This window comes from Phymastichus coffea, unplaced genomic scaffold (assembly GCF_024137745.1).
Source record: "Phymastichus coffea isolate CEN01 unplaced genomic scaffold, Cenicafe_Pcof_1.1 PCOF00081, whole genome shotgun sequence".
NCBI lineage: Eukaryota > Metazoa > Arthropoda > Insecta > Hymenoptera > Eulophidae > Phymastichus > Phymastichus coffea.
Window position 1 is genome coordinate 960187 of NW_026706892.1, and position 284545 is coordinate 1244731.

A 284545-nucleotide genomic window follows, 5' to 3' on the forward strand; every position below is an offset into this window, starting at 1 on the left:
CCGTACAGAATAGTTTGGCGCGCGCGCGCGCACACAAGCATTTTCAAGGATTGCCACACGAGAAATTCGCAGTGCGAACGCATCGAATCCCGGTACTCGTCAAACTCGGTGATCGTCAGTCCATCAGAATTACTGAGGCATGTTATTCGAGCGCCTGGCTATATTCAGTCGTTTCGTTCATCGCGCCGAGCAATATTTTTCATTTCTGTTGATAGATTTCTGTCGCGCGGAACTGTCAGTTATTATTATTATTTTTTTTTTACTATGCTTGTTCCACGAAAGACTAAATAATCGACGATAGAACAATTTGTAGTTTGTCGATATTGTAATTGCACAGTTGAAAGTTTATTACTTTGAATTTGCGTCTGGTACAAAAATGTTCCTTCTTAATACTCGCTTCTACGTTATCAAAGCGATATTAGAATTCACCAAACACTACGACCAAATGTACGCCATCAAAATATACACGAGCTCATCTGAAACGGCCGTACACTTAGACGCATTGCGTCGTCGAAGGATGCAAGCGCACAGAGGGCTCTAGACCTTAACGTTCGCTGAGGCTAAATGCGAAATGTATTGCTGGATATATATGTTAAGCGCTGAACGAGCGACAGGCCGAGTACTCCAATTAGGGCTAATGATTTTACGCGCACGGTGCAAGAGAGAGAGAGAGAGAGAGAGTCAGCTCGTAGGCTAGTTGCGCACGCTTGCATTCGGGACGATCTGTCCAGGTTTGCGATTGCGATTTCCCATTTAGGATATCAACGAGCCGCTCGGATGTCACTCTCGAACCCTCTGTAAAATAATTGTCAATTTGTCATCGCTTGATCTTACATCACGCGCTATAATGAGGGAAAGCAGAAAGTAAGAGAATGTGAAAATCACGCGGAGCGCCAGCGCGCATAACCACGTGTACCGAGCTCGCGCAGCGTAGTAGCATGTCCCCGAGGGGAATTCAGCAACATGCAATTAGCGACGTAGCCAAGACGAGCGAGAGAGAAATGGGTGGTGCTGGTGGTGGTTGAGTTAGGAAATGAAACCGCAGTGCGAGACGACGGAAACACGCGAGATGCGCGCCGCACAAGTGGACTCCAGCATAGTGGCTTTGCGAACAAAGGGCGTCTCGGAGAAAATGACACCACTGCGCCGCGCCGTGGTTTTGAAGTTCACACACACGTACTCCCCGCTACTACTGCTTCTGAAGTCGAGCTGTTTTACAACTTCGCAGCGGGTGCCATCCTCGTCTAATTGTTTTTTTCGTTTTTTTTTATTTTGGCGCGTAACATCTTTGCAGCGTTGCGCGCTAGGCGTGAAATTAAAATTATACTCGTAAGAAATTGGTTTTAAGTACTACGAGACCTCGGTGCATACATTATGACGAGGCTCTTGAGAGCTGCTGGCTTGTGTACTTGTGCGCTAGAAATGAAAAAAATGTTTTTATAGCTTTTGAGAAGTCAAGAGCCCGGTGTAAGTATATGTAAAGAGGAAATACTTGGTAAAGAAAACTTTGCGAGGCAGAGACAATGGCCTCGGAAAATTCAGAAAAAGTCTCGATGCCCTTGCAAGTCTAATCATACTTCGGGAATATGGTCGAAATTTGAAAAAGAAAACAATGCTAGTGCTTTCCTTGGAGACAAAGTGCTGAAATCCGAGATCGGGAAGTCAACGACTTAATCGTCACTGGCTAGATCAACTAACCAACGGTTTAAATGCATGTGCGCGCGACGAGGAAGAAAGGGGGGGGTGGTATGAGGAGCTTCATTGGCAATTCCATTGCGAGCGTTTCCTTTAATTACGAGCCGACACGTATACGACACCTAAGCGGCATTTCTCTTGCTCGCAATCCTGGTCGGCAGCGTATGCAATGGCCCATTACATAATGGAATACAGTGTGGACTCTAGGGGCGCACAAACGACGAAGCTTCGCGTGCGAATATGTCCACTTCGTTCATTATTGAATCCCCTCCCCGACCCAAGTTCGCCGAGATTATTGGTGCGATATACGGCGCCTCCTTTTTTGCCATTGCTACGCTGGTACTGGCCATCTTTCTTCTGTTGTGCATTGTTTGCGCTTTCATTAACTTACGAACGAAAGGAATTAACTTTTTCAATAAATGCTCTCTGAATAAAGAACACGGTATAAAATTCAGAGATTTTATTGTCCTTAAAGTTTCAAATCTGGTCAAGTAATACTACTATAACCCAGGAATAGTAATGTATTCGTTATTATATGTTCAAAATTCAGCAATCTCATTTTTTCCTGTTATTAACGACGTACGGGTTGAAAAGTAAAAACGTGCTATCTGACAGTATTTACAAATTAATCATAAAACACCACTACATGCCCTTATATGATTTCGATAGTCTTCAAACAGGATTAAAACGAACTGATTGAAAGTAGTAAGAGTCATCGTACAGTCAGACAGAGAAAGAATAATATGGCATAAATGGCTAAATAATAAAACTTTTTTAAAAACTTCTATAGAAATATTATTAGCTTTTTATAGATGTTCCGTTAATATTAAGTGCTCCATAACTTTATATCAATTTCAAAGAAGATGCGGAATCTGTTTACGGCATGAACAAAATAATATATTGTGATTTGAAACATTTATTATTAATAAGAAAAAGGTCGTTAGTAAATACTAATTAAAAACTTAAGAGTTGTACAATAAAATCAAAGTGCAACAATGTAAATCAGAAAGTGAATAAATTATTTTGCTATACAATTTTACTGGATAAACCATGAGTTATTTCTGCTAGTATTATTCCTACGCATAAACACATGTAAAACCAGAAGCTCATAAAATTTACATGTGCGTTCCAGTTTGAATGGCATTTGAGGACCCATGTCGCCATCTCGTAAACGCCCGACGAAGCCAGAAGCGCACTCGCATTGTAATTACCTCACGACAATTGAAGCTACACTCAATTCACCATTATCGCGCGTTACAACCTCTATAAAGCCACAATCCCGTGAAACAGAGTCGTCTTCAAGCTCTGGTATTGGCCGTTGCTTGTATCATTAACATACGTCACTTGCTAATTTTTTTAGTATAAAATTAACGTTTGACACTTACGAGGTAATAAACCGAATGCCTATAATTTATACAATTATGATATTTCTTTACAGAATTTATTTTCTTTGTGAATTTGACCAGTGATAACGATTTGTTTAAAAGAATCAAGGCTTTATTATGCTATATTTTTCACGAAACATATACTATCACACACTCACAAATTTAAAGTAATCACTCGTCACTCAATATCAGAAGTTTATCAAATAATTACATATATTACCAAAAATATGCTCCACATGCATATGCATGATATAATTTATGGATAAACAAAAAGATGAATATAATTCATCGTAAAAACATCATTTTAATTCATTTTAGCACAGCTATTTTCTGGTAAATTTCAGCGATTGAATGCGGATCCATGGCTGTATTGAAATTTTCAGATTCAACAATATTTTTAACATTTGTAATGACGAAGTCAGTAATCCTAGCTTTCAATTTCTTCGCATTATGCATGTCAGCAAATATAAATATATTGACAGCATTGCCAATCGTCAAAGAGTTTAACAAAACATTTTCGCACGCGTTTTTGAAATAACCCAAAGCGTATTTATCGCTGACAACGAGTAATTCTATCATATTACCCCGTAAATCCATCACTTTTTCCGCATAGATAAATTGCAGCAATTCCGCTGTAATCTCCGCTCTCACATCTAAAACGAAAAGTGTGTTATCCCACTTTTCACGCATCTCCTGTACGAATGTCGCAGCGAATACTGGACTTTTTGCTAAGAAAAGGATTTTGTATGCGGAGAAATTCCGACTTACAGATACAATTGTCCGGTCGCTCATATCACCATTACGAAGTAAAACTTCAAAATCATTCGAGATTTTTCGAATGATCTCCAAGCCGTATATCTGCGTGAGATTATATTTGGCTAGCATTTCAGTCGTCGACTCGCAATCATTGAGATTACAAGATAACATTAAATGAAGAACATTCAGATTTTCCGTAATTGCTCGCCAAAGAAAGCAACTTTTCGTGGAAGATAAGTCTGCCAAAACCCACGAAAACCAACAGTATTCTTTCTATAAAATAAATACACAACCTTCAGCACAATTATGGCAGATAATTAAACAAAAAATATATCAATAAAATTATCCAATATTATGCTAAACTACATAAATTTTAAATACTAGACAGTAAATTGAATATTGATTGAATATAATTTGTCAAATCCGTATATCATAGTTCTTGTAAACGATTTAAATTCAATTTTATCCGAATTTAAAAATGATTAAATTCCGACTTCTAAAGTCGCTACGATAAAAGGGCTTAAAATTATTACCTACCTATGACAATGTTTCTTTTTTAATTAAGAAAAAAGTTTTCAATCTGAAAAAAACTAAAATGGCAGCAAATTTCTGGAAAAAAAATTCTAATTTTGTAGCCACCAAGCACAAAACCAATATCAATAAAACAGAAGGTAAACTTGTCTTTACTAAAACAATATTGCATCCAAGTGTTTAAGTGATTGACCTCTTTACCATGACAATTAATAACCAACAACAATACCGTCAACTTAAAGGCCCAACTTGAATTATCATTAGAATTAGTAGTTGAGTCGGATACCAGTTGTAGATAAAGAGATGGAGGTTTCGCGTTGTCTATATGCTTTATTGCCGCGCGAAAGAACAAAATGCCACTAATAGTCACATACGTTTCTTACCACCGTATTTTTAGATGGATCTAGTGCTGTTACTTTTAACGGAGTGAGACTTATTTTTTAGAGTATTTTAGATACACAAAATATAAGTAGGAATCGTTACAACTATGACCAACAAGTGACCAATATACTTCGATTAGTTTCCTTTTCAAATGTTGTAAGTGCCCCTCCCATGATTTTTCTATCCCCCTCGTATTCTCTATGTGCTGTACTCTTCATTACTAAACCCTTGATAAATTTTTATTAAGTCCTCGCGTTTGTTTTAGTAATTTCGGTAATTCAGTTTAATATTAATAAATTTCTGAAATGTTTTATAGTTTTTGAAAGTATAGAATTCAATTATCAGAGTCGAACATAGATACATATAAAATCTTACCAGCAGCGGTAATTCATATTAATATATTATTTAATTATATAAGTCAGATAAAGGAGGAAGATCACTTTGGTCGTTTTGGGGATCCCTACATTTTGAACCGTAGACATTTTTTTATCATTATTATCTATATTTGATAACTAATCGATTCTACAACAAACGTAACCTTCTCCTCTCTCTCCTAGTAAGAATCAAGGTCAATTCAATATCAAATGCAGAAAAAGCCGTGAGAAAAATCACAAGATTTCGGAGTAAGTATTTTGGTTGTTGGGCTTAACTGTAATATATCTATATGTATTTAAGATCGCTGAGTCGGAATACGAGGTCATCTTGACTATGTTAGGTCACCTGAATGTCATTTCAAGGTTATTTCAATGTCAAATATAGTAAAGAATGAGAAGTCAAATCCAGCTACTTATTATTGGTTATTACAATGAAGTAAACTAAATTTTACATTTGACATTAAATTGACTTTTATTCTTACTAGGGAAAGAGGAGGGAGGTTTCATTCATTTTGGAATCTATTAGTCATCAAATATAGATAATCATAATAAAAAATTTTCTATGGTTAAAAATGTAGGGGGCCAAAAACCGGTCAAAATAACTCTCCTCGTAACTTTATAATATTGATATATAGTTTAATTATACGGAAAAAATGTATAAATTCCTTTCTCCTTAATCTTTAGTCCTAATTCTCATGTATAAGATTATTAATAAAATTTTTTAAATATACTTCTTTAATATATCAATTTGGTTGTATTGTAACATAGTTACGAGTAAAAGTATACATGTAAAATTGTGAAAAAATATATGTTAATTTTACATATTAAATATACCAAAAATAACAAAAAAACTGATTCACGTTGAGAGCAGTGATCTTTATTCAGTAAATTATTACGTTGCTCTCGTAAAATAAAAAAGCTTCCTGTATAATAAACTAACTACACAATATTATCAAATATATGTTTACATATGTTATAGGCATCAGCATACTAACCGTACAATGTTAACTGTGAACGCTTATGAACATCAAACGCGTTTATAATTTAATGAACGTCTTGGTTATGCATAATAAATGTCCCCACAAAGTTTCAACTTAAATAATTTCTTTGTTTGAATTTTCTTGGAAAACATCTTTAATTCTATCCAGACTGTATAACGCAATCGAGTCAAAAATTGGTAACGTCTAAACTGTAACATTTACTTCGGGGATTCCATTAACATCAATTTATTAAGAAAATTGGTAATTTATTCGTATTTTTTTTCTAACTACACATTCGATAGACTCCTTTAATTAAGGTGAAAATTTTATTCGACTTTACAAGAAATTATTTTAAAATTCGTATTCGTTTCCAATTGACATATAAAATGGTCAATATATCTGTGGCGGTCTCATGATTCGCTCATCCACATCGAGATGGCATCGGCCAGCCACGAGCGGCAAGAAATACGCTCCCTAAATATATAAGTCCGCATAGCGACTTGCGCACTTCGAGCGTATGAGGCAGATGTTACCGACCGTCGAGCCTCACTGACGAGTCCAGTCGGTAACATCGGAACGAAACGCTTCCTTCTTTACCGACCGCCTCGAGTGCGAGCCTGGCTAGCTCACACTGCGACCAAACCTTTTTTCGAGCTCCTCGTATCAATTTACGCATGCGCGAACGACGCGCATGTAGCCAAATATCGTTGAATAATAGAGTGGATAAAATAGGTAACTATCTTACAAGATATTTGGAAACATAATAGGATATAAAAAAGTATAACTTTATCTAAAATCTTTTGTAAATTGTTACTTAAGACCGAGCTTTACACATACAGTATTATTTAAAATTTTTAATAATTTTACATCGACACATTGTAAATTACTTATGTTACTATACTATGAGAGTATTTCATGGGAACCAAAAGCTTAATTATAAATTAATTAAAAGACTATATAGAAAATATTTTATTATAAACTCTACATATAAGTTTCCACTCGTATGTGGTACAAACTTCTTAACTTACAATTCTTAAACTGCATCATATCATTTGCAAGAGAAAAATGTTAAATGCAGCTATAAATATAATAAATTAATGACTTATTTTTCTTATTGCAGTGTCCACTATATTTGCAAAAACTTACACAAATAAATTAATTCAAATTAAATAGAACACATTAAACAACAACTCAGAGTTGAAAGAAAGAAAATCATTTAATAGAAACTATATTAGTATAAAAAGAAATTTTTAAATTAATAGATTTTAAGTGCATACATTTATAAAAAGTATATCCGACGATTTTGCACATTGTCGGAGTAAAAATTGGGGACAATATATTTTTTACAATTGAGCATATTTAAACAATAATGAAAAGAAGTATCCCTAAAAAAAATTTTTTAATAATTTAAAATATTGCATGAATGCTGTTTTCTTAAAATTTGTCTATAAAATTTTACCTTTTCAATTGTTAAAGGCAATTATTTGTGTTTTAATAATCAAACAAATTTATATTTATATTTCAATATCACTTTTTAAAAGTCACTGTCAATCTCAATTGATTATTCTCTCAATTGTTGTTGCTAAACGTTTGACAATAGTGGAATTTATATAATAATGGCACAGATGCTATAAATTAGGTTTAGATGCCTGACACATATTTAATAATTACAAATTATTACAAATTATTAAATATTAGAAACACGATATCAAACATATCTCTCTCTCTCTCTCTCACTCTATCACTTTTTATATCGTTCTTTCATGAAATCTAAAACCTATCATCATAAACCTTTAAACTTATTAGGGCAAGGATATAACTAGTAAGCTTTTACCTTACTAGCGTTATTCAGCGCATTTCTCGCTCTTTTTTTGTTTTTCTTTTATTAATTTCATTATTTGTATCATACAATCATAACTTTACTCAATAGCAGCGGTTTTCTGCAGCTTTTTTATCTCTTTCAATCACATTTGAAAATGACACTATTAATTTCAAAATGATAATTAAATTATCAATTGGTACTGAATATGCCACCATAAGTCGAAAAGATAACGTCTTATTTTATTAAAACAATTTATTAACAGCATATTTCAATTTTTGCAGATTATTATCTATACTAATAATTCATAAATTGAACTTACTACTAAAATATAAACTTCACACTCCTAGATATACTCAAATTTTATCACTCTTTCTTAGTCACAATGCTGGATAATATCTTTATAATATCAATCTTTCTCTCTTTCTATCTATCTATCAATCTTTATCTTACCTCTCTCTATATATCTGTATCTTTTTATCTCCCAAGATAATCTCCCTAGATAAAAATCAGAAGCTTTCACTTATAGAAAATTGCGAAAGAAAATATATTTTCGGTCATTTTAGAAGTTCGCTATTAAAATGAAGTAAATTTAAATTTAAAAAATGGACCTTTGTTTCTAAATTTTATTAATAAAAACATTAAAGTAAACTAGATAAGAACCATTTAACTAGAATTATATACATTTATAAAATATAATTAATTTTCAAATCTTAAAATTTAAAAATTTTAATAACACAGAAAGTCATTCTTTATAGTATCGCGCAAGTTACGCCTCTGGTATTCCTGCTTCCGGTTGCTACCATGATCCTTGTTTTTCTAGCGTTTAGCTGCATGTATCTTAAAAAATAATCAAAACTTAGATAGATTTTATGTCTTAATCATCTTTAGAAGCCATAGCACATATTACTTGTGTCAATAAAGGCGACTGTTGATTGCCAAATGATTTGAAAGAAGATGTAGTAATGACATCTTTGATATGAGAAACTAAATATTTCAAAGCCTGTTCTTTTAATTTTGGAGTAGAGTGAAGATCGGCAAAATTGAGAGTTTCAATGACATTTTCAGCATTCAAATTCTTGGACAATGAAAGTTCACACATACTTTTCAAATCATCAAAAGCATATTTGTCAGCTGCTGCTAATAAATCTTTGGCTTTTGAATTAAGATCTTTAACTTCTCCTATATAAGTAAATCGTAATAATTCCTTCATAATTTCTGGTTCAATATCAGTTATCTGTACAATATTCTGATTTTTCTCTATCATGTCATGTTCAAACATTGCAGAAAATACTGGACTTCTTACAGCTAGAATATATTTATGTACCTTGAACTTCGTGTTTTTCACATTTAATGTGACATCACTAAAACGACCATTGTCCAAGAGACCTTCCAGATCATTCAAAACTTTCATTCTATGGATAGGTGTTCTGCCCAACTGAGTATTGACTTCACAAGTAATAGTTAAAACACTATCTTCTATATTCTTTACAGCTTTTAAAACAAGATCAGTTTTTCTGAACCTTTTAACACCAAAGCGCTGACCACCAATAAAATAATCTTCACTCATATAACTATCATCACCTTTTTTAATAATTAATTTAAATGTATACTGTACTTTCAATCTTGGCTCCTTGCTATACATCATTTTGAGAAATAGTGATAAATAATTTCTATTTTGTTCATTGATACCTTTGGGATACAGTTCCAAGCGCCATACTAATTCTTCATTTGAACCTGTAATGAATATGGGAGATTCTACTACATCTCCAATGTGAGCTTTGCTACAAATTTCATTGAAGTTCTTTATATTCCATTTAAAATCAGCTTTTAATATATGTTCGAAATTTGATTCGGTTTCCAACAAATTCTTATGATCGCCTACCTTTGCCTTTTTTGGCATTGGTTCATAATGATAATCTGAAAAATCCTGTAATCAGATAGATAATTTTATTTACAGTCATGATAAACGATAATTTATCTTTACAATAAAAATTTATTTTTTACATCAGAATCAGAACTGCTACTTTCAGTTGAGGTGGTCCAAAAGTCTGAGCTATCGGTTGATGAATCTTCACTGATTGGGTCTAATCTTTGCCTCATTGTGCCTCAATACTTGATTTGTATTCCACTCTGATTGAAAATCTAAGTCTCTGTAAAATAATGTTATTAAATGTGTATTTTGATATTACCAATGTTAGTGTACACATGTGTACTTATACAAAATGCTTGATACGAAAACAGATTAATGCTTTGTATATAATTATATTTTCATTATCAATAACCATGACAAATATGAAACAAAAGATGGCACATTACTAAATTAATAATTTCCATGCATATATTCATTTTCAAAATTAACTAGAATGAAGTTTAAATAATATTCTAAAATATGTACTTTTCTCTTATAATAAACATATAAAATAAAATGGAACAACCCGTGATCAAAATTAAGACTAGTAATTTACGAATGCAAATGTAATGACTAGAATCATTCCAAGAAAAACAAAACCAGAATAGTATTTTTAAATTAATTCAATTCAATTGTAATGATTGTTCTCTAATAATTTAAACAATATGACAACAATCTGCTGCTTACCTCTTGAAATTCGCAGCGTCGTATCGGTAGTAATAAACAAAGCTAAACGTAGTTATGTATAGGTTATAGGTACTTGCTATGATGCGTCAATACTCCATGATCCATAAATTCCATGATTAATTTATTGGGATTAGAAAAGTTCGCATAAGTGACCTGTATTAGTCTGTAATTTACATTACATTAATTAAATAGATGTAAATTTTACATCAGTGTTACATTTAATTATAACATATAACATAATTATAAATCAAAATTCTATACATGCACCAAAACAATCGCTTCGATATTTATTATTTTGTACAACTTTTATATCAAACTACTGGTTACAATTCGTACGTAAACAATATCAAAAATCATTTTAATTTAAAAAATTAAAAATTAAATTGTTTATTTTGTAAAATTTATATAATTTTGCGAAGTTAAAAATATACTTGACATGCACAATAAATTGCTTAATGATTATAGATTAACGATATTCTTAAATACTTACTTAGCCAACAATATCATCAATATTTACAACTATTACGGATGACACTTTCTTAAAATTAATTTTTTATAATTTTTTATATTGTTGAGTGACAATCTTAATAAGCCGTTTTACATAAGCTAAAACAATTTCACACGCAAAAGTTCTACCAAACAATAATTAAAATGATATTTACTGTTGACATATAATTTCGACTTGTAATTAGTATCGTGATACAATTAAATATCGTGACAACAAAACTTACGTATATTTAATGCAAAATCATTTACGGCGAAGCAAACTGCCTACTATGCTACTATCTATTGTAGCCAGTAGCTTGCGCTACTACCGACAGAGGCATTTGTGACGTTCGACAATCGAGTCCTATCTAGCGGGTGCTGCCATCAGCGACGTGTAGGAACCTTGTAGAGATCTACCGTACCGGAAAATGAATTACTACTAGCGCCACAGTTACCAGGGTCGTCTCAGTAAAAGACTACGGCTAGTTCCGTATTCGCCGATAGAAATGCTCCTTGTGCACACCTACTGTATCTCCACTCAATAGACGTTTTCTTCTTAACTCTTCGCTACGAGTACATATTTATCCTCTAGAAGCGGACGCTACATTGGTGACCCCGACGTGATCAAGAGTTATGGAGAGGCAATTTTCGAGGGATTACTTCGAACGGGCGTGCACTCATCTTTATGCGACCCAAATGTGTAAAATTATTAAATTTCGTCAAATTTGTCAATAAAGTGTAAAATTTTGATATTTTAATAAAATCACAGCAAAAGTGAAAAATTTTGAAATTTCGACAAATTCACGGAAAATGTAAAAAATTTTGATATTTGGATAATTTGGGTCACTGGGTTATTGGGTTATAATCAAATTGACCAAAAATTAGTATAATTATTAAATTACGTTAAATTTATCAAAAAAGTGAAAAATTTTGATATTTTGATTAAATCACAGTAAAAGTGAAAAATTTTGAAATTTTAACAAATTCACGAAGAAAGTGAAAAATCATAAAATTTTACAAATTAACGAAGAAAATGAAAAATCTTGAAAGTTTGATAAAATCTACTATCAAAAATTTTTTTTTAGAAGCAGCAGAATGTGTCAAATAAAAAATAAGTGTTTTAAAAATTTTATCTTGTATATCTGTATAATATAAGTATATCTAAACAACGTAAGACAGCATTAGTTTACATATTCCTGTTGTTCTCCAAGTCCTTCAAGAAAAGCCTTATATTACAATTACTCTAACATCACAATAATCGGCCAATTACTTAATTACTTAATTAACGTAATAACAATAAAATAGCAAAAAAACTGAGCGTCAATCACACGGCGCGACTTACTAATACAAATGTGACAATATATAATCACGTGCGTGTACGCCTGAACAGCTGCTCACTATCAGGGTGGGAAAAATGGCGAGGAAGAAGTGGTTGTGTTGTGCTAGAAAAGTTGCATGTACAACTTTACACACTCCTCCGGAATGAATCGACACGATAAAAGCCTCAAGAGGCTGGTGAAAATTAACTTTAACACTCGATCGAAGACGACATTGGCAATTAATTATTTTGTTTGCTGCTCCAAGGTTTCCATCAGAGAGATTGACAGTGTTAGTGGAGTGTTGTTTGTTTGCATACTGCGTTTGAATATTTGATTTTAGCACGGAACAACTTACGGAAAAGCTTATTTTTTCAATTGTTATTGTTAACTTAAGTAACAAGATTTTTAAGTTAGTGTATGTTTGTGATAACAAATGTTACATAGCACGAAAAAATAACCTCAATTTTTTTATATAATAATACTGGCGTGAAGCAGAACGAATAATTATTGATTTTATTTTTTACGGGATGTATTTTTAAACTGGAACTCACTATACGTACGGGTATACAATATTTTTATAAGTACCTTTACTGTTATTGCGTGTTATTCTTCATGAAAGTTTCATTCATAATTAATTATTTAGTTTTTAGATTTAACCATTATAATTTATAACAGTGTTTGTTGCTCTTGTTTGCAAAAAAAATATAATACTATTAATGTGTTTAAATTTTGACAATTATTTAAATCAAATTATAAAAACAATATTTTTTAGAATAATAAATGTTAATGTCAATATAATTTATTGACAATAATCATATCTGAAAAATTACATATAACATAAGTTTCAATAAAACAACAAAAATATCTGATGTAATGATTATCATTTGAATTATCAAGTCTGTGAATGTTAAATAACAGTTTTCATACATAAATTTTGGCTTCATATTTAGTAATGAAATTACTTTTATGTAACTCCTAATACTTAAGAACTCAAGCTTTATTGTGTAATGGCTGTCATTTCAAATAACCATCATAGTGGATAATCTTATGAAATTCAACCTGCATTAATTTTGTTATTGCTTGAATGATTTTGCAGTATTAATTTTATTTCTCATTAATGAAATATTTAATTTCTTTTTCTAGGAAAAGTATAAACTGATGCTAGTCGTGGAAACATTAAATTATAGTAATGAGAAGTTGGAAAACAATTATTGTTTTTTGAAATGAATAGTTAGTAGCATTAGAGAATTTCATCCATGAGTAAGTATATTTCTATTTAATTTTCATTGAACTAAACTTAAAGACTTGGGTACTAATTGTTCAAAAAATTTAATTGGTAGAAAGTATGTTACCTAAATATTTTGTATATTAACTAAAAAATTAGCTCACAATCTTATATCAAGCACAATAGAAAGTTAATTACTATTAATTTATGTAGCTGCACATAGAAAAACAGACTTTCTAACATTAACGCTTTTTAACATAAATTTTAAGTATGGATTTTAAACGTGAAAGATTCATAAAAATTATTTTTTATAATGAACTTAGAATAATTTTATAACTTATCACGATTTATTAATTCTAAGATTCACACAATCTGCATGCTTGACAATTAAGTTACGAGTTTTCACCGGCTTACTTTCACAATCGTGCATACCTCGTATGCAACTATAATTACAGCATTTTCTAATCATAGACTATGGAGGACTACACACCAGTAGATGAAGACTTTCCAGGACGTTTGCTCCATCAGGCAGCACTATGGGACAATGCGGAACTATTAGAAGATCTACTTCGTGGCGAGCACTTGCAATACATCAATAGTCAGGATTCGTGGGGTCGAACAGCATTACACGCCGCTGCAATTACCGAAAATTCGCGTTGCCTCGAAGTATTACTTCGAGCTGGAGCCAATGCTAATTTACCATGTGGTCCTCGAGGACAGTACAGAATACCTCTGCACGTGTGTGCCGAACATGGGCATTCAAGTAACATCGAGACATTGTTGAAGTACAGTTGTAATCTGATGGTTATGGATAGTAATGGGATGACGGCGTTACAGCTTTGCGAGAAAAATAATAATATAAGATGCTGCGAAATACTCAGACATGCTATTGACAGGTAATAATTATTCGTTTAGAATAATATTTTCACTCACGAATACACTTTTTATACGTATCAATTTACACTATCAGATTTGAAAAGGCACGTTTAGACACCCACGCAGCTCTGAGAGTAGCCTGCATGCAGGCAGATTGCGCAGCAGCCCGAGCTATTATCCAAGGTCGAACGATGGAAGACCTAGAATATATATTGAACATGGCGCCAAATGGTTCTAATACATTGTTGTTCATCGCAAGCGAAACGGGTCAGAAAGACGTTGTAAAATTGTTACTAGATCATGGGGCTGACTGTACTATTCATCCGGTTACTAAGTACTGTCCACTGTACATAGCTTGTTACAATGGAAAATTCGAGATTGTTGAGATGTTGCTGAGGCAGTTCCCTAAACAAGTACAATTGTTGACTGTAGAAAAATGGTTACCCGTTCACGCGGCTGCTATCAATGGACATTATGCAGTTATCGAACTGTTACTTAAGTTCGAGTATCCTCCTAATCTATATCAAAAGTAGGCTGCTTCATGCTGTAACGTTAATTATAATGAGTTGTATTTAAACTATAATATTAATATATAAAATTGCAGATTTAAAGATCCGAGTGGTGAATTCGAATACGAGATGCCATTTGATATAAATACTCAAGACGTAACGGATCAAAATATACTCTACATATCGAGTGTGCTAGGAAATCTGAAAATTATTGAGCTGCTATTAAATTACAAAGTGAAAGCGCGAAATTTAATGGAAGACGAATCGAGCTCACAACCAATACCTGTGTCAAAGAGACGGATATCTAGTGGCATTCAACGACTCATGTCTAGTCTGAATTTCAGAGGCCGTTCAATTGAAAAGAAAGACGAGAATCTCATTTGTCCTTTGAATCTTGATTTGTATTGCAATAATAATATGGAGACTGCGTTACATGCTGCGGTGAAAGGAAGACATCTAGACGTCGTTGCCGCACTTTTGCAGGTGAAAAAATTATTTATTTTATTATTTTTTAATTATTTAAAAATTTAGCGAAAAAATTTCGTTGGCAACTACAATTCAAAGGGAATATTCTTTTCTATTAAATTCCTATATTAACCTGTTAACCGAGCGGGACGTATAAATACGTCCAAAGTAAACAACAATAAGTACTGGTAGGACATATGAATACGTCCTCGATATTTATATTGCGCCCTGGAACGGGTGGGACGTATATTTTACTACTACTATGGTAATACGTCATTCATACACGTCTTAGTGGAAAAGGACGCACCCGTTATATGTTGCGTAATTAGAGGTTTCCCCGGTTAACAGGTTAATAGTATATTGCTATGTTTACTAGTCGCGTGGTCACTGAATGAAAATTTGTTCATTCACAGGCTGGAGCAAATTCAAATTTGCCCGTTAAAATAACTAACGAACAGACCGATTCAGAGTCATACACTACGAGTTTGACGATTGCTTGCCAAAATCGTGACGTAAAGATCGTCGATCTGTTACTCAAACATGGCGCAGTCGATAACGATTGCACGGCCTTGAAAATTGCGGCACGTAACAGTGACGAAGTACTGACAGCCAAACTTTTGTCCATCAAAGCACACCCCGACGCTGAGTACAAGATCAATAAAAAAGCTATGACGGAAAATTCGCAAACTTCGTCGCCGTTTCCAGCTTTGTCGAATTTCAGTGGTGTGACCTATTCGGCGTTGTATCCTAGTACTCCGACAATGATTAATTGGCACGATCAACAGTGCAGATTGTCTCAAATTAGGTCACAGTGGTTAGTGGACGCAGTGTTGCATGTAAACAAGAAGTTGAACGTGAAGAACAATGATTTAGTGCTGTACGCCATCACAAGGATTGATATCTCTCAAAATTCAATCAGTTCGGTGCCGTCTACTATTTTTTATCTTCGGAGTTTGAGGTAAGATCATCATTCATTTAAAAAACGTGCTTTATTTCTGTAAAAATCCAATCATATTGTAACTTTTTTCTAACGATAAATTATATTTCAGGTATTTAAATATGGCCCAAAATAAAATAGAAGCTTTAATGGCAGAATCAAAAAGCTCTAAAGACAAACTATGCCCGGTACTCGAGGAAATCTACCTCCAAGACAATCGTCTTGAGCAATTACCAGAATTTATCATGAACATGCCCTCTCTAGAAATAATGGATGTATCGAACAACAAACTTCAATGTTTACCAGACAACCTATGGCGAGCACCAAAACTGAAAGAACTCAATGCCTCGTTCAACTTATTACGCGATTTGCCAAGTCAAGTGTTTCAAAATATCAGCAGAAAAGGCAGAGAAGATTCATTATCGAACAGTCCCAGTTGCAGAAATCTCGCAACACAGCTTACATTGCCAAGAGATGATTCATTAGATTTCGACTCGTATTTTTCAAAGATTGCCAATGCGAGGGTCGTCGAAATGGAAAGGCCATTCGAGTGGACAAAAACAGTGCAGGTTATGGAAAAAATTACCGATGACACCGAACAAACAAGTAATAAATCGGCATTGGCGTCACTGAATCTTGCCCATAATCTCTTTACTAGTATTCCTGTGGCTTTACCTTGTTTGGCTGTGAGTTTAGTGAGATTAAACATGGCTTACAATTCTTTGAGATCCATGAGTCATATTACTTCGTATCCGTCTACTTTAAAGCAATTAGATCTATCCAATAATCAGATATCTTGTTGGCCGAGTTTGCCACAGGTGTGTTAGAAACATTAAACTTTTGAATAAATATTCGAGACGATACTTTAATTTTGTAATTTTTAGGTTGATGGTGCCGATGAGATGGAGCAAGCAAACACCGCATGCTACTGTCCTTCGACAGGCGTTCAATCCCCAACAGTTCCTACAAATCGTCAAACCGCCACGTCTTTGCGCGACGTCGTTTTAATGTCGGTTTGCACTCACCGTCGCCATTTGCGACTGGAAAATTTACGGACGCTAATTCTTGCCAATAACTTACTTACTCGAATTCAATTGACGTCGATTGACGATGGCGATTCGTCTTATGCTACCGATGATGATTCGGATAAAGATTCAAAATCTAGTCATTCATCAAAAATGTATCTTTTATTTCCCAACGTCAGCATGTTAGATGTTAGCAATAATCAGTTGAAGGAGATACCTTCGAATATTTACGAATTAAACAATCTCTCTGTGTTGAATGTTAGTGGGAATGTTGATATTACGGAGTTGCCTCCGCAAATGGGTTTATTATCTAGGCTGTGGAATCTTAATACTCAAGGTTGTAAATTACAAGAGCCTTTGAAATCTATGATTGAATCAAAGAAGTACAAAACTATGGATGTCATTGGTTATTTGAAGTCTGTACTCGAGGATGCCAAACCTTATGCAAGGATGAAGCTTATGATTGTTGGAATTCAGGGCATTGGTACGTTCATCACACAAATCATTTCTTTTTACTATTATTTAATAAACAATATTTTGCTCAGGAAAAACTAGTCTTCTCGAGCAGCTACGACAAGAAGGTGACGTGCCAAATAAGAAAAAATCCTTGGATCACTGGGCTAAACGAATGGGAAATAAGAATATCAACTCAAAAACTGCTCGGGGTACGACTATGTCTACTGTTGGAGTAGACATCGGTGACTGGATCTACGAGAAGAAAGTTCGAGGTCAGTCTTCTCACGGACCCGTCTACTTTCGTACTTGGGATTTCGGTGGTCAGCGCGAATATTACGTCACGCATCAATACTTCTTGTCAAAGAGAAGCCTTTATCTTGTGGTTTGGCGTATTATTGATGGTTTTAAGGTAACTTGATAAACAAATAAGAACAAAACCACTACGAAATAGAAAAATAAAAAAAAATGGATTTATGTTGCAGGGTGTTAATGAGATATTCCAATGGCTCGTAAATATTCAAAGCCGCGCACCCAATTCACCCGTTATAATCATTGGCACACACTACGACATTGCATACGAACAAAGTGAAGCCCTGCAACAGTACATTCGCGACAAGTTCATCAATGTCGTGGATGCGGAAAAGTGTGGTTTACCTAAAGTTATGGAAACAATTGAAATTAGTTGCAAAACAAGACATAATATTAAAATGTTGTGCAATTTAATATACGATGTAGTGTTCAGTCTTAGATCACCTGGCTCAAAGGAATTGTTATTGGAACAAAGAGTTCCAGCGAGTTATTTAGCTCTTGAGGATGTTGTAGTTCAATTAGGTAAAATTAATTTTAACGTTCTGGCATTATTTATTCGAAAACTCAATAATGTTTTTATTCTACAGCACATGAAAGGCGTTTCTGCGGTGCAGATCCCGTATTACGAGCTGATCAATATTATGCGACAGTCAACACTGAGCTTCAAAAAATGAATAGGTCCTTTAGGGATCCAGCAGAACTGCATCAGGCTACTTTATTTTTACACGAGAACGGCATTATTTTGCATTATGATGACGCAACCCTCAAGGATTTATATTTCCTTGATCCTCAATGGTTGTGCGATATGCTAGCTCACATAGTAACTGTAAGGGAGATTAATCCTTTCGCAAGGTCAGGTATTATGAAGCTTGACGATATTCAGCATGTATTCAAATCCTCGACCATATCAACTTCTGATACTCAGGGGTAAGAATTTTTTTCAGTTTTTTGAAAATAAAAATTTTTATTCTTATATATAATAATTTTTTCAGTTACATTGTAAGTCTACTGAACAAGTTTGAAGTAGCATTAACTTGGGACTCACGAACGTTACTTATTCCGTCATTATTACCTACCGAAGAAGAACTTCTTCGGAGTAATATTACTATAAAAATTCCAGTGAAGTCGCGAGTTTGGCATATGCGTAGTAAAATGATCAGCTCTCCAATGGTATCATACGGTCAGTCACCTGGTACTGATAAATTGAATAATACGGAAGGTGTATTAACATCTCGACCGCAGCCTATTTGTTCTATAACGCGATTACTTCTCATGTCTTACTTTCCAAGGTAAAAGAAGGCTGCAACATGATAAGCAATTTTTTACGTCGAAGAATCCTAGTTTTAATCTCTATTTTCATTAATTTTTAGTGGATTTTGGTCACGTCTTATTACTCGCATTTTAGCTGACGATACAATAGTTGAAATTGTTATGTCATTCTTGACACCATTCAATAACTTTGTTGACGATAAAATTTTTGTAACGTTACTTGAAACAAATGCTGAATGGGTTCTTTGGCAAACAGGCGCTGAACTTCGCTACTGCGGTATAACGTTACTGCGTTTGAAAGAAGTCAATTGCAGCCTTCACAATTCTCCACATAACTACAGGTATTTATTATTTTTTTAAAAAGCCTTACTTATCGTCTCAATAACTAATTCTAATTTTTCTTGATTTTCAAAGCAAACATAAATTTAAATTAAAGCAGGATGGCATATGGTGCTTGGTCGACTTAAAATCCTCAGCAGTTCTGGAAATCTGGTTTCCCGTAGACACATTAGTAATCAAGCAACCTATCCCAGCAACCGATTCTGATGATGATGAGGAGCCAATAGGCTACCAAGCTATCACCGTTGAGCCTCAACCCGAAAGTATGCCACAGTTACTTGCATTGATTGTTGATCACATCGATATTTTACTCGAGGATTGGTATCCTACTTTGGGTACAAGATTCGTTCATACATCCGAAGGGAAGCTATTAGTAACGAGATTAATTCCATGCCCAAAATGTTTGATTGACAGTGGAGAAAACGAAAGTGAATCATTTAATAATTCAGAGCATTCGTCCGAAGATATTCCAAAGTACATACATAATTATCTAAGCTTACAATTTTTAAACAAATAATAATATCTTAATTAAATTAATCAAGCATTCTTGAATTACATTCACATTTTTGTTTTTTAGGTATTATATGAACAAGGAGCGTCAAAGCCAAGACAGTTACAAATCCGACGGCGATAGCGGAGTAGGGTACGACAGTTCTACGTCCAGCCGTATGCCTTCCCTCGAAGGTCATCCCGATATCTCCAAACAATACATGCCATTATCGGACGAAACTTTCACCATATATTCGTGGATGGTCGAAGAATGCATCCTCTCGGCTTATAGTAACAAGTCAATCAGCTGTCCAAAGCACTCAGACATTTCGTTGTCTCTCGTGGCTCCGGATATTATCTTCATGGATTTGGGAACAAAACATTTCATCAGATCTGATGACATCAAGCGAGGAAAGATGCTGGGTCGCGGTGCTTTTGGTTTTGTTTTTAAAGGCACTTGCAGATTACCCGGTAGGCTACAGAGAGTCGATGTGGCGATGAAAATGTTGCAGCCAGTACCTCCGGGACCCAACTCAAAACAATCAGCAGTGTTGGCTTACAAAGCAGCACAGAGTAAATGGGATAGAGATCCACTGCAATACGCCTGCAAAGCTTACTGTACAGCAAGACAAGAATTAAACATCCTCTTGACGCTGAAGCATCCTAACATAGTACCACTTGTTGGAATTGTTATCAGTCCTCTAGCTTTAGTACTAGATTTGGCACCTGAAGGAGCGTTGAACAACGCACTTAAAAATTACAGAAGATCAGGTGCGAAACTTGATCCATATACGCTTCAAGCTATCATACTTCAGGTTGCCAAAGCTGTGGAGTATTTACACCAGCAACACGTTATATACAGAGACTTAAAGTCTGAAAACGTGTTAGTCTGGCAAATGCCACTGCCATTCCAAGAAACTTATCACGAACGTCCGGTACGCATTAAAGTAGCCGATTATGGGATCTCGCGACTCACGCTGCCTTCTGGTGCGAAAGGTTTTGGTGGTACAGAAGGATTCATGGCACCGGAAATAATTAGATACAACGGAGAAGAAGAATATACAGAAAAAGTAGATTCATTCTCCTTCGGCATGTTCATTTACGAGTTGATAACCTTGAGGCAACCTTTTGAAGGACATGAGGCGGTAAAAGAATGCATTCTCGAAGGTGGCAGGCCACCGTTAACTTTCAGCGAGACACTGCATCCTTGCTACGCGCTGGATCTTATGGTTATATGTTGGGCACAGAATCCAAAGGATAGACCAGCTGCTAGTCAAATCGTGTCGATAGCTTCTGCGCCAGAATTTACGCATTTGGTAGACGTTACTTTGCTTACCGAGAGAACTCAGGTGAGTGTATCTTGAAAAAATGACGTTCTAGAGCAGTAAAGATTTTTACATGGCTAAGTGATTTAGGTGACGGCGATAACAATGATGAACCGTCCAATCGACGAGAACAATGTTGGCAATGAGATCTGGCTAGGTCACAACAACGGGGAAGTAGATATGCTTCTAGGTACGCTGAAAGGTTGGCTGCAACATGTAAGAATCGATACTCCTGTTGTACCTTATGCCATGTGTAGCATCGACGGTTACATCTGGATTGGCGATAACTCTGGCCAATTACATATCTATTTGGGTACCAATTTCGGATGCGTTGGTAGTTTTCGTCTGGAGCCTGATCGACATAAAGTAAGTTTGATAGTGGCATTATAAGAGCTTTTCTGACCTGTGTAAATGGTTGTTAATTTAGGAGTCGAAGATCGTCGCTTTGATCTACATAGATCAATTGAAACACTTTGCAGTAGCGTTGCACAGCGGAAAAGTCGTACTGGTAGCAAATAGTTTTACACAAATGCGGAAAATTGACCTTGTCGAAGCTTCCACTGAGAATATCAAAACTTATTCGCTTACTGCCGTTCCTCGAAAGCGACGTATTCTTGAATTATGGGCTGGTCGAAGCTTTGGACGTATATCAGTTTATACGTTGAAAGATATTAATCTTATTGAAACTCAGGTAAAAATTCAAATAAAAAAACAACTATTGAGATTTTTTTAATCAATCTTAACTTTACTTGAAGGAATTGGTGCATGTAACTGAAGAAACTGCTAGTAAAAATTTGTTTGCCACGCACGTAGTAAGCGCGGAAAATTCAGTTCTAAGTTACACTTATCCAGGTAGCATAGTTTATCAATGGGACCTGGAGACCAAACAAATCGTAAATAAATTAGATATGTCAAAACTGATGCCTTGCTCGGAAAGTATGAAATCGATATCGATTGAGGATCATTTGACGTCCGAAAAGTGTCAAGTTACAGCATTGGAAACATGCGCAAATCAATTGTACATAGGGACTACTTGGGGTTGTATAGTTATTGCTGAATGCAATTCCCTGAGACCCATTACTGTTTTCAGACCCTTTGAAGGAAAAGTATCTCAGGTAAATTAATGAAAGACACGACGAATATTGTCTGCATATAATGTTTCCGTTATTGTATTACAGATAATTGCTTTCAAAGCGCCAGATCGAAAAACGCTGATTCTAATAACTGTCGGTCAAGGATATAGAAGTTTGATAACTAGGTATACGGATTATCCAGTGGATAGTATAGAAGCCGAAGAATTGAAACACAACATGTATACTCTACTCTGGAGATCGGAGCACTGGTCGGCTGCGTAATTAAACTACAACAAAATCATACTTGGGCATAAGTATAAGGTTGTCGTCCTAGAAATAATTTAACTATAAGACGGGTTTAGTATAGGTGCCTTCGAATTAAAATGATATTTTTTTTTGAAATGTCAAAGTGTATTTTAAGTCTGACGCGTACGAAAATGAGAATCATGTTGCTGTACATAATTGCTAAACCATTATTTAGCAAAATACAAGAGCCATAATATTCTTTATTGAGAGTATTGATATGAGATTCGGAATTATTGATTTTACAATGTATTATATATATATATAGGTTAGAGATATATAGGTTTGAAATATATTTAAACAGATAAAAAATGTATTAACTATATATTATTTGTTGAATTATCGATCGAATGCTAAAACATGTAAATAGATAACTTTCACTTAAATAACACAATAAAAAATTTTGTATTTGAAAGTATTTTATCGAATCGTATTTTAACTTGCAATAGACATAAATTATGTGATATAATAATCCTCATTTTGAATATTTTAATTTAAAATATTTTTGCATTAACGAAACTTCTAATAGATGAAGCAGATTTATTATGTTTTTGATAAAATTATAATATCGATAAAATCATTTGACGACAATCCTTATTTACATTACTTATTTTTATTCGACTAACAAATAGAAAAGATACTATCTCATGTGAATTATAGACAAGATGAATGATAATTGTAAAAATAAGGATGCAGTTTATTTAATATTAGTCATGCGGTTACTTTAGGCATTATATTTACCAAATTCCTTGAATTTACTTCATAGCATTGGACATTTTATTGCAATAACACATTTAATCAAATCTATTGTGTTAGAAATCAACTTATAAATGATATTCCTTTAATAATGAAGAAATGCGAAATATAAAAGTTTATTAATTTATATTTTCCTCAATAATTGATCTCTATGTGTTAAGGTATTAACTAACACTTATCATTGAATTTACTTCTTATATCCAAATAAACGTGATACAACTTGCGTCCACTCCATTTTTAAGGTATAGCAAATAGACTTTTGAATAAAGGAAACTTTTTCCAACAAAATGATCAAAATAAGCAACGCATTGTTAATTACTATCATAAAAATGAATGTTCAGATTAAATAATCGCTTAGCTATTAAAAAGTTTTGACAATGTACGTTTTTATCTATTTTTGCTGAAAATATTAAATTGAATAACGATAAGACTTTTTTTGCAGCTTTTACAAAGTTGATAAAGTTTCGGAAATTAATTATCGTAATTAATTAAAGTCGCGGTGTTATGTTAATTTACTAAGGATATAACATATTTACTAAGAAATATATATTTTCGTAGTTTACCTTTTTGATGTTTTCAAAATCAACATGGATATTATGCTATGAAATTATTTACTAGAGTTGTGCATCAAGACTTGAAATGAAATACAATCATATTAATTCTCAATATGATAATGAAAAAAGGTGAGAATATGAAATATTGTTGTTTTTATAATAAGTGTATTAGGAGTTACACGTTTTGTATTACACTTCTACGCTATGTATATTTAATGGCAATGCTTGTGAATGTTTTTGTCTTATCAAATTGTAGAACTATTTTAGTGTTTGCTCTATTTTTATAATAGATATGGTTATTAGAAAGATTGTTCACTCTCAATATATTAGTCTAGAAAAATTATGCAATAGAACATCGATTAATATGGGTTAGTATTATAACTTTAAATATATCATTTTTGTAATAATGACGACGATTCGGCGATTACAATTTTGTAATAAAATCCCACTACAAAAGAACATCGATATATACTCGTATTATTGCTAACAATAAATGTAGTATTTTATGACACATCAAATTATGTTTTCAATTTATTTTCAGCGATTACATATTGAAAGAAAAATTAAGGTAGGATTTCATAAATGAGTTCATGGTTTTTTTTAATAGTAAATATTTTTTCACATATATAAATACTTATATTTTATTGTAATTAATTTTACAGCTACAAAAATCAATAGCATACTGTTTTCATTGAAACAATTTATAAAAAAAATGGTAATATTAATAATTTAAATGGCGTCATAAACAACCGGTTGATAAAGATAACGAATGATTCAAATTGTATTATATGTATTGCATACATCGACCGTTGTATTGTAAGTAAACTAGCCTATGTAGATATCGCATTGACAAAATATTACTTCGTTTAAAAATTATTCTAAATCTAAAATTAAATAAATATGTTACATATCTATTACAAGTGTTTTCAATTCAAGCAAGCATAAAAAAATTAATTTAAGGTTCAAAAATGCATGTATAGTCTGCCATTTTCCTCGAACTTATAGAACTTGGTTCATTTACAATCAATATAAAAGAGTAGAAAGTACAAAGTGATGGAATTTTACAATAAACAGTTGAAACTCATGAAAGCAGCTAGAATGACATAAATTGTATTTTCATAAAAATTTTCACATCCTGTAATGTTAATTTGATTGTATAATTTTTATAAATAATTCAATTACAAATTAGCTTACATAGGAAGAGTCTTCAAAAAATAATTTTGAAGAATTAAAAATAATTACTAAATTAAGCATCTTTAAATTTACTTAAATCTAATTTTTCAAGTTTGTACTTGATGATATTGTCTAAGCCTCTGTACAGGAAATATCCTTTGAATGGTTCGTCTCGCAACATATACGGAAACCAATAAGCATCATCTGGCCACATTTTTTCAAATGGTATACTTTTGAGATCGTACCATTGAGGTCGCATTTCTGTAATATGTACATATATGATTTCATAAATCTCAGCAATAATCATACACGTATATTTATTTATTGATAAATTACCTTCAGATTCGGTAAGCTCACCATGGTACTTGTACGTTTCGAAGACATGAACTTCTAACAGGGTTGGATCACCCTCGAATTCGAACTCCAGAAAACCTATCCGATAAAGATCATTTGTGGTTAAGCCACACTCTTCATTTAATTCACTGAAAAATAAGATTACTTTTATGAATGATGCATATTTCCAACTATCACATTCTTCAAAAATTAATTTTAAAAAGTATTATGAAAATTTACCGCACGGCGCCTTGTAAAATACTTTCATTTGGCTCAATTTTTCCACCAAAACCATTCCATTTTCCCAAGCCAAACCCTCTCTTTTTTAAACCCAACAGGATTTCTTTCGGCTTCCTCACAAATACAAGAGACAATAATTTTCTTGCAGTCATATTTGATCACTATCTATTCACTTCTAAAACTGAACCAAGTAAAATACCTGTCATCTGCCCACGAAACTTTCAAATGAACCGCCAAAACAATATCACGAGTATTTCGATTATACTATCAGACGCAAGATGACGCAACTAGCGTGAAATCTAACCTCGAAGTTCACAAATGTAACAGAAGTACATTACAGCACACAAATAAACAATGATTTTTGTATGAAAGTTCAATGATTGTTTATAATATTAAATGGATTCGAAACACGATCCAGCTTTTTTGAATATTCTTCGCGAAGAGAAGAATATAATAAATTTCTTGGACGCTTTTTTCGGATTTCTCTATCGCTGGTGAGTGATAACAAGTGCAAACGCGAACTTCGGTGGCTGAGCCGTCGGTTAGTGACTCTTTAAACATGGTTCTCAACTTTGATGAAGGCCAAAACGTATTCCCGCGTATGACAGTAATTCTCATCCACTGTGATAAAACGATATACAAATTCATGTTATACGTATGTATGAATATCTTTATCAGCCGTAATACTTTTTTCATTTACAGCACCGATTTTTACGTTGAATCTACTCCAGAACAAAAGCTAGGATTTCCATCGGGTATCGCCGAGAAGCTGGTGGTGAATACATTGAGAAAATGGCAAAATATCAAAACGGCCACGGATACTCAAATGCAGTTCGAAGGCCCGCCGCTGGCTATCGAAGAGATTGAAGTTGCCGGGAACGAAGTTATTGAAGCCAGTAATGAAAGTCTTGATTCTGCAAATTCAGTACGCAATGAGGTATTTTTGCACGTAATAACAAACCATCATTTAAGTTTACAAACACTTTCCAACTTTTCTTTTTCGAAGTTTCGTGAGTTCATTGGAATTTGTCATTATTTACAACAATAATTTGAACCAGTGATAATTATTATTATATACATGTTTATGCAAAAAACGCTCGATTGTCTTTTTGACATAAATTTTTTTGCAAAAACTAATTTACAATCTCTGGGTTTATGTTTTTAATCAAATATGCAATATAAATATCTCCTTCGCTTTTCATTAGTTGAGCTTCAGTTTTCTACTTTTACAAAAGAAAATTAGACATATAGCTCAACAAAAGAAATTGAAATGCCTCTCGCAAATGGCTATTAGAATGCAAAATCGTCGGCAGAGGCATCATCCAGGTCGTCAGATAGTTACAACGGTGCATCATACGAGAACTACAAGTGGAGTCAGACGGTAAACGACCTCGACGTGGTGGTGCCAATCCCTGCAGGTGCGCGTCGCTCCAAGGACGTGCGAGTCGAGTTGAGCGCCGATGGCCTCGAGGTTGCGGTTTTGCGCGAATTAACTGACTTCAAAGCTGAGGAGGAAAGAGGGCTGGAAAAAGAAGATGAAAAATGGAAGATACTCGTGAAGGGGCGGTTTTTGTTCAAGATCAAGCGTTCCGAGTCATATTGGTGCTTGGAGCCTGGAAAGCATATAAATGTGATTTAAATCCTTCTTGAAAATAGAATAATTTTTACGAGTGAAGCCAATACCAATCGAACGATATTTCAGTTACACCTGGAAAAATCAAGCGAGCGTTGGTGGGATGCATTACTCGACAATGAACCACGTATTGAGCTGAGTAAACTCGACTGTTCACGTCAGCTCGAGGATATGGGCGAGAGCGAGCAGATGAAAGTGGAGGAGCTCATGTGGAATCAGAGGCGGAAGTTGCTTGGCCAACCTACCTCCGAACAGATCGTAAGTCCGTGTGTTCGCGCTAAGCGCATCCGTGCAAGATTTTAGATCCGGGACAATGGCCAGTTGCGCTTACAGTTTTTTCTTTCGTAAATTTCGACGGATTGTTCGGTAGCTTCGGCTGCGTTTGCTGATGAACGTCAGTGAATTTGTTCACGACGGGAGTTTTATTGCGGGTTGGGCAAGCGCGGTTAGGAAGAGTATTACACTGACTTTGGAATTGTGAAGGTGCTTAACGTTTTTAGTGCTCATTGCTATTTGCATTGAATGAGCTTTCTGTTTATTTATAAATTTAGATGAAAATCTTGTTTAATGAAATATGTCATTTACGAAACGAAGTTCTGACGTAATCAGCGCTCAATATTAATTTTAGTGCACAAAACTGTAAAATTATGTCAAGATCTTCGCATTTTTCAATTAACGAATAAATAAACTCAAATTGCCCTAAAATAACAAACCAGTAAATCAACCCAACAGATCGATCGAAAGATCAGCGCTCTAGTCACAGCTCAATAGTTCATTACTTCTCCAAAGCAAAATAAAAATAAAGTTAATTCTCCGCCGCTGCTGCTGTAAAGTACATCGTCAAAGTGAGAGAAAACAAAGTCGGTTTCAAAATTAACGAGATCGAGCACGAAAGAAATCTCGGGGCAAGAAAAGGAAATATAGAGTGTACTCGCGCGTCGAGGGCGAAGCATCAGAGAAAGAGAAATCCGGCAACAATCAGTGCACACTGTTGCTTCTTCTTCGCGCATATACATAAACTACGGCGTGCGTCGGTAGATACTATACGATATAAACAGACTGACTTTCTTGTTGCTTTTTTTTCTTTGCAGAGAATGGAACGGATACTACAGCAAGCATGGAACGCCGAAGGCTCGCCTTTCAAGGGTACCGAGTATGATCCTTCCATCGTCAAGTTCAACTAACGAGACAAAGATGATGACGGTGATTTTCTAGAAGAGGGATGACTCTTTTCTTTTCGGTACTGTATAAGTTTGGACAGAAAACGAGTGTGGTTGTTCCCTTTTCAAATGTGAGTTTGTGAAATTGCATAAGAGAAATTTAGTGGATACGTTGTCTTTTTTATCAATTAAATACTGTTTTGTAATTAAGATACATAATATATATAAGTTACTCTTTTTTATGAATATTGAATTATACAAAATTCATTACCTCGTTGGATTTTTTTCTTTGACGAATAAAAAGAATTATAGGATATTAAATCTCATTTGTAAAGATAACTTCCTGTATAGGAGTCATAATTCGCAAGGTTCACCTCGAGCAAACTATGGTCACGTTTTGCGAAAAAAAAACGCGTTAAAACTTTGAATATGCAGACGACGGTGCATTATAGCCACGGCAGCACTTTCACTCACGAAACGAATTGGCTTCTCCATTATCATCATCATCATCATCATCATCGACGATCTCATTAAGCTTTTGCGTGATTGGTGCACAATACACACGAAGGCCCTTCGCGCACGAGGCACAGCTATCGAGCGCATGTATGTATTTGGTTGGGTAACAGTTTCCGCTTCAGACGTGCGAGACCGGAAACGGCACGCGAATGGAAAGCGAAGCAACGGTTTATATATCGTTGCCCGATGCTCACCTGCCTGCCTACCTCACGCGCGCGTGTCATACTTTTTCTCACTGGTAACTTTGATTATACTTCTACCTCTCGGTTGTTACTGATCACTGTAAAGTTTGATTGTTTTTATTGCTGATGAATCATGCCTCACGTGCTACTGTACTTGTTTTAACACGGAACAAGGCAAATGACACAATATATTGTTAAAAAAATAAGATGATTTAAAAAAACATCGCGAAAATTCTTATGTTTAAGGGTTAATAGTTGCAAGTGGCTGTAACAATATCTAATAATTTTATAGAAGGATAACGTTCAATCTAGTTCAAGGATCTTGCAAATCGCAAGCTACTATTTAGCGTAATTTTTTAAACTCATTCCTTGACAATAGAATAAACATGAGCATCACAATGCCATAATTTTTTAAAAATGAACTGGATTTTAGTATATTGCGATTGCTTCATTTACATAAGTCCCAGTGTTGTGTTTTGCATTCTTAAGCGCGCAAATTTACATGTCATATTTTTTTCTCCTTTTCATTTACCACTTCGGTACATATATAAAATCTCGGGAGGAAGAAAAAAAAACATTCACGACGCGTGTCGGAAGCTTATTATTAAAACGTCGACACTGTTTACAGTTACAAGTCGACGCACCGCATAAATTTTTTTTTCTTACTACTCGACATTTTCTTATACACCCCGACGGTATCTGTCCATCTCTCGTTTTTCTTTCGGTGAAATATTTGGACTTTTGTTGATTTATATTCCCTTTTGTTTTCTTCAGTTTCTTCTTTTCTCGAAAGCTGTCAGCAGACACTTCATTTCTTCGTGATTTATTCGAATAATAATTTAACTGCACTTGAGCAACTTTCGACGCCTGACTTGGATTTATTGTTTCTATTGTAAATAATCCATGCTAACAAATGTCCATCTAAATATCATCTATCACTTGTCAACTTTCATTCCGAGTTATAAGGTTAACTATGATGCCGAGTCATTCATGTCATTTTTAACATATTTTGCAAGAGATAATTAATCTCAATCTTTCATTGAAACATGAATGAATTGTTCGATGTAATTGAATTACACGCAGAATCTACAAATCACTTAAGAAACGGATTAGTATAGCAATGACTATAATCAAGCCTTCTTACTGACGCTCGCGCTAATCATCTTCTCACAACACGTTGTCTTCGATTTCCTTCGTAAGTCATCCCACGCACATACGCAATAAAAGCCAGATACAAAAGAAGCTTGCAGACACAGCATATTTTCTAGTGAGCGAGCCAATTTACTTTTCCAAAGTCAAACTTGAATTACGAGCGCGAACTTGAATTACGAGCGCGAACACGGGGAAAGTCAATCGCGGGCGACTTTCTTTGTAAAAAATCATCCTTGTAGTTGTTGTGGGAAAGCCTCTGTGCCGATCGTAACTGGTCGATCGTCTCGTCGTCAAGCTTCATTATCTCCCGCGAATTGCTACTTTCTTTTTCTCCCCCCCCCCCCTCTCTCTCTCTCTTTTTCGTTTTGTTTATTTTACCACAGGGAAATTGGTGGGCTTTTGCGATGCTCCATTGAATTTCAGTGATTGCCCGTTTGCCCGATTACGAGGCAAATGAGAAGCTTTTGTGAAAGGGTTATGTAAATGTGATAGATTTCTTCTTCTTTTTTAGTGGAACGCAAAGAAATTAAATTTCGTGAAGGTATCGATAAGATTGGGTAGTAATAGGTTTCAACTGATTTTACTTTTATGAGAACGGGTTAAATAATTTGATTAGGGATAGTTTCAAATCAAAAGTTATGCTTCCTAGTTGGTCTTACTTCAGATATATGTGCAGATATGTTTGAAACTGCATTGTTCTAGTACACGCAAAAAACTGTCAAAATAACACGGAGATAATTAATTTATAAACAAGGTTGGTAAAAATGCATAAGCAAACGAAAACTTGATTTTCAAAAAAATTAGAAATCTGAAAGTTATTGGATTCTTAACATTGTTCACGGAAATTAGGATGTTGTAAAAAGGTGCTATAAAACTATTTTTATTCTTTTTTTTATCGTAAAAGCTATACTATTGAGTCAAAGATGACTTGGGTATTAATTAAAAATCATGATGAGCGATCGACGGACAATTTTCAGAAAACTAGAATTTTTATAGTCATTCCAATTAAAATTTTAATGAAATAAATATTCCAAACTTAGCTGCTAAATGAAAGTTGAAATTGTTCTTTAAAATACTTTCAAAAAGTGTATTTCAAATATCATTTAAATTTTTAAATGAAATTATACTGACAAATTCATAATCGGATTAATTCATTCGACGTTTGCATAAATGAATGTTCGTAATATAATTGGCCAATAAAAATTTGGAATAAAAAAATGAATGGTAGAACTGCTCGTAGAACTAAAATGCTTGAAAAGTTTGCTGAATGAATTCAATATTTAAAATACCTCTTACACGGCTCTTGCAACATAAGCTACATATCGAAATCGACCTCTCTAATTTAAATTTTCAAAGAACTCAAAACCTATCCCGCTTGTTTAGTATACCTGAGTTCACGCTTTTCTCTTGCAGCTTTATGAAGTCAGACGAGAAAACCCAATAGCAAATATTGAAAATTATATCTATTCGAAATGATTTGTGAAAAAAAGAACGGCCTATCAATGACAACAGAGCCTACAGTAAACCAAGAATCGAGAGACCGACAGTTACGGCAATTACACTTAGACAGAATGACGTTTCGTGTGCCGTTGCATTACCAAAGCAGAGTACCGTACTGATATACGCCATCAAACTAATAACATCGCACTCGGCCGCAGCATGCAAGTACATCCAATCATCGGCACCTCCAAGACAATATGTAGGTGATACCCGCCCCTTGAAATAACTCCTCTTTCTCTCTCACAGCGGGGACATGCCATACTTGGAATTCGTAGCTTTTCATCCGTACAGCCGCGCAACAGGTTCACACACGCACGCGCGATCGTCATCGTGATTCCAGTCTCACTCTCTCGTGGATATACGTTTTCCCGTCATCGATTTTTCTTCTCCCGCTTTTTCTCGCCGCCGACGTTGTATTTTTCTCGTCGCGCGCAAAATGCCCGAGCGCTCAATGATCATTGTTCGCCTTTAAAACGCCTTTGTAACGCGGCAATTATTCTGAAAAGATGCCCGAGCTTTGGTATTTTCATTTCCCACCTCTTTTAGCACACGGGGGGAGCTTCGAGTATTTTAATGGCGTACTTTCTACCTCTTTTTGGCGCGGCCCTGATACTACATCGATATTCGCTGGAGAATCAAACATTTGAAGAATGCTTCGAGGGAACATAATCATTTCTGATATAGAGAGTTTTTCTAGCTTCTAATTAATTCCGAAGAATTTCATTAGGAAAAGCACTGCCAGGCTGTAAACAATATCGCTTTCATATTACTTGAGCAGCCAAGTTTACATGGATCTCTTGCTCGATTACTAATCGTCGCCAACGCTCACTCGGGATTTTTCCGGCTGTGACGTGAAATATTCGCCAGTGATTATTTTATAGTCTGAAAAATTATGGCAAATAAATTCACTGGTAATTCGAATTTATGTATTTTCCAAGATCAAAGCACCTGTGCGACTCGGAGCTTTTGACCTTGAACAAAAATCATCCTTTCACGCCTATCTTCCACTGCTCATCATTTTCCAACCCTTCTTCAGTGACTTTGAAGTGAGCAAAAGCATAAACCGCAGGCTCGAGGCTGTTGGCGCATAACTTGGCGTGCATGTCCTTGGAGCGTCGAGCACCTGCAAGGTTTGGCGTTGCCAACGCGAAGTCGCTTATTGGGCTGACTCCTGTAGTTGCAGTTTTCGTACAAACTTCTGACAAAGTGTACAGACAACGAATATTTATTCCGCTGGCTGGATTTCATAAACAGAAAAAATGGTACTTGAAAATGACTTCGAGATAGTCTTGTGTATTTTTAAGGAAGCCTAATGAAATTTTATTGGGCATGGAAAAGAGAGGATATAGCGAGGGAATATGGGACAAAATTATTTTATGAGCTATGCGATAAGTTAACGATGCTCTTTACGACGATGCAATAATTAAAAATGCATTTCGTTTGCCAAATTGCAGTATTATTTTTCAGTGAATTAAATGAAGAGTGTGGCTTAACCACAAATGATCTTTATCGGATAGGTTTCCTGGAGTTCGAATTCGAGGATGATCCAACCCTGTTAGAAAGTTCATGTCTTCGAAACGTACACTTAAATTTATTAATAAAAAAATTTAAGTATACGATTTTTGCAAAGAATCTTGTTGGTTTTCCTAAATGTTACGAGACGAACCATTCAAAGAATATTGATTGCAAAGAGACTTCGACAATATCATCAATTCTAAACTTGAGAAATTAGATTTAAGTAAATTCAAAGGTATAGAAGCTGACAATTACTTTGTCTTCATTTTTAAAAGGCCGATTATTTCGTTTTCCCGGGATGTCAAAGTTCTAATACTTATCTGTTGCACTTGATTGTGCAAGAAAAGAGCATATAAACCATTTCTTTTTCTTATTTAATGTCCTCGTAGAATTAGATATCATCGGTTGGCTGCTACTTTTCATCTATAAATTCACGTTGTAAATAATATGATTCGCGAATAAAGAACCCAAGCATTCGGAGTAGCACACCCGTAAAATTTGAAAAAAAGGTGATAACTCATACGAGCATTCTCGTGCACACGGATATGGCGCACACACGCAGACAGCTCGTCGAGACTTCCGCCGAAAAATCCAAGGCAGACCCGTCTCGTTTCTCGCGCGCGTGTACTCTTTTGTATCCACCTGCTGGCTCTCTCTCTCTCTCTCTCTCTCTCTCTCTCTCTCTTTGCTCTGGGCGTCTTCATCGTGAATCGGCGTGGCAGCGAGCTCGCGAGGAGGGGCTGAGACAAGTAGCGGCTGTTCTCATCTCGCGGAGCCTGCACCACGGGCGCCCGCCTGATCGTGGCCCGCGATGGGAAAATCAAAGTCGTGATTGTTCACTTTTTTTCCCCGGTTGCTTGCTGGTCCTGCGTGGTGTGAACTTTCTACACGCGATACCCCGCTTAATCACTCGCATATTGACTTTTAAGTTTATTTACAGAGGAGAGGGCTATTTTATCCGGAGCGCTTGACTTGCCGCGATACTTTGTAATCGAATCTAAAAGTAATAGCATTACATTTTTTCAATTCCACCGTCACTGAAGTACATCAATTGATTAAACGAGCACATCGAATATAGCTTTACGAGGTGAACCAACGTGGGAAAAAAATTTCCAAAAATTAATTGTTACCGTCCATCGTAAAGACAGAGTTACGGTGAATAAAGGTCAGAAGATAATGAAACGAAAGCAGAGAAAGAGAGAAAATAAAACGTCCTCGTGTGAAGATGTTTGTGTGCGATGGCAGGTGCAGCATTTTTTTCACAACCGAGACCTATAATAATTTCCTGTCTTTGGCGCGATACGATATGTAGGCTACGCATGTACAGCGATTGATGCAACACCTACTGATATTTAAATTGCGTGCTCGAAAAGTCGATGTTTGCCCCGAACGCCGTAATAATTACGAAAAACTCTTGAGTTGTCTCTTTTGTCAGTACGATACATATATATGTATGTGTAATAATCGTTGTCTTCGAGATGTCGTCATCAGCTTTCTGCGCTACCTTGACATTCCAGACTGGCGCGAAGCCGACAGTTTAATCAAGATCGCAGGCCAATTGAAAATGTATCCTTGAAGGCCGAAATCGGTCGTGGAAACATCTAAAATATTTATCAACACAATTTTAAAAGGTAAGGTAACAAAAGAGTGGGGAGGTTGAGCACCGTCGACGACGACGACGACGACGAAGCATAACATGCGGCTGCTCGGGCAGGTAATATACCTACCTGGCGCGGCTAGTCTCTCTTCGTGGAGAGTTTGTGTGTACAGGCTCGGCATACCAGTTTCCCCACTTTGCGCGAGCTCCTTCTCTCTCGCTCTCTCTCTCTCTCTCTCTCTCTCTCTCTCTCTCTCTCTCTCTCTCTCTCTCTCTCTCTCTCTCTCTCTCTCTCTCCCTTTCCCTGGCCGGCTTCGCCGCTACTGCCAGTCTCAGTCTCATACCGATCGTCCGTTCGAACGCGTTTGCATCCACACAAGCGTCAGCACCCGGATGATGCTTGGCTTCACGTGATCCCAACTCCTTTCTCCCGCAGCCGCTAAAGATAGCCTCCTCGCTGTGTTGTTCGGTTGTTTTGTTTTGCTTGTTGTTTTGTTGTTGTTGATTTTGTGAGGGAGAATCGGGAAAGATGCCTTGCTCGGCAGTGACGCTCTCGTTAGCGACCATCACCGGCATCATTGCCACCGCGCTGCTCGCCATTGCCTTCTCCACCGACAACTGGCTCTACACCGAGGTCAAACGCGCGCAGATACAGGTGAGCACGCGGGTCAGCTTTTCTTCGGCGACTGCGCGCCCGACTGTCGAGCGTACTCGAGCGGAGATACAAGTTTTTTTTTTTTTTTTTTTTTTTTTTTTTTTCGAAAAAATAAAGGCAACCACGCCGACTGTAATTAACCGACGACCATAAAACACTTTTTTTCTTCTTGCCTACCTACGACGATGACGACGATCCAAGCGTGAAATCGCACGAGAGAGACTTTCTCTTATCTCTTTCTCTCTCTCTCTCTCTCTTTCGCTCTTTTTCATTTGTCCGCGCACATTTTGCGCGTACGGACCTTGTGAATGACCAACAGCCGTATGGTGTGCGCCTAGCAATAGGAATGCGCGTAAAAGTAACGGGGCTAAAATGTGAGAGAGAGAGAGAGAGAGGACGCCTACGTGATTTCCTTACTAACTTATCATTTCGTACGCTAGTTGCCGATCGAGCCGTGAATGCCTTTTATATCGCAGCTAGAGTGAGAAAGAAATGCTTCTTTTCAGAGAGAAAATTCATCGAATGCCAAGAGTGTTGAGCACAAACTTGATTCGCGTTCAATCGAATTGAATGAGTCTGGTTTTATTTTCTCTTTCGAGGAGAATTTTTTGCCTTTGCTAACCTGGTAGGATTTCGATTTCGGAGTTCACCCAAGCGAAATTCTTCGTTATTCGCGACAATATACGGGAGCATCATCGTAAGAGGTCTCCCTTGATCTTTCACAGCGCTTTCGAACATCCAGACTGTCAATCCCACGAGAAAATCTCTCGTTCCAACTCGCAAACGACAACCCACCGCAAAATGTTCCCTCCTCGCTCGCGGGATATAAGGGAGCGAGAGGAGGAGGGAAAGAGCGCTGTCACGCCACAATTGCACAGACGAAGAGTCAAATCTTGCAGAGCGAACTCGAGATCACTTGACCACATCTCAACCGTGAACAGAAAGAATTTCAAGTTTCTTTTGTTCCCGTTCCTCATGGGTGTGCAAGTGGCGAAAAACATGGAAGGGAGCGCGCATTGTAAAGCGTAATTAGCATTTTTCGCGCGGGCAGGAGGGGGGGGGGGGGGGGCTGAAGCGGCAGGCGAACGTCCTTCGTTGAAAAAGCCGCGGTTCCGTCGCGGACAGCGGACTTGGACGGAGGTGCGCGCCTCCGATCAACCGCGTGAAGAGGACGTATAGCACGTGGAAAACTGGCTCGCCGTGAGTCAGATGGCGCGAATTAACGATTGCGAGCCTGGCTCTCGGCGCGCGGAGATGATTTACATTCACGCGCGTTGCCGTGTCGTCGACCTCTCTGCAAGCGACAAGGGAAGATGGCTTCGTCGCGATATCGAGACAGTAGTAAGAGAGAGAAAAGACTCGTATCCCCTTTTTCCACGTACGAGCGCACCTGCGTCGCGCATGAAAGACGATCGAACAATTAAAGCTCGCTCATCGATCGTGTCTCACTCTCTCTCTCTCTCTCTCTTTTGGAATTGCCAGCGCAACGCGCATGTGCGCGCCTCACCTTTCTAAAGCGCAAGGATCACTTTGCATTTTTCCGCTCACGAAGAAAGTCACGCACAAAAATACACGCGCGATATAGCTCCAGTAAAACAGAGAGAGAGAGAGAAAGAGAGAGAGAGGGAGAGAGTGAGAGCACTTATCCCCTGGATTCCTATATGCAGCGCGACGAAGAGCTAAAATGGGTGCGCCGCCGCTTTGGACTGGAATGCTACGCCTAGGAAATCGAAAAACCAACTTGTCGATATATTCCAACGAAACGAGTAATCAGAATGAAACAAATAAAACCCACGCGCGCCACATTCTAATAACTTGCTGCTCTTTTTTTTCCTTGCGCGCGCAACGCTGCGTTCGGCTAATCGCTCGATTATACGGTAACGTTCGCGGACTCACGAAATGGAAAAGCGCGCCGCGCGTCTAATCGAGTGAGAAAATTGAAGAAACGCGTGGGCACGCTATACGCACACGGGAAGCCAAAGATAAATCGAACAATGCGGCTGCAGCGGGCGTTCGATTCCTTACGTTCGAGGCGAGAGAACCAGTTCCCCGGCTCGAGATCGCAGCTGCAGTCGTGCACGAAAATCGCGAACCGTGACACGCACCGACTTGGACAAACGAGAGACAGAGAGAGAGAGAGAGAAGAGCAGTGACGATAAAGAAAAACTGTGCACATCGCCGGAAGGGGTCGTAAAGAAAACCGGCGTCGTGCTCTCTGGCCGAGTGAATCGCTCGGCTCTTTTTTACGTCGTCGATAGATCGAACGAGGCTTGTCGCGTGCAAAATCGACGCCGTTTCATCTGTCGCGAGAGTCGCCGCGAAGCTGTCGCGTTACGCCCAATCGAAAGTTCGTCCGAATCCGTTGCGCGAAATCTCGTTCCCGCTTGCCGTTTTTCGTAATAACGCATTGTCCATTGTTTCTCTTTGCCGTTAAATGCGCAACTATCGGCTGCTTGTTCAAGGCCTCCGCGGTTTTTCCAATTTAAACACGAGTTTTCACGAACGCGCCCGGAAAAGAATAAGATGACAACGGCGAGAGTTAAATTGTAACAGCTATGATGCCGCACAGGTGTATGCGGGGCTACTTTTGAAATTGCGATTGAATAAGTTTTGAAAGAAATTACTAAAGTCGAAGGTCTATATTCGAATTTGGTAACCATATCTCGCGAACTGTTCAATTTTGTAACCTCCACCATACATATATTCAATGTAAGCCGCATTAGAAAGTGATCATTGCGGATTATGAACTTTCGAATCGAAACGAGGGTATAAGAAGATCACAAAAGTTTTTATATTAACGCGACCTTAGTTATTCTTTGCTAATAAGTTCTTTCATAGTATCGATAATTGTGAATAGGAGTCTGAATAGCAAGTTTTCATGTTTCGATTACATTATTGAAATTGGATCCAACCCTATTTGGTAGGTGCAATAATTTAATCTCTACATCCGACCAATTCGCAAGTCCAAAAGAATCCCTAGAAATCCCAAGAGCTCTCATAGCTCCATAATAGATTCCAAAAAGAAAAGCCTTAAAATGAGGTGGTAAAAATCTCTGGAAAGGACATTTATCGCAGATAGCTTGTAACTTGGCGATAGTAGTAGGATTTCTTCTCCTAAAACTCGCTATCGCGAAGAATTCCTCGAGGTCTGCAGGTATAGTTGCTCGGTTGGCTTTCACGTATACTGTATGTGTATATATGTCGTGACGACGGCGATTTCGTTTCTCTCCTGCTGCATGTGGTGTATAGAAAGTCGTCACATTCCTTGTCAGCGAACGCACTTTACATTTCTTCTCTCGCTCTTTCTCGTCCCCCCCCCCCCGTCTCGCTCGATATTTTAGTATTACTTAACCGAAAATCAACTAGGTTGAACCATACCGAATTATGTATGCACAAGTGGCGCACGAAACGGAAAATTGCCTTTGAAATCGTTATGCACGCTGCGAGATAAGTACCAGTTTTACGAGCTCAAAGGAGACGACACCGACTCGAAGCTGTACGCGTGTGTGCATTGGAAATGATAACAATATGCGTGCGTCGGTGCACCCGGACCTCCGTTCTTACGCAAGTGATCTCGACGAATATACACTTTCAGTCTAAAAATTGCACGAAGATCAAAAAAAAGCTCGTCATCCCCTGCAACGCTGCGCGCTTCTAAATATACGCAGGCTAAGTGGGCCACCACATAGGCGACGGTAATAATAATCAACCCGGGAGATTTTTCCAGGCCGAAACAGTTGCATCGCGTGTCGATGACTTGGCGCTTTCGTAACCACTTTCTTTCTTCTTCTCTCCGTTTTTTTTTTAATTTATGTGTGTAAGCACGTTTTTGAGTTTGATCGTTCGCAAGCCTTTTGACATACTTACTCGGAGCCAAGTTTTATTTTTGAAGAAAACTGTCGAAATGAACAGCTATGAAATAATTAAACAATGACATAAAGCAGACGTTGTCTTAAAATTAAACGATCGTGATTTTGACGTGATATGCAAAGGTCGCGACACTCAATTGAATGGATTCACAAATCGCGTTGTTCCTTCTTTCAAAATGCATACTTTTAAATTTAAAACATTCGCGTTTTATATTTGTTCGTTTTATTAGACATAAAATAAAAATAAAAAAAAACCGCACGGGTAACTCACTGATCAGACATTGCGCTGCACGCGCGTGCAAGGATGGCCATTACCATACTCGTCAAGGGACTCTTAACAATGAGCAGCAGTGCGGCCCATAATTGCGGCGCAACAGTATAGGCAATTAAAAACCGTTTCTGTGACTTTGATAATCGCGATGATAATTAAAAGCGTATATGCCCGCGCGCAGTTGACCGTTTAACGATGCCTACAAATTAGGCCGGACGCAACATGTCCAATTAGCTTACATCCAGGTTAATCGTTGTTTGCCGCGTCGCGCGGGCTCCTGTCAACGAATCTGAATACAAATGCGGTTTTGCCGAGAAAGGGAGAGAGAGAGAGATACAGAGGAGGAGAGAGCTTCTGCTCACGACTTTCCCGCGCGCGTATTTCGCTTCGGGAAAGAAATCGACGTGGGGGCAGAAAGTGCGCCAGCGAAACTGAACCTTCGAATCTCGCTAAACCCCTTTTTTGGGATGCGTGGCTAGAACGGCTGCAATCCGCTTTTCCCTTTGTCGATTCCTGCGGTCGGCGATCTCTTTCTCCGTTAGAACACTAATGGACATTGAGCAAACGTTTCGAAAGTACTTACTACGCGAAAACCAATGAAAATCTGAATAAACGATTGAGTTCCAAGGTTCAATCGCGCAGATACAATTCTTAGGAAATCAATGATAATATCATCATCGAATAAATCTGGCACTTTCTGCAACATTCAAGTCCGTAACACCTTCAATCCCAATTAAAGCCTTCACCTACACGCGCGCAACACAATACGCTCGCGGTTAAAATGAAGAAAAAAACGGACACCTTAGTCATCATCTTTCCCTGGCTCTTTTCTTATCGCGGTATACGTCTTCCTCTAGCTGTTTTATTTTTTTTTATTTTTTGCTTTCTACTTCGTAAGAGACGAGTAGGCTGTAATTAGACCAGAATCGCGCGCGTGCGACGCTTTCGTAGATTGATTTTTTTTTGTCGCGGTCGTGGTCGTTGCAGAAAAGAGGCCTCGTAAAGAAAACGGGACGGGACACCAGTCGATCTTGCCATTTTGTCGAGTGCGGGCAAACTACTCTTTGAAGTTGATGTGGTCCCGCTATCTGAAATGGGCTGATTTGTCGATGGATGATCATGCTCGCTGAAAATTCGAATAGCCGCTGGTCAACCAGTTGCACGCGACTTTGCTAATCGCGTCGCTGGGCATAAGTCGGAGAAGCACCGTTATGCCCTCGCCACACCAGTGACGACGACGCCGAAAGCAACAGATGAGCGAGTTGATCGCGTACACAAATCAAAGTGAGTTGCCACATCCTCTCACTTGGTTTGGCTCCATCATAACTCGTCGTACATTGTACGAGGCAGCTTCCTTTCTCACGCGACGCTCGCGTCGCATCTCTCTCTCTCTCTCTCTCTCTCTCTCTGACTCTCGGTAATCCGAACGACGCTCCATTTGTACAGCTTGCCTCTCTAGCGTCCCAAGAAAACAATGCCTTGTACTCGATTATGAGAAAAACTAGGATGCGGAGTCGACCTTGTCTTCTTTCTTCCTCGCCGTCGTTTCGGGCTCATTGTACTAAAAATACGCTGGTGTTTTAAGAGACGATGGACGAAATGAGCTGCAGGGAAACCACGAAATTAAATATTGTCACGGCGTAGAGCATCGTTTAACGCAATAAGACTCGAAAATAAAATCAAGTCTCAGATACACGTGTAATTACGTTTGTTTCAGCAATACATAACGAATCATCCAGAACAGAGTCACATCGTTGAGCAGTTCACCAACAAGTACTACTACTACGCAAGGACGCAAGGACTGTTCAGGATATGCTATCCCAGAGATCGACCACAGCGACGTACGTATCCCGCGATAAAAAAAAATAAAAAAAAACCGTAGAAAGATCATCGCACGGGTGTTGCGTAAAACTTTCTCGAGAGCCCGAAAACAATGTCGATCGCGATCGCCGGAAAACGTTTTCAACGGATGCGCTATCGTTTACCGTACCTCTCACCGGGATAGAGCGCGATGACACACCGCGTCACCGTGACTTTCTATATCATGCGTAATGGGCGATTACACGTCACCAAAGTGTCCTTTTATACCGAGGCACTTCGGTGCCTTTTCTTCGTTGGTCAATTTTCTGCGAGCGAGCGAATGTAATATTTCATTTTTTCTTTTTTATCTTTTTCGCGAGATGACTCTAATTTTTATAAGTAAAAATCAGAATAATTAATGATCGTAATATCGTTGGAAAAATTTATGCAAACTATCATTTTCTAATCGGACGGATAAACATTGAACACAAATTATGAATCAGCGAAGATAGGAAAATGAGCGAATATTACTTATGAATAAAAATTATGCTTCGGCATAGAAAGTGCATATTGCACGTTTAAAAAGATGCTAAAACCGAGCAAACATTTTAAAGTGAAAACGATAAGTGGCTACGATAATTGCAAATATAGCGAAGCGCTTGAAATTCATGATTTACCCGCTTAAGTTGCGTTTCACCTTGACCCATAGATTTGACTCAGCGTAATAAATTATGATATCTAAATCAATATAAATTACTGTTATTCAATTAATTATCTATCAAACGAGTTCCATTCGATGTCAGATTGTCACACTCGCAGAAAAAGAACGAGATTCAACGGTACTTATCGTTAGTTTACAACGATTTTAGACACTTGTCGCGTCGAAAATTTTGGTAGTTTCACTTAATTGTTATTGTCTTTTTTCGGTAAGTACTTTAACCATATAATGCCATTTATTCATATTAATTTCTCGTTAAGTGAAAGTTCGATGAGATTAATTTGCTTGGTAACCGGGTCAGTAAAGCGACGAATTTAAGAAAACAATAGTTGACTCGGCTGCAAAAACGGAGACACTTTCGTCGCTCTGGCACGTGTATATAATACGCTGTTTCACTTTTTTGCTTACTTTCAGCGTTTACTTTCGTGTTGGTTTCGGTTTTTTTTTTGACTCCTTAATTACCGAGACTATCTCACGAATCTCGTCGTTTGACTATGAATATGGAGCACTGAAAGTTTTGACGCACGACCGTGAGAGTTGCATGATCATCCGTCGATGCTCCGAGTTTACCATTAATAATTTTTTTTATTCGTCGGAAGAGTCGGAAGAAATAACCTAAATTAACGAGATCAGAACGTCATCGCGGACGCTTTGTAAGTTGGGCGGTGGAAAGATTCATGCAAAGAAGCAACAGTTAGCGAGCTTTTCCAACAGTAAATCCATAAGAGTCGCGAGCGACAATAACAAACGGCAAAAAACAAGTGGAATACAAACGAGCAATTAAAAAGCTCCCCTTCCAAGGAATGCATGTTTCCCACATAGACATACGTTGAAATTCAACATCGTAAAACTCCCGTTGCGCGCGGCTGCGAGGCAGCAACCCAGCCTGCAACGCCGAAAACGTCTTCCGACCAATGAACTCGCCGACACGCGACCGAACAATGATTCCCTCGAAGCGTGACGGACTCGTACGAATGCAGATCGACAATTGTGCAGCGGCGATTGGCAGCGCTTCCTACCGCTCGAATTTTCCTTCCTCGAGTGAATCCGTCTCGAGGTTCTTCGTCCCCGGATAGCGGCGGAAGTTGTGCGTGCGCGCGTGTTCTATCCCCCGTGGGAATATGCAATGCGCGAAAGAAAAAAATTGCTCTTCTCGCGCGAAGCCAACAACCTCGCGGGCACGTGGATGTTTTTTCTTTTTTTCTCGCGTTGGCTATTTTCTATATTTTCGCATTTTCGCGCGATTCCCGATACGCGCGCGCGTTTTCACTTTGTCGAGAGGCACAGCCGTCACGCGGGCTTATTTTCCTCCGCGAAAGTTCGTTTGTTACGGCTCGCTATCGAATACTCCGGCTTTTACACGCGGAACCCGATTTTTCGCGCTCGACGATTCATCGGCGAAAGCTTCCAAACCCTCGAGGTCGTCATAGTTGAGTCACACTTGCAAAGTCAGCGCTGCACGACTCGAGGAGCGAACGAACGACAAGTGAAAGAAAACCACCGTTGCCCGGTCGGCCGAAGCTCGTTAAATACGTGAGCGCGGGCAGCCGAAAACAGCGCACCACGGCGAGCGGAAGTAATCGCGACACGAAGCGGAAACAACAGTAGCGGATCGCCGAAACCGATAAGGCCTAGCACTTTTTCTTCATTGAACGGTAAAACGCACGAGAACTAGTCTCTTTTATTACACCGCCTCGCGCGCACAATTTGACCTTCCCTCGCTGCAGCCAGAGAGAAAGAGAGGGAGAGAACTTTAGTAGATATATAAAGGATCGATTGGAAATCCAGTTTCCAGCTCTAAAGTAGGCAGCAGCCGCAGCTCGCGAGCTGGATCGTTGACTCGACTTTTTATAACTGTATGTGCCCCACTCTCCTAGTCTTCCAGGTGTTTACGCCGAGCGTGATAGCCGCGTTCTTTTTGTTTCCAACACGCCGAATGACTTTTTTTTTCTTTCCTTTGGTAAGGGGATTCGCAAATGCACTAGTCACTTAACGAGAACGCACGAAGACTCGCCAGCTTGCGCAAACGAACGCATTTGATCGTTAATTAGACGCTGAAATAACAATCTGCAATTTTCATATCACGAGGGCCATATCATCCTTCACCGCGTCTTTCAACGGTAAACGTTTCGTGCGCGCGCATCTTTTCTTTCGCGAACAACGCACTAGAAGACAATCGACCGCTTGACCGGACGCTAATTATCGACCGATAACAAGAAAAATAAAAGGACGGCGAAAGCTTTTCGGTAATGCAGGCTTGCGCGGAAGACGAAGTAGTTAAATCGTTGCGATGACGCACGAGGACGTTCATTAGTCCGAACGCTCGTCGAGAAAAGTCGATAACGAGGGATCGCATCTCTGATAATGGGCGAGGCCACGCGTACCCTTTTCAGCTTCACTCGAGTGTCGAAGAGCTTAGCGAAGTCGATCGAATTGGCACTGCATTCGGATGTTCACATTGCGAAATCAAGGATATTATTCAGGAACGTTTTCCCGTACTTGAAGATGGGTTTCTCTTTCTCTCTCTCTCTCTCTCTCTCTCTCTCTCTCGAAACAAAAGTCTGCCTCGCAGCTCCGCGAAGCAGCGTCGATCGTCGTTCCACTTGCTACGCGGAAGCATGTCAGTGCGAGTCTCGTCAATAAGCGCGCGCATCCTTTCCAAGTTCGGAGTTGCGATGGTAAAGCACACGAGTACCGTTCGAAGGACGTGTATATACGCTGCCTCTCGCCTCGCGCGAGCGCGCAATGCTTCGATGCTGATAGAGAGAGAGAGAGAGAGAGAGAGAGAGAGAGAGAGAGAGAGAGAGAGAGAGAGAGAGCCGGCGCAGCGCCGCATTCTGGGTCGTAGTCATCGAGGATGCTCGGCATATCTGTATATATGGGCGCGCGCGAGAGAACGGACGTAGCTTTTCTTCGCACTTGCCGCTCGGGCTGTTGCTCGTTGCGCGAGCACGGACGAGCAGACGTCGTCTCCGAAGAAGCATTCCGCCGAAGCGGCCGGCAGCTTGCTGCAACTTGCTCGTTATTAGATTCGAGGTCACGACGAGTGCCAACGCTGCGTAAATTGTCTTTCGCGAGATAACAACATATCTGATTCTCGTGATGATGCCTCGATTAAGTTCCTAAGTGATAACGCACTCAATTGGGATGTCGTCGTGGCAGAGGGATGCGCGTGGCGATCAGAACTCGACGCACGCACCTGAAAAGCTCGCAATCCCGCGTTGACGTCAAGGTCTCTTTCGACTCGCGTAACGTCGTGCGCTGCCGCCCACTTTTCTAAGGAGAGGCGTCTTTCCTCATCGCTTCTCTGCGACGCCTACCCGTTGCGCTGGATTTCCGTTAATGGCCAATCGCTCGCCGATGCGCCGGTATTTTTCGCGACGAAAAGAGTGACGCGCGAGCGCAACTCAGCCGCGAGGATGACGACGCGGAGCCAATTCCAGCGTCCCTTTGCCCGCAATCTATCGCTCATACACGTTCTCGCTTAATTTTCCCAGCGGATATCTACCTGAGCCCCGTAGAGACCTACTGCATGAACATCGACTACTTCATCCCCGACGAAGAGAACCAGACGAGATTGTTCAACGACGACGCCATGGCGCGAGTTCGTGAGTATCGCAACGACCAGCCGAAGCTTCGGAGATGAGTTTTAAACGTGTTTGTTGGCTCTCCACTAGACATGGGACGATCGATGATCGCCCTGTTCATCGTCGGCTTCCTGGCGATCTTCACGGCCTTCTGGACGGGAGTCGTTGGCTGCTGGAAGAGATCACCCGGCAACATCACCGCCACCGCTATTCTCATGTTACTCGCCTGTGAGTACGCTCTCGATCCCGCTTTCGCCGATCCCTCGCCGACATATCATTTACGCCTGTGCGCGCTTCTCACGCCCGATGCGCGAGTGTCGCGATCGCCCATATTGAATTTGACTCAGGCGTCTGCTTTCAGGTCTGCTGTGCGCCGGTGGAATGGGACTGTGGCACGGCGTCGAATACTACGAGAAAGAGAAGATCATCGGCGAGGAGTACTACCAGCAATGGAGCAACGTGAGTTTGTTCGATATAGGAGGCGCGTGGGCTTTTTCCAAAGGAACGATCGGCGCTTTGTTGCCGCGACGCCGACGCGCCAGAAAACGCCGACGGCAGGCTCTCTCGCCACGAAAAGGCTTTCGTTTCGCAATGCAACCGCGCCGTCGACTGATCGACGGCCTTTTCTGGCGCCTTGGCAGCGTTCTCGATTAAACTAGGATGCAACGGGAAGCTGAACGATGAGTCCACAACGGACTTGGATGGAGAGACCGACGGGACGCCGATTCGACTAACCCACTCCACTTTGCCTGCTTTCTTAAACTGATATTTTCCGAAATCCCGACGACGCGAGCGGAACCTCGAGCGCGTCAAAATAACCATATCTCTTGAGCCGACTGCGCGAGAGGTTGGCAAGCGCCACTTATTCGGAATTTCGGAAACTATCCGATCTGAAAAGGTCATTTGAATCCCCAATATGAAAGGAAAACCAAAACTGTCAGGTCCTACGAGAGAACTCGGTGCAATGGTACGACTGGTCGTTCTACCTAGCATGGCTGGGCGTGGCCACGTGTTTGGCCGCGATGACCCTGTTCCTCATAGCAGCCAGTTGTCTGCGCAAGGAGCGCACCCGCGAGCAAAGCCAAAGCGTCCAGTACATCATGCCAGGTCTCTAACAAAAGCTCTTTTTCTCTTTTTTTTCTGGTTGGTTGGCTTGTTTGTCTCGATGCACGCGCGAAAATAAAGGTGTTGAAAGACAACTCAATAATCTCGTACGACTGGTCGTACGTGGTGGCTTGGGTCGGCGTCGGTTGGTCGCTGGTCAGCGCCATACTGTTTAGCGCGGCCGCGATTTGCTTGAGGGGCGAGAGAATGCGCGAGGAGGCCATGAACATGCAGTACCTCATGCCTGGTATATATGCCCGACAGAACATCTCTTTTTCTCTTTCACAAGCTCTGTCCTCTCTTTAACCATTCACACCTAATTTTTTGTCTTCGTCGATCATCATACAGACATCATCGACTTTACACAGACTGGCTTTACCGATGAGTAATTATGATTTCGCCAAATCGTGTGATTCCTTGTCGGTCAAAGCAAATTATCATCACACACAATGACGCCTGTAGCTTCTACTAACAGTCGGACATTCTCGATCTCGTTTTTATGGATTAAAACAAAGATTTAACTGAATTTTGTTGCCCAACTCTTGAAAGGATTCGATGATTAACAACTGGCTAAATAAGGTAGCGAGTATACGCAGTAGTTTTACGGCTATTTAATGAATGAGGTTTACACATACCTTCGGGATTAACGGCGTCGGGCATCGATCGCACATATTTATTGCGAAAGAGAAAAACAGTGTGTTCGCGCAGCTGCTGCCACGAAACTTTCTTGAATGCATAACTTGCATATACATATATTTATGTAAATCACAGCAGTAGCCAGCTTTCCAGTCGCTCGCGCGCTCGCGAGTCAGCAATCTTCTATGAATTTTTATGTTAACTTGCATATCGTTATTACATTATGTCCGTTGCATCGGGCTACCTTTTCTTTTTGCGGAATCGTTGCTTCTCAACAATCGCCTGTTGACTCCCCGGTTGGCAAACTTTCACCCGATGAGCGTTCTTGAATCCTTTCACGACCATTAAAATCGGACAACACTCGGGCGTTTCCTTGAATATTAATCATTAAAATTAAGCTTGTACAAAGAAATAACCCAGTTTTCATTGCGCGAACGCTCGGCCGTACGGCGGCCAAGAGAGCTTAACATATTATAACGACTCTCGCTCTCCCGAACTTGCGACGGTCGAAACGAAGACACGCAGCCTGCGTCACGCGGACCGTCGTTCATATTCGCAACAGATACCTATACTTTTACTTGTCTTATAACGAGGCGACGCGCTCTGTTTGCCGGATAAACCACGGGACGCTGTCATGCTCCAGCTCGTGGCGATGATCATGGCATTATAACTTTCTACAAATCGCGCGTATCGCTTGTCCCTGGTTGCACCTAGCGGCGCCCACGCCGAAATTGCCCATCCGACCGTTGGCCGTGTGGCTTGTCAGGCCTTATAAAAGCTCTATCGAGATCGGATCTTCGGTTCATATTGAACCAGTGCTCGCTCGACTCCGCTCGATCGATAGTTTACTGGGCGACGTGGTCAAACGCTCACGCGTGCCGCTGCTGCGACTGTAACGAGGATTCCAATGTCGCGCCGTTGAATTCGCAACGATGACGCGTTGGAAAGTCGCGACGACACACTTCCCTAAATTTCGTACGCGCGCGAGCTTGTTACTCAATTCCTCGGGCTTTATGATACGCATTGAACAATGAAGGTGCAAAAACATAATAATGGAATAACGGACATGTCTCATTAAATTTCTCTCCGCGTGCGGCGAATTACATATTGTGCAGCGCGAAAGTGCGATATATTTTTTTCGTATACGAGCGTCTGGCTCATTATCACTTTACCTCTCCGAGTTCTCTTCCACTTCGGCGCGGATGCTGCGTTTTCACCGACTTCAATTTGCTTTCCAAACTGTTTTTTTTCCCCGACGAGAGGGAGGGAGAGAGAGAGATTTGTACATAAAACGTTAAAAATGAGAATTTTTTAAGGCTAACATCTGCATAATCATTCATTTTTTAACGAGCATTGTTTATATAATTCATTACAATTATCATTCATTATTTTAACGTATCGTTTTTTGATGATTCACGTATCGTTACAATCAGCAGGTTTGTGCTTGGAAGAATAATAATTTTGTGATACCAATATTATTATCATTGGAGATTGATGTACTTATTTCTTACATGACACATGTACATGACACATTACTAACATAAAACACTTACAGAGTTACATAGATCTGCAGTTTTAATTAGCATTTTTTTTCAAATCATACATTTACATTTCACTTTTCTCACAACAAGATAAAAGACCGACTTTACTCTGATTGATACCACATACTTTTCAAAAACCTCTTTACTCGACACTTTTCACGTGACAGCACAATTATTTTCGAAAGTACAGAGATGTTTTTTACTTGCTACGTGAAATCCGCTGGAAATAATAGTGTTGTCACAAGAGACTCTATGTGCATGATATTTTCAATCGCTTTCAAAGACTAATCTGAAAAATTATCCCGTTTCACAGTTTACCCGCAGAAGTCGCAATACGCTTACGCCGGATACCCGGCACCAGCGGCCTATCCAGGCCCATACTACCACGGCTCGCAGAATTACGCCCCGTACAACTACTGAGAGCAACGTAACGACGTCGTCGTATTATAAACAACTCGTCTCGCCGGCTCTTTTTTCTTCGTGAACGTCCGGCGCGTAAAACAGTGTAACGTCGAATTCAACCGACAGATACCATGGTATTTTGATATTTGTTTGTTTGTCGGCTCAATTCGATGATAAATATAAATAATGCGTTACTCTTATTCTTCTCTTTTTAACGCGGCGAGGAAATTTATTAGAAAGAGTGACGACACGAGTGAGTTAGGACTTTGTAAAATCGAATGTGTTAGTGTTGAAAGAAATTTTTTTTTGTACTTAATGTGTAGACACAGACCCAAAACGTTGCGTATATATGCAGTATATAAGTAGTGTGCAATACAATTGGAAAAAGTCGTTCGCGTTGGAAACACGTATAAATATAGACAGTGTAAAGAGTTTAATGACGATAATAAGATGAATGCTTTTGAGATTTGCGACGATACGAGTAGTGTAAAATTACTAAATGCTTTCCGCGAATCTCAAACGCGATAGTTTTCTTTAGTCTGATTAAACAAACTAAATATATAACAAAGAAAGAGATCTGTTTTTTTATACTGTAGATGATCACAATGTTAAAGCAAACGCTTTTCCTTATGACGCTACTTGCGTTTGAAAAGGTAAAGAACAATAAAAATGGAAATGTGCTCTTTAAGTAATAATTTATATTAAAATATTACAAATAACAAGTTATTATAGGAGATTATATGTAATCATGTTAATAATACGACAGGAATGGCAAAATTTACATCGTAATCACTAAAACTTGGTGAGATTGACGAAAACGAAGTATTCATTCTTTTCTGTTTGTTCTGTACTTTAGTACTATCATCTACATTTGTACCATGCAAGAAATTATACGGAAAACAGAATTTAATAATTGTTTAAGAGACAAGTCGACGTCGTGTCTTCCATATTTCGCCAATTTACGATTTCGCGATACGATTTTTTTGGTGAAATCTTAGGAGTAAAAGAAACGAATAAAAAGACGAGCGATTAGCGTTTCGTCAAAGCAGCGATAAAATTTTTGAGCCACGAAAACAAATTATTTTGTTCGTTTCTTTCATCATCGACAACGACACGATAACGTATATAAAGCACTGAGTCACAGTTCACGTGTCATCGCAAAATATTTGTCCGTTTAGAAATTCGAAGCAAAAATATTAAAGTTTTTTTAATAAATATATATATATATATATATACTTACATACGATATCTTTACGAGTTCGTTGCACCTCTTTCTTTCCAGCCCATCACTTTCTAAGAACACGAGAGCGAATACAGACGAAAAAATTTAATTACGATTATACAAGTCTATAAATCCAGAGGCATTATGCGACAAAGAGAAATTAAAATTATAGTTTTTTTTATTAAAGCAATCGGTAAGCATGCATAACCAGCTTTAAAAGCTAACGCGGTCTTACGCCAATTTCATAATTATAGTGATTACGAATTCGTAGTTTCCCCCGGATATAAAGACACTTTTATGTAGAAACTCCGCAAAGTCATAAAGATTGATAAGAAATCTCGAATATAACCTATAATTCACAAAGTAGCATTAGACCGATCGTTTTTGGAAAAATAAGGCACTCGAATAAATCATCAAATTATATTAAAAAATTGACAGAGTGAATTCCGATAAAAAAGCGCTACCAAAAGTTCCGCAATTTTCCCAAACGAGGGAAAAGTAAATCGTGAAAAACACGTGCAAGAAAGGCGATTATTTATACATAGCAAATTAGCGAAAGCCATGCTCTATCTGTTCATCAACCCTCGGCGCCTGTTTGCGTCAATTCGAATTGGCGCTACACTCCCCTTGGATCAGCTGACGCATCCACCCACACATCTACTAAATCGAGGATGTCACACAAGTCGGGTCCCTCTCGTCCCATTTGTCAGGGGAATAAACTAATAAAATAAGTGTACGTGTTCTCCAAGGAAGTCGATTGCCATTTACAATGGCAAAAACAGACGTCACTGAACAAGCAGGAGGAGGAGGAGGAGGAGGACCGTTGCTAGTTAGCTCTAAGCCAAGCATTTGCGCGACAACTGCCAGCGCGTAAGGACGACGACGGAAAATAAGCTCTTGCTGAACATGAGGAGTACTATTATTCTGTTCCTGCCGATTTTTGCGGCCTGTTGTCAGCCTCGTCAACAAACGGGAAGGATTTCTTTCAAACAGATTAAGGTATACATTTTTTTAATTGGTTTTAGTTTTTTATTTTTTTTCTGTTGTTTTGGAATGAGGTTATGGCTGCTATGAGACAGATGGTAGCGTTTTGGAGCAGTATTCATTTTTGTGTAGTGTTTATTAATTTGTGAACGAGTTTTCATGTTGTTTGAATTTTTTTATTCTTTTCCAAGATTCATGAGTATTATTTCAAATTGAACAATGTTTCTCTCTTTGTTGATTCAATATTTTGATTTATAAAGAATACAGTTTCATTACTTTTCATATTATGTCTGTGCTTATGTTGATTACGCAATGTGCAGACAGTTGTTTCAGTAGGCTATGTACATAAATTTTTTTAATGTGTTATTTTTTATAGTTATTCTTTTATCATATATGTGAAAACTTTTTGAAAGAAAAACTAATTATCAATTGTTGGATGCCTTTATAGCTTTCATAGCTCTTTTAATTATATATTCTTTTTTATAATTTAGCTTTACCATGAAGCCCGAAATTTGAGTTTGCCACAAATAGAGACCTTGGCTAGCTTGACTGATAAGAGAAATATGAATGAAATCTTGGATAATATTTGTATCCCACGTGTGGTTGGAAGTCCTAATCATGAAAAAGTAAAAAAGGTACAAAAATACAACAAAAAATCATTTTATTAAAATATATAATACTATAAATAATATTCTACCATTTCAGTACATTAAATCTACCATGAGGAATCTTGGTTGGGACATTGAGACTGATACATTCGAAGATTACACACCAGTATTTGGAATTCTTAAATTTGAAAATATTATTGCAAGATTGAACCCCAATGCACATAGATATTTAACATTAGCTTGTCATTTTGATTCTAAGTTTGAGAAAGACTATGAATTTGTAGGAGCAACTGACAGTGCAGTACCTTGTATGCAACTTATTAATCTAGCTAGGGTGATGCAAAAGTACCTGAAATCAATAAAAAATGTAAGTTATTCTTTAATACTTATAAAGGTTTACAATATTACTGTTCAAGGCAAGAATGGTTGACAATTTGTTCGGGCTTCATTTACATTTATTATTTCCATGTCAATTTATTTATTATTTAGATAGTACTGTTTAAACAATTTAATTAGAAAGTCTTTGTTTACAGAATAATGTTAGCTTAATGCTGCTATTCTTAGATGGTGAAGAGGCATTTCAACGATGGGGTCCAAAAGATTCTATTTATGGAGCTAGACATTTAGCTGCTAAGTGGCACAATAAACGATACACATATGGAACTGAAAGTAATATATCAGACTTAGATAGAATTGTAAGTAAATGTTATTAACATTGCCCCTACAATTTTTATTCCAAAGTCTATCTTATTTTTAAAGTGACTTTTGAATACAGGATCTATTTGTTTTATTGGATCTTATTGGAGCACCTAATCCGATATTTTACAATTATTTTAATGATAGCATAAAGTGGTATTCTCTTTTATCCCAAGCAGAAAATACATTAGCTAGTATGAGAAAATTTGAAAATTATCCATATGGAAATCGTAAGCGCAAATACTTCCAAGATGTTACGATAACAGCCGGTATTGAAGACGATCATCTACCATTTTTGCGTAAAAGTAAGAATAATTTTTGACTCTTTTTTTACACATTGCCATTTGGACAATTATGAAATACTATTCTTTTTATAGATGTTAAGATTTTGCACGTGATACCATATCCTTTTCCTGACATTTGGCATACAGCTAGAGATAATAGAAATAATATAAACATGTCGACAATAGAAAACGTAAACAAAATTCTAAGAGTATTTGTTGCTTCTTACTTGAACATGAGAGTGTAAGTTTACATTTTTCAAAGTATTGATGACTACTGAAAATGTGCATTTCAAAGCGCAAGCTCGTAGAACAATGTAGTATTGATTTATTGAAGAAAAAAATATTAATTTAAAAAAATAGACAACAAAATAAATATCGTCAATATATGTTCACTATCTGCAGTGAAGAAGAAGAAGATGTGCAATCACGGAATACATCAGAATTGTGATGCGTTCGATATTAGAAGCTAAATACATTTTTTTGTACATTGCCAAGGATGAGATTGTTTTGATGTCAATTAATTGAGAAACTATGCTATTTATATCATGAGAAGACTTCTGAGATTGTTGTATATTGCATTTAAAGTTTTATAGATATCTGACAATGTAATAACTATTTTACTATCATTGCGTATGACGGATCTGTGATCTCGTTATTTTACGCTGTATGAACGCAATTCCCTGCCAGATTATTAGCTTCACTGAGAAGTTTTGCGATTCGTATGTAATTTGAAGTTAATTTGTTGTATATACGTTGCTTATATTGTAAATAAAACAAATATATTATTGTAAAAAAACATCAATCATGTCATTTTCTTTGAAACTAACAATATAACGCATCGCAAAAAATGCTTACTAAAAACGATACTTCAATGAAGATTGAATATAGGAAAAACATAAGCCGGAAAGGTCAAAATAATTTAGATAATTGAAAAAAATTAAGGAACAATAAAATCATTGCCGTGTCGTAAAGGCGTTGGTAAGAATGAATTGAGGTCATTGTTCTGTTGCCGCTCTTACCTGCGAAGAATTAAGAATATACCTACAGTATAGTTTTTTGCCAGGCAGTGACGTCTGTCTATTGCACTTATATTATTTACTGATGAAATCACTATTTTAATAAAATTACTTATTACTCAAGCATTGGAAGAATAAAAACTCTGAGTCACATTGAAAATATTTATCAAAACATTTTTAACAAGATTCACTAAAATTGTTTCACCTATTCATGGAACGAACAACAAAATGTCGCGTTTTTAGTGATAAAAATATTGAAAATTAAAAATTTTCGCACTTAAACTCTAGTTTATTGCGGTTCTACCAACCATTAAAAACTAGTCTTTTCCCCATTTTCTAGTTTATTTCATCCTACCAACCATTAAAAATTAGTCTTTCTAACCTTTGAAAGTTTTGAAACCTTTCTTTCATTCAAGTTGGCACTCAAGTTTATATTACTGAAAGTTTCTATATAATCTAATATATATACCTGTTTTGCGTGGCATTAGCATATTTCAAAACATTAGTTATCTCAAAAAAATGCTATGAATATCACCTCGCAATTCCCTCCAACTCATGTATGCCATTATAAACTCATCAAGAGTCTATTAAAAAACACCAAAACGAGGCTACAATTCATAATAAAATTCGAAAAAGACGGTCAACTCCAAAGTAAATTCTTGTAGGAAACAAAGGCAGAAGGAGAGGCACGCCGCAATGCTAGCACGCTAAAAAAACCCTAGCCTAAAGCTCGTACGCAAGCGAGAGAGAGAGATGGAGAAAGAGGGGTACGAGCAGTCCTTTCTCTCTGTCTGAACGTCGTGTTTCGAAGCGGCTTGGCAGCTACAGCTAGTCGCGAGGCAGCAACAGACCAGTATATAGTGACGCGAAGTGGGTGTGAGTGGTGCATCGTCAAAGAGAGAGGCCGACCTCGCCCGACCTGTGTCTGCCGTTTTCGTATCATACCTGTGTATTTTTTCGCTTTATTTGTTACATTTTCACAGCAAAACCAAACTGAGTTGAGTGTTGTGCGCGCTACGAGGATGTCGCCGGCGAATTGGCGATTCTGAAAAGCAGCAGAAAAATACATAGGTAGAAGAAACGTGCAGCGTGTGAACGCTCTCTTGCGCGCGCGGGGTGGCTTGTTTGCCGAAGGGGGAATGGACTTCGGGTACGGCCCCCCTTTTTTCCTCTTTTGACTGCCTGGTGCGCCGCGTGAAAATCCACAAGAGAATTTTTTACAGGCTAGACCTTTTCCGATACTTACATTCCGACAGCTTTTCGGCAACAAGTGGGAAATCTCGCGGACTCGACGACGATGACGGCAACTTTGAGGTTATCTTCTTTTTTGATGTAGCGTGTCGGCTCTCGCGCGCGTGGATGATCATCTCGTTCGTGGTTTTGATAAACAACAAAACGAAGCAATCAAGCTGCAACAAGTTGTGCAATGACTATATATTTTCGGCACACTCACCCACTGAACTTTTGGCCTTCGCGGTGCGCTATAAATACAACGTCGGCAATGTTGACAAATCACCTTTCACTTTTGTGCATTTTTCATATATATCGAAGCACAGTGACGGTTGTCCTGTTTCGTGTTTTCTGAAAATTCTCTGGTTTAAATTCGTGCATATAGTAGCAGATGTGATAAGCAATTTTTAAATATATCGTTTCAGATTACTATACACGCTCTTGAAGAAACAAAAAAAAAATCCGCGAGTTTCGAGAGTATTCGCAGACTTCTATTCTCAGAACTGTGTTGGTTTTCTGACTAAAGTAGCCGAGAAAACTCTTGGCTTTGACGAAATAATGTGCAGTTATACGAAAGTTAATATTCCGCGAGCCACCGGTGAATAATCAGATGTAACACAAAGCGAAAGAAGAAAACTTGATGCGTTATTTTACGCGCGGCTGGTCTCCCACGTGTCATCACCTTAGCCACACGCATGTACAACGCGTTATAAACGAAAAATCTGTGTTTCAGGTCGAAATCATCGCGAATGCAGAGATCCGGAGAGGATAGAGTGAGTGTCGTTTCGCGAAGGAAAGGAGAGAGAAAGAAAAAACGAGTAAACAAATAAAAGTGGACGGCAGAGGCAGAGACGCGAGTGAGAGTGAGCAAAAATCGACGAGAAGGCAGGCAAAAAGGGAGAGGGCAGAGAGATACGTATAGGAGAGAAGAGCGGAGAAAGAAAGAGAGCGAGCCAGAATAAAAGATGCTCAAGTTTATCAGAGGCAAGGGCCAGCAGCCCACGGTGGAACGGCAGAAGCTGCAAAAAGACCTGTTCGCTTTCCGTAAGGTAAGCCGATGGCTTCAGTTAATGAAGTTTCATTCAACCCTTTCCAAACTTCCCCTTCCGTCTTTCCTGTCGCGCGCGCGATGGATAATCTGTTTAGCTCTCTCGCGCTCGACGACTCGCGAGGCATTTCGAAAAGAAAAGGTTTCTGGGAAAGCCTCGCAAAGCTTTGCAAACAGGTATTTCCACCTCGAACCAAAGTTCGACTCCCCGCGCTTTGTTTTTTTTTGTCTTTTCTTCTGTCACGCGGCAATGTATAAATTCAATCTCTGGCGCGCGCGTACGGAGAGGGGTGAACGAACGCGCTCCGCGTTCGAGTAGTTTTGCATTGCGAGGGAACGGCGCCAAATAAATAGAACGCCATGCGGAGGTAGATCGAAGTTGCAGCGCCACTTTCGAGCGAAAAGCGGGTCAACGAGACGGCAGTGATAAGCGCAGCCCCAGACAATGCGCGCGAATTCGAATTCAGGCGCGCTCTCCGCAGATAATCCCCGATCGCTACAACTCTTACTTGCTTACGCATACGCGCGCACCGACTAACCCGCTTCTCACATGCGCATCGTTACGTCACAATTGGCTCGGTGTGATGCAAAAAGCAAGTGCACACGTACACACACAGGCACGCACTTTCTCACGCTCTCGGATTTTCACGCGCGCGAGCGCAAGCGCGGGCGTTTCTCCTTTCTCTCGCTCGCTTGCCGTGGCGAGGGGCATTCCGCCGGAGCGAGAGGGGCTAACGAGAGAGGCTTTACCGTTCGGTCAGCGAGCGCGAGGGCTACGTGTTGCTTCTGCGCGCGCCTCGTCGTCGCGGCCAGCGACTTTTTGGCCCGTTGACAAAGCTTTTTTCCGCGACTTTCACGAGCCGGTTTCGCTGCTTCGGCTCTGGCATTATTATCTAATGTCGGATTACGCCATTGCCTTCACGTTTGTACTTTCGCGCGACTTACGATTCTCGGCTACTTTGTAATCGGAACAAAAATGCACGCACAACTGGAAATAAAGCGCCTCAGCGCGTGGATAAGTGAATTGCCAGGAAAGTCGTAATCGGTTATCGAGAGGTGCGTTGTGCGTTGACTGCAGAAAAGCGTGTAATCGATCGTAAGTACGATTCGAGCAGTTCCGTGTAGACCTTGCGCGCCGACATTTCCAATTTAAATTGACGTACCTCGCTGAAATTCGCGAATGTTACAATGAAATCTCCGAAAGTATGATCCGACGCGCATTGCCGTGGGACTCGAATCGTGAAAAAAGAAAAATAAATACTCGAGCTCTCCATCCCCACCTAGTATAAATCGAATTGCACTCCCCCACAATAGCAAATGATTAAGTGCAGCGATGAGTCAACGGATCGAATCGGCCGGCGGAGATTAGCGAACTTGATTGAAAGAGTCCCCCTCGCGATTAGATACTTGGAGTCACGCCTATCGAAAATGTTTTATCGATGACGCATCCGCGCACCCGAGCAGAAGACTACCCAATTAAAGAGCTATTCCGCGCGCAACGGCAATGACACGTGCGAGCGCACATTTTCCATTGAGAATTAAACGTGGATAGAGCTGAATATATTATCAGAAATTTCACGATTATTATCTTATGGACTTCGCTGCTGAAAAGTTTTTCCTTTGTCTTCCGATTCCTCAGGGGTGCTTTAGCTTTCATAGTTTGCGGTTCCGGTTTTAGATGCATTCACGATTCATTTGCGATTGCAGGGTTTTTCTAAGAAGGAGCACTGTTATTTCATGCGCGACGTTATTCTTAAATTAGCAGTTGGAACTTGTGCAAAATTGACTTTTTCAGGTATGTAGGTAACTTTCAATGAAAACCCTTGTTCATAATGCCACGGGAACGTTGCTTTTCTCACTCTGTTGATAAACAATTGACATATGAAATTATCTGATTATAATTTCGAACCAGTCCGAGGTAAAGTTTTTTCACGAATATGTCATAATTCATAGTCTCGACTATAGGTTGATGTGTCTGTTTGCACGCGCGCATTTCCCTCGAAATTAGAAGCTCGATAAAAAAGAAAAATTTGTTGGGATACTTGATTATTTTTCCGTAATAATAACGATTTCACGCTAATTTCGTGATTTGTGAAATCTGCAGGATCTCTTTTTTTACAATGGAATGATAACAAACAACGAACTAATAAAACGAATAATTAATCGAAAACCGAGTTCGTTGCATTGCGATTGAAAAAAAAAATGAGAATACCCAGTAAACTGGAAGCCGGCGAGTCGTTTAATATCGTCGATAAAACCGGCGTCACGCAGCAGTCAAACGAATACGAGAAGTCGATCGAAACCACATCCTTCTAACGGACTTTTCAGCCAAAAAGATGATCACCGTTCGATTCTCTTTTTGTTAATGCGAAGCTTGGAATGAGAAATTGTCTTCATCGCCGCCCACCACGAGAACGAAAACGCACTCGTCGGTCGCGCTGTACGTATCTATCAAGACCACCCGACACCTCGTTTGCTGCGCTCGCAACACCGACAAATCACCGTAAGCCGCTGCCGCACGCGCCGTTTTGCCTGGTTGCTCCTTTCCCCCGAAATCAGCGCTGTTTCCTTGATTTCTTATCGTTGCTCCGTATTTTCGAACCTCTGAAAAATCGGCCAATTGCCCGGTTACGGCGGGATCGGCGACGACTGATTCCGCAAAAATTCCCCGAGCGTGATCTTTGTTACGATTGGCGCGCGTTTCGAGAATAAATAAGCCACTCGTTGCGTTGAAACGAACGCATCCTCGCCGCGAAATCCCTAGCCGGCAACGCTTGCTTAGCAATCTATCGCAAGCATTCGAAAATTCATCGGCGTTCGAGGCGAGGGGAACGAAATGGAAAGAAAAGAAGAAAAGGAATAATCGCAAAATGCGCCGGGCACGAACTGGAGTACAGCCGGGCATCGGCCGGTCTCTCGCGTGTGACCGTACACCCGTTTCTGCTGCTAGGAGGTGAGCCGCCAAAGATGTTATCGTCCTGCTCGTGCTCGCGCGCGCGCAAGTTTCCGTCGTCGAGGCGTTCGTGCTCGGTATGATAAATAAATTCAAGTCTCTCTCGCTCTCTCTCCCGGCATGGCCTGCCGATCAACCGCGTATCCCGCTTCTCCGCCCAGCAATCGATCGTGCTGCCGTCGAAAGATCGCGCGCGCTGGCCGAACGCGACAACGACGAAACCGAACTCGATGGCCTTGGCGAGAGGTCGGGTCGCCGCCAGTGCGAATCGAAAAAGAAAGGCGCGGCGGGAAAGCCTCGCCGCGACGGCCGTGAGCCTGTCGGAGTTTGGTCGAGTGATTCACGCGACAAGGGAGAGAGAGAGAGAGAGAGAGAGCAACGCACGTAACGAGGAAAACGCGCTCCGGGCGAGAGAGCGAGAGCAAAGGGGCTAGCAGCGTTCCCGTGGCTGCTCGGCGAGGCTTCTCCGCGCCGCGCGTACGCGGCCTAGCATAGGCGTAACCACGGCGTAACCTCCGCCGCGCGCGCGCGCGTATCGAACCGCTTCGAGCCGTTCCAGCTCGCGACAGCTTGACCTGTTGATATTTCGTGCCCACGGCTCATCGTTGTTTGCACAGAGGCTAATTGTCTTTACACACGGTAGCGCCGTGCGATCGTCGCCTACAGACCGACCGGCACTTTGCCGTCTGACTTTTCGCTCGCCGCGTCTCTCGGCTGCGAGGACAACGCGGGGGAAGCGCGACGATCCTTCCCTCGCTTTACGCTCCTGGTAAGCAAGCCACTTGTCGGACGAACGAAAGTTTCGCCGGCGTGTCGGCAGCCGCGCGCGCAAATCCATCGATCGCTCCCGCGGGCATGCGTGCGGCCCGGCGTACCGTCGGCGTATGCCCGCGCGCAACTAGGGCAACGACGAGGCTTGTCCCTCGGAGCCAAAAATCGTGCTCGATTCGCGCGTCGATGCGACACGTTCGATCGCGATGCGGCGAAGCCTCGGCGAGTTTCCGCACCTGGCTGGACGTACAAAAGGCAGTCGCTGCCGCATTGTCGTACGCGGATAGACGCACGGGAGAAAGTCGCTTCTATGATGCACTTCCGCCGAGCAGGAAATTCCAGCCGCGTCTGTTATTTACATGGGCGTTGCATAATCGATAGTTGCCCCCCCCCCTCTCCCCCACCTTCCTTTCGTCGGCTATCAGATTGTTAAAAAAGAAAAAAGAAACAATGAGTTTATCCGTTTCTCTGTGGCGTATTAGTGTCAGTGACATCAGCTGCCGCGATTCGCTTAGCGCCAGGAATTCTTCTCGAGTTACTTTATATATACAATGTCGATGTCTATTTATACGATATTACAGCTGCGGCAGCAAGCCTATACAGCTCTCGACAATTTGCCGTCGGGAGATCGAGGCAGCGAAGTTTTTTCGGGCGAGACTCGTCGCTGCACCGGAACGCGACGCCCGCGTTTCCGAGCTCCCTCGCGGAAAATTTGGAAAACGTCGGACGTCCCCGACGTGACGTCGCCTCGAACCGATTCCCCGACATGCTTCGCAAGAAAACGGAAAACAAGGCAGGAGGGCGCTCGTTGCCTCAGAGGAACGAAAGCAAGAGTCTGCTCGTCCGCCGGCAGGACGCGCACGGTCAAGAGCACCTGATCTTTCTCGGGGTAGGTGTGTATATATATAGATCTGCGCACGAGGCGCGCGAGACTCCGCTTTCAGACTGTGCACAGAGATGCCCTTGGCCCTTTCTCTATGCTCTCCACTCCCATTTCGCGAAACCTCTTCCTTTGTCTTCTCTTCGCCTCTCGCTGCCGCGCGTGTTTTCCCTCAAAATTTACGGCTTTATTCTCAGCAACTCACGCTTTTCGACCTCGTTTGAAAAATACAGCCGCGCGTAAATTTCGTATGGGCACCGAGTAAGCTCAAACTCGATCGAACGATCAGTGTTTCCGGTCGACGCGATAAGTCCGTCGAATCGCGCCGTCGTTATTTTTCGACTTGCTTTCCGTTGGCCTCGCCAACGTCGCCTAGCCCGGTGTTCAGCGAACGGAAAACGGCATAAATGAAAAGCCACAGTCCGCGCTGCGGGATACGGAGGATAAAGTCGAGAACGCGCGGGTCTCTGCGGCTTTGGCTAGAGCTCCGGTCGTGCGCACTCGGGACAAACGAAAAAAAAAAGGCGAGTCGCTCGCTCGCTCTCTCTCTCTCTCTCTCTCTCTTTCTCCCACCGCTACGGCGGCGGCGACGGCAACGGCGCGGCGGTGAGTCATGCAACAGCGTCGGCGGAGATGGTGGCGGGCACGTAGCGCGCGACGGACAATCGAAAGGAAAGCCTTTGCGGGGAGAAGGATAGGCAGGAAAGCTAACGGTATCGCGTTTTCGGTCGCGCGCCCACGCGCGCAGACCACTTTCATCGCGGCTGAATCGATGCGAGTGTCGCCGTCGCGGTCCTCGCCGCCACGGCGGGCTCAGCGCCATTCCAAATGGGAAAAAAACACACGCGCACAGACGCGAGCCGCGGTCTGTCCCTCTTTCCTCCGTCACTTGGTCACGGCTGTGAGTCTGCTGCGCCTCTCCTCGGCTCGTGACTCGAGGCTTCAATGCTGCCGATGCACGATCGCTCGGGTAGGAGCGTCGCGCGCGACGACGAGCCAAAGATCGGCTCGCTCCCCGTAAAACCTTCGGATTAATTTACGCAATCAGGAGTCTTTCCGCGCAATTTCAGCTCGCAGCCTCGCGACTACGAGCTTATGCACGCTCTCGACGTTAACGAGCTCGAGAGCAGGTTTTCGTCGCAGGCGCGCAATGGGCAATCGGAGCCAAAGAGCCGCTCGGCCTACGGTTAACGACGTTAATTAGACGAGCGAGATCGCACAGGCTCTGCTCGCACCCCGGGCGCCGCGAAGCGAGCAGCGGACCGCGCGAGGGGCAAACGAAAGGTCAGTCGTGTCGGCGGCGCTCGACGCAGCGATGCGCTGCGCTGCGGATCCCCGCGTCAGCCGAACAAAAAGAGTAAAGCAACTCGAGCGCGGTCGCAGATAATAAAGATATCCCGTCTGCCGCTGGCTGCCTGGCAGAGACACACACGTATATGTATACTTGTGCTCCTTATTGTTGCAGACGGTTCAGCATGGCTTCCCAAACAAGCCGACGGCCATAGCTTGGGACCCGAGCCTGCGCTTGATGGTCATCGGCACGGCATCCGGAGCCATCAAGGTGTATCCTTTTCTTTATTACATCTGCTGCTCTTGTTGCTCTCGCGAGCAAGCCTCCTTTCCTCGCTCGGCGAGATACGACTTAACTGTATTTCCCGCTGGCTGACTTCGGACAGCAGATCTTACGGCGCCATGATTCTTTAATTTGCCGGCTGCTTATTATCGAACCGCTTATGGAGATGAGCGTGTGTGCGCCGTGTACTGTTAGCCGCCGTCACTTTTTGCAAGCTCTCCTCTCGCTGCTATTTTCATGCACGTTTTATTCCTGCCGCTTTTCGCCGGCCGACTATCAAGTCTAGCTCAGCTCGTAGATGCTTTCGGTTGTTAAAATTCTCGGATTAATTGCTGTTGGCAAATTTGTTTGCGGTAAATTTCATAGATTTCGAAGAGCGCGCAGGCTCGTGGCGCGTATAGCTGGCTCGCGGCTCGATAATGGGGAGAGCGTGGCGAAAGGACCAGCGAGTTGATCGACTCCCACCACGTGACCGCTTGCCGCTCGCGTTGACGTTCTAAGCTCGAGCCGTATGGTCCGGGGACTTGCGCGCGCGCGCGCGTTACGGCTCGACCGCGAAATATCGGGAATCCAGCGAACGAGAATCATTTTATAGTCTCGATTATCCGAATGTAAACGAGGGAGCATTCGTTTCTCGCACGGGAAACATGAAAAAGGCTAAAATCGCGGCAACGGTTAGTGCATCTTAACGAGCTTGGGAATTACTGTTAGCAGCAATCAGTGCGCTGCGGCTCCGAAAAAACAGAGGATCAAACGCTTTATCAAAGCGCAATGCACTTTTGTTTCACGGCCGCGCGCGATCGCCTCGTCCGAATTTTCGCCGCTCGATATTTATCCTTGACCATGGCGACGACAGATTCGGAAGGCCAGGAGTGGAGTTCTACGGTCAGCATGCCAGCGAGAGCGGCGAGATTGCCGTCACCAAGATCATCGCTCTGCCCAACGAGGTAAGTCTCTCGCTTCATCGTTACTATTTTCTTGTCCGAGCCGGAGATGCTGGCATTTTAATTGGTTCGCCTTGATGAAAAGATTACTTACATTACTTGCGAACGCCCAGTGATGTTCAGCTTTTCCAACGGTGCTATACCGTTTCCTTTTTCTTGCGCTTGCTAATAATTTAACCTGAAATCCTCGATTTGTATTTTGTAATTTGAATAGCCTCTACGTTTTACCGAGCATAGCGCAATTTGTTTAGCCGGCCATCGGTCAATTTTAACGAGTACTGAAATATAATCTCTGCCAATTGCGAAAGCTTAACTTACGCGTCACAAAGTCAGATGCTTCCGTGCTACTTTGTGAGCGATATGTTATGTCTGGGCTCGGATGGCAAAGTTTGTTTTTCACACCCACCTTCAATAGCTTTTAATGAATATCTGCAAGCGTCTCGCAAAAGTTGAATTGTCGAGTACAGGAATCGGACTTATTCTATTCGACTTGCCACCCCCTCCCCCCTCCGCACTCAACGTTCCTAACTATGACACTTAGCTCAGCTGTCAGCTTTAGTCGCGTAATTTTGTCAATTTACTACAAAAGCAAATTGATCTAGTTGAAATTTGAAAAACTATTTTCGATCAGGCAAGAAAACAGCAACATTAGCGGCTAATCAATTATTAATATAATTAAACTTGGTGCGAAACTCGCGTAAAACCTATTACAAAGAAATGTCATGAAAGCTGATGCGAAAAGTTGAATTTGCAATTATATTCACGCGCAGTGTTCCAAATTTTCCCATGGTAATTACACGGTTATTCAAGCATTCAATTAAAATCACAGCTCAGTCTCGTTTCGCTTTGGAATTTTTAAAAAATCCCCAACGTCCTCGAATGAAAAGGCACCGCGATTCGCAAACGAAACCCATTCTCGTGCGCACGCCTCGGTCGTATAATCGCGGCATTAAAGGTGCAATTTGGCGCGGAACAAAACGCAAGCACGCGCGCTAACAAGAGTCGACCTTTCGCACTCCTGCACCGACTCCACCTGTGCGCGTGCCAGCGTCATCCGTGCTTTTATTCGTTTGCTCGCGTCCGCGAGCGCATCGACAGACCAGGGCAACATTTGTAGGATTTTCAAACAGAGTCGCGCGATAAAATCTCGTACGCCAAAAGCACGAGTAGAGAGTGGAGAGTGTCTCTTATCTTATCGGCGCAATTAGTGCAACCTTGCGCGCGGCGCGCACACGAGTTCACGGTATCGCGTGTACACACACAACGTCACGCTCGCACACGAGTTGTCGCGCGCGCCTTGGGTCATTTTTATTACCTGCGCTGGACGTAAAATGCCCGTGATATGATTCATAGCGCACGCGGAAACTACATCAACTGGGAAATGCTTGCGCTCCGAATAGTTTCTATTTCGCTGGCGTTTGCGTCGGCATTCTCGTGCTCGTTTGCCTTTGCGAATATCAATGCGAATTGTGTCGTCGCGTCCGAATGGTTATTTCTATCGGCTGCAATCTGTCGCTGATGCAACGACCGTTGAACTTGCTCGATGTGATATGGCAAACGACACAATTATGCCAGCAACTTTGCTTAATTGACCTAATGATTATCCGATTTGTTTGATGACAAAACAGTACGAATTTTCCAACACTTTCATCGTGGAATCCAAGTACATTTTAAGTGGTATTTTATCAACGTACTAGCGCTATGATGTCATTGGTAACAAGGTGTTTACGAGCGTACAGAAAACTTATAACGGTAGTCACGAAAGTTGAGTCGAACTCGGAAATCCAAACAGTATGACTTACTATTCGTCATCCGAGCTTTAAGAATTTTCCCAACCAATAAAAATCGACAATTTAGCTCTCCTAATTAACAGGAACAAACCAGCTGAGCTATCCGAATCAATTAGCCACGCGCGGCAATTATCCAAGCAAACGTCATGGCAAAGTAGCTAGAATCTACATCGTGGCTCTTAATTGTAGCCAATGAAGACTGCAGCGTTAACTGAATTTCCCATGATTACAAGCGCGCGACATACCTTACACACTGACACACAGGCGAATGCGTCGTCGCTGACAGCTCAAACGCTGTTTAATCCCTCGAGGCGCTAACCGTCTTACAATCCATCCCCCTGAAGTGAATTGGATCGTTCTAATGGCATTTGCTGGGTTCTTCGTGTGTATTTTGTAGGGCGCTGCAAAAACAAACGTTGACGCTCGTACTTTTAATTCTGCAGGGTCGAGTGGTGTCGCTATGCGACGATAACTCATTACACCTATGGGAGATCAACGAAAACTCCGTTATCGAGACTAAATCGCTGTCGTTGGAGGGCAAGTTGAAGAAAATTTCGGCGATGTGCCTAGAATCGAATGGCGATCACTTGCTACTTGGCACCGAGGGTGGAAACATCTACCTATTGAACCTTAAGACCTTCACCATGTCCGATACCATCATCTATCAGGATGTGGTTATGCAAAAGTAAGTGAACGATGATTATTCGCTTTTTCATTTTTATATATAAGCGGATTTTTATCCACGCGCTAATCACGGCTTTCTCAAAAGCTTCTCATAGTTGTTTGTAAGCACCCATTGTTGCTTTGCAGACTAAATTACGAACGTTGTTGTAACATCGAGCCAGCGTCAGAGAGGAGTTGAACTTTTACTTTTGTTTGAAATCTCTAGTTTTCTTTTCGAAATGCAAGCTATGAATCGCAATTGTTAACATTACCAAGTGTCTACAAAATAAAGTCTAGAATATAAAGCATTCGACTGTCAATCGATATGCTTCCTTCCAGTGTCCCAAAAGACTTTAAAGTCAATCCAGGACCAGTAGAAGCCATAGCCGAGCAGCCAGGCCACCCAGACAATATTCTGATCGGCTACAATCGGGGCTTGATAGTCTTATGGAACAAAGCCACTCCAGGCGCTCAACAGGTGAATATCTCTTGTTCCTCTCGAGTGACACGTTTCTTTATATATTTTTTTTATTTCCTCATACCATTCACGTCTCTTATCCTCCTCTCCTTACCACTACACATACACACACAAAAAAGAAGAAAAAGAAATAACTAAAAGTTCACGCGCACGTGGCAAATATGTACGTGCTACTGCTGCTTTTTCACGCCTTTTGTAAGACACACACACACACACATATCCATATAAATACAAAGCCTGCGTCGCTCTTGTGTTTTATTGTTGCTTTTGCGTAATCGCTCACGTGGTTATAATTTTTTTTTATACAAAGGCTAATTTTTTTTTCATCGTTTCACAATGTTATCTTCGTGTAAATGTTCACGAGATAAATTATTATGACAAGAGTATGAATGATATCACCATAAATTTCTCATTATTTTTCGTAGTAATTATAGTTGATATTCAAATATTAACGATAAAACATGACATTCATAAATCACAGGCTTTCTACAAGCTTAATTAGAAAGAGCTTAACAAATGTACACTTTAACCGTTAGCGATTCCATTATGTATTGTCTCTCAAAACTAGATATTCATTTGGAAAATTTGACGTATGTAGCTTTTATGCGAATAATGGTAGTTGCAAATGAATACATCATCACCTCACAAAAATTAATATAATGTCTCAATCGGAGTATCCATTTTTGAGAGCACCCTTATATAGAAAAAACTTTCTATCTCACAATTAAAAGTTTGCATACATACGTACACACTCGCCACATTGTAATCTCTGACCTGTCGTTTGTTTGTTTGTTTGTGTCTTTGGTGGTTTTGGCGAACGTGGTATGTGTGTCCCTGCGGTGAACGTGGTGGGCTTTGTGACTATCCTTGTGACTCTGTGTGCGGGACACCTACTACTACTACTACTTCGCTCGCTTCGCTCGCTCGCGACTACTACTACTCCTACAAATTCGTCGTGTCCACTCGTGAACGAACACACATCTGCGTGAATACGACTGTCAGCTGATGGGTTTGTTTTCGCGTGCGCAGACTTTCGTCTCCACGCAGCAGATCGAGTCGCTGCACTGGGTATCCGAGTCGCGTTTTGTCTACTCGCACAATGACGGGTCGTACGCATTCGCCAGCCCCGGCAACGAAGATACACCAACACCAACTACACCTTACGGACCGTATCCTTGCAAAGCTATCACCAAGATTGTCGTGCATCCTGTCGAAGAGTAAGATAGCAACATACCTCGTTCTTCAATTGAAAATTTGAGCGTCTGCTTCAAACTGCTGTTTAATTTTTCGCAGTGACGACGAACTGGTGCTCTTTTCGGGAGGCATGCAGCGCTCAGCACATGGCGATCGCCACACCATCACAGTAAAACGCGAGGGTAAAAATCAGAAGCACGTGGTATTTGATTTCACGTCGAAAGTCATCGACTTCTTTACCATCCTGCCGAAGAGCAAGCTTGAGGAGGAAAACGAGGAGAAAGATGAGAAAGCCAAAGTAGTCGAGTGTCCTGAGGCACTTATCGTTCTTGCCGAGGAAGAGATCGTCGCGATTGATCTTACCGATCCCGACTGGAAGATGATGGCTTTGCCATATCTCGTTTCTCTTCATGCCAGCGCTGTACGTCAACATTTAGCAGTCGATCGGCTTCATCGCTCTTCAAGAAGACACCGATGAACAATTTCTTTGTTTGCAGGTGACGTGCTCGCAACATGTGCCGAATGTACCACAAGAACTCTGGGACCAAATCGAATCAGCAGGCAGAGCTCAAACGGAACATCTGTACTCGGACAAAGAATGGCCGATTGACGGTGGCGTATTGCTCTGTCGCAAAGTCGCCGATCCGGATAAGCCCAAAGTGCACGAGTTATTACTCACTGGGCACGAGGACGGTACAGTGCGATTCTGGAATGCCTCGGATGTCTGCCTCACACCTCTCTACAAGTATAACTCGTCGGTGCTATTTACTGGTGAACATCTCGATTTATTGGAACAGGCACCTGACGACCAGGAAGACGATTGGCCACCTTTCCGCAAGGTTCGTTGTTTATAACATTTCGACAAGAAAATACATTTAAAAAGCTCTGTTAAATTACATATGTTCCTTCATCAGGTGGGTACATTTGATCCATACTCAGACGATCCACGTCTCGCCGTCAAGAAAGTTCTGCTTTGCCCAATGTCTGCCACCCTGATCATAGCAGGCGCAGCCGGACACATAATCACAGCAAAGATATGCAATGAGGCAACCAATAAGGAGGTGAAATCAGTAACGATGAATGTGGTGAACGATCGTGATGGTTTCATTTGGAAGGGCCATGATCACCTTCCTGCTCGCACCGCCAGTATCTCCTTTGCCGTGGGCTTTCAGCCACATTGTGTTCTTCAACTCTATCCACCAGCTGCCGTTACTGCCCTTGCTGTTCATAGTGAATGGGGATTAATGGCAGCTGGTACCGCTCATGGCTTGGCTGTTTTTGACTACACTCGAATCAAGTCGGTCAGCGTTAAATGTACACTCAATCCCAATGGTATGCTTTGTTAAAATATTGTTCCTCAAGTTAATTTATCGATACTTTATAAATTATTTTGGTTTTATCAGATCTTTCTGGTGCTGGAGACACGCCAATTTCTAGAAGGAAATCGTTCAAGAAGTCTCTGCGAGAATCATTTAGGCGATTGAGGAAAGGAAGATCACAGCGCAGAGCTACGACGGCTGGTAGTCCGCCTCGATCTGCTGCTTCTGCCAGCGATGCGAAAAAGAAGTAAATTATCTTTCAACATGATTAATTCATTTTTTCAAAAACTATGTCAAGTAATAATGATTGTTTACTGTAAATAGTCCGAGTCCAGCAACATCACCGACGGCCGATCCGGCTGTAGATGTGAAACCCGTTGAGAGACAAGTTGAAGCAAGACCGGTGGATGATGCCCTAGGGTCAATGGTCAGATGTTTGTACTTTGCCAGAAGTTACATCATCAGTAGTAGGTTTTTTTCAATAGTAAACTATTTGGTTGATTGTAAGTCCAAGCTTGTATTAAAGAGGAAATATTTTAGTGCAAAATACAACGCCAACCCTGTGGGCAGGCACAAACAACGGCACAGTCTATGTATTCACTTTAGCAATCCCAGCTGGAGTTCGTCGTACCGAGGAAGACGTCAGTTGTACCTTGGGTAAAGAGATTCAGTTGAAACATCGAGCACCAGTAATTGCGATCACGATTCTTGACGGCTCGAACGTACCTCTACCGGAACCCTTCGAAGCCGAGAAAGGAATTTGTCCAGGCCCAGATATGGCATCACCACACCGAGTAGTCATAGCTAGCGAAGAACAGTTTAAAATCTTCAACCTACCATCTCTCAAACCTTGTTGCAAATACAAGCTTACTGCACACGAAGGTTCGAGAGTTAGAAAGACTGGTTTCGCCAAGTTTAGGTGTCCCGTCGAACCATCTGGTGTTCACGAAGAAACTTGTTTACTATGTTTGACTAATCTTGGAGAATGTCTCGTTCTTGGGATTCCTGAGCTCAGGAGGCAACTTAATGCAGCTACGATTAAGAGAGAAGATATAAAGTACGTTTCTTCACTAAATCAAATGTTTATTTTTTACATTAAAACGTGTACTTATTAGTGAAATATCATTGTGTTAGTGGTATATCATCACTGACGTTTACAAAGTCTGGAGAAGCTTTGTACCTGCACTCATCGTCAGAGCTGCAGCGTATATCACTCTCTGCCTCAAAAGTGACTAAAGCACATTGTGCTCTAAATTTACCACCAAACGCGAGGTCTAGCCCGGAGGTAGTAGCGCCAGATCAGAAAGATACTTCCACAGCCGAATCCGAAGATAAAAAAGAGGCTACGGAAGAAGTCATTGAAGTTGACAAGAAAGCGGAAAACGAAGTGCCGGCTATTGCTGTGCCAAAGGTTATAGAGAATGGTATCTCAGGATCTCGTGAGTTTTTCTTCTAATCTCTTACAAGTATTGGTTTGCGTGTTTCTGTTAACCAATTACAAGTGCTGGTCAATATCGCATGAATAACTGTGCCTGTTCAATTAATTATTTTGTTTTATTTTATATTTATTCATTCTGTTCATTTTATTCGAGAGTTTGACTTACTTTATTACGAAATTAAGCATATTCTGTAACTAAAAAATTTTGCATCATTTGCTTGATAACCTCTATATATCACAATATCCACTCGTTACTCAAAATTTGTAATCAAAGCTTTGCATATATAATTCATTCACTCACAATTTCCGCTGACAAGTAATTACAGACAAAGAGCACCAATGATTTTATACTAAAAAATGTAAAGAGAGCGTATTAGAAAATCATAAAGAAACATGAAAAATTCGTATGGCTCTCCGCATGTCTTTTAGCAAACGGCGAAGAGTCACCCAAAGATCCATCCATCAAACCTGCTGTCAACACGACGGAGGTCAATGGCGACGAGGATGCACAAAATCTTAGCTCGCTTGGTGACATCACCATTGACAGCGTTAAGGATCACTTGCTGTAAGTTCGCATAATGCTTCTTTGAAATTTGACAGAAGTTTTATTTCGTCATTAGTTAATTGTTTATTTTATTTTTTGTTTAAAAATAATGTTATTTTGTTTAAGTTATTGTATACATTTTATTCATGAGTAGTTTATCAATATTTAGTAATCACGTTTGGCTCGATTGTTTGAAGTTATTTATATTAGAACAAAATTAATGATTTTTGTACCAGATGTGAAAACTGAAAATTGATTATAGGCTAACGATACTTCTAGGACCCATCCATTGTAGTCAATTATATTTATGTTGTTCTGTTTTTGTGTACTCGCCATGCTACTGGCAGTAACAGTTCACTTTTCAGAAATGCCACTTCGTCAGAGGATCTTCATAATCGATTGGCAGGTCTGAAAATGGAAGTAACGTCACGTACGTCGGAAATTTCGACACAAAATCAGCAAGTTGTGGTCAAGACGACGACGGTCATATCGCAACAGGCTTCGAGCAATGGAATCACCACCAACGGTGATGTTGATACACAGACTACGAACCAGAATGCTTCTGAACAAGTTAACAGTGAGTTTCTGATAGGCGTCATGATAGATAGATTTTTGTTTAATTAAAGATTATAATATTAGACAATTAGATAAAAAAGAGGCTTCATTGTATAAGATTTTTAGCGAAACTTGATAAATAATCGATTTCATTTAATAAAAACTGACAGCTCTTGTCTGGAAATCCACTTAGCCACATCATTACTGTTATATCTTAGATAAATTTATTTTAATTTTGTAATGTAGCTTATATTTATAAGATATTTTTTTCAATTTTATATTGTAGTAATTTGTGTTTCTGTGTTTTTCATTTTTTTTTTCACCCCCTTCCAATAGGCACAACCGTAGAGAGAGAAATTACCAGTGGCACCGAAACAACGACGACACTTGCCACCATCACATTACCCCCCGGCGTCGAGGTCAGAAATTAAAAAATGAAAACAGCAAACATTTTTTTCCAATAAAAATGTTTTTTAGAGGCTTTAGGAACTGTTTGCTTTCATTCTTATTCCGCTTTAATACAATAATATTTTAACTCGTATATACTGTTTGTAACATTAAAGAAATATTTTTTTACAAAATTATACAAGTTTATATTCGAAATTCAGTGCTGCTTACTGTATAAAAAAAACATAATTAATGTGGGCATTTATGTACATAACAGAATTATCTTGCATCTAACTTGGAACGATGTATGTTGTCACCCCATTGCTTTCTCTCATCTAAATATCTTTAACATCATTTTCTAATGTTTTCATTTGTAAATATTCATTTTTACTTGAAAAGCTATACATTTCGGTGTTATATTACTAAAATAAAAATTCTGCTTTTACAGCTAACTGCGGCTGACTTAGCAAACCTCGAAGTTACAACTACAACGGTCACTACTGAAAAGTCCAAGGCGCCGTTGGCCAGACCAGAAGAAGTGGGCTCATAGAGAAACGGTGTTTCTGCCACGAGGTGATATTTTTTCTTTACCAATTAGATCGCAAGATAGATTTTTTAAATCTAGATTTATATAAAAAAATATATTAAGTACGCTAGTTTTCTAAGAGTAAATAACGAAAATGCGTATGGTAAAGAATGGCACCATGAAAAGACGGAAAGGAAGTAAAAGCAGTGGATGGAAAAAAGTTATTTAGCGTATATTATTTTTTGCATCGTATGCTTTCTTAATTTCATGAGTTTATTCCATGATATACTCATTATTTATATATATAATTATGAATAATATATTATTCATAATTAAGTATAATTAAGCAGTACATTATAATTATGTGGAAAGGCATTTGTTATCGACTACATTACTATGTACTTGTTTAATTGTCTTATTTATTAAATTAACTAAAGCAACTGAGTGTTTTCGCGTTATCGAAAGATTTTGGTTGATTGAAAAAATACTTGAAAACTGAGACTGCAGAGAAAAAAGCATAAGTAAAACATTAAAACCATTTAAATTAAATTAGTCGACAACAGATGATAAATATTAATGTAAAAGCTATAAGCATGAAAAGTTTTTTTATAATATTTTATACAGATATAGTGGGCTCTGTTAGCGATCTATTTTTATTTAAAATATTTTATATGAACGACATTTCAATGTCACGATAAAAAAAGGTTGTCAAAGTCGTAAATAATTGTAATTTGTTACTTTTGGTATAACTAGCGATTGCGAAATCTAAAGACGTGTAAAGCAAGTTTTTTTTTATTATAAAAGTTTAATTTTCACTGCTTCCGTCACGTATGACGCTTTTAGCTTTAAGGAAAGCAACTAATTAATCATTAAGTGTTCTCGTTCAGGCCGGTACTATAAGCCCTCATTCGCATTGGAATAAGAAATGGATCGTACATTTTATTAGTTTAATTTCTCATTACATGAAAGGTATTATATTTAATTCTCTGTGGATTCGTTGAAAGTATGTCATTCATTATGTTCATAAGTAAACAAACTGGTCGTTTGAATTAACTAATTCATATTTGATATAGTATAATTCATACTCGATGACACTTTACGACAGCTATATCTAATCCATATGCAATTAAATATAATTCTTTTTTGAATACCATGTATGCTGTACAAAATATAAGAATTATACATCACAGATAGTGAAAGTTGTGCAAGAGCCATATCGTAAACTATGTAAACTTTTATAAAATGAAATAGACGAACATAATTGAATAAGACGAAAAAAGGATTACGTGAAAGCGACTTAAAAGCCTTCCGCAGTATCTTAAGCTTGAAATAAATAAAATATCATTGGTCTATTTTATCACTAAACGTTCATAACACTGGAATTGGAACGTCAGATAGTTACTTAACAAATTCAAATAAATTGTTTTGAAACTTTGAGGAACATTTTCAAAGTTTCAAAAAATCGAATAACAGCTAAGGAGTGAAGATGAAAATAAAATAAACTGTGACGTATAAAAGAGACACGCGTTACAGATATATTTTTATCAATGTTGCTTAGTCGTTAAAGCTTTTTTTATGTGAATATCGCACTTTGCTGATTCGTTGCGATGCACTTTGCATTTAATAAATTAGCTCACTTGTCAGTTTTATATGTGAAAATTAAGCGCTACTCTGTCTATTTTATGCTTGTAATATTCATGTTTTCTTTTAAGCATTACATATTATTATGACAATTTTTAATTGTATTACCTTTGATTAATATTATTAATTAGTATAATTCGTTAAATACCTTGGTGGAGGACCATTTGTTGTGTATTCATTTTCTCGAATGCGTATCTCTGTTAATTACCTAAGCACTAGTTTGTGTATTACACATGTATGTATTTTACGCACTACATCGCGTCAAGGAATTTGAAAAGTTGATTATAACATATTTGAAATAATTTTGTCTCGTTCATTGCTTTTGTCTACTGTCTTTTACAAATTAAATTTATTTATATTTAAAAATGAACATTTCCATAAATTTATAACCTTCTCTGAACTACAGTTTGAGATATTTTAGCAGTATTATTATCGATGTCTATGATGCGCATTTTAAATGATAATTTTACTTATAGCACATTGGTAATTTCAATTTTAGAGATTTACTGTATATTTGTCAATCATTTTAATCAACTTTGCATTCCTTAATTAAAAGAAGACGTGGTGCAATGTTCTGTATGTTTCATAATTGCAACGATCACTTTAATCCGGTTTGCATGAATTACTCACTCTGAAGATTTATTAAATTAGAATCGACATTTTCAAAAACTTTAAATATGATTTAGTATAGTTTTACACACGAGAAATTCTTTCAACCATTGTCACTTCCCTAATATTACTTCATGGTCACTATAGCAGTATTTAATTCTTGTTTAACTATTTAGATGAAATGATGTAGGTAGTTTTATTCGCTTCCAAAAGTGTCTCTTGCAACGCGTCAACGAATACAAGAAAAAAAATATATTATAAAATCAATAAATAATATACAATATTTTAACAAATAATTAACACGGGGCCTTTGTAGATAGTTTTTAATTGTTTCAAGTTTTGTTTAATAAATGTTGGATAAAAAAAATTTTTACGAAGACACATTCATCTTAAGATTGCATCGAAAAGAAACATCCTGTAAAAGTGTAGTTTATTGTAGACTTTGCCATTATCATATTTAACGAGTTATAGGATAAACTAATTATCTAGAATTCTCAGTTAATGGCAGATGAACTCTTGTTAAAACGAAGCTTTATCGAATTATACATGGAAGTTATGTTCCTTCTATTATCAATGACGGCGCTAATAACAATATAACAATAATAACAATAAATTGCGTTGTGTTTCTTAATTCGAACAATTTTTCATATTCGTACATGACACTGCCTAAAAACAGAAATTTTCTTACGGTCGATTCGTCGAAGATTTAATGTAAGATCACTTATTATATCTTATTAAACATTTACTTCTGCAACATTAATTTTTCATTCATTTCAGTAGCCCGACCTTTATCTTAGCTCGATCTCATATGAAACTATTGCGTTAAATTTCCACAGGAAAAAACCTACTTTTATCATCAGCAACGAAAAAAAAAACTCACATTAATTCTTATCTTCTTAGAGGCAACGAACGATCTATTGTCGCGATTTGTTGTTTTTGTAGACAAGCAATCGACTAAGAAAGGAAGTTTCCAATTTATGATTGAAGTAATCTAATTGAAATTAATCCTTATGTGAACTTTTTCACTGGCAGACTGAACATGTGTGATACAATGTTAAATTCGAAAACTTTCTTCTGAATTGGACATAATGGATTTGAAAGGAAAAGGTGATAGATGGTGGACTAAGGCTACAGTCAATGTCAGAGTATATTATGAAAAAGCGTTTTAGGTTTATTACTCTTGTCGGTAACGCGACAATTAGTAGATTATATATACATATCTTCGAATCGTTAACCACTCGGTATTGTCTTGGAACAACTGTAGCTGTCGCGTAAGTTTTTACTTTGTACTGGTGATACTATTGTATTATTGATTGTTTAATTAGAGCTTCAAATTCTACTGAAGCTCCAATTGAACTGTTCAAAAACTTACACCATTAATTCCATCGCTTTTATTAATTAATCGAGAAATAATCAATTTCCTCTTAACATATCTCAGATTTCTCCAGAAACTGATAGATAAGATGTTTCGACAAGCGAACTGCTTAAAAAAGAAGACAACGCATAAAATTATCGCATGTGATTGTCCTCGCGAAACTGTAGTCACTATACTATAGCATATGACAAGTTTCTTGTGTGTACAATGCTCTGTTACCGAGGAAATGACGCATAGTTTTTCAAAATAAAATAAACATAAAACAAGTAGAGAGCGGGTAAATCGCTTAAACCTCTGACCTACATCGTATTATCACTGGGAAAAACGTTCGAAAAATAGTCAACACTGCACGAACTGTATCAACTATAAAGTTTTTCTAATTTCTCCGAACCGATAGTCATTATCGCACTTGTTTTTCCGAAAAAAACGCAACATGGTGCAAGTTATAATCATTCCATTACTATTTAGGCAGCGCGTACAATACGATAATAGAGAGCGGAGGAAACAAAGGGGCCGGGAGATGATCGCATGCATAGCGTAATTGTTAGTTGCGTATATAAGATCCGCGCTATCCAGCGTTATCCCCGTTCGCGCAGGCAAGCAGACGTCGTTCTGTCGTCATGAACGCGCTACTCCTCGTTCTCGTCTGTCTAGACGCTGGTGAGTACGATTCTCTCTCTGCGCAATGTTTGCCTAGCTTTGCTTAGTCGAAATAGCGATAATAAAACGCACGGCGGTGACGATAGAGCCTTGCTTCATTCGCATTGTTACACGGAATAAGACGCTCGATTGTTGTCCATAACTGCGATAAAAAGGGGAATGCTGTATTTTCGTTTTTTCAATCGCGCGAGCTGATGGTCGCAGTCTTAACGGCGCAAATTAATCGGGAGTTTGGTTCGACGACTGGCTAAGAGACAATCGAACGCGATCGTCGTAATCGTCGTCGGCACGGGGCAGGCGTGACACGATTCGGCCGAGAGTAACGAATGAACTATGTGGGCGATCAGCGGCACGACGAGGCCTCGCTTACGTTCCGCACGCAAGTCGATCGGCAGCGAAGCCAGCGAGTGCATCCAACGACGATTCGGCTCGCCACTCGTTCGTCCTCCTTGGGGCAACGGTAACTCGCTGAACTTTACTTTGCCGTGCGCGCTGAGACCGAAGAGATTGAAAGTAGACGCCGCTGTTCCGCCAGGGAGACTTATCGAAGCGCGAGATCTACCCGTCGCTCTGGTACCTGTATCGCGAGCAGCTGCTGCCGAAGAACACGAGGATCTTTGGTTACGCAAGGCGTCAGCGCACGATCGACTACCTGAGAGGGACCGTCGAGCCGTACGTCACCGTTAATCCCGGCGAGGAAGAGCTTTACGATCAGTTCTGGCAGCTGAATAGCTACGTCGCCGGCTCCGATGGCAGCGAAGAGGATTACCGGAACGTCGACAGAGCTGTCAGCCAGTTTGAGGATGGAGAAGAGGCCAATCGGATATTCTACTTGGCGCTGCCACCGGCTGTCTTCGTCAATTCCACTAGGAACATCAAGGCTGCTGCTATGGCTAAGAAGTGAGCGATTGGCGCTCGAGTAAGTTTGACCACTCGACTGCTTATCCTTGTTGCTTTCGCAGTGGCTGGACGAGGGTAGTGCTCGAAAAGCCTTTTGGACGAGACTCCGAGAGTTCGGATGAGTTGTCTCGGCACGTTAGTAGCCTGTTCACCGAAGACCAGCTCTATCGCATGGATCATTTCCTCGGATACGAAGTGGTCCAGAATATCCTAACTTTGAGATTCGGCAACCGGATTTTCACGCCTGCCTGGAACAATGAGAATATCGCTTCGATTGAGATGGACTTCAGAGAGAACTTTGGAGTCGAAGGTCGTGGTTCTTTCTTCGATGCAAATAACATTATACGCGATGTCATGCAGAATCATTTGCTTCAAATAATGTCGCTGATCGCCATGGAAAGACCAAAATCTAACAGCTCCGATGATATTAGGTATTTCTTTTTCTTTTGCATTTTCACGGTGTTTATTGTAGTGTTCAGTGTTATTTGATATGTCTCTAGAGATGCCAAAGTAGATCTGTTAAGATATACCAAAGCAATAGTGATGGATGACGTAGTTTTGGGCCAGTATGTAGCCAATACTGACTCGCAAGATCCTCGGGAAAGAATCGGCTACCGAGACGATCCAACCGTGCCTGACCACTCGAACACATCCACTTTTGCTCTCACAGTTTTGAGAGTTGAAAACGAACGTTGGAGAGGTGTACCTTTCATTATCAGAGCTGGAAAAAGTATGTATTTTAGCAGATGAAGAAATGCAAGTCAAGTACAGTGGCTCGTATAAATTCCAGGTTTGAACGTCAATCAGACAGACGTTATCGTTCAATTCAAGAATGTGCCCGATAATTTATTCGGAAGTCAACCCATAAGAAACAAATTGGTAATAAGGGTAAAAGGAAGCGAAGGTATACAGGTAAAGATAATGTCGAAAGTACCTGGTTACAAGAATGACATCGAAGAGATAGTAGCTGATTTCAATTATGAAGAAGACTACAAGGTTTGTTTAACACGTGAAGCTTTTCGATTTTCAAGTGATCAAATTGAAATTTTATATTTTAATGCTTTCAGAATAAACGAATACCTGAAGCTTACCAAAAGCTAATTCTGAATGTCTTCGAAGGCTCTCAATCGAATTTCGTGCGCTCCGATGAACTTAAAGAAGCGTGGAGGATTTTCACTCCGATTCTTTACGAAATCGAAAACAATACAACTCGACCCATCGAGTACAAGTGAGATATTTTGCTCGTACATTATCGTTCACTTTGGCCAAACTGTCCTTACATTGAAATGTTACAGATTCGGAACTACAGGCCCTAAAGAAGCTGACGAGATGGAGAGAAGAAATAATTTTTTGAGAAATTAATTACAAATGCTACCTACGAGTTTCCAATTTAATTAGCATCAGTGAAGAAATTGTGATTTTGCTGTTGATCAAATGAATTAACTCATGAAAAAATGTCAAGTCTCGTAAAAACTGCAACAATAAAATTCTAAATTGCATTTATTATGAACGTAATTCAATTAATAATGTATATAAGATGTAAATAAATTTACTCAATACTTATACACCAAATTAGTTTTTAAGTAAAATATAATCTTTGAGTAAACCAAAGTGTTTAATCAATCAACAATATTATATTAGATCAAATGCACATTGAACTAAAAATATTTTTTATTCACCTTGTTACGTGAAACTAAAGATGACCCTAAATTTTCCTCGAGGGGTCATATAAACACACAGTCGGTCGTAATATGCATCCTTGTTTGCTATTACAACTGCTTTAGTTGGGTACTTCAATGTGCCATGATATAAAATTTGATGAATGATCTTTAATGATGGAACTCTTTATTCCTAATCGAATCAAAAGCAGTAAATGGAAAAGGTGCGTGAAAGCGAATGATGAAAAAGGAAAATATCAGTTGTAATGTTGTATTGTTAACGATAAGAACATTATGCACAACCAAAATCAACAATTAATTTCATATATAAGAGTTGTGCACATGCAGTAATATCCACCTGTAGTGAATACAAAGTTTTTTACTTTGAACGAACGTTGCAATGTTAAAACTGCTAGTACTTTTCGTGTGCATAGGGACAGGTAAATTGCATTGTCTAATTCATCCAGCTTGTATGAGAAAATCTTTTATACATATTGTTAGACTGTTTCAAAATTTGTCATACGAGATAAATACGAGATTTAAAAAAACATCACCAACTTATTTCAATTTTATCAGTCACGAAGCGGACTCTAGCCAACGTTGTAAAACCAAGCTTGACCCGTACCTCTTTCATCCTCCTTGGTGCATCAGTAAGTAAATTTTACACATCATTTAATCAAAGGAGTTTCCATAGTAATTCGATAAATGAAAATACAGGGAGACTTGGCTAATCATGAAATCTATCCATCGTTATGGTATCTCTATCGCGACAATCGGTTACCGAATAACACGAAGATCTTTGGTTACGCAAGAAGAAAGCGCACGATCAATGATCTACGCAAAAGTGTCGAACCGTACGTCACTGTTAATCCACGCGAGAAGAAACTTTACGATGAATTTTGGTCTTTAAATGCGTACATTAGTGGTAGTGGCACTGAAGACGCAGACTATGAAACGATTAGGAAAGCCATCGATGAATTTGAAGATGGTGCCGAAGGTAATCGATTATTCTATCTTGCAATACCACCAACGGTCTTTATGAATGCTACTTCGCAGATCAAGCGAGTTGCCATGGCTAAAACGTAGGTCCAATTGCATGTATGCGTTCGTTGATGCAAAAAAAAAATACCAAACGGTCAATGTAGCGTCGCTAATGTTTTCACAGTGGATGGACCAGAATAGTAGTGGAAAAACCATTCGGTCACGATTCTGAAAGCGCAAATAAACTGAATCAACACCTGCGAAAGTTGTTTACCGAAGATCAAATCTATCGCAACGACCATTTTCTAAATTACGAAATGGTACAAAATATATTCAGCTTGAGATTTGCTAACAGACTGCTGGCGCCAGCTTGGAACAAAGAAAACATCGCAGCTGTTGCGATTGATCTGAAAGAGAATGTGAACATAGAAGGTCACGGTGCTTCTTTCGATAAGACCAACTTCATTCGTGACGTTATGCAAAATCACTTGCTCCAGATGATGTCGTTGATAGCCATGGAACGGCCGAAATCAAAGAATCCTGACGACGTCAGGTACGTTCAAGCGATTTTATCAAATACAACTGACTCACCTTTCGTTCACGTTACCTTATTATTTTTGATAACAGAGATGCAAAAGTACAATTTCTAAAATCTGTAAGGAAGATAGTCATAGATGACGTGGTATTGGGCCAGTACGTGGCTAATCCTGACTCGAAAGATCCACGCGCACGAGTCGGCTATCGAGACGAATCGAGTGTACCTGATGACTCCATCACGGCGAGTTTCGCTCTTACTGTTTTGAGAGTCGATAGTAAACGTTGGAGGAATGTCCCATTTATTTTAAGAGCTGGAAAAGGTATATCGATCGTAATTTATGCACGTAACAATCATAAATACTAAGACAATGCACGGAAATTTCAGCTATGAATCTCAATCAGACTCAAATAATCATTCAATTCAAAGACGTTGAGGCTGGTATGTTCGATAATCAACCAAAAAGGAATGAATTGATTCTGACGGTTAAGGGGATTGAGGGTTTGCAGGCTAAGATGACTTCTAAAGTTCCGGGTTATTCCAGCGAGCTTGAAGAAATAAATCTTGATTTTAAGTACGCAGAGGAACATAAGGTAGATTCATACTCGAGAATTTCGAAAATAGCATGACTTTATATATTGTTTTATTCTTTATTATTTCTAAAGGGCTTTAGAATACCTTTGGCATTCGAAAAATCAATCTTTTACGTCTTCCAAGGCGCTCAATCGAAGTTTGTACGATTCGAGGAAATCAAGGAAGCATGGAGAATTTTCACTCCCGTACTTCGTGAGATTGAAGGCAAAAAAATTCGACCACTCGCATATAAGTAAGTCAGCATCGAATTCAAAATTTCTTCTTCTGTTGTTACCCATGAAATTTTATGATACTTTTTTATAACATAACTATAAAAATAATGATGTATTTTTATATGCAAATAAACAGTCTATTGAACTATTGAAATATTTTCAGGTTCGGATCTACAGGACCAATTGAAGCTGAAGAGATGGAGAAGAGAAATAATTTTTTAAGAGATTGAATAATTTTTTTTTCAATATATTATCTACACTTCCTTTATTATATGATAGGTATATTTGTTTGTAATTTGAATTGATATTTTTAGGTTTACGTGACAAAACCAATTTCTGCAAATCGATAAGTCAATAAAGAAACAATATTTTTTCTTATCAATGAAATAGCAGCAGAAATTTGGAATTCACTCATATTGAACAAACATATAACTGTATTTCCTCAAAACTTTTCCGAAAGAAGACGACATAATACTTATCTCGGCAAAGAGATGAGAGTATGCAATAAAACTTTTTTTGAAGCACACGCGAGTCAATAACAAAAAGCGTTGTAATTAAATTTAATTTCAAGTGTAATTATCTGGCTGGAATACTTCGGTTTGGTTGAGAATTTGATTTATCCGCATTAATGTATTATATATATAAAAAAAGTGTATATATAGTCTCTAAGAGAAAATTTGGCCATAAACATTATAAATAGCGGTTGTATTCAGGAAAAAAACTATAGCTGTAATTTAACCTTCTTTTGCATGTTACGTCAGCCTTTCAATTATAGAGACTCGAACGGGCGTTAAATAGTGAAAGACGTTATGCAGGCCAATAAACTTGCCAGGGTTGTCTTTATGGAAATTACGGTTAACGGTCTATTTCCCACCCGCATCTTACACCTGCATTACCTATACATATTTACATTATGTTTTCTTTGACAAAAGGCGACCATGGATTCAGGAAATGCGCATTATAGAAGTATTCTAACAGGCTTTTGAGTAAAACCGAGTCGCAGTTACTTACTTTTAATATTTTTTTTTCGTTTTGGGTCTGTGATAAAATAAATTATCTTGGTAGTTAAAAACCAGGCGTTCATTATAATATAATTTTATTACACTAATTCCTATTTAATTTTCTGCCAATGAAAAAGTGACCCAAATATTCGTGCGAAGCCACTATAGTAAAGTGAACAATCTAGAAATTCATGATATTTCTCTGTTAACTTTTATTGACGTTTAAACAAAAAATTAATTATTACTATAGGTTTAAACAAAAAATAATTATTACTATAGACTAGATTTTCCTTGAGTGAAGACAACAAAGTAAGAATGTAAGTTTGCAGGAAATGATTTGGTTTTTGTTGACGCGACATAAAATTTCAAGAATCAATCAACACATTTATCACAAAAAAATCAGTTGTACTGTCTTAATTTGGATTTTGATTGAACGTTTATAGACAACAAATTAATACTCAATTTGGCTGTTAAATATATTTATAATCGTTTCAGTTTTAACGAATACAAATAGATTTGGCTTATTTTGAAGAGAACTGAAAAATGTCAGTGTAAAAAATGCCTAATTTCAATGGTTATGTCTCATAAGAATAATTAAAAAATGAGCATTGTCAACTTTTAATTCAGTTAATAAGTTCAAAGAAGTTGTACCCGCGATCAATAGGATTGGTAATTATGTTTTACTTTTTTTCCAGTGAAACAATACACATGATTAATTTTTTTAAAGTACATACATCTGATTATGCAATTAATCAATTTGAAGGAAAACGTTCACTCAGAGCTAATTTGTGGTTTATCTTCTAAACAAACCAAGTCGTATATAACAATTATAAAAAAAATTACTTGTTTCGAGTCTTTATTTAACCTTAAGCGAGGGTGCTATATAAGTACGTTAACTCGCACAAAAAATGAAAGAAATGTTTCACCTCGTTCGATTTTTTGTCAAGTTTATATCAAAGGTCAATGTCGTGAAACTAATTACCTTTAACAAATAGTTCCAATTAGTTCAATGTCATCGATGAGAAAATAAAATATTTAAAAATAGCCAATACAAGCTTATATTAACTAATCTTATCAATAAGATAACATCATGTATTAAAATTCGTTTAGAGGAGTGTAAACATCGTTAAGTAGCTCATCGGTAGCTTTTACAGCCAAACTTATTTTGATAGTAAGACTATTCATTTCTAATAAAAGACAATGAACATTCAGAAAAAGTTGTAAAAATTAACGACAAAAAGGAAAAACCTATAATCAATTATCATTGTATTATCAGCTGAAGATAACAACAACAGTGTTATCAAGATCAACAATCGAATAATATATAAATGCTGTTCGTGCCGTAAGCTGCACCCGCGGTTGTGCATGCTCCAACGCTTTTATTTCCTCATTCCGAGAGCAACTGACGCGATGTTTATACAACTGACACTACTCGGCTTCTTGGCTGGAGGTAACGTGCTTTACCATTCGTTTCTTATGAGATCGCTGTGTGCTTCAGGAAGATTGTTTTCTTGCGATTGCGAGCTTCGTATTTCACGGGATTGTTGAATAAACGAAGAATATTATTCTTTGCGAGTATTAGTGCGATTAAAGTGCAAACGTAACGTCAATTACAAACGATCGGAAACAAGAACTCGCGCGTTTTGCGATAGTTTGCAATAAGGATATAAAACAATCCCAAATATTTCCGGACGTTCTAATATTTTTATTTTATTAGCTGTGCAACCAAGTTTGTCGTACGTTGTAAAACGAACGTTGCGCCAGGATGTCAGCCAGCCGGACAATGATTTAAACTCTAGCAGTCACTCCTTTATCCTCCTCGGTGCAACCGTAAGCAAAATTTATCTATTATAAAGACATTTAAAGAGTTGTCCACTATCGCTCAATCGCTTGCAATACAGGGTGACTTGTCGAAGCGCGAGATATACCCAACATTATGGTACCTCTACCGTGACAATCTATTACCAAAGAAGACGAGGATCTTCGGTTACGCGCGGAGAAATCGGACGATCAATGAAATACGCAAAGATGTCGAGCCATACGTTAAAGTCAAGAGCAATGAAAAACAACTTTACGATAAATTCTGGTCTCTGAATGTGTACATTCGTAGCGAGGGTAGCGAGGATAAGGATTATGAGAAAATTAACAAAATTGTCAACGAGTATGAAGACGGTGGTAAAGGAAATAGGCTGTTTTATTTAGCGCTACCGCCAGCTGTTTTTCCAAGTGCAACTACGCAGATCAAGCGTGTTGCTATGGCCAAAAAGTGAGTTCCGTGAACGTGCATTTTTCTGAAAATTTCGAAGAAAGTTTTGTCGAAACTATCGAATGATAATTTGCAATCGGCTAGTACATTTACATTGCTATTTTTAGCGGTTGGACCAGAATAGTATTAGAGAAGCCATTTGGCCGTGATACTAAAAGCGCAGAAGAACTATTACGGCACCTTCAACAATTATTCACTGAAGATCAGATCTACCGTATGGATCATTTCCTAAATTACGAGATGGTGCAAAACATATACAGCTTGAGGTTCGGCAATCGGCTTTTCACTCCTGCTTGGAATAATGAAAACATCGCAGCCATTGAGATCGATTTGAAAGAAAATCTGGGTGTCGAAGGTCGTGGCTCTTTCTTCGATCCGAACAGTATTATTCGCGACGTCATGCAGAATCATTTACTTCAAATCATGACTTTGATCGCTATGGAACAACCGAAATCTAACAACAATAATGACATCAGGTGCGTCCTCGCAATTTTTATAAATCACAATAGTTGTCACTGGCGTTACACTGTTATTTTTAATTACAGAGACGCCAAGGTGGAAGTACTAAAAGCTACGAGAGAAATAGCGATGGATGACGTAGTTTTGGGTCAGTATGTAGCCAATCCTGACTCGAAGGATCCAAGAGAAAGAATTGGCTACCGAGACGATCCAACCGTACCTAACAATTCCAACACGTCGACTTTCGCTCTCACTGTTTTGAAAGTCGACAACAAACGTTGGAGGGGTGTGCCTTTCATTATTAGAGCTGGGAAAGGTAAAGATTACGCAACATTTATTGCCACAGGATTTATCGAATGGTTAACGACATAACTGTCCATCTTTTTAGGTTTGAACATCAATCAAACTGAAGTTGTAATTCAATTTAAGGACGTTGAAACTGGACTATTTGGCAGTCAACCAAAAAGAAATGAACTAATTCTGATAGCTAAGGGAACCGAAGGTTTACAAGCTAAATTAACTTCCAAAGTTCCTGGTTACACTAACGACATTGAAGAAATCACACTTGATTTCAAGTACGAAGAAGCACATAAGGTACGAGCAAGATATATTATCGCAGAATTGTAATTTAGAAAGCATTTTATATCGTGTTGTTTTCAAAGGGTTTTAGAATACCTGAAGCGTACGAAAAAGCAATTCTTGACATTTTTAAAGGCTCTCAGCTACACTTTGTTCGTAACGACGAAGTCAAGGAAGCTTGGAGAATTTTCACTCCTATACTTCATGAGATTGAAAGCAAAAACCTTCAGCCGATCGAATACAAGTAAGTCGTTAATTTTTATGATTTAGAATTTGTTTTTGTCCGTTACTTACGAAGGTTATGAAGAAGAAAAAGCTTTGATTTAATACAATATTGCACTGTTTTATTTATAGATTTGGATCGACAGGGCCAACTGAAGCTGATAAAATGGAAAAAAAATACAATTTCTTAAGAGAATAAATCATTTTCTATTCACAATGTATGAGCGATACAATCGTGTTCAAAAAGTCTGCGAATGTCTGTGATCAATAAATTAATGGTCGAATTTTTAACTATAAACTTTACTGATTCTGAAATTTCGCTAACCGCTCTACTTTCCAATAAAAAACAGATCGTATTTAATATTATCTTTTCACGCGAGTAGCGTTTAACATTATAAAAGCGAAAATTCGTTAACAACACGTGCGACAATACTAATTGCAGTGAGTCTACATCTCGCTCCACATTTCTTTCTTCTGTATTGGAATAGTCACAAAAGAATAATTATCTCATGAACATTGACATCCTTTGTTCGATGAACAACTCGTTAGAACTCTATTTCACGATCTAACAAGCGTTTTATGTATTCGTCTAATGCGACACATTGCTTTACTCAAACACGGTCAATCGACAACCAATCGATAATCGTAAGTCTTTAATTACATAATAAATTTATAACAACAAGATTAAATAGATAAATAATTAAAATAATAAATAAATAATTAAATAGTTTTCTCGTGAATCTTGAAACTGAATGATAATTCATTAATTCGCATTCCGCAATGCATGAATTATGGATCTATATAAAAATTACACATTCCTACAAACTGTAACACATAATAAAAATTATAATAAAGGTAATCGCCTTTGAAATTTTCATTTGTTTTTTAATCTGCGAAATGTTAATTTTTATTCTTATCAATGATAAATGCTGAATCGATTCCTTCGCTATCGCCAACAGAACTGTAAATCAAGCAAATATATTGATTATAAATTTTCAGTATTTTACGTGCTAACGCCATTGCTCAACATTTCATAAACGCTCGCTTCTAGAAATTTTCTTGCCGGGCAGTAGTGATTCTCACTGCGTATTGCACAGCAACTGACTGATTCTACTCGGGAACCAACAAGCACGATGCTCAAAATTATTCTCCTCTTTCTTTATTCGATCTCGAGTAAGTATTATAATTTTCGTATCAACAAATATATTTTCTCCGTAAATCATAGGTATTCGTTGAAAGAAACTAATGGTAATATATAAATATCAAGTTTCACTTCACGAAGGCCATGCTTTAGTGAAAGACAGTCGTCCACATAACTCCTTCATTCTCCTTGGTGCTTCGGTGAGTTTCTACTCGATTCTAAACACTAAACGTACATCAACAATGAACCATGGACAAAGTCATAAACTTACTAGGGAGACCTTTCTAAACGTAAAATCTATCCGGCACTGTGGACTCTCTATCGCGACAACTTGCTTCTACCCAACACGAGGTTCTTCGGTTTTGCAAGAACGCCACGCTCCGTCGACTATATACGTAACAATTGCGAGCCTTACGTTACGCTACGACCTGGCGAAGAGCAACTGTACGATGAATTTTGGAAATTCAACTACTTTGTCAATGGGACTGACGGTGGCGAGCAAGATTACGCGGTCATTGATCAATTTGTTGAGAAGTTTGAAGATGGTCAAGAGGGTAATAGGATTTTTTACATGGCTATACCTCCCGATATTTTTCCCAATGCCAGTAGGTTTATCAAGAAGAATGCGATGTCTAAGAGGTAATATCACTTACATTTTCCTTTAGATTATTTCATTTGTTATTGAATAATTTTTTAGAGGGTACACTCGAGTAGTGATAGAAAAGCCATTCGGCCGTGACTCCGAAAGTGGAAAAGAACTTGCCGATATCGTTGAGCAACTTTACACGGAAGACCAAGTTTATCGACTGGATAGTTTCTTAGGCTATGATATAGTGAAAAATCTTGTCTTGCTACGCTTTGGTAATAGAATTTTTATGCCTGGTTGGAATAAAGAAAACGTTGCATCCGTCAAAATTGACTTTGCTGAAGACATTGGAGTAGAGGGTCGTGGAAACTTTTTCGACAGGAATGGTGTGATTCGAGATGTCGTGCAAAACCATTTGCTTCAGTTGCTGTCGGTGATTGCCATGGATGAACCTGCCTCATTACATCCCGATGAAATAAAGTATAAAGTTAATGGAAAATATGGATATTTAAAAAAAATCTAATTTGTTGATGTTTTCCAGAAACGCCAAAGTAGAGCTATTAAAAAGTATCAAAGAAATCGTTATGGACGACGTTGTAATTGGCCAGTATATTGCTAATCCTGACTCTAAGGATTCAAAACAGAAAATTGGTTATAGAGACGATCCAACTGTACCTAATGACTCTATCACCGCCACTTTTTCACTAACTATTCTTAAAATCGAGAATGAGAGATGGAAGGGTGTGCCTTTTATCATCAGATCTGGAAAAGGTATCTTATCATTATATATGTATATATAGTGATTTCGTGTTATGATCACTAATAAAAAAAATATACAGGTTTGAACGCGAATCGCAACCAAGCAATCATTCAGTTTAAGAACGCTTCCAAGAATTTGTTTGGTAATCAATTGAAGAGGAACGAATTAGTTATCAAACTAACAGATCCACATGCTCTTGAAACTAAAATTGCATCGAAAGTTCCTGGTTACTCGAACGACGTTGAAAATATTTCTATCGACGTAAATTTCAGCAAACTGCATCCGGTTGTTTTTATATTCTTCGTGTATCTACAATTAACTGGCCGATATTGCACAGCAAGATTTTTATAGACGGATTATTTTTCGTAGGGAATTCAAATACCAAAACCGTATGAGACGTTAATTCGTGACGTCTTTAAAGGCTCTCAATCGAATTTTGCACGCGCCGATGAGCTTCTTGAAGCTTGGAGAATCTTCACTCCTATACTTCATGAAATTGAAGAAAAGAAAATTCGACCAATAGAGTACAAGTAAGGATTTGTTATTGTATGCCTTTAATCACACGAGGAGTACATACGTATTATTCACGTAATGATATATACTTTTAGATTTGGATCGGATGGACCTTTGCAAGCCGACGAGATGGAAAAGAAAAATAATTTTTTGCACTAAATGCATGTGAAGTAGAATTAATTCATTTTCAACGGGATACATTATATTTTGTCGTAATTTTCCTCGAAAAATTCATGATATAATAAATTACCTTACTTTAATAACAACTACATTGGAAAATCTAATTATTTGTCCTTCTTCGCGATGAAATTTGCTACGCTTGAATGAATAAAACTATTCACATTTGAGTTACACGAATCACAAGAAAGCAATAGAATTTGAATTTTTGTGGTCGTTGTTCTCATCTCCCATAGTTTTATCTCAGTTGACGCTGTGCTTGATCGATGTGAGCAAATGAGGAAAGAAAACACTTTTTTACGTTTCGTGATGTGATCAGAACAAATGCACGTATTCTACGACTATATGAATTTGTTCTGACCAAAGCAATTTGGGCCAGCTATTTTTCTGAGGAAATTAACAAATCTGTTTACGAACCATAAAAATAAGATTTTTTCTTTCCTTATTTGCCTACACCGTTCAAGCACAGCGTCAGCTAAGTAGAATTTTAATACCCACCTGCCATAGTTTCTCAGTAAAATATTATTGACTATGCGTATTCATCGAGTCTGAAGCAATAATACTTGTAATAAGTTTGAAATTAAACTTCTAGTCGTATGTTCATGAAAATAACTTCCATGCTTTCTCAATATCTCCTAAAGTCAGAAACATGATGAATGTGCCTGAAAAGTAGATCATTGCGAGTCTATGCATAGCGTTGATGCATGAAGGTAGTTCAGTTCCTTTCAAAACTCATATACTCATAAACTCATTAAACTGCTAGTGTAATATCTTATTTGCATAAGTATCGAAAGCAATATCGAACTGAGACAGATGTATGTGTACATACATCAGGCACTTACTTGACCGCGAATAACACGTATTCTGTAGTTAAGATTTTTTATCCCATGATTCCATTAATACCGTGTGGCCCATCCACATACATATTAAAATCGATACGGTTAAAGCAAATAATTCTTCTTTAAATGAAATACTTTGTGCGTGTGCTGGTAAAAATTATTTTTCATACATTCCATTCGTGTTTTAAAGACATTTAATTCGACAAACGAAAGCTGAATAATACTGTAGTTGAGTTTGATGAGAACAAGGAAAGCGAAGCTAATCACTTAATGTATATTAAATCAGTCTTGATAGATTTTATGGACTATTGATTCAATATTGCCGATTATCCCGTAGTTGTATAAGTATGTAATGAGTATAACATCTGACTTAATTTATTTTTTACTTTTGATCACATATTATTGAGAAAGCCACTGTATGTAGAAGTGGAAAATTAATAGGTTTCAAAAAATTAACACTTGAAATGTCCTTATCAAAAAATTGAGTATAAATATATAGGAGTGTCACTCAGTGGCAGGCAGTTAGATTTGAATTGCCAACCTACACGTACAAAGCTCGCGTAATTAACATTATATTATTTGAGAAACTTAATGCTTGACAAAGTTAGCAAAGGTTGCAGAAGTTACTAGATTATTGAATATTACTTTTTGATTTTCTAAAAGGCACAATGTTGTTAAAAAGTGCTGTACTCCTCTTCTCATTTATAACAGGTAATAAAAATGCGATTATTGACATATATTTGAAAGATAAATTGTTATGAAACTAAATCATTTAACCTTCTGTGCTATAGTTTGCATCAAGGGGAATCACGCTTACGCTGTACCCAAAGCCGAGAACGTTATCAAAGTAAATTCTTCGGCTCATATTGAAAGTTCAACTCGTTATTCTTTCATTCTTCTTGGCGCTACGGTAAGTTCAGTGAAAGACATGAGCATTGGCGATTTATTGACAACCTAGCGTAAAGCAAAAATATTCCAGGGCGATCTTTCGAAACGTAAAATTTATCCAGCATTGTGGAGCCTTTACCAGAACAACCTGTTGCCAAATAACCTGAGGATCTTCGGCTACGGAAGGAAGCAGATGAAAGTCGAACTTCTGAGAAAAAATGTCGAACCCTATGTTACGGTAAACTCTACCGAAAAGAAACTTTACGACAAGTTTTGGCAGTTGACCAGCTACGTTCGTGGCACTGATGGTGGATTATCAGACTATCAAGTACTTAACAATGCTGTTGAAGCTTACGAAAAGGGCCTGAAGAGCAATAGAATATTCTATTTGGCTTTACCACCCTCTGTGTTTGCATCTGCTACTTCCAATATCAAGGCAGCAGCTATGGCTAAACAGTAAATTTTCCAACGATAAAGAGATTTCGCGTATTTCACATTATTAACGTTTATTTCAGTGGATTGACTCGTGTAGTCATAGAAAAACCATTTGGCTACGACTTTGAAAGCTCTCAAAAATTATCAGAACACCTGGCAAGTGTCTTGACCGAAGATCAGATCTACAGAATTGATCATTATCTTGGTTATGAAATGGTGCAAAATCTCTTTGCACTACGTTTTGGGAATAGGATGTTTGAGCCCATCTTGAACAAGGAAAACGTTGCCGCAGTCAAGGTCAATTTTGCAGAAGAAATCGGCGTCCAAGGGAGTGGTAGCTACTTCGATTCCGTTGGTATTATTCGAGATGTCATGCAGAACCATTTGCTTCAAGTGATGTCAATCGTCGCTATGGAGAAACCCAATTCCAATCGTGCCGATGACATAAGGTACAAACACTGAAACTTGTTTACGAATTACTTTTTTCCTTCGTATTCTTTTTAACATTAATGTCCAGAGATGCCAAGGTTAAGCTGTTGACTGATACGCAAGCGATAAATGATGCAAATGATGTTGTGCTTGGGCAATATGTTGTCAACCCCGCTTCAAACGATTTTGAAGCGAAAGTGGGTTATAGAGGTGAACGAACAGTACCAGACGATTCGGTAACTCCAACTTTCGCTGAAACTGTTCTTCGCGTTAAAAATCAACGATGGGAGGGTGTGCCATTCATCATTAGAGCTGGGAAAGGTAATAGTACAATACTGTTCAATCAAAATAATAACTGTGACTATTTATCAATGAACACCTATTGTAGCATTGAATCAGAATCAGACGCAAATCATAATACAATTAAAGAATGCCAACAATGCTTTATTTGAGACGCAACCTAAGCGAAATGAACTGGTCATCAATTTGAAAAATCCTCAGTCGTTACAAGTTAAACTTACGTCGAAAATAACTGGTTATTCTAATAATCTTGAAGACATCACTGTTGATTATAATTACGACAAGGGAAACCGAGTAGGTGACATTTCTTTCTAATATCAAATTACATTTTGATTAATTATAAATTTTTTATTGGCAGAGTGCGGTGGCACCCAAACCTTATGAGCGTTTGCTTCTCGACGTTTTCAAAGGCTGTCAAGTAAATTTCGTACGCACCGATGAGCTTCGCGAGGCGTGGAGAATATTCACACCCATTTTTAATGAAATCGATACGAAACAAATACCACTGGTTGAATATAAGTAAGTTAATTCTTGAATATTTTCATTTCAAGAATATTTCTTACGCTGGGAAGAAAAATTGGCGGAAAAGCGTAAAACTCAACTAAATTAATATATTTCCATCTGAAAATCACTCTAATACGAATATTATTTTGTAGGTATGGATCGGCCGGCCCAGCGGAAGCTGATGAATTGGAACAGAAGAATAATTTTTTAAGATAGATACTCCATATAGTTCTTTTATAAATTCTCACTCATAATCTACGTTCACATCTTGTTGTCTATAAAGTAGAATATTTATTAGCTCAAATAAACTTCATCAATATATACCTATTCCGTAAGTTATTGTGAAATTAGAAAAGGGCAGAAACGACCATGCATATCATTATATTTCATGTAGCATTGAATAAATATAATCGACCTTTTCAACATTCCAAATTATGTTTTTTATATTTATTTAATACAATATTTAATAATATAATATAATTAATACAATAAATTTAATATAATATAATATAATTGACTTTTTAAAATCTTAAGCAGACACAGCTGAAACTAAGATTAAACACGAATACGTATAAATTTCCAAAGAAATAGCTTTGCCAACTACGTGCTTAGATAACACTTGATTATACTCATTACACTATACTCAAACAGACGTCATGTGATTAGAGTAGCGAAATTTAAAGTATTTCAAAACGATCATTACAGTTAAATGATTTCTTAAAATATTTGTGTCATAGATAAAGTTCCTTGAACAATACAGTCATAAATTTCATTACACTCATATTACCCTATTGACAATTACGTAATAAAATATCAGCATCGCAACATCAATAACCCGCTCAAATATTTACTCCTCAAAAGGTACACCATATTATCTAGCAACTGGCAGTAGCGTTGCGCCGATTTAAATAATCGTGGTATCAACAAGAAAAGCGCACGCGTCATTTTATATGTTTAAAGCGGGGATACTTGATTTGAATTAGAATCAATTAGATGAAGCAACCAATCATCATCGTAATATAATTCACTTAAAAATTATATCTGAGGTAGTGAACAAATTTGTTGAGCTCTGAGTGATTGATATGCCTTTTTTAGCAAGTAGTTACTCAATTTAAATAGTCGAGATGAAAGTACTATATATATATATATATATATATATATATATATATATATATATATACACGAATAGTTTTATGCGCGGGAATTTGCCTGCTGCTTCACGCGCTTGCGCCTTAGCAGACTTCAAATCCTCAATGTGCCATTTGAAACGCGGTATGTGTATTGTTGATTCTGCAGATGAAAACTCATTTGCTTGATGATTTTTAAGTGATTTTTTCGATACTGAGCAACGTTACGATGTCGAAGTTTACCTTTGGGGCCACCACCACAACTGCACCAACAACTGGTTTCACCTTCAACACGCAATCGTGAGCATCAGAACAATTATAACCTATAAATTAGTTAATTTTAATTTTTGAATTTCGTAGAGAAGTTTTTGTTATTTTCGAAGAGAAACGGACTATTGACCGTTTTATTATGCTTATTCCAAATTACGGTTTATAGTTTCGTATGGTACACTATTTTGTTGGGTACAAAAGAAATTTGATATGGCAATTTTTAGTAGAACTTATTTAACAGACAAGCAGGCAGGAGTTTCGGTACAAGCACAACTTTTGGTGCTACAACAACAGCAACACCAGCACCAGCAATGCAACCAGCAGCTCAAACTTCAATGTCAACAATAAACTTCAGTTTTGGTAGTAATCCAACACCAGCAACTCAGCCAACTGGATCAATGCTGGGAACTGCTGCTGCAGCAACGACAGCATCTACTCTCTTTTCAACAACAACACCAGCACAGCCAACCCAGTTAGGTCAACCAACTCAACCTGCACAGTCAACTGGTTTGACATTTGGCACACCAACAGCTAAGCCTACGGGTTTGACCTTTGGAACCCCAACAACTGGAACAGCTGCAACATCTGCAATAGGCCTAACTACTGGTAGTCTAACAACTGGTGGTTTGACAACTGGAGGACTGAGCTTTGGTACATCTGCTGCTACAACAACTACTGGTTTATCATTTGGTACACCTACATCAAGTACTACTACTGGTGGTTTGAATTTTGGAGCTGCACCTGCTACAGGAGGTCTGTCGTTCGGAACAACAACTAGTTCTGCTGCTTCAGCTGGTACTGGTTTAAGTTTTGGTGCCACTACTACAACCACAACTGCCCGTAAGTATACAATTTATATTCTTCACACAACTTTTACTGTAATTAAGTATTGCTTTTTTTATAGCATCTATGTTTGGTTCATCAACTAGTGGAATTTTTGGAGCAAAACCTACTGCAACTACAGCACTTACAACAACTACTTTATCAACAACTAACAATCGCGGCCTTGGAGGTCTGGATGTTTCAATAAGTAACAAGGGTCTAGCACAAGGTAACACAAGCCCAACTGCTGCCAAAGAAAATTTGTTACCAAATGAATTAATGCAGACTATCGAAGGATTTAAGTGAGTCAATACTAATATCATATCATTGTAAGTTATTAAATCAACTGCATAAAGTTTATTTTATAATTACAGAGAATTTGTAAAAATACAAAAAGTCTTAAGCTCTGATATAGCACGAGGCTCTGCAAGGCCTCTGAACAGATGTGCTGAAGATACAGCTTCTCTTATGGAAATGCTCACAACTCTGGCTGGTTCTGTTCAGAGAGATCGTTTCTTAGCAGACAAATTAAAGTTGGACACGGCGAAGGCACTACAAAACGCCGAAATTGCTCAAAGAACGCACGACACTCCTGCGGGTTTACAATATGAAAATAATGCACCACTCCTGTTTTTTATAGAGTTGGCAGAACAGTTCGAAAATGACCTGATGTTATTCAAATCGCAAATCGAAACGACGGAAAAGCATATTCAAACGATGATGTCGCCGAAAACTTTAACTCCACAAGGTAAATTATCCAAATGTCTAAACTAACAACGTATAAAATGTACATTGTTTATTATACTTTCAGAATTGACTATGGCAATGAGCAAATTACACGAATCTCTTGTAGCAGTGGCAGGCAGACTTCAAGGAATACACGCTAAAGTCCAACAACAAAAAGAACAATACCTTAATTTTAGGAAGTACGTTTTAAAAGATAATCAAAATGTTTTTGAAGAGAATAAGCTCAATACAAAGACGAGTAGGAGTAGTATAGGGAGAATAACTAGTGGTCCAACGCCATTCGGCCCCGGTACTTATTCATTTAAATTGACAAAGATATTTTATCACTTTTAATAAAACATTAATGGCATATTTTTATAATTTAGGAAACAGAAGCTTTATGTCTTCTACAGCTTTAAATTCATCACAAACGCCTAACTTAGGAACTCCAAATCCTTTAGGTAAGGAATCAAGTTGTAATTTAATGAGTATTTGATAAAAATACGTTAGTAATGTTCTACAGCCAGACCATTTTTTACATACAAATTTGAAAATTCAGGTCTAGCAAGGATATAGAATAAGGTAGAACCTGAACAAAAGTATCTGCCTCACATTAATTTACCTGTGTTTTAGTATTAATCTAAATCAATTTGCACCTGAATTCTTATCAGTTAAAATATCAATGTTGCCTTTTATGCTTATAATGTTGATCAAGTGCAATACTATTTTCAATATAATTTGCCTTTCTATATTTTAAATAATATTGTTCTAAAGCTACTTTTTTCATACTAAAAGTCATCCGTTAACCAAATTTAACTACTACCAATTTTCTCTTACATTTTCAGGAAAAAATTAAAACAAAAATAGCAGTAATCTAATTTTTTAATTGAGGTATTGAAATTTTATTTTGTTTGTTTAGAATTAGTTTGTTTTGTCACCTTCAGTAATGATATACAGCTCATCCATTTCAATAATTACTAATAAAATTATACGCACATTAATTATTTATCGCAATTTTTCACTGCTTCATTCTCATGCTTTCAATAGTTCGATAGGAAATGCTTTAACATTCTTCGAAACTATATTCACGGTGAAATAAATAAAATCATTTTTTAAACAATCTTTACTAATCAAGAAAGTACACGGGTACTACATTATTTCAAAATTAATGGATTCTGTCTTAGATACACAAGCAACTACATACATAGACATCTGTATTGTTAATAATTTGTCTCATATATCCGATAAATTATATTTGTTGTATTACATATAATTCACCCTATATGCACATAGTCAAATATAAATCGTATGATCCTTTTGTGTTATACAATAGTTTAATGTTGGGACGAATAAATCTAATCGCTTCAAATGTTGCTCTTCCTTGGTTACCGTAAAATAAACAACTATAAATTTCAAAAAATTCAAAGTGAAATTTGATATTTTTGTGTTCACAGGTTGGGGAAATGTTACAGGAACGACCCCGTCGTCAAATCTCTCGATGAGTACACCAATGAAGCCCCCAACGGCCGGTTTAAATTTCAATCCCCCAGCTAATCTTACATCACCACTGTCCTCGACGGATGCAAGCTCAAATTTTCAATTGCAAAAGCCACCTGCCAATAAAAGAGGAAAACACTAACGTGCGCTGTAAAATACTGGTATAATAGTTGATTTTTGTAATTATTTTAATTAGAACCTTTTTCTTCTGTATATTATGTGATGAAATTGATAAATAACTAATTTTCTGTAAAAAGAGTTTCTTAACACGTTGATCGTTAACCTTTCATCCTATGGGTTTCCATCAATTTATAGTCGCTATTCATTCTTTAATTTTTTTATAAATAAGCTATTAGTAAATATAAAATAATTACGGATCTATTGTTTATATTTTACATTTTATTATAGTTTTTTAAGTAAATTATAACTAGATAAAGTCAAATTTAATAATTTGAAAGTCCAATTAATTTAGTTTTTATGTTTAGTTTTTTTAATTAACAATAGTTTAATTTATCTACACATTCAAATTGATTTCACTAGTAACAGCTAATTTTGTATTACTGTTTTAATACTATACGTGATATATTATCAATTTGAACAACTCTCAACGCTTTCGATATTTAAATTTAACATGCTGATTCATTTTTTGGAAGGATATATAAATTTGTAATGTGTTATTGAAAAATTGCTTGGATTTGAAATATAAATTAATAATATTTTACCGGAATCGATTTATAATATCATTACGTGCAGTGTATATAAATCTATTTTCAATTCAATAAGATATATTCAAACTTTTATAGATACTCTCGTTATAAACTTGTAATAAAAATGTTAAGGCTTCGATAATGGTATTACATTAAAACACTCCTTATACTGCGCCAACTTGCAAAATTGGAATTAATAGTCTAAATGCTTCCTGGACGTATGAACTAGCGTTCGTTGCCTGCAAAAAAATAAAAATTTCAGTGACCATGATTAAAAAATATTTTTTAACTATATATTTTTTTAAATCACCTCTAAAGTAATTGTTGTAATGTTCGATTTAATTTCAGCCTTTTCATTATCATCTTTAAATTCGTTCAATCGATCGCAATAAAGACTTGCAATGGACCCAATTTGAGAAGATAAAGTCTTTGTGAGTTGAACCAAAGAATCAGCCTCGTTAACAGTACTTCGATGTGGTTTTATTAATAGCAATTCTGCAGTTTTGTGGAATCTTTCAACGCAATAGGCTGTAAACTGTGCTAAAGCTGCTATGGCCTTCTGGAAAAGTTCTTTGTGAGAGTCCTTTGAATCTGGCGGTGGAATTCGCGAGATCATGTCATTCCAAATCTGAAAACAAATTATTTAAGTTATGAAATTATTTTTCTCTTTTATCGTTTCAATTAACATACTTATATTTAATTGGGTGAACTTACATCAATAAGTTTATTATACTTAATAGAGACACCTAAATCTTTACAAGCTTTATCTAACTTTTGTTCAAAGTCTTTTTCTTTCTGGTTGTCGTCATCTTCCTCCTCCTCATCTCCTAAGTCACACAATTCTTTAACTTCATCTAAAGTTTCTTGCAATTCTTGCAACTCCACTCCATCCAGATTAACTAATCGTTGTTGAATCTTTATGTTACATTGTTTAGAGAGCATTTCTAGTGCTTCTAAATGGACCAAACCTTGATAATCGTCAAAAAGGCTCTCAAAATGAACCTTTCTTGCCAACTGTTTTTCTTCTATAGATTTTTCTTCTACCTCAGCTTTTTCTTTTGCTTCTCGTAGAATTTGTGACAGTATGGGCTTGTCACCTTCATTCAAGAAAAACGCCCGTTTCTTTTTCAAACCTGGATCACCCTCTTGCAATACTTCCATAGTCTTTTTACCTATAACTTCCAAAGTATCTAATCCTCCAGCAATGACCTTTGAGCTTGTAGTTTCAACTAATTTAGTTATTGATGATACACTTGACATAAAATTTCCAAATCCAAAAGATGGCAGATATTGAATGGGACTTTCTTGTGCGTTCTTTTTTTCTTCATTAATTTCTTCTGTTAAATTGCTGGAATCCTTTTCTAAAATAAAATAAAAGATTTTAAATAAAGTAAAAATGAAATTAAGTGATTCACTAAGAAAAATTATAATTGTTCTCATACCTTCTGATTTAGATTTTTCTTCTGTTGGAGTTTCTTCTTTAATAAACACTTCAGGTTCTGGAATACCCATGGTTTCTTCCAATATTGATAAACCTTGCGAAACATGACTAGTCAATGTTGAAACTCCTGCACTCGCTGTATTAAGTAGTGAACTCATGCCCCAACTGCCCCATGAGCTCCAGCTATCGTTTATGTCTGTTTGCTCGTTATTAGCTGAAGATAACTTATCTAACACTGGATGATATTTGTCATCAGATAGATCATCTGGAAGTTTCACAGCATCACCCATACTTTCCCATCCATGTGGTTTGAAAATGTCTTTAAATTTTAAGTTAGATAATAACTCTTCTGGCATCGTTTCAAGATCTTTGTTGTTTGTTTTTGAATATTTTTTTTGAGATTCATTTTTTTCAGTAGCCTTTTTCAATTCCTCTTGTAGATTCTGTTCACCTGGCTCTTCACAACATTCTTGTGTTAGCTGAGCTGGTTTGCCTTCTGAACCTCCTTTATTCTTAACCTCATTGAATGTTGTTTCTTTCACATCTGGGAGCTTGTCAATTTTTGTTGCTCCTAACTTTTTAGTACCTAGTGATTCTTTTGGTTTTTTTTGTCTGTCTGGCCTTGAACGCCGATTAATAGCACTCTTTGATTTTTCATTATTAGACACTTGTTTTATTGAAGACATTCCACTTTGTAATATTTCACTTGATTTTTTGGAATTATCCTGACCTTCCAATGAAATTTCACTGTCAGCGTTTACACTATTCTCTTTTTTAGGTTGAACACTATTTGAATCTTTTTCAGCAGTCTCATTATTATCAGTAGCTTTTTTAACTTCTGTTGAACTTTTATCTATTTAATAGAAAAAATTATCTCAATTTAATCTTTCTGTTCTAGTCTAATAAAAAGAAAAGAACATATAATACAACAATATTTCTTACCAGATGTTTTGTGCTGTTCCAAAGCTGATTTGTTAGACTGATTAGAATTCTTTGATTCCCCTTTACTAGATTTTTTCATTGGAGTGTGATATTGTACTGGTATGTAATCTATATCATCATCACTGTCTGAGCCAATAGAATTGTACTTTTTACTTCTATTGATACGTTTAGTCCGAGCATTCAATTCCTCATCAGCACTTTCAAAATCATCACTTTCAGATGTTGCCATGACAGTGTTGATGATTATAAATGACAAATCTACAATAGAGATAATAAGTAGCAACACTTCTTGCTTGAGTCTCACAATTTTGTTTGTCACCCTCAAACATAAGTAAAATTTATAATTACATGTTTGAGTGACAATGTTTATTTATTCTGTCTATTGTTTTTCATTGGCAACCATAAATGTATTTCTCAACGTTGGCTAAAGGACATTAACTTGTATGACCTAACGAACGATTTACTACGTAATTCGCAAAAAAGACACCGTCAATTAATATGTGATACCTCGATAATCAGACAGCGAGCAATAAAAAATTAGTGAGAGAGCGGGTTAGATGAATGACTACCTTCGAGAATCCATCGAAAGGTGTTTATGACATTTTTCAGAACAAATCAAGCACAGCTGCAATTCTTTTATCATCCCACAAGCACGGTATAGTCATGAATAACACGTAGACGATGATGCTCAACTTCACCGCGGCGCGCGCATACTCTCCACGAACACACACACACACACACACACGCACACACACACATATATCGCATCAAGTGAACCATGTATGTGGTATGTAAGTGCACATTTTGCTGGAACGCGCATTCGAACGTCCGATTTCACGTGTGCAAGCGAATTTTTTGCTGGTCGCGCCACAGTCGCGGATGTTAGATAAACAAAAGATCCTTGAATAACTTTTCGATGAATAATCCTCACAATATGTACGTTTAAGTTTTGCTCCGAAATTTTACTTTCAAGTATTTATAAATCATTGCAAGTGATAAAAAAAACAACACTTGCATCGAGAATAACTTCGCTCGTAAATGTGAATAATTAATTTATTTTGCGATTAATTTGCAAAAGAATGAAAAGTGGAAACGGTAAACTCATAATATGTGCGAATCTATTAATTATAACGTCGATATGTGCAATTGAATGAGAAAAATTCTTGGAATACTCGTCTAATAAATTTTCATAAGATCGAGATTGAAAACCTATTGCATACAAGTTCTGTTATTAATTAAATGACATTTATTTGAATATCATTTAGTTAAATACATTGATTATCAGTAATTGAATAGTAGCTATCAGAAATACGAACAGCTGATTTTACAGGTAGTACAATCAAACGCGCATCCAATTATTTTGCAAAACGAATATTGATATATAATTTTTCCTATGAAATTATTATTTGCTTATTTACAATTTTTGTATTATTTTTAACGCGAATTTCCCATAAAGTTACGTAAAACTACATAAATATTTCTCTTATCCTTGATTGTTCTCTCTTGCATCCTAAATAAAAGTTTATTTCGTGATAGAGCAATCATCTTCAATTCCATATCGAACTCAATTAGCAATGAGCGTGTAGAAGAGCCTTACCGCTCGTCTCTCTCTCTTTCTCTCTCTCTTTCTCTTTCTCCGTAAAGAACCAAATCGAGGAGTACTCGAGAAAACTGGTACAAGGTGTACACTGCGGCCGCAGCACTCGTACAGCTCTCGCGTGCAGCAGTTGCGCGATCGGTGGCGCCGTATAATCGCCTAACGCAAAGAATTTCAACTAAACCATCGTGTTTCCCCCCTCGGCTCGACGACTTCGCGATGTGTACACTCGTTCTCTCTGTCTGGCGGTCAGAGACACGGCGAGTAGCGCGCGAGTGGCACACGCAGCTGCTGCAGACACACACAAGAAGAGAGAGAGAAAGAGCGAGAGCGGCTGCTATAGGTAGCAGCCTGTCTGCCCGCTCGAGAAGGAAAAGAAGAAAAAAAAAAGAAACGACGAGTCGTGCGCGAGCTTTAACCAATCGTTTTCATTTGCGAGTAATCATTCATACGCCGCGAGGAGTATACAGTGCGCGAGAAAAAAAAAGCTCATCGATCGGATGGTGAGTGGTGAAGTGCAATAAGTTGGTGTGTTGTTTTTAATAAAAAAGTAAATCAAGAAGAGAAATAAAATAAAAGTGCGGCGGAGAGTATAGTGATTCGCTCGCACAGTCGATCGATCGTCATCAACATCATCGTGTGTCAACAACATCATCATCATGCTAGCATTGGAATTCCGCTGGAGAGGAATCTGAAAAGGCGGGGACTCTGACGTCACTCCGCTCATGATAATGAGGTATTCATGATGGTGGACGCGCTCTCTCTCGCGCTCGCAGCTTATATGCGAGGCAAGCAGCAACAGCAGCAGTAACTGCAGCAGCCGTGTGTGTGCTTTATGTATAGCTCGGTTGTCCGGCTTTTTCGCGCAGCGTTCGCGTTTGTAACGCCGAGCGCGGCACGCAGCGCGCGTGGAAATCGTATGCTATTTCTAGCCTCTTTTGCCGTTTCTCTCTCTTTCTCTCTATCACTCGCTCACCGACTATACCTTAGTGTATAAACCCGCGGGTCCTCTCGCGTCTCAGTGTGCGCGTGTCTGTTTTGTCATTTGATTTTTAGAAAGCCTCTTCAAGCGGTGAATCTTGTCGCCTCGCGCTAGCTTGCGGGTTTTCTTTAGCTTTCTAAAAAAACCTTCAATCGGAATTCCGATATCGCATGCTGAATTGAGCGTGGGCGCTCGCTCGCGGAAATGGAGTAAAGTTTAAAGAGAAAAATCTAAAAAACTAAAACATCGGGAGGCGGCAGAGAGAGAGAGAGAGAGAGAGACCGCGGCTGTAACTTTGGCTTGATAAAACTGCTGCTGATGCTGCAGCGTTGCATACTGCAAAGGAGAGGGAGGATCGCGCGCCGGTTACGAAAGAAAGCAAAAAAACGAGTGATTGTTTTTGGATATGGATTTAGAGCGCAGTGAAAATAATGCCAAGGAGACGGAATGGGGAGATACCGCTTCCGGAAGGGTGGGACGTCGCTCACGACTACGATGGCAAGATGTACTTCATCGATCACAACACTAGGAAGACCACCTGGATCGATCCACGTGATAGGTCAGTTTGTTATCATTCACTTATACACTTTTCTCACGATTGCCGACGCTTGATCGCAGAACCAACAGTTGTCCGTGCGCGATCGTTTCGGTCGGAGCATCGCGAAAAAAAAACGAGCAGAGAAAGAATCAAGTACATCGCTTGGAAACCGGCCTCTCTCGCTCGCGCCTGCATGTACGTGTGTGTATGTGTGCGTGTGTATATATATACACACATCGGAGAGGCCGCGTGGTTTCAGTGCCTGCTACATGCGAGAGAGTAACGTGCACGTCCTCGCGCGCGGAGAGTTCGCATTTACTACTTTTTCCGGCGCGTATAGCAGCCAGCGCGCGAGCGAAATGCAGTGACGGGCCTCGCTCGCTTTAAGGCCCCTCGCCTCCAAAGCTCCTCTCGCGAGATTCGCTGTTTTCTTCGTCGGCGGTGTCGTTTCGAGGTCGCGAGGCACGCATCGCGAGCGACATCACTCCGAAGATCATTCGCCGACGATGCTCTCAGCGCAATCTCGCACGCGACGCAACGCGTCTCCATGGAATCCCATTTGACGCGCTGCAGCAGCCGTCGCCGCTCGCCGCCGCTCGCCACCGCTCGCCGCCTCTTTGATCTGCGCGCATTCTAAATTTATTTATTTACACGTTTCTTCTCGCGCGCGCTTGTGCATGAAAGCGCGTGTGCGGAGAGCAGAGCGAGAGCAAAGAGCGGCGGCGAGCATATAGGCGATGTGGAGTATATGCGGTAGACAGACGGCTGTGTACTCCGCGCGGCAGCGGCGGCCGTTCGCGCGATATACTTGCCGCGCCCGCATTCCGATGCGCCAGGGCCGCGTCAAGGCCTGCCGCGAGCCCCTCTTTGCACTTCAACGCGAGCGCATGGGAATTCCGAGTAACATGACCAGAGATAGAGAGAGTGAGGGAGAGATAAGAGTGCATTAATAAGAATGAAGGCGCCGCGTTTGAAACGAAAACGATTGTGTATGCCAACGCGCACGTGATGCCAGATTATAACGTGTGATTGACATTTGGTTGTTTACGATGCGCTCTCTCTCTCTCTCTCTCTCTCTCTCTCTCTATCTATGAACGGTATTATTACGGGCGTCGCAAAGCGTAAACGCGCTAAGCCTCCGCGATCAATTGAATTTTCGCGTTCAAGGAAACCAAACGGATAATTGTATTTCTCGCAGTTGCTTATCTCCGCGGGCTCTTTTTCATTGTAGATATTCGCATGTTTATGAAATTTATTTTTAATTACGAGTGCTTTCGAATCCATATATAGAGGCGTCTATTATCGTCGCAGATAATCGGAGTCAAAAAACGCGTTATCAGCGCGACCATTACCGTTTAATTAGTCGCGAGTTATGCAAAAATGGCAGAGGAGAAAAATCAGCATTGCGCGCGCGTTCAAGCAAACATATTGACACACGAAGTCAACTTCTGTACGGTACGTCTTAACGGGAATTCGCGGTTTCTCTCTCTCTCTCTCTCTCGTGCGCGAGCGAACGCCACGTTCGTTGCTGTTGCAGCAGAGGAGTTTTCATCGCGAGAGAGGCGCACGTGCATTTCTGCTTCTGTTGCCGAGCTCCCTCGGGACGCTCGAATTATTGATTTCATTGTCCGATGGATGCTTGTTTTTGTTTTCATGGTTTATTCGATTGAATAAGAGGCTTTTTTGAGCATGTCACTTCGCGCGCGCGGCTCTCCAGTAGTTTTATCTCGCGCTTTCCCATTGATATCGCGCGAGATTACACAAGTGCAAAACGATTAATCGCTAAACATCTCAATACAGGAATTTATCGCTTTGACAAGAAAAAGCGAGACAGTCGTAAGATCTTGTTTTTTTTTTGTTCTCGTGGAAATTGACTCATTGAAAAGTCTATTCTCGTTGATCAGACGCCCGTCTGTCAATTCCACGGAATAGCATTGAATAAACGCAATGATTGGCATGAATTTCTAGATTTAGACGCTCGTTCTCCGAAAAGGCTGGCCGCAAATTTAGTCGGGAATCCCGCATCGTCTTGGAGAACCTCGAGAATTGAACGTTTTGCGGGCCCGAGGATCGACTGCGCGTCGCGTGATTTGCGGAAAAGCGAGGCGAGTTTTCCGCCGAACACACTCAGCATTTCAATTAACGGTCGCGCAATACGATTTTCAGGGCGATCCGTTGCTCACCGACGCGACGGATTAAAATACTTTGGCCGTCCGTCCGTGGTTTCCGTGCGAACGATACCCGGCAGAAAAAAAAGAGATGGAAAGAGAGAAGAGCGTTACGTTATAATGATGTCAGCGCGAAAAAATTCGTCGCAATTGCCTAATACCTCTCGTTCTCTCTCTCGCTCTCTCTCTCTCTCTTTCTCTTTCTTGATTTGCTTATCGCTTGGTGGATAAAAGACAACACCGATTTACTTGCGTCGAGGGATAGGCTGCTCGCTTTCTTTTCGCGCTCGCTATCTTCGAAGGCGCGTAATTCGCATCGAGCTCGTTTATTATGCATACCGAAAGCGATTTTCGCTGATAAAAGAAATGAAAAGGCACGAGCGAGGAGGCCTCTTGCGATCGTCCATCTGTGTTTTTCTTCGCGCTGCTCAAGAGACATTTCGATTGCTCGGCAAATACGTTTCTTTTTAGGGCAATGCGGCCGCTGTTCTAATCCGCTGCTCAAACAGAACAATTGCCTTCCCTCTCAGCCAGACGAATGTAAATCAAGCGTGCGAATCGAATGCGGTCCGGTCAAGCGACGTTTCTGCGGAGAAATTTATTCGATTTTATGGTTTGCTAATCATACCCGATAATTAGCAATCCAGCCGAATTCCAAAGCGAAAAGAGAAGAAAAAAAATGCCAAGCAAACATTATCAGCAAACATATGAAAATCTGCAGACAAGTCGCTCATTGCATATTCGGTGTAAAAACCATTCACCTCCAACCGGCAATAAAATCAGCCAGCGATTTAGTAGAAAAAGGTCTGCTTCGAAAAGGAAACACGTATCGGCACTGTCATCGGTCGGATCACTTGAAATCGCGCGCCGTATGTGTAATAAAGAAGATCGATTCCGCAAACCGATAAAACCCTCCCGAGCAATTGACGAGTGACGAGGAAGGGCGGGGGAGGAGGGACGAAGGGGGGGGGGGGAGCGTTCGTTTCTTTTTTTTTTCTCTTCTAGGGGGATATTTAGCTTGCGTGGGAGCTTCCGGGCGACGCGACGACGGTGAAAGGAGAAACTCGCATGCGTTTTTTCGTCGCTGTTGTCAAAGGCTGACAACTCTGGCCGTAATGAGGTCTTCTCGCTCCATACCTCGACGCCTGACTTACCTTTTTCTTTTTTTTTTGTTTTTTGAATAACTTGTTTATCTCCATACATTCGTTGATCGCGCGCGCGCCTTCCGTCTCCCGCTTCGAAGGTCGACCCAGCACGATGGATCCCTTCACCCACGCGTCTTTTACAACTTCCAAATACCGAGAAACTATCTGTCTCGTCCGATACCGATTTGTATTCGAGGATCCGTGACGATTTCTTGCACGATTCGTGGCCTATTCTACATTCCTAAAATTCGGTTTTCTTGACAGCCTTGATTTTCTCCCCGCGGACCACAATTAAAGTTCACCCGAGTAGCACGCAGAAGCGCCAAACTTGCAAGCGCGCAGTTGAAACAAAAGAGAAGAGAGGGGAGCTAATCTTTCAATTTTCGTGTCCGGAGCCGTAATAATGAGCGAATAAGCCAAGTGGCAAAAGGCTACCGGTCGCTACTGCGCGTGTCGTCCCTTCTCTCGCTCTCTCGACCTCGCATTAAATTGCTTTTAAATTACCTTGGTTTTTTTTCTCTGCCTCGCCGTGACGCGCTTCAGCGTTTCGATAAGAGTCTGTTATCGCGCAACTTTGCCGGCATTCCCTTCGCGCGCAGCAAATCATCGACGAGAAGCATAATCGAGATTGAATCCTCGTGGTATTTTATGACTCTATCGCGCGCGCGCGCAAGAGAGAGAGAGAGAGAGAGAGAGAGAGAGAGAGAGAGAGAGAGAGAGAGAGAGAGAGAGAGAGAGAGAGAAAAGTAGGTAATACCAGAGTGAACGCGAGCTCAGTAATTCCTTCCTCTATATTTCAAGTGGGCGAGTGAGAGAAAGAGCCAATTACCCGCAATCATCGGGGAATGCGACGTCGATTCGGTCCACTCTCTGTGTATTATAAGAAAGTCGAGCGAGAGAGCTTTCGGTCGACTGCACTCATGCGCCAAGACAAATTACTGGCAATTCGGCGAGGTCGAAATGTGCGTTCGATGCCATTGTGCGTTGTGCGCGCGCCATCACCAGTACAGAGCTGCTCACTGAATCTGACCATCCGTGCGAAAAACAGGTGTTTAGTCAGTGCCAACGGAGAAGTCTTACTGTTGAGAGAGAGAGAGAGAAAAAAAAAAAAAACATCTCGTCGCCTCTTGCGAGGGCACGCACGCGCCGATTTTTCGGGTCAGCGCTGCTCGGCTCTCGGAGAGTGCACGCAGACAGACGGACCTCCTGGAAGCTCATATCGCGCAGCCTCTCTCTCGCGAGAGCTGCGCGTCCGAGGAGGGTGAAAGTCGGCATTCCGCGTGCAGTTTCCGCTACGTGTGCGCCGTTCGTTTCACATCGCGCGCTCGCTCCTCTCTCCGCGATTCAGTGCGCCTGTTTTTTTCCCTTCCGTGGCCAACGCCGCCCGCGCGCCCAAAATAGACTTTTACGAGCTTTCAGCGCATTCCGCGCGGCTGTGTGCAGCTCCGCTTTCTTTTTTCCGCGCTCCGCGGCAGAATAGAAACCGATGAAAATAACTCGCGCGCAGTTCCGCGTATCGCGCGAAGCCCTTCTCGCCGAGGATTCGACACAGAACGCACGCGAGATTGTATTCCGCGAATCGTCGTCGACGGGCTGTATAACGCTGTAGCTGTCTCGCGCGCGAATCTCTCTCTTCCGTATTTACGATTTGAAAGCTGCTCGCCTTGCAATCGGGACAGCTGAAAGATCGCGCACCGCGCTTATCCGATCTCCGGGAATGCTCGCGACCGAGTAAACATCCGAGGTGGAATTCCCGGCTCTTTTTGGGAGCACGGCGCTGACGAGGTTACGTGGAAATCGAAGGCATATCGGTGCCTACTCGAAGCCCCCCCTCCGGCACCGGCGGCTCGTGCGCCAAAATTAACCGGCGCAGAGGCCTGGAAAGTCGCAGCGAGAAACGGAGACGAAGATGACAAGATAAAAAAGTCAGGGGCGCTACAAAGTGGCAGCAGGTCGGAGCCGAGCGTCGCGCCTGACATCTGCTCGCCATCTGCGCGAGCCGCGCTTAGAAAAATACCTGGCATTCCAGCCGCGCCGGTCACTTTTGCCCTTCTCTCCGCCATTGTCTTCGACGCGATCTGCCGGCGCGGACTTTTGGACGAGGCACGCCGCGGCGATCGATCGGCTCTCGCCACCTCCGCCAGCGCCAAAGCGTCGCGGCCGAAGCCGCAGTTCAGTGACTCGCAAGAGCATTTCGCTCGATCGCCCATCTCGGCGGCCGACATTTATTATTAGCGCGAGCAACTTTCTTGAGCAAACAAATATCCAATTAGCCGCTCTCGGCCGAGCATTCCATCCAGTCTCTCTCACTCTCTCTCTCCTCGTCGCGCTCGTGCATGGAATTTTCCACGCTCGCGAATTTGGCCGTGGCGAGCGTTCTATCTCGACTTCACAATCCCGTCGACGACGAAGCCGCCGTCCATAATTGACGTTAAGGCTCGCCCCTCCCAAAAGTGACGACACGCGAAGCCGGCCTTTCGCTCGCGCTCGACGCTGACATTGCTCGCGTCGTCAGTGAAAGTCAATCAAAGAGTGAAGAGGCATTGTTGAGTCACACTTGATATTGTTTTACGGGGCGAACCCAATAAAAACAGACGCATGACTAAAAGAAGAAAGATTTCGCAATCGTCGCTCGCGATGACCGAGTGTCGCAAGAATTTTCATTCAACCTGCTGCTGAAAAGAGAAAAAGGAGTCACCTGCTGCGCAGCGTTGTTCTCATTAATTAGCAAACAATCACGCAGCGCGCGCGCGCGCGGGGCGTGACGCAAACGTCGGTGGTTTTCAGAGAGAGGGGGCGGTTTTTTCTTCTCCCCGGGAACACGGCTAATTGCCATTTAAGGGCGAAAATTTATGTATTCCGCGGTATGATTATGCGCCAGTTTTTTTTTCTCCCGTAGGTCGTGGAGCGCGTGAGAATCGAATTCGTTGCAGCATGAGAGTTTTCACGTTGGCGTAATTATAACTGAATGCATGAATTTTCAATTCCCGCGTAATTTTCATCGAGAATACGCTCGACCAACGAAGATAACTAATTAGCGCGACCGTAAACCGAGCTATTTTATCGCGCACACTGAAAACCTTTTAATGCCGGGCTTGTGAGCGTTTCGCACGCCAAATAAAACGTCCCGTTGAAAAAAAAAAAAATAATAAAAAATCTCAATTTCCGAATGGAATCGCGCGCTTGTGGATGAGATCTCGTAAATCACGCCAATATCTATTCACATGCAAATCGTATAGCTCGCATACAAGAGAAGAATTCCAATTATCAATACTTCGCTACAATATCCACAGTGAAAATTGGCGCGTGCCCTTGAGAGAGCAAGTATTCAGCCGATGACGCCTACACGCAACACTAACTCATTCGTTCGGCTTTTATATCTCCTTTTGTATGCGATTTTTTTTTTCCATTTTGCTGTGAATGTGGTTTACGAGCTGGGATTTATTTCATCTGTCTATTGACTTTTCTCCTTTTGCTCTGTTGTCTTATGGCGGCTGGCAGATTAGGTAGCGGCGGCGATTCGATTGATTTGTTGCTGCGTTTTCGATTACTTCAAAGACGGACAAAAAGAAGAAAAAATATCCAATAATATTTAGATTCCCAACCAACGAAGAGCATCGATACGTTAAAAATGCAGTCAAGCTTGGGATAACGAACGAAGCGGAAACCATACGAAAAGTCGAACGTAATAGACGTCTATTATTCTCTTAAAAGCTCACATGGTTAGTTGTAGTAAAACACATTAACATCTCATCAGCATAAAAATCAATAACACAGATAGACACTTTCAAAATGAAAAAAAAAAATCTTTTTTTTTTATCCCGTTAAATCCTCGAAAGTCTCTGTCGGAGCTGTAGCGACGCCGGCAAGCAAGGAAAAAAAACACCTGGCACACACGCTCAAACATGTCGAAATCCATAATTCCTCGCGTGCCTTCTAATCGTCGTCCCACGCGCAAATATTTCGTATTGCGCGAGAAGTGAAGAAAATACTGGGTCAGTCGCCGCTCGCGTGCCAAAGGCTCTGCCTTTTTTTTTTCTTTTCTCCTTTTTGGCGTGACACAGCTTTTCGTCTGAAAGTTGATAGAGTCTAGAGGTAGCGTTCGAGAATCGTTCAAAGACAGTAGTTACATTTATACGTCCGAAATACCTCGACGTTAAATACTCGTCATCTGCCAATGCTACGCTCATTGGCTAATTAATAGGAAAGTTTCCACTTTGGAAAAAAAAAAGCGAAAAATCATTATTAGCCGACATCATGAGACATACGTATTAGCGTCAAACTCGCGGGAGAGCCGTGAAAAGGTATTAAAATCAAAGCAGTCCACGAGCACGAACCGAGAGAAAATGCCGCTGCATAGCGCACGATTAACCGATCACAGTGGAGAAAATCACTGCGGCGGCAGTAAAACCACCCGTTGCCGGTTTCTGCGTAAAACTCTCGTGCGAGTAATGTGCGCGCGTGTGTGTGCGCATGCGGGTATATGCGAGAATGCGGAGGTAAAAGGTGCGGTGCTGCTGCTTCTCTTTGTCTCTCGCCGCGCGCGCGTAAAACGGGAGTTTTCTCGGAATTTCCCCTCTGGCTAATTAAGCGTTTCTCTCTCTCTCTCTCTCTCTCTCTCTCTCTCTCTCTCTCTCTCTCTCTCTCTCTCTCTCTCCTATTGTACGCGCGATTTTTCGCTGCTTCGGCAACGGCCGACGATTGGGAAATTATGACTCGGCGCGGAGTTCGCATTCCTTTGCGGCCGTGTCATCGCGATAGCAGAAATATCGGCGTTTCGGCGACGCGGCCCGTCGCCGTAGCGTGACGCCACCAGAACTACGAGCGTGAACGCTCGTCCCGACGAGCCGCTGATAAGTGGGCGGTGCGCGTGCGTCCGCCACGCGTCGTTGCATCAGAGAAGCGCGGCGCACACGCGAACGCCGCCTTCGAAATTCGTCGCGCACGCCGACGACGAGAGGCCGAGATTTTCCCTTGCGCGAATGGATCGAGGACGAGAAGCGGCTAAGCCCCGCGCCGCGAACTAAATCAGTTATGTCGATTTTTTCGCAGTTCAAAGGCCTTGCGCGCGCGCGCGCGCAATACCGCAGCTTGGCGTGTTCGGCTGATAACGGCGTCCTGATGTAATGGCCGTCGATTCGCTGCGACACGTCCCTCTCTGCGCGACTGTCTTGTACATCTTGGCAAGCAGCTCAATAACTCTCCCGAGCGTAGCTTCGCCGTTTCTCTATTCATTTCCACTCGTGCGCCCCATTGTAAGCCATTACGCGGCTATAAATTTCAACGACGCTGCTTGGCTTTTCTACCCGCGCGCGTGCACTTCGTTGCGGTTCGATCCGTCTTTTCGACGATGATCCGCGGGGAAGCGCGAACGCAATCCAAATCGCTTGATGAAATTTAACTGTTTGTCCGTTCGAGTGGAATTCGCAAACTGTGCTTTCTGTTGCAGGTGAGCATCTGCGCGACGATCCCCTCGGCCTCGCGAAAGCGCGAAAGTAAGGCGAGCACGCGCGCGCGCGCCCGAACAAAGCGCCAGGCTCCCCGGCGAAAGACAAGCCATGCGTGTTTGTCGCGCAGCTATCGGTTTCGCAAGCTTCCGAGAAACACGCGGCGATAAGAGCGTGCACGCGGCTGTAGAAGGCGTTCGCGCGCGCGCCGAAAAGGCACTGCGCGCCGCGAGAGATGGCGAGAGAGCGCGCGATCGCGCCTCGCGAGATTGCGGAATGCGCGAGGACGCGCGCGACGCGATCGCCGATCCAGGGACGTGTCTCGGCCTTCGCGGCCGCGCCGTCCTTGCGTGCCGAGCCCCGGCGCCCGCGATTCGCGCGACCGTCCGCCGAGGCTCGCTTGTCTTCGCCTCGGAACGGCAAATTTGCTCGCTCGGTTCGCATTGTGACGTTGGCTTTTTCCTGTTGCGCGCGCGCCCATTTCTTCGCCCATTTCTCGTAGAGAATGCCCGTTTCGTTCCATTTTCGGATTTTCACGCACCAGTGACTCAACTCTGTGTTTCCATATATTTTTTTCATTTGAGAACAAATGATAAACGGTTCAAGTTCTACGTTTGAAAATACGTCGGAAACCGTATGTTTTTTCTTCTACCTCAAATTTCGGTCCTTATAGAGCTATATAACATATTGTAATTCGTAAAAACTAAAATATCAATGAAATCACAATTTTGACTCGTTTAATGAAATTCACATGTTTTCAAAACTCAGGAAGGCTTAAAATTCGACGAGAAAAAACACAAAATATAATTTATGGTATTTTTTGAGCTGGAGAATGCGATTCTGTGTTAGGTCAACCATATAATCATTCGTCTCTTATCCAATTCTAAAAAAAACGTAAGAAAACATTTTTTTCGTTTTTATTGATGCCAACATTTCGATTTTACACATTAGAATGAGTACGTTGACAGTGTCATTCACTGTCCATTCTTGTAGGAAATGGTGCACTTAAACGCGATCATTTTTTAGTATTTAAATACAGACATCAGAAATTAAGTACAGTCGCCACAGAACGAAATTATTTTTTACAGCTTCAAGTCTTTTTAAGTTGCATTGATTATTTTCTACGTCAAGTTTAATGATACTTCTATTTCTTACATTATATAGACCTACACAAAAGCAATTACAATACCTTACAATAATATTTTGATATGTCGAAATATCTTTTCGGAATTAACTCTTGCAGAAATCGAGAGAGTCAAACGAGAACGATTCTACGTTTTTGAATATAGATGTCAGAAATTAAATACGACGGTTACGTAACACAACTTTATTTTCCAGCTTCAAGCCTTTTTAAATATAGCACCAATGAGTTTCCTATCGCAAGTTCAATGACATTTCAATTTCTCATATTTAGAAAATTACATTGACTTTGAAGAGTAGATTTTTGCAGAAACTGATGCAATCAAACGAGACTATTTTTCAGTATTTGAAAGACAAACAACAAATTAAACATCGTCATTGAGTCTGCGTTTATTGCTACTGAACTTGATGTAGAAAGTGCAATGGTGCTTATTAACGACTGAGGTTGGAAAAAAAAATTTAGTTTGTTACGTATTTTTTTATCTACTTTTTATTGTACACATGAAGAGCTTCCAAACTTGACTGCATTGTGAACAGTTTTCTGTAAAATGAATATTTGGTTAACTGAATAAATTATAAATAATTTTTAACTAATTTACAAAAACTGTTAGTTAACTAAAAACTGTATGTTATGACTATAGCAAAATCAATATAAAAAATATGTGAAAAGTTTAAAAAATGTATAGCAAGTTTAGCGAGATTTATCGCATTATTTTTGCTGGGAAAACTCCCGGAAACTTACGATCACCTCGCTACATCAAGTACTGACTCTAAGAAGATCACATGCCAATCAGAAATCAATAAATTATCTAGAAAGATACCATTTTTTTGAGGGAAAGATTTTACCTTGGTAGCCATCGCAGTAGCACTGTTGCAAATGGCGTAGTGTCTGCATCCATGGCTACCGGATTTTCAAGCATTAGAAATGTTGCCTAACTCGCGAAAGTATGCAAATCGTTATTCATTTCGCATTTGAAAATTAAGTGCAGCGTTCAAAATGAAATACAACTAAAAATAACTATCCAGAATAATTTACTACTGAAATTCATGCAGTCAAATTAATGGAAGCTTTAGCTCTTCGTCATTTTCTCTATCAGCATGAAAATAGTCGAAAACCACTTTTTTTGCGACCACGAGAAACCGACCTGTAGAAAAATCAATTGAAACCCCACTAGCAAAAGCAACGTTTAGGCAACTCATCTCCTAGCTCGTAAAAGAAAAACAGCTGCGTCGTTTTACGAGCTAAATAAAAGAACAATCAAAAAACGAAGGGAGCAATAATTACGAGACGCGAAGGAGAAGCTCATTTGGCTGTGGAATGCGCGATGCACGTCGAATTACGTGTTCCGATCTGATGCTGCGACGTGCGCGCGCGCGTGTGTGTGTGTGTGTGTGTGTGTGTGTGTGTGTGTGTGCGTGTGTCTCGCCGTACAAGATGCTTGCGTAACGAACGGCGGCGGCAGCGTTTGACGTAATTTCGCGAGAAACGCGACGACGACGACGACGATCAACTTCTGCAAGTCGTATCTTGCGCAATGTATAGATGCCGGAGAAATTTTCAACAGGTTTTCTCGCGCGGCTAATCGGATTACGCGTGTATATATAGTTGCGGAACTTTTGTTGGATTCCTCGTGAATGAGTGTCGTTTGATCCGGTCGCTCCTTTTCGATAGCGTCGCCATTGCTCCTCATCTTGTGCGCCGATGTGCCGTCGGAGAACGCAAAGCCAAAATTACGTCGACGATAAAACGCTCTGCTGTTCTCTCTCTCTCTCTCTCTCTCACTCGCGTAAAGCTCAATTTTCTCGCGTAAAAAGTGACGCGCCAGGCGGTAGAAAGCGAAAGCCTTGCAGACGAGTATCAAATTACGCGGCATCGGCAATTTGCGTCTGCGAAAGGGGTATCTGGCCAACAAATCTTGCAGCGCGCGCGCAAAGAGCGAGAGAGAGAGAGAGAGAGAGAGAGAGCGAGCGAGAGCGTTTACCCCTTGGCGAAAACAATCGGTTTTTTCGGCGCGCTTTGACGTCACAAGAGCTCTGACGCACATCTAACCGGTGCAACGTCTCTCTCTCTCTCTCTCTCTCTCTCTCTCTCTCTCTCTCTCTCTCTCTCTCTCCCTTCGCCAGAGCAACACGCGCGTAGATTCAGCTCGCGATGTTGTTGTTATCGCTCTCGTAGAAAATACTGCACTGTGATCTATTAATACCCGACGTAAACAGAGCAGGCCGGTGCGTTATCGCCCAAAAAGTCAACGAGATAAGCCCGGAATTTGAACGTTACGACCTTGGCACACTACGGCGCGCGCGCGCCTTCTCGTTGTCATTCGTACGCGCCAAAGCACGTCGTTGCATCTTTGTCGAAAGGAAAAGAAATTAATTTTTCTGCTTTCTTCGAAGTGGGTCACGGTCGAGCACACGTGCGCTCGCGAGCGTCGATTGCCTCTTATTATACGTACATGTACTCCGAGACACAAATACGCGGAGTGATGTGTTGTCATCATAATAAGCGTCGGTACATCCATGACAATGACTTTCTAGGTCACTTTCGTCGATCTCTTGTCGATTTCATTGTGTCGACGTGAAATAACCAGCTGATAAAAACAATCTCCTTGCGTTATTGCCACGCGCCATCGCTGTGAAAAGTAACGCTAATCTCGAACTCTCCGTGCGTGGTTAGTTCTTGAGCCGTCGTCTTCTTTACGGGGCAAGGGAAGAGCGGCAGCACGACCGATCGCACTGGCCGAGCGTACGCCCACGGGAGCCTCCTTTTCCGCAACAGCAGCAGCAGCAGCAGCAGCCTCGTTTGCATCCTATCGCGCGCACATCGATACGCGTATGTGTGATGGCGACATCGTTTTATCGTTTCGAGACCTCGATTCACTACTTGGCCTTTTCCTCCTCCTTTGCCCCGCTCCTTTTTCCACGCCGTTCGCGAGGAAGCGCGGATGTAGGTGATCTGGAGCTGGGGGTGGGGGGTCCGACAGGGTAAAATATTCTATTCAAGTGGCTTTTATGTATTTTGACCCGCTGAATACGAATTTCCAGGAATGCTCATCGAGACGAGTGTCATTAATTAGTTATTAACAAATTGACTGTTCAAATGACAATGAAAAATTGATTTATGGCCTCAGTACTAATTTGAAATGTGCCATGCGCGTAATGAAGAGATGGCACTCTTTAAATTGAAAAAATATTGCGTAGAAACCGAGATGTTGCAATTTATGTAACAAAACGGCGCGAGCAAAGACGCACAATGCGGTTGTCAGATAAAAATTAAAATGTCTCGAGGTCTATTAAATATTTTTGAAATCTGCAATAACCCACTTATTCCCTATAATATAGGGAATACTTTGCCGCTCTGAAAATGTTGATAGAACTATTAATAAACTATTTATTGCCCTCGTGTGTTCAGAATGCATAAAAATAAATCGGGTGAAACATTTTACCCCTACCGGCCACAACAGCCCCGCTCGTCTGGCTCCTAGACAATATCTTTCTTGGCGTCTTCTTTTTTCTTTTCGTCAACTTACGTGCTCAAACTACAATCCAGACGAGCCCGACATTAACAGCCATCGGATTATTCGGTCGTCGCCGCCATAAGTCGGTTGCCGCAGAAAACACGTCGGGCTTCGCTAGTTATTCCACGTTGGCTTTATGAATGAAATAAAAAGGAATGCGCGCGAGCCGGTTCCCCGCATGGAAAGTATACGCTCGGTGCGCATGCCGTCGTCGGTCGATTAGGCTGTCGCGCTCGATTGCGTAACGCGCGCGCCGGACAAATATTAACGCCCAAAGATCGCCCGCGCTCGATAATGGAACAAGGTGGCGCGTTATTGGGCGCGAGAGTCTCGGCGCGCTCGTAAACAAATTAATCGAGTCGATTGCACGGCGGCGCGAGCGGCCCGCGTGCGCGTTCGCGGATGCATTGGCCAAAATTTCCGAGGACTTGCGTCAGGTGGGAAAGAAACAACAAAAAAATTCAGTTTCGCAAGCGCGCTTTCAAGTGCACTTACCTAACAGCGTGGGCTGTGTTGTGTGTATGCGAATGCGACCTCCGCGCCCCTCCCCCCGTCCCCCCTCTCGCCTTCTTTTCGTACACGCGTTAAGCAAAGGAATTCGCGGTGAAAGTGAAAACGGCTAGTTTTGCCAGCCGAGCGAGTTGTAGAAGCCAGGCCCCCGTAGACACAATGTGTGTGTTTCCTGAATCCGTCTGTATGTGTGTGGCGCCACGCGGAAAGTCACGTAACACGCTTACTGCACCCGCACACTTTTTTCTCTTTTCTTGTTGCTTTTTTTGTGAGAGTAGTGGAATATTTTTCTTGTTTTTTAAGTTATCATCCGTGAAGGTCTTAAAATTTTGATAAATGCTAATTTTTAATTCAATTTTTTTTTTGTATCGCTTCAGTTTTCACGCTTTCTCTGCAAATATCTGGGTCTCGCGTGATTTTATTAAGTTGAAATTTGCATTTTTGAAAATAAAAAACAACATCGACGAGAATAGATACACAAGGAAAGTTGGACAATTGTATATCTTAGTTTTGATTAAATGAGTTTAATCAAATGCAAATTGTATGCAGATGCAAGTACATTTTTTCGGCACACAAATGACATGTGATAACGATCACGAATTTGATTTGAATCATCGTCAGAGCCAGTAAAGTGCAAACTAATCGAGCAACCGGACTCGGGAAGATCTTGATAGGTAAATCCATATTATAAGCTCGATGAGTAGCCGCGCGGGCGTATTCCGCGAGGGAGAGGTGATTCCAACACGCTTCGGAATGCTTTGCAGCGTAATATTGCTCGTTAAACGACAGAAAGGGGGTATTGTTTTTAACCGTCGCAATGTGTAATGTCAAATGGTTGTTTGTAAAGGTGCAAATGAAGACATTAAATTGATGAAGAGACGATGGTGAAAAGAAAGAAGGAAAATAATAATTAAGTGCGACTTGTCTTCATTAGGCGGGACTTTGCGCAAGATTGTTTAACGAACCTGACGTACAAGGAATTTTTATACTCGGTATCGGAGCGAGAGAGAGAGGTTTCTTTTTTGATCGATGTTAACGGGTTTGGGATTTTTGTCCGAAGAGAGGTATAACGTGCAATTATCGTCGAATTCCGTTGTCAGCCATATGCTCGATTGCCATATTTTTTCGAGGAGTCACGTTCTTCTATTTTTTTTATCGTGTTTCTTCTGCTTCTTTTTTATTTTGTTCGATGAATTTATGTAATTTTTCAGGTTTTTGTGTATTATGTATTTTTAATCTTTTGGTGAATGTTTGTCAGGGAATTTTTTTAATATAGTTGAACTACGCAATACTTTCTTTTCAAAAACTAGTTCGACTTTTTGGAAAGATTAATGAAATATAACGGTAATTTAATACATCAAAGATGTGTTTATTTTCTTATAAACAAATGAATCAATTTTTCAATACTTGGATTTGAAAGTACAAAAATTTCCATAAAGCAATATAAATCCTCTAAGATTGTATTCTACTGATTACTGCATTTATAATATTGTTATCAAATCAAGTTGGATCAAAAAATCTGTCCGAATTCCACTTTAACTATCTACATTAAAAACTTTGAAAAATACGAAACATACTGTGATAGCCGAAAGATGGCTCAAAGCGGCTCGGCAGGTAGAAATAAAAATGCAAGCCCACGCGACTGCCTCGAATAGATTTTATTGTACGTGTGCGTGTGTGTGGATTGATATCCAACTGATGTTGGCTCGAACGGAATTTCCGGAGGCTCGGCGAAGGAAGTGGGACCCCTAAAAGTTTGTCGACCGGAAACGACAAACACGGGGCATTTCAATCTAAACCTGGACTGCTTTTCTTTTAAAAATTCACAGCGTTATTCTACGGAAGCATCACCACGATGAATCAAACTTGTTTTCCGATTAAAAAGAGTCCTCGTAGGAAACAATCAAAAGCCGTGTTATTTTGTCGCAATCGTCGTGCGCTGTTATAACACATGTCTCTCTCGCGAAATTCCATATGTAAATGGACTAATTAAATGCTAAGCGTGTGCACATTGATTAGCTGCTAATGAATTCATATCAAACGCTCTCTAGTCGTCGATGGTGCGTTGGCAGGCGTTAAATATTAATGCCGTTGCTCCTTGCGATATACTTTTCCTTTCAACACCGCTATGCTTTTTCAAATCCGAAAAATATTCGCACGAGCGAGGCGACGGGGCGATCGGTCGTTTTGCAACAAGTCGGCAGGTGCAAGGCGAGAAAGAAAGAGAGGAACGAACGCAGAGGAAAAAAGCGCATAATCACTTCGTTATTCGCGCAGGTTCACCAAGCCCCAGACATTCGCAGACTGCATCGGCAACGAGCTACCACTCGGCTGGGAGGAGGCCTACGACAAGCACGTGGGCGCTTACTACATCAATCATGTTAACCGTGAGTACACATCTACATATATTATTCAAGTCTCCACGCGCGCGCGCTGCTCTCGTTTTGTCTTTTCTCGCTGCTCGACGAGAGCACAGTTCGTCGTCGTCGTCGTCGTCGTCGTCGCACGTCGCCTTGCGACATACTTCGCCGTCGATGCAAGCATATACAACGCGGAGAATATTTCAATTTTACGAGCCACATGTTAAATTTTACGAGCTCGATGCCTGGATGCTAGTTTATTAATAGTTGCTTTCAATGTTATATCTGTTTCGTTGTTTCGCGCGGCAACTCGCTGTTGGCTTTGAAAAATCGCCGCGACGTCGTACCAATGGAGCGTTGACGTCGGGTCTTTTCAGAAAGTAAAACGAAGAGGAGAATCGTGGGTGTCGACGGGCTCGACGGAACGGAGCGGAACGGAAAATGCGACTGCAACAACGTTATAAGGCTTCCAAGGGGTCAAGAATCGGTTAATCGGCCGCTCTATAATAGGCTTCTCTCTCTCACTCACTTACTCCGTTGCTTTAGCTATTGGCGCTTAAAGGGGGGGGGGACTATATAGGATCGATTGCGGCAGTTGTCCGCGGCGGCGTGCGCTTGTCGCTTTCCCAATCGGCCAATTCCAATTTCCCTCGTAAGAGCGCTCCGCGCCGAGCTTTCATAACAATGCATTTACGAGCGCCGCTGTTTCCTTCCAGAAACGACACAGCTGGAGGACCCCAGACAAGAGTGGCGAGCCATCCAGGAGAACATGCTCCGCGAGTATCTGCAGACCGCACAGGACGCACTCGAGGTGAGTGAGCCTTTGTTCCGCGACAGAGCTGCCTACTTCGCCTGGCTTGCCTCCCAAAAACAAAGCGAAAAAACGATCAAATACATGGATATATTGGAAAGAGACCATTTGTTTTGACGATCTAAATCGAGCGCGACAATGGCGGAACTGACGGAAATGCTCGATCTCCTTCTTCCCGTAATCACGACGTGCCCTCGAGAGCACCTCGACGAGCAAAGGGAAAGACATTGGCACGGGAAGAATAATTTGCAAGAGCCGCTTCCGTTCGGGGTTTTTTTTTTTTTTTTTTTTTTTCTTCGGGCGATAAAGAAGGGAGGCTTCGGCGCGTATGCCTAACGCCGAATATTTACGAGAGACTGGCGCGCGTGCGCGCGCGCGGCAACGTTCAAAGGCGAAGATGCCGCGCGCGCGATTTATCATCGCGGATGCGCGTGCGTCGGTGTTTTCAGTAGCGACTTCGCTTTTATGGTAATTGAATACGATTTTCGAGCTCACTGATGGATCGCCCCACTCGTCCGTGTGTGCGGAATACGCGAATTCTTTGGATGATCCTCATTAGCAGATGTATTAGCTTGATTTATTCCATTCAATTTTCGCCGTATAAATCTTCGGATTAGCGCTTTTGTGTAATTGATTGGCTCGCCTCGCGCAAGCCAAAGAGACGTTTCATTCTTTTTTTCTTCTCTCTCGGGCGACAGTAGAGGTGCAGCAGCGGTTCAATCAAGTCGGCTTCCTAAAAATTTTTATCGGGTGTGTCTTCTTCCGCCGATTGTCTTTCGGAGCGGTTAATTGCTCCGAAATGAAGAAACAAAATAAAAGAAATGAGAGAGAGAGAGAAGGCGCCCGCATTCCGAGCGATGCATGTGTGCGTGAGCGACTTCCCACGGAGAGAATCGATGCCAATATGGTTATCCTTGAATTTATTGAAAAATTCGAAAGGCAGGAGAGGGAAGGAGAGAGGGAGAGCGGGAGAGAGGGAGAGAGAGAGAGAGAGAGAGACGTGCCTTCCGACGCCTCTGCGGATTTCGGATTTAAACTTTTTCTTCTCCAGCCTCGAACTCTCCGTCGCGTTCGGATTCGCGACAGCGCAATCAGATACTAGAAAGCCAAGCGTCGTTCGAAACGATGATTTCTTTAATAACAGATATTCGCGCGGCCGACGGCGATTCATTCGCAGAAAACTCATTTGTAAAGCCAACGCATCGCCGAAAAATGTTCCGAGCTCTTGCATTCGCTTCTTCCTTTTTCCTTTCTTTTCTCTCCCTCTCGCTCTCTCTCTCTCTCTCCTTTGCTTTTTATCGAGTGCCGAACAAAGGCGTGCTGCGGCTCGCATTAAAGGCCCGCAGGAATTCGAAAATTTGAGGCGTCCGTAAATTCGATTTTAATGTCTGCTTCCTGCCATGTGGGGGTGGCGGTGGGCGTCGACCAACTTTTTCTCTCATACGGTACAAAGCCAGCTCGGCTCACAACTGCATCTTTTTGTCGAACGATTTTCAAGAGTGAGCTATCGATAGATCTGTTTTTGCGACTAGCGCGCAGTGATTTACCGTGTCAATTTCCGCGAACGCCTCGTCCAAGTTACCCATTCGAACGCAGATGATAATTGAGTTTCTAGGTGTGTTTATGCGTGAAGATCGTTGTACGCTAGAGAAGATTTTGCACCCAGATCACCATCGGGAACGCGGCTGTTTGCTTTCGTCGATCGAAAATCACGCCCAAATTTTCCACGAACCATTGTCCATATGGGAGGTTCAGACGCATACGGAGAGCCATCTGGTTGGTTTCGATGCAAAGAAACGTTGCGTGCGTTCCGATGAAAAGGCGCGAAGCTTTCGCAAACCGGTACGAATCAATCGCTCGCACTCTCCGCAGTCCGAGAGAAAACTCCCACAAGGCGCGCGGCCGCGCGTTCGTGTGTAAGGGAAGCGCAGGCCGTGGGAAATTGAGCTGGCAACGAGCACGACTTCCGGTCAGTTGCGGCTGCTGCTGAGGATTGCCGAACGTTTGGTAATTATGGCCGAAAACACCGAGAAGCTCGGCGTCCGCGTTCTTCCATTGAATTCTCGATTGGAAGGGTTGAACGAGCTCTTTATCCAGATCCTGTTTTGATTCATTGATACGTATCTATCCCCCCCCCCCCCCCCCCGCTCCTCGCAAAAACCAAGTCTCGGCGATACGCGCGCAGGAGAGCGAGCGAAATAGCAGGAGAGCGACTAGAGAAAAATGTCGGCGCAGAGAGTTGCATGTGTGGGTAAGTGCAAGGGGGATTGCATTCCGATGCAAATGGCCTCCCCTCCTCGTCTCCGCCACCTCCTCCTGCGCGCTCCGCGGCGGCGGTGCCGGCGACGTCTCGTCCTCCTGCGTTGCGCGCGATATTATTTCGCGCGATCACGCGGCGTCGGGCGGAGCGCGCGAGGCTTGGCGCGGCTCTTTTTTTCGGTGCCGCGGGCCAGCAGCAGCTTTCCCGAGGATCGTCCGCGCGCCGCGAGTGCCGGCCGGCTTCCCTCGCGCGGGTCAACGAGAAAGAATCTCGAGAGCATCGCGCGGGTAATTGCGCGCGAGCACTTCGCCTGTCTCCCTCGCGGCGAGCCTTATTTGTCGCGATCGGCGCTCCACGCACGGGGCTCACCTTGAACACGCGCGATGCACTATCCGCGAGTTTCGGCCGTTTGAATCCGTCGAATTCCGAGCGCCAAGTGCGTGCACGAGGCCGGCGGCAATCGTCAAACAATGAGAGGCGTCTCTCTCTCTCTCTCTCTCTCTCTCTCTCTCTCTTGCGAGCGCGCGTGCTTTATTATTATCGTTGATTTTTAGCGGTTGAGGCCCCGCGAGAGGAAAAAAAGGCAAAGAGAGGCGCGGAGAGAAGGCAGAGCAGCAGCACACGTACGCGCAGTAGCTTATAAAGGAGGGGAAGCCAGTCACGGTGACTTGCCACGAGGAAGATTGGAATGTCCCTCTCCCTCGCGAGAGAGAGAGAGAGAGAGAGAGAGAGAGAGAGTCGTAGTGGCTACCGGAGTTACGCTCGTAAGGGCCCCTACTCTGTTTCTCTCTCTCTCGAGCGGACCGAGAGAGTGGGGCCCTTCGAGTGCATTACGGGAAGGGGGAGGCTGCACGTATACGCGCCGAGGAGGATTTGGTATAGCGGATGCACAGAAAAATCTCGAAAAGAGGGAGAGATTGAGACGGAAATGAGCGCGCGCACGCGAGTTCAAGAAACTCGGACGCATTTTTTTCGTCGTTTTTCACCGAGAGAAGAAAAAAGGAGCGAAGGTGCAACATCGGGAATACCTCGTTTGCGTATACCAAGCGAGTTTTCGCATTCCTTGGCTCGCGAGAGAGACGAGCAATGTTAACGACCACGCGGGGCCAAAGCGAAATTCCTGAGACGATACACAAATAGGACCTGGCTCGTACCTCCGCATTTTTCCATTTGTCCGGGCTATTTTTAGCGCTTTTCGAGTTGGCATTCCAAGCTCTTTCTCTCTTTGTTGCGTTGACACGGCGCGTCCCCCAGGTGCGCGCGAGAGCCCGAGCAATCGCCAATTTCATCGTCACGCTCCGCGGCCCCCGATGGTTTTGACCTCCGAGGTCGGATTTCGAGGTAATCGAACGATACCCACCGACGCGGAGGAGAGCATTCCGTTTTCTTACGGATTCGTGCGATCGACGTGGCGACGAATCCCGCAACTCGTGGAGCCTGCGACGCACCTCGATTTGCTTATCGGAGAAGGAGAGACGCGGGCAGAAGAGCCGAGGCTGCGCGCGCACAAAGAAAGTGAAACGCGGAGGGAAAGCCGACGCGTAAAACGAGAAGCGCGGCGTGCTTTCACGCATAGAAAAAAGCCGATTGAGCCGTCGGAAAGGTCAGCCGTTATCTCCTTCGCGCGTAGGAATGCGGCTTTTTTTCCTTCGCCGCCTCTTATCTCGCCGACGTCTTATCGCTCCTCTCCCATGATAACGAAGAAGAAAACAATCGGGCTGCGTAGGCGCGCGCGCGTCTCCGTGTCGCGCGTTCGCCGAGTATAATAAGTATTGCCTTCCGCGATTCCGCGAAAGAACGCGCGACCGAGCGGCCTGGCAAAACAGAGTCGTGTGGCTCGCGACGCACAATCGTCATTGTTACGATTTCTAAGATTAGATCCTCCGTCCCTTCGTCGCCGGCCCTCCCTATCGGTGGCGCGCTCGCGCGAAAATACCCGCGCGAGGCTCGTCTAGGAGTCCGTGCCGCGCACCTTTTCCCCGATCGGTCCGCCCACGACGGCGGAGCTTCGTTGTGCCGCCTTTCTCCGAAAGAAAAGAGAAAAAAACGGCGGCTTGCAATTCTTCGACGCGTTCCATCGAGAGAGTAGGCGCGCGCGCGAGGGGCCGGTTTTAATTTTTCGGAGCTCGCGCTCGCGAGTGTACAGTTAGCATTCCGAGCTAAAATTACATCCTTTCCCTTCTTGTGCTTCTGTGCGAGTGAGAGAGAGAGACTCCGCGCTGCACGCAAGTGTGTACCTCGCTCTGCCGACGCAAACACCCACTTTTGCGCGATCGACGGACGTCTCCCCCGCCAGTCATATCTGCATCGCGTCGTATCCTGCGCGTAGGCGTTCGCTACCGGCGCAGATAAAAGTTACTGCGCCGAAAGCGAAGTCGGGGCGTGACCTTTCGAAAATCGCAGCGGCTCCCCGTCGCGCCGGTCGCCTCAAGGCGTTGTTGCCTGTCCTCAACCGCCTATTATCCTACTAACGAGGCTTAAACACTTGAGATTGTCGCAGGCCGAGGCGCCATGAAAATCGAGAGAGAGAGGGACAGAGAAATATCGGATAATCGCTTTCTTTTGCACCATCCGTGACACCGTACCGAGCCAATGACTCGTGCGTAGGAAAATTCTCAGAGCGGCTTAATGGGAATCGAGGAATAATTATTAATGGTGCGACGCATCCCTGGGAAGCACGCGCACTTTGTTTTCGTTTGCGCGCGTAGGAGGAGTTCGCAACGATAGCGCATATCCGGCATAGCGACGTGCCTTGACGCCGCTCGCGCTTCCGTTGGAAACGCGCGGCGGCGTTCGCACGGGCACGAGCCGCGAAGCGTTCTCTTCGTACGCGCGGTTTTGCGTCGGTTCTCAAACTTTTCAGAGCGCCGCGCAACCGACCGACAGGATCAATTATCCGAGGCGCGCTTAATTTCATAGAAATCGTCGGCATTTAAAAGAGCGAAGAGAACGACTATATAACTGTTCTTACTTTCTATATTTCTCGAGGAACAAAAAGAACGAAAAAGAACAAAAATTGCAGACCGGCGTCGTCGGCGTAGACGAGGCAGCTTTGACGATCGCTTCCCAGAGCTCGGTACAAGCCTTCGATCGCATTCCTCCAGCCATCGGCGCTTATGATAATCGCGCACTGGCGCCAGACGCGTTTCCGCGATTCTTTTTAAAAGCCTGAATGCGAGAGAGAGAGAGAGAGAAATGTTGCTTGCGCGCTGGGACTCGACGTGGAAATATTTCAAGGACGCATGCACATTCGCGAAGGCGCTGTGTGTAATACTTCTCAAATCGATATTATCCTATTTTCTTTTTTCAGTCGACGATGGATTTTTTCGATCGGTAGCTGTGTTGTTTACGTGCGAATAGATAAGAAAAGGGAATCGTTTGGCCATTCGAAAATCGGATTTTAATAAGCCGCGTAATAGGCATTTTCCCCTCCAGCCGTGCGTCTCATGTTTAATTCAGAGAGAGGAGGTCGTCCGATACATTTGATTTTCAATGAAAGTAATCGCCAGATACATAAAAGCGTATATACTCGAAGGCCGAGAATGAGAGTGAGAGAGAGCAACAGGTTCTCATGTATAGGTATCCGCAGTCGCGAGTCTCTGAAAGCTCCTCGCGCCTCGCCTCGACGCTTGCGCGATCTTTCGACAATTCGAGGCGCGGGGATAAAAAGCGCCGCGGAGTAATCGGCGAAGCGAGCCCAAGCTGCGTGGTTTTCTCGCCTGCCGGCTTCCGAAAGTAGGTCTAGCACGCTGCTTTCGAGCGAAGCGCTCCAAAGTGGAGTAAGTCCGCGAGCCGTTACGCCTCGACTCCGTCGTCGCGCAACGGACGACCGGCGCGCGAGCTTGCGAGAGGACCGCGCGTCGCGAGGAAGCAAACTGCCCGCAGGCGGCGTTCGCGTCCGAGGGAGCGGATCGCGCTTTTCCACGGGCGAGTTGCTCTGCCGGCGGGAGGAAAACAATGCATATCGGCGGCGCGGCGAGTGGCGCCACCTGGCGCCGAGGCAAACGAGGCGCGCTCGGCAGCCTCGCGCCTCGGCGCATTTAACGAGCGACGTCGGAAGCGGCGGCGGTGGCGCCGCGCGCACACGCAACCGCAACACGTGTATCCCCGTATACAGACGCGCGGCGCTCGATCGTCGAGCGAGTCATCGGCGAGTGGTATTGTATGCAGACTGCGTCGTCGATATTATATCTCTCGCATTCCACCGAGATTCGTTCGCCGGCGGCGCGTTGCGCTGTCGCGTGCCACGTGCGAGGCTTCGCGGCGGCGGCCACTTCTGCACTCGCGCCGCGAGCAGGCGTCTTTGTTCGCTCGGCACTCACGCGGCGCAGCGGCAGCTGTCCGAGACGCAGAGAGAGAGAGAGAGAGAGAGCGCGCTCCACAGAGGAATTCCTTTCTCGAGCGTCAGCGACCGGCCGGCTGCGCGACAGACAACTCCGCGTGCACACGCGTGCGCCTCTGATAGCAGCCTTTCGAATGCTCTGCAATTTGCGTTCTTTCGCTCCTCTTTTTCGGCGTCGTTGTGGGCTTTTTGAGCCGCGACTCCGAGACACCTGATTATCCATGAGTCTGACGTGTGACGCGAGCTCGAGATTACAACGTAATCGATATACGAATCACCCTCGACTCTCGTCAATCATTGCCGTAACTCTGCGCTCTCTACCGGACATCAGCATATTTCACGATGCTCGACGATTCACAGTTTGAAAATCATCTAATTACACACGCGAGGTACAGTTTTACGATACACGTTTACGCTGAGTTCGGTAAACAAGGCCAAGATTCATTGATTCGTCTCGCTGATTCCAAGCGCCTAAAACGGTCAGCCGCAGACGTGTCGATCTGTTGCCGCGATCGTTTCCAAAAATTGCCTATCGCAAACGAGCATAATTATCTTTCCGAGCGCCGAGACGGAAAGAGAAACCCGCACTCTTCACACGTCACTCAAGAGCCTTGGGGAAAACACACCTGCAGCAAAGGCGCCTTCGTTTTCACGACCACGTGGCGAGAGGTCACCGGATTCCGGCGATTCATCGGGGCCCAAACAGCGAAAGAGAGAGAGAGAGAGAGAGAGAGAGAGAGAGAGAGAGAGAGAGAGAGGCGTCGGTCATTGTGTCATCCATCCGCCGCCGCCGCCGCAGCCAACCTGCTGGGAAAACTCTCCCACGCTCGCGAGCGCCGGCGATCGGCGATTGGCGATCGAGGCCGAGGCGCACTTGGCTGGCTTTTCTCCGCCCTCGATTCGCCCGTCCGAGTTTCCGAGGGCTTTACTTTCGTTTCTCCTCCTCCTCTCCGATCGAGCGTCCGTTTCGGCGGCCCCGCGCGCGATCGAGAACGCCAGCGTCGAGGAAGCGCCCTGGCGCGGCGAGCCGCGTGCGCGCACGCGCTACAGGGCCCCATCGCGCTCCGGAGCGAGGCGCAGGAGAGGGACGGCCGGCATCCCCGTTTAAATCCCTCGGCCGCTGCAGGTGCGACATCACGCGATATCCACCTGAGAGCGGAGGCTCGGAGGATTTCGCTTTTACGCTGGACATATATTTTTCGCGCGCGAGAAGAGGAGAGAGAAGTGGCTGCCGTGCTACACACGTCCGAGTTATATGGCGTGCAGAGCTTAGTATAGCGCGTTGGCCAATGGGGGATTCGAGAGAGAGAGAGAGTCGCGCGCAGCACGGTAGCACACCACACATCTCGCCCGACAGGTCCATTTAAAAAGGGAAGAAAAGGAGGTTGGAGAGAGCAGCTTGCTTCTATACACCGGGATATAAGGGATACGCTCCTCCAATGGGTTTGTTGCTTCGCGATCTCTCGCTTTTCGCTTTGCTGCAAATCTTCCTCGATGGCTCGTTTTAGCTTTTGATCCGATTCGAATTCATTTTTACGAAGCAATTTTACAACTGACTTTCGTCGTCAACGTTCGAAATTTGATTCGAAGAAACACTTGGAACAGACGAGCGAAGGAGCGAAAAAAATGCATCGGAAGGGAATGCCTACAGCCGCATAACCATTGGGGTTCTTCGGCGAAGGAAAATCCCATCGCTGTATACGCGCGCGTGGAGAGAGATGGGCAAGTTGGTCTCTGGGGGCAGGCAGCGCTCGAGTATGTATCCTGGCGCGCGAGCGAGCGAGCAAAGGAAGCGGCGAGACAGATGCCGGTGCAGGTCAAAAACCGGATCTCGTCACCGCTGCTCCTCTCTTACAACTCTCGCGCGGCCTTTCCTTTCCACGCGCGCGCGCGCGCCTAGCTGTCAACGATTGCGCGCGCGCTGGCAAAAATTTGGTCGCGAAAAGTCGCCGGGGCGACGCGGAGGGGCGCCGGGGGAGCACGAAAGCCGAGCGCTCGTCGCCTTTACGCATCTCGTTGGATTAATCGAGCGACGAGGCCGCGCATCAACCGAGTCGCATTCCCGGCGTAATAAATGAGATTTTTATCCGCGTGGCGCGCAGCGACAAGCTGGCATTCTTGCTTAGCGAGCTCGCTCTCGCCGGCTTGGTCTTGGTCTTCTCATAATTGCCCGAGCGCATTGCTCGGTGATCGCGCGGATTCCTCGGGGCCGGCATGGAAAGCTCGCTCGCGTCCCGTCGAACGATAACGAGAGCAGGGAGGCGCGCGTCGTCGGCGCGGGCGCGCGCGCTCGGTCGTCGCAGGAATGTCCGCGCGGCGAGCGCTTTTCGGGCCGGTGCGCGCGACAAGGAAGCGCGGAATTCGCTGCGGCCGCGGCGACGCTCCGAAACCTAATTGTTTTTATCCGGCGATGCCGCGTACTCCCGATCTCGATTTCTCCCCTCTCCTTTTTTCCTCGGGAGCGTCTTCCCATTCCATCCACGGCCGTTTGTCCTTTCCTCTTTATTTTTTACTCTTCGTGCTTCCCCGAAAGTTTCTTCGGGGCATTAGCTGCGAAGTTTCTTTAGGGTTACGTGATTCAGGCGCGAAAAAAGGCGCGAGGAAGCACCTGTTGCGTCAAAACGACGACATTCTAGTGGAAAAGAGTAGTTCCGGAAGTTCGTTAACGGACGCCCAGAGAGGAAATGTAATGGGGAGCACAGAGAGAAAGAGGAGGCAATTTATGGCTGCTAGGTAGGGGGAGAGAGTTAGAGAGAGAGAGAGAGAAAAGAACCTGTAAAATGCAAGGAGGCGAAATCTATCCCCTTTGGAAATTGGAAACTAATTATTTGTCTCGGGGATCTCTCTCCTCTCTCTCTCTCTCTCTCTCTCTCTCTCTTTCTCTCTCTTTCTCTCTCTTTCTCCACCTCTCATTCTTTTGTAAAAAGGGCTCATGGGAAACGCGAGCAAAAAGAATCCTCGACTTTCGGTCGGCACCTGGCGTTTCTCTCTCTCTCTCTCGCTCTCTTTCTCTCAACCTTGCGTTGTTTTTCACCCGACGGAGAACCACGCAAGAATATCTGTTTCCACTTTTCGTAATCAACGCCGCAGTTGCGAGAGCAATCCGCGGCGAAGCAACAAGTCCCGGCATTTTCGTCTTCTAATCCCCCCTCTGGCCTGCAAGGCGCGCTCGCGAGAGGCAATCTCGCTGCCTCGGCGCGCAAAAATGAACGAAAATTCCCCTAATTACAACAAACGCCGGCATTCCGCGGAGTTGCCGTAGCTTTGTGGCGGGGCCTTACCCCTCCTCGGCGCGCACGCCCTCCCGCTCTCTCTCTCGCGCGCGCGCGCGCGCGCGAGCGCTATAAATGTGGCCCCGGGCACGCACGCCGAAGAAGGGGGAGAGAGCCTGCTCGGATAAATATGCGGGAGGGGCCGGAATTCCTCACTCGGCTGCATTCCAGCAGCCCTCCTCTCGGGCCGCGGTGATAGCCGCGCGCGCGGATTTGCCCGAGCGCTCGGCGTCGGGCAGCGCTCGCGGGGTGCGCGGCGACGCTCCCGAGGCCGAGTTGCCTAATCTTCCACGAAAAGGCAGATCTCGGGCGCCGATAGCGGGCCGGCCGAGGCTGGCCTCCGGGCTGCGGTTGCCTCGCGGCGATAAGCATCGGCGGCACGCCGGCGATCCCGGGCGCGCGCTGTCCCGACCGCTCTCTCGCCTCGTTAACCGGCTCGTCGATTTTCGGCCGGCCGTATTTTTCGGGCCGCATCGCCGATAGATTATCCTGTTAGCGGGTTATCTCGATCTGGCCGGCCGCGCGAATACCAGTAGCCCGGGACGCAAGGTCGGCCGTGTTTTCTCTGGAAGCGCGCGCCGCTCGCGCGATGCTTATCGCCAGCGCGAAAAACGCGCCGTGAGAACGCGAGGGGAGGAATGCGCGCGCGCGCGCGCGCTCGCTCGCTCGCGTTGCGCTATGCTTATTAAAAAGATGATTGCGCCGGCGCGGAGCGGCCGAGCGCCGCCAGCGAGAGCCTCGTAAGAATGTTATTAGGGCTCGCTTCGGAATTCCATGGGATAAACGATCGAAGAATGGAGCTTTTGCGCGGCCAGCGAGATCCGCTCCGATGAAGCCTCGATTTTTCCCTTCGGCCGATTGTCATCTGCCGTTGCGCGGCCAACTAGACGAGCACCGCATTGTCGTGCGGACGAAAGCGCGCGTAGAGAAGAATCGCGAGGGTTACGGGCACAACTCTCTCGCGAAGAAAGGCGCGCGCGAGTGAAATCACACACACACACACACACACACACACACACACACACACACACACACACACACACACACACACACACACATACGTGCTGTAGAGGGGGCAGGATGCAACAGCAGGGAGATGGAAAAGGCAAATAGAGACAAAGAAAATGTATAGCTCGCGCCAAAGAATTTCTCTCTCTCTCTCTCTCTGCTCAGCGTGGCTCCATTCGCTTGCTGGATGATCGCTGATGGGTCCACGCACACTCCAGAAATTCCAACAAGGACGGGGCATAATGTGCGGCTCAAGGTCGGGCCTCTAGGAGAGCGCGTTCGTTGCAGGGTCGTACCCTGACCTCGGCAGGCCCAACATCCCCACCACGCGACCGTCGAGGCGCGCGCAAAGTGCAACCGCGTATCCTCGGGCGCCCCATCCTCCCTTCTCTCTTGGCGTGCTCTCTTGGCTTCTCGCGAGAAAGCTCGGAAAATACCTCGGCTTGCCAGCGCTTGGTCTAGCTAGCGCCGGCCTGGTTTTGCCCCGAGAGCTTCGCGAGAAAAGCAGCATCCCGAGAATGTGCAAACACGGGCAACCATCTCCTACGCTCCTGAGTTGCAACCGCAGCGGAGCCCACGTATAGAGTGAGAAAGAGAGAGAGAGAGAGAGAGAGATGGGGCCCGCCTTTTTACTCGGCCGGGAAGCAGCAGAAGAAAGAAAGAGAAGCAGCAGCAGCAGCAAAGCAGCAATGGAAGGAGAAGGTAGAGAGAGGTAGAATAGAAGGAGGAGGAGCGTGGAGGGACGCTCGCGCGCGCGCGCGGGGAGAAAGAGAGGAGAGAGAGAGAAAGAGAAAAAAGGGATCCCTTAAAAATTGAAGCTCTCGGGCAAGAGAGAGAGAGAGAGAGAGAGAAGAGGTGGGGATTGGAATTTCGGGCCCGTAACCGACCAGTCTCGTGGAGGCCTTCTTCTCGTGAAGATGAGGTGAGCGAGCGAGCGTTGCGGAGCGCGCGGTTGCGTCTGTGAAGTCATGGACCGACAGTATACTCTGTGCGTGCTCGTGCCGGCACATCAGTACCGTAGCTACATCGACAGCTACAACAACTCCGCCAAGCAACATCAGCAGCACCTCCAGCATTCCAGCGTCTACTACCCCCAACAGCAACAGCAACAGCAACAGCAGCAACAGCAGCAGCAGCAGCAGCAGCAGAGGATCATCAACCAGTACCAGGCACGCCATGATTACCGCCAACTACTGCTGCAGCAGCAGCACCAGCTGCAGCTGCGCCAGCTGCAGAAACAGTATTACCAGCCGCAGCAGCAGGACAAGGAGCCCAAGCAGGAACAGATCTACGAGAACGTGCGCTATCAGATGCGCATGTGCTACCAGAACGACTACGAGAACGACGAGCAGATCCAGCGCTTCTACTGGGAGCAGTGCTACCGACGCGGCGACGACCACGACGCCGGGACTGCTTCCTACTACTACTGCGAATACGTAAGCGAGGCTGCGACGACGCGGGCCAAACATCACGTGTGCTGTTCGGCGAGTCGTCCAAGAGAAGTGCGACCGACCGCGCGATGCTTCCGCTCGCCGCGCGCTCCGAGGTCCGACTGGCGAGCCAACGGGGCACGCGGCGGGGAGCCGAGGCTGCTGGTTTTTGGTGTTTCTGTGCCGGGGCCGGCGAAACCGCGCGGATCGCCGACCGATGCCGCTCGCTCGTCCATCCGGTCTTTTCGGCTGGTCTCGAGCGCGCTACTGCTGCTGATGCTGCTGCTGATGCTGCATTCTCACGTTTGGCGCGCGCAGCGCTTTCTCCGGCGAATTTCCGTTCGATCGTCCTTGCGGACGGCGTGCGTAGTGCCCCGTCAATCGCCGTTGCCCGCGAACGCGATTCAGCGAACGGCGGCATCGTGGCCGATGGATCGCCGCGGTCGATTGGCGAACGGGTGCAAAAAAGGCGAAAAAAAGTCGTTGCACCTTCTCGCCGGAAGAGACGAAACGAAACCGAGCGAGCAACGGCAGGAGCGTCGCGTTCGGCTGGAACCAATCGCGTATCGCGCGGCTCGTCGAGCCGTCGCGAACCGGAATCCGCGCGCTGAAATAGAATTTTGGTCGGCGTGTCGGCCGTACAATTGTTTTGGTTCAGTGAACTGGCCGCTTTCCGCCGCCTAGATATTCGAACCACGCGCCTTCGCCTTTGCTCTTGTCGCGCGCGGCGCGCAGCCCTTGCGAGCCGCCCGAAAATAGATCAAGCAAGCGGCCAAGGCATTACCCAGCGGCGATAATTGTTACGCGCTGCTTCGCGGAACTCCGTAGTGCCGCGCTGCTCACCTCGTTTCTTTTTGCCGGTTTTTTTCGGCCGCTCTCGCTTCGCGTCGGAAAAGTCAGCTCATCGCGAAGCCACGCTGGGCTCGTTCGTTCGGTCGAATTAAAATTGAAAGTGCATCGGTCCGATGGAAGACGCTGCAGTCGAAGCATTTTCCTTTGTTTCGCACGAGTGCCGAAGAAAAAGAGAAAAGCAGAGAGGCAGCTAAATAAATGTTGTTAAATCCGAGCGGCGCGCTTCAGCGAGCTTTCAAAAGAAAAGGAGAGAAACGAGCGATATGTTTAAAACGGAACACTCGCTGAAATTCCATTGCAATCGGAAAATACTCGGGCGATAAATAAAAGCGTATGAAAGTCGCGGCGAAGAGGTAGGAGAAAAAAAAGTCAACAAAAAGGAATTTGTTGCCCCACGAGATCAGGCTTATTGCAATGCATGTATCTTTTGAAAAAGTCGCGACGGCGCTGGAATGTTTCCCACGCGCTCGCTCGCGCGCGCGAGAATTTCACATTATAGTGATTGGAGCGTTGCGGGCTGGTTCGGCGCATAAATACACTAGGGAGGCTTCCAAATAAATTAGAAAGTATTTCGCTGCCTCGTACGTGTGTTTGCACATGCTTCCGAGAGTAAATATTCAGCACTATAAATTATTCGTTGCTCGATAGTCCAGGAAGAATAAAACTTCTATAAACATCGAAAATTACCATTCGTCGAGATAAACTCCGTCGTCCTCTCGAGATTTACATATGTTTCTTTATTCCAATACGTCCGATGGAATTTTCGTTTTAAAAGCCATGTAGATTCAATTTACGAAGCATTTTTTTCCAAAGATAACTCGTTGTTTATGTCAGCGACGTAAGTGACTTTTACAACGGGATTTTCTCAAAGGAAAATATCGAAATGTGCCCTTTTACTTTATTCATGAGTCTGATGCAATTGCGAATGAGCAGACTTGTCAGCAGGGAAAAAAGTGTGTGAATATTCGAGAAATTTTATTGCAGCTATTAACGCATTACATCATTGAATTTTATAAGTTTATTGGGTGGTTTGTTGAATGATCGCTATGTGGCGCCCGGTTCAAAGAACGCTTATGAAAAAGTAGTAAAGTAGCCGGGTAAAAGTAATTTCGTCATTATTGTGGCATTTGAGTAATTGAATTTGGAGAGTTCATTCATTGAGCGCAGTTGGCTCTCGTAATTGACAGTGGAAAAAAATCTCGGTCTCGAACGTTCTCGTAAGGAGAGAGAAGAACTCTTGTGAATCTTGTCAAACAGCCGCGATAGTGCGTTAATTGTCGCTTCGGAAGAATGCCCGAGATCAGGCATAAAGCTAATGGCACCGGTGACGTTTGCGTGTTGCAGGCGAAAAAGGAGATCTACGACGTGAAGCAACAGCGATTATGCTTGGCCCAAGACGAGTACAATCACCTGAACAATGCTCTTAGTACTCTCGGTGCTTCCCGCACCAGCTGTAAGTAGCATACAGTAACGACACATCTGTGCGCCTTTTTCTTTTTTTCCCCCTTTGCTCTGCTCCCCCGTGCCACCTACGTCCGTCGCTGCCGCTCTTCTTGTCCATGTGCTCGCGAACGCCCTACGTTGTTCGCTGCGGCATGCCGCTTGTGCGATGCCTCCCGGATCGCGTCGCGTCCCGGCCATTTGCTGTTTCGTTTCCCCGGAAACTAGCGCGAATCGCGGGGAACATTGAAGGGCTGCGCATGAAATAAAGGCAAGAGTCTACGCCGTAAAGAGCAGAACAAGCAGCGCGGCGGCGGCAACGACGACGACGACGACGACGACGACGACAACAACGACGATGGTGTCTGTTCTTGTTGCAGTGTGCTCGAGTTCAAGCTCGCTCAGCACGAAATACGACCCGGACCTGCTCAAATGCGACGTGGCGTTGGCGAGGAAACGTGTGTCCAGGCTGAAGCGCGAGCTCGAGCAGATACGCGCCGAGATGAACTGCACGCAACGTGGCGTCGAAACTCTCGCCAGGTACGTTGCGCAGCGAGCCTGCCTTCCCCCTCATAATCGATATCGATACTGCACCAGCTCGGTCGGTGCGACGCTCGAGATCGCTGCGAATCGCGCAGCGATCTCTCGAGCGATTACCGAAAGCCGAGAGCTGCCGCAGCTAGTCGCGTGCAATTGGCTACGCAGGAGCGCCGACGCAATGCTGACAAATGCGTGCTTTCTCTGCCCCCCTCGTGTAGCGTGGAGCAAAAGCTGAGCTCTCATCACGCGGGCTGCTACAACATCACGGAGGCCCAGGCGATAATGACGGAGCTGCGCAACATCCAGAAGAGCTTGAGCTCCGGCGAGAAGGAGAAAGCCGAGCTGATGCAGTCGCTCGCCCAGTTGAAAGACGAGTTGACGAGGCTACAGCTCTGCGAGGGAAGTCCGGACGCGAGCACCTTGAGCTTGCCCCAGGAGAAACTGAGCACGGCCTCGCAAACGGATTTGTCGGGCGAATTGGTTCCCATTGGCACGCGACTGGCGGAGATGGCGAGGATGAGGTTGCAGTACGACGAGGCGAGGAAGAGGATTCAGCAGATTCAGCAGCAGCTGGCCGATCTCGAGGAGAAAGTCATTCCTGGACAGACGGAAAGCGACAAGGACAAGCTGCTGCTGTTCCAGGAGAAGGAGCAGCTGCTGAGAGAACTGAGGAGCATCACTCCGCACACGAGAACGCAGCAGGACATGAAGAAGATACAGTCGGAGATCAAGAGGCTAGAACAGGATCTTAATAACGCTTTCGAGCTGTCGAACAAAACCATCACCGACAGGGTGAGGCTTCACGAGGAGAAGCAACTTTTATTGCAGCAACTCAAGGATGCACTCAGGTTTGTCTTTGACCAATTTTCACGAATCCACTTTTTCCACCAAGAATTGACGATTAACGATCCACGTTTTTCTAGATCAATGGCAATGTTGGAAGGTCAACTGAAGAGCCTCTCGGCGAGCACACTCTCGGTCTCGAGTAGCTCGAGCCTCGGCAGCCTGAGCACAACGAGCAGCAAGGGTTCGCTGAGCTCGGGCCTGAGCTTCACGGACATTTACGGTGGACCACAGTGTATGGGCACGACGATACAAGAAAGACCGGTCGACATGGTCGATTTGCATCGTCGTGTTGAACGATTACTGAAGGGTTCCGAACAGAGCGTCGTTGTGCCGAACAATCTCGGTATACCGTCGCCAGGCAGATCGCAACCGAGTCTCTCGCCAAGGTCCAGCTTGTCGAGCGTCTCGCCACCTGTCTCACCACTTTACGAGAACGCTCCGGTAGGACCGCCACCAGCTTACGAACAGATCGAGCTGCAGAGGAGACAGCAACAGATACGGCCTACCACTGCGTCACATCTCGACAGGACGCAGTTGGAAGATAAGCTAGCAGAATTGAGATTGAGTCAGCAGACGATACAAGAGCAACACTGTACTACCGTTGAGTATAGTCATCATCACCATCATCTACATCACCATCAGCAGGTATCGAAGCATAATCAACAGCCACCTATGGATCTACAGTCGTGTAATATGTCGCAAGGTAGCGGTCTTGGAAGGCCAGGTATGACCGGTAAGTCGAGCCTTCTTTAAACGTGTCGATTGTCTTTTTTCAATCGTTATTTACACGAATAAAAACGCAATTGCGCTTGACTATAGAACCACCTCTATCACCGATCAGTGAAACCCCACCGCCAATGGGCATTCGTTCACGAGCAAGCTCATCGGGCACGAACACACGCTCCGTTTCAGCCGCCGTGTCCGACGAGAGTGTTGCCGGGGATTCTGGCGTCTTTGAAGCCTCGAACAGGCGAAGATTATCCGGCATACTCAACGCTGATGCTCAAGTCACTGGCGATTCTAATCTCGAAACTGCGCAAGTCCAAATTAAGCTAAGGTACGTTGAAATAAATCTGTTGTGATAATAATCTGTCTAGCGTGGCAACGTAAGGTATTGATTTTGTGTTTTATGTTAACAGGTACTCGGTGAACGACGGTACGCTCAACGTAGGCATTGAGCGAGCAAGAAACCTGGCGGCCCTTTTTATTCCCGACAGCATGCAAGTGTAAGTATAACGAGCTTAACTAATCTAGAGCGCGTATCGATTTACCACGAGACTCGCGTTAGACTAAGTTGATCCATCCGTGCGTATAATAACCATCGTAACCGCAAATAACCTTTCATCGATCTATTTCTCTTGCTTATTATCTTATTTCCACGGAGGCAAATTTCAATGAATATTAATCACGCGTGTACGTAACGATATAGTGTCAAGTCTCTCGTTTCTAAAGTGTTTATGTTTGGCTTGTGTGTTTGCAGATATATAAAAGCCGCTTTATTGCCAATGCAACCAGCAACGAATAACATGTGTTGCTCGAAACCGGTAACGGATTTGCGCAAACCTACCTTCGGTGAAACATTCCCAATTGCCGTGCCGCTCAACAAGCTCTACACCAAGACACTGCAGGTCAATGTTTGGTGTACCAGCGGAGAGTCTGAGGAGTGCTTGGTAAATTAAAAATTTATTTGGAAACTTTTAATTCGAGAAATTAATAAGCGTCACATTCATCTATAATACAAAAAATATTGGCTTTTATCAACAGGGTTCAGCCCAAGTCTCATTGGCAGACTTTAATCCTGAAAACCCGAGCGTCAAGTGGTACAATATCCTGTCGTTCCGTTTCATGCAGCCGTCGAGTTCGTCTGATGCAAGCGTCTCCCGCTCTTCACTCTTGTCCTCGCAGCAGCAATTGTCGAGCAGGCACGACAAGCAAGAATCCGAGATCTCGATGTACCGCGGGCAAAACAGCAGTAGTAGTGGACAGAACGCGAAAGAAGAGAGTAGTGACGAGAGTACCATCATCAGTTCGCAAACGTCCACGCTCACTCGTAATCAGGGATGTGAAGAACTTCAGACGGCCGTTTCGTTGAGGCTCGAGGAGTTAGCCAACTGTCTGAAAAGCCCCGAGGAGGAAGAGGAAGAGGATGGCGATAGTGATAGTGGCAGTGGTGAGAGTAAAGATAGCGACGAGGAGGGTATTATTGTTGAGTTCATGATGGAGGAAAGTGTCCTCGAAGATGTACTCGAACATGAGGTTTGCTGAATATTTTTTATAAAAAGATCGAAATGATTTTTCATTTATTCGAGTATTAAACGTTATTAATTATTCATAGGAAGATGAAGAATTGGCAAAAGAAGAAGCTGCCGCAGCGGCGGCAACAGTAGCAGTTAATCAAACCTCAGACAAAGAAACCAACACGGAATGCGTCTTCATTCCAGAGCAGGGCAAGCAAAGGAAACTATCTGCCGCGGGGGTGGTGCCTGGTGCTGTTCACGACGACAAGAACTCCATTGTCATCAAGAGAAGTCAAACTTTCTCACCTAGTGCGGCTGTCAGCAGGAACCATTACATCTGTCGGGTAAGTACTTTACTTTCGATTGTGCAGATTTTTAATGAAAAAATTGAAATCTCATGGAATTGCATTTCCTTTCTAGTTGAATCGTAGCGACAGTGACAGCAGTATGCCATTGTACAGGCGAGGCGGTCCTTTCCAACGCAACTCGGTTGAGCGTCGTTCTCTTCGTTGGCGACGACCCTCATCCGCATTGAGTTGCAAGTCACCGTCTACCTCTTCTAAATCCAAATCGTCTCACTTCAGCATCACCGCACGGACCTCGCTCGACCTCGAACTTGATTTGCAAGCTCAGCACGCCCGACTTACCAACCTCCATGATGAGCTTAACAGGCTGCGAGCACTCAAACAAAGGCTCGAGCAAGCGCGCGAGAATGGCGATGTAGATATGGCCAATTGGTTGCTAGAGGACGACAAGTTTCAAGTACTCATGCAGCAAGCCGAAAGCGGAAAGAATGGCAAGACTGCGGAGGATAAGAAAGTTGAAAAGATGCTTAGAAAGACCAGTAAAGAAATATACAAGCTACGAAAAACTAAGGCTGGAAAGGGCAAGCCTGACATCATATCATTCAAGTGAGTGTCATAGCTTTAATGGTGTCTAGATTTTATTATGTAAAATACTATACCGAGTAATTCTTGATTTACAGAGAAAAAATGGCATTTTTCACTCGAGTCAACTTGAACGTGCCAGTTCTTCCGCCCGATGAGCTCATGACTGAGAAAACATCAGTACCAAATCACGAGCATCGCAGACACGTCTCCGAACCAAGTAGAATAACTTCGAGTAAAGCCAACTCAACGCATAACCACGCCAGTAGAAAATCAAGCGTCTCATCGACGAGTACTTCCACGGAAACCGCTTCCACTTCGTCCTCGAGTGGTGACCGGAATAGTAAGATCTTGATAGAAAATGAGTCGGAAGCTCAGATTGTTGGTTGTAAATCAGAGGAAGACGAGGGTGGTGAACCTAAAAGGTACGAGTACGTCGTCGATCGTAATCTTGGCGTAGAAGTTTAACAGAGATGGAATTTGAAGTGAAGTTCCTTCATATTTTCAGCAAATTGCGTAATCGTTTCATAAATTTATTTTGTAGTATTTTGAATGCAATCGTTGATAACACGATCATAGAAAGTATATATATATAAAAGCAATGATGAAAAGGCTGTAATAAATATGCCATTAAGAAAGTATCAGGGTGTCGTACGCGAATGTGAAATTAATAAGTTATCTTAATTTGTATAATACAAATTTACAATATCAAATTTTACACAAAACATTCGGATAAAAAAATGAAATTTTCAGTCAATTATGCAACAAGTACAGAATTAGTTTGTAAGATTACAAAAAAGCTTTAATACGATGTGATGATATTCTAAATATGATTAAAAAGACAACGTCATTATTATTTTTTTTTTAATTTACGCATAAATTTTCGCAAATACTATTTATTGTTTGAAAGATTTGTAAAATCTGGTAAACTTTAGGCTATAAAATTACCGTTTTGCGAATGTGAAATTTCTTTCTAATAAAAAAATGTAGTTAGAAGAAAATGCCCTAGCACGTGGGAAGATATCCTCGCTAATCGCTTTTTAAATTCAGCATCGCGATCAAATTCCACGAATAGTACTTTAAAATAAACAGACTCGTCAAGCAGTGAGACTCATGTTTAAGCTTGGCACTTAATCGTAATCAACGATAAGTATTCAACATTCATTGTTTCTTCATAATTTTGTTACATAAGATACAGGTGCCATGCACGACTGAAATATCAGAACCAATACAATTTTCAGAGTTCAACGCTGTCATGTAATGTTTCAATTTTGATAAATCGTTGTTGTTGAAAAAAATTGAGAAATGGTAATTATAATTTAGGGTAAAGCAACCCATTGAGCAGCTGGTCTGCTTGAGATACAATTGATGTATTTCATTGTGAATTTCTCAATTGTATCGCAACAAAAGTAACATTTTTTGAAGCTGACTCTTTTTTATTCTCACGTGATAATAATGAAACAGTCAGCCTCAAAGAAATTATTGCGATAGCTTACGAGTGCCTTTGTAAAAAAATAATGTCTCTTATTGTGTGAAAGCATCAACGTTGACGTTGAGTCGAGTCCCAAAGTATCAAAAAATCGTTTATAAATATGTAAACAAATTATTTTGCGAGTTAAGTGTATTTTTCGTGATTGTTAAATTTGTTATGAAATTAAATGAAAAATGCAATTGTCAGAGAAGAATAAAAAAAGTATCGACAACGCACAGCGTTCGATCTCACCGAAAGAATGTGCCTTAATCGACATGCCATTCGTTCGACATGCGTGAGATAGTGAGAGAGAAAAAATGTATAATAATTGAGTTCTATCGAAGAGACCAACTTCTAGATTATAATGTAAATGTATACAATAAACACAGAAATTCGGACGGACACAGCGGTGTTACGACTATTGCCTTCGAACAGAGAGGCAATAAATTTTTTTCATGCTTTATAGAAATGCAGTGGAAAGGGACAAACATACATAGAAAACTCGAGAATTTAACGTTTAAAAAATTAATAAGCTTGTACATATACAATTCACTTCTCTTCATTTTGTACATACGTATATAATAATCTTTAAAAATCTTACCCTAGACGAGCCACAGTTATGATATACAAAAACAAAGTCCCGTCTACGTGAGTTATCAGCATATCCTGTATATGAATTTAAAGAAACAAACAAATAATAACGCTACTATTGACAATTAAAAATGTCGTAGCGTTTTCAAACATAGGAGAGAAAAAAGTACACTGCGACGTTGAACGCAATCAACAATCCTTGTAATTGCAGAAATTTCGGTGATGCATGTGCCTTACACGAAAATCCTGTTGCGTTTTATGTCTTGTTTATATTATTATAATATTAAATATTTGTTCGACGAAGTTGTATAGGGCGAAAGAGACACGTGTCCCACAATATACCGATGTATTATTAATGTTACATTATGTATTATTATTACAATTATTTTATTATAATTATTCTAATAATTTTAATATTATAATTTTTATTATTATGTTTATGATCATTTTTATGATTACTATTATTAATATTATTATTATTATTATTATTATTATTATTATTATTATTATTATTATTATTATTATTATTATTATCGTGTAGCGTGTAAACAAGAAATTGCCCTGTAACGAAGAAGAGTATCACAATAGTAATAATGATTTCATAACGAGAAAAAAAATAATTTTTTTTCAGATACACTACTTGCTTTGTAAGTAATGATTCCGTAAAAGAATATACTATGAATCATATAAAAATAGCTCGGCTTGTCAAGAATTTTATTTCTTACTTTGTTCAATATTTGAGCCTACTCTTCCTACTCCCGCATCAGTATAAGATGCACGCATGCCTACTTGAATATTCACCCCTTTGGATTGCTAAAAGTACATAATGAATTTGAAGGCATTTGATCGATATCTGTTGCGGCAATCTTGTGCGTGATTGTTCGCAATCTACACGGATGTTACATTTTCTTTTATAATATTGATGGATTTGCTAGTATTCCATCAGCGGAAAAAGAGCTGGCGACAGATGTCGAGTCTGGAAAAAAGATTAAGAGCGATCGATTTGTCAGATATAGCGATTCAACAAAGCCATCGTTAGATCAATTTTTCTTATTTGTTAGAAATTGAAAGACAGCAGGGAAAACGTCGATCCGAAGCCCACGCTGAACTACAACTCATTCAATCGAAATGAAATCGTTCCGCATCCCTTAGACACTAAGCAACACTAAGCAACACGACACACCTGCGCGCATGCGTGCTCGCGTGTGCGCTTCAGGTAGAGGAGGCGAAGGTGGGAGGAGGCGAAGGTGGGAGGAGGCGAAAAAAAGTAGCGAGGCTGGCGCGTCTATCGGGCGAAGGGGAGCTCGTAGCTAGCTCGGCGTAGAGCGAAGAGCGCGATGCCTCGGGCCACCACGGGTGCCCGTCGCGTCGTCGCCTCCTCGTGCTTCACGACCGTTAACCTGCTGCTACTTGCTACCGCTTCGCTGATCGCTCTTGTGCACTCTGCTTTGCCACCCGGACAAGGTACGTAACGCTTGCCCACGCGAGCTTGCGAACGCGAGCGCTCGGGGACTTAACGAAAGCAAAAACAACGATATTCGTGATCGCGTCGGTGGTATCGAGCGAGCTGCGGATGAACGACGTCCGAAAAGCCACGAAAGCTCATCAGCGAAACGTGTAATCGATCACCGCCCAGGATACACTCGCGCGATCGGAAGATAACGCGCGCGGCGCTTTTCCTTTTCCTCTTGGCAAAAGTGCACTGAACTCGGCCGCCTCCCGTACGCGCGCATACGGGCAACTATCCCGTCGATAAACATCATTGTTGCCGAACTCCTCAAAGCCTAGCACGTATAAAAGCGAGCAGCGTTGCCCTGGCTTATTTTCATCTTCGATCGCGCGCGCGTTCACCTTCTAGCGTCGTCTCGCCGGTGTGAGTCACGTGTGTGTGTGTGTGTGTGTGTGTGTGCGCGCGTGCGATGGACAGCGAGGGGTGTTGCTTTTTCTCTCTATTAGGCTCGCGCGGTTTATCGTACAGTAGACTTCGTACCGATTGACAGACCACGATCGTAGTTGCCTGCACGGCCTCGCCTGACCGAGGTGCATTTTACTACTTTGCAATTTCGACCATTCTTGGCGAGCCCAGCGCGATATTTTACTCGCTGCCATTCTCGTTAGCAAACAATTGATAGTCAAAATATTGAAATAAGCATCAAGTCATACTAGAATTGACTGGCCTCAAGTTCACCGCGGCAGACGACTCGCGCGCGACGTTGTCGCGAACTTTGACCGGCCAAGGGGGGCAAAATCGAAAACTAATCAGACGAAGAAGACGATAGACGAGCAAGCTGGCCACGTGATGATATCGCCGCTGCGAGCCGCTCTATGCTCTATCGATCGGGCATTCTCATCGCGCATGCATAACCGTCGTCGACCCGACTAATCTACTCGTCGATTAATCGGCCGGCGGGTTGCTGCGCTTCATCTTGAATGGCTGGTTTAACGCACGACCCGGTCGAAGGATGCGACACACTTTGAAGTTGCTGCAAATAATTAGCCGTTTGGACTACCTTGCCATCATTAGAAACTATTCGTCAATGACCAATTTAAAAAACCGCGAGTTTCAGCCTGCAAAATACCGACGCGGTATACGTGCCTCTTCTTACCCGGCAATTACGTCGTTAAATACATAACAATTCGAGTGGCCGCGAAGCGCGCGAATTCCGCAAGTAAGCAGTATTCGACAGGTTGTATCTGGCGCACTGGATGAGTAAGGGACTTGCAGCGCACAGGGGGAGAAGACAGAGGGGTTGGCGCACACCATCAGAACTAACTCGAGACATTTACCATAGGAACTCACCTTTTCTATCGATCTAACACTTTGCATTGCGTGCTAAAAATACCTGTGGTACTTCTCAAGGTGGTCCGCATTTTATTCGTATGCATGCCCGTGCACGCTTTTAATTGTATCTTCTTTATTGTTTTCTCCTTGGTCGTGTTTTCATTTACGAATTTTTTTTTTTTTTTTTCGGAATTTGTCATGTGTGAAGCGCTATTGTATCCACCGTATTTATAATTTCACACAGAGGACAACATCGTGCAATAATACTCGAGTAATTAACATTTCCAGCGCAAGTGACCGACGATTCATGAGTATTGATAGGAAAAACCGAGGTTTCGACGAAGCGTCCGACCGACACACGCGCGTGCGCCACAAACGAGAGATGGCAGCAGATCGGTTTAGAGCCGAGTGGAGAGCAAAAATCAAGCTCGTGCGCTTCCGCGACACTTCCGGCGAGCGGAAGAGGCAGAGCAAGCAGACCGTGGAATCGGGTCGTCCCTTGCGCGTCGCTCGAAAAAAAGAAAGAAAAAAAATATACACGACAAATGTGGCGCGCGCCGGAGCTTCGAACTCGTGCGCGCCGACGTGCGATCTAATTCGTTGAATTTATACTCGGGCGACCTTCGCATCTGCCTATACATGCTAATTGTATGATGCCCTGGCGAAGAGATTGTTTTCTTGCTGGGACTATGGACTTGAGCGTTTCGTTGCGATCGTTGATCTTAACCAGTCGGAGGCTTCGCGTTGTCGCGTAGACATTTATACTTGTTCGCGATAATATTGCGATCGAAACGAGGATCAACCCAGGAGGAAGAGCCTAAAATCTCGCGCAATTTCCAGACAGCATAGTCAAAAGTTCAGTGATACATCGATGAGTCATGAGCCAAGCACGCATAGCTCTCTCTCTCTCTCTCTCTCTCTCTCTTTCTCTTTGCTCGTTTCCAGTATATTTCACGAAAAAATAATAAAATAAAGTGAAATAAAAGGAAAGAAGGAAATGCTATATGAGAAAGGAAAGAACATTATACGTCGCGCGATGTTGCATGTTGGAATGTCTCGGGTATATAGCTGGCGGTGCCACTTCTTTCTTGTACATCTTCTCGTCTTATTGCACCTCTTCGTTTCGCATTATATAGAAAATTTTTTCTCGTGACAGCTTATATATCTCGAGCAAGAAGCCGAATGGGTGTTGCTTTTTTTTACGAAGATGGTTGCATTTTTTAATATTGAAGACGGTGGCTTTTTTTTACAGTCGGACTATGCTTTCTCTCCGTTCGTATCTCATGCGCAGTGCATATAGTAAGAATATTGAACCACGCTCGTGGGTTCGGTCACCGATACAAATATCATGCTTCCCAGTCACGTTAGAGCACGACGCAAACAAAACAGTCGCAATCGTACAGAGAAGAAAGAACCAAATTTCATATTGTATTTTTATCGCAGCGTTTTTCATCCCGTGACTTTTCCCGAAGGGAATATCTTTGAAAGGGAGACAAACTAGTTCAAGGATGTCACATACAACTTCATCGATTTTGATTTATCGCGTTTAATAGCAGTCATCGATGAAAATTTCATGATCCAAAGTCACGTGATCGCGTGATATTGTCCTGCCGACGATGCGGCCGACGTTATACATGGTTTGCGCGCTGCGCGCGTTCGATGCACCCATCTCCCGGCAACGACGACGATGCATGCTCCTTCGTGTAAGCTTTCAGCGGTATTAATCGAGATGGTATGTGTTCGGTCGACCCGGTTCGCCAAGACATTTTTCACGCCGAACTGTCGGATGACTGGCAAAATGCTTTGTCGAGAGCTCGATAGGGAAGATCGCGACGCGATTCTCTCAAATCGCAAGGAACATTTGCGCCACACTGCGAAGCTTTCGACGCGCACGCGTGCGATGCGTCGATGAACCTTTACCTTGACTATTCTCGAATGGAATCGAAGGGTTATATATAAATTTCACGACTATACAGCTAGCCGCGCATCTAGTGACCGCGCATCAACAATAATTGCATGCTAAATCTTTAGCGTAATAACCTTTCAGACACAGTTAAGTCCGCACGTTACATTGAACTCCTTTTCAATTAACTGTCTCAGGGTCTATGCTATAGAGTACAGACGAAAAGCACCCCTTCCCCTCCACCCCCCGGCACGAGAAATATTCAAGTTTCCCTGGAAAAAGGCAAGGTGTTGTGGGTACAACTGTGGCACGCGCGGAAAGGAAATTGGAATGCGTCTTATGAGGAACTTTTCAAGCTTTATATTTTCCAGTTTTAGTAGTCGAGTGAAAGTAGTTCAGTTAGACTTCGAGTTACGAGCTTTTGAGCACTTTTCATTTTGTCGGAGGTCAACTCGTTTGCGTGACTGGGTGTACGTCTGTAGTTTCTTTTTAGAAATGTTTATGAAATTCAATTACATCGTAAAAAGGTACGAGGCAATCGGCACATATTTAAATCTTGACAAATGTTTCACGCAAGAATTTTCCGTTTGTCGACAGTATCAATAGATCGATCTCGAAATATAATTTTTCACTAAAGTTAACGCGAAAAATAGCTGCTGCGAATGAAATTCCAAGATTTGTCGATTTGTAAAATAGAAAAGTGACATCGAGAGCATTTTGTACAAAGAACACGTGCCATTGACTACCATTGTGTTTTTTTTTTTTTATTGTATCTTTTACAGAGGACGAGATTATAGTGATCGAGCATCTACCAGGCCGTCGGGTACACCTTCAAGATTTCTTCTGGACAGGTGCGGAAGACGCGCCACCATGGCTCGATCCAGACCAAATGCTGACGATTTACGAAACTCGCACGGTCCATCACACGGCAACTCTATATGTACCCGAAGACACATCGCGGAGACCCGAGCCAAGCGACGATCGTCCAAGACCAACTGTCGACTGCGCCTCTTGTATAGACCCCACGCCGACGCTCTTGGACGTCGACCAGAACATCGGCGTGCTCATCGATGGAGAAGATCCCGGACCGAGGTAAGCGCGCGAGAAATACGACGTCGTAGCATATGCTTACGCTTATTTGGGTAAACGACCGGTCTCCGAAGGTACTGGCTACTCACGGTACTGAAAGCCGGAGAAGACGTGCCGCCTAAAGTCGAGCTGCGGCTGGCGCGACTGTACAAAGCAGCATTCACGAGGCAGCAGCAGAAGCACTTGGGACTGCTGGGACCCGAGCTTCGCACGAGAAAGAGTCCCAAGCGTGAAGCTATAATCGACAATCGAACTGCGGTAAGTCGTCAAATAGATCGCGGCATCCGCGACAATGGACTTGCACGAGACTCATCCTTCAGCTGGAAGAGGAGACTACGACGAGCGAGACAGCGCTCGGCAACGACAGCACGACCGGTCCAGCGATAATACAACGCCCGCCCTCGGCGATCTCGTTACTCCACATGCGCACATTACGCATAGCCAAGAGCAAGAGGACACTGCCAGTCCTCGAGAGCGAGAATTTCGGGGAGCTGGCGTCGAAGCCGGTGGAACTGAACGAAACGACGAGCGAGGACAAGGCCCAGCTCAAGTCGCCAGTGGACGTTGGCCTGGTGCAGGTGCGCATGCAGAACACGTCGAAAACGGAGGCCGGGGCGATGAGGTTGATCTACACCGTGCACCTCGGGGGCAAGCCCGTGCCAGCTGAAACGGCCGCCAAAGACATGTCGCTGCTGAGCGCCCAAGAGGTGGCCCTCGAGCTCGGCGCGCCCGTCATCATTCAGAGCGAGCGTGAGTATTGCCGAGCGAGTGTGACTTGTTTCGTTTGCCGTTCTCGTACAGTAGAGCACAGCTAGAACCGTCCACTCCCAGCACCGCAAAGAGCAAGTAGCGGCCGCCATGTCACCGTAAACGACGAGAGAAAAAAAAATGGCCCAAAGCACGTGTGAATTTGGATTCGTTGCAGCTTATCTAAAAGAGTCTCGTCCCCTAGCGCTCTCACGTAAGCGTGACGCTTGGCTGCTGGTCGGCGCCGCGAGCCTCGGCATCCTGCTCGTCGGCGTCATCGTGCTCGGCCTGTTCGTCGCGACCAAGCGCAAGCGAGCGCAGAGCGCCGTCTCGGCGCCTCTGCCTAGCCGCAGGACGCTCGTCAAGGACGAGGAGTACGCGCCGACCACGCCCGGCTTCGACAACACTGCCTACACCTCGGAGACCGAGGCCAGGGTGCGTCCGTACACCTTTTTCCCTTCCTTCGCGTCGCGCTGGATTCGGTATTTCTCAACGACGCGGAGGATCCGTCTGGAAAGTTTGCTTTAAGCAGCGCGTAATTGGCCGGGAACACGCGGGCTGATGGCAAAGATCGCTCAACTTCGCCAATTATTGCGATATAGCCGATGTTACTTCGCGATTCGGTTGCACTCTGTGCCGACCCTCGCTGCGGCAAAACTTGCACAAGCCACTGCTACTCGACTCGACGGTTTTCTCTTTCTTTCATTTTTCTCTCAAGTCCATCCAAAACCGAGAGCAACCGAACGAATACATTTGCCAAGTGGCAATTGGCTAACACATTGCTCAACGACAACTCTCGGAATCTCACGTGCGAGGCAACGCGTGCATCTTAGCGCGTCACGGCGATTACAGGCTCGAGTGCCGGCTGCGCAAACGGGCCGAAGGGCTTGCTCGCATGCACGGCCAGGCAGACGACGTAGCAAGGCTTCGACGGTGCACGTGACCGCGAGAGTCTTCTTTGTGCACCTTTCGTCCGACTCCTTCGTATATTTCGCCTCGATTATTTACAAGTACGAGCGACACGCGAGACTTGCCCGGCTTAATAGTTCAATCGGGCTTTTTTTTTCAGCGGGTCGCGCACGTTTAATAAGATTATACGTATGCCGAAGTAATTTCAAATTAAACCTGATCACTTTGAAAACTGCCTCTCAATTAATTTCTTTTCCTCGAGTCACGCAATTTCGTGCGCGAATGTATAGTCGTGCCAACGTCCAAAAGATGGTACTTGAAGTACATCAGCGTACACCCACTCCTTTATATGATGTTATTAATTAACGATTTGTTAAATAGCGATCGGACAATAGAAACCTACCATATTACGGCAATGTGCAATTTTAATGCCGATTTATATTTGCAAACGATATTTGGTATCGAGTAAGCTGCGTCACAGTAGAAAGCAATCGCGACGGCACTACAAGACATTCCGATCGATTTCAATCTGCATATCACTCAAAGACGTGGCAGCGCATTCAGCCGAAAGAAACGAAAGCGAAGAGATATCCCTTATATAAACGGAACAATCTCCAGTAGTCACGGAATCTACCCCGCGTCTTGTAAAAACACTCGAACGGCAAATTGCAGACGCGGGGGCGTGCAACTTGCCAAGACGACGAAGCGATACTATCGATTACGCGAGGAGGTGGCTGGTAGCTTTTCTGAAAAAGACATTGCGTTGCAGACGGAAGTGACGGGTCGCACGCCGGGCTCGCAGGACACCATGGACGTGGACTACCCTCGGGGCGAACTTTCCAGTGAGAACGAGCTGGATAACGAGCACAGAGGTGGCCCGCAAGTGAAAACTTGGGAGTACGCCGAGGCCGCGAAAAAAGGGTAGGTTGATGATTGATGAATATGTGATCGCGACCTGACTGGGTACGCAAATCTGGGCGTTTCTTTAGTTTTTAAATATGTTTGCGAGGCAGGCTTACTAGCTTCTCAATTTTCTCTTCCACGTCTCGATATTATTGTTAAAATTTGCCCGAATGTTTTCTGCCAGAGAATTCCTAGATTCGCAGACAAATTATTGGTTCGGATAATCGTACAGGTTATCGAAGACAGTTCAGTTGTTCGCGTAATCAACTACCGCCGTGCATTTTCTTATGACTCCCAGAAATAAAACTTGCAAGCTAATCGATCAAATGTCTGTCGTGTAAAAAAGAGCGACAAGCAAACGAGGACAGCAACAGCATCAACAGCAACAGCCGCGTTCAGTCGAACAGACAAACGACAATCGTCCACAATCGGGTGACTCGGTGGACTCGGCTGGCATGTTGACTAGGACAACGACGGAAGGCCGCGTTTCGAATACCCGGGCTGCCAACGACGAGGATGATGAAGCCTCAGGGTCGCCGCATTCCTATCTCTCCATGCCCTCCTGCAAGCAGTTCCCAAATATGCGCTCAGTCGAGCCGCTCTCCAAAGTTCTCGAGCCTGTCGTCGTACGTATCGCACGTCAAGCTTTGTTGTCTCAGCGGATTCCAGCGACGATTCGCTTACAGATAAAACATATGGCTTTGGAGCTCGACTCGCCCGAGATGAACATGAAAAATCTTGAGTTTACCGTGAGAAATGGTGACGGGCATTTGACGAGAGCTGCTAGTGAAACCAAGGATCCGGGAGTTTTGGGCCCGATCGTTTGGGATTTGAAGAGGAAGCGCGCCGTCGAAGGTATCGTTCGAAAATGTTCTCTACTATTGATTCTACCCCTGCGGCTTGACGATGTACCACGCAAAGAGCAAGCAAGGTCAGAAGATTTCGAAGAGACGTCCGACTTTGCTTGACTCTTTGCGCGCCTCCGCGAGAGTAAGAACTAGCAAAGCCCCCGATTAAAAAAAAAGACATCCCTCGTGGTAAAAAGGTGGTGCAGCCGAGCAAGTGGGATCTGGACGCGTGCCTCACGGCCCGGTGGGAAGGGCGCGTCGTCGGCTCAACGAGCTCCTCGAAGATTCCTTCAGTCTCTTCGGTAGTCGAGATCCAAAGTCCGCGGCGGCAGCCGCAGCAACGGCGACGAGTCAGCGGGGATTTTCGTTCGAGAAGCGCGCGCCACCGGAGATGCCACCAGGCCAGGGTACGATTCATCACCCAGCTCCGAGGACTTACTCAACAACAACTGCCACCGAGCATCGAGGAAAATCAGCACATGTCGAGTGAGTCATGGATGTTTCGATACTGTTATTCGTTTGTTGATATCACTGCGTGCCGAACGAGGAACAGAGATGGAGCGTTTATTATTGCATCTGTTGCGCTTAATCAACGGTTTCACATGCAATTACGATTACTAATGCCATTCAAATAACATTTTCTTCGTTGAATAATTACATTTTATCATTGCAGACACGTAACATCGCCAAATGTGGATAGTCAGCATTATCGACAGCGTACCTCCCTACCAGATGCTGCCCCGATCCCAGAAACCGGTCAGATCGTTGGTCCACAACCACGAGGTGCTTGGGGTTCGCGACCACTTAGTGCAGGACCTTTTCACAGACCAAATCTTCCGGAAGTCGAAGTGGTGCGAGTTCTCGCTGATTCGCAATTAAGGCCTGAAGATCCTGCTGTGCCGCTCATTAGCGCGATCAAGAAGGAACTTGGAAAGTTTACTTATGACTGATTAAGGCGTTCAATTTTTCGAATTTGAATTTTTCACGTGAAAAATGGAATTATTGACTTTGAATAAAACTTTTTCAACGACCTTCGACGTAATGTACACATTGTGTGATTTGAAGTATGAAATAGACAGTAACATTTTTAAATTTTGAATGTCAGTTTTGACATATCTGTTGTTTAAGATTTATTCAAAGAAATGTCACAGTGCAATCGAGAATTAAGTTTTTTTAGTTGTATCGATAGATTATTTGTTGTTGAGTTTTCGTTTTATCAAGTCAAATTATGTAGTAAATTAATGTTTGTACTGAAGTTTTGAAAAACAAATTTGAGTACATTGCAGAATTTAGGTATCTTAATAGTAGTTATCTCGTGATTTATCCGACGAAGAATAATATTTAATTTATCGTGAAAGTGCAATGTAAATATGTAAATGTAGTAATTTCAACAAGTATACAGTGAAATCAGATTTGTTACCATCTAGTTAAAACACTAGAACTTAAAATTATAATTATTCCAAACAGTAGCTTGTTAATCAATATAGACAATATCTCGAATAATATAATATTAGCATTACATTATACTAGACGAAGTTCCATGTAAATAATTTCATAAAATCCATTTTTATATGTAACAAGTAGGAAAAACTATATCAATATTGGCATGTTTTCGCACAATGATGTTCGCATTAAGCAGTTTTCTATTTTCGGTAAGAAACATTCCTAACACTATTGTATCAGATTTCTTATGAATTTGAGGTTACTCGATCGACACCATCCATCCACGCTTTTTTGTTAAAAAAAATTGTAGTCGAATAAAAGGGTCAATTGTTTTTATTTAACATTCCTTCCCATAGGCAAACTTTGTTTCATTGATCGATCGTACATGTACCACAAGAGCCTTGCATTTATCAGTTCAACTGATTTTCGTTACGTCCGAAAGAGGACGCTACTCTCTACAATGACAGGATGTAACAATCGATTGAACTGCAGTGCAAGTAAAAGTGAACGATTTATCTCGAGGGTGACACAATGTGGAGTTATGATTAAAAAAAACTGCCAAATGACGTTTTGACTCGAACACTATCATTCGAGACATAACATCCACCCATCATAATTAAAAAAAAATCTTTCTGATCGGAACAACCGAATTCCAAAGTTGAAGCTCAAGAAAGGTCGACTCGAGAAAAAGCACAAGGCGGCAAAATTCAAAACACAAGTGACTCTCCGGGTGCACTGGCCTTTCGGGCGTCTCGGGCACGCGCGCGCGGGCTGGAAGAAAAGCAAAACAAACCAAACGCGAGAGGCTGGCTGGCTGGCTGGCTGACTGGCGGCGCGGCTGCTGCCCCACTCTTGGCGTGAGGTTCGTGCACTCGGCAGCAGGGCAAAAAAAGAGAGCCAGGGGAAATATCGCGACGGACATGTGTAAGTAGTGGCGGGGAAGGGGGGGGGGACACAGCCTACGTGTGTGCATGCATGCACACCAGTCGGAGAAACTGGCCTCGCGTAATAGTATATGCACTTGAAATATTCAGCACGCGGTTTTTGTTGGCTTGGAAAATTGTCAAGTAGATCAGGCTGATGTTCGATCGGACGTGCGAAAGGTCAGGCGTGTACTAACTTTCGGAAATTTCAGGAAGGGCAATTAAATCTTGAGAGCTCGGGTTCTATCTCAGTGTCTCTCTCGGTGGGAAGAGCACTAATAATTGCCGGCGAGTTTACGATTTGCCGGAGGGTGTCAATTACAAGCAAAACGTTGCGCTGCAGCAGCGCTCGTGCGCCACAACAGAGGAGCAGGATCAGGTGAGAGTGAAAAAGAAGAGGCGAGGGGTTAATGGCACAAGCAGAAGAGAGACGCATGCGCGACGACGAGCATAATCTCTCTCTCTCTCTCTCTCTCTCTCTCTCTCTCTCTCTCTCTCTCTCGGCTACATAGAAGTTTCAGTGGGTGGTGGAGGGGAGTACCGGCCGCTATTTTATGTGACCGTCACACATCCGCGAGAGCGAACGTCCAACATATATATATACAATATACAGGCTTATCAAGTTAAAAAATAAACAACTTGGATAGTGTTGTCAGAGCTTAATTTGCTGAGATTATGGAAATGGTTATGTAGAAAAGTATATTGTCGGAGTAACTTGTTTGTAGGATTTTTGCATTTATTTATCTGACAATATTATTTAAAGATCGATGGTTGGAAAAAAGTAACGTATTTTTTTCGGATGAGCTTCATGTTTGAATGTTGCAAAGGACTGGTACATTTACAGAATTAAGTTGAATCGCCAAATCTTCATTTTCTTTTTTTCTCGTTGACTGCTTTATTGATCAACTTACTTGAGCATCTAGATCTGATTATCCTTCGAAATAACATTGTCTGGTTTTAACCAATGCTCGATACTTGTTTTCCTTTCATTTATTTAGCGAAGAAGTTGGTTCTTCATTTTGAAAAGTCAACTGATTTGAATAATATTTAGCGAAGGTCCGTTCATCAAATGTTTGTAATTTTGTAACAAAGACTCCAGCGACGGAGGTCTCGTCGAACCGAAATCGTAGTAGTAGCAACCGAAATGGTCAGACACGAAAAAATCAATTAGGCGAAGTACAATAATTTGAACAGCGTAAACTCGCCATTGGATTTCAGGAAAAACCAATGGCAGTTTGAAAAACTGACATCACTAGCGCGAAGAAAGGAAGTGGTAAAAGCCAGCACGGTTATCCATGTGGTCGCTTCGAGGCAAAACAATCCCTCCTCTCCGCCTCTACGAGTTTGTCGTCGCGCGGCGTGCATCATATGTGGAAAAGAAGGAGTCGCTCTTACGCGATCGTGACGTCGGGTTCTGACGGTCTCTCATCGAGGAAGAGGGGGTATCCCCTCGGGGGCTTGCGCGGCGCTGGCGCGGTGGGGGGTTTTAGGCAGAGCGCGAGAGAGAGAGAGCAGGCTCGGCGTTCGGCTCGGCAGTGCGTTCGTTCGCAAGATGGCAGACGGGCCGTCTTCGTCGTCGTCGGTGTCCGTACAACATCAACCATCAACGTCGTCGTCGTCGTTGTCGTCGTCGCGTCAGTCACGACGCAGCTCGAGCATGCCACAAAGCAACAACAACAGGCAGCAGCAGCAGCAGCAGCAGCAGCAGCAACTGGCCGTAAACACGAGCAGACGGAGTAGCCTCAGCAAAATCATCGCTAGCGCAGCAGTCGTGTTAGTCGAGCGCGCCCCGATAAAGCGGCTCGTCTCCTCCGTGTCGTCGGCTAGCGTTTCCTCGTTCAGCCCTGGCGTTGGTACTTCGCTGTTGTCCAAGAAGCAGGACGCTTGCGCGAGTACGAGGAAGGATAAGGATGCTAAAGTGTGCGCGGGTGGTGATAATGTGCCGACGATTAGCAGCGCTAATGATAACAATGTGTCAACGACGATTGCCAACAACGCTGTCACCGACGTGACAGTGACAGCACTGCCGGTGGTTGTGGTGACGAGGGGAGCGGCCAAGAAGGCCCGCCAGGAAGACCTCGTTGGGCCCAGCCAACAAGCCAAGAAACGCTGCGCCGATCGATACGACAGCTCCGAGAGCTCCGACAGGTAACAACATACGCACGCACACACACACACACACATACACACTCATGCACGCTCATCGATGCTTCTTTCCGAAGTTTGCTTTCCTCGGACTGCGAGCAATTAACCTCTCGAAACAATTGCAACTCGGGGATTTCGGAGCGAATCGATGGCGGAAATAGGTTGAAGAATGCGCCTCTGTCGAAGCTGGCAGCTGCCTTTGTTTCGCGCTCTCGAATTCAGAAAACGCGCCGCAAGAAACTTCTGATCAATTTCATAACGCCAATAAAGATAAATGGCGATGTTTTTCGAGCGTGATACTGTGTTTCGTTATCACGCACAGCAGAGCGGCTTTATCGGCCACAGCCGATTTCTCGCTTTTCTCGACTTTACATCATCGCCTTCGACAGATCCACGTAATTCGCGAAAAACGATGAATTTGCTCGTGAGTTCGCCAGGCAAATTGGCCGCGCTGTCTCCCCTCCCACCCAGCCCGCTCGCATTATTCAATGAGATAGCGTAATTTTTCGATTAATAATGCATGCCCGAATTGAGAATCCTAATAAAATGCTAATGCCGCGGGGGGCGGAGAGGGTCAGCGTGCGTGACTTCGATCGTGGAATGTTGATATATATTCGCGAGATCGTGGGAAATGATTTTCCTGTCGCGCGCGTGAGATGACAAAGCGGAGGTGGAGGTGGTGCCATTGTAGCTGGCCTTTTGAAAATTCAGCGTGCGAAGCTTCGCCTCCGCGGGCTTGGCGCTCATTAGCTCGCTCTTGTATTTGCATTTGGGTTGGCTTGTTTGGTTGGCTGTGACAGAGAGACAATTTATTTGTTTTGAAAAGGGATGTTTTGACGCTTTTTGAATTCTTTTCGTGCTATAGTTTTCGAAAGGGACGTCGGTTTCAGGAACGAGCGCGCGTTTCAACGTCTCCTTTTCGTGTTGTCAACATTCTTTCTTTCTTTCTTTCTTTCTTTCTTTCTTTCTTTCTTTCTTTCTTTCTTTCTTTCTTTCTTTTTTTCTTTCTTTCTTTCTTTCTTTCTTTCTTTCTTTCATTTTCGAATAAACGAAAGGTCGAAGACTACGAAATGTGCACGAAGTCAACGTGTAAATGCGAAGAAGCGGAAAATTCATAGCAGCTTTCGGAGTTCGAAGTTAAATTTGATCGAGATAGCTTTGTTTGTTCAAGTGGATCCGTCGCCTGATTAAAAATGCAAACAAACTTTGTCGAAATTGCCAAAGCAAGCATTGCTTATCACGATTATTCAGTCTCTGAATATCTCCAAATCGAATTTCCCAGTCTATAATTGCCAATCCATCGGAATAGGCCAGCGCCTTTTTCCCCTCCGCAACAGTCAATTCCGCAAAGCGCAACTCGATTATTCAAATTTTTCAATGAAAAAACTAGAATGAGAGGAGGGCCTGCGCGCGCGCTCTACAGTCTATAAAACCATCAGAACCAAATTGACAAGCCATTTGGCGTCGTCGTAGCGTCGGACCCTCGCGTTCCGTCCTTCTTTTTCTTTTATGCATAGAGCACCGATGAGCTTTTTCTTTTTCGCGCAGCACGAAGAGCAGCCAAATTTGACCGACGAAGACGATGATAATAAGCGAAGTCCCCAAACAATCACGCGTCTCGAGTACGTTGACCTCGTTACTCATCCAATGGCGATATTTAACCTTCGGGGCCTAAAATCGGAGCTGATAAGCAGCGACAAAATACAAAAAAAGACAGCCGCAGATGACGTCGCGGGGGAGAATCTTTCTCTCTCTCGCGCCAGAGATAAGCCGACGTTCTTTTTTTCTTTTCTTTCTCTCGACGTGGCCAACCGGATGACGATGGTGATGATGATGGGCACCAACCTTTTCTTCTTACTTGTTCTTTCTTTCATCGTGCTTCTTTCTCTCTCTTTCTCTCTCTTTCTCTCTCACGGGGGAGACTATTGTGCAGTGTGGGATTGGAATTTGTTGTTTTCGTTCGGACTAGTGAAATGGTATTTATCGGCATTCAGTTCAAACACTTTTTTATGAGAGGCTCATCGTTTACGTAAATATTAACAAATGATATTCGCGCAGCTTTTTCGCTTGATTGGCAAATCGAATCATCGGTGGTCTGTTTTCACCGCATGGATGGAAAATCTCAAGATTTGCTACAGTAGTAGAAAGCACATTCTGATCGAACAACCGTGGCTGATATCGTCTCGGCTGCGAGCATTTTAACAAGCACTGATTGAAGATAAAAAAAACGTATGACTTATCTTGACATTGTATCGGGTGAGTTCGAAGATAAAAACCATTTTTGCTGGCCACTCAACCACTGCATTCCCACAACAAAATCAAATTCACTCTGATCCTCCGACGCTTAAAAGGAAAGCAAAAAAGAATCGACTCAACCTGTCTCGGAGTATTTCATCTCCATCTCTCTCCCTCGTTGTCGTTTTATATCCTATTCACCTCAGGCACAGTGAGTAACCTCATTAAGCGGTGCGCGCATCTGAAAACGGGTTTCGCTCGACGAGCAGAGAAAGGAAGAGTCTATGTTGTACCTGTTATGCTCGAAAATTAGCATCTCGTCGTCGTGCAGAAATAAAAAAAACGCCGTGCGTCAGGTCAAGGCGAACGAAAAAAAAGAAAAAAAAAATGCGTTGTCCTTGATCCTGGCCGCGAAAGTGAAATCATATTCGTAAATGGGACACAACTTAACCCACGACAACGTTGTGCTGCTACTCTCTTTACCGTTACAATTGATCTTACGTAATGCGCCGTGCGTTGACATTGAGAGCTTCTCTCTTGCACCTTTTTTTTCGTGTTTTCCATTGCGCAATGTTTGCTAGTCGCTCGGGATCGGCTTTATTTTCTTTTGCGAGCCGAGTGCGCTCCATTCGTGTCTTTTTACGAGTCGTCGCAAGTGCTGACAATTCATTCGATAATGTCTAAAGCCTCGCTCGCACTCGGAAAATCATTCCCATTTCGAACTTGAAATTGCCGACGCTCCTTGTGGATGCATTCTTAGAAAGTCCCGCCGATGCATAAAGAGAATCGTTCAGCAATTCCCATATTTCTGCTCGCGGCGCTGCACCGTAAAGAAGCAACAACTAATGGCCCACGCGCGCATATCGCCGATACTAAAAATCGCAACAAGTTCCGCGAAGCAGCGAAGCGTTGATCAATCCCAGCAGACACACAGCAGCTCGCACCACGCGTACGCGCCGAGTAAGTCGGTAGGCGAGTGCAGCGGCGGCGGCGGCGGCGGCGGCAGTGGCGTTAAATAACCAGATGCATCGCGCTCGCTCGCGCGGCCTTTCTAATTCGGATTGCGAAACGCCGCCGCTGCATGGGAAAACCTTGCGCGCCTTTCTGTTTGCGTGTGCTCTTGTCGCGCAACCTCAATTTCCCCGCCAGGCTCCTTTTTATTTTCTTTTTCGCGCGAAGGAAGCGTCGCTCGAGACGAATCGTACCCCGGCGAAAGCCAAGCAGCCGTCTGCCTCCGTCGCGTTGATAACGGAAACCGGATACACGTGTGTATGGATATGTATGTGCGTGCGATTCGCGCCGATACGTCTAGTCACGAGTCGTGCCTTGCAATTTCCACGACGTACCTGCCTATTACACGCCGACGTATTGTCAAAGAAGGTCGCGCCAGCTGATTATCCAATCGTCTCTTGCGCCTTTGCTCGCTTATGACGGTCAACATTGAACTTTTCGCGGCGATCGCCATCGACGACGAAGACGACGACGACGACGTACTCTGCGTATCCTAATTGAATGCTGTCTCTTTGTTGTGCACTTGTCCACAAGGTATTCTCATTATATTTGGCCTCGCGTGGCGAGCGTCTCTTTTTTCCGGGATACGCTTTGTTTTCTTTATGCGGTGCATTATCGTTATCAACAAAAAGTACATGTTAATCTGTTCGATTCACCAAATACGCACCAAATCGTTGCGTAACGCCAATATCAATCATATGGCTAGTTGAGAATTCGTTCGAGAAAGCATCGATTAAAAGGAAATTTTGCTTCGATGTTTGATCATGTGTTCTTGACTCGTGTGCGTCATTTTACATTTTCGAAATGTTTTTCTTGAAAGTCTGACCGTGCGGTAAAATGGTATGCCGGTTTAGTGGAAATATAAGATTTGTCAATAGTAGTCGTAAAATAGGCTAATCTAGTCGAGACTGAATAAGCAGTTGTCATTAGAATTGTAATAGTCGATCAACTTATCTACGACAAGCGCAACATTTCTGAAAATTGCCAAAGGATTGGAATTGCGTAGCGACCCTTAGCATCGATCCATCCAGCGATAATCGAGCTCAGCGATTCGAGTGTTGCTCTTTCTCTCAAACTCCACCCACCGCGACGATTCTCCCTCTCGCATTTCTAAAAATATGAAGTCACAATAATAGCCCGCCTTCGCAGGACTTGTTGCGCGAGGGCACGGTAAGGGTGTGGGAGCGAACGAAAGGGGGGCACAGAGCTGCGAGTTGCGCGGGGTATTGATCGCGGCGGCCGTGGCGGTGGCGGCGGCGGCGACGACGACGACGACGACGACGACGACATCGTCGACGACGGTGCTACTGCTGTAGCTCCCCCACCAGGAAATTGGTGGATCGGCTACCGTTTCTTTCGTTCGTCGGCACGCTTTGTCGCTTTCACTCTCGGCCCGGGGCCGTCGACAACAGTCACACACGCTGCGCTGGACGCGGACGGGCGACAGACTTCCCGCGTAAAAAATCCGGTCTATCGACCGGGCGACACGAAAGCCAATCGCATATTTTCCCGAGGCTTGACCCGCGGGCCGCGCTCGCAGATAGCCTTATCTCGCTGCAACGCATAGGCGCGCTTTCTCTTCGACGATGGAAAGAGAGAGGAAGAAAGGATCGCGACGAGATTTTTACAGGCGCGCAGCTGCAAACACACACGAGCCGTCGGCGTTGGCGCTGCGCCGCTCGTAGCTCGCTCGATTTAGTCAGAGGGAAAAGTCAGGCCGCATTAATCGAAGTGCACTTTTAGCGCACTCTATATGCGCTAGCCTTGCACAACGAGGCGCTCGAAAAGCGGAGGCCCGTAAATCGCACGCTCTGCTGCCGCGTGGCCTCGCATTCTCGAGCGAGAGCTGGCATTTTGCAAGCGGCTGACGCTGCATTCGACACACTACCGCCGCCGCCGCCACGCGTCTCGCCGAGCTCCTTTGCCAGGCGAGTCGCTTCTGTTTGATAAACCGTGGCTCCGCCGGTCTGCCCGCGATTCGTCCGACCACTCGCTCTCGAGATATCTCACGTCGAGGAAGCGAGGCGGCACGGTTGCGCAACTCGCGGCGATCGGCCGCTCGCGACTTTTGTATTCGTCCGTACCCTTCGCCGATCCTCGCTTACTTCCGCTCGCCGCGCAACGACGGCCAGCCTCCGCTGCGCTCCGCGCGCGCACGCGCCTGCCGCACTTTGCACGCTCGGTCGGCCTGCGAAATAGGAAAAAAAGTCGATGCGGCGGCCCGCGACAATGCAAGTGCGCTTTCCAAGCCCGCGCGGCCAAGTTTTCAATGGACCGTTCATTTTTCGAGAGAGAGAGAGAGAGAGAGAGAAAGAAAGAAATAGAGTATCGTTGGGGCCGCGCGCACGACGGTTCTTTGTCGCGCTGCCGAGAACTCGAGAATGGGTTCGCTGAGTTGGGGGGTATTGTTTCGAAATGACCGATCGATCGACCGCGCGATATTTTCATCGAGGTCGCAGTGATACCCGATAGGTCTGGAATTTTTCGGAAGACCGCCACCTTTCTTCGGCGGCGAACGCGCGCGTGAGAGCGCGGAGTCGCGCTCGAAGCGTCGCGAAAATGCTTCGCCTCGCTCGACAATCGCGGTAACGTTCGCCAACTCACAGTTAAACTTTGCTCGCTTTGCCAACATTGTTTCGCACGCACACGCGCGGGTTTCCGTGACAAACTTGCGTATATATATATATATATATATATATATATATATATATATATATATATAAAAAAACAAACAACGCAGCGTAAACATCTTTCTTTCGCACGCGAATAAAAAAAAAATGCGCACCCGCGTCCGCAGCCGCAACAAGAGTGCAGCTGGGCTTGAAACACGAGAGTCTGCAGAAAATATCGCGCACGCGCGTCGACAAACTTGTGCGTGCGCTAGACAGCAGCGAAAGAGACGCGTGACATATATTACGTTCGTTGCGCAACAATACGTGGTTATATTAGCATAAATCTAATGGTCGGAAAGCGTCGGCGATGGATTTCCGTCGGGCTCACGAGGACTCTCATTGTCTCTCGCTCTTGGATCGCGATACGGCTTTTGATTTATCATAGCGACGCGCGAGCTGACTTCTCGGCTTGACGCTTTGCTAATCGCTGTCGTTTAATTCTTTCCACGAGCCGCTGGCCTGGCTTCGTTTTCTATCTACTATCGGGCATCGGTATCGAACGATCTTGCACTCGAAGCTCGGTTTCGGCGGAAAATTAATCGTCGCGCAGTTCGTAGTTCTGACCGCGCATTCTGTCGTCACTCGATTTGAAAGCCGCGAAAGATCCCGGTGCGATAAAAGTTGGTCGAGCCCGCGTGAATAACATTCCGGTCGGATGAAATTCGCACTCGAGAACCGTAGCCGGTGCTCAAGAGAAAGAAAGCTTTCCGCGGCAGAGTCGCGTCGACGGCGCCGCGCGACCATCCCGACGATCGTCAAATTTGCAATGACGGCAATCGAATCGGTTTTTTCGCGAAAAAAAGGGGCTCCGCCGGTGGAGCCGTGCGCGCCTAGCATCTAGAAAGACGGGCAAGACGCCTCGGCGGAGATGCAGGCTAAAGAAGCAGAAGAACGCCTCGCGATTTGCTCGATTTTTCGGACCCCGAGGTAGCGCAGAATTTACGGAATGCCCGCGCGCGCAGCAGCGGAGAACCCGTTCGTCCGGTTTTTTAATTGCAAACGAAGGATTCGCCCGAAAGCTAACTCTGGGAGAGCAGCGTGAGCGACTTAGTAGTGGAGTTGTGTATACGCGTACAGGCGGCTCTGGGAAAGTAAAAGTTAACGCGTCGACGGTTGTTGATTTCGCGGGGCAATGAAAACGGGCGGCGCGGTGCTGTTTGAATTGTTATCGCGTCGCTGGCATGCACGGACACGCGAGTATTTACAGGCTGTCGAGCGATAAGCGAAGGAGAAAGAGCGTCTTATCGGCGCGCGCGCGCCTTTCTGCGAGCGACTAATCAGTGCTCGTCGAAGAGCCGTGCGCCCGCTCGCGCACCGATCGACGGATTGGCAAGTTGCTTGGCCGCGCGGCACTGCCCGAAAGTCAATTCGAGGCGGAAAGCCCGTCGCGACGGCGCAATCTTGTGACGAGCAGCGACGCACGCGTCGTGCGCGACTGGCGCTCAGTCAACCGATATTCCAATTTAGCAAAAGAACCTCGACCGCGCGGGCAACATTCGAGGAATACGGGGGGTTCTCGGTATCTTCGGCTCGTTATCCATTTCAGCATGCGCGCGCGCTTCGTCGAAGCTGACTGGGCCGGGATAGGAGAGAGAGAGAGAGAGATGGCTCTCGGAGCGCTCGAGCGCCGATCAATCTCCGATCGGGCGGACAAGCCAAAGAGCGAAATCTTGTCGCTGACAGCGAGCGTATAATCGATCGCGCGTCGCGCGAGCTAGACGCGCCTTGCGCAATCGAGCCGATTGTTATTCGACCGCCGAGTCCCCCGGAATGCCGATGCACAACAATCGTAGCTTTTGTGCGCGCCAGCTGCGCTGCCCCCGATGATAATTTGCGAACCAGTTTTTTCCGCGCGCGCAATATTGACGCGAGCGCGCGCTAAAGCCGTCTAAGTGCCACTCCTTTTCTAGCGACCTGCGCGCCTATGCAATGGCTCTTTTTTCTCGACTTTCGATGCTGGAAATAGCAGTATCGATTTACGGCCGAGTTGTTGGAAGTTAATTTGCGAATGAGGTGTGTTTCTTATTATTTCCTTGCTCGGATGTAGAGTGACTTTCTACGAGAACACGCGTATTTTTTTTTACGCTCTTGCTTCTATGCGAGTTGCCGTTACGAGTTAGGAACGCTAGATGGATGACCACTTGTTATAGATGAAATATCGACAATATTGGTACATCATCCATGTTTAGAAAATTGATGCGATAAAAAACTATGTTGCCAGAGTCGTCATCGTCACTATATGATGTCTAATGATCAGAAGAGTCTTCGATCTTGTAAATAGCGAATTTTAAATAGTTAGCCCAAAGAGATTATGGAATCATGCTCGTTGCTACGTATTATATAAATAAAAATGATATAAATACAGTGCAGAATTTTCGAAAAAGAGAATTCAACTCGTGTCACAAGACGGATAATGCACCGTCTTGTTGGCAACAATCCATACTTTTGGTGTCTTATTAACATTGTTAGAATGGCTGAAAACAATGCATAGTTCGATTTAGGTACTATAAATAAATCTATGACATTAATGGCTACGTCAACTTACATTAACAATAACGAAAAACAATAACTAACAGAATGCAACAATTACGCAAGCACGCGACAAAATAGAAACAAAAAAAGGAAGAAACGATACGTAGCCGCAGCAGCTGAAATCCAAAGTAGTCCAAAGCTTAGAGAGAGAGAGAGAGAGAGAGAAAGATAAAGATAAAGATACGGACGGAGACGAATGGCCACGTGCCTGTGGGGTCTATAGCGTAGGCCGATAAGCCTTCAAAGTGACGAATTGAATTCACGCGCGGAAGTGCAAAAAAGCAGCGAAGTCTAAGAGGTCGATCGGAAAAGCTCGTGATCGTCGTTGCTTTGATCAGTCGCGAGCGCTCGTAATTACAGCGTCGCTGCGTTTTTGCAACGCGCGCTCGTTAGCGACACAACGGGAGAGAGCGAAACTCGCCTGGCGAGCGCTCCGCGCGCCAAGGGAAGCTCCGAATTTTATTAATTGGAAGAGCCAAAGCTACGCCGACCTGTTATACTCGCTCACCTTGTCGCTTCTGTCTCTCTCAGCCAATGGTAATTATTGCCAGTGACCTGCATGTTACGTCAGTGCAGCAGCCAGCGTGTATTTTCAGGTAATGCGACGTCTTCATTACAAATCGAGAAACTGGTTTTTCTCTCTCTCTCTCTCTCTCTCTCTCTCTCTCTCTCTCTCTCTCTCTCTCGTTATTGTCTCGGAGAGAATGCATTGACCGATTTATTTTATCAATGAAGATTCTTCTCGGCTTCGAATCTCAAGTTGCGGCAGCGCGACACATTTTCTCTTTAGAACGACAAATCGCATTTGCTTACAATGTCGTCGTTGTCGCGACCTCGGGCAATAATAAGACGTTAAATATTCAGCCTGCACTTAAAAGCGGATCGCTCGATAATTGACTAGAACTCTGATATCCCGAGCAAATATTGAAAGACTCGAAAGTTTCCAGCTCGCTCTCGGTCGTTCCGCGGAGCTTGTAGCGTCTTCACCGATGAGATATCGGAACGATAAAACTTGCTAATTACTCAGTTAAATTCAACAATATAGTTTCATCCATCATTATCGCCAGACTTTTTCGCGTTAACTCTCGTGTGCCGCAAAGAAACGAATTGAAGCACTCGTTCTACCTCTCTTACGCTCTGGCGGCTCTTAAAACAGGTTCTCTCGACTTCATCTTTCAGTCTCCCGCGAAAAAAAAGGAAGAGAAGAAGCTGAAGGAGAAGAAGAAGCACGAAACTCGTATCTATACACGCGCATGCGTGCGTGACTCCCTGTATTTTCTGCGGGCTCTTCCTTTTTTTCCGCTAAGTTCATTTACGTTTTTTTCTCTTCATCCACGCCTCCATTATGCCATTTCGAGAATTTTGCATAGAGAACTCGTTCGTTAATTTCCAATGCAAGTTACTCGCATCCACGAACGAGTTTCATTCGGTCGACGCGACTCCCCCGATCGATCATTCGACTGTGCGATTTTGAACAGAGCGCTGCATAGAAACTGCTCAAGATAGATCCACCGACAATAGCCCCGCCGAGATAGAGAGTGACCCGTCTACATTCCGAGGCCTCGAATCTCATTTGCCTAAAACCGGAACCACGTCGCCACAGCTTTATCCGAAATTAACAACTCACTCGCGACGTTGCATATCTCATAAAAGTCCACACTAGTCCTTCACCCTCTTCTGACCGCGAATTGTCCTTGAAACACTATGCACTAACGAACGCTTTCTTTTGGCTTTCTGTTGCAGGTAAGCTTCGCATATGCGATCAGAGAGACTACGTTATCAAGGCGAGCGCAAAGGCAAGCTGTAGAAGCGGAACTTGCAATTGACGTTTTCAGGTTGGCTAGTAGACGTAGTAGTAGAGAGAGAGAGAGAGAGAGTATACGTATATGTGGCCCTTTTTGCTTTGCCTTTTCTCTCTCTCTCCTTCGTCTATTCGCCTTTCGTTTGCTCGTTTGCCGTTGCCGAGCAGTCGCGCATGCTTCGCTCTCTCCGGATTTTTCATTAGCTCAATTAATTACAGGCTGCGCGCTAGAAGCTTATTGATTTGCGCGACGAGCTTTGAGCTTTCGATTTTTGCCCCTGCAGATTTCATTCTCACGAGTTGCAACGACTGTTCTTTTCTCTCTCTCTCTCTCTCTCTCTCTCTCTCTCTCTCTAACGCGCTCGTAACCAAGTCAACGCGCGCGCCAGAAAATAATAAAACCGACGCTGGCGTTACTTCGACTTGGCGCCCGCGAGAGACTGGCAATTCGGATGCTTAACAGCTGTTCGGGAGCTGCGCGAAAGAAGAAGGCTGCACCTGTTGTAATTCGAAAGCCCACGAGAGGATCCTAAAAATCTCTGCGGTTTTGGTTACCGCGGACAAAAGAAAGTCGCGCGTCGGTCTGCATTAACAGATCATCGTCGCGCTCCGTATACACGCGCGCGATGATGTAACTTTCTTTACAACCTAGTAAAAGGCAGTAAAACCACGGCTCGGGTCGAATCCGGGCTTTTCAAGTTTAATGTTGCCGCAAAACGCGCGCTCGTGAAATTTCGCCGGCGCGCCGAAATTTATACCCGATTCCGCGCGCACGGAAAAGCTCGCGGTTATTACATTCCTAAGCTGGGGATATTATGCGTGTGTAATGCGGACGGACGGACGGCCGTACGGCCGTGGAGACATTGGCCCCTCGAGCGAAAGCGATAGCCTTTGACGGATAAAGCGAGAGGCGCATAGGGTTTCCTTCGACTCTACAGTCTGCTGCGCGCCGTCTGACGAGTTTCTAATGCTCGCGCTTTATTCGTTACGGGCCGGCGCGCGAGATTTCGCGAATAAATAAAACTTGCGAAATCGATGAGGAATAATGAATAATTCCCTTGGCAGAAAGAAGCCAGCCTTTGTACACGAAAGAAGGAAAAAAAATGCGAGAGCTTTCGCGTAAAGCTCCTCGAGTGGGATTTTTCAAGCAACGAGAGGATCAGAAGTGAAGGATCGGAAAGGCAGCAGTAGCATTTTGTATTCCAAGTCGGTGAATCGTTCGTTCGTTCGCTCGCTCTGCCCCTAGATTTTCATTTGTCTTCTATTTCCAAGGCCTCTCTCGCAATGGTTATATCTCAAGGAGAAGGGAGACGTGTTTCTTCTTCTCGAGACTCGAAGAAAAGGCGATCCGGCTTATTCTCTTTGTAGATTATCCCTTCGAGGATGATGATGTGGGGATAGTTATGACAGTCAATAATAGATATGCGTGGTCGTACAGAATAAACTTTTTACGTCCAAAGAATTGTCGGTTAAAGAGAGAGAGAGAGAGAGAGAGAGAGAGAGAGAAAAGCGAACTCGAGAGCAGCGCGATGCTCTTTGTCTCAAACGTTAAAGCTGACCAAAGCGAACCTCTGTTTACTTGTAATCTGTCGACTAACAGATCAGTGTCCGGGCACGGACTTTCCTTTGGTTAATTTACAAAGCGAAAAGAGAGAGAGATTATCAAACGACGCGAAGCTGTCGAAGCTTATGTGCTACACGCGCCAGGGTCGTCGCTTTGAAATTCGCGATTATAATCTGCGTGGAGGTCAATTTCTTCAAGTTAATTTTAAAACGGCAAGAGGAACAGAGGAGCTACCGGCGCTTAACAAATTAGAATTATTCCATTGATTTCTTTCTCTCCAGCGGTTATCAGATTTTCAATCGAGCAACGTTTTATTCGTTATTTATACGACTTTGGAATCCTTGCGACTCGAAAAATTTTAAGCAAATTGATCGACGCCAGAGTACTGAATAGTCGAAACTGAGGTGTGCATTGATTATCTTCACTCAACAACGTATAAATTAGTTAACTTCTTTTGCGTAAATCGATCGGAATGTGCGTTGCTATTTGTTGTGTACGCAGGTGTTCATATTACCGAACTTTATTAAAGAAACGTATAACAAACAAATGATTATGATATAATGATTGCGCAATGAATTAAAAAATACCTGGTTTCTTGGCAACATTTCAGAAGCCCATTCCGCGGTACTGTAGAAACAGACGCCGTTAATTCTCGACTACTCAATATCATTAGACAGAAAGGCCAGCAGCAGGCAAAGCGAATAGGAAAAAAAGGAATCGAGAACCCACCTCTCAAATAATCCCAATTTTCTCAAACACCCTAATCGCAACTCCATATAGACTGCTCGTGCAAGGCTCCGTTCTGGCGTTGAAAAAAGAAAGGAGGAAATGAGAGTCGACGGACAGTGTGGCATAACAGCCGATAAAGACCTATATTCATAGCTGCTCTCGCACTTCCCGTGTATACGCGGCGGCTTCCTACATGTACGTGTGCGTGTGCGCGCGCGCCTCAATCGCGGCAGAAGCGAGACTTCCGAGCGGCGCTGGCGCGTGTCCACCCTTCGAAAAACTCCGGGCGCCACCTCCTCTCGCTACTGATCGATATGGCGCAGGAACCCCCAACCATACATGTGCGCTGGGAGGGGAAAGAGATGCTGCGATATTGATATTGGGTGGTCGGCTTTAAGTGCGCCTCTCGTTCTCTCTCTCTCTCTCTCTCTCTCTTCTCTCTCTCCGTCTGTGAATGTTCGAGGGAGGGAGGTTGCGTGGGAACGCTTGTTTCTCTTCGCGCGAAATTCGGACGTTTCGCTCGAGTTTATTTGATGAATTGCGTTCGTGCGTTGTTTATCGGCGAGCGGCGCTATTTCAAGCATGACACCAGACTCTCGACAGCTTTGGCGAAACGGTTATCGCAGTGATCGACAATATCCAAATCTCGCCACTGAATCTTAAGTTTGCACGATCGTCCGAATAATGAATTACACGATGAAGATGGCGAGTGCTAACATTGACACCGGTAAAATTATCATATCGACCGCGATCATTCAAACAGTCGAACGCTAAAAATTCCTTCGCGTGGAAGCCCGTAATATATATAAATATACCGTTAGCTATCGTTCCGACAAAAACTTCGTGCCGCGAAAACTCAAATCACGAATTCCCAAGGAGTTAATTGAACCGAGCGCCAAGCGAAAGCCACGATAAGACGGAATGGAAAGAGAAAAAAGTAAACAGCGCTTCGTCAAACAGAAAGTGTCGGTGGCGCTGATTTGGCCTTGATCATTCCGGAAATTAATTAAACCAAGTTCTTGGCGGCGCGCGTCAAGTGGCCAGCGGAATCGATACGACTTCGCACCTGACCAACTTTTCCCCACTCGCCAAGACACCGCGATTGCGTGTCGTCGTCCGACCCGACGTCTCGTTGCTTTTTCCCTCTCTTTGTGAATATTTCGGAAGACGTTTCTGATGGTTTGCGGCTCTGACCAGGATCTCCGAAAGAGGGAGAGAGAAAGAGAGAGAGAGAGAGAACAGAAAAAAAAGGCAAGGAGTGTCTTCCTTTGGCTCGGTTTCGAGAGTCCTACTTTTTTTTTATTCTCGCCTATGATGTATAACTCGAGTGGACGGCTGCTCCTTTTGGCACGTTTTCGTTTGCTTTGATCTCGACGACGACTTACTTTCGTGCTTTTCGACATCCCCAGATTTTCGCAGGATATTAAATGAGCTATAATGTCTTTTATATAACGGTCTGGTAGCTAGGCGCGATCCAGCTGCGAAATATAATCCCTCTGGTCTCCTCGACTATTTTTTTTCTGCTGCTTGAATATTCTCTTTTGATAACTCACGCTTGGTCGCTCGCAATGTTTTTATAATATTAATCTCGCGCAGCCTCGCTCGTCGTTAAATATAACGAAGGAATCCGTAAAAAGCGAGCAGAATCAAATTTCGTTCCACGAAGCTCTTTGACTTCCAATCACCGCGATGTTAGAAAAGACAAAAGAAACGAGAAATTTTCATTCGAATCCATTTTACAATGTACGGCCTCGACGCGCGCAGACTGAACATTGCTTTGTATAGCGCTGCTTGATGCTAAAAAGGTGTTTACGCACCTGGTGTGAGTGCACCTTGCGAGAAAGAAGTGACCCTGCTGCTCCTCTCTTTTGCATGGCTGCGTCTGAAAGGAGGCGGCACATACGGGCACGCGCGCGTATCTTTCTCTCGCATCTTCCGCGTGACGCTGCTGCCTGCCTGCCTCCGCATGAGGGTATAAGAGCGTTGTGGGGGCCATGCGGGACTGGATCAGGATCGATTCTCTCTCTTGTCACTTGTCGTTTTTTTCCCCGTCAATTTCCGCCGAGCTATGCCATTAAAAAGTACCATTATTTTCAATTGACCGCTTGACGCTTCCTACGTTCAAAGTTTACGTTTCGCCGTAAGCAAACAATGTACGAGCGAATGATTATTCTAAACGGTGGCTCCTCGCGTAAAGCAGAAATATCGCGCATATTTGTAGCGAGCAAACAAAATCTTGGCCCAACGTTTGGCCACTCATCCTACCCTTTGAGCGTAAATACAACGAAACTGCAGATCGCCCCTCACTTTTTCTCTCTCTCCAGGTTCACCTACATCCATCCCTCGTGCACGGTCAGTCGCCGCAATTTGATGCAGCAACAGTAGCCTCCATTATTAGCGCACCCTCGCACTACTTGCTTTGAAAAATATATGTAGGCTGCACTACCCCCTCCCCCTCCCCTCCCCCTTGATTGACGCGAGCGCGTGCCGGGATTTTCGCGGCTGCAGTGGAGAGAGAGAGAGAGAGAGAGAGAGAGAGAGAGAGAGAGAGAGAGAGAGAGAGAGAGACGAAGCTTTTGTGCACGCGAGCTCTCTTAGTTAATCCCCGGCAGCGCAGAGCTCGTAGGGGATGCGCTCATTTGCAGGCATTGTTCGCAGTAGCAGCAGCTTCATCGTTTTTGATAGGTGCTGCTGCTGATGCTACTTCGGCTGCAGACGGATTACTTGCTCTGCTACATATTGCTTTTACTACTCCTTTATTATTTTCTTTCATTTTTCCGATCAAGACATTTTCGACGATAAAAATCCAGTTTTTAGTTCGCAACTTTATTTTGCACTGCCGTCCTCGTGCTTGTCACTAGATGTATTCAGCTTTGTATTTAGTATTCAGTAAAATTGACTCGTCGATGAATAAATCACGTATTACAGCAGGCGAACGAGATCTGTCGCGATGATGACTTTTTTCAACAAATCTTACGAGATCCGTGTAAAATTTGCGTGAACAAAAATCCCCTTTCCACGCGGTAATTTCAATTCGGAATTCGATCCTCAGCTCATTCGAAGCGCAGCGGTCGCGAAATATTTAAATTGGAATTCTTTTCATATCCGAGAGAGCTAGAGAGAGCTGGAAATTGAAATGTCCGAAAAATAGAAAATCTGCATAAACTGCATTGATATTCCCCTTGATGATTCATAAAGGTTTAATGTCCCGTGCGGACAATATACGCAGCGGCGAGTTTTATCGTGCCGCGCAGTAAAATACGAAATATCCCGTCGCGCGAGCGTGTACACACACATATTTCTACCTTTGCATTAGCGCTGCGACTGTATCTCTCTGCGATGAACCTCTTTCACGCTCCAGTGAGAAAGAAATCATCGATCGCGCACCGGATTATCCCTTGGAATAGTAACCAGCTAAACCACGTCGTAGTCGCGTATTCGGGGAATGGCACGTCTAGTAGTCCGACGCGTACAACATGCCATCTGCGCCTCCGCCGTAGAGAGATTCCATTATCGCCATCTGCGATTAATCGCTAAAAAGAAGTGAATCTGAATATAAATGGATTATACGCGTCTCCCTCTCTCCCGCGTCTATACTTTGTACTGCCACTACACGTCATAAAGTCACGGGATAAATCGAGCCACGCGCCTCTGTTGCTCAGCATATTGCTCTGCATGTACTCGTATATACGTATGTGGCGCGACTGTTTTTTTCAAGTTCAGTTCAGACCGCATTGTTCCAGCAAAACTATGAAACATTCTTCCGCGCGCATCACACCAATAGGTATTATTAGATTTTGAAAATATTGGCTCGGTGATTCGGGCGCCAGGCTCGATACGGTATTTAACGTTTCTGAAGCTCATCTTGCGAGATATTTCATAATAAAAGCTCACGACTCATGCACATCGCTTCACATTCTTATAACCTTCTCAGCTAGCCGCAATTACGATTGAAATCAATCAAAAGTTCTCTCTCTCTCTCGACACAGAAGCCGAACCCGAAATACATCGAAGGGTATATAGATACAACGAGAAATCGCACGCAGTAGGGAACAATAGACATATCTACTGCTCCGTGCGCTATCATCATCATCATCGCGGTATCCATCGGCGAACAAACGGGGTTGGGAAACATAATAACGCGCTCGTATCTGCGCTGCGTGCGCTCGAAATAATGCATATCTCGCCGGCGAGAGAAACCGAACGAGCGCGAGATAGCTGGAGTCCCCAAGGGGTTACTTGCAAGGCATTAGCTGTACTGCGCGTGCGGGGAGTCGAAAAGCAATCGCCGGATTGCGGCGCGACGTGAGTCATCGCACGCGCGTACAGCTTTTCATTCGCCATCCGACTGCTACTTTCGCGTCGCGGCTCGCTTGGGCCTCTTGTAGGCCAGCTGCCGGCGCGGAATCTCGCGCGAACGCCAATTTCACGACTCGCCGCGCGGCCGACGGAGCTTTTTCAGCGGAAGGCATTGTCAGGAGAAGAGGCCGGGCTCAAATCCTCTCTCGGGCAGACGACGCGCACCTCATGCATAGCCAATCGGCAGTCATTAAATTAGCGACCGTATACGACTCCCCGCTGTGACATGCTTCGGAGTTGCCCCTCCTCCGTCTCCGAACGCCCCCGTTCGAAGCCCTTCTCTCCCCCCCCCCCCCCCCCCCCCCCCCCCCCCCAGCGCGTCATCTGACCGAGTACCGCATTTGCATCACAACAATATCGTGCGTTGCGAAGCTGAGCTTGAAAAATTGACGCCGCTGCTGCTGCTTTTGTTGCTCGCGATGAAGGAGAAACTCGGCTCGCAGCGCCGAGCAGCTAATTTCCTCGGTTTGACGAGCTTTCCTGGCCGCTGCAGCGAAACCGAGTCGCGCCGCCGCCGTCGACAACCCTTGCTTACACGTGTATACGCGCTCATATCGATTATTCTCTCTCGTTTGTTTTTTTTTTTTTCTTCTTTTTTCTCTTTTTTTACTTTGCAAGCCACAGCGCTACGGATTTCCTGTCACTTGTGCGCAATGCAGTGTGAATCTCTCTTTGAGCTCTCTCTCTTTTAATATCTCGACGCCCGCTGGCTTTGTTCACGTCCACGGAAAATTGACGCTTTTGCTAATCGCAACTCGCGCGCGTAAAAGCTCACTCGCGAAAAGCAAGTTTGCGACAAGTGTATGAATAATCGCGAGAGAAAATCGGTTGTCGGGTCCTCCTGGGAAATGGCGCTGCCTGTCTCATTACCATGAAATCGAAACACCTAATCACCCAAGAGGTAAACGGCCGACGGGAACCCTCCTTTAATCTCGAATCCCTCGACGGGCGAGCAGTCTTTGCGAATCTCCCGTCAAGATTAAGTCGAGAAACTCGCTTGTGTTCTGCTGCCTCCTCCCATCCTAGAAAAATTGCCTCGGTTGCGATGCGAATTACGGCTGCCGCGTGTACCGCCAAATCTTCATCGTTACGGAAAGCACATACACGCGCGAGCTCATCAATTTGAGACTAATGCCGTGACTTTAAGGAGATGACGTTCAAAACTCGCTAAAAATTACGGTAGTTTTCGGGTATATAGAACGGGTATAATATTACGGAAATTCGGAACTAATCAGAATTTTCAGTCTCGTATCGTTCGTCGTCCTTCGGTCGACCATTTACACAATCAAACGACATCATAGCGAGGGACTTATTAACGAACGCCTAGCCCATCCCACGGTCGACTCGGTAGAATCGAACCCTGGGCCATTGGCTGTAACCGAGGTAGTCCGAGCTTTACAGAGCATTGAAAAATAATCCCACACGACAATCGACAAACAGAAAAAAAAGAGAGAGAGCCTCGCCAAATACGCATACATAACTCTCATCTCGCGCATTATAAGTATGGAATCGACCCTCGCCCTCTCGAAATCACGGAAATACGCGTCGCTAAAGTCCATAATCCCCTGAAAGTCTGCAGCATATTTCAGTTGTACGCGTTCGTTCGTGCAACGCCATTATCTTCTCTGTCTGTCTCTCTCTCTCTCTCTCTCTCTCTCGAAATATGATTTGCGCGCCTGGAAGAGAGAAAATCATTTACGGCGCGCGCCTTTGACATTTTCCGAGGATTTGCACGACGTCTAATCCGACGTCGGTATTTTTGACTGCCACTTAAGACTTCCCGCCGCCAATTCGCGGATTATTTCCGAGTGTACAAGGGTGAGGTCTGTGCGCGCGCGCGCGTGTGTGTTGAATTGAATTGTGACAGCACAACGGATTAAAGCTTGCGGAATCGAAGTATTGTGCTGCCGTCTATTTTTACGCGGCTGTATTCATCTGGTCAAATCGATAAGTTTCGAAATCTCTCGGGGATAGAGGTTCATTTTTTTGTCGTTGGTGCTTGCAGATTTCGAAAAAGTTTCAAACATTTTCTACTGCTCATGTTGAGCCAACAGATGACTACGAGTTATCGAAAGAAGTTTTTGTAAGTAAAACTGTCATCGTTAATGTTTACAGGCAGTGAAAGTTTAATTTGAAAACAAAAATATATTTATAATCCTATTGTATGCTTCTTAATTTTACGTCAGCAAAGTAATATCTTGTTTAGTCTGAGGACCACTTCAAAAAATTAACTTCTAGAAAGAAAAAGTAATGTGGAAAAACGAGCGTAATAAGTATAAATAAATAAAATGTATTGGAAAGTTTTACGACGATTTTGAATGCACACATGTCGAGAGGAGAAACAGGGACGAGGTTTTGAAAGCGTTTCCGTTCGAATTGCTTCCTTTGCTCGACTAGAGAAATTCGATCTTTGGAGGTTTAATGGCACGCGCGCGAGTCTTCAGCTCGATTCGTTTTTTTCAAATGTCGGACCTTCTTTTTTCCCCTCTCTTCAGTTGCGTTTGCGCTCGGACGCTCGATTTGTCGGCTGCAGTTAATGAGCGGTCATTCCGCGCCCGTGGAGGGAGACAAATTCGCCTTTGTCGTGCGGGAATTGGAAGTTTTTTTATTTTTTGTTTCTCTAGCTTGATCGAGCCTCCCATCCAGCGAGCTCTCGCTTACAAATAATTAGAAAATCATCGCTGCGCATCGGTAATCCAATTGAAAAATCAATTTTCCATAAACCTCTCCACAGCTGTTCCACGTTTCCACTTGTCGATCATCCCCGTCAATCGTCAGCAGCGGAAGCTCGTTGAGCCGTAAATTAGAGAATGGCAAAAAAAAAAGAGAGAAAAAAGGGAAAGAGAAGCCGATATTTTGTTGTTGTTGCGTCGCTGGTTGGCGCGCGCCGATTCAATATCCCCCGTGTACACGGCGATGCCGTCGCGCGGGAGCAGAAGCCATTGCAACGCAGGCGCGCGCTTGGCAATCGATGAGAGCTGGGTCGCCGTTGCCGCTGCCTGCTAGCGCACGCTAATTGTCCGGCTTTGCGCTCGCCCAGAGACGCCTGCCTGCCCATTGCTGATGTCACGTTTGTTGTTCGCTGATGAATTGCGTGCAAGAGATGAGATTTCGTACGTGCTTTTTCTCTGTCCAGTCGATCGCGCGAAAGATTTCTCTCCCTATCTCTCTCTCTTGCTAGCATTGTTTGATCAATGGATCACGTGAGATTGTTTATAATGAATTATTTATTATATTGTTTTTATATCAAGTTTTTATGAATGACGATGGAGGATTTTCAATCATCGTAAACATCGAAGTGACACTTTGTTCGACAAAAGCTGTCAAGTATCATTCTTTTCGCAATCTGTCTAACGTATCCTTTTATTTTCAGTTCTTGATGCTCACGGTTCCTTTATTGCAAAGATCTTCCATAAAAGTCGTTAGATTGATTAAAACTCTACGTTTTGTTCTATATCGATCGCAATAATTCTTGCATTTATTTCGCGCAAACTACAGAAGTAAAAATGTTGTCCACCTAATAAAAAAAACCTGAATTGGCAGACGAGGGCTGCGAACGTCCTGAACGAGCGAAAACTTGGTCGGCCCCGCGATCTGCAGACGTAGAAAAAAACAGAAGTTATATACAGCATACAGCGCGCAGCAATCGCCGTTCCACATCCGCAACCTAACAAACTCACGACACTCCAAAATGTAACACCTCGTCGTCGACGTCCGCTAGTTATATGTTAGTGCACGCACGTCGCCTCCCCGCTCGCATACGGCCACGGGATGCTGCGTGCAAGGGGCCTTGATGATGGCGCACGTGCGTGCATAGTTGTCGCGTGTGTGTGCGTCTGCGTGTATGCGGGGACGCCCGAGCGACGACACATGGCGAGGAAAGATAATAAAAACCCCCGCGAGCTCGGTGGCGCGTGTCAACAGATGAAAAAATAACTGGCGCTGGGCGAGGGGGGCGAGGTGCGACGCTAAATTTCAAGAGCGAGCTCTAACGAAGCGACGTTTTTCCGAACAGTTTCGCCGATCCGATGCCTGTATTTTTTTTTATTTTTTATTTTTTTTTTGTTGTTGCTGTTTTGCTTTTCCGCGCGAGAGCCGACGTTTTCAGCGAGCAAACGAAGCCTTCGGGCTACGCGCGACAAGCCGAGCGTAAAATCGCCTTTCGCAAAGAGCTGTACGCGCGCGGGTTCTCATTACGCTGCCAAAGGGGCGCAGCGCGCGAGCGACTTCTTCCACGAGTTTAGCTTGACCGGAGATTGTGGGGGAGAGAGAGAGAGAGAGAGAGGAGGACTCGTGAGTATACGTGTGTGCGGAAAGGACGCGGGAAATCTCATACGGGGCGCGACGGCAAAATTAAACTCTCGGGCTAGGAAAATGCTCGAATATCAATTTCGATTTCGGTGCAGTGAAAGAAAACGGCCGGGAGGGTGAGGGGGTTAATGATCCATGTTCACCAAGGAACATCTCGCTTGCGCGCGTTTGATTCAATATTGCGAGAGCGAGAGAGAAAGAAGGCGTCGCCCCCGTAGCCGCAGCCATCCACACCCTTAAAACGTCGCTTTGGTCGGTCTTTGGCAACTAATCTGAAATTCTGCCCCCGCCCCTCTGGCTTCTTGCATCCACTTGCTACTGAGGCCTGTCTGAGAGGCGTGCAAATTATATCGGCAAATTAAGGATTCTCTCGTATTTCTTTTCGCCCTTTGAAGTGGCGCGCGAGTTTGTGGCTTCGTCGGATTGCTGATTTTGATTTGCACGTATTTCCGTGAAGGTTGATAGCGAAAGGAATATGCGTATTAGCCGAGTCAAAGTGCCGAATGCATTTGTTGCAAGATTCAATAAATGGCATTGAATGCTTCTGGTACGGTTAGTGGCTTCGTCGTATTCGGAATGGCTTTTAATTGGATTCGACACTCGGTTTTTTTTCTGTTACAGTGAGATGTTTCTTACAATAATCGAATTGAACGAGGAGTTACTTGTTGAAGCTGGAATGAATCTCGATTTTTAAAACTTGAAAAATGTTTACCAGCATACTTACCAAAAGCTAAGAGATTCATATTCCGTTAAATTCAATTCCGCGTAACAGCGAAAATCGTCATGAAAGAAACCAACAAAGTGGAGGCGAAGAAGAAGCAAAAGCGCGCGAACGGAGGCATTTTACAATTGAACGCGAGCAAGAGAGGGAGTTTACGTGCCGCTCCTCGACCGCGAAATATTTAATCGGACTTTCAAGCTCGAGGACGACAAAAGGGCTCCTTCGCACTCTGCGGAATAGATTTTCATGGCGCGCATCGATCCGTCACGTATGCTGCAGCCACGGCTAGCGAACGCGTATCTCGAGAGAAAGGCGCTCGGGTACAATTTTCGAGCACTCGAGCGTAAACGTTCGACTTCGTTAGCGATGGCAGGGATGAAAAAATGATATTTCCAACGGTGCCAGCCGGTCTGGAAGAGGAGAAAACGAAGATAAAGTCTCCCTTGCCTTCCCTGTACGCACCTGAGGTGGTCGCGTTTTTCTCCCTCTTCTGTCATCGGTGCGCTGGTTAAACATCATTTCTAACCTAATTGCCGTAGGGTTCATTTTTATGGCTGGTCGTTGACGCTCTTTGTTGATTTCACTATTTTCACGTTCTTTTGAGATGTTTCAATTAACGTTCGAGCAATCTTCAGCGTAGTAACAATTCAGCCTGAGTCATTAAAACCTACTGCTACTTAAAACCAGCTTGGGTAATTTAAGTTTTCGTTTGTCACACAGAGAAAAGTCATTGAATTGAAGCATCGCTCGAATCCGTTACGAATACTTGAACGTATAAAAACGCAAGCTACTCGATGGTGGCACGAAGACGTGGATATTAATTGCCTGGTTTCCACATAAGTACGCAAAGCTGTTCCCTCGACAAGCGCCCACTGCAATGATTAATCAGAGCTCCCCTTTTCTTTCTATTCGCTCGGCGAAAGAGAAAAATCCCGGCGAGAAAGACGCAGGTTGCAATCAGCTTCGACGTCCTAACGAAATCCCCCAAGGAAACAAAAAGATAAACCTTTGCGCGTTGTCGTTCTCGCCGACGAACCTTCGGCTCCGTTCAGGCACGCGAGCGAGCATCATCCCCTTTTTGGCGCGTTTATGCAGGTTATAATAAAGCTGCGAGGGGCCAAGCCGTGCGCAAATTCAATTTATCCTTGCCTTTGAAGCGGCGCGCACACGTGTAATTGCGCGACGAGGGATCCCGAAATTGATGGCGCGCTCGTTGCCGTACACCTTTTTTCCACCGGCTACGCGAGGTACACGCGAGGCACAAGAAGCGAAGAGTTCCGACTTGGCGTTTGCATTAGCGTCCGCGCCAACCGGAGCTTTCTTCTGGGCTTTTGTGCATTTTTCATTTTTCGACGTATGAAAATCGCTTTACCCGGATAGATCAAAAGTCGGTTCTTGAAGTCGGAAACGAAGGGGCGTTCACCCGACGTCGCAGTGCAAGTCCGAGCCAACTAACTTGATCATTATCGCATCATTCTCATCCAGTCGAGAGAATCATTTTTTGCTGAGAATAATTTCATTCGCGTGGTAAAGTGTACAAAGCAAATGCGCGGAGAATGACTAAAGTCAACCACTAATAAAACCATTCGATAAAACCTCCGATTCTTCGAAACTTTTATTCGCAGCGCTCGCAAAAATAAAAATACTCGAACGAGCTGTCGACGGGGGAAAAGAAGCGCAATGACGAGGCATGCAACTCGAAATAGCGAGAGAATAGCACGTACGCAGCACGTATTTAATGTTCCAGCTCGGCAACGGCGAGGACTCCACGACGCTCCCACAAAGCCTCTGGTTTAATTACGAAAAGCCTTGGTGATCTAGAGGAGAGAGAGAGAGAGAGAGCAGCTTTATGCTCTTGTCAACTCACCTAAGATACGTGTCTTCGCTTAGGAAATCTTCGTTTGGCTTTCCTTGCCAAGTCGCCCTCCAACTCCTCGATACTTATCACGCTCGACCAAACACGCTAATTATTTTTCCCCGCTGCTCGTCGTCGCGATCCTAAAAGAAAGTCTTTTATTTTTCTCTGTTGCAGGTAAGTGGCCACGATTGACCTCCAACTCGAGCACTCGTTTGGGTAACGCGTACGAAGACGAAAAGCATCAGCGAAATGCCGGACGATTGAGCCGAACAAATAGCGACGAGCCGTTCGCGCGGCAGTAGAATACAAACGTCTTGCGGGCTTGCTCGTTTAATCAAGCTCTCTCAAGGCAGAGCTCGAATCCGGCGTTCCGTAAACGTCTGACTACTCGTTACTTGGTCCAGAGCGAGGGGTAGTCCCGCACGCGGTACGTATGTACTCGTATATACCTGTTTGATATGTCGCTGCTTAATGGAACTATGAGCTCGTTGCCGCGTGGACACGTAAAATGCACGTGCAAATTCAAAAGCACGAGACTCGCGCCCCTTCCCCCCTCTCTCTCTCGTCAAAGGGTTTATGGACTAGAACGAGGGAGATCCTATCTTAACCGACAACTTCCGTTGAGAAATTAACGTCGAGGGGAGAGAGAGAGAGAGAGAGAGAGAGAGAGAGAGAGACTGATGGACAAAGTTTACGCTTCAGATCCGAGACGTGATTTTCAAAATGTTAAAGTTACTCGCGCTTGATTGAGTTGCAAGGCTCGTTGGCGTTATCAAAATTAGCGAGCAGGATGACGAGGCATTGCTTTGTCGATTGTCTCGCGTGACCCGACCGCACGTATGCCGTCTGTCACCTCTATACGTTTTTGGCGAAGGCTGCACGGCGCAAAGAACCGCAGTCGGCTTCGTATAGCTTCTTTACGAGCACGCATTTTGGCGCACTTTGAGGTTTCGTTTTTCTACGGTACTGCGATCCGACGTTCAGTTTCAACTATTCGAAATTGAATAGGGGCGGAGAAAGGGAACGCAAAGAAGCGTCAAGTTTTACAGGCGCTGTATATGTATTTTGGACAGTAGTAGTATAGCACGTAATGGCGTTAGGATGCCCTTTTTCTTCTTCTTCTTTTCTTTCGTTGGCCTCTTCCTCTCCCGCTATATCTTTACATATTTATGAAGAGAGGGACGACGACGCGACGCTCACTCTTCCTTGTACGTGTGCGAGCTTCGATTACCTCCTAAAATGTTAGTCCGACGACCGTCAATGGAATAGTAAAATTGACGTGTTATCCAGGCAGGATGCGCTCTTTTCGTCGTTGTTTTCTGTATCGCGTGAACCTTCCGTTCAATTGAAAAAGCGACGCTGACGAGTATTACGAAGGCTCGCTCTTGGGCAACCACCTCGATGGCATTGTGATAATCGAGAGTGACGCTACTACTGATGACGAAAAAGTTGCAACTGTAGCAACGACGAACTTGACCATATTTTCCTCGGCTTGCTTTCACTCGATGGAATCGCCGAAGCAATACCTGCGTCCGCGGCTCTCTTTGGAAGATTGCTGCGCCGCTCGTCGGAAAAAGCTGCCAATCGGAGTGGCAGATAAAACGAGAGGAAAAGTCGCGAGCGCGAGCAAGAAAAGGGGGCACAGAGGCAAAGGAGGCCGCGCACGAGAGAGCGAGGCGCGCAAGAGCGGGGAAGCTAGACGTATCGACCGGCTGCTGCCGGTGGCCTCCCAGACCGTAGCACGCTACTCGACGCCCCGCAGAGCAGGCGCGAAACGAACGGCGAGCCGAGCGCCGAGGTGGAAAGTGTGACAAAACTAGTCGGCAAAAATACGGCCACTCCGAGCGTCCCGTCGACGGCGATCGCGGCGCTATCGGACGAAAAGCCGGCGAGAGATAATTAAAAATTCCAGCTGGCGCGGGCGCGCGCCTCCTTTGTGCGGCGCTACGCAGGCACAGCCCTCCCCGGGGTGCGCCGGCCCGGCAAAGGGTGCCGCGGGAGCGAGGCGCGGGAGGGCACTTTTACTCCGAGCCCAGCCCTCGCAGCCCTCGCAGCCCTCGCAGCCTTCGCGCGCGCTTTCCCTCGGCGCGCACGCGACGTCGAGTCGCTTGCCGTCAGCCGGAGACACGAGCGCCCGCGCGCTCGCCATTGGTCGCGCACGCGATGCGCGACACAAAAACCCATTGTCCTTGGAGCCTCGCGCCATTATCGCGTGCATAAACGAGCCGCCGGGAGAAGAAGAAGCGTCGGCGGCTGCGGGCGCCGGGGGAAGGGTGAGCGCTCGTGCAAGCGCACCGAAAATTTCGCGTCGAGAGAGGGGGAGATCGAGGGACACAATGGTGCGACGCCCGAGCGAATAATCGGGAGCCCTTGGCGCCGAAGCCGCGCGACGATAATAGCCGGCGATTCCTCGTTGCTTGCCACTCGCGCATTCGACGCTTTCTGTCGTGTTCTGCCCACTCAGCCCGATCGTCACCGCTCGCGCGCGCCAGCTTTCGCATGCGCAGTCGCGACGCTCGGGGCTCGAGGAGAGCGAATTGGATTCGTCGTGAGACGTCGATGGATCGATCGTCGTTAATTGCTCGAGGCTCGAGTCTCTTGGCTCAGCCGATCGACCGAGGGAGAAAGAAGAGGGACGTCGACCGCCCGCGTCGACCTTATAAATCGTTCAGCAGAGTTACGAGACGGATATGCACCGGCTGCTGCAGCAATTGCTACGACTTGCTTAGCTGCTGGTGAGTTGAACGGTTCGCTTGGAATTCGATGTGCGACGCGAACTCATCGGCGGTCGACAAGAGGTTCGAGCGCCGGATCGGTCTCGTCTGTGCTGCTGCGATTCGTTCGCGTGGCTCGGTCTATCCGAAATCCACGAAGGAGTTCTGATTCCGCAGCCGCGCGGAGTTGATTCCGACCGGCGGCCGTCGAGTGCGCGTGCGGGGAAAAGATTGGGATGCCGCGCGCGAGAGAAAACGACTTAATCCGCAACGAGCTCGCGCGCGCGCGAGCAATTACCGAAACCACCTGTTACTTGCGTCCGCGGAAACTTTTATATACACGCGCGCTCGCTCGCGCCGTTGCGAGTTTACGACTTATTCTCCGGCGCGTGTCTCGGGATCCCCTTTTTTCGACTTGATTTCGCCGCTGCCTGTAAATCGCGCAACGCCTTTCGCCGGAGCCTCCTTTACATTGCTCCACTCGTCCAAATCAATATGCGCTTCCTCGAAATTTCCAGTAGACGACGGCACAGCTGCGCGCCTCTTCTCTCTCGGCTAGGCGACAGGTATTACGAGCCCCCGCCATCTGCGCAGCCGACTGCTCTTCGCTCTGCTTTCGAAGCTGTACGCGTGCCGTCGCATCGCGTCTGCGCGCGTCCCGTTGCGTCTCCTCCCTAATTAATACCTTGCCGCTCATCCAGCGACATTACCGAGGAGTGCGAGCGGGGCTTTTACATCGATTTTCAACCGACGGCTACTTCGTTTGCTCGCATCCGTTTTTCAGAGATAAATAGGTTAACATCCGCAGGGGAAACGGAAATAAAAATTATCGTACATCATCCGCATCCCCAAACTTTTAATCGAGAACTAATCGCGGCGAGGGATGAGACAAAAAAAGAAGACAAAAATGGAAATTCGCGAGGACAAGGGGTTGAAATTAGGCAGAAAGGTTTCTCGCAAAACAAAAAGTGATTAACGATTCGAGCTAGCGAGCTCGCCCTAAAACAAAAGTTCCGCCGTGGATATATTGTGAGGCGGTGGGCGTCTTCGCTCCCTTGGCGAAAAAAAAAACTACGCTTATCTCTCTCTCTCTCTCTCTCGAATTCTTCGTGCCAAACGAAACAATCGTACAGATGAGAGTTGTAAAAGTGTCTTTTGATAAGGACGAGCGATTAATAGACATGATTTCGCCGACACATAATCCAATAGGCAGGCAGCTGGCTTATTCTCTCGAAAGATACTCGCTTACCCCTCTCTGAAACTTGCCGGTCTATCCCCTTACTTTTGCTCGCGAAGAGAGAGAGAGAGAGAGAGAGAGAGAGAGAGAGAGAGAGAGAGAGAGAGAGAGAGAGAGAGAGTGTCTGACAATTAGGCGTCTGCCGCGTTCAATTTCCAATTAATGAGAATTTATCTTGGTAGAGCGCGAGAATGCCGGTGACGTTGCGAAGCCGAAATTAAAGAAAATTTATAGCTTAAATGTAGTCGGGGAGGGCTGAGGGCGAGTTCAGCCGACAGACCTCCCACGCCTTTTTATGTTTCACGAGAAATATCATAACGCTACATATGTATTGACACGTACGCACGCTCGAGGATCCGCATTGCACTGCACTCTCTTGAAAACGAAAGATGGATCGGAAATCATGAGAGGAATCTTGATTTCTTCCGACTCATGATACCCGCACGAATAGAGAGAGAGAAAATTTTAAAAGTCGATATTGCTGTGTCGCGAGTCCAACATCTGGCGTCTTGGCCATCTGGCGCCTGGGCGCTTTCGGCGAATCAATCCAAATTGCCTTCAGGGCCTATATACGAATAAAAAAAAATTTCTTCTCTTTTTTTACGGCATCTTGGCTCGTGTCTGGTGCAGCACTTATCTTGTTATGATCATTTGGGATTTCGAAATACTTTATTCGAGAGACCTGTTAAAGCTTCTTCTCTCTTTTTTTAATTATTTTTTATCGCCGTCGGAAGTGGAAGCCGATCGGAAATCGACTATTAATTTGCATTGATGTTCGGTGTGCACATGAAAAACGTAATTAACGAAAGGAAGGAAGGAAGGAAGGAAGGGAAGTTGGCGACAAACGAGTCAAAGGTTTATTAAGATGTTTTCTCAAAGGCGGGCCCGCAGCGAGACAATATATATATATACATAGCAAAACGCAATCCGCGAAAAGTCTGTACGAAAACATGGCGCGCGCATTGTCTCGCACTGCTTGGGGGCTATCAAGGGAAAACGCGCACGCACAGTCGCGAGAACGAGAGGAGGGTTGCGTTGCATTGTTCGCAGGTTTAATTGAAGACGCCTGTCGGATGCGCTCCGCGTATTTCTTTCCTACTTTCTTTCCTCGGCTTCTTCGTCTTTTCGGCCGCTAATTAACGCCGACGGATTTTCGTTTGACTCGCGCCTCCTCCTTCTCGACGATAATAAAAACGCGCCACTGCCGCCGTGTATCCGGTAGTAAACGCGCGTAAAGCGCGTGTAAACGAGACGAGTGCCGTCACGCTAATCTGCGCGTATATATAAGCATTGTTTTATAACTACGGCTTGAGTCAAAACAGGCTCTGACTGAGACTTTTTTTGTTTTTGTTTTTCTTTTTAATTGCGCAGCTCTGTGCGTAGAGCGGTTTTCTACATTTCCTGGTTCCTGGAGCGTGGATACATGTTGGCTTCGTCTTTCTTTGTAATTTTGAAATAATAAGAGGAGAAACACATATTGTTTCTTGTTTATTTGCCATTAATAAGTTACCGGTCTTAAATGCTTACAATTACGTGCAGAGTTATACGCACTTGTACCTGTAGGCAAGCTCTCATAACAAGTAAAATTATAAACCAAAACTTATAGCTACTATTAACATCAATCTTGTACTAACTCTTCCTTTTTAAGAATATCATTCTTAAAAAGGATATTATTATTTTGTTTGCATTCGTTTGTTAATAGTATTTTTGAAATTTTGTTCCTAGTCTATTTTTTTACAAGATATTTCCTTGTTGAATTTTCGGAATATTTTAGTTACAGCATACCAATGACTCCTTAATGTAATTGTTTTACGTTCATCCTCCATAATTGTCGCATGTCTAGTTGTCTTATTTTAAGTATAAAATTCAGTAGATAAACAGCTATAGTTCCATAATAGATAATGACGATGGAAAGTTCTTCGATTTTTAAAGTATGATTTTAATTTATTTATTTTGTATTTTTTGTATACCACTTAGCACATTGCGATAGGCTCCTCCCCACACAATAATTCCATAGGTTGCAACACTTTGGAACAACGCATAATATATAATAATTAATTAATATTTTTATATCCATAAATTTAGCAAGTTTCTGTAGTACAAATATGACGTACCTTGTTTTTTCCTTATTATTGTAATCTACATATATAAAATTTCCATTTGAGTCTTGAATCCATCACTATCCCAAAAAAATTATAAGTATTTTTGCAAATGGTTTCAGTTTTATGTAAATATTTAATATATCAGGAACACTATCATGATAGAACCCAAAATATATATACTATCTTGAGAAAATTTACCGACAATCGATTATGTTCCATCCATATGCTGCCCTCATTTAAGTTTTCGTTTATTTTGGTGTCAGACCTTGACCAATTCGCCTCGAAACTAATAATTATAGTGTCATCGACATATAACGATATGGTATTATCCGGTAATAGCTTAAGAAGATTATTAATATAAATAATGAATAATAGATTAATATAATAATGAATAATAGGTCCTAGTATGATTTCTTGAAGTGCATAGTATAACTTTTGGTGCAGCACTTACATAAATCTGATATTTTACAAATGGACTTCTATCCGTTATATAGCTTTTGAATAGTTCGTTAGTCCTCGAACTCTATCTTTCATGTGTTTTTAGTAAAATTATACAATCATCAGTATTGAATACTTTAACAAGATCAAGGAATAATACTAACTGTTATATTTTCATTAATTTCTTTAAAAATTGGATTCATAACGTAAGACAGTGCATTGTTTGTTCTTTTTTTTTGTTCTAAAACGAAAACTGTTTATTTGATAATACATCATGCCCCATCAGGAAATTTTTTTATAAATACAGTGAATCAATTTCTCGAAAAATTTTACAATATTGGAAATTAATGATACAGGTCTATAGTTTGTAAGTAGTGATGATCTGATTGGTGTATAGGTACAATTAGAGTCGCTTTAAGAGCCGTAGGCCATGTAGCTTTATATATGCTCAAGTTAAAGATGTATTCCAATGGGAAACTTATATATGCATTCAAGGCTTTAAGAATTCGAACACTGATTCCACCATTATCGCTAGCTTAATTCTTAAGGGCTTATCTTTATATATTCATGTTTAATTCATTCATTGAATTCATCAGTGCTCAATGATAGATCTCGTATAATTTATCCTTGGTGTTACACGAGATTTCAGTTATTTAACATTTTAAGTGATTAATTGTGCTACGATATTTTTGATATTGTCGATCAATAGATTATATGCAGTTTCCGAATCATCAAAAGTGACAATATAATTCTAATTTATTCTATCAGCAAGGATTTTGAACATTTTGTAATCGATATGTTTGTAAACGATATCTTTTGTTTTTTTCTCATACTTCATATCTAATAATATAACAAGTGGCTAGGGATCTGTGGAAGATTTTGTAACTTTTAATGGTTATCCGTATGTATCAATTGTAAGGAATACATTGTCAACGCAAGTACCTTTATGAGCATTATTTGGATTAGGCTTAGTAGTTTTGTAATAGAGAGGTATATACTTGTATTCTAATAGGTTTAATAGTAAATCCTGTGTATCATTGTCTTATGTTAGTAAGTTAACGTTAAAGTCACCAGCAGTGAATTGATTATCGTTATCTTTATTTTGGTCTAAATATCTATGTAGATTCGGAATGAACATTTTTTAATTATAGTGATGACACTATTGCAATTAATGACATTCAGTTCAAAATTCAAAACGATTTGAAGTGTTAACGATGTTGTTATTCTGATTTATGATTATTTTGATAAAAAGTTCCTCACTGGTCCATATTTTAAATAAAAAATGACTTTGTCTTTTCTCAAATATTACTCGATTTTTTAAATCATAAATTAAATTATAAACAATCCGTGTGAAATATGCGCTGTTGAGCATGTAACAAGTGAGTAAAATGCCAATTTTTGAGCCGAGTGTAGTGTTTGATCAATTGACTGGTGTAGTTGTTTTTTGTAACATGCCTTAACACGCAAATACATTATAGTAATAACTGAGAGCTCTCGTCCACATGTTCATAAGGGCAAATGAAAAACTTAATTTTTTCGTTATGTTAATTATTTTTGTAAAATGTCGATTCGTTAGACATATTTCCTCAATTGAACGATAGTACGGGTCATGCATCGTTACAGAAATGCGGCATATTCGGTCTAAAGCTTACTGTATACTTGAGCGTACGAAGCTAATACGGCCGACTGAAGATAAAGCGCTCACAGGTTGGCGCATAACTTCTGCGAGATGCCGAGTATTTTATTCCGATATTAATAAAAAAATTTAGCTAATCCAGTCGTATCCTGGCGATGCTCCGATGATGCTGTGAATTTCGAAAGAATTTGCTGCAGTATTCCATTGTATGCGGACTACGCAAGCGCAACGCCGACTCCACTCAGCACGCACACTCGCGTACACGCTGTTACTCGACTTTCACTGGCGCAGGCACGCTGCGCTCACCGGCTCTCCTCCTCTTTTTCTGTCTTAAGGCTTGTCCCCACTTCCAGCCAGCCACTGCGCGGATGGAAGGAGAACTGTTTCGATCGGACGCCCGATACGATGCGGACGTCACAAAAACTGTCAAGTATCATTCAGGCTTGATTTTATCAAATTTTAGAATCAAAATTTTAAAACAGGAGAGAATCAACGTTTCGGTAGCGCTTTCCTCGATGAAAACTATAGGAGGCTTAATTATTATCAGAAATATGTCTAACTGTAACTACACAGTTACGACGAAAAGTTTGGATTTTTTCTACCCACCAGTACTAGATAAATTGTGTGTATGTATATACATATTAATAAATTATGTGTATGTACATATATATTAAAAAATTGCAAATTATAACAAACCTCTTGTTAACATAAAAAATTTATGGAAAAAAAGTAATACACGCTTGACAAAAGTTTTTTACAATCAAATATGACAAGGTCGCAGTGACCACGTTAACGTTAATTAAAGTTGTGTCAGAATCGAAACGCAAATGTGGATGCGAAGTATCGAGATCGAGTTATCGAAGTATCACCTCGATGACGTTTTTTGAAGATGTGAAAAATATAACTTACTTAGAACGTTATTAAAAATTTGTTATTATTTATATTCGCCTGATTTGACAGTAATAAAACTAATTCTCGTCTTTTTGAAAGAATGTCAGATCAGATTAAAAGGTAAACTACTATTGTATTAGTTTAAATCTACAATATAAATGTGTATGAGTCTACACATACGTATATATTTTTATAATTTTGTAGTTAAATATTTATAACTACGGTATATTTAGTTTTAACAGTTAGAATTATGTATAAAACCTTTACCAATGCGGGATTACCTTTTTTTTTACCTCAGGATCAAAAAGAGACAAATTGTAGAATGTTAAATGACTACATATTTTGCGCAAAACTAAATCGCAGGACTTTAAAATTGGAATATTATCGCCTAAAACATCCATTACCTTACTTCTTAATTCCCTTAATTTGATAGCCTTTTTAAGGCGTTCCTTTATTATCGACATGTAATACCAATCATATATATTTAATGTATAACTAGTGAAAAATACTTCGACGTCTTCGCGATTAATTGACCTGACGCGTTCAATAAGCGTTTCGACGCTCAGCGTGAGAGCTTCAAATAATGTGAGGGTACTGTGGATTTTATGTCTCTGCATATCATCGAGTTGTTGGCAACATTCCTTAAATTTTTGGCACACTTCTTCGCTGGTCGTATGATTATAAAAGCGCTCCGTTAGCGGTACGCCGGTGGCTTTTAGGATAGCTAACTGACAAATAAGGACTTGGAACATACGCGAATTAACCTCTGTCGTATTGCCGGTATCGAGTAGTGTCTTACCATCATTGTCGTGTGCTTGAATGTCAGCTCCATATATAAGTAGGATCTCGAAAATCACGTCATATCCTAGGCCTTTAAAAATGGGCGTTCTTCCCTCGTCGTCTCTTACGTTCGGGTCGAATCCGTTATCTAGTAGGTATTTCATCGTATCAATCGCTCGGTTATCAACAGCTATGTGCAGAGCCGAGAGGCCTCCATTGCCACGCATATTAAAGTCGATCACGCCACTCTTCACGAATTCGCTGATGTTACATAACTTATTGCCGAACAAGTATACTTGTACATCAAAATTGAGCTCCTCTTTGACGTATGATATAAGTCTATCGGTCAATACTACGCGTATACCCTTTTCCGGTTCTTGCTGAACCAACGATTCCGTAGTGAAAAAGTTGTCCAAGGTCAGCACTTTCCAATCAAGCATCTGATCAATGCTTTTTTGCACAACCCTCGTCAAAGACGCATTATTGTAACTGCATACCAATAGTTCGTGAATGGCGTACAGAAAAGTTATTCTCCTGTCCCCATTTTCACTGTTAAGCAGTACCTTTAAATTTTCTTCATCCATCGCTTTCATAGCTATTTTGACGCTTTCGCGGCTGGCGATACGGTCGATGATTCTTTGTCTGTTAAACAGATTCAAAAATATTTGGGTCTTCTCCGGGTCGCGCATCTTCACGATCTTCTCTATCGTGCAACCATGTTCGCCCAGCGTCCTCACGAAATCCTCCTTGTCCGGATGTTCATATCTGACTTTCTCGATGAACGCGTTGACGATATTCGGGTCGTCGCATTCCAATGCCCTCGACAGCCCGCTGTAACCATAGTCATCCCTTAAATACATATCGGCACCGCGTTGTATCAGGAATTTCACGAATTCCCAACGCCTCTCGTCTATCGCAACCATAAGAGGCGTAGCGCTGGCTTCGTTTCTGGCCTCTATCGGAATCTTTGCTCTGTCTATTGCGTATATCGCCATCGGCACATTCCCATGCTGGGCCGCCACATGAAGCATCGTTAGTTCTCTTTTACTGTACATGTTTTCTCTCGTTATGCTTCCTCTGCAACAAGTCAAAGAACAACCGTAGTTTATTGCAGTATACACGTCAAGTACTTTCAGATTTCTCACTCTATATATCACTTCATATTTTTCTTACAGTTTATTACAATATAAGCACTTTTTTAGTCAAAACTGAGCCGAGAACAGTAACAAAGTCGCAGAACAACATGTGATGAGACCGTTACCAAGTCCTAATGTTTAAATTATTTCTTCACCAATTCATTCGTTGAATGGCAGTTACTTTTTATTAAACCATTTATATATTTGCTAACGAACTCGCACAGCAAATTTCTTTTTCAAAAATATCAGATTCGCGATATTAATTTCCAAACGAAAGCGGTCTTACTTACTAGCTCTAGCGGTCATTTCAACTCAGCTCTGCACGCTGATTGCTGCTAAACAGCCGGGCTTCGTCGCGTCATGCCTTATAGCTTCACCTCTGCGTTGGCCGCGCCCTCTGGCAACGAGTCCGTGCGCGTCAGTAGCATCAAGGCAAGCGTCACAATGAACTACATATGCCCAAATTTGCTCTTTTTCCTCCGCAAACCCGAACGTCGGTCCCTTACGTTTGTTGGTATTTTCAAGAAAAGAGAACAAATTAGTTTTCGCTCTGTAAGCCGCAGTCAACGAGACAAATAGTATTTTCAAGGGACGGTTCATCTCGATCGAGTAAGACGTTCGAGCATTGGTTTGAGGCGAACGTATTCGATCTTGATTGATTTGATTATGTGGCGTTAATGTTCTCTCGGGGCTCGGCAGAGCTGCTTTAGAGAGAAATTTCGTTTTAGGCTCGTGGAGCAATAAAATAAATTACGACTGGAAACTCTGTCGAAGCAGCAGCACGAGATGCGGTAAGAAATAACTTGCTTAATGTCGCATCGGTGGGCCAAGGCCTTTTCTTAGCTAATTTGTTTTCTTGTCTCTTCTGTTCTTCTTCTCTGGCCCAAGTTTTCCTTTTCTCTCCGAGTCCGTGGGGGACGGGGGACTCGTCCCGAGACACAAAGCGGTCTGCTTGGACATCATCGCCATTACTAACCCTCCCGCCCAAATTTGAAATTGACAATCGTTGTTTCTTTTCTGCCAAGTGAAAGTACGCTATAAATACATTATCATGTTAATTTGGAAACGACAATCTACAATGATTCACTCGCGCTCACTGACTGAAATCCATTAAGTATCTTTTGGGTTGGGTCGTCTTCCCATTTTCGGATGATCAGGATGGAGAGCCGGCGGCATCGACAACGAGAAACAGCAGCCTAGCGAATAATTGCCAAACAATCTCGTCGAGTTTTCAATGCTCGAAGCACTTGGTGAACTTCTGGCGCATTTCTCTCGTGCCTGATTTATCCGAAACGGTCTATCTCTTTCCGAACGGCGGCGGCACAGCCAAGCATTGTTCTGTCAGCTGGCGCTGGCGCTGCACTATGCGCGCGCTATCGATTTCGTAAAGACACGAGCTTAATGACAAGACGCCGTGTAACGAGCAACAAGTTATCCGATTACACAAGTCGCGCGCCAACCACCCTCGGTCTCGCACGTAGCGCTGTCGACGTGTGCCGCCTGCGAGCGAAGGCTGTTATTGCGTCGCGTGCGCGCCAAGCCACGACACCGGCTGATTTTCCATGCGCCCTGTATCGGCTGGATCCAATTGCCAATCAATCGGTCTTCGCGCTCGCGGACGTGGGCCCTTCGTCGAGTGCTCCTATTTATTTTACGTCCGACCGTCTATCCGAGTTCAAATCAAAAACGAGATTTCCAACGATTTCCCGGAAAGCTCGGTCGTAAAGCGAGAGAGAGAGGCGTCGAATATCGATTTACCGTACGGGCGCTCGTTCTCCTCGAGAAATCGGAATCCAGATCGAACCTGGAATTAACGAGCCGTAAAGAAGCTGCAATGTTGTGACGTCATTTTGAATTTGTCATATCCAGCTTGGCGTAAAGGAAGAGGCGAATGCCCGGCATCCGGCTCAACGCGTCGAAGCTTCGATCGACTGGATCTCATATTCAGAGCCGACGCCGTGTGCTTACAGAGACACGTACAGCCATATCGCAAAGAGGATCAAGTGCGCGACGCGTGCATTGTTGCGAGAACGCGGTGGTCAAGCATTGCTCGGAGGGATGTTAATATTTCAGTGGGCGGATTACCGAGTGAGTGCTGCGCGCCCAAGTTGTTCGCATCGAAAAAGGCTGGATTGAAATAGTTTCGAGTCAATTGCGTAGACTACGTGCACTCGATATGAAATTATCGCCGCGCGCTGGAGCGCATTGGAAATTATTAGTCGACGCTCGACGCTGCGCGCACGAACTGATCAGTTGCAACTGAAAGCAATATTATCCAATAGCTCGTCATTTGAAAAATCGACTCTCGATACTTTTCAATCCATAAAATTCTCACGTAAGTCAATCTCGATCTTCGATTCCCCGTAGTCTGTGCCGCAAAAACGAAGAGAGAGAGAGAGAGAGAGAGAGAGAGAGAGAGAGAGAGAGAGAGAGAGAGAGAGACGATAATCTGCCGTAAAGCAACAGCACACAGCAATCGACTTTCCAAAGTCTCGGACGGCGCAGGAGGAGGAGGGAAAAAAAAAGAAAAATTGCGCGCGTCGCGCCCGCGGAGAGAGAGAGAGAGAGAGCTCGTGAAAGATTGCGCGCGTCGGCCTCAGCGAAAGGAAAACAAGAGCGCAGAGGAGGCGGAAGAAGGGAGCGTGCGCCACGCCCTCTCGCGTGGGGTGCGCGACTTCCGGCCTCGCGGCTTCTGGTGCTATTTGTTTATTTCTCGCGTTCGTTCGCCGCAGCATCGCTTCTTGGTTATAGATGTTATCGCGCGACACACGTCGGCAGCTCGAGCATTCGCCGCTCCGCGCCCGCCGAAACGCCGCGCTTTTCAAAGTCATTAATCTTCTCCCTTGGAAATTTCGGCTTTCCCGCTGCGCCGCGGATGCGGGGGTATTTGCATGAGAATTACGATGCCTCGTCGTTAATTGCGCGCGAACGCTCGTCGCGACGGAGAAACGATTTACATGCTCTTTTTTTCCGTCGCTCTCCTTTTCAGCCGCGCGGATGCTTCCTCTGTTTTATTATTTTTTTCGATTGATTTATCGCGATTATAGTCCGCGAGGGGAACGAGCGAGTTCATCGTGTTGTGCTTTTGTTTTCGCCGCATGTATCACTGCCGCCTTCTGGGATCGCGGCTGTTATTTTTGCTCGGTGATTTTCTCTCGGCTCTCGCTTCGCCCGCGACTACGAGCGCGCGTCGGGGGCGAGGATGCTACCAATGAACGGCAGTTGCTCGAGAGAGCGAGACGCGTTCGGTTGGAGCCGAACAATGGCCAAGATTGCGCCTGCAAAGTGAGGGCCACGGAGATCGATTTTCGAACGAGGCGGCGAAAAACGCAATCGCGCAGTTCGGAGAGCGGCCGTGGAAAACGCGCGTCTCCCGTACGTGACGAATCGCCGATGAGAGTCGACCCGATCGGAAATGCTTGGAAACGTTCGGTCTGGCCACGGCGCCGAATGGAAATTGCTTCTAACGGGCCGCGCGCGACGCTCGTGCCGACTATTTCTGCAAACCGCGAGAAACCGCAAATCGTCCAAGATAAAAATGCGGACTCGCGTCGGAAGCTCCCCGCGCGAGCGGTCGAGGAAACAATTAAGCCGGGACGGGGAGCAAGAGAGATCGTCGCACAAAAGACCTCGACATCATCACCCTTGGGGGGAGACACATTTTCGCAGTGTCCCTCGGCGCTCTCCGACGCGACGCGACGCATCTGCGGCGAAATTGCGACTGACTCGGCTTGACCAGTTTACCAACGTCGACGTCGCTCGCGCGAGGGATGCTGCCTCGGCGGCGGTGGCGGCGGCGGCGGCGACGAGGCTGATTGAAAAGCCCTCGGCCATTCTGTTTTCCAAAAGATATCCACGTAATAATCTCGCTGCCGTGTAATTTCATGAGCTGCAATTTCGTGTACAAACACACAATGCCCCAGTGACATATGCAGACAATTACAAGCAGAGAAAAGAGAGAGAAAGTTTTGCCAACGCGAAATAAAAGAATATAATTTCACACGCGAGCGAGAAAGAGACGATGGGAGAATTATGAATGGAAAGAAAGAATAAGCGTTTCTCGCTTTCTTATGCAAATGCCAATTGCCGATGATGACGAGCACACCGGATACGAGCGGCAAAGTTTGACTTGGGAACGAGAGAAAAAGACCCCGATTGAACAGTGGTACTGTTATGTTCGAATCATTTGGCCTTATTACGTCGTTTCCACGTTTTTCTTTCGTTGGAGAATGATAGGACTTTCCATCAACGTGCTTTACTTACCGACCGATGGCTAGGCTACGTTTTGTTCAGCGAACTCGTGAGAATAGATTTCTCATTTTTCTAAAATATATCTTCACAGATGGCGTGAGATTTTCCACAGTTAAAGATGCTACTTATAAGATAGACAACTTGCTTCCACAAACGAAAACGCACACCTGTAAAAAGTAAAATATTTTTTATTTACGGAAATTCGATGTTATTGCCATTGACTTTGAGTTTGTTTGCTTCATCTTTCAAAGTTCCAATATTTGCACTAGGGCAGCTTGGTGGACTCGGTAAAAGAATTTAGCAAACACAGTAAGATAATAAATGGTTGAAGCTTTACATGACTAAATGATCGTCCGATGAACGGCGATCAGCACCAACTGCCAGGCAAAAAACGCGAAAGGAAATAAAAACAATACCAGCGCTTGAAAATGAATTTCCACGTTGCGAACAAAGCACTGCTGCTACAGCCGCGTCGTTCGTCTAGCTAGCTCTTCCTTACAAATTTTATCACCAGACATCGCTGCGCGTTAATATTAATTTCTGTTGTTTCCACGAGGAAACAATTACCAATGGTCATTATCATTCGTATGAGATCCGTGCGCATTCCTCATGTCATTACGTCAGCCTGAAAATTATTGACCTTAATTTTTTCCAACCTTCAAGGCTGTCGTTTCCTTTGCAAGCGCTTACTTTGACGTTTGACAAAGTATTTTTTTTTCAACGTTGGACAGCCGAGTTTTATCGACTCGACAGCTATATGCGGCCTATTAAGGCGATAATAGCATTTCTATATACGTGGCTTTCTAATCACGCTTACTTTCGCACGTGCGCAACGTGCATTGATCTATAAAAGGATCTGTTTGTTTCATTTTTTTTTCTTTCGCAAAAAGCTTTTACACTGTCGTTCTCTGGAATTAGCGATGAAAAATTAATTGCCACTCGATATGTTTACGCCGACTTGAATTTTCATAATGGCCGATCGCGAAGCTCCTTTTTTTGTTGCAGAAAGCAACCTCGTTATCTCTTTCTCTCTCTCTCTCTCTCGGCGTCTTAATTAAAGTCAAGTGAGTCGCGTCGTCGTCGTCTTATCGAGTTCTCTCGTCCTTAATCGCGCACGAGCGAATCATCAGCGTCGTTTGCGCGCTGAAATCTATATATAAATGAGCTCCGTTTACAACGTCGACTACCAGAATTGAGGAGCAAAACACGAGGTTTACAATCGTAAAAATGTACTGGCTTTTGCTACGTCGACTTGGAACACATTGTATTTTAAGCGACTTGAGAAATCATCTGCATAACAGAACGTGCGTGTGTATATACATAAGACACTTGAGAAAGTAGGCAAGCGGAAGGATGACTGGCTCGCTGTACAAGTCTCTAATGATTTTCATTTGGATATTTACGCGCCAGTGCCGCGTGCAGCGCGTTGACAGTTTTTCCCTGGACTAAAACTTCATTTTCGCAAGCGGTAAATTGCTCTCGGCGCGCCAAGTTGCTTTCTCGACGTCGCAGCGGAGCCTCCGACAAGTGGTACAGTGCGTTCATGCGCTACGCACGAGTGCCATTTTTCCCCCCGCTTCTTTCGGCACCGTCCTCGCGTCTGACGTGTAGCTGTGATATTTTCTTGAAGTTTCAGCTCAGTCCGGTATTTTTTTCTTTCACAAATAGCCATCACGGAATGAAATGAACTGCGTGTCGATTTCTTTTTGCACCTCTTGATTTCTTCTTGCATTCGCCGTTGCCCTCGACGTGAAAAACTTCACTTCGGATCCGAATCAGCAAAGCCAAGAGCGACTGCGCAAACATCCGCGCCAACAACTGGCAGTGCCAAATCGATAACTCAAAAGCAATATCAGTTGTTCGCATCTTGGGGCGTCCAATCCATCGCGTCATAAAGCATCGATATCAACTTGGCCGAAAAAAAAAAAAAAAAAAATGAACAACGACGGGTCCGCTTTCTCCCTGCTCTCGCGCGTGCTTAGGAGAGATTACGCAAGACGCGACAATGTCGACGGCCTTGCAGCGATCTAAAGCGGAAAATGCACTTAAGGGAAAATCCCTTAGCCGTGTGCATTGTTCGCTTGGCAGTAAACAAAGGGCACACGCGAGAGTCTATATTCGGCCATGACAATGGCAGCTCGTGTGTAGGCTATTGAACTTCAAAACCGCGCACGCAGAGGCGAGACGGAGAGCAGTGCTGTTCGGCGTAGGTGGCCGTCGCGGCGGCAGCGCGTCGTAAAGTCGTCTTCGCGGTAAATGGACTTTGTTATCCGAGTGACGTTCGCAACGGCAGCTCGTTGCTTTATTGCAATCAATCCTAACGAGGCGCGCGCTCCTCGTCTGCTTTGCAAATTGAACAGTGAGAGAAGGCCACGCGTCGTTTTTCCTCAAACGGGAAATCATTTCATTAGTCGTAACACGCTTCTTTTTCTCCACTCCTCTCCTTTCCCTCGCGTCCCTCGCATATATCTATCGCGAGCAGCTCGGTCACACTCGAGCTCCAATGCACGACTCATCTCATTACCATATACCCACGTGGGATTTCAACCCTCCCAGAGAGAAAGGACGAAAAAAGAAAAACTTTTCGCTCTGCGCGCGACGTTGTAAATAGTAAAGATAGCCGTCTGGCATTTTAAGGACCATAAATCGCAAGCGCATAACCTTTCCTCCCTCTCTCCTTCCCATCAACGGGAATTGCGAGAGTGAGAGAGAGGGAGAGAGAGAGGCAATTTTCATTTAGCCTACGTGGACGAGGTCAAGAGGTGCAGAATAGAAAGGAAAAGGCAAGTTAGAAGGTGCGTCGTTCGGCTCTGCGCTTCTAATTGAGTTTATTGCTGTTGCAGTAAGAATATCTGTAGCTTGAAGTGCGCACCTAACCACATATTTAATTACCATCCTTACGCGGGCTCGCCGTAGGTTTCATTGTCAATTTATTGTCGTGGATTTTCATTGCAGACGACGTTGTATCGTCGTCCAGTAAAAGGTTGGGCTGCAATAATGCGAGAAATAATACGCATTTGCGCCTCGCCTCTAGCTAATATTTTCAATTTTTCTTCGATACGAAACGACCGTTTCAATGATCAATCTGACTTGGAACCCAAACGGGCATCTCCATTGCAAATGAAATTCAACAAACGCGAATGGGAATTCGCATATTAAAGCTGAATCCCCGTAGAAATCACACACAACACCATAGACCTGAAACTAATCGAGCATCGAGACGAGCGCCCTCGAAAGGCAATCCAATCTCGCTGTGGAAGCAGCGAAAATCAGGGAATTACGACTCGTCGAACTCGAGAGAGTTTACGCGAAGGGGGTGAAAGTTCAGTGTCTAATTTGGCAGAGTATGCGCGTGCGCGCCTCGCTTATTCCTCGGTAGCTTTGATCTTTTGTATCCGCGGCAAAACGAACAAGTTTGACGAGTAATCAAGTCATTTCTGGCAAGTGGCAAGGCATTCGATTAGCCAGCGTCTTTCAAGCGATTCGACTGGATTTCGAAAGAAGCCTTATCAAATTGCGTTCGCTCGCCAGTTGCTTTTTCAAAGTTCATTTGCTAATGAGTGCGCGTGGAGTCGAATCCAAGGCGACGCGTGTACCGTGTAAAAGTGGCCAGAGCGGCGAAATTATATGGGAAAGGTTATTAAGATCGTCGGGCGTTCGCTATCGGATTCCTGTCCCCTTACGGCTCATCTAAGAAAGGGTTCTTCGGATGCGGGGGTAGACATTAAAGCGACACGGCTTAATAAACTCACGCGCAGCTTCGGCAAATAGGGCCGATGATAGGATTTGCCGCGTATTATCCGCGGGGAAAGGGCTGATTGGGCAAAACCACATCGCTGCTGCCTCGCTTGCGATTACAGTTTCTTTTTTTTTTTCTCCCCTTCCACTCTGTCCCTCTCTTTCTCCATCGGCTGCGCGGGATCGAATATGTCGAGTAATTACCCGCCGAGTTTTTGCGGATGAGTTTTCTCATGGCGCGTTAAGCTCCGGCTTTTCTTTTGTCGACGAGCCGAAGCGAATTCGCTTTGATTGCGTGAGAAGCGAACGGCGCGCGGGTGATCGATGCGGTTTGGGTACTTCAACGGGATCGACGATACCGAGCGCGGCGGCGGCTCGCCTCTGCCGAATGAATCGCCACGAACGTCTGCGAGTCCCTGCCTGCGCGCGGAGGGAGGTGGACGTTTCGCCGTGCGGCGTGCCGGTGTCTCGCCGCGATAAATTTTCGGGATTTCGATTGGAGCGCGCGGGCTAATGACGAGCCAACGCGCGTGCGGCGTGCATCATCCGACCCACTGCGATCGCCTCGATCACCCTCCGCCCTCTATTAGCGACACTCGCACCGCGATCGTTACTGGCGCGCGAGCGCGGGGGGGGGGGGGGCCAAAATCGTCAGTGAAGCGATCGAGCCTGCCGAGGCTGTCGGGCTGTGTCGCGCGCGAGTGCGACAATTAACGCCCGGCGCGCGTAATGAGCGAGCGAGAGAGGGCTGATCAATTGGGTTCGTTTGCTCGGCGAAAATCGCTGCGGGAGCGCTAGGGAACGCGCGTCCGTGGTCTCGGCCTCGGGCGCCCCGGCAACCGACTTGCCGAGAGACGCGCGAGCGACCGCGTGCGCGCGCATCGACAGGCTTTCCGAGGCGCGCCACGAGCAACGAATCGTAGGAAGTGGAAGGGTCGATGCTTGTGAAGATGTGACACGATACGACGACGAACCGCGCAACACCTCGTTGAGGCATCGCGAACGAGAGAAAAACGCACGTAGTCGGCGCGCGTGATCAAAGGCGCTTACGCATGCGTGCGAGCACCGAGGCGTTTCCACGCGCCCCATCACGCCGACAATCTCGGCTCGCGCGTTCCAAGTCTCGCCGCCGCTTTTCCCGAAGATCCGTGGAGCTGTGAGCGGCAAGCTTACGGCTCGCCGAGCGCGGATAACGAGCTCGAGGGAAGAGAGAGGACCGAGAGCCGAGAGCACAAGAAGGGTTGAACGCCCGTGCGAACGTGAGAAGGGGAAGTACGTGGCCCACATTCGACAGGTGAACAGTGCGCAACACGCCCCTCTCGCGCGCACAAAAGCAGGAGCCGAGGCTAAAGCCTCCTTCTCTCGTCTGCAGCGTAGGAAGGAAAACCGCAAGCGCGCTGATGCGATTTCCGCGCCGCACTCTTACGGGAGTTTCCAGTGTTGCGACAAGGGAAGGAAGCCGAACCCTCCGAAAAACAAACGTCGGAAGCGAATCGCCGCTACTTAGTCCCGATCGCAGGCCAAGTCTGGGCCTTTGCTCTCGCCACTTGGCTCTGTTTCGCGTGGCAATCCCGTGCGCCAGGTCGTCTCCTCGTTGCCTCGTCTCTCGCCGTCTCCCCACGCGCGACAGTCGAAAGAGCCCTTCAAGCCTATCGCTTGCGCCGTCGCCTACGCGAAACATACAAAGAGCCCCGTGCGTGGAATAATATCTTGCCGCTTGCGGGTGCGAAGACGCGCTAAATTAAAGATTTGTTTTGCGCGACTTGGCGACGCACAAGAGGCCGGCATTGTCGCGCTTTGCCCAAGGAAAACTATTGTGCGAAAGCGAGTCGAGTCTCTGCTGTGTATATAAGTTTGGCGCTCGAGAGAAAGTGAGGAGGGAGAGGATTTGAAAGAGCGAGTCAAAGGGAAGCAGCTCTGAATTACGAGTAGGTAAGAAAGGGAAGTTTATGGACTGTTGAGACTTGATGCTTATGGTGAGTAAACATCAAGTAATTTTCGAAAACTACACCGAATTACTGATTTTCTTTCTGCTTTGCACAGGTAAAAGGTCAGTCGAATAAATTCAAGTGTTTAATAATTTTTTCAGTTCATAATACCATGACAATTAAAGATTATTGCTAATAATTGAACATTCACCTTAAATAATTTATAGACTACTTTAGCATAGACTTCCAGACGATGTATGATTAAGGTAGTGACGTTCATCTTTTCTATTTCAATTTTATATTTCTGGCTTCGTATTTTATTCTGATAATTCATTTTGGTCTTTATTATTACATTAGGTATTTTTATCAGCGAATATAAAATGTAAAGCAAAACTCATATACGAGATGTGCAAACTACTTACATCTTATTGATTTAGTATAGCATCTGCAGTGCGCTTGGGGGTTATAGCGATGAATACATTGGCATTAGCTGCGAATATAAGCGATTCCACAATGTACGTGTACAGTAGCTTTCATAGACTATGTCCATCCAAAAATATCTTTCTCGTCGGCATTACAACTCAAGCTTGCAAGGTGCCTTTATATAATTGCAAGAATTACACTGTGTTTCGCTGTAATATGCAGTAATGTACGCCTTGTCATGCTTTTTTCACATTACCTTCCATTATCAACTTTTCCATATTGCCAAACGATGCTTCCGTACTTAATAATCATTTATTTTTAAATAACAGTCAAATATCACGCATTTTCGTAGATCGATAAATCAATTCGAACTTACCATTTTTACCAACTAAAAAACCACGCTTAACCAAACATTTAAATATAATATTTACTTTATCCCTCCATGAGACCGAGCTATGTTTATCCTATAAATACGCTTAAGTAATTACCACTTGAAATGCACAGGATTCCAACTTAATATTAAATGATTTAATTAAGCGAACAAATTGATAAATGGGCTGTGCCCACTGAAGATCATTCTAAAGGGATATTGTAAACAATGCTGGAGTTCGTCTTTACGTTCAATTGCAGCTTATCTCTACGCCAGTAATAATCGCATGCGTCATTGATTTCAGCTTCGCAGCTTGAACGAGATGAAAATTTATCGGATGAATATTTTAACTTTTCGCTGAATAAAATGAATTTAGCACCGGAGCCATTCGTAATCATTAGACGTACTCAAAATTCGTTACGATGATTTCAATTAAAAATCTCATGGTGCCTGAATCGGCTGAGATGAATTATCGCGAAAGCAGCCGCACCCTAAATTTCAGGTATGCATTCAAATGGAGACTCATCAACGTCAGCAATATTATCGATAACAATCCTCATTAAAATCTTACTCCCCGCAGACGCGGCTACTGCCATCAACATGCCCAACTAATTACAAGTCCTCGGCCGTAGCCACTAATCGAGCGCGTCGCGGTCGCAAGCCGCACGGCCAAATTAGATTTGAGCGTGTATATGCAAAGGACCGCTCTCGAGGTGACCGTTAAGGCGGCTGGCTTGTGCCTTGCTTCGATTACTAAAACCCGAGGATTCGTTCCTGCTCGCTTGCGAGTCAATTTTATCGAGAGTTTTCGCAGAGTCGTGTGTCTGTAATAAAGTGCGTGGGAGGTGGTTGCGTGAGCGTAGCTGGATAAACAAAAGGAGGAACACTCTGCGGAGCTTGGAACGCTTTCGTTTGCACCGCGCTTCATCCGCATTATCAGCGTTGACTAATTTCTGCATTTCTTTCACGCCTCGGCCTGCATATTACATCTCGACAAAGGCTTGGCCGTGTTCTCGGAAAAGTGCACTGGCAATCTTAATGTGCCCGCGCAGCCGCAACGCCTTTTACATATCTCCCAGACCGATATATTTCTAGGAGAAAAGGAAGCTAAGAAAAATACGCACTAAGGCAATGGCCATATAATCCTTTTATCGAGTGAGAGAGAAAAGAAGGAAAACGTGATGCCCGTAAAAGCGATCCTCTTCATAGGCTTCGTCACACAAAGTCGAAGGAATTCAAGGCGCAAAAGGATCTGGAGAATAAAAAAAGAAGGAGAGAGAGAGCGCGAGCGAGCGAGCGAGCAGAACTGGTTTGACAATGGACGCGAAAACGACGAAGGAGAGTGCATCGCGTATATATTGAAGAATGCGCGTAGATTTTTGGAATGTTAATAACTAGCAGTTGCATTACTCAGCTACTAATGTCGAAAGATCAGCGAGGCCGATTCCGAATGGATCGCACATCAACAACCTACTCGACTGTACGCACGTGTATATCAATCCACATTCGTCACACGGCCAACTAAAACGTTCTAATTCAAGCACTTGACCCGTTTACTCTCTCGGTTTCTTCAACGGAGCGAAAAGAGTTAATCCCTCGTGTCTCCGAAAGGGAGAAGAGCTTCTACTAGCTGCCCACCCTCTCTTAAGAGAGAGAGAAAAGAAGGGAGATAACTCGTGGGTTAATTACTTCTCGAGTGGCTGCTATTTAGCTTCGAGCTTGTGTTAAATTACCGAAATTAGGCGGCAATAGATTTTTTTTTCTCCTTCGACTGTTGGCTACAAATTATTATTCGAAAGGAGAAAATCGAGTTTTCGCTTGAAGGAACGCGCAACACTCACGACTGCGACGGACACACTGACAAAGGCGTCGAGTGCGTGAGCATCCCGAATTTTTCATTGGACGACATTCTTATTAATTACATTTTCTCTCGGGATGGAAAGGGCACGGACAAAAAAAACACGAGTCGTACGTGAAGCGGTGCGATCGACAAATTGAATCGAACGCGCTGCGAAAGAAAACGATTAATAAGCTCGCGGGGGGGGGGGGGTTTACTCAATTATGACCGATAAACTTGAGCGCGTAAGATCGCGATATAAAGCTCGTTTCATTAAGCGCCGAGATAAAACTGCAGGCGTGCAATTGCACTTCGTTCGCTTGGAATTCTTCTTTGAGGCGTTGAGTTTCTAATTATCGACGTAATTGTCGCATCTATTGTGTTATCTCATGGTTTTGATTCAATTTAATTTAGGTGATATTTGTATTTCTTTGGCAGTGTTTGGTAGATGCAATATTGCAGCAATATATCTTCTAAATGCTAATATACGAATAATCTCACTGTGTTGCTGCTAAGAGTTTGTTACGTAGTTGGCTCTATGCGTACGAGAAAATATAAATGTTCTCCAATTGAAACTCATATCTTGAAATAATAACGATAACAAACGCAATAATATACAACAGTATGTCGGAAAGACTTTGACAACGTAAATTACACGATAATCCATAATTCATTGCGCTCTAAATTTGCTCAAAAACTTATACTTTATCTTGCGGAAATGGAATAAATTTAATAATCTCAATATGCCTTCTACTTCACAGACTCGTCATTAATTGAGAGACTCGAAAATTTCGTAAGAACTTTGAAAAACTTAGTCGATCAAGCTGCACCGATATAAGGCACATGGAGCTCTCGTTATCAGTTCTATAACGGTATCGCTAAACCGAGTGATTTTTCACGCTCACGACCGGTAAATAACTCGCATTCACTTTAACGCTGGAGAAAGTCCGCGCAAAGCTACGGCGCTACTTCGCCTAGCTTGTTCGTTCGAGCGATCGAGGGGTTTTTGCTCGAAATGCGACATATTTCGGGGCAGCGGTCAATCGATTGCCGCGACGACCGATTGTAAACGATTTTCACGACGAGAGAAAAAAAACAACGAACAAACGAAAAAAATAGCGGCGGCCGAGGGAAAAGAAGGAAACAATCTCGACGGCAAGTGCGCGCGCGCAAATTAACGAGCGGCCGCGACGCGCATACATATTCATCGGAGCGCAGCGCCCCGAATGAATATGAATCGTCCGTCCGTCCGCGTCTGTGCGTGTGCGCGTGCGCGCGCGCGCGTTATGCGTGCGTCGATCATTATTTCCGAGTGCAGCGTGGAATGCAATCTTCGTCTGCGTGTCCTCGTTCGTACGTATATGTACGCGTTTGCGTAATCGTGGCTGAAATTCACAATTGCTCGGTTCTTTTGAATACGTCGCGGATGATTGTTTCCGATTGGTTGATTACGACTAGAATAAAAGCCAATGACGTATACGTGGGAGAAAATCGTTTGTGAGTCTACGCATGATGTGCTTATGCACACGAATTTATGATTGTCCAAACGCTTGAAATCCGTATTACGGATGGTAGATTTGATGCGGGTATACTGGTGCGACTTCGTTGGCTTGTGTGGGAGAGCTACATTGATGAGTCTGGCGCGTTGCTTCAGCCGCTTTCGTTACAAATAGTCAAGAGTTCTCGATAGCTGTGTAGAAAAACCACTCTCAGGTATTGATTTGCTTCAAATTGGCATTCGTTCTAAACGTTCGTGTATTCGTGTATTTTGAAAACTTAATGTTCGTTGGGATATAAAGGAGAAATCGCACGCACAAACATGGCCAATCGATGATCGACGAAAACGCGAATCTCAGAGTTTAGAACTCCAGAGAGGGGGGCGGACTTATCGAAGAATCCAGGATTGTCAAAGATCGCCAAAACTCTTCTCTAAAGTATCGAGGATGGCGTTCGGTTGGGCGCGCGGCAGTGCATCAGCTTTCTCTCTCTCTCTCTCTCTCTCTCTCTTTCTCTCTTTGCCGGCAGAAAGGTCAACAGCACGGCCGAGCCAAGGACACATTCTAGGCGTCCGCGTGCTGCGCGTACGTATCGTCCTCCTCTTGCTTGCTCTCCCGATGCAGCAGCGTTCGAAGCTGCGCGCTGCACGCGACGGTGCAGATCGAGCGTCGACAAGTGCGAGGGGCTCGAACGAACGAATGGCGCTCGAGCGGTCGCCGAGCGAGGTCGCGTTGCCGTTTCTCTCGTACAAATCACCACGACGACAATTTCGCGCTCGCGATGATCGACCGTTTCTTTCTTTTTCTTTCCCAACCTTTATCTCTCCCCCCCCCCCCCCCCCCCCCCCCGTGCAGCACGAACAACGCTTTGCTCTTTCGCGCGCGCGTGCTTATCGATCTTTGTCCCGCATCTAACATCGAAATTACATATAGATAATGAGCGTCTATAGGCAGAGGTGAAGAACCTTTAGCTACTTGGCGATGCAGCCCTGCCGCCCTGCGTGGCTACTACCCGGGGCACGCGCGCGCGGCTCGATAAACGTTTCTTTACACTGGCTTGCGTAACGCGTGCGCGCACGTCGCCGGCTGCTCCGTGTGTGGGTGCTCGAATCGATGAGCACGGCGGCCGCTGCACGCGCCTCTCCGTTCTCGCGGCAAGAGCGCTGGCGACGCGCCGTCGTTCGGGCGATTTTCAAATGAGCAGCCGCGCGTTCGTCGCGTCGGACACTTCGAAGTCGCGCGCGTGTCAAGTGCAAGGGGTTAAGCCGCGCACCTACGCCCGTCGCTGCTTTCCTCTTCCTCTGTCTCGCTCTCGGCGCGAGCGGAGGCGCCCTCTCTTTTACATCGACAGCGCGCTCGCGGGTGATTGCGCAATCAAAGGGCGGCGCAAAGCGAGTTTCATTATTTCCGGGTATGCCGAGCGGCCGAAATGGAGCGCAGACCAGCTCAAGATTCGCGGGCGTCCTTTTATTCTGGCAGCGCTCCGCGACGGTGCGGCTGTTCTATTTGGAGGCTGGATTAGGCAGACACGAGAGAGAGAGAGAGAGAGAGAGAGAGAGAGAGATGCACCAGATACTTGGAAAGCTCTTGTCTGCTGCTAATGTAGCGTCTTACGTCGCTCGCTGCATAAGGCTTTGCATTTTTTATTTTGCTCGGCTGGAGATTCAGAGCAGCGGGATTGGGTTGTTTGTTGCTTGACACGGCATTGTCGGATTGGTTTTAGAAAATGCACATTCGTGTGCAGCAGAAGAGACTGTGGCGTTTAATTGTCCTTTCGTATTCGAAACCAACTTTCGTTCGGGCGGTGCGTTCTTTCAATCCTCAAATGCAATCGGATAAAGCCGCCTAACCAGCTGCTCACTGCGCTCGAACAATAGAATTGCAAGTTCTCAAAAACCATCGAAATTCATGAATTCATGATGCGAAAGACTAATAAGACGTCAAACGATGGTCCGTCGATGACAAGTCCCTCCGCGCGACATATTCGAGTAATGATCTGCCGGCGGAATGTAATGACATAATGTACTGACTCTCGTGCAATTTACATGTCAGCTACTTTTCAAGTGGCGCGCGCACGCGTGCGAATTACAGGAAATGGCCACGCTTGATAATTAATGACGCGTGCAAGAAAAGGAGTGAATATCGCGCGAAGGTCAAAAGGAGGTAAAAAAAAGAAGGAAAGAAAAAAGATACGTGCAGCGCGCGGTGATTTACGTTGCATTAGCGAAGAGCGAGCGGCGAGAGAGGCGAGAAAGAGGAACGGAATGCGACTTGCTCTGTTGCCACAGTCGTTGCCCTCTCTCGGCGCTGACTCGCTCGTTGAGAGCGTTTTAGATTGTAATCGTGGCGCGTATGTATATACCTATGTGTATATATATATATATATATACACACACCTCGCCGTGGTGTTTAACACGTTGATGTATCTCTTTGAGTTTCAATCGTCGAGCGCTGAGATGTATAGGCGCGTAACTCCGCGTGGTAGCTTCTTTGTTCGACAGCGAAAGTGCGTATTGGCTTTCGGTTACGCTTTACCAATTTACAAAACACGGGATTCCAGACAAACTGACCTCATATTGTCAGTGTCAAAAAAGTCCCACGGCCAGAGATGTCCACGTGGTCGTCGAGAGAGCGAGAGCGCAAAATGCCTTAATGCGCGTGGTGCGTGCAAGAGAGACAAGAAGCCGCATGGCTTAAGAAAGAAGTCCTAATTGGCTACACAGGCAACTTCCGTTGCCGCGGCGGCGTTTCTTGCGTGCAGGTGCAAACTACTCGTGTGTGCGTGTGCGCGCGCGCAAAGGGAGCAAATATCAAATAGTTCGTTCTGGCGAGGAAAGGACGTTTTTCGTCGAGGAAAGCTGTGTTTTTCAGCCTTCGCTGAGCCTTTCAACGCGCACGATAATGTTGACCGGCAAAAGAAGACAAACAAAGAACGATGCTTGCTCGATTTTTCAACGGAGACCCAGTGACACGCATCGCGCTGGTCAGATAAGGGCGACGTGTCGAGCAAAGCGCGCTAATATAACTGCGCGATGAGCAGATAATAAAAAAAAAAACTGATCGTCGAAGGCGACTCCGCTTCGACAGTTATTGTATAGTGGCGTTTTACGACCACATTTCCTTCCTCCTCTACGCGCGTCCTAGTGCAATAGGTATTTATGACGAAGAGCTTGAAAGGATGTATATACGTACGAATGGTCTTGCTATTACTTAGTCATGCGTGTAATCATTACGGTTATTTCGTGCAAGTGCTGCTTGTATCTTATGGGGATTGTCGCTAGATGGATTTCTTATTGAAAATTCTGTTTCCGTTTACCACAATAATTACTCGACCTGATAAATACTTGTCCAATTGTCAGTAAAATTACGTTCGATAAAGGCTTGCTTCTACGCGTATGTTTGTTGAGAAAGACTATTGTTATTTCTAATTGCTACACTTCTCCAAACTCCAAACAAGTAATGTGGACACAACATTGCTTAAAATTTCGATGAACAGAGCCATTGTCAGAGAAAATGATCATTTTCGTCGGAAAAACGTTCAAACTTGATACAAATCCACCAATCCCAAAGGAAAAGCACAAAGAAAATACGTACGCTCACATTCGCATTCATCCAATTTCCTTGCCGTAATCTTGCAGCACGCAGCAGTACGTAGGTCGATTAATACCCCCCTACTGTACGCTGTATCGCCGCGTGTACGCATTGTGCGAATAGAACGAGAGAGGCAGAGCGTTACGCAACATCAAATGGGCCAGGGACGCGTGCAGCGTGCGCGTACGTATGTGTGTGCAGGCAGTCGTTACGTGTGTTGTCGACTGATAGTTCGCAAGCCCTGCGCACTCTATGCACACAGCTGCTGCTGCTGCATCGCTTGATAATAGCACGCGCGATTGCGATTAATTATTGAACGTGCAAGGGGAATACACAGCTCTCCAGACTGGCATTCAAAACGCGAGAATTATCGCGATCGGGCGTCGATAACGAAGGCGCATATTGATTTGTCAAGTGTTCTCGCACTCCATTCGCGAAGCATGCTTGTAAAAGCGATGTGCGCGATAAACGAAAATTTTACGGCGCCGATGCGAAACACTCGCGTTGCAATATCCCTGCGATCGGGTAATAAAAGGCGCCGGCGGACGGACCAGAGAGAAGAGCCAACCGAGCCGTTATCGGAAAGGAAAGCTATGCGTCCGCGTGTGTCCTTATCCCCCCCCCCCCTGTATTACCGCCATTTCGACCACTATCTTCGCCAATTATCAACACCTAAAAGCGAATCTACCTCCATTTTCTCCCGACGATTGCCGACAGTTCTTTTTCCTTGGTTTTTTTTCCGACCGGATGATACTCTTCATTGCCCTCGCGACGCCGTTATCTTTTTTTTTCCCTCTCTTTCTCTCGTTGTCGTCGTGCATTATTCATGCGCGACTGAGGGACGCACGATCCTTTAATTCCGCACGCGGAGTACGATTTGTAATCATATTTACGAGATTGGCGCAAGCCAGGCAGCACAGTAGGCTGGAAAGCTCGGCGACGGTGCTTCTTTTTACGAGTTTCCGTCGCCGCCGTTGCGTGGCTGAATTAAAAGTGCACGGAGGCTGTAAACCGAGTTCTGGGAACAAATGGTCTCTCGCGTTGACATTCGAATTGCAAACGGTCGACGCGCGCGAGCAGAAGGCTCTTTGGACTTTCGCAACTTGGATCGATGAAAATGCGCGCGGAAGAGTGAACGCGCGCCTGCGAAACGGAAATAAAGCGCCTGTAAAATTAGCAAAGTGGACGTCCACGAGCCGAGGGAGCGCGGTGAAAAGAAGTTGGGCGTGCGCACGCGCGAGGATAATATAATGCGCTGCCGTGTGTCGCTGCACTGCAGTACAAAAATATCAAACATCGCTAACGGATGGGTCTTTATCTTAGAGTACCCACTCACTCTCTCTCCCTCTCTCCCTCTTTACTATGACAAGATTTTTAGAGCCGAGAGAGAAAAATAAAATGGCATTTTGCTAACGGACCTTCCGCTCTTGAGAACCTGAAACATCTCACCCCCTCGCCGCGCGTCTTTGTTCAAGGAACGTTGAACCGCGTAGTCGAGCAATAATTGCGCAATAGTTTTTGCTTTTTTCCCTTTATCTCCGCGGATTAATTAGCGAATGAAGACGGCTAATTGGCGACTTTCACTTTGCAAGACTGTCTGCAGTTACCTGCACACTTGCGTGGGCTTAGAAATGTGTGCGAGACGCGCTTTAAAACTCGTTTGAAGTGCACACGTGTGCGCCTTGTTTATCTGCAATGTGCTGCTGATAAATCACGATTCTTAGAATGAAATAACGAGCGTACTGTGTGCTTATGTGAATAATTTTGACCATAGTTATTATGATACACACGTGGCTTAACGTACAAGCTTTGAGTGCAGACAGTGCGCCGTTGTTAATTACAGCGATGACTTGTAATGTCTTTGGATATAGTGTGGGAATACATGGATTTGAATGCCAACAATAGATGCCAACAACTTTTACGCACGTAGAAATTATGAGGAAACGCGGTAAAGTTATATTTAGGCGTTTGATATACCAAATTACAGGACGAGTACTGTGCTTCTGTACAAATAAATCAATCAATTAAGAAATTCATCGAAAGCTTGAAAGAATCCATTTGCCCTACTGACAACTTATACCTTAGTTACCACCTGCTAAAGTGACGCAAAGGGGAGGTCGAGAGAAAAAGAAAGATGCGAAAAGTGGCGCTCATTTGCTTTGCGCAAAATAAACAGAAACTGCTGGTAGGTTTTTTCCTTTTGTGTCCCTGCGCGCGGCTCTCAGTGGGTGGCCTCTCGTTCATTTGCAAGCGCTCTCCTCTTTACCGCCCCGAGTACGTCTTATTCTACCTTCGCTTTTTGCCAGCTTTCCGATTAATTTGCCGCCGCTACCAAAACAAGCTGGAATCCTCGTTCGAAGGTGGGAGCTTCGCTTCTTTTTAGCTCGAGTGCGAGGAGGTTTCATTTTTGCGGTGGAGGCTGATGTTAAATGTTGGCGGTAATTAAGTGAGATTTATTGAGTGCGCATTAAGTATCGTCTTTTTTTCTTCTGGCGGTTTAAGATGTTTATTTCTGACATTTGTAAGTACTTGGCCGACATTTCGATTCAACTGAATGTAACGATCGATTTGAAGAGCCCTGCAAAGATGTAAGGAGCACTTCTACCGCTAACATTGATTCTTTTTTAATTTTCACCTTCCATGTAATTACTGCGTACAGAAAAAGAAAACAACCGATGATCCCATTATATGCAAAACCATGACGTTTGCCTAACCGTCATGCTTAAATTTCTTCACAAACAATAAAAAAGCATTACAAACATCCGCGTTACTTTGACTGCTGACTTGCAAAATAGCATTAAAACCAATAAAAACTATTCTCATAACTTCTAATCATCTTTACAGCAAAGGTGATTAGCTTGTCGCCATTCCAACTTACCACACTGAATAAAACAAGAGACGCGGGTCGTCCACGGCAAATCTCAATTAAACTAATTAACATTTACATCGAGTCTGCAAATATTGTTCACTTAAATCTTATTTACAATGAAAATCTGAAATATCTAACGACTTTTATTATTTTTCTGTTGCAGGTAAGCGAGTTGTTGCACTCTCCATCAGCGGCAGATCCGTATCCTCTTTCTCCACCAATTCTTTTGCCCCCCGTAGAACGCAGTCGCTTCAAATTTTAATCAAGATCCTTTGAGCGCTACCAAAACAGATGTAAATCGCTGAAAGGTATCGGCGCCGACACGTGTCGTTAACCCTCTCTTTCCCGGCAGCGAATTGCTAAATAGGGATTAATTAAGGGATGAAGGGTTGCCAAAAATGATGGAGTCCCCACGCGTCCGTTCACTTTTTGTACGTACGGCGATTGGACTTGCATGCTTTTTCGATGCTTTAATTAGCATCGGAAGTGCTGATTATCTACTGGCGGGCAGTTTGTGATTATCAAGTTGCGGAGAGATTAATTTCATAGAGCATTCCTTGTGAAACACAGAAAATCATCTAGGGCAATTATATGTTTATCCACTGAAATTGCTGACTTGACTTTTTCTTAAAATTACTCGTTATATTATAGTGGCTTACTTCTCCGGATTTAGAATTAATAATTGACTGGCAAAGCTCATCTATCGAGCAACGCAGCACATTAAATGTCTCCCTCTCCGAAAACAAAGGAAAAATGTGATATCTCAAAACGTATCAAAACGAATTAGCGGCAATTCTCATTTCTAAACGCTTTTTTTACCTATCATCATGCTCGAAAAAAAAAAAATAAATAAATAAATAAATAAAAATAACGTGAATTAATGACAAAAAGAAAAATAATAAACGTTGACAATGGTCGACGGTGAATATTAAGTAAGATGGGGCGGAAAGCTAAATCGAATAATCGCGCATACATCAAAGCGGACGTTCGCGCTCTCGCAAAAGTGCTTTAAATGCCTGGATAAACACAACGCGCGCTGCGCGTACCTCGGGCTTCCATCCAGTTGTGAGTGGATATCTTTGTTTTCATCCATCGAGGGTTTTCCGCGTACGCTCTCTCGTTTCTTTTTTCGTTTTGTTTTCTCGCCCCGACCGGCGATCGCTTTGCCGCGCCACTGCATAAACGAGATTGCCGCTGTGGGTAAGTACGATGCTTTTTTATTTTTTTTTTTAAGCCGGCTTCGTAGCCTCGTTCTACTAGGATCGCTTGCTGGATTAGGAAATGGACTTTTTGGCAATCCGTAGTATCGAGTTCAGTCGAAAGCAAAATATTATTCGATCGGCTTCTGTAATATACAAACTGTTGGAACGGATACCCGAACCACTTGTTAATCATCGGTGTAACCGCGAGTTACGTTATGCACCGTTTTATGTACATGTCGAGAAGTAAGTTTGCTCACGCATCGACACTCGCCCTCTGCCATAGACATCCAAAGACTCAATTTTAATACACCGCGCACCTGCGCGAAGGGAAAGAACTTGGCATGCATTCATCCCGTAAAGTCAATCGCTAATTTTAGAGTAAACGCGTACAACGCGATAACCCTCAACAGTAATAGCGCGCATCTCTTCTCCCCTCGGACGGAATGAAAGGAAGACTTCCCGAAGAATGCGTGCGCGCAGGCTCACACCTCTCTTTTCTCGCATCCCTTTCACTGAATAAACACGACGTACTTACGAGCGCCACTTTCATTGCCGGCGCACAATAGAAGACGAGAGAGGAGACGATCTATCCCTTATATAGGGCGACAATAAACGCGCGTGCGGCGCCCTATTGCCAAGCAAATGATAAGTCAAACCCTAATCCTCCCCTCTTTTAGACGTCGAGACACTGACCCTTCCATTTGCATGCATTATACACCCAAGAGTGCTAAAGTCTCCAGTGGGAGGTGTACGCTGAATGAGAGACAGTGATTAGTTGCGATTGATTTTGCCTGGACATCATCTCGAATGGTCTTTGACTTATTGAACGGCCGCAGCGTACGAACGAGCAGCTGTCGGGGCTTATCCGGCGTTTTTAGCTTGGCACGCGCGTACGGTTGGAATATTGAAAGGCGATCCGAGCTATTCCAAAGCAATTTCCGAACAATCGCCGCGTCTAATTTCGCTCGCGATCGCGCGCATCAATCGTCGCGACGAGGATCGAATCCCGTCGACAGCGGGGCGCGTGTCGCGCGGCAGCGCAAAGAAACTCGGAAGAGCGTCGACAGTTCGCTCGCGCGCCACCCACACGCGCGCGCGCGCGCAAGACTCGAAGCGCGCCCACCTGAACGAGCGGCCGCGGCAGCCCGAGGCAGAGTGCGACGTGCCGAGAATCCCGGAGATCGACGACACCCGAGGCCTTTTTCATCTTCTCCCGCTCGCGCGCGCTCCACCGCGGCAATTCCGTGCCACGAGGCAGAGATTTCATCTGCGGTTTTTTCTTCCCTGCTCCGGGCGTCGGTCCTGCGCGTTTGCTCTTTTATCGGCTGGATTCGGCGCCGCGTGCCAGGGTACACATGCTGATTCCTTGATTTCGTCGCGGCAGTCGTGCGCGCGGTGCGAGTATGTTTTCACGCGCCTCAGTCCTGATGTTCGAGGCTCGACCAGGCGAGAGGGAAGATTTCGCTCGCGCGACGCGACACCAGACTAGAGGACGAGCGCACACTATCATGATTCTATCGCCGATTAAAATTCTCGACGAGCTCAATGCGTCACGGCACCGGCAACCAAGTGCACTTCTGGGCATCGTAGCTGCTGAAAATAAAAAAAGAAAAAATAACGCGTCCCGCTAGCTTGCATTCGGATGGAAATTGTTTCGTCCCAAAATAACTCGGCAGTTTGTTTGGCCGCGCACTCAAATAAATTATTTGTAATGCTCGAGCCCGGAAAAATCCACGCCAGATGCACGCGCTCGGCGCTGTATCTCTCTCGTCACGTCACAGCCGTTTTGAAACTAGTTACGACAACGGCAAAAAAAGCGAAGGAAAAAAGGAGGAACCTCGAAAACTGTAATTCATTTGGCGCGACGACGACGACGCGCAAGGGCGGAAGTGACTGGTAGATTTTACTGCGCGTTAAAGCCGGAAGCGAGTTGCATGGGCGTGCATCGTTATATTGCTTACATAACGAGCAGCGGTTGACCGTGTTTTATTCACTCGTGTGGTCTGAGTTATTCGGAGGCTGGATTTGATCTGACGCGAGCGCGCGAGATGAGTTAATTTGGTTAATTGGCTCGAAAGTGTTTTCTAATTTGTAGAGTCGACGTGGTTTTCCTTCGTCTCGGAGAGAGTGAATTATTCATGAGTTGGTCAGTTTTTGAGAGCTGGCTTCTGATGAAAATGATAGCTCAATTTAGCCGTGAGCTAAGCCTCGGTCTCATTCGAAGCGATAGATCTCGTCGAAAGATGGCGTTGCGGTTGCGAAAAATGGAATTATTTTTGCACGAGAATCGTAACGGGATTCTGACGCTCAGTCTGTCATGACTCGATTGACTCTAAAACTCATTGGCAATTGAAGGATACTCAGAGCACACCTGCCTCGTGCGCTGCCAAGTATTGATTCGGTTTTCACCTATTCATACCAAGTTATTCGCGTGAACGAAAGCGCAGCACCGAAGGCATAAACGCTCGAGCACGCTATTGTTTGTTCGTTTGCTCTCCGATATTTATACTCGAGGCTGACACACAAACTCGGTGAATAGGCGAGCTGCGGCTCGAGTAGCAAAAAGGTTGGGCTCTCTAGTCAACAATGGGCGAGCTCGCGCGCCACTAGGATTCAGGACGACGCGCGGCATCGCGTCGGGCTCGAGCTTTTTATCCCACGAGCGATAATTTGCTCGAGTGGCGATTTGGCGCACTAATGCCTTTACGCACGCCGCGCGGTCGTAAATTAAATCTCTCGCTCTCGCGCGGGCTGCCCGCCTGCTTTGCTCCCGCTTCCTCGTCGGATTATACGACAGTTCCGAGATGGTTTACGGCTCCGAAGGACCTCTGAAATTTTCCTCCGGCGAGATTACGCGTAAAGCTGTCCGCTTTCTCCTTGGGCTGCTGCCTCTTCATCGCCGGCCTGGCTTTCGGTGCGGATCTAACAAAAAGCTTCGTCCCTCTCTGCACGCGTATCTATACGTGACCCCCGAGGAACGTTTTCGATGCACGAGGCCCGAAAAAATGAGCCAGGCGTTCCAACGATTAATCACAAATCAAAAATGCACCTACGATCAATCCTCTCTCGCTACGGCGTGCTCCCCTTCCCGCGCGTACAACTAGAGGGACCCCCGGCTTTGGTTTTCTACCTGGGAAAGAGAGAGAGAGAGAGAGAGAGAGAGCGCCAAATCCCGCTGCGTCACGACGGCTAAAGACCGGATTTCATTGAGCGAGCGGCGCGTTACGTCGCCGAGCCTCTTCCACGACATTTCACTGCTTCGTTTCGTTCGTTGTTGCATTCTGACGTTTTCTTGTAAATTACGTCTGGCCTGCATTACTGCGCCGACAAATTTCACATTGACAGCTCTATTTGGTGCTGGAGTTTATAGCTTTGCGCTTTGAGATTTTCTTGGTCTTGGCGACGAATCGCACGAAATTTCGGTGATTTCGGTGATTTCGAAATTTCGCGCGTACAATTCGTTTGTACGCGCGATAGAATTTATCGTGACTATGGATAATTGTCAATCAAGTTCTAATTGAAGCTCCACTTCGAACGATCGATCGTGTCGTGTCCACTGTGCTCATTAACATTTGACGATTGCTGAAATACGTCTTTAAAGCAAGAGCTGCCCACTCTAAATTGATCGCATTCCTTCGTGAAAAAATGAATTGATCGGTCAAACGGAAAAGCCTCCCAGCCGGGCCGCGAACGAGCCTCGCACATGCATAGCGGCGTCACCCACGCGTCCGATGACGACTGCCAAGCCGAGGGAGAGAAGGTGCGCACGCAAACGTGCATCCACGCCTGTGGGTCATCCAGTGAGGCTCGCCTTTAGGGACAGCCGTAGCACCTAGACCAACCAAACGCGCAGCGAGAAAGAGAGAGAGAGAAGGAAGGAAGGTGAGCGTGTTCGACCCCTCCCCTTATGCCGCTCCGAGAGAGCGCATTACCCCCACCGCGAAGAGGAAGAGCGACGGGCCTATGCAGCTACACCGCGACGCGGCGGGCCCCTCTGAAGCAGTAGGCTTTGAAGCGCCATCGAGGCCAGTGGTGTGCGGCCGCGCGCGTGAGTGTGTGTGTGTGTGTGCTCGTGCGTGCGTGCGTGCGTGCGTGCGTGCGTGCGTGCATGCGTGCGTGCGCGCGCGTGCGTGCTTCGATATAGCAGCATAGCGCCACCGACGTAGAGACGAGAGTATATATATATACGGAAAAAATAAAGTTGAGCGTCGCGCGTGGGAAAGTGAATGCGCGTTCCTGCGTGCGCCAGCGGCGCGATCAGTGGCTGTTCCTGGGTTTTCCGTGCGCCCCGAACGCCGTCGACGTGACGTGCTAGCTGCAGCCGAGGATACGTCAGCTCGCAGGTACGTAGCGCGGGGCTCGATTGCCTTGCAATTGGGTCAATGGGAAAGCGTACGGGTATCGAGTGTCAGTGAACTCGCTGTCACTTCTGTTCTACCCGGCGAAGAAGAGGCTGCTGCTGCTGCCGCCGCTGGGCGCGCGTAGGTGGGGAGGTCGCCAGCGGACTTTTTCGCTCGGCCGCTGCCGTACGACTGTCGCACTCGCGGGGCCTGCCGCTAATGAAGTTGCGCCCGATCGGACGGTCTCGCGGCGAACGAATACCAAATGGAAACGAGCCGCAAAACCGCCCAGCGTGCAAAGCAAACGAGAAAACATCGCGATAAACTAGTTCTCCCGTCGATAATAAGCGGCGAACGTCTGTAATTTAACGATACACTCGCTCGGCGCGAGTGTAGTGTGCGGCACGTAGCCGCGCGCGAGAGAGAAAGAGAGAGAGAGAGAGCGAGAGAAGCAGCTGCTCTCTCGGGAGCGCGCGTGCCTCTTTTTTTCTTTGCTTCCTATTTTGCCGGCGCGGACTGTACGGGCGGCAAACAGGTTAAGGATACGCATAGTTCTTCGGCGACCTGGCGCGCGCGGGACGCCCATTGTTTTTCGTCCTCTCCCGTCCCGGCCTGTTTTCTCTCGCGCTCTCCGGGCGCCTTCTGCAGCTTCGTGAAAACGCGTTGGCGCCGACTGCGTCGGGAAAGCGCGAGGTGTTAATTGCTTTGCGCCGCTGCTGTTTGGCTTCGCGCTGCCGAGTGCCTTCCCAGTCCGGGCAAGGCGATAAGTCATCGCAGAAGAAGTCTTTGAGAGGCGCAGATAGGATATGCTTGACGAGTTTTAACAGCGATAACTTATCGCTTACGCGCGCTTATCCGTTTCTGCGGCGTACTCGAGAGATTACGAGAATCTCCTCCGATAGGTGGGTCGCTCTTTTGTTCCCCGATAGTCGCTTGGCAATTTTCCGATGGCCGGCCGAACGTCGATCGTCGGGCCCGACGACTCTTTCGCGGAGCAATCTTCGAGTGGCCCACGCCAAGGGCTGCGAATACGACTCAATCCGTTCCGAAGATCCGACCTGGCAAAACTTTTGCGCTCAAGTGTACGCACGCGCGCATCCGAAACCGCGCGCCAGGGGATCCTTGCTCTCCCCCGGCGAGAGAGAGAGTAAAGTATAAGCAGGGGACACCAACGGGGCGCAACTATATTTACACGTAGCCACTCCCCCCCTCCTAGCGACGCTTTGTCGTGCACGGCTTTTCCCAAAGAGTTTTTCTCGTGTCGGCAGATTTTTCTCGCGGTGGTAATTAGCCTGCCGACACTATCTTTGGATTTTACGGCTTTATTTACGTCCGTGACTTTTCTTTTTCAAATATTTATTGTGGAAATGAGATTTTAAGCGATCGAAGCCAGCCCGTTCTGGTAAAAATGTTTGGCCTGCAATTGATTTCCATGGTTTCATTGCGACAATTTGCGGGAAAGCTTTCCAAAGCTTGCTAATATCGTCGCTGGTTTCGTCAACTTTTTAAATTGGAATCCGTACTCGATAGAGCCAAGTGAAAAAGCAGAGTCGCGAGTTCGTCACTACGGAACGATGTGCCCCGAGTAAAAATTGTATCAGGCCAAAGCCAATGCACAGACGGGCAGGCATTTCCGTCGGTCGATGCAAACGCAGCTAATAAAGATTTAATCTACCGAGCCTGAGAGCCGTTTGCGTGAACCGAAATCGGACGGCGCGTCAAGTTGCGCCCGGGCTTTTCCCCCCGCGCGAGCAAAAGTGTCTATGGCCGAGCAAAGTCTGGTCTGCGGTAGACCTTGCGAGCCGTAAGATCACTAAACCCATCCGAGCAACTATGCTCGACTCCGGCGATCGCTGGGAAAACCTTGGATCAACGATTAAACGGTCGAAGTGTGTTGCGATTGCAGGAAATAAGCTCGTAAAGGAAAGAAAAAAAAACAGCGGTGTTCTCTCGAGCAGCCGAGCGAAAGTCCGAGAGCAAGGCAATACTCGCGCGCGATAAACGAGGGAAGAGAGAGAAAAAAAGGAGCGCGTGCGATTCGACTGCACACCCTTGGCACTCTCCGCACGCGTCATTTCACCGATCGGGCGACATGTCGCGCGCGAGTAGGGTCACTCGCGCGCCGCGATAACAACTTGCCGTTTCCGAGATTCACGAGTGCTCGGCCGGTCGGAAGTTAACGAACGAGGAGTCGATCGCTCGGTCGAGCAACGAGGCCGGTTCCACGTCGAACGCGAGACGGAGAAGATAGACTCGACGCCAGCGAGCGGCCAGCGACAACCGTTCGCGCTGCGCGTAACTCCCTAAACAATCGTCCGACTGCGCTGAAACGTCTTCATAAAAAATGCACGCGTCGTTATTTTGGCGTAACGAGCGCGCATAAAAGCATGCATTAAGTCCGCCGCCTAACAAATATCAATTTCCGCGCGTGTGCAACCACGACAATTTACAATTCCTCGACAAAGCAGCTCTCTCGCGGCAGCGGCTAAAACAAAACCAAGAGGGACGGGGAAGAAGAGTATATACCTCACGAAACCTCCGTCCGAAAGAAAAAAAAGAGGAAGATTAAAAGCGAAGGCGCGTTTCCCCATTTAAAGCGTAAAACTTTTTTTTCTCCTACTCGTGTGCGTACGTGTGTCGGAGCAAAAGGGCCTCCCTCTATCTGGCTTACAATCGCTCTCGGGATGCAAGGCTCTCGCTCTCCTTTTCGTTCGATGCTCTTCGACGCTCCACCGAGAGAGAGAGAGAGAGAGAGAGATAGAAGTAGCAGCTGTTCGTTTCCCCTCCTTCGCCATCCAAGCAAAGCCACCCGCTCATGCTCGTTCCCCTTTGCGCCTGCGCTTCCACCATTTTCGGACGGTTCCGTACGTGGATGCTTTTTTCTTCTCGAGGCAGGAGATTGTGCGGGAGAGTTTGTTGTTGCCGAATACAAAAATCACGCGGGTTATTTGTACGCGACGACGGCATTGTGCAAAGAGAGATTGAAGTAGATTTGAGCGTAAAACCCCTTTTGAGCGCGGGGCAAGCCTTTTGCTTCTGATGCTCTCGAGGAGGTCTAACCAAACGGAAAATTCCGTTGAATGTGGACAATTTCACTCGAGCCCGGATAATCAGTCTCGAGCAGGAGAAAAAATAAAGTAGTTGGCACGACATTGGTCGTGCATCGGAAATCACCCGTAGCAGAAGCAAAACGCAGCTGTGGGAGTCATTTCTCGCCCTCTCTCTCCATCGAAAATGTATCAGCTGGCGGCTGAAGAGAGAGAAAGCGAGAGAAGCAACCTCCCAGATCGATCGTTAGGATAAGAACCACAAAGGAGATGAATGTGGCAGTGTTGGGCTGCTGCGGCCATTTCGATTTTCCTGGCAACGGGCATTTAACTCGTTCTATCTTTATCGCGTAGTAGAAGGAAATTGGTCAGAGTTCTCTGGAGAGTAGGCTTTGACAGGTGAGCGAAGTGCCCCCGCGAGGGAGACCAGCCAAGCAATCGCTCTTTTTCTTCAGCCAAAGGGAGAGAGGCTTGCGTGCTATACTGCTGCTGTATATTATATATTTTTTCGTAATTTTCGTCTTCCGCTTTTTTTCCGTCTTTTTTTTCTTTTTTTTTCTTTCTTTTCATACTGCTCAACATTGTACGTTTGAGTTTGAGTAATAATATTCTCTTGTGAAAGTATACATATTTTGGAGCTCAAAAGGTCTTTTCTTTCTCTCTCGAGTTTTCCCAAGGGCTTTTGACACTACGACGTGTAATTTCATGTATGTTTTTGAATGGAATTCTTTACTCTATTCTCTTCATTTGCCAAGAGACCTGAAAAATAGCTAAATAACGATCATAATTACGTGCGCGAGTACACGGTTAACAGCCATGTCCTACACGTGTATACATCACCCGCATGATATGATATTGACCCTATTTTTTGCCTAACTTCCAATCGACACATGAAATTGAAACGAACAGCGAATTAAAGTTGCTTGATGCAACGTCTATCAAACGAACGGATTACGAAGCGGCATCAGAAATCAATTTCAGCGGGCAAGCTTCTTTATTTCAACTCCGAGCATTGGCGTCGTCGATTGATTTGGATATCGCGGCGAAGTTTCTCAGGGCCAATTACGCGGTTGGGACGTTTTGCACTACTCGTTAATTGATGTTAACGAGACATGCGCTCGCCTGCGCATTCAATGTGCCTGTATGTACACTCCTGTTTGGCGCGCGGCTATTATTACGGAAGAGGGTTTGAGTCATTGGCCTGCCTCTGTCGCAGCGATCGATCGTTCGTGGAATATCGCGAACCGAATTCTCTGACTCTCTTTTTTTATTTAGCATTCGTGATCGGTGATTTGGGATGGGTAATTAGCCTCGACACTTTTCTGTTTTGATCTGTTTGGGACAAACGCAAGTTTTTTTTCCACTGTATAATCGACTTTATCTGTGGTGAAATTTTGTGATGTAATACTCGCCGGAAAAGTATTAAACGATAGTTTAGCAATTGACAGGTTGCATTATTCATTAAGAAATTCTATACTACGCTTCTTTCGAATAACTGTGTGTAAATGAAACTATTCGTTGATAAGATGCCTACTTTCAGTGAAAAATCAAAAACAGTTAAATATCTGTTGAAAGCCTGAACTTTGAGTGAGAGAAAGAGAGGGAGTCTGACTTGGATAAGCAGATAAAGCAGCTCAAACTTCCCATGGGACTGTATTGCCCTCTCTCGGCACGCGTTCTTCTTCCATCTCCATAATTAACGATAAGAGGTGCGTCGTCATCGCCTCTAAAATGCCATGGAATTCGTTATGGAAAAGCTCAAGAAAGCTCACTTTTACTTCTCCGCTTTCCTGATGTTCGCTCTCGAGTGTACTCCAAATGACAAGCGAAACAATTAAAATTAACTTTTCTCTCTTTCTCTTTCCCTCGCGTTTCCAAATTACGAGACAGAGGGCTAAGGCTTCTGATAAAAATTTCAAACTCACAATTTGCATAAGCCGTCCACTCGCCCTTCGCGAGAAAGGGTTTCGCGAGCTTTGTTTGTAATTGGTTTATTATTTATATACGGAGATAAAAAAGCAAAATCGGGCGATACTTTATTCCGTGAGAAAAAGAATCGCCGTTACACTTCTCATTTGTATTCAACGGCGTCTTTGCACGTTTTCTTACGTGCGCGTTAGCGTACGAGCGCTTTCCAAGAAAACTTGACCCAAGTTTTAGAATAGATGCTGTGCGTGCTCGAGTAAAATGCAGTTACGACTCGCCCCGAACATAAATATCACCGAGGTAATGAAATTCAAAGTAACGAAAAGTAGAAAAAAAGAAAATGCGAACGGAACCGACGACGAGGAAAAAAAAATCGCGCCGAGTTGTTTCCTCGCGCAGCGGCGAGCTCACTCGCGCCGAAAGTGAGCCTGCCTTTGACGCATCGTTGCTTAGCAGGGCATCGCTCCTCGGTGCATCGCACTCTTATACGCGCGCGTGCAGCGCGCGTTCCCCGCTCGCGACCTATTCGTCTCCGGTCGCGCGCTCTGCGATCCGACGTTTTCCGCTGGGCAGCAACAACAGCGTCCAAGTCGGCGAATTTTCGGATGAGAGGAGGTTCGGCCGCGCGAAGCCCGTTTAATCGATAAATTCCAGAGCCGCGCCACGGTGGCCTTTGCTGCTCTCCGCCACTATCCGCGCGGCGTGTATATTTTGTTTCATAGAGAGCGAACGAGGCGAGAGAACTTTGACGAATTCTTCGCGTTTATTACGCCCGATACTTTCTCTTCTCCCCGGGCGGGACGAGTCCCACATGAGAAAAACCGTCAGTCGTTTTTCTGGCAAACTTGTTTCACGACATGGTTCCGCTTTCAAAGAGGGGCTCTCTGTGCTCGGGACCCTTCGGATAGAGCACTACGTGCTCCTGGGGACTACGAGTCTGAAGGTATTACGGTTGCGTGGCCCGCGCTTGGATGAAATTCTCTCTCTTCTCGGTTTTTTCGCGAGCGCGAGTTTTGCCGTCGACTGTCACGCTCCTCGACAGGCGTTCTCGCGACGCAGCCACGTCAATGGCGAGTCGCTGCGCTTGAGCGAGTGCACTGGCTGTGTTAATTGCTACTCGCAGACTCAGCGACACTTTTGCAACGACAGCGCGAGTCCACGCTCGTGCCGAAAGGAGGAAAAAATAAACTGGCGCGAGTTCAATCTTTCATCCTGACAGCGCTGCCCCGCGTAGAGGGCCGCGACCGGGAGGAAGGCAATCTCTCGCGCTCGAGAGTCGCCTTTCATCCTGCTCCGCGCACTTCGCTACGCGCGTGTGTGTTCCCCAGAGGAGAGAAAGAGAAGGAGAACGATTTATCGCGCGAGTCGCGCGCTCCTTTCTTTCGGCGCGAGCAATGTTTCTAAGTAGCCTCCGTAACGCTCATTGTCCAAATAATTAACGTTTCCTTTCTCGTCCCTCCGTTGCAGGTAAGCGAGCGCGCCGTGGGCGAGGAACCGCTCTTAGTCGTCGTAATGCGTAGCGAGGCCAATTACACACGTAAGTTCTCTCCTTATCGGTCGACCGCAGCGAGGAAATTCGACCTCCCTTCGGTTTTTCTCCCCCACGTTGTAGTCGAGGGTCGCGCGCGCATTGCACTGCGCCGGCCTTCGACGTCTTGGCATTATTATTGCGTATTACATGGCGAATGATCATTCCTGTGCCTCTCTCCAGTCTCCCATTTTTCGTCTTCTTCTCCTTTTCACGCGAGTCGTGCAGCCTGACAATTATCATAGAAAGACGCTGTTATTCGCTCGCAACGACGGAGCGTGACCGGGAATCCTGATTTTACAAACAGGACCGCGAAGTTTATCAGGCGGACGAACATTGCTCGGCCAAGCCGTCGCGGCAAATGCGATCGCTCGTTATTTCGACTCGCGCTCCAGTTATCGCGGAAAGCTCGAAAGAAAATCCAATTAAGCAGAGTGCCTCCCCGCGGCGAGAGGAGAAAAGGGAAAAAAGAAAGCAATTTTCTTTAAAGCGAAGATCGAGAGAGGAAGCGAGATGTTCCCAAGCATTTTTGTCGTGGCGCTCTCGACAATGCGCGAAGCAAGCCTAATCCGATGGGTGACCCCTCGGGGGCATCGGTCGTGGCGCACACCCTTCTCGCCTCTATATGACTGATTGGCAGCAGCCCCTCGAGTCTCCTCCGTCTTGCCAAGCCGTTTATTTACTCTCGACTTTTTTTCCTGCCGCTGCCGCCGCTGCTGCTCCTGCTCCTCCTGCTCCTCCTGCTCCTCCTCTTCCTTTTGATTTATAAGACTGGCCCGCGCAAAAATTCATTCGGTTCGCTTTCGGAGCGCGCGTGTGTATTAGGCGCGCGAGCGCGAAGGGTGTTTTCGATGCTAAGTAAATAGCGCTTGAAATGTATACGGGGGCTTGCAGCGCCGAGCGAGAGCATATTTTCCCGAGTGAAAGTATTTTTCTATTGGGTGCGAAAATTGAAAAGCATCGGCTGCCCCGATTAAGCCGGCCTTTGCTCGCGGTTGCTCGACGTCCCGTTGAAAGGTCCATCCGATTTGCAAAAGCACGAATGACGGCGAGCGAGGCGCGCGCATCATTGGACTTTATCGGCCGAGCTCGTCTCATTAATTATACCGCATTGGCGGTCGCGCGCGATCGTAGCCGAGAGGCTCGCGCATTACGCAAAGACAGCAGCTTTTGTCATTAGCGGCTAATCGATTTTGTAATCGTCGTAGTCGTTAGCCGCGCGCCGCGTCATTACCGAACGACAAGGTGAATTATTCATCGCCGCCGATTATTGGCGTTCCCGCCTCACCGGCGCTCTCTCGCCTGCACCTACGTCCTCGGCAAAACATCGCGGCGACCGGCTCATATTTCATCGAAGAGAAAAAAGAAACGCGCACGGTAGCGAGACTCCGCAGCACCTCGTATATTACGACGCCACATGCAAATCGGCGAACGGCCGAGGATCCTTCCTTCGGCAATTAGGACCCCTCCCCCGAAAACGCCAATTTTAAGGCCCGCGGCCAAAGCGACTCCTCCACCAGTGGCATATTTTACGAGGGCTGTTTAGCGTCTTCTTTCTTTCTCCGTCTCAAGGATAACGTCGTAAAGTTTATTGGATGATGCGTCGTAAAGCCAGGTGCGCCATGCGATTCGCCGCTCCGCGTGTATCTGTGCGACGGAGGTTTTGTTTTGAGGATTGGGCGAGCGTCGTCGTCGCGGGCCATCGTCCCGAAATTCGAAAAACCGCTCTGCCAAGTAGCAATTTCCAATCTCGGCCTGGACACTCCATCGACGAGCCAACGCACTTTATGTATCTGCCACGAAGGAGAGCACAGCGATAACGGAATTAAATTTTCCAAGGACTACTGCCTCAACCTCGAGGGTCGTCGTATTGGTATCTCTCCCTCTCTCTCTCTGGCGCGCAGCTCGTCTTTGAGATTTTCCAGCGAGAATGAGCCAGAAGATCCGGCCACTATCGGTTTTCCGGCTGTCGTTCCCTCGTCAAGCGTCCAGCTCATAACTCTCGATCCTATCTATTCTATCTGTGCTTTGGTTTTGTCTGTCGGCTCGTTGGCCCGTTAATAAAGAAACAATTGCCTCCCTCGGCTTGACGCTCGCTGTTTTGATAAGCGTCTCAGCCAATCGACCTTTTTTCTCGGCTGTACATATACTTAGACCAGTGGCTTTTTCAACGAGTCTATTTCATCTATTTCCAGTCAGGCTAAAAACAAAACTCCACAGTTCGCGGTAAATTCGACAACTTGCCTTTACTTTCTCTGACGCGTTCGTTGATGAACGAAAGAGGACATCGATGGACGTGTCACTCTTGCGTCGCTCGGCCGCGAGCGAGCACTCGAGATCTATCGTTGGCAGGCGACGCGACGAGCGTGCAAAACTGAAAGATCAGCGCGGCCGCGCCGCGGCCCACTCGACGAGTGTCGCGCGCGGCAGCTGCCAAAACTCGGCTCGCCAGTGGCGCCGCGGGCGCGCGCTCGTCAATCGAGAGCGACACGAGGAGGATCGCGTGACGACAAGCGAGAGGCTATATACACGCGCCGTGCGCACAACATGGGTGTAGGTCAGTTATACGCCGACGCGCTCTCGCCGTACGCACGGCTTTTCCGCAGATAATGTATCCGTAGCCTTGGCAAGTCTATTTTTTCTTTTTTTTTTTTTTTTTTTTTTTCAAAATCAATTTTTTTTCGCGAAGCGCTGCTTGTTAACGACTGCCTAGTTACTTTATTCCGCTCGGTGACGCAACGCTTGAACGACCGTGAAAAGAAGTTTCGCGATTACTAGCCTCGTACACTTTGACTTTTACCGCGAGCCATTGTTTCGCGATTTATGCGTCGGCTATGCGAACTTCGTCAAACTACCGACTTTACTTGGACTCTGTTGTATTAATACTGATAGCCCGAGCGAACATCTGGCGCTGCACTCTTTTTTTTTCTTTGCTGTCCGCAAGAGTAGGTTGTGTATGTGACTCGCGCTTGAAAAGAAACCACAACTATCCTTAATGAGCTTTGTTTCCTTCGTCTTGTTTCGAGCAATTTGCCCCTTCCTTCCTGCGACTGAACTTTGTTCGCTGCCTTCTTTCTCTCTTCTTCCTCGTAGAGTAGAAGAGAGAGAGAGAGTGAGACGCCATCACTTGTCGACGCGGAACGACATGAAAAATTGAACGGTTTCGGATGGGAATACGCTGTTCTTTGGTCTGAGAGCTTTCTTATCCATCTAAATATTTTACGATTATATTGCAGGTGTAAATTCAATTTCACGCGCTCGCGAAATTACAGAGGTAGTCGGCGATTTATTCAACTCTCGTTTAATAGCCGCGACGCGATGCTAATCAAATCGTCCAGCAGTTTAAACGCCTCTGTTGGACTTTTCACGCTTTCGCTTTGATTGAACGATGAGTTTTCGCAATTGGATTTGTCAATTCACTTGATGGAGTTCGCAAGATTGTTGGGCTTATTGTACGATTGTTTTTGGTACGAACGAAAATGCGTACGAGGAATAGGTCGGACAGAATGAATGCACAACATAACTGAATAGTGCACAGTATTGAACGATAAGTAAACTATTTCAGTTATGACACTGCGACTTATTCATTCTCCCGTCGGAATGTAATCGTTTCGTGGTTCTTCGCTTGATTATTCAAACGACCAAAATGTTCAGACATGAAGAAATTGTACGAAAGTATTCAATCCTGAGCTGCCACACTGGGCTCGTTCGCGGCAACGCCTCAAGCAGAAGCAAGTGATTTTTCAAAGTTTTTTGCAAGTTATATATATATTTTTTTAACGTACACTATCCTACAAAACCATAGTTAAAGACCAAACACAATTGTTTTGATTGCAAAAAACAAATTATGTGTGTGGAACGAAAAACGTCCCAGTGTGACAGCTGACGATGAGTTAAATGACAAAGCGAACGTGAGACTGCAAATGCACTTGGTGATGCGCTAATTAAAATGCTAGCCAAGCGAGGAGAGATAAGCGGTAACGCGCAGGCTGAGCGTGCGATTCGGAAGTGGACTATCGGCCTGTGCGCGCAGCGGCAAAATTAGCAGAGTCGCCGCGCGGACGTTCTATTTTAGCTATCGACAAATAAAAGAGATTAACCGCGCCGCGCGCCGTCGTCGTCCTGGTGCTCGACCGAGGTGCGTCTCTCTCGGCGTGACGCCACGCGCGGAGCGCAAACATTTCTTCCTCGCTTGGACGGCAGACGAGCGTTAATAATCTCGAGAATATCAGCGACGTAACGTTGATAAGACGACGCGGCGGCAGCCTCGTCGAGGCGAGCAAAAAAAAAGGTTCAGCGCTCGAGCTCGAGCTTCGGTACACGAACGACTGACGGAGCCACCTGCAAGGTTCGATTCGCGATGATAGTTTCTTATAAACCTTCCTTCGTTGATCCGCAGCTACCTGTATCCCAGGCCTAGTTGGTTGACGATCGAATGGCCGAGTCGGAATTCAAATGGAGCGAAGAGCGTAAGCTTTAGATTTCTCGGAAGAAACTGTCGGAAAGATTTGAAAGAGCAATCGTATCAGCTGTTTTTCCATTTCAGAAAGTCGTTGCGTTTTCAACGCTATTTCCGTTTGTGTAGTTTTCCTCTATCCACCGGCGAAAATCAATCGGTAGCAATCAATGCTGTGGCAATGTTTCGTGAAAGCCAAAAAATGAAGAAAAACTACGCAACGAGCTTTGAGAACGAAACGACGAGGCTCGCGCAGCGAGAACGTTTTTGCGCTCGGCGCAACTACGTGATCCAAGCGAAAGTTTGGTCTGGCGATAAGGGACGTGTTGACGCGGACGCGAGAGGGTAGTTTTCAAATAGGAAAAGTTCGTGTACAGCGCGCGTAAAAGGCCTGTCCCACTCTGGCATTGGCAATTGCATGCCTGCTCGGAATAACTTTCACGTCGTCGCTTGTCGGACAATCTAGCGTTATTAAAATGAAACTTGCTGACCCGAAAAGAAATGAAAGAGTAAGTGCGCTCAAGATGAAGCAGAGAAATTGCATGCTTAGCCGGGTGATGACATTATGGCAGCGGCGGAAACCTGATTACAGGGTTGTCGGGCATTGCCAATTGTGCGCGAGCTCCGTGTCGCTCGTCCTCGTCTCTGTGACATCTCCCTGCGCGTCGCTCGGCTTTTCAATTTTCACAACGATCTCGAAGCGAATGAAGTCTCGCTAGCCTCGTTCGCTCGGTCGGTCGGTCGGTCGGTCGATTCGGCGTCGGAATAACGAACGTCTGTTGGGCATTGCAGCGGGGTAGCGGTCTCGTGCGGCGACTGCAGCAGCAGCAGCAGCCTGAGCAGCCTGAGCAGCCTGAGCAGCTTGAGCAGCTTGAGCAGCGGCGGCAGTAGCGGCGGCAGCGACATAACCGAGCCGGGCTCGCCCTGCAGCACGACGAGCAGCAGCGACGAGGGTGTGGTGGTGGTGTGCCCCTCGCCGTCGTCCTCGCCGTCGTCCTCGCCCTCGTCCTTGTCCTCGTCCACGTCCTCGTCCTCGTCGAGCAGCAGCATCGCCGACAAGCTGGCGCCGACCACGCAAAGCCCAACAGGCCAGCAGCCGCGCGCGCTTCAGTGGCCGTGGACGCCGCCGTTGGCCCAGAGCTTGCACTCGAGCTGCGGCAACAACGGCTACAAGAGGTTCAAAGCCGAACCCGAGCCGGGCGTGACGCCCAGGCTGAGAGACGACTCCGCGCCCAGGAGCTGCTCTTCTCAGGTGAAGTTACAGAACAAGCCTCCTGTTGTCTCTTCGCCGGCCGTACAGCAAGAGTCACAGGGCAAGATCACCGAGTACTTTAAGACTCAGATCAAGCCGCAACAGTCCAAGGTCATTGTTCTCTTGGCTTGGCAACACGGCAACTCGGCAACGAGTCGACTAATGAAACCCCCTTCCCGTTCGCAGACCAAGAAGAGTCAGCAGAGCGACGTAAGTCACGCGCTGTCCAAGAGCTCGCCGGAGTTTCGCCGACCGAACGCGGTACAGCGCCACATGAAGAACGGCCTCGGCAAGACGAGCCGAGGCGACTGGCAGGCGCGAGCGTTCCACGCAGCGCGCCTCAGCGCCCAGCATTCGGAAATCAATAAGAAGCCCTCCGGAGCAGCGACGACGACGACGACGACGGCGACGACGATGACGACGACGGCGATGACCAACAACGCGAAAAGCCAAGGACTGCCCGTTCTGCCAATACCGTGCGACGTGCTCTCCACACTGCCATCCTGCAAGATCTCCAGTCTCAGGCTCGCTTCCGAGGCTTATCCGAGTATATCCCCGCCACCGAGCTTGGATACGACCACTGCCCTGGACGACGAGCAGCCTGACGAGTTCAAGGTACAGCGATGCGTTATCCGATTACCGAGTCGCCTAATTCAACGCATTTATATCCTGTTATCGCGGACCTGAGCGCGGATCGCGATATCGCTTATCAGCGCTAATTAATTGCTCGATCGGCGATCCGCTTATCGGTTACGTTCGAACGGTATCACCTAAAAGAGCGAATCCCGGCAAACGCGCCAGCGATCAATTTTCAATGATATTTCTCGATGCCCAGGACACTGCCAAAACGATCCTCATCAACGAGAACAACAATCTGACAAACTCGACCAACGAGCCCAACAACAGCACGGATTTGCTGTCGAGGCTGATCTTGCCACCGACGCCCAGCGACTCGACCAAGGACGACGACGACGAAGAAGAAGAGTCATCGAGGGACAGCGCCGAATCGAAACCATCATCGCTGTCGCCAATCCTGTCGACGCCAACTACCATCAGGTTTCCAGCCAAGACGCCTAGCAAAGAGAGAAATCCAACTCCCGACAGTGGATTCTGTCGGTGGGACAAGTGCGGCGTCAACTGCGATTCTACTGGCCCACTCTTGGAACATTTGCAGGCGAGTCTTTTGTCTTTTTACGCGTTCGTCGAGCCTTCGAACGAACGGCGATTAATTAATCGAACGCTCGCAATCGACATTTACAGACGGCGCACATCAACTCGCAGACGAGCGGCGACAACTTCGTCTGCCACTGGCAAGGTTGCAAGGTGCAGGGCAAAGCTTCGTGCTCGAGGCGTTGGCTCGAACGACACGTGCTGTCGCACGGCGGCAACAAGCCATTCCAATGCATCGTCGACGGCTGCGGTTCTCGATTTAGCTCGCAGGTAATGATGTCCGTGTCCGATTTTTTTCCTCTATCGCTGCGTTCATTTTCTGGTAAAACAATGTTGGTCATCATGGGGAAAAGCTCCTCTTCGTTTGACTTTGATAGCGCGGACGACTTTTGAAATCCGCATATTTTCGTTTTGCCTTTCGTCTAATCGTGAATATATAAAAGCTGTTAAAAGCTCATGTCTACAATGCTCAGTATGTTTTATGTTTTTGAGTACTATTTCTGTACTTTACGTTCAACCAAGATGAACTGGACCTCATTATACCATCGACAAAGATGAAAGATGAGTGTGTTATGTGAAATTTATTAAATATTTATAGACTCAAGTAGATTCCATTCAATTTCACTACAACGAATTCCAATTGTTAAAAAATTTATAATTCAATAATTAAGCATTTCAAGTTGATTGCTACATTCACTCATTTGTCCTCGCAAGGGAATCTGTTCCTTTGAATATTTGCATACTTTATTTAAGTAACTAAATATATCTAATAAACTAATCTTGAAGAAACATTAACAAAAATTTCAATGATATAAGAAATATTGTCAAATTAGAATATGAGAAACGTAAGAAACTGTGAGTCTTTCTACGAAACACATATTGAATCAAGAAAACGATATACGTATCGTGACACTGTTGTAAAAATATATACATACATGTACATGTACTTTGTAAATTTGTATTCAATGCGATGGAAATGTAAACAACAATCACCTTGTTTGCTGAACATCAACGAGCATTCGACTAGCTTGTATGCTAGTGGGAGTAATCAAGTATGTGTGTGTGTCGCCCGGTGTCGCCTATTCGTGTGATTCCCTCTGCCACTCTCGCACAAATATAACACACCCATACACCCTCATGATCCTGTAGGGTAATGTATTCGTTATGTCGACTGTGTGAAAAGCAGTCAGTTACACGTTAACGCTTGGACAGCGCGCATCGTTGTCTTTCTTACTTCTCTCGACGCTGAAATTTTAAGTTTCGTTTCGCGAGCTTCTGCCGCGGATCTCTTTCTTTTCTTTTTAACGAAGGCCGCGTGAAAATTCCTTTTCTTCTCGTTATCAACGTAATCGTGAACTTTTAGTTTATCATCAATTGTCATATCATTTTTGGTACTTTCCAATGAATTCAATGTAGACCGTCAGTTTCCATAACTTTCGTTCGATTTTGCGCGATCACGCCAAAATTCAGTCTGTGCTCACGTGATGATTTTTCTTCCATTTTATCAAACTATCAGTCAAAATCGTCGGATTTGAGCTCGAAAGCTAACAAAAGATAACAGTGGCGGAAATGTGTTACTGCACGCGCTCGGGTCGTCCGAGCAAGCGTCGAGTGCCTGTGCACACAAAGAAAAAACGTCTACGTGGTAAAAACGTAAGAGGCTCAGAATGTAATTGGCATATATCTAGCATTTAAAAACGCAAGAGAGTTATGGCATCGATTGTTACAATGGAATTTCATAGCGAGAAAATAGGCAGAGCAAAAAACAGTTCTCTGGAAAGTACCCCATCCGTGACATTAATATCCCGTGGCTTCCTTTGCAGACTGCACTCGAGAGGCATGTGAACGGCCACTTTAATCAATCCGAAACTACCAATACTACCAGCTCAAGGAAGAGCACCGACAATGGCGGCAAACTCGTCAGGAGGAATGGAAAAAAGCTGAGATATAGACGGCAACCATGGTCTGGTAAGTCTCTGTGCGAGAAAGGCATTCGCGTCCTTAAAACTTTTCGATAAACGAATTACGTTATTCATTGCAGCGCGAACTTTTGACTACTTCGACCCAGGCGTAATGGAGGGTTTGCAGCACAGACTGGTGGAACTGACAAAAGCGAGGACACAAGGTCACCTGGCTGAAACTCCCGGTGACTCGATGGCCTTAACTAGTCAAGTAAGTAATTAAATAAACACTTGTTGGCAAACATTTTTCCCGTAATCTAATTTCAACTCGGCACGTTTCGCAGGTAATGGCGAGAAGAGTTGAACCGGATGGCCAAGCTAGAGTATTACTGCGATGGCATCCAGAAGACATGTGAGTTCTCTTTCAATATGTTTTTCGTGATAAATCGCTCGTGCGATAGAATTCTAATACGCGACATTGTATCGATAGGCATCCGGACGAGTGGGTATTGGAGTCGAAGGTAAAACTCGTAAAGTACGTGAGCATTCGTTCATTGGCAATGTCGCAGCCCGACGAGTTGAATACTATTCTGTATCCCGCGCTCAACGCCTCCAGCGAAGCTCCCCTACAGCGAGTTAAACAGCGACGAAAACCCCTGAAGAACACGTGATGACTGCGCTATGACAATACCCAATTCGTTTTGGTAAGTGGAATGATTTCACGTTAAGCAAGCTGTATTCCACGGTCTCTGATGTTTATTTTTACTTTCTGCAGGGTTTATCTGTAGATAAGGTACCGCTGTTGCTGTCTAGTCCACGACGATCGAGCAAACGCAAGAACAATGCGACCGATTGATGTGGCCAGTGCATCACATAAGCTCCGGCAGACTCCGATAGAAAACTTCTTCTTAACTATACTGCCACTTCGAATTTTACGATTTGCCCGAGTCGACTGTCAATCAAGTTTCGATACGATTATAACCAATGGTACTACTACTATTACTCTGCGACATCAGACGCGCACAAAAATCCAGCCTAAAAAAATGTGAGGAATCCTCGACGATTAAAATTAAAGAAAAAAGTTCGAGCCTCGAAAGTGCCTATCAGCAGCGTTTTAGTAAATCTCTAAAGTTAAAAGACCAGGAGTATTAAGACTTTGGATGACGACGACGAGAAATGAAAGGAAGCCGAATAATTAATCATCATCACTTTGGTGGCCTTAAAAATCGATCATCAATCCCTAAACAACACTGCAAATATTTTGGGCTCTCGAAGGCAAAGACTCAAAGATTTTGTTTATTTACATCTTTAGACGCAATGAAGAACGAACTTTTTTGAATAGTGTTCAAAATGTGTGTGCGTGAGAGAGAGAGAGAGGGAGAGAGAGAGAGAGAGAGAGAGAGAGAGAGAGAGAGAGAGAGAGAGAGAGAGAGAGAGAGAGAGAGAGAGAGAGAGAGAGAGAGAGATAGGATAAGCATTGAGATATTCAATCAGCTTTTCTGTTGACTTTAAATTTATAGCGATGATTGTGTCTAGGTAGTTTTTTTACTACGTGCACAAGCTAGAAAATATAGATCTTTCCAGCCGCTCGTTATTTTTTCCTATTTTGGGTTGACAGTCTCTGGGTGTGAGGAAAAAACGTTTTCAAAAGGTTCCAATTGCTTTTCTTTGAACTGTAATTATTAATACTCAGTTTCAAGACAGAAAGTGAGTCTCAATTTGTCATTTTAGAGTGCACAAGACTGTTCGAAAAAGAAACTATTTTGGAATGTTTGGACAAACATTTTTTCAACGCAACTTGAAAGTTGGAAAAGAAGACGTAAAAGTATCGAATCTTTGCTTATACTTGATATATATATTGTTACTATTGTAACTTTAATTGACCTCAGGTTCGTGTAACCGGAAACAAAGACGTACATGGCGATCATAACTACGTCAATTTTATGACGAAAAATTATTCCATGATCATACACGTAGTAAGAGAGTTTATATTATTATTTTTCTTGGCCAACCGCGTCGGTAATAAGAATCACTATTTCAAAACACGTATTCAAAGTGAATGATCGAGAGTTCTAATTTGATAACAATGCTATATAATTTTCTTCCATGTAACTATTCAATAGAATAATTAAAGTGTTCATAAAAATAATGTTAGGACTATATACAAGTGGAATGAATATTTCGCGTGCCTAAGTGTTGTAAATTTTTCAATGCAATTACAAATTTACTAGGGTACAAATATCACTCTGTATTCTACTGAACGAATCTAAAGAGAAATCAACTGAGACGAGCTGTTATCCTTTCACGGGTAAAAAATGCGAAGGCTGTGTTGTATATTTTCAATGCTATAGTATTAAACGATCGAGAATATAGAAAGTGCAAATATACAGAAACAAATGGGAATACTAGGATTTTTGTCAACTTGCGCGAATTAAGAAATGAATTAAAGCAAATGATGCCAGAAAGAGATTTAAAAGTATGATGTGCATTACGGAAATCTATGTCCAAAGAGGTTGCTTTCATAAATAATTAGATAGATATATTGCTACTTTTTATCACTGATAATTTGAAAATGTGCAATTTTTCATGCGCTTCTGTGCGCGTGAATTTTTAAATAGAAACCTTGTTTTGTCAGACTTGATATGAAAGTACTTATACTTGTGCGAATAAAAGAAATGAAAGCACTCATCGACACTGATTTCTGGAGTAAAGGCGTGATAATGAAATATCACAGACGTATACATTCATATAGGAGCTTAGGGTAATTGTAAATGAAGAACAAACAGGAAGAAGTGTAGGACAGAGATCATAGCGATAATGCAAACATTCGTAATTAATGTGATGGCACTGCCAGTTGTAAATACGTATAGATACGGTCACGAAAGAGGGAAAAAGAAAATAAAGTAACAAAAAAAAAAAGAAAGGTGTAAGTGGTTTATAAAAGGCGCGAGTTAATGATAAGAGTAAATATGAGTATAGGAACTCGAAGGATATACACACCAGCTAAGGAAACACTGCCAATATGTGTAATAATTGTGTAAGAAAAATATATAAGCAAATTGAAAGATTAAAAAATAAAACAGAGAAGACGTGTGCTCTGATTAGAGGGTGTGACTCTTTTTAGCTATTAAAAGCGAGTATTATTTGTAGAAAACTTACTGCCACATTATATTCGCTAAAAATGAACAGAAAAAACAAATAATGCAAACTATTAATTAATTACGAGAGTGCTAATTATGATCAATTTCAATTAACCAACATTGTGTAATCACATTATAGGATCTCTTTTGAGCCCTGCCTCATTGTTCATATAAACACACACACATCCAGGGCTATATCATTTTGTACATAGTTTAGCTGAATTTTACGAGAGGTCTGATTCACAAACATACACATATATATATTATAAAATATACATTGTTCATATTCGTTCGAATTCTGTTTCACAGTGTTTCGAATCGACGTCATCAAGCTTATACCTATTTCTGTCATTAAGATTATTTTTGTTTTTATACGACGCTAAATATGAGCCTTGAAAGGTAACATGCGTGCGAAACGAAAAATTGTTTGTTTTTTTTTATTTTATGTGTTATGGCGTTGAACATTTTTTTGTTTGTGATTCGAATAATTTCTGCGGTTTCTTTTATTCTAAACAATCGCGTCTTGAATTATCTAGAACGAAGAAAGTTGTTTTAATGATTTAAAAATGAACTGCGCTGATCAAAGCATTCTCTCTTTTTTGTATTTAGTTTATTACATACGCCATTTTTACGTGTGAACATTGATTAGGTTCGCAAAAATGAAAATGATCTTGAGTGTTACTTTGTATCTTTCCCTGCTAGAAGATTTCTTACTTTTTTTCTCGAGTGCTTTCATAGCTTAGATCATTAGTTTACTGAAATTTTCTTGCAGTTGGAAGAACTTAGTTTTTACTTATTTCACATGGTAAATATGTCCTGTATTTATATGTGTAAGTGTAAATAGTTTCGTTTAAATGCGTCCATTTTAGCAATTATACATTTTTTTACAAGAAGACAACTTTTCTTCCTTTTGTGTATTATATGAATGAGTTAAGAAAAATTAGCAAGTTAAAATTCACGAGGAAGCAAATATTGAGAATGAAAATATAACGGGACGTAAAAAAACACACCACTGCTGATCATAATATACTGCCTACTGATTCAATGGTTACGTTAATTTTATAACAGATATACATTCACTTTCCAATAAAAATTACAATAATAGTTATATAGTTAATCAGTTCAAGATATTCTCAACTGCGCTTTCAAAAGCAATTGCTAGTTTTTCTTGACGACATCTAACATTATTAATTTTTTTTTACTGTTGTTTTTATTACACTTGATAATTTACTTGTAAGCAAACATTGAAAATTTAAAGATGGATCGTCTGGTTGACATTGGTAATTTAGTTTTAAAAGCGCTATTTCATAATTTTAGTAAATTACGAATTACCAATCTAGAAATTTTGCTCGAGTTAGCTTTGAGACATCAACGGTGCCATGGCACGCACAAATCAATAAAGTTACTAGCGTCTTTCGTTCTTTGTATTTAGGTGGCTCAGGTGCAAAACGAACGCTCATCCAGACTCAGACTCTCCATATATTTTCCACTCCTACTTCACAAAGATACTTTTTCATAATATTTTGTCACATCACACCTCTAATGGGACCAATTTTTCGGCTTCATAACAAACATGATAAATCTCCGTGACAAAGTACAAGGGCGAGCATTTAGTTTTGCAATGACGCTTGATCTCGTGTAACAATGACTAGAAATAATTTATGTTTAGTAATTCATTTTTTTAGTAAGTAGTAGCCAGACGATTGATCAAACAAAATTTGTTGAGCTTACGTTCTCTGCGCGTTGACTGAAAAGCCTATACATGTATTCGAATGTATTAAGGAGAAATTTGACTAAGAAGGTTCTAGACTAATATAGAATTATTATTTTGCGCAAGAGAATGTACGTCAAGTTTGAGTTTGTGTACAATGCGAAAGTGAATATTGTCTTCTTTTTTCGCGGTCGAACCCATGCTGGTCCCACCTTTAGAATCTTGTATAATCTTTATAATAATAAAATGAAAAATCAACTGATAATACATGTAACTTTTCTTTTCATCCGTTAACTTACAGTTGTATTAAGAGTGTTCAGTCCAAAAGTTTGTCATTTGTGTGAATGCTCAATTTGATAACTTTTTATAAAATGGCTCCAATAATTGATAAGAGATTATCTTGTCCATTTCATTAAATGTTGCTTTATATTATTTGCTGTACTATTAAATATTGATGATTTTTGTTTCATTTAAGAACTTCATATATACGAACAGTAAATATTTTTCATTTTTATTAATTTATAGATCATTTACTGACATATAAACTCAATTTATGAATAATCTAGATGAAGTAAGCCACAAGAGTAAATTATTTGTTCTTTTAGAAGAGGCAGTTTTCAGTAAAAGTATAAAGGTAGTTGAGACATAGGAAAAAATTATAAAATTGAATGGATTCATTATAAATTTTAAAGTATGAGTGTATATAAATGATGAATTGTATCGAAATAGATAAAAATTTTACATTTCATAAGCAGTATAGTCAGAAGTATATTAAAACTTTTGTAAATATAAAAATTATTATATGAACTATACTTAATACTTTTACCATTGGATAATTCTTTAGTGAAAAATATAAAACGAATGAAATTAACAAAAGCTATGTGAAACATGGTACAATTTAGCGCTGTAATACTATCACCAAATGGACTCATCTTCATTGTAAAATTATTCAAATTTATAACAAATCACAAAAAAATGGGAAAAGTAACAGATGTGGAAATAAGCAACATTTAAAATAACAACTAAATAATTTTTGAAATCAATAAAACTAATATTAATAACATAAAGACCTGTACTTGAATGGAGAAATATAAATGTTTGTATTTTTGCATAATAAGGAAAAATAATTTTTTAAATTACAGAATTAATAGTTTGCCTTTCAAAGTAATAAGAAATATATAACTAAGCAAAATGATTTTATACGTACTTTCGTATAAATTAGTTTTTACGAATAATGTGAAAATGATCAATTTTATTATTCTTTTCCAAATTAATACTGTAATTTCATGTGTGATGTCCGCGCAAATAAAAAGTTCAAAACGTGCAAAAAATGTATTTTGTTTGTAACAAGCAACATATTTAAAGCTTGCATCGCATTTAGGTAAAATGTAACACTGCACAATAAAATGTTTAAACGGTTAGGAAAAAAATAAAATAATAAAGTATAAAAAAGCGACGTGTTTTGAAATAGAGTAAAACCATGCATTAGGAGTTAAAACTTTCGACTTTGGGCGAGGTAAATAGTAAACAAATATTTTTTTCTGTATGCGAAGAAGTAAAAGTTGCATACAAAACGTAAATACGAGTCAACTCAAAATGTTTCATAAAAATAAAATTGGAATTTTTAAAGTATATTAACATGTAATAGATGTCAATATATAGCATAAGTCTCACAAAAATATTTGGATATCTCCAGAAAATTGTTGATGATCATTAAAAATAAAAATCGTTCAGGCAGCAATTAGTAAATTCTTTTATTTAAAAGAATAAAGCGAGTATATATATATGAAACACATATTTGGAAAATATTTTCCAAACGTAAAAATTGTTTGATTGGTGTTTCACAGAGATGGTGCTTTGTATATATAAACTGCTTCATAATTTTGATTAGCAATACAGGTAAAGGAATAACGTATACGATAAAAAAAAAAGCATCATGAACGTTGGATGAACTAACGAAGAATTTTTGTAATCATTTGATAATCATGTTTCTAACAACGCTCCGAGGCAATACAATACATTGCAAATTATGAACTTGAAATTCGGCAATGCAGTCGCACTTATTTCATATAATTACGTAGCGCATTAGGATTTTTGCATTTCATGTCTGATTTGCAGTCACGTAAGGGAAAGTAGATTACGTCGAAATATGCAAAATGAATGATCAGTCAATGAGTGACGATAATCTGTATATATAATCTATAGAATAAAATTGGTTAATCAACCTAACGTCAAGTTGTATTATTACGTCCCAACAGTTTTCCTCAATTTCGTAACGCAATGATTCGAGAAATTGATATTGATTTGGCAGAAAAGCAGAAACGAAGAAAGAAAGAAAACACGAACAGACGTCTTGTGGGAAACAGAGCTCAGTGTTATATTACAAGAAGGGCAAAGAAGACGATATCGCGTCCCCTTTCCCATCGCGACCGTTAGATCTTTCCGAGTGCATCTTTGCTGTCCGAAGAGCGCGCGGCAAGTGTGCGACCATCGGATTTTACGCGGATTCCCATGATTCGACCTCGCGTCACGGACTTTTCAATTCGATGACTCCTTTTGTAATTCCGTTGATAATTATTTCGTGAGTAGCCAAATATAAATTTGAATCATTTTAATGAGTATCTGATGTTTGTTAATTCAATGCTCTATCATAATTTAAAAATAGCGTGTGCACCAACTTTTTAAGAAACAGTCATCTCAATGATACATCTTCATTAACGTGTATGGAAAAGATCTTTGAGTATTTAATCAGGAAACTGATAAGTTACAAAATCTATCTTTTTAAAGTGTGATACGTTTTTTTCGGCTTCTGACATGAGTTAATTATAGAATGCCACGTTTTTACTTACTTGTAATACTTATTATTGTACAGTGAGACTCTTAGAACATTCGGTTGATTAATTATTTTCAAATACGCGACTTATACAATCGTCCACGTCGTGTCAATGTAGTGTCAAAGGTTTAAATCATAAATACTTGGATTTAATTTTAGTTGTAATCAATAATAAATTTTCTTTCAGGCAAACTGAATAACTTTTTAAATAATCTTAGCCTCGTGTGGAATGGATTGGCACAGCGTATACCACTATTAATCACTAATAATTGATTTATCAAAAGGTTGCCGTATATTTCCGTTGATCTTTCTCCGGTTAGTAATGAAGAATAGGATACAATATACTTGTGTCCACGTTAATTTTTATTGGATATAAGAATTACAACAGCGAATACTTTGGCTAAACACTAATAAATTGATTGAAAATTCCATGATACTGCTTTTTTATTTTTCATGTAAAGTAGAAATAAATAAATCACTGATCTAAATCCTGGATCCCAGCTTGTTCATCATTATTTTTTATTGTTTGGCGATATTTATTATCTTTGATTATTATTAATATATGTCATAAAAATGTGACTTTTCCTTATGCTGCCCGCATCGAAGCGCGTGCTTGTTTATTTTTATTTCGGGCCACGAGAGGTCACATCAGACCAGATGTCCCAAAGAGGACAACGGAATAACTAGATATAAATATAGAATAAAAATATATAAAGAGGAATCTGTTATTATGTAGGTAAAACCGAGATTTGAGTATATATTCATAAAAATAAAAGGACTCGATCGGAAAATTGAAAGCTATAATTAGAAAGTGGCGATGACTAATAAATTCGAATTCCGTAATCGAAAACAGCTTTACTGCGATAATTTCCAATCAAGTATAGTTGAGTTGCAAAAATTGCGAGAAAACTCGTGAGACTGTTAGCCATTCCGCTTCCGGTACATCGTCGAGAGAGGAAGGGAGAAATGCAATATCTTGCGGATAGAAAATGAAAAGAGAACGCGAGAGAGAGAGAGAGAGGTACGCGTCACGCAAGAAAGAAAGGGACGGAGAAATTGTAAGGTATAATGAAACTGGATCTCTTTTGGTACATTTTGGCCTTGCATGCGCAGGAAGTTCGGCAAAGTAAGAGGAATAGCCTGAAAACGGATCTTATACGTATACGACACGTGACATTCAAATGTAGCTTATACTCTCCGAACACTACTTTCTATTGAGTATAAATGATGGCAAAAAGAAAGAAACAAGCGGGCTTGCACAATGCCTAAAACTACGAGTGAAAATAAAATTTAAAAAAAGCCATGAAAGTATACACCTCGCCAAGAAACCAAACGACATATTCTCCCGTGTGCGTCGCCTTTGATAACTCGCCGCACTTCCGAATAGCTCGCGTGCACGCATTGGCTTCGGTGGGGCACGCGAGCAAAAAGCTAATTGTTTATGATGTCTGTCGCGGTGTTTTTGCGCAATTTCGATTCGCGCGTGTCCCGTCGTGCTTCACTTTTCGAGGCTGTCGCGCGCGCTTTTTGCCGGATTATATACACACGTACACGAGAAACGCTGCCCTCTGCATGCGTTGGCTCTCCATTGGCTGCGCCTTGGCTTCTTCTGTATTTGACTGGACTCCTACTTGGGATGAAATCTCTGCGTTTCACCTGTTTTTTTTTTTTTTTTTTTTTTTTTTGCGCGCAAAAGGCAGCTTTCGTGCCGATTACCAATGCTGACAGCTGCTGCAACGAGTGCGCTTCGTCGAGGATCGTTCAGTTGCAGATCTTTAAAATATGATTACCGCGCGAGTGCGTCGATCGAAGCGAACTGCGCGAATGCATTCGAATAACACAGAGGCAATTTGATTTGAAGCAGCGAAACTGCCGACCGATCCAAGGAAAAGAAAACCGTCCACGCGAAAAGAGCTTGCATAGAAACGGAGCGCTGAAAAGGACACTCCAAAGCCACGTCCGCGTCCATTTCGCCGAAAGATCTTATCAAGCGCGCGCCGCTTATTTAGACGTCGTCGCGCTCGCAGGAGGAAAGCCTTTGAAGCCTTTCCACACGCATACATGGCTTTCGAAACGCGCGGCGGCGCCTCCGCCGGTCGCGCGTGTACGCGCGTGCGCGACGCACTTTTTCTCGCGCAACATTAAAACGCTCACACGCGAACGGAGCGTAAAACGAGAAGCGCGCCATTATTATTGCTCTAGATGAGGGAAACGGTAATCATGGAGCGCGATTTTTTCATTAGCGCACGCGAGCTTCGCGTGAATAGCATTAGCGGCAAGTGCACGGAAACGAGCTTAGCATACATCGATGTATCGAGAGCAAGAAAGAGTAGCCAGATGATGATGCGTCGAGTGCGGTGGCGAGTAGCGCGAATAAAAAGTCGATCGCGTGCACGCGAGAACCAGCGCTTTTTTTTTGGGGGGGGGGGGGCGAACTCGGTCAAAGCGTAATTGAGCCGTATCCACTACGTCGCATATACGAATTCTTCGGATATCGGCGAAGTTTTATTTGCATCTAGACCTTCGCTCGTGTTATTGGGCCAGACGGAATGAAATAGCTGTTACGGCTTGCAGCGTTAAATCGTTTGCCATTCAGAAATATTGTTTACTCGGATAATGTAAGGAAATGCGCAATGTCGCCGAAGTAGCTACTGAAACAATTATCGTTCACTGCTCTTCAATCTTTTCCCCTGCTCTACATCTACACAGCATACAACAAGGTGTTTATTACCACAGCAGCATTCTTTGCTCTTCTAACGCGAGAAAATAAATAAAAGAACGCTCGCAAAGTGCGCGATTGACGCTCTCAATCAGTCGGAGTGCATTTCGAATATCAGCACTCTTTTTCTCTATCTGTCTCTGACGAGCCCATAAACTATCCTTCGGATTTGAGCGTGCATTCACCTGTCCCTTTGCCAAACAAAACAAAACGCATACACTGCAGGCACAGTCTCTCTCTCTCTCAGCGTGCATGCAAATATTCGCGAAAGGTTTTCCAGAGCCTCGAGAATCACCCACCGAGTGGCGCCAGCTCCGAACCTCTTGAACGCTTGCTGTAAGTCAGTCGCGAGCGCGAGTCGAAAGCGCGAGGACGCGAGTAGCAAACTCTTGTCTGTCCCTCGTGTTGTGCGCGCTCTTCTTATCTGTCCGCCTCTTCTCAATTGACAACACGTCGAATGCAGTGTGAAACGGAACCAATCTGACTTTCCTCCTGCCGCGAGTGCGCTGCCAATTCGTAATGTGATAGCGAGTAAAAGGAAAGTATCGAGTGAATAATTTGATTGTTTTGTTGGTGTCGCGCCGAATTGTCTGTGAGCGAGAATAGCCGGGTATCCCTTTCCAAAAGCGGTCACAGGAAACTGCCGCTTGCGCTCTCTCGACGCTGCAGCGGCCTGAGAAATAGCCCTTGGGAGTATATATCGCTCAAGCACACGCGCGTAATCGCGACACCGGCGAAAACCCATGCCGATGCTGCTATTGTTGCCTTTGGACTTGTCGTAAGGTATGTATTGTATTTATGAGGACGAAGTCGTTCCCTTTTCTTGTTTACTTTTTTAATTAATCTCTGACTTTTTGCCGTCGCGTCTTTGTTTAAAACGTGTTCGGCCATGCGTTTTTGTTGCTCGTGGGAGAGACGCGTGCTTGTTTGTCGGCGTTATTTTGTTTTCTTCCTTTCAGACTGTAGTCCACAAGCGATCCTCATGCCAGATTAACGAGCGTCGCGGCTGTCTTATAAATCCTCAATGGACAAATGTTGTTTTGTCGCCGAGCATTGTTCACGGGATCGCCGAAACTTTCGGAAGTTGGCGATTTCGTTATCTGCAACATCCGTATGTTTAGCTGCTGTGTCGCTTCTTCTCTCAGTACTTTTATATCGCAAGGTCAATTTCGTAAGTCTGAAATAGCCGAAAGTTTGAACAGCATAAAGAGAAAGAGATCCGGCAGTCACGAGACTTTCTGCAGCAATTTCGGCGAAAAGATGCGTAGGAGGCGCGGGTACGCGTACGTCCGCGCGCGGGTGAAAGTATCGCATGAACTTGAACTTGAGACTCAGCTCGCGCATAAATATATTGTTACGAAGGACGATACGCGTGTCGTTTCCGGGATCACTGCCTTATTTTCCTCTTTAGCCTGCGATTTTTTCATTGCCTTGCATTTTTCGCCCGGAGGCGAATGACCATTCATCGCGCGGGTAGCGATCATGCAGGAAATTGAATTTTAATGGCACGCGTGTTCCTTTCCGTCACCGTCATCGTCGTACAAGTTTCAATTTGACGAAATCTCGACAAGCCGATCTCGTCCAATGACTCTCGACAATGTATGCCATTGTACGAGCGCACGCATAAATTAAAACACCACGTGTACTGGCTTTCGTAATACGGCATTTGCCGAATTAACGAGAGTGTCAATAAACGGAATGCGGCTCTCGAGCAAAAAAAAATGAACTAACGAACATTTCGGGCCATTCGCGGAATGCCGTCGTTCCGCAAAAGCCGAGCTGATTTGCGCAATCCTCTCCCTCGTGTTTATTCGTGTATACGCACCTGCTGCGTGTGAATTAGGTATGTACGTGCATTTTCATTTAATCGATGACAACTTGCGGCCTCGTGTTTTGTCAATTTCATTCTCTGTTGATGACTTTCCGTTCCCAGAAGTCAGGTCGCTTCCTCGTTTGGGTGTTTTGTTTCCCTTCGGTAATTATTACGCGATTAAGAAATTTGATATACATCTGCGATGTTGCGATGTCATTCGAATGTACATACGTACAATTTACATTTGTTAGGTGATACTTCTGCGGAAATAGTATTGTTTGCATATCTAGTAGCGTGCTCGTTTATTCACGATTGCTATGAAAATATATGCGTAAATCTGCATGAAATGACGCAATCAACTTAAAAAATAAGAAAGAAAATAAAATAATGCCATTAGAAGTTAATTATTATGAGAAGGAAAAAGAAGAGCGCAGAACAACGCTTTAATTGGCTGCCGCGATTCAAATTGAAAATTATTACTGCTGCGCCTGCGTGTATTTTTGTAAACAGGCATCATTCGCGCACGTCCGTTTTTTACAACAATTATCCCATGAATTACAGCGTGAAGGTAAATATTACGGAGGAGTTTCTTCCTCATTCGTGTGCTACGGACTCACGTGTATATCGCAAGAGCGGAAAAATGCTTGCTGACGCTGTCCAGCGGTTCTCACACGATACGAAGGTTTCGTTTTTCCTTTTTTTTTCTCTTTTAATCAAAGAATTTGACTTTCTAAATATGTATCTAAAGAGCGCCGAAAACGTACCGCTGTGCATTTCCCCCCGAGGCGCTGAGAAAATCCCATAAGCACATGCATGCATCGCGAATTGCACAACGAGAAAGGCGGCATGCCGCTATAATATAGAAGGCTGACCTAGGGCACACCAAGCAAATCGAGCTGCTTTGCGTGAGGTCGATTATTATGTAATCGAGCTAATTTATCGCGAGCAATACCCATGGGATTTTAGCGTTATTTAATTGGCGCGAAATGTGCAGGATGATTTACGAGGCTCTGTGTTTTGATTTGACGCGACGATATAAGACGTATTTGCGTCGAAATCAGCTTTTGTTGATTTCTTGCAAGATTCTGTTTCTTTTGTTTTTAGTAATACAATCTGAAGCAAAAAGGGGTACGCTATATTTTTCAGTTTGTCCGTATTGACTGACGGGCTACCTCTTTCCCGTAACGCAGATCAATATTGACTCGATGCCATTCCGACGTATACAATTACTTCTCCTCGTCGTCGTGGAGCCAATCGCAATGTCACGTCGTCAGGATTTTCGCTCTCGTTTGCTTCGGCGCACGCAGCTTTCATCCACGGCGGCGCGCGACCGAAGCCAACGCGATTCCTAATCTATCACTTTCTCGCCGCTAAGCTGCCGATTATCGCAATTTATTGCAGCGTGGACGAGGCGGCTGCTATCTCCGGATGATGCTAGTACACCTGGGCGACTCGTACTCGTTGGAAATTCAATCGAAATCATTCTAAGCTTCGGTTTACGCGCGAGCTATTTTTCTTCTTGCGCTGGCGTTATATACTCCGCGCGTTGAATCGCGGCAAATTTAACAATCGACCGACTCGTTCAGGGACGTATTAATAATGCTTCGACAGTGAAGCGAGGCGACAGTTGTGATTCCGAGTGAAGTCAACAACGCAGTACGCGAAAGCTCGTGCCGAGCGCGTAGTCGCAGCAATGAAATAAAAATTAAAAAAGTGCATCGGTCGCGCGGTCACCGAACCGTTTGGCCGGCGGGAGAAAATTCAGTCGCCGTGTAACGGGCTCGGCAAATTTCCAAACAGCCGCGTCGTCGTCGGCCGGCCGACAGATCTCCGTGCCAGAGGAACAAAAAGAAAAGAAAAAGAAAAAAAACAACAACAACAACAACGGCGAGCCCTTTTTACCTTTGGCTGCAGCGCGCGCGTGACGTCGACCTGTGCACAGACTCTCCGCGCGCACACGGAAGCCCGTAAACAATGCGGTCTCTCCCGGCGACAGGTTCAGCGAAAGAATGTTTTGCGCGCTTCGCTTCCTATCCCGTCGCATTTTTGGCGCGTCTCTTTTTATTCGGTATTTATTTTGCCGCGCGGTCAAGCTCGAATTCGCGTTATATGCAAAGCGCATTGAAGTGCAAGACGAGAGGGAGCGCTAGGTGTTGGGGGGGGGGGGGGGGGGCGACAAGAACCGTTACGTTGTTATCGCGTGTGCCTATGCGCAATGAAAACAAGCGCGTGCCACTTCAGCTTATCGCGCTCGCTTCGTGCCGCTACGGCACCTGCGTGATTTCGCAATGTAACCGCGGAGAATGCTCGGATCGCCCGAGCAATCGTAAAAATCCAGCTGTCGGTGGACGCTCGCGGGCCTCGGGAGGTGGACTGCAAGCGGAGAAATAGACGTCGCGTACGGCTTATCGGCGCGCACGAGTCGCGGACTCGCGCCCTTCGCGAGGAACGAGGACGGCAGTTACGAGCCCGCGGCGACGACCGACCATCATTTCGGATCGTTCGCCGACAAGAGCAAACTTTCGCAGAGACGTGCGCGCGCGCGAGCGCGAGGCTGCACCCCCGTAATTAGCGGAACCCCTTGCTACCAGCGTCGCTTCTATTTGCCTTTCCACTCCTTGTTCTCGCAGCGCGCTCTACACCCCAGCCCCTCTGTGACGACGCGGCGCACAACAACTTGCCGTTGGATTTATTATCGTACGTGCCGGGCGCGCCTCTCGATTGTTTCTTTCCCTCGTCGCAGCGAGTCGCGTGCCCCATTGGCTGGCGCTTGAGCTTCCGTTCTGGCCGCCGATGGGTGTTCGCGGGTCGACCGGCACGATCCGTTGAGAGCGCGTTCGCGCTGGCGACCGGGGCGTCTCTCGGGCGTCGCACCTGCGCGACCATCCTCGTCCATCGGCGAACGAACGCCTCGCTCTCGCGCTGCTGGCATCGGTGTCCGTTGGCAATGAAATTTCGTGACGTATGCGCGTGGGGCTCGCGGGCGGCGCGCGCAACCGAGAGCTCTCCTCGGCGCCGGGGGTTCGCGCGCACATTCGCCACTGAAATTCACTTTGACTGGCGCTCGCCGATGCTGCGCGCGCGGCGCTACTGAAATCAATAGTCGTCGCCAGGCGCCCGTCTCGTCCTCTCTTCCTCGCCGTTACGCAGCCAGCAAGTCGGCCCGCTACCCCCGCGTTCGTCGCTCGTTTATCGAACACCACCTGCGCGCCGCTGCGTAAACATCGCTACGGCTACCTATTCCCTTTTGCTCGTTGTTTTTCGTCTGTCGGGCGCCCGAGGGAAAAAAAGCAAGTATGGTTGTTTCGCGACCGCGCGATATATATTGCGTCTCTGCGTGGAGGTCGTTAGAGTTTGTTTGCCTGTATGACTGCGCTTTTTATCGGGGTGCGGGATAATGGAAATCGCGACTGCGTTGCGCGCGCGCGATCCTATTTTTGCCGAGTTTTTCATCAACGTGCAAATGCGTTGCGAAATTGAGGATTTTTGTTTTGTCAAAGTTCACTTTCGATTGAAAAGTTATCTGGTGCTATTTTCGCAAGCAATTACGATATACGGTTCGATTGTCGTCCGGACAAAAGTTTCAGACGAATCCATTCGATAGATTTATTTCCCATTATTCGCTTTCAAAAACAACTACATTGGACATGCCAGTCAGTTCGATGGTAATTAGTTTCCATATGTGAAACCATATTGCAGCGGAATTGTATTAGCTGCAATGATTGTAGCGTTAATTAGCTATCCATGAGATGTAGTTTCCAACCGACGGTCATGTTATAATTTGCAAATCAAATATCAACGTAACAAGTCGTCACCGACTCTTCTTCGTGGGTTCATCGTCAGTTCCTATTAATTTTCAATAACACATTAATTATTATTAAACGTGACGCTTGTTCAATTATTAATTAAACATGGCTATGCGAGATCAGAGACAATCGCAACTAACTCAAAAGTAAATTCAAACGATCTCCCCACCTTCGAGCGAAAACCAACATCCGCGACATTCATGCAATCTTTGAATCCGCAGTGTATACATCTCAGCGAAACAAAAGACGGCGGCGGCTCCGCAGCACACATGCACACCTGTGCCGTGCGCGAAGAGAAGAGAGAATATATATCTCGTTTGGCGAAGGCTAATCCACAGAGATGCGGCTGTACTCCCTCGTCGGCTCCGTTGTTGCCCCTCCTTCTATATCTCTTCTCCGTCTGTGCACTTGTTGTTCGCGTTCGCGCCCGGCGGCGACGAAACGAGCTGTGGCCGTGAAAATACATCGACGCGATCATTGTGAATGGAGAAATTCAATCGTATAATACACATCCACGCACGAAAACAGAGCCGACGATCTCGTCTCTATTTTCAAATCCACTCGGGGCTATTTTTAAATTTCCGCCTTAATCTCGCACCCAAGATAGAAAAAAAAAACGAATGTTCCCTTCCACACCCTTCGGCGAATCTCCGAGGATAATTTACGAGAGAACTTGTGCAGACGCGGAAAACTTTTTTAACCGGGAGAGAGCTTTCTATTCCGGAAGAATGTACCGAATGCGGCGACGGTTTTTTTCTTATTTTTTGTTTTTTTTTTTACTGCGGTTCCGCCTGTTTCGTTGGGCTAATTACGTTCACGGTGAATTTTATTTTTCTCGGGAGGGCTGGTTATTGAAAGCTATTTATATACATCTGCTACAGTTTAAATTAATGGATACACTACTCCAAGTGTTTTATAAATACTCATCGTAATGTTTTCACTAATAAAACGTGAAGCTTGTCATTGTTTCAATTTCGTCAAAGAAAATCTCGCAGACAATTGCGTAACTTTGCCTGCAGCAATGGATTCGGAAACTGGCAAGGAAAACGGTATTTTTCTCTTTTTCTCTCTCTCCTCCCTCCCACGAAACTTTATAACCAATTACAATAGCCCGAGGTGGAAATGGAAGTTCCTCTCTCTCTCTCTCTCTCTCTCTCTCTCTCGTCGATTTCGTTGACGGCTGTCGGCGGCTCGCGCTCCAGACTGCCGCATATAAACAAACCCTCGGGCTCTCCTTTTCCTCTTCTCCCCCATGCAAGCTCCATCGATCTCATTTTATTTTCCTACGTTGCGTGATTTCTTCGGCTGTAGGTGTGTTGTGCGCCCCTTGCAAGCGCCTATCTCGCAGATTCCTCCGCACGACACGTGTCCCTACGTGCGAGCTTCGCGCAAAGAAGGTTGATTTGCTTTTCTCGTCTTGGTCGAGTTTATTGAGTCGGCATAGAAAAATAACAATGTTTCTTTTGGATAAGACGTCTATTTCATAATGATGATTACAGATTAATGTGATTATAAATTATAGATTAAAGATTATAGCTGTGGTTTGCTGTTGTTCTTTCATCTCAAATCGTAAATATTTATGTAGATCAATTTTTTAATGCAGCGAAATAAAGAATCGTAAATAACGATGTTTGATAATTAGGAGTAAAGAACTTGGTTATGATCGAGACTGGTTATTAATTAATTTTTCGAATAAACTGCGGATAGTTTGTCATATTTATTACAATCAACTTTCATTTTGATAGTATATTACGTACTGTTGTCACGCGCTTTACTTTTGTTTCTTCAAAGTAAAAACATCCAAACAGAAATGTCATGAATGCTAATCATTTGTTCAAGAATCGTCGAAGGAACCAAGAGTATATGACTTGAATAAAGAGAGCTGTTTATGCGATTTCAAGATCATATCGGCAAGCTTTGAATCTGAAATCCCCGATGGCATCTTCCCTGTCGCATTCTTGCACGGCAAAAAAAAGTGTGTTTTTCTCTCACCCTATCAACCTCAATCAAACCTCTTCCAAAACAAATTTCCGTACGCCCTCCTATAACTTTTTCTTTTGCTGCAGCACCCCTCGGCGTGTTCATTTTCGCGCCTCGCTCGTGGTGATCAATATAAGACGCAAGTTTCGTCCCCTTTTCGGGCGGTCGGATCGCGCCCTTCGCACTCTTTTATATCGAAGCCAAATGCAATTACGCAGTGGCCCGATGATTACGTGCCGCGTGGGCTCTTTTCCTCGGCTGACCTTGCGCGGACGAAACGTGCTTCCCAACTCCGCACACGGGATTTTCCTCCAAGTCCTCTTTGCCGATTGCTTTGGCTTTTACTCGCCGAGCACGCATCCGAGCGAAGTATAATTGATTGCCGGGAAAAGAGGCGGGAATTCATGAAAATTCAACGATTACTTAAACGAAGGCAGCTGACGCTGGAGCTCGATCCACATTTGAATACGGGATAAAAAGAGAGCAAAAGCCACTAGTCAACTGGAGTTGCTTGCGTAACAATACCGTCATCTGCCCGGCAATTGCCGAGCTATCCAAGCGTCGCGCCGCAGTCGCGCATCTTGCCGTCAAACAAATGCAAGTCGGCGCGTTTATATATATCGGACTTGACGAGGGTGTGCGCGTGTTCCGCGTGTGGACGGCGTACGTACGGCTCCCAGCGGGAAGGGAATAAAAAACGCTTCGGGTGTGAAATGTCGACTGCGAAGAGAGATATAATCGAATTGCTGTGCGACGGCAAAAACATTTCTGTCATTAACCTACGTTCGCCGCAAAGAAAAACCGTCGACAATAGCGATACAATCTGTTTCATAATTTTTGGCATAAGCAGAAGGTCAGAGCTGTGGTATTTTTTTTTTTTTTTTTTTTTTTTTTTTTTTTTTTTTGTTGAGTAATGTTTGCGGCGCGATGATTAGATGTTGTTCGAGGAAAACGAACGGAGAAGAACGTAACGACAACGAGCGGTATAATTATCTAATCGCGCGTTTCGGTTTCGTTCAGCATTGAGACAAAAGCAATTTTCTCTCGGCGTCACACGTCGTTGATTGCCAATGGTACGTTTCGAGAGCGACTTCGATTTTTCCTCTCGATTACAATGCATCGGCCTGGACGAATCAGGAATCATCTTTCCGTTTCAACCGCGCGAGTATAAGTCAAAGCATCCATAAAAACCGGCAGAAAATTCAATTAAGCGCGTCAAGAGCACGTCGCCCTTTTTAATATTCGTCGGGTCGATATCGAAAAAGAGACGGGGGACTGGTCGTCGTTAAGATTTCCCGGGGGAAGCATCCTATCCATTTGCATACGCTACGGGGTTATTCCAACTCTCTTGGAATTCCTTTCAATGTTTGCGCTTGCCCCACGCAAGAGTCCCCCCCCCCCCCCGCCGTGTTAATACGCATGCGATGTTTCATTCGCGCCGATTGTCATATGTTTCACGGAGAATTGCGCGGACTGCAATTACCTGCAAACGAAAAGTAATGGAGCGCGCCGTAGAAAAAATTTGCTCGGGTGCATATTTTTCGCGAAGCATTGCTGCGAGACACGTGCAATTTTCGAGTATATCTGGCGAAATTTTCCCGCTAGCAGTAATGGTGGCAGCTCCCCCGAGGCGGGAGCCTTAATTTAACGTCTGCAGCCACGACGACGACGCGACGCCCCCGAAAGCACACATACACGCGAGGAACTTGAGCGTGATGGTGTCTACTGCTGCCACCCGAAATACGAGAGAGAGAGAGAGAGAGTGAGAGAGCGCCGCCTCGTTATGTCGGGTATTTGGGTAAAACGACCTTCTTTTTTTCACTACCTTCAAATTGGTTGGCTTTCGGTTTGCCCGATGTTAATTGAAAATTATTGCTGCTGCTTTCTCACTAATGCTGAGATGTATCGCGTGGTTTTCAGGGGTCATTATTTCATGAATTAAACGTCGCATGCCTTGGAAATTAGTTTTAGCGGTGACTATTTAATTTCCTAAACCCCCTTGTTTTCTCTAATCTTAATTGTACGTTGTTTTGGGCATACAATCATAACTTAGTGGTTGTAACAATTATGCTTGAACAATTATGTCATAGTATGCCGACGAGAAAGCACCGTACAAGACATGCAATTATTCGTCGAAGGGTGAAAGTTTGCAACGATGCGTACCGCAGCAATTATTCCACGACGGCGACCAATAAATATTTCCGATTGTTATGTATGCACCGAAAAATGATGGTAGCGTGCAATTTCCACAATGTATACGACCTACGTCGTCGTAAAGTGCAAATAATAGCGGCGTAATCCTACACACAAAAGCCAATGCAATAAAATGAAGAATAAAGATCGAAAGCCAATCCATTTGCATGACGGAGACGAAGCCTTACGTAAACTCTAATCTCTCGATATCTTGATTAAATTTATCGCAGCCGTGGCCATAACGGCCCTCTCAACGCACAGCCATACGATGCCGCCGATGTCTTTATAGCTGGGCGCTCGAGGGCGTCCTCGCGGCAATTAATTCATGCGAATTCGTCAAATAGCCATGCGACAACGCTACGCGCTGTGACTGCTTTACGCGATGCAAACGAAAAGAAACGACATCGCGCTAAAAGTGACGATAGAAACAAAAGCAATTCCGTCAGGCTCGCGCGCACCGTCGAATTTTCACCGCGCGGATCTACGCTAAAACTAGGCGAAGGTCGTGCGTGCTGCAAGTCGTTACGCCGGCGTATGCGCGCGCTCAAGTCTCGGCGTTTATTTCATTTGTACCGCTAGCTTTGATGACTCTGATGAGGCTCGCAAGAGGAAAGGGGGTTAAAACGTAATTTCGCGAAATTTTCAGCGGAACTCTTGCAAAAACTTTGTTCTCTCCCTCTCTCTCTCTCATTTTTTAAATGAAAACTAGGCCGCACTTCTTTGATGCAATTTTCGTCTCCAAATTGTTGCGGTTCAACTGTGAGTATGCTAATTTTCGTCGGTGTATTTTTTCATTAGCACGCTGAGTGAAAACGGTTCTGCAACCGCGCTGATGAAAAAGAGAATCGAAAGCTGCGACCTCAATTTTCATGACGATGATAGCCTCGCCATTATTATCGGCTGCGTGACGCTCAACAAATGATCGGACGGCGACTTCGTGAACCCAAAAAATGAAGAAAGAAAAAAGAAAATAAATAAGATTACTTTTATTCGGAAATCTAAAATGAAACGGAATAATACATAACAAGCCTCTCGCGATCGCGGAAGTTGACAAGTCGCGGAGAGAAGGGGTAATTTCGCGTTTTCTCGCGTTGCAGCGAATGCAAGGCACGTTAAACTGCGGGGAGAGAGACTGCGCCCGACAAGGGGGAGCTTCTCTCGCGTACGCGCGGGGCTTTAATCGACAAGCGAGTTAATTAACCGACACGAAAGAAAGTGCGCGAAAGAGAAGAGATAAGAAACGAGGAAGCTGTATACTCTGATTCAATAATTGGTCCAGCTCGTTTGCGATCCGCCGCGGGGACTTTTTCTTTACTTCTTCTCTCGCAGCTCGGGAATCATTATTAGCTGAATTAATTGTCCGAGCTTATATACTCGACGATAACGAACTTGACGCTTCGTTACGGGATAACTATTATTCGATCGTTCGCCGCGCATTTTCTAGAATACCATTTCGGATTTTGCGTTCGGACGTGAAGGAAAAGAGAAAAATATAAAAGCTTTCCAGTGCAGCCGAAGAAAAGCGACCGCGAGAGCGACTTTCATCCAATCGAAATACGAAAATAACAGCGCGAGAAAGCCAAATAGACGACGGTATTTTCTCTCGTCGTCGTACGCTTATTTGAGACGTTTCAAATTGAACGGAAGGTCGGGGCTTATTATTCAGTGAGGAAGAGAAGAAACCGTACGCTGTATATCAAAGGAGATCGGAAGCTCGTTAAATCGCACTTCTATTTTCGTATATGCCCGAGTGAAAAAAAGGAAAACGCGAGTTACTCCAGAAATAGAAGCCCCGTGCACTTGATAAGTCAATTCTCGCCTTTGCTCTTAATTAGATGGAAACGAAATTGGTTTGAATAATTCAATTGGCTTATCTCGAGTGCGCGCGAAGAAGAAAACCGGTCGCAGTTTGTCGCGGGTGCGAAAGGGGAGGGCTAACTTTAAAAGTGCGGGCGTACATTATTACGCGAATTGTTCGAACGAGCATTCCGATACTCCCAAGCTCGGGTACCAAATGTGAACGTACGGCCGGAGAGATGCGACACGTTTGCGAGGATTATTAAAGCCACGCGCGAATAAAGTTTTCTCGGAACTTTATTGCATTACCGTCTCTCTAATGGTTATTTCAATGCCGCTGCGAGGTTCACTCGCGACAAGGAGGGCCGGAGCCTCGCGGACCGTTTATTTCTTCATTCGGTCTTGTATAATGTCATTTTCTCCGCGGCACCGGCGACGTTTTATTGGCAAAATTATTTCTATTATCGAACGACAGCGCCAATATTCCCTACTTCGAGTGCAAGTACTCGGCTGGATAATCTGGTGAGCCTGGCATCGTAGTCGGGGGGGGGGGGGGGGGCAGAGGAGTAACAAGAGGAACAAAAAAGCGTCGTCCCTCTGAAATAAAAGCTTTGAAATCTCGACAAAAGTGGCAATGGCCCGTAAAAAGCTCACATTCGAGACACGAGCGGATGCGCGTTCGCGTGGTGTGTGTGTATATATATATGGCCGCGCGCACCTAGCGACGTAGGAAGAGAGAGAGAGAGAGAGAGAGAGAGAGAGAGAGAGAGAGAGAGAGAGAGAGAGAGACGCAGCAGTCGCCGGTCTGGGACAATAACCCTGAATAAATCACGGGGACGTGCGCACACAGTGGTCATTCGGGGCGAAAAACTGCGCGAGATCGGAGAGCGCGACGCGACGCAGGGGCAAACGAGCCAAGAGAGCGCGAGACGCGCGCCACGCGCACTGGCTTTTCATAGTTTTATTTACAACGGACAGCGCAAAAGGTAGCTTTTCCGGGGAGGTCAAAGGGCACGTCGGACTTGGGAGACATTCGTAGGAGGCAAGCCAACAAACGCGAGGTAATCAGCGAACGGACAGGGAGTGCACGGCAAGGTTCTAGCAGCGCACGACTGCGCGATAAATAAGTCTCATAATTGAAAGTGATCGCCGTTTAAAACGCGAAAGGGAAGGCCGCTAATGAAAGAGCTGGCCGTGGAAAATATTGCGCGTGTCGATGAGATCCCCGGACTCGTTAACTCGCGCGCCCGGGAGATAAACAAATTATTTAAACAATAATCGCGATAGGCCGAAGAGCATCAATCAACGATTCGACGAGGGTGCGCGAGCCGTTTCTCTCGCGCCAGAGATGTGAGATTGGCCGGGTCCGTCGTCGCGGCTGCCAATTATCTCGCACGCCGACGCCTCGCGTCGATAAGCTAATCAAGCAGGATTTTCTTCTCGCGCACGGCCTCGCGATAGCGGATTAATCGGTGCACCCTCGCGTCGTCATCGCGAGCTGCGGCCGAGGCGCCGGGTCGCGGCGACGCGAAAAGAAAACAAAGACGCGTCGGGGCGGAGGGGGAAAAGTTGGAAAAAACGAAGAAGAAAGCGAGACACATCGCGTGCGTTCCGTTCCGGCGCGAGATTATTCTAATTAAACGTAACGCAGAAGCCGCGCGCGGGGCATTGATCGGCCGGAATTGCCCTTCTCTCGCCGACGCAGCTCCCTCTTCTCGCGAGGCTTTTTCCACCGTTGACCTGTGCTTCTAGCGCTGGCTTCGCGTGCTGTAGCCTCTTCGTCGCTCGAACAAATGCCTATTTTCGGCTGCAGCAAATTGCGGACAATTATCTCGGGAACAGATGCCGGCCGGCTTTCAAATTACATTCCGCGCGGACAATCTGCGCTTCGAAGAACCGTCCCGGTGCAGGGAATCGATCGAGCGAGCTTAAACATTGTTGCAAAACTCGAGGGGAATCGCCGTTTCTTTTTTCGTCCGCGCGATAGCCGCGCTCCGCAACTCTCTCGCGGAATCCGCGAGAACCGCGCGAAGATGCAGGAAGTAGATGCGTTCGATGATCTGCCAATGGCTGGCTGGCTGGCTGGCTGCCTTCTCTCTCGTCGATTATTATGTCCGACTTGGCTGTAAGCTTTTCTCGCGAGCACATTTTAATTAGCCTCTCCCCATTCATTTTCCCACTCACGCAAAGTCTAACTCTCGCGCAGTCTGTTTCGCTTACATAAAAGCCAATTTGAATGTCAATTTATTCATTCATTCACGCAGAAAACTCCAAATTGTACACGTTCTCTGCTTTCACGATTCGGTCTACCGAATGCTTACGATTTTGCTCTCTTCGTCGTGTGTAATACAGCCGTTATCATAAGAATATGTCTGAGTAAATTTCACACGAGCGATAACTGTACGCCTTACGTAAACGTAAGACTCGACGATCCAACGACGACTAGGGAGGCAGACGGAAAATTCAATGACGGACTGCAAGTTCAGTCGGGCGTGCGTGTAGCGCTCGGATCAATGGGTCGTGCAAGCGTAGCGTGCTCATCGGGTATGCGGGACGCGCCGGCCAAGAATTCCAGGCGCGCGAGCTCCGATCCATCCGACTCCGGGGTCCGCGGGACTGGCCAGCGCCGATCTCCGATTGCGAAACGTCGTGGCGCGCGAGGGAACAGAGAGCGACTTGATTTAATAATCCGCGGACCGCGTATCAAAAGCCGGACGAGAGATTGGAACTAGTTTTCGCGATCCAGTTCCGCGCATATGCAAAGCGCGAATTGCCGCTGCCGTTGCGTGGCTTTTCCAGCTTTCGAGCGCGTTGTTCGCGCGAGCGCAATAAAATCCGACCTGGAACGAGCAGCATTCGATAATTCTCTTGCATTATTGCAGCTAGCGAATGACATTGGTTGGCTGCTCGAGAGAACGGAAGTGATAATAATCCTTCGTCGTCGGGTAATTGCTCCCTGTTGTTCAGCTCTCTTTTCGCTCGGCGCGATGTAAATTAATTTTCATACTTAATGCCGCTCTGTTGCTGCTTCTCTTACGCTCGCTCGCAGAACCAGTTCTCAGCTTGGTGGAGACATGCCTGACTTTTACTAGCGATGTAATTTGCGCGATTGAAACGTTTCTCGCTGTAATATCGACGCCGAAACAAACAGCATATTTCGCTTCTCTGACAGTTGCTCTGCGCTCTCTCTCTCTCTCTCTCTCTCTCTCTCTCTCTCTCTCTCTCTCTGTCTCTCTCTCTCTCTCTCTCTCTCTCTCCCTCTCTCTCAATCTTCCCGTAGCTACGTGGATGTGCGTACATTTGACCCGTAATGCCGCAGGAAGTCACCGCTGCGTCGATAATCGAAGAACGCGATTACGGAAAAAAAAATATAAAACGGGTTTTTTTTTACGCTTATCGGCATGTTGCCACGGACGGTTGTTGAATAAGGCAGGAAGAGGATATTGCGGATGGAGGAGTCTAAAGTTAAAACGCAATCGACAAGTTGGTGTGGTGCGCGATGGAAAATAGACTGGAATTATATTTCATTACGATACGAAAGAGAGAAACCGATATGCGGACGCCAGTGTTATTACAGGCATTACAGATAAAATGGAGTTATTACTCGATGGCTTCCCTGTGTACGGTAACACATATCGGTGCAAAGCTTGGCTAGTTTTCGTGGGTGTACTTCGAGGCGGCGGAGACAAGAGAAACGAATGGAGCTCATCGATGGCGTATTCGGACCGCGAAGACACGTACGCGGCATTGCCTTGATCAAGCCGAGTCGGACTATTTCCGATTGCTGAAAATTACAGAGGCGGCCAGCTCGCGCTCACACATACGTACACGCGTACACACGAGCGCGACTCTCCGCCTAGTTTACATCTTGCGGCCAGGTTGCGCGGCGCGCGCGTCCTCTCGTTGACTTGTATTTCCTCTCTGCTGGCGCGTTTGTCTAATTAAAGCTTGAATTACGCCTGTAATTAGCGTCGGCCGCGTATTTTGTTATTCTCAGGCCTGACGGTCTGACAAGCGCAACAAAGTGCGCGCGTACTTAGTGCTTGCGGCTTTTATGCTTTTCCTTTCGATCAAATTGCCCCCCCCCCCCCTCTCTCACTCTCTATTTTGATTCGTTTTTACGGTTGTTTTTGAGCGGCGTGCCTCCCCGCGTCGTGATTTACGAAATTCAACTGGAAGTTTGACGAAGCGCGCGTTCAATTGAGCTTTGTCAATTTGGTTCGTCGAAGACGGGTGGCAATGCACCGACGCTGCTGAATCAGCGCAGTCGCCCGCGTGGAAAGCCTCGTTGGAAGTGCACTCGGACGAAAACGTCTTGCGACCGCGTCAACTCCGATCGAACAGTCGGTTCGAGGACAGGCGGTGGAGAGTGCGCGAATTAATCTGCGAAAAACCCAGGGAGCGCGCGTCTTTCTCACGCGCGTCGCGATCTATAAATACATAGCGCGCAAAGAGCATCAACAGATGCACGCGCGAGACGCTCCGACAACGACTTCCCGCCTTTTCGGTCGAGCGTCGCGTCTGTTTACCCGTTTGCGCAGCCTCGGTAAATGAGTGGCCGCGCGCGTGCGCGAGAGAGAGAGAGAGAGAGAGAAAGAGAGAGAGAGAGAGAGCTCAGAACGGCTCGTTTCGTCTGCCACGTTCGAGCAACGAAATCCGGTGCGTTTCGGCAGCCACGTAGCACTACCCGACCAATTAAAGCTCCTCGCCGATAAACACGCGTTACGTGTATGCGTGCGTAGAGCTCGGACATCCGGAAGATTTCTTCGTTGTCGACGCCCGTAACGGGACCCTTCAATTACCATTCAACGCCCAGCGACAGAGATGGCGGTACGGAAGCTATTTTTTTCGTCCGACCAACGGCGCGGCTACGTGATCGAACGCCGAGCGAGCCCGGCAGGCGAGTGGGAGGAGGTGCGGCTTTATTATCAATGAAAGCTAAAAGGGGAAAGTGAAAGATGGGAACGACAACTGTGCGAGATTACGGGATTAGTTAGGACCTGCATTCGGTGGATTAATTTTTTTGGAGCAGTGCTGTTTTCGTTCATAAGAAAACTCACCAGATGACTGCTGTTTCATCATATAGCGAATGAAATTGTAGTTTTTGTTTGATAAAGGAATGAATAACATCAAATCGAATCCAAAAGTAATAAAACTGAAAGTTCTATTTTTGACGAAGACTAAGTTCATATGATTCTTTGTCTCTAGATAAATCAACAATATTCTGAAAATATTTGAAAAACGTAATGGAGGAAGTTGGAGCGACAGTAAACGTCGAGTTAACTGTAAAACGAGTGGATTGCGCGAAACGGAACAGATGAAGATAGCTGTGAGGTGTATTAGCGCGATTAGACGGAGACAAGCTGGCGCGTGATGGTGCCAACTCTTGTGATGCATGCGTCTCTGCGGGTTCAAGACACACGCGCGTCTGCCTTTTTGTCGCGTGCGCGCGGCTTTCCCCAAGCACGTGTGCACATTCGCACACCTCTAACGCACTGGATGCTTCTACAGATCACCGTCGTTTAGTCGCCACTTGCAGAACTAGCCACAAGCTCGTCTAGTTGGCCTCCTGCCTATAATCCTGCATACCAATGCACTTCTCCTTTCCCTACGGTTCGTTTCAGCTTGCTGCGACACTGTAGATTTTCGTATCTCGCGCGACGCGATTATGTGACAGTCTTTTTCGAAAGCTCTACTAATTTTTCAGACTTTTGCAAATTTAGAATGGTTACATTCCCCGTACGGATCCAAATTATTTTATCCAAAACTTTGCATAGCTTCCTCAAACAATTTCGTTTTGAGCAGTATGCATTACCGAACAATTTCATGAATGTCTTATCACTTTTGAAATGTCAGTTTATGAAGAAAAAAAATGAGTTTTCATCGTTTTTTAAGTAAACTCGTCAACCAGGTTGGGCTGGAATATTATGGAATATATATTTACGAAGGGAAGAGAATATCCATATATGACATATAGCCATGACGCGAAGTTAAAAAAAAGGGAAAACTTGAATTTTAAACGCATTAAAATATAGGCGTTGGAGTAGTTTTCCAGTACAAGTTCGTGCAGATTTAAGTTTCAACGTGACACCTATCAGGATAAAAAAAAGTTTATCGATTAAAAAGGACTTCCGTGGATCTACGACACACAAATGCAAACTTTTGGCGCATCTAGAGGCATTGTCAAGCAAGAACGTGACACAAGGTAAGAACAGCGGAGAGCGCACGCACCCGTGAACTCGTCGGCGAAGTGTGTCGTGGGAGACCGGATTTTCACGCGACTGAGCGATATCACCGAATTGCAAAAGTGCATTAAAGGTATACGGACGGTTGTTTGTTTTGCTTCGATTTTCGCGCTTCGAAAACCGAAAACCGGTATACCGCTGGCACGGACAGATGTAAATATTAAGGGATTTCTGCTCGCTGCCACGCTCGACGTAATTTTTCTCGTATTTCTGATGCCTCGTAAATTACACGTAATAGCTCATTAAAACGAATACGTGACATGATTTTCAATTGTTTATTCGTGCGTACGAACATGAAGGTTGCTTTAATCGTACGCTGGCTTTTTGCGGACAAAATTTTTACAGTTGTCTGTATTTTTTAGTTGCATTTTTACACTGCGGGTTAAATTTAACATTATACCACCATTTGACGTTCACCATTCAGATCCATTCAGACTGAAGCGATTAATCAAAGTAATATAAGTAAACGACCAAGAAATACTTTCGCCATTGTGCGAATTGGAGAAGCCGTAAAATTACAAGTATCTTGGAAAAATGTTACTTGCTATGTTGTCGACTATTCGATCGTGTGACGGCGAAGCAAATAGAACCCGTCAGATGTCTGTTGCGTTGCGAGCTCGAAGCCAGCTCCGATTCGTTCGCGGCGTCGAGGATATCGTCCAGTCGGCGGAAGAAGGAAGAGGAGCGGGAGCTGTGGTCGCTGCGTGGCGCTCGACGCGGAGCTCCCATATCGAGCACGCGCGGCCCGAAGAGAATCCTTCCCTCGGTAATGCCACAAGTAATGCACAGTTACGGCGCTGCTACCTCATCGTGGGAAGACGTTGACGCGACGGCGCCGAATCCGCGACAAAGCGTTTAATTCCAGCCGTCGGATGATAGGTTGGCGCGCGAGCACCTCGACGGATTGTCGCCGAGAATCAGCACTTATTAAACTTCGTTTGTTGCGAGCAATTTATGGTGCGTCGCGCGAGCCAACGGTTTCGCGGGCCGGGAAAACTGTCTCGCTCCCGCGCGCGGCCGAGTAATTCATCACCTGGCGGCGAGCAAGTAGAAGAAGAAGAAGTAGAAGAAGAAGAAGACGAGCAATCTCATTTCGCAAGTATCTCGAAGGCGCGACAGCGGTGAGCGGACGCAGGCATTCTTCAGTGCCACATTTCGCCAGGAGGTATCAGAAAAAATCTTCGTCTCTCGCCGGACATCTCTATTCCGTGGCACGCCGTCGCTTTCGCAGTTGTTTCGAGCCACGTCGCACGTATCCCGCCGAGTTGTGACGTCGAGTCGAGCGCCAAAGGCCGTGCAATTGGACTGGAAAGAAGAGGTCCTTTTCGAAAATTCAGAGCGAGCGCGAGGGACATGCATCCGTCCCGCTCTCGGCGCCGGAGGGCAAGAGGGACGCCACCGTGCGCGCGCGTGTCTACAGCACGCGCGCGCGCGCGAGAGAGAGAGAGAGAGAGAGAGAGAGAGAGAACGAACGTGGTCTTGCGGTACTAAACGCCGCGCGTCGTCGGTGATCCTATACCGTTAACTGTACGTGCCTCGAAGTCCGTATACATTTTGCGTTCCGTTCCGTCGACGACGTTGAGCAAACAATAAAGTCCGCTACATTAATTAAATCGGCGTTGGCGAAAGTAAAAGTAGGCAGCGCTCGGGCGCCGCGGGGCGCAAGGCACGGCGCACACCACGGCGTCATTGGTAACAATTCGAATGCGAGGACGTCAAGCACCGTCGGCGCATTACTTCCTCGGGCGCACAGACTCCTATCTACGGCGTCGAGTCGAGTGGAGTGCGAGCACGAGCGAGCGGCTTATCGCGGCGTCGATAGTCGCAGTGGAGGCACCCTTGAAAAGGGGACTTTTTCCAGTTGGACGTGTGCTTGGCGCCGCGGCGCGATTCCCACGGGAACGATTTTGATTGGCCCGCGACTCGCGTCGACGGCAAGGAACGTCGTCGGCGTCGGGACGCTCGACGTCGCATCGCGGCATAAAGGCATCTCGGCGTCGTAACGACGAGGGCGAATCGCTAGGCAAGGACCCCCTGCTTTCGCGTGTGCCGCGTTTATTCCGGTCGTCGAGTCCTTTTGTGCGCGTAATTGAAGGCGACGGTAGCCCCATAAAGCGTCCTTTGAGAGGCTCTCTCTTATCGAGAGGAGAGCCTCTCGGATGTGCGTACGCACGAGATTTTCAGCGCTGGATTTCGATCCCTATCGCGCGGAATTTACAGCGTTCTCCGTCTTTTTTAATTAAGCCAAGAGTTAATTGGCGCGCGATCCTGCCTGGCAGTGAATCTCGTAGTAGTGTGCAGGCGGCTCTGGTGTCGCTGCGGGCAAGGTTGTGCGCCGTCGCCAAAAAATCCATCCCTCTCCCGCGTCGCTCCGAAAATATTCCACTCGATTGAAACAATCGCGGGAGCAGAGCGAGACGACGACGCAAGGTGAAAAAGCGCGCGAGCGGCATTTCCATACAACTCGTGGAGCAGAGTAGAGAGACACGCGGAAGTCCTTTAACGGCGATGGATGGGGAGAGAGGTGAGGGGGGGGGGGCTAAATGCAATTCCTCCGCGACGTCAAAGGCCCTTTTCAGGATCGATGGCCAACAGCGCTGCGGAGGATAGCTAGTAGCTTTCTATCCCCCTTTTTCAGAGACACTCGCTCTCGCTCCTCTGACGCACGATGATGAAAGAGAGAAGTCCAATAAGCTTTGTACGATTCAGCAAAGGTTTCGCGCGATTTTACTTTCCTCCTCCGAGATTTCGTGAGCCCGACAGCCTGTGAATTTATCGGCTGCTTCTTTCGGATGTATTAAACGTTACTCAACTATAACGCTTACGCAATTCGCTGAAAACAACTTGAACTTCCGTTTATAAAAACAAAAAAAAAAAGAAAAAAGAATATCAGTCAATGTCGTGTCAATCGAGTGCGTTTAACTTTGATTCAATATTCCGCGGGCAGGGAGAGAGCCATTCGGGAAATGGCATACAAAAGGCAAGAGCCGATTGGAAACAAAAGCGGAGTGAAATTGAAAAGCCAAGCAAACGAGGCGAAAGGGAGATTTGACTCGCGTACGCGCGGCGATACGTACAACAGCGACAGTAGATCGAGAAAGAAAAGGACGACGAGTATTACTACGATAGGTCAATCGATCGGACAGCCTTCGAAGCTCAATCGATTTATACGTCGTCGTGTCGTCGGCGACGGCTCTACCTCGGAGCTACAAGGTTACGTTGCACTGCGCTCGCTCGGCGCTTCTCTATATTAATTATAATTATTTAGCTGAATGGCTGAATGTGCTAATTGTAAAGTCGTGCCGTGCCTCGAAGACATCTCCAACTAGGTATCAGAGTTTTGGCGTGCAAGGAGAGAGCCGATAATATCCGAGACTCGTGGTGTCGCACAGCGCCCGAGAGATAAGCGACGAGGCGGCAATTAATTGCGCGTCGAGTTAATTAATTCTCGTCACGTTTAACGCGTACGTGCCAATTTTCAGGCGGGCTGCCGTTCTCTCTTTTCTCGTTTCTGCGATTGTCGATGCTATAAATAGCGCCGATCGCCGGGAAAGCCCTTATCCGCGGCTGATCGACGAGCGCGGCCAACGCTTTCGTTTTTCCTTCGATCGCGCAAGGACGAGTTTATTTCCAGGGCTGCGGCTTCAATTTGGCGCGAGTCGGTCAGAATTGGCCGCTCGGGCAATTCATTTCCGTTCGATCGTTTTATTGAAAACTGCGAGCATTGGAAAATGTGGTTGCCGAAAATTTCTTTTCACACGTTTACGAGCGATAACGTCAGTTACGGAGAAGGGAAAGTTTGCGTCCTGTCGAAGCGCACTTGACAGGGTGCGGACGCACCGAGCGGAAGCGTTACTGAAATAAAAAAAAAATAAATAAAAAGCAGTTGAAAACTCGAGAGGAGCCATGTCTAAGGGTCGATGCAGTTTCTAAACGCGTCGGTCGTTCATTTCAAAGAGGAAAGCAAAAAGGAAACTTCTCGGACGGACGAGAAAAAGAAGTTGGTGACCATTTGTAGTAGCTGAAAAGCCGTGAACTAAATTGTGGGCGCGCGCGCGCAAAGTTACCATGCAGCGCCTGTGCGCCAGCAAGTAAACGTTGTACAGCTAACAGCTCATAATTCAAATAGGTCAGGCAGCGACGACGACGATTTGATGGCTTGAACGCGGTATTATAAAGCAGCGCACGTTTTCTCTCTCGCCGCTTAATTAAGCGACAACCGAGACGGTTATGGCTCGAACGAGATGCCGCGAAATATATAGATCAGGCTAATTTTATAATTTCAGTCGCTCAAAGTGCTTCGGCGAAAGCACTTTACGCGCCTTTTATTTTTCTCGTCTTGCCGTCGTCGCGCCCGATCAAAACTGCTCGGCGCGCGGGAGGCGTAATGACGATGTTTCTCCTCGCGGAAGAGGCGCGACGGGCGGTCCGATTTGAAAATAATGTCTCTGCACGCTGGACCGCGCGATTTTATAATTTTACAGTCTCTCTTACGTCACGGTATCGAGTCATTTCAGGCGAAGAATGCCTATCGCGAGTGATAAAATACGAAAAAGGCAAGAGCTGCAAGGCAAACAATGTAACAAAGAGCTCGAAGGCTCGTGAAAATTGAGCTTTGTAAACAGTTCGCGTGCCTACGCACGCATACAAACTTCTTCAACTGAAACTAGAAACGCCGCCGGATTTTTGTTTGTGCGTCGACGAGCGCGGCTATTAATCACACAAGTCGCGCAGGCAGTAAAACATTTTTCTTTTTTCTGGAAAAGAAATCGTTTTTCTTATCGATCACGGATTGGCTGAGCTCCGAAGGCACGACGGCGCGATGTTGTTGCGTTCTAGTTTTATGGGGTGTTGAATGTCACTTTGCGAGCCCGCCTGCCGGAGAAAAAAAAACTCGCGCAATATGTGGTGTGCGTCAACTCGAGCGAAGTTTCATGGACGAAGTGCGCTTGACGCTTCATTCTGGAATTTTTGTGGGGACCGCTTCGAGAATTTACATTTTCGAATTGTTTCCGTCATATTCGACATTTAATTTCAAATTAGACTTGGGCGACAATCCACTCGTTCGCAACGTAATTTTCTATTGGTTACGTCTCAGGCCAGAAATATAAAAATATAAGCCGAGTCAAGCAAACGTAAAATTTTGCCCTTAGGAATGCAGCGAACTATGAAATTTATCGGTCCGTTTCATTTTTATAACCTCTTTCATCGATTTGCTGACACACATCCCCAGCCCCATCTCTCTTTCTCCGAGTCTAAAGCCCTTATCTCGAGCCACATACTACGGAAAGTCCAATTTCATTTTTTCTTCGCTTATCGCGTACTTTAGTATTCAAGAGCGATGACGTCAACTGAATTTTTTACGAACAATGTTTTCATGAGCAGCAAATTTGTGATTATTGTCACTCCTTTCTTTGCGAAGGCTTATCGTTGCAAGGAGCTATTAGAACAGGAGTCAGGCAGCAAAAGACCACACATACGTACTTATCGAGTCGCACTATTATCAGCAGCTCTCCCTCGCTCTCGCTGGAAACGTTGAAGGAAGCAAATGTTTGGGGCTCGCAGATAAGAGAGTCGTTTCCGGCGCTCGAGAATTCGCGAGATCGGGTTGCTCGAGCACCGGCCGGCTGCTCTTCGGACTTGAGCGAGAGAGAGATGACGTTTTTCTCCGTTGCCGCGAATCGACAGCCGAAGCGAGCTCAAAAGAACCCAAAGGCTCCTCCCTCCTACGGCAGTCATCTATAGTCGCTCATTACCGCTCATTGGAGAATTCAAAAGCGTTACTGCGGCAGTGGCGGTGGCGGTGGCGGCCGGTGCATGCTGGCTTTTTTCCTGCACGAGCGCGTTCAAACATATATTACGTTTGCCCGGCAAGGCACTTCATTCAGCCCCGCTGTATCGACGAGACTGGACGACAAACTTACGGATTCGGTGGAGCGAAGACTTGCTTGGAGTTTCAAGGGAAAATCAGTGCCCGCTGCTCAGTGTTTCGAGTGCGCGTTCGCGATCTTTCGTCGTAATACTTATCGTTATTTCGAGTCTCTTCTTTTTTCGCAGGACGAGCGCTGCTGATTTATCTTTTATTTTTACGCGCGGACGTTTTATTCGGCTGGAAGCTTATGCAGTGCCGAATATTCTTGAAATATACTACTCGATCGCTGTGTGACGTACTCGTCTGCGAAAAATTCATTAGAGCTCAAAAGTTGATACGCTGACTCTCGAGCGCAGAGTGCCTTCGCGAGATATTCAATTGCGCAAACGCAAAATTTTCACTTGGCTATACTACATTTCATATCACCGTGGACTGCCGAAAAATAAAAGAAAATGTTTTTTTCCGCCGGCACTGATTGTCCAGAAACACTCACCTGCCCGTTCGCCCGTAACACAAGGATTGGTTTTTATTAGGCTAAGTTGTTTTTCATATTTCTATTTACATTTAACTTGAACGATTCTTCTCTCGTTTCAAAGTCATCATTTCTTTTTTAATTCATTGCCGGCAGTTTGCAGTGTCAGTCTCACGCGAAATTCTCGCGTACATATAGAAATCACGACTTTGAAAGTTCTACTCTGTCCTCTTCACTTTCTTCTCTCTCAACATCTAATTTTCCTCATTATAATGAAATCTCGCTCTTCTAAAAAAAAACATTATAATCGCTTCTTCACATAACACGCGCACTCATCGATTTGCATAACAAATTTTCGCTGAAAGCTCTTGTCTTCTTTTAATCGATCAACGAGCTTCTTTCCCCTCGTTTTTTTCTCTCATAATTCGAGGCAGAGCCGATCAATTCGTAGCGCCGCTCGAGGCGACGGTCATTAATTGCGCACACGAGGCGTCATTGAACTTGTCGTCGCTGCGTCGCGCGATTTAGTGCCTCTCTCGTTACATGATAATGTCGTTCGACAATTTCAAGTAGATCGATAGTGCAAATATAGTCCGTGAAAATTACCGAGTCCACGGTCAATTAATTGCTTCGAGCACTTGCATAACATTTTCTTTCTTTTGATTCGCGTACGGCAACGCCTAAAAACCGATCAATCTGTCGCGGTGTGATTTAGAGCAAGCACGCCGCGCGAGAAAAGGACAAAGAGAACAACCGGGGAAGGACAGCGTATAAAGCGCGCGAGATTGATGGAGGCCCAGTTAAGTCGATCGACGGGGTAACCACCGATTTCACAAAGTATATAGCGAGCAAGAGGTTTGAATCCGTACACTTGCATCGACGCCTTCCTCGCGACATAGAATCATCGAAATGGTCTAATAACGGGCGTTACATCCGTCGGACGCGCGAATTCCATTCTGTATTGATTTCATTTAAAACGGAACGCGCAAACTAATTAGCCGAGCGGTGTGCTATTTGTTTGCTTATTTTTTTAATCTTTTTTTCCATCGGCACTTTTTTATACAAGACTCGCCACAATCCTCGGCGCGCGCGCGCGCGCGCGACGTATAATAAAGCGGCCTTTGTCAAAGTCACGCATGCCTGCTGATTTCCGGATAGGAAATAAATTGCAGATGCACACTCGCGCCCGAGGAATGCGGGGCCAATGAAAGTCCCGTCCGTGAGGGCTCGGTCTGCGAATTCTCTGACGAGCGCGCGCACGCCAGTATTCTCGCCCCCTTCGCTTTTGCATTCGAATTTTCGGCCGATTCGTCGACGCGTCGCGCGCGCCTCAATCGAAACGGCTCTCGCGAGGAGACAAAAGACACGGACTGTTTTGCCGGGCAATTGGAAAATGAATTAAGTGGAATTCCGCGTGCCTTGAAGACCAGAGGAAGACTGTTGTCATTAAATTCTTAATTAGCTCCGAGTGAGCGTGCAGTGCATCTTTCTCTCGGTGACTGCACGCGTCAGCGCTCTTTTCCTTTTTTCATAAATCGCTTTGTTGGCCTTACCAGCGGCCAATAAATGCAGATTTTGAATGCACGCTATTGTTCTCTTATAAGTTCCGAGCTTTGATCGACATAGTGATGTCAATTCGAAAAGGTATGCAGTTGGATAGCTTGCGGTGAATCGATCTTTCATTCATTCATGATTATACCTCTTCGCTTTTAGCTTCTCTCGCTTCTCGTCCTATTCTTCGGCACCGAAGTATTTCACACGAACATCGCTTTAACGCGCACGGATCCGAAATCCTTAATAACCTCGAATTGAAGAAAAAACCTTCCAATGAACGTCCCAAGTACGCGAAGCGTCGTCATCGTCGTTGTCGATGTGAGTCAGCGATAGCGGTAAATGCAGACAATGTGTCTATTTGCAAGTGCAACTATCCCCCCCCCCCCTCTTCCTCGGGCGCGTTGTAATACCGTTACGAAAAAATCCAGAGAGAGCGTGGATCGGATAATAATTTATTAAAAGTTGCACTGGTGAGCGCGGGCGAATTATCGTGACCTTGCTCCTTGCGTGCCGACGTTATTTATCGCGCCGGCTGATTTACAGGTGACTTTTAGGCGGCTTTCTCCTCAAGGCGATACACCGCGCGCGGCTCTTTTTGTGTGTGTGTGTGTGTATTTGTATGTACTTTGCGATTGAGTTTCTCTGAGTTATAAGCAGCTTCGAGAGCAAAGGGAATAGCATTATCTGGTAGGGATCAGGTGCTATTTGCCCGCTGAACGTGGGTGGTGAGGTTATTCTTCTTCAAAGCTCTCCTTCGATTGTCCGATATTAACATCAGTAAGTGCTGCACCGCCAACGATTTCATCGCGCTTCCTCCCCATCCCTCTTCTTTTTATTATGCGTCCGTGTTCTCAGCATCTATTTGTTCGCTAGATTCATTTTCTATGAAAACATATAAGTTTTTTCTTCGCACTTCAACGCTATCGAACCTTACGCCACAAACCAAATAAAGCGCGAGAGAAAAAGTCTGTCGACTCATTTCGCGATGTTCGACGCGTTCCCACCCTGACTGCAACGAGCAGGAGTCTCGCGACACTGTTTCTTCTTTAGCGAAAGAGAAAGAACGAGATCAACGACGGCGAGGACGACGACGACGACAAGAGTACTATAACGGTGCGAACGGTTATCAAACCGCGCGCGCACTCGGCGAGAAGCGCTTTTTGCACCTTGCGCTTTTCTGCGAAAGGATAGCTCGCAGCGACGGCGTATTGTCATCTGCTCGAGGCTCGAGTTTGCAAGCGAGGCGCCTTATCGATCGTTTTTTTTTTATTTACGAGCCTCTTGACTTCCACCATTGATAAATCAATCCTTCGTGGCACGTTTTATTGCTATTCAGGGACACACATCGGCCTTTTTTCGCATAATATTCTTATGGCTGCGCTATACCTGCAACGCGTTACGATGAGCTTGCAGTTTTTGCAGAATTTTTACGAGCCAGGTATTTTAGGATCGACATTGGACTCCTCAATGTTAAGCGATACGTTTGAATTTGGAAAAATGTTGCTTTTTTTATTTCTAAATTTTCGTTAACATTAACGGTCACGTCTTTGTGAATTTATTGGAAAACTTTATGCCATTTCCAAACCTTTAAGATTAACCCACACAATCAACGTCAACTAGGAAGTATTTTTGTAAATTTGCCCACGACGCGACGTGAGAGATAGCGAGAAAGGCGGTGGGGGGGACATTATTAACTTGAACAATGAGGCTCAGAGACACACATTTAGCGCATTGCACAACTATCGTTCCCGATCACGCTCTTAAATCTTCCAGACCTATTGGCGTGGGCAAGTCGAAACGTCATCTCGCGTGCGCAATTTGGTCGGCGCATAATTACGAACAATCGGGCCGCGACTGAAAAGCACTTCTTTTTCCGACTGTCCTGTCTCTCACGGCGCCGCTGGGAAAAGTGCGCGCGCCCGCGCGACGTTACGTTATCGATGATAATTAATTAGAATTGGGGCGCACGCGCTCGGCGCTTTCACCGAACGCAAGCAGCGACAAGGGCGATTATTATGGCTGGGAAACACGAAAACCTCGCGTGCCTCACTTTTCGTCCAGGAAGTTTTCCCTCCGGAATGCTTCGCCAGACTTTGTTTTTCGTTTGTTGGCGCAGGGTGCAGATTAGATCGGAGATTTATTGGGCAGCCTGGACGCTTTAGAAACTTACCAGAGCGCGCCTCTCCGTTCGATTCGCACGATTTCCGAGTAATTATACAATCGCGGACTTATCAGAAAGTAAATTTGCACATCGAATTTGCATACGAGCTGAAGTGTCTCGAAGAAATTTCGATTCGTAAATTACAGCCGTTTGACGCCTCCAACGCTATTTATCCTCGCAATGAAAAAAGTGCAGCATCTCGAGAGCCTCGAATTACCGAGAAGAGACGCTTAACTAATTGCAGAAAACAAGCCGTTCTGCGGGCAAAATATTTTCACACTTAAATAACTTAATCAAACGATCGATCTTACGTATCTCTCTCTCCTTCTTTCAAAGACACGCCGCATTAGCATTGCGCGAAGTTTAAATATCGAAGCACGAAATGGAAAATCAGCTCTAATTAACTAATAACGGATAATTAAAATTGACAAGCTAGCACCCTTGAAACGGGAAAAAAAAGGACTGAATAATGGCGCTCTTGCAGCCGCCGCGCGCACACTTTCGCGAAACCTTTCGGTATGCCCGTCAAAATAAATCAAAGCCACGTCGCCAGAGAGACTTTGACGCGGCGCGCTGCCTCGAAAAAGTAAAAGTACGTATACGTACGATTTTCCGTTGGCGCCCGCCGAGCTGCATTGCAAAACGCTACGCGCGCATCCACGATTGCGCGTGGCTCTTTTCGCGCTTCGCCAGGTGAATTTCTCGCACTCCGTAGTAAAATCGAGTGTCTCTTTCACCGGGAAGACAGTCTCGCGACTGGAATTCACTCGCGGTGGGAGACTCGCGGCAGGCGAATCAACCGAGAAATAATCGAACGAAAATCCCATGACGTGTCACTTTCGTTGGCGCCTTCCTCGTTTGCGTCACCGCGCGAGAAAGAAAAAGAATCGGGAGAAAACTTTCTGAAATGGCCAATTACAAAATTGTTCGAGATAAGCATCGCGATCGCAAGTGCAAAGGCAGCGCGGCGTAATAACCGGAGGAGTTGTGCAAGCTGCATACACGACGATGCATCGTCTATCGGTACACACTTTCATCCTCTTCCGGCTCGTTGTTTTGCCGCTGAGAACTATTTGACATTCCAACGCCATGCGACTTTTTGCTCTTTTTTTTCCTTCTCAGCTTCCTAACGCACGACCTGCATGGGCGTTGCTGCTATCAAACTCCTCTTTTTCCTCCTAAGCCTCTGGAAAATCGTTCAAGTTTTTCATTGTTGGTGTGTTTGTAGATTTCCTATTATTCATTTTCATATTTCATTTGTTCTCATAAAACTACTACTCTACAAGCACACTTCACAACGAATGCAATTTTATTATTTTATTCACCTCGACTTGGTATTAATGCACACATTTCCTCTTTCACGCACGCCTAATCCAAGCCACCGGTGAAGACTCGCTAGTTCCGTTCCTCACACGTAAAAACCTTTTGACGTAGGATGTACCAGTACGGCACAGTATCACCGAATTAAAAATCTGAGTTTTCCGTCTTGAAAGACGGTCGACTGGACTACGGCGTGATGTGCCTTACTGGTAATTTCTACGTCGAGCTATCGTCGCTTGAGTTTGCTGTCCTGCCTGCAGTGTCCCTCTACTACTAAGTACTCGCACGCTCGTGTCGACGCATTAGCCCTGCTGTCCCTTCCTCCTCTCTATGGGCACTTGCATCGAGTGCGGCTTTGACGATAAGAGCATGGGGTCCCTTGATTTGCAAGTGTTATGGAGAGTGCCGTTATTTACAGATTTGTAATGGTGATGGATTCTTATGTTGATGGTTATGGTTTTTTGTTTTATATGTATTACAATGGCTACGATAGTCGTTTGTTTTAAATGTATTTTATTTTTGTGTAATTATTATTTGTTTTCTTCTTATAAATGTTTATTATAATATCAATGTGTTGGATGTAGTTGCTGTCTATACTTAGAACAGTCATTGAAAATTTATTCATCCTGTTATTTTCTAAAAACAATTTATCGTTATGTATGCATATAAATACATGATTTCATTCGTGGAATATACAATTACATAGAAATTATATTTTTGTATTCATAATGAATTATCTCAAATTATTAATAAATTCTTTTCAATTATTATCTCATTTTGGTCTATTCAAATTACGAACTTTATTTATCCCAGTTGAATTAAAGACTTGATAAAATAACTGGAATATTTCGCTATTAGAAATGTAGATGCTTACGAGGATAGCCAATTAAAATTGTTTCTCTTAAGCAGTAAAAACATTTTATTTTTATACATTAGAATGTTTGTTAATGCATCGTAAGAATCCTAGTGCTCGCTTAGCTGGTGTGTCGATCTTAAGCGGGCCTTACATGGGCGCGGCAAGCTGCTCGAGCGGCAGCAGTACGTACGCTAGCATCCAAAAAATCATCCGCTACGGCGTCACGTGGAATCTCAATAATTGTGCATCGTTTTAAATTGTTTACAGTGAACATTTACCATAAAAAATTTCGCGTTCGAACCAAAATTACTCTTCAATATAATAATACATTACGTCACACAATGTATGATTACACACCCGATACAATAGAAAGTATTAAAAAATGTATGCATATACAGGTATGTAAAAATAAACTGCAGCGTTCCACATGAACACAGTTCTTGGAGTAATAATGATAAAATAATATTGTCGAATCAGTCAGCACTTCCATTTTATTTTCCTTGAAACTCGCACAAACACACTTGTTCAGAGATTCTGTATATCACAAAGTGAGGCAAAATGCCAATGAATAATTTTAAAAGCATCGTATCTTTCTCGATTATCATAGTTCTTAATTTTTTCACTGTTCTATATTTTATCAACACTTCTCTTGAGTAAATTGGAAACTGTACTCTATTGCTCATATAGCTATTCATTAGTCGTTTATATATTTTGGAAACGACGTCAGATTGTCTTATCAGATCGATTATTTCGTGAAGTTGCTTGCTTAGAAAGAAATAATACGTAATTCCTTTGACAATTTCCATTTCTTTCATTGTAGCGATTTCTTTCATGCAGGCGTCGTAAAATTTAATTTTCTCTAAATTTCGATCCTTGTAATATAAATCGATTCGGTGGGCTGATGTCGTATCATCCGGCAAACCCGTAAGTCTGACTTCTACGTCACGGGCTGCCTCCAAATCACTTTCACTAGCTTCATTCTCGGTTCCCATACACAACGCGAACTTTTTAATCATAGTAAGTTTTGTGATAAATTGAGGACAATATCCGTCAGTATCTGTGTTAGGCGCAATGAGCGAGTACGGAGTGCGGCCATTCTTGTCGATAAGATTAATATTGGCACCACGGCTCAATAACAGTGGCACAATGTCCGATGAGCAGTATCGACATGCCACGTGGAGTGGATACTGCATTAGGCTGTTTTGAGGAATGGTCGTTAAAGCGCCCTTTTCAATGAGAGCTTCAACAACGCCAGCCGAACCACTTCTGATGGCTCTGGAAAGTATTGTATTGCCTTGAAAACGATAATTTATGTCCTCTTGGTCTGGGATCATCAACAATGATAGTTTTTGTCCCACTCTCGTCCAACACATCGACGCCGCAATGTAAAGAAAATGCGATCTCTCGTCCGATCCAAGCTCAGTTAATTTAGCGCCCATTGATATCAGCGTAATGGCAATTTTCATACTGCTGTATCTGTTATTGAATATTCGAATGTTATTTAATGCTACCCAAAGCAGATAAACTTTTTCGATAGGTAATAATTCAGACTTCGCATTGAGAAGCCTGCTTACCAGGCGCTCGTTCGCATTTTTTACAGAATAACGTAATAACCACCACATATCTTTTGGTAATAATGACCAGGGGTCCCCGGTACATTCAATCACGGTTTCGAGCTCTTTGGCACGATTATGCACAGCCGGCATCTGCCACATGGGAGACATCTCCTCCTGTTCCATCATCTTCGGTATTATTTGTCGAATTTACTCGACAATAGTCAATTCTGAACAAACACTCTTTAGTAGCACATCAACAATACTGACCAATGCTTTGAATATCTATTACGAATATTACATCTATTTATCGATGTAGCAGTTTTGAAAAGACACACGCGATGACTGCACTTGGAAATACACAAAATGGCTTATTCTTACTACGAACGTTGAAACAGAACGTTGTGTCGACGCACAGACGAGTTCCCCTTCAGACTGACGTTGAGGCGGAGGCTTTCTCATTTTCGAGGGTCCGCGTCCCCCCCACTCCCCGCTTTCCGCTCTGTCGCTTTTTCCTACGGAATGCTGTTGAACGGAAAATTTCTCTCATCCGTAGCTGCGCACATGCTGAGATTCGTTGAGTGACCGACCGACCGACCGACCGAGCGAGCGAGCGAGAAAGCGACCGACCGACCGAGCGGCCGAGAGAGAGAGTTAACAAGGGACGCACAAAGAAAATGCGCGGGGGGTATCCAGAAAAGTATGGGCGAAGGGTCGACGACTAGCAGCTGCCAGCCAAATCCGATGCAAGTTCGCGATATCTCGATGCTTGCGTAACGAACATCAATTGATTGATAGCGATGAACAGAGAGGCAGAGACTGAGATAGAGCAGTGCGACACAACGACTGACTAGCGGAGCGTCTCTCGCTCGGCACGGTGCTGCTACCTAGCCGAAAAATCGTGTGCGCCCGTAATGGGGGCCGCCGATGGCTTCGCAGCTGGCGCGTTACGCCATACTGAACCGTCATGCCCACGTGTCATTAAACTACGGGGACGCTCAATGTGGCGACGCCAACCGTTCGACAGAGCAATGAGCGTTTTCCAAAAATAATGCCCGACAAATATCCTCTCGAAACTTGCTGGTGGAAGGTAGAGTTGGCTTCGTGCATCGTCATCCTCCAAAGAAATGGTAGTTTAGGGACGAAAGGGGCGGGGACCGTGCATTGTCCCCGAAACCAGCGGGTTACCGAACGAACTTTACAATCGCCGATCATAAACAAAAAGATTCTACAATGGGTCTAAACAGGAAAACCAACTGGAGAAAACACGAATGTATACAAGTAGCAAGACTTCACTCTTGCAGCGCGAGTTAAAAGTTAGCAGTGTTTTAACTGTAAAGGAGGCGTCGCGATAGAGCTGCAACGCGTGGCGGAGGACAATGATAGTTTCGTAGAATCGCGCAGCGAGCGGAGTGAACTGTGCTCCGAGAAACCGAGAGAGAAAGAGAGAGAGATCCAGTTCGCGCCTCGGGGATATACCGTTAAAGCCTTGAGTATAAAACGACGGGCGCGTCTACGTGTACCTAGGGAATGTCCACTTTTTTTTCTACTCTCATTCCTCTGTCCGCGAGCCCAGCAACAGTAGTGCTTTTCGGTTGATTTATTGCAATTGGCTCAAACACAATAGGGCGCGAATAATGCTATTTAAAACGTCATAAATTTTCAAAGCCACGCCGCACGTGCGCACTCCTTATTTATAGTGTATATTTATATTTCGCTTATGAATTGTAGATCGGCCCGTCGAGCGGCAGAGCGGCAACGGTTTTTTTTTTTCTTTTTTTTTTTTGCGCAGCGCCTACGCCGGGAATTGGCACGCAGCCTGCTGACAATTGCATTATTATCAATGCAACCGAAAACATGGACGCGAGCGACGACGGCATACGCGACGAGAGAGTTGCGAGGCCGCGATACACTGAAAATTTGCGTCAGATGCAGGCGTGAGACTCGACTATTGCGATGCCTGCGCGAGGGACGTCGAATGGGAGGAGTTTTTCGGCAGCCAAGAAAGCCCCCCCGGTACGCGTGCATCGCGTGAGAGCTGCATTACGCGTTTTTAATGACGTAGCCTTCGCGTATATCTCTTCGATCGACACTGGCGCAAGATTCCGCGCGCCGTGGCGTAATTATCGCGATTTATTAACGTGTCGTTATGCGTCTTTTCATACGCATATCACCTTTGTACACGCCGTGCATGAAACGCGTAAAAAGAAAAGGAAGTCGCATTGATGATCGCCGATGGTTTATTGCGTAATCGAATATTGAGCAACGATAAATGGTATTAATGTCGATAGAACGTGCGCAGTAAAAGCCCGCGCCGTGTCATCGCGCGGACTGACTCGCAATGTATTTTCATTGGCGATGCACAGGCGCTGATTCCGTTTCGTTATGCAACTGCGGTCATCTTTCTCTTTATCCCCTGCATATAACATCCGCGAACGCGCGCTTATTAGAACATTGTTCGCGGGTAGAGGGAACAGAGATAGATGCGAGGTCAATTTGCGGCGACTGCGTGACCTTGCGCTTTTATTGTTAGCCTGCGAGTCTACGAGAGAGAGAGAGAGAGAGAGAGAGAGGATGATTGTTCGCCGAGGAAGGAAGTACTCTTTAGAATTTCTTTATTTTTACGGGTCCGTCGTATCGTTGTTGCTTTTTCTTATCTTGCTCGATATAATGAATAATTTCGTGCGACTGACAAGCGTCGTGCTGTTGAAAAAGGCAAATTAGAACTACGATTGGTGCAAGCAAATCCGGCACCATCGAACCGCATTTGTTTCGTTATTATTGTTTATTTTTTAAACCGAATACCAAAGTCTAGGTTCGGTATTAGCAAATTCACAATATTACCATAGTTGTACATCCGTAACGTACAACTAACTGGTATAATGTCATCGAAATGAAAGCATTGCCATAAAGATACACACCGACACATCACGTGAAATAATCAGAGCAGAGCGCAAAAACGAATCCGCGTTGAAATTCCACTTTGTAACGAGACTCGGCAAACACAAAGCTGCTCGCGTGAATTTTCTCTCGCTATTCGGCCCACGATGACTCACGTGTGTATCTACGCTGCTCGTGCCCTTGTCAATTGAGCTGGACTTTTCATCTAGGGAAAAAAGCAGCGGGCGCTCGGTGGAAAAGTGCTCGGCCGTTAATTTTCCATCGCCAGGCTCCTCGCTAATTAGTCGAGCAAACAAAACGTTAGGTTAATGGGTCGTTGGCGCAAGTTGCGGGGCTATGCGCTGGAGCTTCCGCGCGCGTGGGAAGTGCGTAACTAGCTCGTCTCGTGCCGGATCGGCTTTTGTTTGCGTCGCCTCGGAAAACGGCCAGTTAGCGCTCTCGCCGTCTGGCCTCGGTCGAACAATTAGATGCAAAAGGAGGCATCCTCGCGAACTCGCGCGCGCTCCTGACGACGTCGTAAATTAAGGCAAGTCAGCCGCGCGCACGATATAAAATTCGCATAATGCGCGCGCGCGCGACCACCCACGGGCCCCGATCTTTTGCGTGGCCAAGGCCGACGGCAGAGGGACGAGAGGGAAGAGCATTAACATTTAAGTAGCCCTATACCGCCGATATGGAAACGTCACGATACGCGCAACGCGAGCGCTCGTTCAAATTTCCATGCGCGCCTTAGCTGCAGGTATGTCATTCCGAGAGTGAGTCTTGCGCTGGAGCGAGATTCCGATCTTCAACGTATAATGGCCAAGTGTAAACAAGACTTTTGATAATCCGCAGACGCTTGTAAAAAGGCACCATGTTTTATGCATTCCCGCGGGGAGATTCGCGCCGTTTGCCGCTGCTCGTCGCGCTGCAACGATCGCTTCCTATTTCGCGGCTGCGCTGCGCTGGCATACTCACTGACTTTCGATTTTTCTGGCAGATAGTGAAACTTTTTTTCCTTTCCTCTCTCGCTACGTTTGCGTGGCAGAACGCTCGACGTTTTCACTGCGAGCGTATTAAGCGATCGCGCATAATCCGAGTATTTCTTTTCGAGGTGTCGTTGACCTCCTTCGGAAGAAAAAACAAGAAGAAAAAAAGCAACAACAGGAATGAATGCAATGCAGCCAGCACAATTAAAATGGCATCAGCATCGTCAGGTGCGCAGGTCCCGGCAAGCTTCCTGGCTGCAATTGCAGCCGCAGCACCGTTGTGTGCGGCAGTACCGTAATGGAGCTCGCGGGGCCAGGCAGGCCAAACAAACAGTTGGCGCGTTAATGACAAAGCTCCGGCGGCGCGGCGCGCGACCGATTAGAATGAAATACGACGGGAACGAGTCGTCAGCGCGCGCGGCCGAGACAAAGAGAAAAGGGCGTGCAAGGAAGAAGAGGACGCGCTGATTTATCTGCCGGCAGCACTTGATCGGCTGCCGTGGCGCGTAGGCGGACTGTCAAGCGCAAGTAGGAAGTCGCGGGTGGCAGCCCGCGCCGATTTACTGCCTCTCGTCGCACTTGCCACTCGATCTCTCGCGCGTTGATTGACAATGCGTTGGCAGAGGCGAGATCGATCGCGTCGAAGCGGCGCGCCCGGACAAATTGCAGGCTCCGAACTCTGACTCGCGACACGACGCGACACGAGGCGGCGCGAGCGTCCGATTTTTCTCTGCCGATCGTCGGCCGCGGATCTTTCGTTGCGGCGTCGCTCGCGGCGCTGCTCTGCTCTGCTCTCCTCTCTCTCTCTCTCTCGCTCGCTCCGCTGCGCGCAGCGCGTCGATGCTTATCTTCTCGGAAAGTCCGTTCCCGCAGCGTGCGCGCGACTCTGCCAACGCTTTATCTTTCAATATTCCATCTCGACGAGTCTATTTCGCATTGGTCTTGCCGCGACGTATGAAAGTATCGCGATTGACGTTTTCACGACGTCTCCTATGAATTATTTATAAAGCTTCGAGCGGGCGAATTCGGGACAGGTCTGGGCGATCAGGAGACGCTTGACGTAAGCGCTGCCAATCGTAACGGACAGATTTGGCATTCGTCGCCTGCCTCGGTGAGCTGCTTGATTTCGCTGTGCCGCATAGGCTCTGCTCTTCGCTGCGTTTCTCAATTCCCTTGTTGGTGGGGTAACAAGCACGACGAGCGACAGTTGCTTCGAATTATATCGAGCGCATTCGGTTGAGTCGCTGCTTCAACCGATCTACGTAAATCTCTGTTTATAAACGTCACTGGCAACTCAGCGACCGCATTAACTTCAATGTCAATAGGGTTTAATTTGTGCGCAGGTCTTGATTTGCGGAAGATCGTTGTCTGCACAGCTGCTATGTAGATTTACGGTAGACTCTAGTGTAGCTGGTTTTCGTCTACACGAATCTATGATCTTATTATAAATTATTCTCTTCTTATCTCCGTACTGTACGTCGTTTGACATTCCGCGGATAATCTTTAGGCTCAGCTTTCCCATCGTGGTCTCTAATAGGCGTTGATGTTACAATTTAAAACTGCTAATGAATGGCGCAACAACGTCATACGCGTAAAAACGAAGAGCGCACATTTGAGATAGTTTCCGTCGATCAAATAAAGACTTATCTCGCCTGGTTTTGCGCCAAACCAAGCAAAAGGAAGAAGCCTCTCGAGTTCCCATGAGGCAAAACGAAGTAGGAGCAAAGACGACAAGGCCACGGCTAATTAAAAGGTTCTCTGCTTGGGGTGTCGCGCCGACGTGTCAAGCTCCCCACGCAGGCTTTTTTTTTCTTGCCTGTGTCCACTCCGATCCGCATGATGAAACACGTTTCCATGCTACCGGACGCAGCCACTTAATGACGCCAGATTACATTAATCACTTATTAATAAGCCTATGCGCGCTTGTTAGGGGGATTAAATATGACGCAAAATATTTAAGGATTATCCTTGCTCTCGTTTTATCTTCTTTTTTACTCGAGGCATATATCGTGTAGATATATCTTTTACACGGCGTCGCGTCGCGTCGCGCTCGCTTAAATTTTTGCGCTGCGGTTTTAAAGTCGTTATTATTGATGATAATTCGTATCGTTTTTCATCGGCTACTCGTGTGCTTTTCGTTCGGTTGAGAGTTTATATTTGTTATTGCGAGCTACATTGCGCCGCGCCATATTTTCAATCGTTTGTTTTTTGTTTTTAAAGGTTCCTTGAGAATTGTCTTTAAGTTTTGTGAAGTTATTGCGATTAAGATAATAGATGGATTAAAAAATATGCTGACTTGATCTCGCGAAACTCACATCAAGATCTCTATCGGCTGAGTGAATTTTCAATAAATTTTACGTGGCATCATTCTGAATTCCTTGCAAATCGCCGCGACGTTTTTACAACCACAACAATTTTTTGAAGCTTTTATTCTCGCGCATACTATTTCAAGCATGTCGCGTGTAAACATACGTTATGCGGCGTACTTTTCACGCACGTAATAAATAAAGCCGGGGACGCTATGCGTCGCGCCGCCGCTTGCAAACAAACAAACGAACAGAAAATGCAGAAAGTCGTGGCGCAGGCAATTCGCGAAATTTATGAATCCAGTGCAATTGAAAAATCATCGGGAAGGGGGGGCGAGAAGGAGAAAGATAAAAACAAGCAATAATTGCACGTGCCATGCTTCTTAATGAATAGTCGTCGCTCGCGAGGTGCATGATTGATACCCGCGGCGATCGTTTGCGATGCGCTTTCTCTGCGACGCGGGGAATACGAACTTTCATCGGGCTCCTCGATCTAAATCCACGCAATCCAAAACGAAAGGGAGCAGCGCGGCCGGCGTGAAAAATTGCGAATACGCTCGAGTATGTTAATGAATGATCGTATCGTCGTGCGCAGCGTAAATAGTCATTCGTGATGTATAGAACGTCGTCCCTGTCTCATTTTCAACGTGTTCCCCCAACGATCGCATAATTCAGTTCGTGCGCCGACAATAATTTTGTTTGCTGCCGTAAAACGTGTCATGCGGACATCCTAATGAGGATAATTGTGCGTATATTACCGTGTTAACCGTTTATCATAGCGTCGAACGTGGCTTGCTCGAGTATTAGAATACAATAATGAGCTCCGACATGGCGCAGATATCTCTTGCGCTAGAGTAGACTGTTTCAGTGGCCGCACAATAGATGGATAAAACAACTGCTAGTCACTCGATGCCCGTCGGAGAATCCGAGCCGCTAATAGTGTAAATCACAAATTCTTTGACTTTGTTCTGCAAAGCTTATTATTTGCTTACTCCAAAGTGAAAAGTATGAAAAGCACAAGGATGCCAGTTGCAATTTAAAAATAGCAGCGTACAAGCGCTCGGTCGTGACGGTGTTTGCTCGTTTGAGCAATTATATCGAACGTCAGCCCGGAGGGTGCCAAGACCACGGTCGCGTGCTACCGTGTAGCTTTGGCAGCTACCTTCGGCTTTCCCCCTCCTCGAACCGATTGCCGATAAAACCGAGTGTAACGGTGTTCAGGGCCCATTAGTTCGACACGCAATCTCTGCAGGTGGTGCGCGCCGAAAAAACTGTCCGTTCTCCATGGCGAATCGCAATCGTCTTCGGTCGCGACAAGGAAATCGACGTTGCGCACAATTGGCCGAAGACTTTCAATTGACGAGAGAGAGAGAGAGAGAGAGAACTCGGGCGTGTCCGAGTACGTTGTTTCTCTCGGCTGCGTGGAAAGCGAGGACGCTCTGCGGGTACTGCGATATCACGCTGCGAGGCATTTACCGACCGCGTCCCTTCCGAGGCGCGCGCGTCGCTCGCGCTGAACGTTTGCCGTGACGACGGTCGGGCAAACGTTCTTGAAAAATGTCGAGGAAAAGCCGTGGATTCCGGCTTAGCAACGAGGGGAGCCTCGGAAAATCGCCGCTCGGCATTCTATTTCCTTATTCAAACATCTTTCCTGGGCGACCGGCAAGCAAAGAGAGAGAGCCTTATCTCTCGGCCGCCCGGAGCGTCTCTCTTCTCAGGTGCGTCGCGCCCGCCGTCACATTGTGTGTAAAGGGCCGGAAGTGCAGGCGCGCGCTCGCTCGTAAGTATTCTTTCGTCGGTCCGCTCGACCTTAACTGCTCTTCCTATTCGTTCGCGGGCGGCAACCATCGTTGCCATCGGCTCGCCTCGTCGTCGCTATGGCTTCATTGATTCGCCATTGCTCGAGCATTTGCTTTTTCCTTGGATAATCAAGCGCTTTCATTAGTGGTAACCCCCTCAGGGAAAATAATTAGCTCGCGCCCAATACGCGCATCCCAAGATGCAGCGATCTTTCGCGCGCGTGTGCCAGAGTTTCCTCGTTACTTTCCCGTCCCTTATCCCCTGCAATCTTCCTTCCCTCCGCATTATTCCGCGCGCGTACGCGACCGAAAAAGGAGCGGCAAGTTTAATGTCCATTGTTGCACAAATTAGACTTAACGCGAGCGCATATCTCGCGGCGATCTAATTGCCTTTCTTCTTACCCGACTGATTTCGTCCGGTCGGAGGTTTTATCGCCCAGCGGGCTGCTGCCGCGCGCTGCGAGCAGCGCCGGTGCTTTTTTGAATTGGTCGAAGCTCGCGCGCCGATTCGCCCAACCAGCGGAGAGCTTGTCGCGCGCGACCAGCTGCGCGCCGTCAATTCTAGACATTTCAACGTTTCCTCCGCGGCCGCGTATCCGCGTGAGCGCTGCCGAGCGAAGTACTCTCGCAGCAGCTATGCTCGGATCAGATAAGCGCGCCGCGGCTGCTTACATTATTAAATTAGCATTGGCATTGCCATTAAAATGCCGTCGCATAAATCTCCGAAAGTCGCGGCGGCGGCCGAAATGTCCATGAAATAATTGTCTTCTTTTCGCCGTGATGGAAAGTCTTATGACTCCGCGTCTATATAATTTATACTGGTTTTGTTGCCGCGCCCTAATACGAATCGCCTGCCACCGCGGCCGCGCCGCGTATATACGTTTTATCGAGGGTGCGTGTCTTGCTTCGCGGCCTACGCAGTTGTACAGCGACACTTTGACGCGCGAGGGCCCACGCACGTGCGAGAAACCCTTTTACGCTTTTTCAGTTCTGTTGTAGTGTATGCGCGTTTTTTTCTCTTCGGATATTCATTTTTGGGGAGGCAGTTTGTTGCGAAGTGCTGGATGAATGCTGATATAAAATGACGTGTACAATGTAATAAGTACACCTACTGTCGTGTAATGATTTATGAAAGTAATTTCACAGCTGACATTTTAAATGTTAATGTGTTGATCAGTCGGATAGCCGATAACGTGCTGTAATGTAATGTAGGTAAGTGAAATAAATGGTGTAGATTACTAGCGTAACATAACGTCACGTATGAAAATAATAAAAACTATTTATTGGAAAGTGGAATAATTGTACCGATCCGTTGGTATTTCATTGTTTGAAAAACATTAATAAATACTTTTTCGTTTACTTGATATTGTAAAATATTCATATGTGCTTTTATTAGTACTTTGCAGGTATTTTTATTTGTGGCTTATGAAATTTTGTCAATTTATTATATTTTTATCGAAACAAATAAACATCAATTATGTATGAATAAATGCCAGCTTTTCTGGCAGTACGTTTTCTTGAAAATTGAAAGACTGTATTTGCTATTTATATTTATCAAGCGTGATGAGTAATTTATGCTTTGATTCCGTGATTATGGAAAATATAAAAAATTCTCTATCAGTTGCACGTAGAACGTTCAGATTTCATATATAAAACAAAAATTGCGTAAAATAAATAGAACAATACTTAGAAAGGAAGCAAAAGCAATTAGTATAATTATATCACATGACATTCGCGACATGAAAATATTTCTTAAAGATTGTTGCCGACTGGTCTTGCCTACTCGATCCTACAATACTCGTTAGAATGCTCCAAATCCAGCCTCACGAATTTGAAAGACGCGAAGAAAATTAGCCCCTTTCGCGCAGGAACTGGGCGCGCGAGCGAGTCGAAAATTTATGGCCTCACTCTGGCGATCATTGAATCCGATAAAAGCGCGCATTATTTATCTCATTGTAGAAACCCATTCAGCAAACACCCGAGCTACGCAATTTTCGCCGCACATATCCCCAATAGCGATCTCTCTCCTTCTCACTTTAGCGCGCGAATTCGTTGCGCCATCAAAACTTTGCTATCCAAAGAATTTTACCTAAAAAAGAAGAAGAAAAAAAATAACAGCAAAGCCTACGTGCTTGTGTGTATGTATTTACTTTCGCTGCACGCGTGTTTCGATTTCGTCGGTAACTAGGCGGAAGCGAGTATTTACGAGGTGGAAAAGCATGCAGCATCCAAGGAATTTCCTCGGGTCATTTGCATTGTCAAGGGAGAGCATTACGTAGGCTTTATGCGCGCGCATTTCAGCTTTTCTGGGTTAAGGATTGTTATCGCTAACCGATTTTTATTCCAAAGCTGCTAATTAAATACGTGAAAGGCCAAGTTCGCTTATTGACATCTGAATAGTCGTCGGTGCGTTCGTCTTGAGTGCGCTTACGCTGTCCCATTATCTAATCTTAATTAAGTCCTCCCCCTTGTCCGCACGCGCATTTATATTACTTTTCTATCTTACGTAACCGTAGCGAGGGACCGTGATTTCCTCCCGGAAAAGAGAAAAGCTCATCTGCCTAGCAGCCACAGAGTTTATCGACCGATCGATTCTTACTTTACCCGGTTGTCGTTGCTTGATAATTAATCTTACATGTCCTTCGACTTTGCTACTTTCATTTTTTACTTCCATTTTCCAGTTTTACTTTCCACC

At 44.2% G+C, this 284545-nt stretch overlaps 17 protein-coding genes across 37 annotated transcripts; 13 read left to right on the plus strand and 4 right to left on the minus strand.

The window, feature by feature from the left end:
* Positions 1 to 7108: 7108 nt before the first annotated feature.
* Positions 7109 to 11339, minus strand: LOC131668594 (speckle-type POZ protein-like). Of its 5 annotated transcripts, none has more exons than XM_058942894.1 (5): positions 11252 to 11339; positions 11011 to 11152; positions 10521 to 10683; positions 9929 to 10074; positions 7109 to 9851 (listed from the first exon to the last, which is right to left on the minus strand). In XM_058942894.1, the coding sequence occupies exons 4-5, from the start codon at positions 10022 to 10024 to the stop codon at positions 8799 to 8801; spliced, it is 1149 nt and encodes a 382-aa protein (XP_058798877.1). In that variant the 5' UTR covers positions 10025 to 10074; positions 10521 to 10683; positions 11011 to 11152; positions 11252 to 11339; the 3' UTR covers positions 7109 to 8798. The 5 variants fall into 5 exon arrangements, with proteins under 5 accessions (XP_058798877.1, XP_058798880.1, XP_058798878.1 ...); XM_058942897.1 differs by having other exon boundaries at positions 7109 to 8761; positions 8832 to 9851; positions 11011 to 11309; XM_058942895.1 differs by having other exon boundaries at positions 11011 to 11126; positions 11252 to 11288.
* A 1081-nt stretch (positions 11340 to 12420) lies between these two features.
* Positions 12421 to 24760, plus strand: LOC131668578 (leucine-rich repeat serine/threonine-protein kinase 1). Its single transcript, XM_058942861.1, has 19 exons — positions 12421 to 12614; positions 13469 to 13585; positions 14022 to 14446; positions 14521 to 14955; positions 15031 to 15418; positions 15814 to 16358; positions 16450 to 17155; positions 17222 to 17846; positions 17908 to 18227; positions 18301 to 18649; positions 18715 to 19054; positions 19120 to 19416; positions 19498 to 19737; positions 19811 to 20209; positions 20313 to 21573; positions 21640 to 21915; positions 21977 to 22240; positions 22305 to 22664; positions 22728 to 24760. Exons 3-19 carry the CDS (start codon positions 14025 to 14027, stop codon positions 22902 to 22904), a joined length of 7404 nt encoding a protein of 2467 aa, XP_058798844.1. The 5' UTR covers positions 12421 to 12614; positions 13469 to 13585; positions 14022 to 14024; the 3' UTR covers positions 22905 to 24760.
* Positions 24761 to 24933: 173 nt separating this feature from the next.
* On the minus strand, positions 24934 to 26515 carry LOC131668580 (oxidized purine nucleoside triphosphate hydrolase-like). The gene is made up of 3 exons (XM_058942863.1): positions 25982 to 26515; positions 25745 to 25890; positions 24934 to 25669 (listed from the first exon to the last, which is right to left on the minus strand). The coding sequence occupies exons 1-3, from the start codon at positions 26131 to 26133 to the stop codon at positions 25482 to 25484; spliced, it is 486 nt and encodes a 161-aa protein (XP_058798846.1). The 5' UTR covers positions 26134 to 26515; the 3' UTR covers positions 24934 to 25481.
* On the plus strand, positions 26337 to 29039 carry LOC131668579 (nudC domain-containing protein 3). The gene is made up of 5 exons (XM_058942862.1): positions 26337 to 26475; positions 26684 to 26918; positions 27276 to 27611; positions 27684 to 27872; positions 28706 to 29039. Exons 1-5 carry the CDS (start codon positions 26378 to 26380, stop codon positions 28796 to 28798), a joined length of 951 nt encoding a protein of 316 aa, XP_058798845.1. The 5' UTR covers positions 26337 to 26377; the 3' UTR covers positions 28799 to 29039.
* A 6540-nt stretch (positions 29040 to 35579) lies between these two features.
* LOC131668593 (uncharacterized) lies at positions 35580 to 51060 on the plus strand. Of its 2 annotated transcripts, none has more exons than XM_058942892.1 (7): positions 35580 to 35891; positions 41749 to 41872; positions 46047 to 46157; positions 46227 to 46364; positions 46498 to 46595; positions 47078 to 47243; positions 49731 to 51060. In XM_058942892.1, the coding sequence occupies exons 1-7, from the start codon at positions 35766 to 35768 to the stop codon at positions 49835 to 49837; spliced, it is 870 nt and encodes a 289-aa protein (XP_058798875.1). In that variant the 5' UTR covers positions 35580 to 35765; the 3' UTR covers positions 49838 to 51060. The 2 variants fall into 2 exon arrangements, with proteins under 2 accessions (XP_058798875.1, XP_058798874.1); XM_058942891.1 differs by lacking the exon at positions 47078 to 47243 and adding an exon at positions 47322 to 47487.
* A 475-nt stretch (positions 51061 to 51535) lies between these two features.
* LOC131668603 (glutaminyl-peptide cyclotransferase-like) lies at positions 51536 to 54375 on the plus strand. The gene is made up of 7 exons (XM_058942918.1): positions 51536 to 52040; positions 52517 to 52660; positions 52731 to 53000; positions 53167 to 53328; positions 53409 to 53634; positions 53707 to 53854; positions 54016 to 54375. The coding sequence occupies exons 1-7, from the start codon at positions 51948 to 51950 to the stop codon at positions 54059 to 54061; spliced, it is 1089 nt and encodes a 362-aa protein (XP_058798901.1). The 5' UTR covers positions 51536 to 51947; the 3' UTR covers positions 54062 to 54375.
* A 1103-nt stretch (positions 54376 to 55478) lies between these two features.
* Positions 55479 to 76739, plus strand: LOC131668597 (lethal(2) giant larvae protein homolog 1). Of its 4 annotated transcripts, none has more exons than XM_058942906.1 (18): positions 55479 to 55700; positions 56593 to 56908; positions 62977 to 63074; positions 63941 to 64031; positions 66262 to 66503; positions 66821 to 66959; positions 67962 to 68176; positions 68253 to 68574; positions 68651 to 68992; positions 69068 to 69485; positions 69557 to 69719; positions 69797 to 69939; positions 70013 to 70529; positions 70607 to 70911; positions 71340 to 71475; positions 71802 to 72031; positions 72346 to 72428; positions 72845 to 76739. In XM_058942906.1, the coding sequence occupies exons 2-18, from the start codon at positions 56825 to 56827 to the stop codon at positions 72944 to 72946; spliced, it is 3630 nt and encodes a 1209-aa protein (XP_058798889.1). In that variant the 5' UTR covers positions 55479 to 55700; positions 56593 to 56824; the 3' UTR covers positions 72947 to 76739. The 4 variants fall into 4 exon arrangements, with proteins under 4 accessions (XP_058798889.1, XP_058798890.1, XP_058798892.1 ...); XM_058942907.1 differs by having other exon boundaries at positions 67989 to 68176; XM_058942909.1 differs by having other exon boundaries at positions 67989 to 68176; positions 71820 to 72031.
* Positions 76740 to 77019: 280 nt separating this feature from the next.
* On the plus strand, positions 77020 to 79731 carry LOC131668601 (glucose-6-phosphate 1-dehydrogenase-like). Of its 2 annotated transcripts, XM_058942912.1 has the most exons (8): positions 77020 to 77207; positions 77555 to 77667; positions 77743 to 78107; positions 78170 to 78538; positions 78608 to 78837; positions 78898 to 79103; positions 79175 to 79335; positions 79403 to 79727. In XM_058942912.1, exons 1-8 carry the CDS (start codon positions 77168 to 77170, stop codon positions 79467 to 79469), a joined length of 1551 nt encoding a protein of 516 aa, XP_058798895.1. In that variant the 5' UTR covers positions 77020 to 77167; the 3' UTR covers positions 79470 to 79727. The 2 variants fall into 2 exon arrangements, with proteins under 2 accessions (XP_058798895.1, XP_058798896.1); XM_058942913.1 differs by lacking the exon at positions 77020 to 77207 and having other exon boundaries at positions 77214 to 77667; positions 77747 to 78107; positions 79403 to 79731.
* Positions 79732 to 80298: 567 nt separating this feature from the next.
* LOC131668604 (glucose-6-phosphate 1-dehydrogenase-like) lies at positions 80299 to 82358 on the plus strand (the record flags this gene model as incomplete). The annotated part of the gene is made up of 7 exons (XM_058942919.1): positions 80299 to 80415; positions 80483 to 80847; positions 80931 to 81299; positions 81374 to 81603; positions 81669 to 81874; positions 81947 to 82107; positions 82251 to 82358. Coding segments are annotated over 7 exons (1515 nt in total), but the record flags the coding sequence as incomplete, so codon positions are not given.
* Positions 82353 to 89866, plus strand: LOC131668602 (glucose-6-phosphate 1-dehydrogenase-like). Of its 4 annotated transcripts, none has more exons than XM_058942915.1 (9): positions 82353 to 82366; positions 84806 to 84918; positions 84990 to 85354; positions 85462 to 85830; positions 85900 to 86129; positions 86202 to 86407; positions 86476 to 86636; positions 86747 to 87259; positions 87614 to 87751. In XM_058942915.1, exons 1-8 carry the CDS (start codon positions 82360 to 82362, stop codon positions 86811 to 86813), a joined length of 1518 nt encoding a protein of 505 aa, XP_058798898.1. In that variant the 5' UTR covers positions 82353 to 82359; the 3' UTR covers positions 86814 to 87259; positions 87614 to 87751. The 4 variants fall into 4 exon arrangements, with proteins under 4 accessions (XP_058798898.1, XP_058798897.1, XP_058798899.1 ...); XM_058942914.1 differs by lacking the exon at positions 82353 to 82366 and adding an exon at positions 84460 to 84538; XM_058942916.1 differs by lacking the exons at positions 82353 to 82366; positions 84806 to 84918; positions 84990 to 85354; ... (2 more) ...; positions 86202 to 86407; positions 86476 to 86636 and adding exons at positions 87882 to 87955; positions 88030 to 88394; positions 88453 to 88821; ... (2 more) ...; positions 89471 to 89631; positions 89710 to 89866 and having other exon boundaries at positions 86810 to 87259; positions 87614 to 87787.
* A 1417-nt stretch (positions 89867 to 91283) lies between these two features.
* LOC131668598 (glucose-6-phosphate 1-dehydrogenase-like) lies at positions 91284 to 93603 on the plus strand. Its single transcript, XM_058942911.1, has 8 exons — positions 91284 to 91341; positions 91422 to 91540; positions 91610 to 91974; positions 92034 to 92402; positions 92471 to 92703; positions 92771 to 92976; positions 93041 to 93201; positions 93339 to 93603. Exons 1-8 carry the CDS (start codon positions 91299 to 91301, stop codon positions 93400 to 93402), a joined length of 1560 nt encoding a protein of 519 aa, XP_058798894.1. The 5' UTR covers positions 91284 to 91298; the 3' UTR covers positions 93403 to 93603.
* Positions 93604 to 94447: 844 nt separating this feature from the next.
* Positions 94448 to 97914, plus strand: LOC131668623 (nucleoporin p58/p45). 3 transcript variants are annotated; one of them, XR_009302301.1, is made up of 9 exons: positions 94448 to 94613; positions 94825 to 95423; positions 95488 to 95707; positions 95780 to 96153; positions 96217 to 96441; positions 96518 to 96592; positions 96691 to 96713; positions 96977 to 97022; positions 97586 to 97721. XR_009302301.1 is itself a non-coding variant. In XM_058942958.1 (8 exons), the coding sequence occupies exons 1-7, from the start codon at positions 94543 to 94545 to the stop codon at positions 96985 to 96987; spliced, it is 1575 nt and encodes a 524-aa protein (XP_058798941.1). In that variant the 5' UTR covers positions 94448 to 94542; the 3' UTR covers positions 96988 to 97022; positions 97586 to 97721. The 3 variants fall into 3 exon arrangements, 2 of the variants coding, with proteins under 2 accessions (XP_058798941.1, XP_058798940.1); XM_058942958.1 differs by lacking the exon at positions 96691 to 96713; XM_058942957.1 differs by lacking the exons at positions 96691 to 96713; positions 96977 to 97022 and having other exon boundaries at positions 97586 to 97914.
* A 95-nt stretch (positions 97915 to 98009) lies between these two features.
* Positions 98010 to 101434, minus strand: LOC131668621 (protein FAM114A2). Of its 3 annotated transcripts, none has more exons than XM_058942955.1 (6): positions 101288 to 101434; positions 100719 to 100976; positions 99778 to 100629; positions 99050 to 99696; positions 98646 to 98963; positions 98010 to 98574 (listed from the first exon to the last, which is right to left on the minus strand). In XM_058942955.1, exons 2-6 carry the CDS (start codon positions 100945 to 100947, stop codon positions 98500 to 98502), a joined length of 2121 nt encoding a protein of 706 aa, XP_058798938.1. In that variant the 5' UTR covers positions 100948 to 100976; positions 101288 to 101434; the 3' UTR covers positions 98010 to 98499. The 3 variants fall into 3 exon arrangements, with proteins under 3 accessions (XP_058798938.1, XP_058798939.1, XP_058798937.1); XM_058942956.1 differs by having other exon boundaries at positions 101067 to 101413; XM_058942954.1 differs by having other exon boundaries at positions 100719 to 101412.
* Positions 101435 to 102590: 1156 nt separating this feature from the next.
* LOC131668620 (protein kibra) lies at positions 102591 to 142764 on the plus strand. Its single transcript, XM_058942953.1, has 15 exons — positions 102591 to 103051; positions 103714 to 103856; positions 120038 to 120147; positions 120837 to 120931; positions 135440 to 135548; positions 135916 to 136075; positions 136294 to 136923; positions 136999 to 137654; positions 137741 to 137978; positions 138061 to 138147; positions 138402 to 138591; positions 138686 to 139177; positions 139257 to 139502; positions 139579 to 140069; positions 140144 to 142764. Exons 2-15 carry the CDS (start codon positions 103729 to 103731, stop codon positions 140511 to 140513), a joined length of 4002 nt encoding a protein of 1333 aa, XP_058798936.1. The 5' UTR covers positions 102591 to 103051; positions 103714 to 103728; the 3' UTR covers positions 140514 to 142764.
* Positions 142765 to 143444: 680 nt separating this feature from the next.
* LOC131668611 (uncharacterized) lies at positions 143445 to 153010 on the plus strand. The gene is made up of 10 exons (XM_058942932.1): positions 143445 to 143571; positions 147575 to 147884; positions 147956 to 148139; positions 148202 to 148631; positions 148807 to 149063; positions 150307 to 150458; positions 150787 to 151066; positions 151127 to 151295; positions 151486 to 151774; positions 151962 to 153010. Exons 1-10 carry the CDS (start codon positions 143445 to 143447, stop codon positions 152236 to 152238), a joined length of 2475 nt encoding a protein of 824 aa, XP_058798915.1. The 3' UTR covers positions 152239 to 153010.
* A 2175-nt stretch (positions 153011 to 155185) lies between these two features.
* Positions 155186 to 233229, plus strand: LOC131668634 (zinc finger protein jing). 3 transcript variants are annotated; one of them, XM_058942971.1, is made up of 10 exons: positions 155186 to 155802; positions 228321 to 228891; positions 228967 to 229395; positions 229616 to 229954; positions 230041 to 230220; positions 231774 to 231918; positions 231992 to 232122; positions 232196 to 232263; positions 232342 to 232555; positions 232627 to 233229. In XM_058942971.1, exons 1-9 carry the CDS (start codon positions 155207 to 155209, stop codon positions 232520 to 232522), a joined length of 2640 nt encoding a protein of 879 aa, XP_058798954.1. In that variant the 5' UTR covers positions 155186 to 155206; the 3' UTR covers positions 232523 to 232555; positions 232627 to 233229. The 3 variants fall into 3 exon arrangements, with proteins under 3 accessions (XP_058798954.1, XP_058798955.1, XP_058798953.1); XM_058942972.1 differs by having other exon boundaries at positions 228321 to 228780; XM_058942970.1 differs by having other exon boundaries at positions 228321 to 229395.
* Positions 186373 to 190854, minus strand: LOC131668635 (uncharacterized). 3 transcript variants are annotated; one of them, XR_009302306.1, is made up of 4 exons: positions 190817 to 190854; positions 189410 to 190467; positions 187026 to 188142; positions 186373 to 186950 (listed from the first exon to the last, which is right to left on the minus strand). XR_009302306.1 is itself a non-coding variant. In XM_058942974.1 (3 exons), exons 2-3 carry the CDS (start codon positions 190443 to 190445, stop codon positions 187988 to 187990), a joined length of 1191 nt encoding a protein of 396 aa, XP_058798957.1. In that variant the 5' UTR covers positions 190446 to 190467; positions 190817 to 190854; the 3' UTR covers positions 186373 to 187987. The 3 variants fall into 3 exon arrangements, 2 of the variants coding, with proteins under 2 accessions (XP_058798957.1, XP_058798956.1); XM_058942974.1 differs by having other exon boundaries at positions 186373 to 188142; XM_058942973.1 differs by lacking the exons at positions 186373 to 186950; positions 187026 to 188142 and having other exon boundaries at positions 188168 to 190467.
* Positions 233230 to 284545: the final 51316 nt, after the last annotated feature.

Bases quoted from the DNA above. Each gene is read 5' to 3' on its own strand.
- LOC131668594 (XM_058942894.1), bottom strand. From the start codon at position 10,024: ATGAGGCAAAGATTAGACCCAATCAGTGAAGATTCATCAACCGATAGC. The intron at 9,852-9,928 runs GTAAAAAATAAA...ATCTGATTACAG, and splicing joins GTAGCAGTTCTGATTCTGAT to GATTTTTCAGATTATCATTA.
- LOC131668579 (XM_058942862.1), top strand. From the start codon at position 26,378: ATGGATTCGAAACACGATCCAGCTTTTTTGAATATTCTTCGCGAAGAG. The intron at 26,919-27,275 runs GTATTTTTGCAC...AATGGCTATTAG, and splicing joins CAAATTCAGTACGCAATGAG to AATGCAAAATCGTCGGCAGA. The intron at 27,612-27,683 runs GTGATTTAAATC...ACGATATTTCAG, and splicing joins AGCCTGGAAAGCATATAAAT to TTACACCTGGAAAAATCAAG.
- LOC131668578 (XM_058942861.1), top strand. From the start codon at position 14,025: ATGGAGGACTACACACCAGTAGATGAAGACTTTCCAGGACGTTTGCTC. The intron at 14,447-14,520 runs GTAATAATTATT...TTACACTATCAG, and splicing joins CTCAGACATGCTATTGACAG to ATTTGAAAAGGCACGTTTAG. The intron at 17,156-17,221 runs GTGTGTTAGAAA...TGTAATTTTTAG, and splicing joins GTTGGCCGAGTTTGCCACAG to GTTGATGGTGCCGATGAGAT.
- LOC131668580 (XM_058942863.1), bottom strand. From the start codon at position 26,133: ATGACTGCAAGAAAATTATTGTCTCTTGTATTTGTGAGGAAGCCGAAA. The intron at 25,891-25,981 runs GTAAATTTTCAT...CTTATTTTTCAG, and splicing joins ATTTTACAAGGCGCCGTGCG to TGAATTAAATGAAGAGTGTG. The intron at 25,670-25,744 runs GTAATTTATCAA...TACATATTACAG, and splicing joins TGAGCTTACCGAATCTGAAG to AAATGCGACCTCAATGGTAC.
- LOC131668635 (XM_058942973.1), bottom strand. From the start codon at position 190,445: ATGTACAGTAAAAGAGAACTAACGATGCTTCATGTGGCGGCCCAGCAT.
- LOC131668634 (XM_058942970.1), top strand. From the start codon at position 155,207: ATGGCAGACGGGCCGTCTTCGTCGTCGTCGGTGTCCGTACAACATCAA. The intron at 229,955-230,040 runs GCGAGTCTTTTG...CGACATTTACAG, and splicing joins CACTCTTGGAACATTTGCAG to ACGGCGCACATCAACTCGCA. The intron at 232,264-232,341 runs GTGAGTTCTCTT...TTGTATCGATAG, and splicing joins CGATGGCATCCAGAAGACAT to GCATCCGGACGAGTGGGTAT.
- LOC131668602 (XM_058942914.1), top strand. From the start codon at position 84,499: ATGTTTATACAACTGACACTACTCGGCTTCTTGGCTGGAG. The intron at 84,539-84,805 runs GTAACGTGCTTT...TTATTTTATTAG, and splicing joins ACTCGGCTTCTTGGCTGGAG to CTGTGCAACCAAGTTTGTCG. The intron at 86,130-86,201 runs GTAAAGATTACG...CCATCTTTTTAG, and splicing joins CATTATTAGAGCTGGGAAAG to GTTTGAACATCAATCAAACT.
- LOC131668593 (XM_058942892.1), top strand. From the start codon at position 35,766: ATGCCTTGCTCGGCAGTGACGCTCTCGTTAGCGACCATCACCGGCATC. The intron at 35,892-41,748 runs GTGAGCACGCGG...CGTTTGTTTCAG, and splicing joins TCAAACGCGCGCAGATACAG to CAATACATAACGAATCATCC. The intron at 41,873-46,046 runs GTACGTATCCCG...TAATTTTCCCAG, and splicing joins CAGAGATCGACCACAGCGAC to CGGATATCTACCTGAGCCCC.
- LOC131668598 (XM_058942911.1), top strand. From the start codon at position 91,299: ATGTTGTTAAAAAGTGCTGTACTCCTCTTCTCATTTATAACAG. The intron at 91,975-92,033 runs GTAAATTTTCCA...CGTTTATTTCAG, and splicing joins GCAGCAGCTATGGCTAAACA to TGGATTGACTCGTGTAGTCA. The intron at 92,704-92,770 runs GTAATAGTACAA...CACCTATTGTAG, and splicing joins CATCATTAGAGCTGGGAAAG to CATTGAATCAGAATCAGACG.
- LOC131668603 (XM_058942918.1), top strand. From the start codon at position 51,948: ATGAGGAGTACTATTATTCTGTTCCTGCCGATTTTTGCGGCCTGTTGT. The intron at 52,661-52,730 runs GTACAAAAATAC...CTACCATTTCAG, and splicing joins ATCATGAAAAAGTAAAAAAG to TACATTAAATCTACCATGAG. The intron at 53,855-54,015 runs GTAAGTTTACAT...CACTATCTGCAG, and splicing joins TCTTACTTGAACATGAGAGT to TGAAGAAGAAGAAGATGTGC.
- LOC131668621 (XM_058942955.1), bottom strand. From the start codon at position 100,947: ATGGCAACATCTGAAAGTGATGATTTTGAAAGTGCTGATGAGGAATTG. The intron at 100,630-100,718 runs GTAAGAAATATT...TCTATTAAATAG, and splicing joins GGAACAGCACAAAACATCTG to ATAAAAGTTCAACAGAAGTT. The intron at 99,697-99,777 runs GTATGAGAACAA...ATTTTATTTTAG, and splicing joins AGAAAAATCTAAATCAGAAG to AAAAGGATTCCAGCAATTTA.
- LOC131668597 (XM_058942906.1), top strand. From the start codon at position 56,825: ATGCTCAAGTTTATCAGAGGCAAGGGCCAGCAGCCCACGGTGGAACGG. The intron at 66,960-67,961 runs GTGAATATCTCT...TACGACTGTCAG, and splicing joins CCACTCCAGGCGCTCAACAG to CTGATGGGTTTGTTTTCGCG. The intron at 69,940-70,012 runs GTAGGTTTTTTT...GAAATATTTTAG, and splicing joins CAGAAGTTACATCATCAGTA to TGCAAAATACAACGCCAACC.
- LOC131668601 (XM_058942912.1), top strand. From the start codon at position 77,168: ATGAACGCGCTACTCCTCGTTCTCGTCTGTCTAGACGCTG. The intron at 78,108-78,169 runs GTGAGCGATTGG...TTGCTTTCGCAG, and splicing joins GCTGCTGCTATGGCTAAGAA to TGGCTGGACGAGGGTAGTGC. The intron at 78,539-78,607 runs GTATTTCTTTTT...ATATGTCTCTAG, and splicing joins AACAGCTCCGATGATATTAG to AGATGCCAAAGTAGATCTGT.
- LOC131668620 (XM_058942953.1), top strand. From the start codon at position 103,729: ATGCCAAGGAGACGGAATGGGGAGATACCGCTTCCGGAAGGGTGGGAC. The intron at 136,076-136,293 runs GTACGTTGCGCA...CCCCTCGTGTAG, and splicing joins GGCGTCGAAACTCTCGCCAG to CGTGGAGCAAAAGCTGAGCT. The intron at 138,148-138,401 runs GTAAGTATAACG...GTGTGTTTGCAG, and splicing joins ATTCCCGACAGCATGCAAGT to ATATATAAAAGCCGCTTTAT.
- LOC131668623 (XM_058942957.1), top strand. From the start codon at position 94,543: ATGTCGAAGTTTACCTTTGGGGCCACCACCACAACTGCACCAACAACT. The intron at 95,424-95,487 runs GTAAGTATACAA...CTTTTTTTATAG, and splicing joins TACTACAACCACAACTGCCC to CATCTATGTTTGGTTCATCA. The intron at 96,593-97,585 runs GTAAGGAATCAA...TTGTGTTCACAG, and splicing joins AGGAACTCCAAATCCTTTAG to GTTGGGGAAATGTTACAGGA.
- LOC131668611 (XM_058942932.1), top strand. From the start codon at position 143,445: ATGCCTCGGGCCACCACGGGTGCCCGTCGCGTCGTCGCCTCCTCGTGC. The intron at 148,140-148,201 runs GTAAGTCGTCAA...CTCATCCTTCAG, and splicing joins TAATCGACAATCGAACTGCG to CTGGAAGAGGAGACTACGAC. The intron at 148,632-148,806 runs GTGAGTATTGCC...GATTCGTTGCAG, and splicing joins CGTCATCATTCAGAGCGAGC to CTTATCTAAAAGAGTCTCGT.